This window comes from Drosophila rhopaloa, unplaced genomic scaffold (assembly GCF_018152115.1).
Source record: "Drosophila rhopaloa isolate 14029-0021.01 unplaced genomic scaffold, ASM1815211v1 contig_2, whole genome shotgun sequence".
Taxonomy (NCBI): Eukaryota; Metazoa; Arthropoda; class Insecta; order Diptera; family Drosophilidae; genus Drosophila; species Drosophila rhopaloa.
In genome coordinates, this window is record NW_025335083.1 from 3,856,037 (window position 1) to 4,144,394 (window position 288,358).

The window sequence follows — 288,358 nt, forward strand, 5'->3', positions numbered from 1 at the left end:
AGCTAATTTTATGCGATTCATTATGCATTAACCGAAGAATACTGAAATAATGAATTGCAGGCAAGCAACGTACTACCTAATTGATATTTATGATTGCTATAGTATCAATCGAAAACTATACTCAGTATTAAATATTTCCAGATCAAGAATGATCGATGCGTATTTCGTAAACTAAAAGTGCATTTGTACGAAATTTTACTAACAATTTCTTGGAACCTTTTTTCTTTATGGGTTAACAATAGCAAACATTGTTTTGGGTAATTCGAAGTTTTTCCGAAGTTAAAGGAGCTACAATATTTCATTTTTGAAACGCACTTTTAGAGTGTGAAGAGGAGACTTCTTATTTATGGCCGTATAATATATGCATCAAATCAAAGACTTTTGAGATTACCCAAAAAATCCGATTTGGGAGTTTTGTAGCGTTGTAAAATACAACCCATCTATATAATAAGCATATTATTATTTGAATGCGCAGAAAACTATGCTAAGCTATTATAAATAATTGCTACTAGATCAACAAAAATAATGTTTAATTAATTTAATAAATTAAAAGGATGCAGACCCAAAATTAGAAATAATGGTTTGGTTTCGAAAATGTTGGTGTGTTTCAATAAACATATACATGCAAAAAGATGTGTATACCATCTCTTAAAGTGGGCGGGGCAAATTTTGAAATAAACTTGCGTTGCTTGGGCATAACTAGGATAACTAGAATGTTAAATATCAAATTTCTGGCTTTATAGTTTCCGAGATCTACATGTTCGTACGGGCAGAGGATTATACAGACAAACTTTTCAATGAATACAATTTAAAGCGAGTAATGTAGCCGCCCCAGGAACACAATTAATTATTCATATTTAATAAAATACATAAGAAACATAAGAAAGTTTTCCGAATTTAAGAGAAACAATAGCAAGAATTTTAAAAAGGATATAAACTAAGGCAAGGATTACAACACACCCCTTTATAAAATTGATGTGCAACACCAGCTCTAGCCAATTTGCACTACCGCCTGGCCAATATAATCAATAATCCCTTAAAAAAACCATATTTTACGCACAAATACATATTGTTGAGTACACTGCAAGCGACTGTAGGCGGCAAAAAAACATTTTTTCGGTAGAAAAAGGTTTATACAAAACACGACGTGGATTTTTAAAATGCGTTTTTGTTGCCCTGTTCAACAACAGCGACGAACGTGCAATAAAATTAATTTTAATGCAACTTTTATATGTTACTGCATGAAATGAAAACGGCCAGTAACACCAAAGCTGCGAATAAACACTGCACTGGAAAAGTCGAACTCGGGATGCAAAAAAAATTGCGGTTAACCGTAAACCGGGCGGTCAAACATACAACCCAATCCACTCCTCCACCCTGGTTTGTTTATTCAAATTATTTAATGATTTTTATAAAAACCAAAAAATGACAACTTGCGCGCCTAGAAGTCGGTCAAACAAAAACAACTCTTAGCGTGGTAAAAAAGCCTCTTGAAACATACAACATTTCTCATATAAAACGTTGTGACGAAAAATTATTAAACTTTCGTCTTACTAAATACACTTTTCTTACATTTTCTCCTTCGTCCCGCTTTAACAAGGAATTTAAGCCTTTTGTCTACACAGGCTTTTTTTTGCAGCGTGCCAAATTTTTTATGTTGGAAGTACGATCGGGATTTGTATAACCATTAGTAAAAACTGCAAGGGTATATAAACTTCGACTTGCGGATGCTTGCTTCCTTTCTTGTATTAAATGCATTGCTCTATTTTAATTTCAAGTTATCAGTACATTTTAAATAATCTAAAATTGTTTAAAAATTTGTCTAACTGTGGTTCCAGTTGTATCAAAAATATTATTTAATAAAAATGGTGTAGTAAGTGTGATTCTGAGACTTTACATTGGTCCTGTAAGACATAACACGTAATTTTTGGTTTATTAATAAAAGTTATAAGCTTGAAAGAACTGGTGTACAAAAAATGAAAATGTAATAAATTTTATATTTAACACTAGTTTTTTCCATTTACTAATAAATATTTGTTTTATAAGAGATTATAGCTGCTTTTTCATCCCACAGAAGCTTTGAAGTCTTCTGTTCCACATTAGCAGCGCCTTCCGAAAACCAAATATTATCAACAAACGACTGCAGGAAAAGTGCAGCAACAGGCATCCAACCGGAGTCCAGAAATTACTGCCCAACAATCCTCTGCAAATACATCCCAATTGCCTAATGGAGTAGAATCAATGCTGGTAACTATAACACACACAATGGGGGAAATACAGCGAACGCTGCAGGAGCTTATGCGCACTCAAAATCTCCTCCTAGAGCTCCTTTTCGAACAAAAATCATTTAAGTTGGTTTCCTTAAAAATATCTTTCTGGAATGCGAGGTTTTTTTTCGTTCCTAGATCAACATGACATTAACGCCAATGTCATAGCGAAGACTCACCTAACAAACAAACACTATTTTCATCTTAATGGCTATAAATGTTATGCGACAAATCATCCTGATGCTAATACTCATGGAGGTATTCTGATCAAGAATCGCATTAGCATTATCAGTTGTCATTACCTGCTTTTCCCCACCGCTCTTCCCGATTTACGAAGCAGAAGTCGTAAAAATTTGTATCCTATTAGGCGACCAATTTATAGCAAGTGGTATCTACAATCCAAAGGACACGCATGGGGGATCTTAACCTACCAACCCCAAAGAAAGACAACGATACAACGATAATACTAGCCATGTCCGTCTGTCCGTCTGTCCGTCTGTCTGTCCGTCTGTCTGTCTGTCCGTATGAACGCTGAGATCTCGGAAACTATAAAAGCTAGAAGATTGGCATTTTGCATGCAGATTCTAGGAGTTCCTACGCAGCGCAAGTTTGTTTCAAAAAGGTGCCACGCCCCCTATAACACCCACAATCGTTATATACGATTTTAAAAATTTAAATATTTCGGAAAAGTAAAAATGCAGTTTTATTGTGTGTATCAATACCTATCGAAATGTAGAAAAATTTTTCAAATCGGACCATTCGTTAAAAAGTTATGCGTGATCAAAGTTTCTATCTCCATCTCCCTCGCACTCCCTTTACTTGAGTAATGGGTATCTGATAGTCGGGGCACCCGACTATAGCGTTCTCTCTTGTTCATATGCAATTCTTGCAGCTTTAAATTAATTTTAGCGGTTTGAATTTATGCGATAAAAAAATCCTTTTAATATCCTTAGCTCTCATTCATAACCCTACTGCAATTGAAATGTTTTACGTGGACATTGATTTTCTTCTGGTCGTGGTTACTTTAAAAGAGCTGCTGCTAGGTTTAATGAGACAGCTTAGAAAATTGGGTCAGAGCAATTGAAACTTGACATACAAATTGTAGTTGACGAATAGTGGTTTTGGTGTTTTTAGCTCGACAAAGGCATTCAAAGAGTGGAGATTCAAAAATTTACAAATCGCACAAGTTTATGGCATCAATGACAGCCAATGCAGTACCGTACTCTCTGCCCTTAAACTGATTTAAATTAATTTCAGAAATGCGAAACTTTTAATTGTTTTCAAAGCCAGCATTGACAGTAGCTTTTCGGACATAAAAGGATGGGTAATTTAAAACTTAAACTTTACTCTTGAATAGGCAAAAAGTCATAATTAGAAATCATTGCACAAACTTATGCCCCGCTTACACAATTACTGCATCCTTGTCTCCTGGGCGAAAATAAGTTTTTCCTCTATTAAAACCATTGAAATTTGTGCTGACTCATTCTTAAGGGTGAAAGTTAAGAAGGTTACTTGGCCACAAATATTTAGTTACAGGACCTAGGACTAGAACATCAGAATAATTCGGAATACAGAATATTTAAATGATATTAATCGTTATATATTATATATATATACCTTTAAATATGGAAATCAGACAATATTGGGCTTGCTAAAATGTATTCTTTCAATTCGGTGTGGTAATTAAATTTCATTTATAAGATGTATTTTTTACGATTGACTAGTTGAATACATTAAATTTGTCATCATGGCCACAAGATTCGTTTCAATTACAAGTTGAAAGACGTGACTGGCATAGGGCACGGCATCCAAGCCGCGTAAAATACCAGAGTATCGAAACCTTGAATTTAAGATTTGCATTTCAATTCCATTTTCGCCTTTGTCACTGGCGCACAAGAAATTTAAAGTCGCGTAAACCACGCATCGCAAAAGCAAAAAGACAGACAGCGAACCAGACTGATGGATGAGATTCTTTCAGAGTTTTAAATTCTGCTCCTGACTCCGTATTCCAATTTTACGTTTCAAATGTACTCCTGTTAGCTAACTGTTATTTAATAGCTGCATTCCGTTTCTCTTTATATATAAAACCAAATTAAATTAACTTTAATTAAAATAATATTTTTAGCATATTGAGTTTTAGATTATTTATATAATATATACTGTGAGTATATTCACATTTTTTGTCCGTATTGGTGAAGTCTTAAAAAACTCCCAATTTTTGTTTAATCATTGACATCCGATATGAATAATAAGAACTGTTTAAATCAGCACATTAAATTAGTCTATTTATTTTTTGATTTCCACAGTTTTGAGATCAACGAGCTACAGTTTCATTTTAAATCTTAATTAGACTTGAACGTTTGGCAAAAGCCTTAAGAGTTCACGGCCTTTGACCAAAAAAGAAAATAAATGAAAGAAACTCTACTTTTTTTCCTCAATATTAGGTTGAAGAAAATAGCCAATTGCAGTTTATTTGTTTATATACTATTTCTTTTTTATCAGTGTACATCTAGATAAGAATGCTTAAAATACTTTAGTTGAGTAGCCAGATTTTCCTGCATTTTCTACAATATTCTTGAGCTTGCACTTAAAACCTCGGCATGAGCCCCAGTGCACCATTTCCTTGCAATAATTTTCAGCTGTAAATCATAGTATCCGAGTGCAAGGATACACATTCTGCCGTCCTGCCAAAAGTATAGTCCTGCCCACCGCTGCTCCCACGCTGAATGCATCCCATTCAAAAACCAATACTTCACTAATTGCTAGGCTTAATAGGCATTAAAAGCAAATGCCCGGCAGCGGCAACAACAGCGCCCGTGTCCTGGGACAGGACAATGCCCAGCTGGGCCGGCGGTGGTTTTGGAGGGGGAGGGGAGGTCCGGGGGTGCAGTGAGTAGTGGGATGTGGGTGGGGGGTAGCTATAGCACGCACAGGATAATAAGCGCACGCCGGGATGCTTTTGTATAGTTGCCTGGGCAAATAAAATTAGAAATTTTACGTTTTCAAAAAACCTTCTAGCATTGAATAGGCAAAGTCCCGCTTCCCTTCGCCCACTGCCTTAAATATGAATGAGGATTGCGTGGCAAGGGGCTTCCCGAAATATGAGCCGTGGCAAATTGCATAGAATGTATGTAAAAGTTGCAATCGCAGCTGCTGCCACTCCGGTTCTCCCGCTCACCATGGTCCCCAAACAATTCCGTGAAATTAGCTAAAAGTTTTTCTCGTTCTCCTCGAATGAATTCAGACTGGTGTAGTGAGAAGAACGCGGCATGAATCCGTGTTTAGGCTTAAGCCGCAGGCCTTCAATGCTCACGAGTTGTATGAGAGATGAGTTTTCTAATAGTCGCCAAGATCCCAAGAGGAAGGAAGTGAAAAGCACTGCAAACCGAACAAGAAGTGGATAGAAGTGGAAAAAATGAAGAATGCGATGGAAGTAGAGAACAAAATATCCAAGATTGAGGAGAGAAAATCTTAAAAAAAATAAAATCTTTCCACTCTATGCCTGGTTTTAATTGAAGGCAGTCAAGGAAGCACATTAAACGGAAAAAGGGAAAGGCAGAAGAGAAAACTGACCAAAGGTTAATTTATGTATTAAAAATAATTATTCTACACTTAAAAAACCGTAATTTTAAAACTGGGCAATTTAATGAATGAAATCTTAAGCCCACAGCCTTAGAAAATGCTCCTCTCTATTTTAATCTAGTCCTTTTAGGGCACGCTTACCAAATGATCCCGTTTATATCCCTTTTCGACCCAGGGATCTAACACTTACTGGGATGCAATATATCTCTACTTCCAAGAACAATACAATATTCAACAACACAATATTAACATGAAGGAATTTAACATTAGGGAAAGCGCTACATACCAATATCTAAAATGCGAACGTGCCGATTTTTATCTAAATTGAAGGCATTTATCCTTAAAGTTAATTGGTAAGAAAAAATACTATTTGGGAATCGATACGAAACATCCGAGAGAAACATGATGAATGATTGTTAACCTAAAAATATTTGTAATTGATTTTAAACAGCTTCTAACACAATGTGATTTTATAATTTGGCTTTGATTTTTTGCTTTTTAACCTAGGAAAGCAAATCAGAGACAAACATACAAAATTCACTAGCCATGCTTAAACACATAATGAAACCAATTTATTTAAAAATTTAAAGTTGTAGGGGCAGCCTACGCTTAAAAAAGCATTATTTATCTTTGGATTGGACCTGTAGCCCATTTCTGTTCCCTTGTGTTATTATTGATAACAATATTTCATTGAACACGAATGTCAGTAAACTTCACTCTTGAAGCGACGCGATTATCTCTTTGGGGTTTGACTTATTTCCAGTACTAATCAACGTCAATAAGTATTCACCGCATTTACAAAGATCCCAAAAAGGTTATTTTTCAGTCTTTAACCTGCGCAGCCGGAAAATCAATCGCAGTGGGGCACCCACCACCCACCGCCCACAAAACGTAAACGTAAACGGCAGCAGCCGCGTCATCAGCATTCACTTACTTATTCACCCTGTGCCACCGCAACCACCCACAGCCAAATTGCAACCATGGCAATCATTTATCAAACAACAAGCTCCGTAAAATTCAATATTTTTCCTGGCCTCGCTCCGTCTTTGGCCAACTTTTTCAAGACGCTGACGCTGGAGTCAAGCATGTACAAAATTAATTAAATTATGAAAATGTATACCCCAAAGCAAATATTTAATTTAATAACATTTTTATGCAGTCCTATAGTCCTCGTCGATGTGGTGGTGTAAGCGAGGGCGTGGCCAGGTGGGCGTGGCGCACGCACCAGCACGTGCAGCTGGTAAAAAAGGGAAAATGTGCAACCAGATAATTTATTCTCGAATCCCTCAGGTTGCAATCGCCGAACAGGATAATAAAGCGAACGCGTGTTCTTTGCCGAGTAAAAAAAGCGAAGAATAAAGGATGGAAGCGTGTTGTTGGCAAGGAGGAATTGAGGGGAAGGCCTTCGCTGCTAATTGCCAAAAATCATTTTTCAAGCGTGCTGGCTTTTAAAATAAATATTTTTCAGTCTCAGCTGCAGCAGGTCTACCCACACCTTAATTTCCGCTGTCGAAGGAGTGCTCACGTGGCAGGTTCGGGGTTGAATGTGGGCCGTACACTCGCTTAATCAATAAATAAACAAACTTAATAAGGGGCATCGGGCACAGGCGTGTATGCCCGGGATTCTCAGCCTCAGATGTGGTCGGTTTGATGTCAGGCCTCCACGACCCGTTCGCAAATGTGTCGAACCGGGTCCCCGGTGCTCGATTATATGTTGTGAATAAATCAATATTTTATGCAAAATATTTTAAGACAAATAAATAGAAAGAAGAAAAAAATCGTACGCTTGGTTAACAGTTCTCTTCTTTTATCGTTACCCATATCAAATTCCTCATACAAATGAAAGTAGGAGATTTTAACAATAACAACGAGATAGCTGTAATCATAGTAAAGTTGCGATCGATAAAAGTCAATAATATACTCATTATACCCTTGCAGAGGGTATTATAATTTTGGTCAAAAGTGTGCAACGCAGTGAAGGAGACATCTCCGACCCTATAAAGTATATATATTCTTGATCAGGATCACCTCCTGAGTTGATATAGCCATGTCCGTCTGTCCGTCTGTCCGTCTGTCTGTTTCTACGCAAACTAGTCTCTCAGTTTTAAAGCTATCGGATTGAAACTTTGCACACACCCTTCTTTCCTTTGCACGCAGTATATAAGTCGGAACGGCCGGGATCGGCCGACTATATCCTATAGCTGCCATATAACTGATTGATCGGAAATGCCATAACTTTCGTGTTTGTAAAGTTAGGAAGTTGGGATTTTCTATGGGTTTTATATTTGGCCAATCAATCCGACCTACCAAATTTCATAAGGATCGGCCGACTATATCCTATAGCTGCCATATAACTGATTGATCGGAAATGCCATAACTTTCGTGTTTGTAAAGTTAGGAAGTTGGGATTTTCTATGGGTTTTATATTTGGCCAATCAATCCGACCTACCAAATTTCATAAGGATCGGCCGACTATATCCTATAGCTGCCATATAACTGATTGATCGGAAATGCCATAACTTTGGTGTTTGTAAAGTTAGAAAGTTGGGATTTTCTATGGGTTTTATATTTGGCCAATCAATCCGACCCACCAAATTTCATAAGGATCGGCCGACTATATCCTATAGCTGCCATATAACTGATTGATCGGAAATGCCATAACTTTGGTGTTTGTTAAGTTAGGAAGTTGGGATTTTCTATGGATTTTATTTTTGGCCAATCAATCCGACCTACCAAATTTCATAAGGATCGGCCGACTATATCCTATAGCTGCCATATAACTGATTGATCGGAAATGCCATAACTTTGGTGTTTGTAAAGTTAGGAAGTTGGGATTTTCTATGGATTTTATTTTTGGCCAATCAATCCGACCTATCAAATTTCATAAGGATCGGCCGACTATATCCTATAGCTGCCATATAACTGAACGATTGGAAATGCCATAACTTTGTTGTTGTTAAAGTTAGGAAGTTCGGATTTTTTATGAGTATTAAGAATGCATCATATGAATAGTTTTGGAGAATATAATTTACAGAGTATTCTGCAAGGGTATATCAACTTCGGCTCCGCCCGAAGTTAGCTTTCCTTTCTTGTTATACCCTTGCAGAGGGTATTATAATTTTGGTCAAAAGTGTGCAACGCAGTGAAGGAGACATCTCCGACCCTATAAAGTATATATATTCTTGATCAGGATCACCTCCTGAGTTGATATAGCCATGTCCGTCTGTCCGTCTGTCCGTCTGTCTGTTTCTACGCAAACTAGTCTCTCAGTTTTAAAGCTATCGGATTGAAACTTTGCACACACCCTTCTTTCCTTTGCACGCAGTATATAAGTCGGAACGGCCGGGATCGGCCGACTATATCCTATAGCTGCCATATAACTGATTGATCGGAAATGCCATAACTTTCGTGTTTGTAAAGTTAGGAAGTTGGGATTTTCTATGGGTTTTATATTTGGCCAATCAATCCAACCTACCAAATTTCATAAGGATCGGCCGACTATATCCTATAGCTGCCATATAACTGATTGATCGGAAATGCCATAACTTTGGTGTTTGTAAAGTTAGAAAGTTGGGATTTTCTATGGGTTTTATATTTGGCCAATCAATCCGACCCACCAAATTTCATAAGGATCGGCCGACTATATCCTATAGCTGCCATATAACTGAATGATCGAAAATGCCATAACTTTGGTGTTTGTTAAGTTAGGAAGTTGGGATTTTCTATGGATTTTATTTTTGGCCAATCAATCCGACCTACCAAATTTCATAAGGATCGGCCGACTATATCCTATAGCTGCCATATAACTGATTGATCGGAAATGCCATAACTTTGGTGTTTGTAAAGTTAGGAAGTTGGGATTTTCTATGGATTTTATTTTTGGCCAATCAATCCGACCTACCAAATTTCATAAGGATCGGCCGACTATATCCTATAGCTGCCATATAACTGAACGATTGGAAATGCCATAACTTTGTTGTTGTTAAAGTTAGGAAGTTCGGATTTTTTATGAGTATTAAGAATGCATCATATGAATAATTTTGGAGAATATAATTTACAGAGTATTCTGCAAGGGTATATCAACTTCGGCTCCGCCCGAAGTTAGCTTTCCTTTCTTGTTTTTTTATTGAAACGTGCGAATAAGAATATTTTGAAACAAAAATCTAGAATTTTATTTCGATATATTTTGGCTACTCTTCGGCTGCAATAAACAACATAGACCCATACTCTCATGTAAAAGCGTTAGCAATTACACAAATTTGTTAGTCTTCGTGTTTTTATTGGCTAAAATCAGGAAATTAAAACTTAGGCCATTTTTTTATTTCATACAAATAATTGAAATTGAAAATATACAAATTTGTTATGGGTATTAATATTTCTGTTTCTCCACGTTTCGACTTCTATACACTAACTGATATAGAAGTCAGCCCTTAAAAATTGTTCTTCAAATATGTTTAAAACTGAGAGACTGGTTTTACTTAAAAACGGTTGGACATGGATACATCAACTTTTCTGGTGAAGCTGATCACGAATATGTATACTTAATAGGGTCGAAAACGTCTCGTTCACTGAGCTGTTGACCACTCAGTGTATAGATTAAGCCAGCGGTCTTCTTAGCTACCTTTTGACTATATTTTCAAAAATTAGTTTCTTCAACTTTTTCTGTTTCTCTATTAAAAAGTTTCAAGTAAAAATACACGTTTTTGTTAAAATAGTGATTTGAACTATTAAGAATTCAATCTTCCATCAAAGGATATTTCCCAAATCAAGAAATTTATTTTGATGGGTGTTATTAAGCAATTATATTTCAATTTGCGTGCGAGTGAAAGGAAGATACAATCACTGGAATAAGAAAGACGCCAAGCGCCACGAAGCGAGTTTAACTCATTAATAATTCGAACACCAACTGCGCAGTTTTCCACAATCAAATCGCAATTAACCCTTTTGGGGGTTCAGGATGAACTCTACCCCCATGACTTCGATTCCGACCGCATTGATTGGCAACTTTGGATGGGAGGGTGACCCCGAGTTCAAAAATGCGACAGCAAAATTGGCATATGCGTAAAAAACATCCGGGTCGCATGATAAGCTGAGTCAGGAGCCGGCAGCGAAGAAAGGACTAATAGAGAGGCAATTTCCAATGTCCCATATAAAACCTCTCAACCACAAACCATGCCACTGTTTCTGTGCGTTTTTAATCACAATTCCTGCCAAAGCTAACATATTTCGTAAGATAAAAACGGAAGTGGATGCAGTTTGCAGCTCTATGATGGCCAACCATGCATTCCTTGCTATTTTTATATTGTTTTGCCTTTTTTCTTTTAATTGTAATTGTAATTGTAATTGTAAAACCATCAAATAACTTTTTTGATGAGCCTAAAACGTCGATTAACAAATGGTCATTAACTGGCCAACACGTGTTTTCAATTAAAACGCAATTGTCGTTGAATATACCAGGACGTAAAATATTTTTAGCCCAAGATCAAATTGATATCTACAGGTCAAGAATACATTTATAATTTTACCAATGATTAATTAATTTGAAAAAGTAAGAAATACGTATGAAAAATGGCTGTAAGTAGAAGAAATAAATATGTTAAGTACCCTAATTTGTTTTTGATTTGGCTTATTATTAAAATCTATTTTTTTCTTAAAATTTATATTCCGGGTTTGTGCACTTCCGAATGTGTTAGCCCGCTTAGAATCACGTAGACAACATTTTTTTTTACACATAAAACAGTTATACTTGGAAAGTTATATGTTTGTATATAGCTCTTATCCTGCTCCTATAAAATTTAGGACAAATTTCGGGTACAGTCAATTGATTTTTAAGCAACTTAAGCAATTGAATAAAAATTAACACAGGCAATTCATTTATTTCATTATGAAAATGACACTCAACACCTTTTTTTTATTGTTTTTGCCTGTTTTCATTCCTATTTTACTTGTATTCAAAAATCTTTGGTGCTATGTTTCTTGTTTAAAAACACATGGACGTAGACTATTAGACTTTAAGGGGTGGAATTCCTAGTAATCTTTTTAATATACTCTAAGTGGAGTCAAAATAATGAATGCTAGCCATTCTGGTTTAATTGAGAAAAATAGTCAGTCGTTTTATTAAAGTATCAAGTTACCAGGGTTTGTATTTCAGCCATTCACAATGTGATAAATTGATATCTTTTAATATTGCTGTGATTTCAAAGTAAAGAGAATCAGAGCGAGTGTGTTCAACCTAAATCAGCTAACAAATAGAGTGAAGTGTGAAGTGCCCAAGGATCAAGTCTTGTTATAGGGCGATAATAAACAATATCTAAGAATTCCTACCATCTCTTGCGTTATCCTTGTGAATGTATTGTGCGAGTATTCAAAAAATTGAGAAAATAGAGTGCTCAAAAATTAAGGTTAAATTCTTAAAATATGTTAAAAAATAATTGTTAATGTATCAAAACAAGATTTTTTTGTGTTCATTTGTTGTCAAAGTGAAACTATTTTAAAGTGTTGGGTATCCCTTTTCTGTAGAATTCGAGTTATTTGTATCAATCTTTTATCAAAATGCGATTTATTTTCATGTGGGGAGAAGAATCCGCTAAATTCTTCAGAATAGGACTTGTCTACTATGCAATACCTCACAAGTGACAAAATTAAAATATATTACTTAACTTTATGTTGTCATTACTAAAAAGAAGCTAACAATTGGTGACTTTGAATTTACAATCTGAATATCGCATTCACTTGAAATGGTTCTGATTCTAGTACGACTTGAATCCAACTTTAGAAATATTTTAGAGAGCGACTAAATATTTGTCTTTACGTTTCAGAGGCAATTTCTTGCATTCAATGTGTTTTGGCCAAGTTAGACTCCTGTCGACGTGGACGCCGAGATACGTTACATAGCTGACTTGGGGATCTCTGCCACTTATCATGGATATCCTTTCAAAATGGCAATAGTGTGTATGCAAAGGTTGAAGAAGGTTATATTTCTAGTGAAATAAGCACTCAATGAACAACATTAGTTTTCAAGAACTCGGGAAAAACAAAATCTGCCATGAAAACTGAAGAAAAGAAATTTAGACTTGAAGATCGAACTGTACCATACAAAAAATGTTGTGCCAGTTTCTTAGTCAGGAAGTCCAACTGCAGCGAAACACCAAACTTTCATCTTTAGAGTAAATTGATTAATAATTTTGGTAGCCAGAGTAACTTGTAAAAAAGCTAAGAGCTACACATATCCGTTATGGTCACTGACTTATGTACATACATCTACATTTACAGTTCGATCACAGAACGTCAGATATCTAAAATTCTATAACGAAATTCTCTAAAGGAAAAACTGTATCTCATTTCAGAAACTTATTTTCAGATATTATATTAGTTGTGTTCCAGACCTCATTCCATAGCAGCCACCCACCATAAAACCCTACTGTGCACATGCAAGCAAATTTATGACGCTCGACAGCAATTTTTGTGTTTTCTGCTCTCCATAGGAATTTCCGTTTTTTATACGCTTTTCCAGTGGCAAGACTGTCATGCAATCAATAGTCATGCCCATGCCCTCACCATTTCCCTCCTTCCAAAAAGCGACGAGATACTGAGCAATATTAAAAGGTAAACATTATCCAAGCAAACAATAAAAAAATCAGATTGTTTGAAAACAAATGTCGAATTTTTATGTACTTTTGTTGGTTTGAGAATTTCGGGACAGGGGAAGTCACATAAATTCCAGTGAACCGTGCCACCCCCTCTCCGCTCCACAAAGAACACATATTCTCCTACAGTTGTTGTTGTTGTTCCCGCATTCTCAAGTGCATTTAATTAGAGCGTCTGCGACTTTTCTCCGCCTAGAACGGGATTTATCCCTCCTCCACATCTCGCTCGCTTGTTTTTCCTGCCTCGCTTTTCTTTGTTTGGCATATTTTCCATGTCTACCAATTAAAATGAATGCGTTCATTGATCCGCCCTGCACTCCCCACTCCCCTTTCCCCTTCGCCCCACACGATTGTTTGTGGGGAGAAGTGGTCGATGCGGCTTCTGTTGCTTATCGGGCGCTATAAATCTTGATAAACTGTCATGTTCTGTCTAATTAGCAATATGTCAATAAACTTAAATTAATTTTGCTCTGCTTTTTTACCGCCCGCCTTGGGCGTAGAATGACCCGAAATGAGGAAATGAGTATTTTTGTGGATCGAGATATCCAGACCTTCTGTTCACTGGCCTATTTCAACAGTGTTGCCTGCATGCAGGTGAGGAGTACATAGACTTGCTTTATGTATTTTGAAGCTGCATTTTTACTCTCATAAAAAACCGGCCAAAGAACAGGAAAACAAGATGAGTCAAAAGCAAGACAACTTAATGACATTTTTTTTATAAATTTAGTGTTTTTCTTAATTTTAAAAAAGAAAACAAAAAAAACTGTTATTCAAAAGTTTGCCACGCTGTGAATGAAAAATTTCCGTCAGCATCGCCAGGTGTTATTTGCTTCTAGCCACATGGCGCAGGAATTCACTCGACTTACTATATATGTATATAAAAATATGTATTTATTTTTGAAGTTCCACAACTTTTTTTTTATTATTTTTACATTCAGTAACTTTGTTGTACACAAACATGGTGCGCTAGTTTATGCTTTTATTGAACTTTAAGTAAAATTAAACCTTTATTGAAACCGCAGAGGCTTTGAAGCCACACAATTGATTAGAATTTGGAGTAATCACCGAAAGAGCCTTAAGATATGTCACATTAATGCACAAAGCCTAACCAAGAAAATTTTAAAATATGTTTGACAGGTCGTGCGGATGTCGTGTACGTATCTGAAGTATGGTTCATGCAGAGTCTTTATGTTCGTGTTGTTGAATGTGATGGATACATTCTTTTCTCTCCATTTTACTCTCATTTATTTGTGCAAGACTCTGGTGATATAACTTATTATTAAACTGCTGTTATCGGCCTAAAAGAACTATCCTCTTTCCGACGAAATCGGATCTAAGCTAAAAATATTCAAATATTATATTTGCAGGCGACCTGAATAGCAATATGGCTCCCTTTACTATGTGAACCAAGTAGGTAACCTGGGTTTCTTTGTTTTTGCTGCTCGCCTCTTGAAAAAACTTGCAAAAATTTAAAATACTTAATACTAAGTACCATAATAAATTAAATCTTACAAAGAACAAGAAAGGAAAGCTAACTTCGGGCGGAGCCGAAGTTGATATACAATTGCAGAATACTCTGTAAATTATATTCTCCAAAATTATTCATATGATGCATTCTTAATACTCATAAAAAATACCAAAAATAAAACCCATAGAAAATCGCAACTTCCTAACTTTACAAACACCAAAGTTATGGCATTTCCGCTGAATCAGTTATATGGCAGCTATAGGTTATAGTCGGCCGATCCCGGCCGTTCCGACTTATATACTGCGTGCAAAGGAAAGAAGGGTGTGTGCAAAGTTTCAATTCGATATCTTTAAAACTGAGAGACTAGTTCGCGTAGAAACAGACAGACGGACAGACGGACATGGCTATATCAACTCAGGAGGTAATCCTGATCAAGAATATACACATGCAAGAAAAAGTATGCGTACAAACATGTCCCGCAACTTTAGAGCTTAAAAAAACCTTTTGAAAAAAATCTTACAAATTTAATTTTTATTTTAACATATAGTACATTTATTTACCTTTCGTTTGATGTAACTTTTAAATTTCGAACACTTATACTTTTCCCGATATTAAGAAAAATGTACAAAATGGTCCGATTTCGGATTAGAAAAAGTATGCGTACAAAAAAAAAAATCAAAAAGGACGGTATTAAAAGCTTTTAAATTGCAGTTTTGGCATTGATAACTGATAATCAAAGTTTAATTAATAGTTTGTAATCAAATCTGGCATATTTATGTTGTAACCAGACGTTATTTTTCTGATGGGGAAAAATATAAAAGAAATTGACCATGATTTGAGGAAAGTCATAGTAAAACTACGTGATAAAAGGAAAACTATTCGGGAAATTGGAGGGATAGTTGGCAGATCACACTGCTCTGCCCAAAGAGTCCTTGAAAATTTTAATTTATCGGGATCTTGCATGTGTATTTACTTTATAGGGTCGGAGATGTCCCCTTCACTGCGTTGCACACTTTTGACCAAAATTATAATACCCTCTGCAAGGGTATAATGAATTTTTAAAGGCTCTTTACGTTACGAAATGATACCCCACAAATAGTTTTCGCAAAGATATACAAATTTGCATTTGTAAGGCTAGCTGAATTTTGTTTTCTTTCTGGTTATACCCTTGCAGAGGGTATTATAATTTTGGTCAAAAGTGTGAAACGCAGTAAAGGAGACATCTCCGACCCTATAAAGTATATATATTCTTGATCAGGGTCACCTCCTGAGTTGATATAGCCATGTCCGTCTGTCCGTCTGTCTGTTTCTACGCAAACTAGTCTCTCAGTTTTAAAGCTATCGAGTTGAAACTTTGCACACACCCTTCTTTCCTTTGCACGCAGTATATATGTCGGAACGGCCGGGATCGGCCGACTATAACCTATAGCTGCCATATAACTGATTTATTTGGAAATGCCATAACTTTGGTGTTTGTAAAGTTAGGAATTTTCTATGGGTTTTATATTTGGCCAATCAATCCGACCTACCAAATTTCATAAGGATCGACGGACTATATCCTGTAGCTGCCATATAACTGATTGATCAGGAGGTGATCCTGATCAAGAATATATATACTTTATAGGGTCGGAGATGTCTCCTTCACTGCGATGCACACTTTTGACCAAAATTATAATACCCTCTGCAAGGGTATAAAAAACTAACTCATGGGAACGAGCTAATGGGATCAATTATTTTTTAAATATATGTGTTTGCTGAAGTTTACTTAATTTATTGTTTAATTTTAGACACACTTTATAGGTTTTTTTCGTTTAGTGCAGGATACACACTCCCAAGTGTCATGTTTAATCATTTTTTTGTAATTTGTCAGGCTCCCGCAGATCCAGAGTGCGGTGACATAGACATGGATATAGGAGAGGAAATGGGGATACGGTCGTAAATGAAAATGAAAATTAATTGATAAACGCTGATAAATACATTTAATTTGCAACCAAAAATCACATTAATTGCATTACCAGCGGCAAACACGGCAACAAAACCCCAACCAGAACCAGTGGCCAGATCAAAAGGACACACACCAACCACCAAACAGGGAAATAAAACTCCAGGTCAGGGCAGTGCAAAAAGGAGAGGGATCAAGCACACATTCAGCAGCCAGGGGAAAGGAAAGGAAGACAGAACCAGGACACTCCACATATCCTCCGCAACTAGTGGCACCGGTGAAATCGAATATAACAGGGACAGAAGGGACAAGGTAGCGCATCTACCACTGTCAACATTTCACCGAGTAATATGCGAAATTAAAGCTGAGAACAACACCCCATTGTTCCCATGTTTTTCCCATTTCTGTGACTGAACATCTGCGCAAATCGAATTAAAGTTCCGCATCGTGGGCGGGTGTAGTTCTTCGAACATTTCATTATTTATTTCTTACGTATCCCTCTATCCTTATTTTTCTGATGGGTTGCTTAGTAAGGTCCAGCGGGCAAACATAGGCAAATTAACAGGGCAGCTTGTAATAAGACTTGTCTGTATATTTAGATTACCAGGAAAGGCTCTGAAATCATTTCCTGAAATATTCCGTTAATGCATACCATATTTTTGTATTTGTTTTGTATTTTTGTACATACACAACAAAATTGAATCAATTAAAAATATTCTTTTAATGTGTAAACCAAATTATATTGTTATAATTTTTCAGACGGCTTATAAATTAGTCCGAAATTTTTAGCGCTATGAAGATACATAATAATAAACAAACTCATTCCAATTTAAATTTAGCAAATGTTAAATAAAATTAAAATTGTTTTAAAATTATATAACATTCCAGAAATACCATTTAGTTATGAATCGGGTCAAAACTTTAAATATATCTCCGTTTATATAACTAGTTTTACAATTTCAAAAATACATTTTTAAGCCCATTACTGGAATTCGTTGAAAAGTATACAGCAGCTATATAGTATATACATTCTTAATCAGGATCAAAAGCAAAGACGGTCTAGCTGTTCGTATTAACTTCAAGACTTTGGAAGCTATGAACGCTATAGAGTTGAAATTTCTTGTTGTAAAAAAATACCCTCACTTTAACGAAAAGAAATAAGTATGTTTCAGAAGTAATTTTTCAAATCTAAGAATTATTTTGATTTTAAAAATATTAAGATAAGTAACATGGTATATTTCGATATCTAATGTAGAAATCGAGGTACACTTGTTATGCTTTAGCGTCAGACTGAACCACCTACCCTGAAGTGTGTCGTAAGTCCCAAATTAAAGGTAGGAGACCAGCTATCAGAGCTGCTAACATTATTGAAAATTAAAATCGTTTATGACGGCATGTCAGTTCCCAGTCCAAAAGTCATTGGGCCGAGGGAGGTGTAACTTTCCGGGGGCCTCGGTTTCGTGGTAAAACCCCTCCACCAAACATAAACATAACTCATTTTTATGTGCCTGAAACATTAAGAAATATTTATCGTCTGTTTTTTCCCGCATGGTTTAGCAAGCGTTTGATCGTAACATTATTCCTTACCATTTTTTCGCAAATTTTCGAAGGATTTGCGAATGATTGTTCTCAAGTAGAGATTCTAACCCTTGAATGAACACAAAATGACCGTTGCCATTCAACCAAATTTTTACTACAATTAGCTGTTGAATTACTTTCGATCGAAACGTTTTTCCCATTTAAGTCAGGTGTGACGTCTGCGGTAAGCCCTATGAAATATATTAGCCTTTAATTTAGTGGATCACAACCAACCTACATATCTATATAACACTCAGGTCGTTATAGTTAATTGCTTTAAATGCGAAATTTCTCAATCAACCATGAGTAGTAGCTACTAGTTGTAGTAAGTAGTTACTAAAAAATATAAATTCTTCGAAAAAAATAAATCTTACCACTAAAATAGTAAAAACCATTACAATTGTGGGACATAAAACCATAAGTTTGCTTAACAATCCATCCGTTTAAAAGAAAAATAGAGTCTTATTTTTAAGCTTGATAAATCTTGATAAAACTTTGCCAAAAATCTTTTTCCAATTACAGTTAGTAAATACCTAAGTTAGAGCGAGCAGGATCGATATAAGATATATGCTATATGAAATGCATAAGAACAATCGGAAAAATAACAACAATAAAAAGTAGCTAAATTGACCATATTGGTCCTATGTATTTTCAACATGATTAGTGTATACTTTGAAAAACGATTTGGATTTTTTTATTTTGATAGATTGCCATCTCAAAAAGTTGTGACCGGTCAGTAGCGATTTCAAACTTAATCTGCGTACACAGACTATCGCGAAAGTTTCAAGACTTTAATTTCTGATCAAGAAAATATATACTTTATATGGTCGGAACTGTTTTACAAAATTTAACTTCGTTGTTTTTAACATATACGAATATACTCTGAGATAACATGATTTTTTACCATTTTAGATTCAAAGTTTTTATTTAGAAAAAACCAAAGTATAATAAAATTAAAATACTGAAATAACGAAAATAAGGCAAATATATAATGCTAAGTCCGTGAGCCAACGCCCAGTGAGTATTCCACTAAATTGTTGCAAATAAAGATAATGGGCTGTCCATATAAAACTGCTCTATTTTGAAGGTGTTTTTAATGGACTCTAAATAATAGCCGATATGGGATAGCTGCTGGGTAGCAAGCCAAAAGAAAGTAAATTAACCGCAGGACACATTCTGCAGACATTTTCAAAATGAAACCCCATCCCAAGCCATTTGGCAATGGCCAAACAATAGCGGAAGAGAAAAGACGGAATAAAAAGCGTAAAAGTATGGAGTAGTCGACTTTTGTTTACTTATTCAATACTCATCCAAGCAAGCATAGTCGATAGTATACCATACCAAGAATTTTTTATCCATATAGTAAGAACAAATTTTTTTCCAAAAGAATTAAATCAAGAAATTGTCATAACCTTTTATATATTTCTTAATTCTTTCAAATTGTAATTATGTATACCAAGTTATTGGTCAGTTCTGGTTCCATCCTTATAAATTGTATGTCCGGAGCATACCATTTGGCCACCCCTTAACAAAGACCTACCAAAGTCGAATGCGAATGGTGGCTGACTGACAGTCTGGCAGGCAAACAACAATAAAGATAGAAATCAACGCAGACGTGTGCATAAAATATTAATTATCGTCAGTTTGCTGGCAGCTCAAACGACAGCCCCAACATATTGCCAATGACTCCGAAATCCAGCTCAGCCCAGCCAGACGGCAACAATACTTGGTAACTGCAACTGACTTTGGCAGCAGACGCTCGGCACGCAACTGAATGCAGAGCTGCAGAAGGAGTGAAGGAGTGACTTTGGCATTGGCATTGGCCATGGTGGAGGTCGAGGGGGGAGGTGATAAGCGGAGGTCGGTGCTTAAAATTAGTAAGTTTGCCAGTTAGCAGCAGCGACGGGATCCAGGCTTGGTGCTTTAGTTAGACGGTAATGCATAAAACCCAGATGTGTGCAAGAATAATAATCAGAACACGAGGGAGGGGGTTTCGTGGAATATTGTTCGGATTGAGAACTCAAAACTGGATACAGATGGCGTTAACGATGAGTCCTTGAAATATAATCGATTCATTTTTAAACGATTAAAGAGTTTTACTTTGCTTTCGAGCAAAATCCTTCTTTCTTGATTCTTCACGCACTTAAAAATTGCTGGGGGAAATTGACAAATGCCCTTGGTTATATAACACTATTAAATAGTATTGTAACTATTAAAAATAGGTAGTATATTAGTATTTTTGGATGTTTTGGTAACTATTTATAGTAAAACAACATCAAAATAATTACTCTTACTTTTTGTGTGTATTTTGTTGTTGCGTACTTTTGGGTTTTAGGGGTTTCACCCTATTGTGTATTTATAATTCCCAACTGAAGTAAAGCACCCACACAGAAAAGTTTAGACGTTACTTACAGGATATTTTCCTTTGAAAGTATTCACTTACTTCCACAAGACCAAGACCACCCACACCTTTAAGTAGTATAGGATTAAATTCGTTTTGGATATGTTGTTGTGAATTTTGTAATATATTTAAAGTTACTTTAGCGTAGTGGAATAACCAGTATGCATGGGAAGACGATTTTTAAAACATTTTATAGTAAGCTATGTCATGTTTTATTGTTTAAATATAAATACAATCGGATTTATTTTGTTTGTACATAGAACATGAACGCTCCACAGTCTCTTGTTGTTTGAAAGAGTTATGATTGCGGATTTGTCTAAATAAACGCCTTTTGAATTGGGGTTCTCCCTGAATCCACAGCCAATATACCCCATTAGTGTTTGAGTATATGAGAAAGGCTTCCAGAGTAATTATGACTTATTCTGCGCTTACAAATTGTTTATACCCTGTCTTCTTTCTAAAGCCGTTTAACTACAAATTAAGACTAACAAAATTAAATTAAGAATAACAGATATTTTGTGTGTTGCTAAATTGAGGATGCCACAGAAGATTTTAATAAGGTTGAAGTTGGGTATCATCTTCGCAAGATTTCTTGATTTCGAGACGTAAAAAACCATTTTTATTTCTTTAACAATAACTAAATCTCTGTTTGGGCCTATCGAGTGTGTCACAGCAATCTCTTCCAACCAAAGAGGTTTCTGTCACAACCCCGTAAAAGTCAATCGATTTTACTTGCCATGTGTTTTCTGTCTGAAATATAGGTAATGACTGCATCTGCCGTATTATTTAGCTAAGCATCGATTGTCAGCTATCCTCTAAGGAGCAATACTCGCTGACAATTTTCGAAGAAAACAAATTACGAAACTCCCCCAAAACACATAAGTATTTATCTCGTTTTTCATTTGAGGTAGGTTAGAGGTTCAAAATTAATTAAATGTTTTTGTTTTATTGTTGTTAATTGCTTAATTGTCTCTGTGTGCTTTCACATTGGCTGACAAATTGATCATTAGAAATAGGGTTGGCCAGTTGACTGTGTGAGAATTAATGTTAATTCGTATTTCATTGATTATTTGATTTTGAAGAAGGCACCGAGGGGAAGTCCAATGTTTGTAAGACGATATTTTATTTCTGTTCCAGGAAAGGAAAAATTTAGAAAATACTTCAAGGCGACGCTACTGAAATATGTCACCCAAACTAACAAAACGAACGCGACTCGCACCACTTGAAGCCCTGCATTTAGGATGTGTCCTGCCTGCAGGAGGTTCTGGCACACTGCCGACATAATTCCTTTCTGGGACCCATATCCCAAGTGGAACTAAACCCAAACAATAACCGTGGCTATGATTAGTGTTGCATACGACGCGGGCGCTGGAAAATTTGTTTTCCTAATAGTGTTCATTCTGTATCCTGAGTCCTGGCGCCTATGCCCCTCCCTCGCGTTTTTCTTGTCGTCAACGCTGCATAATTAGACACCCCAACCATATCTTCCGCATTTAGGGTGCGTATAATAGGCTGTCGGCATTTTGGGATATTTATTTTTGTTCTTGGCACAGCGGGATATACTGCGGCTTCTGCCGCTGTTCGTGGTAAAGGGACACAGAGGTTCTTTTATAAAAGATAATTATCAGCCGTATTGTTATGGTTGCTATAAGTAGCACTGGCTCAGATAAATAACTGCCTACTGACAAAATTAAGCTAGCAATAAAAGACGCCCTAAAATCTAAAAAATTTTAAAGCTTTTATATTGACATTACCATAAAATTCGTCATTTTAGGGAGGTGGTAAATTTTCCCTTTTGTATTCAAATTGGTTGCATGTTTTTTTTTAGATTACTGAACCTGTTCAACTTATTGAAATTACTTAATATCTAAACATTTTAACATATATGTAAATTTTTGACGATCGAACATAAGCTAACATAAAACATCAAAATTATATTCTTTTTCTTCTTAATTGTTACGTTTATTTTGTCTTAACTATATTGTATTGTGTGTATGAGTGTGTGAATAATAACGATTTCTAACGTTGAAAAGGTTTCTTATTGGAGATAACACAAAGCTTGTGGTTTTAGCACTGCAGTTCCATAGGACGACTATATCATATAGCACACATAGGAACAATCGGAAAAAAAACTAAAAAAATATAACTTGGTTGATTTTAATTTTTAAGTATTGAAGTCGTTTTGTAGTAACTGCAAGGGTATATAAACTTCGGCTTGCCAAAGCTTGCTTCCTTTCTTGTTCTGTATATAATTCCTTGATCTTAAGTCCGGGCCTAATTTAATTTAAGCCCCTTGACATTCATCTCGATTGAGAATGCTTTCTTAATTCACTTTCTCCTTTTAAGCTTAAACTCTTTTGGTGCTGACCAATTTCTGTTTGTCTATTGGGGGTGCGTTTCGTTTGTTGTTTAACTGTTAACTGATATGTCCACTCCATTTAGTTGGCCACAATACGAGTCCACTTCAAAGCATTCACTGGGCGGAAACCCCTTCGTGGCAGAGTTCTCCGCAGGCATGCCACTTACTGCTGACCGACAATCGCCTCTATTCCGCAACTTTCCACTCAATTTTGCCGGAACCCGCACAAAAGCTATGTCCTCTTTTGAGGACCAGCCGACAACGGCGGCCCAATCAGCAAGAAGTTCTGACAAAAACCAGGGAACACAAAGCCCTGGAATCGCTTAGAGGTCCTGACAGCTGTTCGCGGCTTCTGTTGGGGTGTCCAGACTCCGCTGATAAGGATATGATGCCCATTTTTCCATTTCTCATTTCTCGGCAGTTCCTTTAACGGCCTCAAGTGCAATTTTCAATCATGCAATTTCCCTTTTTCCAGCTGAGACCCCAGAACAGACCGTAAGCGTGCGAGGATGTGTGGCCTGATGGCCATATGCGTGTCCTTTATCCTCCTCCTGCCATCGACGCTCGAGGTCCTGTCAGTTCGCTCTGTGTCACTCATTCATGAGGCCATCTGAAGGCTTTTCATTAAAAATCGTTTAATCCACGCTATCATTTTCCCCTGCGCTTCCAAGTATTTCCACCACACCACCCCACCCACGTTTTCTGCTCGTTACCCTACTCTTGCCAATTGCTCATTGATGCAAACGTCATTTGATTGTCGTCATTGTTGCACTGACAAGGACAGGCGTCGTCGTCATCGCAATCGTCATCGACAGCAGTGTTTTCTGGGAGCGGGTTGGTTATGGAAGAAAGTTGCCTCTGCGATTTGTTTTTTATGTTTCATATCCCGTCACGCCTCCAGCCCACCGCCCACTGAGTTGCCCTTGGCAAATGTCTCTGCGGTTGTGTGCATCAGGCAATGTCACTTTTTCTGGGTTTTCTGCTTAATTCTCTCGATAATTATGGGATTTACCAGGGGACCTTCTGAGCCCAAGGTACTCATCTAATTATTTCGCAGCCTGTGGAAAAAAGAGATGCGTCCATAATCCAAGAAAAGTGAGTAGATGGATGTGGGTTTGTCTTTCACTTGATCCTGGGGACATTATGTCTAGCTCTAGTTTTCGTGGCGAATAAAAGTCTATTAGCTTAACTGTACGACAAATTTTTTTATAAATACAAACTAATATTAGTTTAGGTTGTACATATATTTCAGTATTAAAAATCGGTTTTAAAGCATTTGTTCTTCGATTAAATTTGTTTAAATTGGTATTAAATATTTTTTTTCTTTGAAAAATTTAACTGTTAGAACGGAAATGTAGTTTTATGAACATCTTCCGTCTTCCCATTTTACGGGTAAAAATGTTTTTTAAGCTAGTATTTTCTAAACTTACTAAAATTTACAATTTTTAAAAAATATAACTTGGTAAAGATTGTAATAAGCATATTAGTTCTTAAATTACGAGTAAGCACACACATATTTGTAGTAAAATTTAAAAAATCGTTGTTATTTTACATAATGCTAACATAACCGCAATGCTAAGAATCATTTTTTTTTTGTGAGCAAAGCATACAAATGACTGAACACGCGAAAACAGATTTTAGGCATAAAATTATGGGAAATAAGCCACTCTTTTAAAAAAAAATTTTGTAGGGACTCTCTTCTAACCAACACTAAAAATTTAAATCTTGCAGATTAAACTTAGCATTCAGGTTAACAAAATTGCTCACAAAACAACTGTCAAAGTAGAAACATGTGTAAGAACCATCATAGTTTACTTAATTTTTTTGCTATCTCTAAAACGAAATCGTTGCAAGTATATAGAGCAGTATTCTTCCGCACGTCCTTTACAGAGAAAGCAGCTCCATGAAACAAATAACAACTTGAACTACACAGCAGTCGCAATTCTGAGTCCCTCTTTTAAAGATCTCATGAAATTATGCGTGGCTGCCACTATTGTTTGCCATTAGATGACTTCCTTCCATATTGTTTGTTATTTTTGTTAATGTGTTTACTTCAAATGTAGCTGTTATTATCCCGCGGCTGGGACTGTCTATTTTGTTTTTGATTTTTATACTTCCTAAGTCGAATCGCCTGAAGCGTGAATTTTCGACATTTTTCATAGTTCAAAGGTTCAAAACCTGCGTACATCCTCATTCCTTCTGAATATTTTATAAGTATATATACCTTTTTGCTAAAGGTAGGTCGATTTCGTATTTATTTTGGGCAAATATTCTTAAATTTAGGAGGACATTTTTGTTTTTTTGAATGAAAAAAATTGTGTTTGCAAATACCTATCAGGATTTGGTCAATCATTTCTAGAAACACTTTCTTTAAACTCTTACTGATTTTATATGTAGATGTATATGTACCAGATGTATATGTTCACTGATTTCAGATATTTATGGAAAAATTGCAATTCTCACATAAAGCAACAATAGTATAAATTTTTAAAAATAAATACAATGAAATTGCGTGCCCCAGAAAACATCAACATAAAAATCTATATCCTGGCTTAGAGCAACAATAGGTTAATAGATGAATCATTAAATTATTTTTTTAATTATTAAAAAAACAACAAAATAAAGGAGGTGTGTTCAGCCAACCACCGACTTTGTAAAATTAAGGGTAATTGTTCTTGATTTTAGCCGAACAGATTTCTCTGCATAACAAACATCTAAACTGTCTTCGCGATTTTTGTAAGACACCTGCATTTGGGATAACCGCTTTTCAACTTTCCAGTGAGTCTAAATATATAAATATTGTGTCGTCATTATGCGGTGCCATTAGTCTGAGAAGCTTGGGCCTTATTGGCAGAGATGGCTTGCTCGTGAAAAACTGATAGAGCACAACGGGTCGGTTATTGAACTGCCTTTAATTCGCTCGTGAGTAACGATGAGGGTTTAGGGGGCTGTAAAAAGTCATACCGTATACCGATATGACAAAACAAATTTTAATCAACCATTCGTCCAACAAGCCGCAGCTGTTCATGTTCGGATGGTGCAAGGTCTAAAATAACAACGGTCTTGAGGAAACATCACGTTGATCTTTTACTTTTTAAGCTCATTGATTATGGGTTCGGGGTTCGGGGGTCGGGGTTTCCAACGGGGATAATGATAGCTGCTGTTCATGATGTGCACACAGGAGGGTCTGACTTGAGTACTTTTTGATGTTGATTACGGAGAAAGTTGGGCCGCCCGATAAGCTCAATAAACTGTCAAACCATGAGCGTGCAAATTTAAAAAGGGGAAGTGGAGAACAGGATGCGTGCCGCTTTTTTGGCTTTGGGAACGTGATTCCCTGAAAGCAGATCTAATCAACTGGAAGTACAATGTGTAAAAGGTGGAAAATTCGGGCTGCCAGTACAAAAGCTGAACAAAAGACCGAGAATTTGACTACTCCGAATCGAAAACTCTGCTGCCTTATATCTTAAAAAATGCAAACATTTTTTTTTCAACATTGAATTTTTGGGGCCATATAAAACTTTTAAGGCAGTTTTTAGAACTAGAAAAATATAACCGAAGAGCTAAAGCATATTAAAGCTAGCAGATAAAATTAAGAAGTTTGCAGGATAATTATTTCCGACAATATCTATCCGAAAATATTTATAAGATCTATTAAACGATTCTGCAATGCAGTGCAGAAGAGTTTTAAATTTGTCGCGTTAATAAATCTTCTTTTTAAGCCTTAATATCTTTGTATAGAAGGCAAACAAAAAGACAAAATGGAACGATTAATTATAAATCGTCAGTTAAAAATATTAAAAAGCTAAAGATCTCAAAAATCGATTTAGAAATTCGTTTTTTTAACGGACCTTTGGGTACACCAGATGTGTCTTAGCAAATCAGTTTGCTCTTACTAACTTATTTAACTTAATTGAACGAACACAAATTTAAGTTGTGTTGTTAAGCTGTATTGGTGAGCATATATACGATATAGGTTTTAAAATCTGTTCTTTTGTGGATTAAGAGGAAAGGGACTGCAGTACATAGCCCCACTCTCCTCAAAATTTATTTGCGATACCTGTTTTTAAATTGATGGAAGCAAATGTTAATGTCTATCATCAATTTAAAGAAACAAGTTTATAGGCTATTGGAATTTTTAGGCCAAATTAAAATACAGACAAATACGAAGAATATCAAAAAGAAATTCGCTCTGGAAAATGAAAAATCTTAGCTCTCCACCCAGTTCTGTGGCACCACCCACTGCTGTGCCCCGTTGCCACATCACTAGACACAAAGCTTGCGGCTGACTTTAAAATTAAACTCTCCACCCAGGAGAGTGATTCTGTGGGAGGAGGCGTACCACCCCTGGACCGAAATGGCTGTCATATGCTAATTTCCATATGGTCAACCCTTTTGAGGGCAACGACACAACGAAAATTTTAATAATTTTCACCGAAGTTTTCACCAGCTTCAACTTTCCCAGTGCGTCGTTCCGCCCCGCTCCCCCTCTCTCATCCCTTTCTCCACTGCCTTTTGCAGGCTAATTGTATGCTAAACGTTTCAGGGCGATGGTGGGGTGCCACCGTGGCAGGGGCGTTGAGAATCGGAGGCTTTCTGGGGATTTGGAAGCGCGGCTAGATGGTTTACGCCAAAGTTTTGGGCACTTTTTGCCATTTGGCCAGACACAATCACACTGGGGACGCATGAGACATTATTGGGAAGTGGTGGGGCGGACGGGTCAGAGGTCGGAATGCAAAATTCTTGTTTTGTGTTTGGCAAACGTTACAATCCAACATTAAAATTTGCATTGGGAAAACGTTGCAAGTCAATTTTTTGCATTTATAAAATAATGCAATGCAACTTCTACGTCTCGAACTGCCCATTGCAACGTGATAGAGGGCAATGACTTTTCCTGTCGTGGCCATACTCACAAAAACCATGAAAATGAAATTGTCATAAAATTAAAAGGCAGTTTTGTAATAAAAAATTTTTAATAAAAAAATAATGAATTAAATCGACATTAAAATTTATTTGCGTATTTTTGGTAACTTTTTGGCGCACATGCTGAAAATATTATCTTAATTATTATTACGGCGAAATCGATATAATTTGTAGAGACAGCTACTCTTTAAAACATTGGTTTGTATTTGGAGATTAAAAAGGTAATTTTATTCAACCTAATGTAATCGAGATCAATTTTGTATGCTCTGTGTGAACTATTTGTTAACATAAATTAAATAAAAAACTAGTTTAACCCCTGGCATAGTCATAATAATTTAATTAATTAATTGTATTATTTATTTGTTGTTTTTAATTTATGTTTCTGTTCTTTTGGATTTGGTAATATTTAAATATTATGGAACTACGCTTTTAACTATATTAAAATCGGACATTTATATCATATAGGTCCCATAGGGAAAACAAAAAATTAAAAAAATATAGTGAAAAACAAGAGAGAACGCTATAGTCGGGTGCCCCGACTATCAGATACCCGTTACTCAGGTAAAGGGAGTGCGAGGGAGATGGAGATAGAAACTTTGATCACGCATAACTTTTTGACGAATGGTCGATTTGAAAAATTTCTTCTACATTTCGATAGGTATTGATAAACACAATAAAACTGCATTTTTACTTTTCCGAAATATTTAAATTTTTAAAATCGTATATAAGCGATTGTGGGCGTTAAAGGGGGCGTGGCACCAGTTTGAAACAAACTTGCGCTGCGTAGGAACTCCTAAAATCTGCATGCAAAATGCCAATCTTCTAGCTTTTATAGTTTCCGAGATCTCAGCGTTCATACGGACGGACAGACAGACGGACAGACGGACAGACAGACGGACATGGCTATATCGACTCGGCTAGTGACCCTGATCAAGAATATATATACTTTATAGGGTCGGAAACGCTTCCTTCTAGCTGTTACATACTTTTGCACGAATACAATATACCCTTTTACTCTACGAGTAACGGGTATAAAAATTGTATATTGCTGTATATTGTATATAGCTATTTATCAAAATATTCCTTTGAGATATAGTAACTATTTACTATTGTAAGCCTTAACCGCTCGGCCACGTGTTTGTTTTTGCTTGTCCGTAAGCAAAATTACAAGTTTGAGCAATATATTTTTAAAAATTTTAGAAATTCTAAAAGGATAGGTCCGTATTAAGAACTCGGATTGAGAACAATTCCCTCATTTTGAGATTTTGTAGATCAAATAAAGTATTTTTTAATAAAATTGGTGAAAATATCCTGAATGTGAATGTGTTATACCACAAGTCTATACCCAAATTCTGATTCTATGAACCCAAAAACAAAGTTTCAGAACGTCGGAATTCTCTCCGTGTAGAGAAAATGTGTAGACCTCATAATATAACACGACCTTAGTTATTGACACTTAAATCACTAAATGTAGTGTCGGATGGATTCTTTGTGAGAAAAATTTAGTCAAATTCTCTCTTATTCGTAATCTATTTTATTGCTGATATTATATTTTTTTATGAAATCAAAGTGGTGTTTTGCGATAACCTGTAATTTTTTGCTAAGTAATATGACCTACGCAAAGGCTGAAATATCTAAGCCACGGCATTGAATAAAATAAACATCACTTAAGTGTTTAATATAAAAGTAAAACAGGAGTTTGAAAATAGAGCAAAAAGAGTCCAGTAAAAAGCAGCTCAACCCCTCAGAAACCGACTCGGTGAACCGACCCCAACCAAACCCATTCCGAAACTCACATGTACGTGGCTGCAATTTCAAATGCACCAGCAAACGACAAGGATGTTTTTCATTTTACTTTGCACGCTGCCAACAAAGACAAAAAGGACGAAAAAGAAAGCAACGTCTCTCACATGACAGCACTGAGCGGAAATTATATACGGAATTCACGGCCATGGCCGGAGCCACTTGTTGGCCTCGGCCCAGATCCCACTCCACCAAATCCACCAGTTCCACCAATTCCACCCAGTGCACCCAGTCGTTCTGCGTCCTGCTCTTGAGTCCTGGATTTCCGCCTGCGATGTTGCCAATGTTAATCGAAGTTCTGGGCAGGCGAAAAAAATGTGTTTGGTTCATGGCGTTATCTCACGTATTGGGTAGACACAAAAAACAAATTACATGTAACGGGGATGGGAAGGCGCTGCTTAAGCGGCTTTTATTTCCAAAAATTGTAAATGGCATTTGTCTCTGTCCCTGCGTTGAGCCATTTCCGGTGTTATGAATGTAGCTTCCGGCTGGGGCATAGTTCTCTGCCTGCATGGGCAAACCGAAGTGCAGAAAAAGTTTATCAATATTGAAAAGTTTTAGATTGTATTTATGGCTGTCTGCCCCAATGGCTCTCGCGGAAAATAGATAGATGGAGACATCCCCATATCCGTAGTCATAACAATAAACTCGGTTCATAAATAAGTTATTAGTCGGTATTCCGTGTCTCTTGCTTTGGGCTCGGTTTGACATTTGGGCTTACTCGGAAAACTTTAAGTGCGGTAATACTGAAATAATATGGTAATAAAATTGCTTTACGGTTATCTACCAAGCCATCACTTGTTATTATTCAAGTTACAAAATAATGACTACCAGGATGACACAGAAATCTTTGCGGATGAAATTCGGTTGAAATGTATGCACAGATTCGGAATTATTGGTTTTCCCGAAAGCACGGCAACACCCAAGCTTGGTTTTGTACTCTCTGATTTTTCTTTAAGCACCTCTGTCGCCATTAACTATCCGTTTTCGATGTCAATCTCCTTTTTAAAAATAATTATAAAGAGACCGTTTTCAGGAAACCATATTCGGGCCATGTTGGGCAGATACTGCCTATGTAGACTAAACTATGCTATCCGTAACAACTCTAGACATACAATATCCCAACAAGTCAGAAAAAGTTTTAAGTTTTATTATTTAAGTCTTCATAAATTGTAATTATCAAACCAATTTCAATAGAAATATAATAAAAGTAATAATAAGTTATACAGCATAATATATATACACCCAAGGAAAAGGAAAAGCTCAAATTTGACACGTATTATAATGCTTACTTTAGGTATAATTTCAATACCGATTAAGATCTGAGGCCACATACAAATATATTTTTTCCACTTAAAATGAATACTCTTGGTTTCAGTATTAGTTTATTACTAATCAATCAGAAGCTAGAATGGAATCAAATTCCAAAAGGAATTTTTGAAAACCTTTACCCAAAAAAAAACCGAAAGTGTAATTTTCTCTCTTGACAGTATTAATTCAATACTTAATAACGAAGAGTCAACAATTGTAATAAATGGTGTAATTTTTACACCACAGGCTTCAAGAAAAAACTACAGGCCGTATACAGGAAAAGTGTATTAATTTATTACCGAATAATATGACAACTATACTCAGTAGTAGTAATTCAATACTACACGTTATAAGGCCCATACTCTGTAGTTTAAAATTTAAACCGGAGTTTCGATTCTTGTAACTGGATTTCAATTACTCGTAGACTAAAAGGGTATATTGTATTCGTGCAAAAGTATGTAACAGGTAGAAGGAAGCGTTTCCGACCCTATAAAGTATATATATTCTTGTTCAGGATCACTAGCCGAGTCGATCTAGCCATGTCCGTCTGTCCGTCTGTCCGTCTATCCGTCTGTCTGTCCGTCCGTATGAACGCTGAGATCTCGGAAACTATAAAAGCTAGAAGATTGGCATTTTGCATGTAGATTTTAGGAGTTCCTACGCAGCGCAAGTTTGTTTCAAAATGGTGCCACGCCCCCTCTGACGCCCACAAGCCACAAGCTGTGGCCACAGTTTTGATGATATTATAAAAATTTTAACTGATATGTATTTTTTTCGTCAATACATATCGATTGGCCTAATAAAAGATTGCAAAGCCCACTCTAACGCCCAAAAACCCATTAAACGCTTAAGCCTGGCTAGCGCCTACATTTCCGCCTTTCATGGCCCGTGGTACCAATGTCTTGGGGTAGATGGCGCAATACAATAGCGCATATTTATATTAAGTTGTTTAGCTGAGTAACGGTTATCTAATAGTCGAGGCACTCGACTATAGCCTTCTCTCTTGTTTTATTTTTCGTTTACTAAATAGTATGAAAAATAAACTAGGAGTATACCGAGTGACTTTAAATCTTATTCTCGGGAGCATAAAATTGATAACTTCGAAAGTTGCATTTTATTACTATCCAAGAAAAAGTTGAAAAGTTTTTACAAACTAAATAGTTTAGAATTCATGTAGCAATCGTTTTGTTTCTCTGACTTTTTTTGTTACTATTAGTAGTAATTCACTTGTTTTGATAAGTTAAGTTTGAATGATTTTACGAAAACATTACATTCATTGATCTGATAGGTTTTCACTGTCTCTGTCTCAAATTCTGTTCGGTTGATGGAAATCCTAAACCGAACCCGATGCGACAATTCCTCCCCAGTAATAGATTTGTAACATAACTCTTTTACCTTTTACTTTCCCAGCATCCGCCACTTTCGGAAATGGGAATTCGTCTTATTTGATTTGATGGTCGCATTGCGTGACAGTAATTACAAAATAAATGGAAGCATCTGCACTGGATCACGGGGAAGTCACGAAAGGAAAGTGTTTTTATTTCCGAAGGGATGAGTGCTGCATATGTGGCACGGCTTTTCGCCGGGGTGTAAGTTCTGGATTTGAAGTGGGTGTGTTTCGGGTTGAGGGTGGGTTGCCTTCATTTCCCCATTGTTATTGTTGGTAATTTGAGTGGCGATGCACACAGTGGCTCTTCCCTTTTGATGGATTGGTCTGCCCAGATGCAGTTGGAATAACAGAGGAAGAACGTATTCGATTACATGTGTAAGTTGCGCTTAAGTTTTTTGTCTCTTGTGTGACAAATTTATCGACAACAGCTGAGACCAATTGCCCTGCCACCCTCGTAGTTTTCCACCTTTTCAACTTGTTTTGTCTATCAATCAAGGGGAAAAAACAATCATAAAACTGTTATTAAGCAAGAGGCAAGCTCTGTCATAAATCTCAATCGGTAATCTTCGGGTAAACACTCGAATCTTGCATTATGCACCCTAACCTCTGGCTTGAGCCCCTGTCCTCCCCTCCCCCGTTGAATATTCACGGCATTAACATATTGTTTACTTTCTTCTTTATCTATAAGTGCAGCAGACGCTGTCATTCTCCCGGCCCGTATCGATTTTGCAATTTATCACCGGAGCTTTTTGCACTTTAAGCCGACACACGATTTTTTGACAACGCAAAGGAACTATATATGTAGATGTATTACTATATAGTAATACTTAAATTAAACAAGAAAGGAACCAAACTTCGCCAAGCCGAAGTTTATATACCATTTCAGTTCTTACAAATAAACTTCATATAGATTTCTATGCTTATATTACTAAAAACAATGAAACTATTTCGATTTTACCATCGTTTCTATTGCAACTATATGATATTGTTGTCCGATTTTAATTTAATCAAAACCGTAATTCCATGATATTTACATATTACCAAATCCCAAAGAACAAAAAAAAATAATTAAAAACATCAGAGTTATAATTTTTTTTAAAATTCTTTTTTCCGATTGTTCCTATGGGAGCTATATTGTAATGGAGTATTTGCATTCTTGCAACTTACCATTCTTATTCTGATTGTAACAAATTATAAAAATATTAATTAGAAACGATATGTATGCGTTAATTTGTGTTGTACAAAACTAGAAAAGTCTTGACTAACGTCTCCGTAAATTTTGTCCGTTCAAAAGCAGTAATCTTGATACTATTTTAGATTGTTGGTGCTGAGGGTTAAAAAACCTGCATGGAGCTTAGTATGTACATTTATAAAATAATCTAAGTGCTTTCGCTGCACAATCCGCTGTCCTGGTCGATCCTGTCGCAGTGGGACGAAGTGCAAGGGTTGCAAGGGAGGTTACCACACACTTTGGGATCCGACTCTACGCTCATCGTGTGCCTCTATCCTGACTGCCTTGGTCCTGATTGGATCGGATCAGAAAAGATTTGGTGAATCCTGGCTGTGCAATGGCCTTTGTTTAGGTCGTCAGCTCTCTTTTCTAACAACAACGCAGTCTGGGCATCTCTGGCTGAGATGTTGCTAAACAAAGTTCATAAGCCGTCTTTTCTAAATGCCCGCCAAGTCAGAAATAAGTTGGTTGCAAAAATAAACCTGAAGTGTGTGTGAGGGGAACACCCCCTTAAAGTTTTCTTATTTTGCAAACCGTCAGAAAAATATATGTAGATCTTGTGTAATTTATGATTATTAGTTCTGAATGGGATCGGAAACCAACTCAGAAGCTTCCACCAAAGAAAACAACTATATATGTTTTGTGAAATAGAAAACGGTTTTTAAGTATGAACGTCACAGGACTCTGCGTGCGTAATATCTATCTAATATTTTATAATTTCTTTATTAATAGAGACCTAAACAGAAGTATAGTTTGCATGACAACCTAATTTCACGACTAAACGGACATAAATGATTTTTGGGATAAACGAAGATTGTAGAAAAGCTGGGTGGCCGCTCAGAGTTGACCGTATTTTCGTGTCTTTTTCATTGACACATTTTCTAAGTGCACTGTGCGAAAGAAGGGGGAAGTTCCCCGAACCGACAACAACAGCAGAAGTTGCCAACTTGCCAGCTGACAGGCGGGCGCCGTTCTTGGGCCCTCTGAGTCCCCTTAAGCCGTCAACCACCTCATGTCAGACGTCCTTTGCCTGTGGCATGTGGGCGGAAAAGGGGGAGGGGGGCGGGGAAAGTGGGTGGTCGGGTGGGGGGAAAACAAAATTCAAAGGCTGCCAATTGCCAATTGAAGCCGTAAAGTATGCTAAGCAATTTGCATCGTGTGTGGTATTCAAGCGAGGGTGGGTGAAGAGGAGGATTGGCTCAGTGTGTGGTGCGATATTTATTGTTGTTTTTTGCCAAACTAGAGGAGTCAGAAGGAGTTGAGAGTTCCAAGCACCTGGCACCTGTCGTTTCACCCCTCTCCATCCTTCTCCCTTCGAGGACCCTTCATAAGTCCAACATTGTGATTTTGATTTTGGTATCGAGACCTCAATTTAGGCTCTTGAGCAGCTATGCCAACTATAGCAGCCATGGATGAGGCATAACCATTTCCGTTCCTGCCAGGCAAAACTAACTTGAATTTTATTTTAGAGCCGCAGCCCTTTGAGCCATTTTAGAAAATAGTTTACTGCCTTCTAATTTCTTTAATATATTAGATGAAGATCATCTTCTTTTCGACAGAAAACACTCCGCTTTTCTTACATTGTCTTTTCACATAGCTAATTCAAAGGTGTTTTGATCTAACATTCATATTAATGTGCCTCGGACTTATATCAAAATTTGGGCTTAATAAGTTTGTGTATCTTATTGTTTTAAGAAAAGATCATTTGGTATGATTTTGATTTGAAAAACTAAATATAAGTAACAAATCACATTTTTCCTGGGAAACAACTATTATATTGTGATTAAGTTTTAAAAATTGTAACTGCTTGTTTCAAAGTAAAAGAGTTTGTTGAGCAGGGCTTAAAAAACTGAAGTCTATGTACTATGTAGTAAATATTATTTAATAATATAAATACATATTTGCACACTTTTACACAACTAAGCAATAAGATACCAAAAACTAAATTTTAAACGAAACTAATCGGCTTTCCCAACTTTCCCTCTTTTGAATAGAATATAACCTATTCAATAATAAGTTACATACATTAACGGAAGCACAATTTACGGGTTCTATTGGCACTTTTGGAATTATAGGTTTTGCTTACCCTTAAATATAATTATAGGTAATGTTTGACTATAGTTTTAGGTATTGTCTTTTAATCAAATGTGTGGTTTTTGTTTGTAAGCCAATCGTAATCTTGCCATAATTGTGCTTCCGAATATTTTAGTGACTTTCCTAAGCTATGTAGGTTTTTCCTAATGACAGCAAAAAAACCAAACATTTGTCTGGTATATTGTAGTGATATATGATTAATGTTGAGCACGTGGCACTTTTTGGTTATTTAAAGCACGGGGTCGTTGCTCCATACTGCGACTAACTGTCGAATAATGTTTCAGTTTGGGTATCAGTTTGCTTTAAGGTGAGTTTGTTTACCCACTTCGAATTCCAGCGACTTTTCCAATCGACTTTTAGCAGCTTATGACTTTATAGGAGCGTCAGGCTGTCATAGGAAACCCTTTCCCTCAGACACTCGTCTGAAATCTTCCTGTTCTTTTGTTCCAATTTTCCCTGCTCACAGCCAAAACCGAGTTAATATTTGTTTTCCCGAGGCCTCACTCCGCAGTCCCTCCCGAGATCACTTTTGACAGACCAGACAGTTCAGGTGTTAAGTTGTTTGCCACGTCATGCGACTGCGTTGTCAGTTGCCTCGTTCCTACCTCATTCTTCCCTTAGCGGCTTATTGATTTCCGCCACTTTCTGCCCCTTCATAAATGCCACAACAATCACCATGTCGGCTTGACTTAAGATCCCCAATACCTGCAAACGGTCAGACCTTATTGAGAAACGAGTCGGATGGCTCTTCTCATATTTTCCAGTCGTCAAACGCCTTTTGTCTTTCATGTGGCATATCCGCGAGTTTTGTGTCGAATCATTAGTTTTAAATATACAGTAAAAGAGTGCCGAAATCGGGTTTCTAATCCTTTCGATAGTGTACAGTCAATTTATTGAACAAAATAATATTAAAAAACGAACAAAGTCCCTTTTTGCAACATTACCATACCTTATCTTTAAAGACTTAAATTTATGTTTCCATTGCAGCTTTGTTAAAATAAATGTATTTAAATTTTATAACCTGTACTCAAACAGTAAATTGATTAAATAAGAAGAGTGTTCAAATGTGATCTGTGGTGTCATTTTTAAACCACACACAAATCAATTTTCAGTTTAAAATTAATACTCTTGGTTAAAAAAAATGCACGAAGCACACAGAAATTCTGTATTTAAATATTATTAATTAATAAATCACCTATACTCAGTAGTATTAATTCAATACCACAAACTGGTCAAACTCGTGCCGAGGAAAGTTAAATAAAACTGGGCTTTATGTTTTAATTGTACTGTACAAAAATAAAACAACTAAATATTAATAAGAAGCACAACCAATTAACAGTTTTTGTGAAAATTATAACTCATGAGGCAAAGATTAATTAAATAAATTAAATATCAAAAAATATTGAAAAAGTGCTGAATCCGGAAATGTGCCTTAAATAAATATTTTTTTAAATATCAAATTATATTACCAATTTGGGAAAAAACTCAACTAAAGTACATTGTTAGAATATTTTTATATTTATATTTATTTCGTAAGGAATTTAGTAATCTTCTTTTGAAAGTTATTCTATTGGTAATATTTTTCATATGCAACTCTTAGTACATCAGCATTATACAAAAGAGTCCCGGCTTAAACCATTTAACATGTCTTTGGAGTTTCAAAATACACATTCGATGGAAACAGTAGTAAATAAGAAATTTTTTAATATTCATATTAATACTCTTTAACACGAAATTTAAAAAAAATTTTTTGCGAAGTCTGTGGAATGTTTTATACGACCTGGGAAATACAAATGGTTCGTGGAATTCGTTAGCTGCATACCTGTGTAATCAAAGAACATATTTAGGAAGTAGTAAGGGCTACATATTTGTAATCGCGAAATAACTTTCAAAATATTGTAACTCAACGAACTCTAGATCTCTACATTTTGCAGCTGTGACATACATATGTACATGTTTGTATGTGCTTCGGCAAGATATATATTTAAATGAATGTAAGTATCAAGACGGGAACAGAAATTACTTGTTACCATAAACAGTACAATTATATCGTTGAGATATGTTAGCATTAGGCTAACGAATGCCATTTAAATCAGCTTCTTAAATAATAAAAGATAAAATTTAATTATTATAATAATCTTAGTTTACCGGTACGAGTACGTTTAAATCTTATTGTCGGGAGTATACAGTTGATAACTTCTAAAAATTGTTCCTAAGCTATTGAAGCTATTTATTTAATACTCAAACTATTGAGACACAATAGTTTACTTTCGATGACTTTTTTATTTAGGTGACTGTACCTATTGGCAAAGTACATAAAAATAGATACATTTGTATTTAAATACGACTGCGCAACTACTTATTGTGTTTCAGGTGTGATTCTGGTTGTAATTTAATTAATGTTTTTCACAAAGCATAATTAAAGGGTTACACTTGTTTTATTTGTGCATAACGTATGTTACACCCATTTATGTCTATATGTACATTTCAATCAGCTCACTTGGATTGCTTACTCATTTTCACCAAACTGCCAATAAAGACAAAAACTTATTGCCCTTTTTTGAACCCAAAGTTCACTAGAATGCAGTAACTCGATGACCGAAATATAGCACTAACGCGATAAAAATAATTAAACCTGCAAACGCATTTTGTGTTCGAATTGTCGCAATTATTTTAATTTGGCACCATGGTCACGAATCGAAACTTTGGCCCGGAGTTTATTATATATATTAAAATAAACACTAAATTTTAGTATACTGGAAATGACTTAAACATAACAAAACTGACAATAGAAGATAAAATACAAATGAAACTACAAAAGTTAGACCTGTTATTTTTTGGTTGGTATTAATTTAGTACAAATACCCTAATTCTGTCGCAAGACAACTTTTTAATTTAAGCGTTGGGTTTTTTTGGGTGAACAAAATATAAAAATCTCGCCAAGGTAAAAAAAAAATCTAAATTGAAAGGAAATTCGCTTTTAGGTCCTTTTTTAGAGAATTCTATGACAACACTGCATAAGTTCATAGTTCAAGTTCCACACCTTGAATTTTTCTAAAACTTAAATTAAGGATTTTGTTTTTCATATTGGGGTTATTTAATTTGTTCTGCGATGCACATGCATTTTAAAACATTTGCCTTAAACAAATATATAAATATAAAAAACTATGTTCTTTAGAGTTAAATAAAATATGGGAATTAAAGTTAATGTTATTAGAGACCGTTAACAATGAATATTTGAATTTTTTTCAAATCGCTATCTTTTTATGAAAACAAAAATTATTTTACTTAATTTTTAGATAAGCCAAAACTTATTAATTATATAATCTCATAATTTATTTGTTATATTCATATAATATTTAGTTATTTCATCCCTTCACAATGGAGTAATACAATATTAGTCAAAAATGTAAATAAATGTGACGGACTTATAAGTTTTATTTTAAGCGAATAAAAAACACAAATAATAATAATATTTCTTTTTTTTTACTTAAAGTTTATTACTCAAAAATAAGAAAAAGGTAAAAATTGAAATTTAATCATTGACGCGTAATTTGTATTATGTAACTTCATATAATTACGGCACCTGCTAATAATACCTACTGTTATTTTTTCTTTACAATTTGTTCGTCAAACAGAAAACTTTTGGAGTTGTTTACATGACTTCCACCCCCGCGAAGCACGCCCTCCAGGATCCACAGCCTTCTATATACCTCATGTAAATGCTTATCAACAGGCAGCCACCGCTCCATTTCGCTCCTTCGCCTGCGCTCTCTTTGCGACGGAGTCAACAAGGCATGGTCCATTCCCAGCGTTTCGTCTTATACGCCGCTCTATAACAGAAATGACGAGCGGCAAAGAGAGCTCCGACAGAGAGCGCAAGCCCTCTCCCAAACTCTCCATCTCTTGGCTTCAGTTTAAGTTAATACAAAGTAACGTTGAGTTTGTTTTGTTTGTGTGGGCGGGTTGGGTGGTGAAAGGTGAAGCAGGTCCAGAAATGTAATCAATAATTTTAAATATTTAATGCGCCAGTTGGAGAGGCTTTGAGGGGAAGCAAAGGAAACGGGTTTCTTCTGTTGGAAACTTGTTTAACAATATTGCGTAATTGAGATTCGAGTTGTACGTGGAAAATATGTACCCTAATTCTTATTTTCAGGCAAGAATTATGAACTCACCTGTGCCTGAGCAACAGCCCACGCTCCCTCTTCCCACCAATGCGACCCACATGCCACACGCTGCTCTCTCTTTACATAGTTTCGTTGAGTTGCGCCATCGCTTGCTGGCTGGCACTTCGCCTCTGGCCGCTCTCTCTTCGCCTCGACTGCTTTCTCTTCGCCTTCCGCTGCTTTCTCTTCGCGGCGGCAGGAAGCATAGCGTAGCGCAATGAAGTCGCAAATGCTCCACGTCCAATCCAATTTTGCGCGTGCCCTCCGTGTCTGTGTGTGGGTGTGTGTGTGAGTGCGTGTGGATGACATTGTGGCGCTTGTTGAGGCAGCTCCAATTGTCGGCCCAGTAGTCGTTGCGAAACTTTTGCTGGGGTAACGTGTCGCTCAATTGGCGGCGTTTCGTCAATCGTTATCGGCTATCGGCTATCGGTGTCGCCTATCGACTATCGCCGTCTGTCGTGTGTTCCTTGCAATTGCGGTGGGTGAGGGGGCGGGGCGCGCCGATTAGATTAGTGAAATTAGCCCATGTGGCACAGCATCATTCGAGACTGCGACTGAGACGGCGGGAACTGAGAGGATCTTTCGCAGGATTCGCCGGCGCCTGAAAGTCCAGGTGAGAGCAAATGCTTTCCCCCTCCCTCCCCTTTTTCACCACCCCCGAAAGTTGGCCTTGGGTGCCAATAAACTCAGTTAAACAAAGTTTAACGACGGCTAATGTCAATTTGATTATGTGAAATAAAAGTTATTTTCCTTTCTTCGGTTTTCAGCTTATCTTAATGCGAGGTCAGCCGCTTTTGGCCGAGGTCGGGGTAGATTTAAGAAAAGTTTTTGAACTAATGGCCACCAATTAAAACATGAAGGCCCGATTTTTAACGCCATAAAAACTAGAAAAAATATTGTGCAGTTCACTTCAGACCCACTGTAAGCACTTTAACTGTTAAAATTATTTATTAATTCGAATTATAACTCAAAGCACTGTCTGCTAAGAAGATGAAAGATTAGTTACCCTAAAATTGAATTGGTATTTCCTAACTGGGTTTGAAAATCACACTAAAGGATTGGCTATTCTATAGCTGCCTTACGATATTTAATCAATGTTAGCTTTATATTCAAAATAACTACCTAGATAAGCAAAACTCCAATAACTTTACGTTAGTAAGTGGCAGTACCCATCTTATTAAATTCACATCTCAATCTAACTTTTGTACCTTTTATAAGATTATAAAAGTATACACATGCATAGATTCCCTAGCAGCATAACAATGAGATTCAAAATTTGTCTGTCCATTTCAGTGCAATTTTCTCGCCGACACATAAACAATTGGGTCAAATTAGCTAATCTTGTTGTACATCAAAAGGAAAAATATTTCTGTGGCAAGTTAGTAAGAGGCTTAAAAGTGAAACTGGACAATTACATGGACTGAGTGTGGTTCATTCCACATTATTTGTTGCTAAAAGTTATTTCTCAATATGCTCATTGCTTTATTCAACACGTTAGAATCAATAGAAATGGCCTGGATTAGTCAGAACATATCACTTCTTACTAAAAATCCATACCTTGAGCCAGTTTTAGTAAACTTTCTTTATTGCTTGCTCAATTATCCGGTATTAAATATTTTGATTTTGTCTCAGGTGTGTTCAACACCTTCAATATATCCTAAAAATACCTATTGACAGAAAATAAAAAAGGCTGGCTTAAGTTTGTTTGGTATATCCATTTATTTCAGAGTTTAACCAGCTAAAAGTTTTTGTATATGGTAGGTCAAATAGACTGTGAGCCAATGTACGTGTTTAGGGACAACCCTAGGTAATTCAGGGAGAGATCGTGGGAACCCCACTTGGTGTTCAATTTTTAGTGCGCACCCCCCATTAACCCCCCTACCCACGAAAGCACTCAAGTGCATTTGCTTTTAATTAAATAAGAGTGTAGATGGTGAAGGCCAAAAGTGACTTTTGAAATGGTCAAGCAGATAAAACTGCAATAACTATAAATGCTATCGACGGTGGGGTAGTCGTAGACTAGGTGAGCCCAAACACGCACAAATTTGTTAAGCGGGTCACGTAATCCGGGAAATCCCATCCACCCCCTCTGGGTGTTGTCATCAACACGAACATAAAAATAGAAAATTAAACTTGAAACGCGCAAAATGGCTACAAATGTTCTTGCTACCCGCCTCGTGCCCCAGTGAAAATCGATATCAATAAACTTTAATTCGTTTTTGTTTCGAAGTCACTGCAGTAAAAACCTTCAAAATGACGCAACAAATTAAAAGCCAATAATTTAAATCAATTGCTGACTTAAAAATATTAAGTAAAAAGCGACCTCCATCAGAGTCCGGAGGTTTGTTTATGGCTTTTAAATCTAATTAAATTCCCATAAAGACCGCGAACGAAACCAAAAGGAATGAAGTAAAAGTAAATAAATAAAAATTCTGTTTCTGAGTTCAAACGCGCTCAACGAGAACCAGATGCCGTAATCAGTTAGATAAGACAATTAAGGGTTAATATTGTAGGTGCGTGTGACAGTCAGCGAGGTCAAACGAATGAAACTGGGGGGAGGGGGTGGAGCTAAAATGCACCAATGACCTTCATTTTGTGTTTGAGCATCGCAGCGCTTTATAATTCATCCTGTGGAGGTGGAGTGCTGGGGAAAGGAGTGAGGAGCTGTGGGAACTCAACATCTGACACGTGCTAAATGCAAACAAAGCTTTGCCTTAAACCTGTTCTATTTATGGTTCACCGACCACTCACCACTCACTAGTGAGTTATACGAAATGCCGTTCAAATGCTGATTCGGCATCTCCCTACCCCAATACACCTGCTTCTCAGAGTCTACTTTTGGTCATTCATTAGGAACAAAGTCTTGCATTTTATATGACATCTACTGTTAAGCGACTTTGCTGTGTGATCATCTCCGCACTCTCAAAATAATCTCTCCACAATTACCTGTTATACCCGTATTATGAGAATTCATTGTATTTCGGTTTGGTATTAGCTTAAGAACAGAGAAATAATATGCACAATATTAGGGTAACAAACAGTTATATCTGTAGCCTAAGGCAAGGTCACTGTGCAGTATGATGTTTATAAGATCTGAATTGAACTTGGAAATGAACCCTCGAATTCAGTTGGAGTAAATCGAATCTCCAAATTGTTTGAGACAATTATTCACACGCTCAGAAAAACACTGGTGTCATTAAACCTCGGGGCAAACAAGCACACAATATTACGAAAAGCTCTGATAAGAAGAGTGCGTTGGGTCAGTGGGTGGATGGGAGGTGGGAGGTGGGTGTTGGTTGGTGAGAGGTGCGTTCTCCGAGGGGCTGGGCTGCGGCTATATTCGTGAAAAGCTCAGAGGAAGGCGGGCAAGCTCACTTCATGTGCGACGGCATATATAACAAACAAATTGCGCTAATTTCTCTCAGTCCGCGAGCGGGTCACTTGTGAAGATGTCAGCGATCGCCATACGCGCCATGAAAATGGAGGATTTCGACGAGGTTGAGACCTTCCTCGCCGAGCACTTCTTCAAGCACGAGCCGCTGATGCTGATCCCCCAGGAGGACGCCGCGCAGAGCGAAGTGGTTCAGCCGGAGGCGGAGCTGCACCGCTCGCTCATTCCCCAGAATCTCTCCTTGGTGGCCGTCGCCGAGGGGCGCATTGTGGGCGTGGCCCTGGCCGGTGAACTGGTGCCCGAGGATTTGGAAAGGGAGTTCCAGGAGGTCGAGGCGAAGGAGGTCAAGTGCCTGCTGGACAAAATTCACAAGTTCCTGGCCGGGATCGAGCGGCAGGCCAACATCTTCGCGCACTTCGGTGTGGAGCGGGCCCTCTACCTTTATATGCTGGGCGTGGACTCCTCGGTTCGTCGTCAGCGACTGGGATCGCGTCTGGTGGCCGCCACCATCGAGCTGGGTCGCCAGCGGGGCTTCCCCGTGGTGACCTCCACCTGCACCAACATGCACTCCCGCCGCCTCATGACCGGCCTCCACATGGAGTGCGTCCTGACGAAGGACTACGCGGAGTACAAAGACGAGCATGGCGAGATTCTCCTTCCTGCCCTCGAACCCCACACCTCCGCCGCTGTCGTGGGCATCCGACTTTAATGGCAGGGGTAATCACCAAAGAAAATTCATAGCTAAGTAAGCAAATTTATTGGAATAAAGCATAGTTAAAGAGCAATATGAAGTGGTCTTGCGTAAACCGGATCGATCTGAAACTGAAAGAAGTCATACAACGTGTTCTAAACACTACGAGAATGGAAAAAGCTTTGTTTATCTTTTTAAACTGTAGTCTGAAAACGTTTGCCACACATTCTGTTATCAGTTAATAATTAGTTGAAGAACAAGAAAGCAAGCAATATATGCCTTTATAGCCAAAACAAAAAAATATTAGTCCATAGATTGCATAAGATACATGCAAGTTGGTTGGTCTAATCATTCCTATATCAGCTACTCGACATAGTCGTCCATTGTTATGAAATTGAAATCGTATTTTTAAAATCTGAAAGCCACGAAATTGTGCGGATTTTCCTATTCGATTAGCAATTTTTCCTAGTCAGACTTAAAACTGCTTGCAATGTAAATAAGACTTTTGGTGATGCTGTTCAATAAAATATACAATGTCGAAAAGTTTGAAACGCACTTGCATTTCCTCGCTTTATATTGAAGTACATTCGCCATTTACATATGAAAATATATAAATATTACGTAGTTTAATCATTTTTATTTCTGGATGAGAATCCATGTTATTTGCTTTTTCCCACTTAAAGAATTAAAGTCAAGCCCCAAGGCTGCCAGCCTTCTGCTTTCATGTTGAGTCTGGACATTCCACGAACTTCGCTTTGGGAGCTGCTTTATCGTATTTCATCTTCCATTAAAGGGCAACAGCAATGTTGTCGGCATCGTGGTGGCTTTGCTTTTATTCTTCCGCCTTCGCACTAAAACTAATTGTTGTTTTATTGTGTTTGTAATCCAATCCATGTCGTAACGCTAACCACTAGCCATACAACGCAAAGTGTATATAAGAAACACATGGTACACATTGTGGGATTACGATTACCCCTCATCACAGACGCACAGTGCCGAAGTATAACAAAAAACATTGCAAACCTGAAACTAAAGATTACAAATAAGAAACTTTAAATTTAATAAATATATTTTGATTCTTTAAAAACACTGCCATTTTTAGCGGAAAATAAAATATTAAGCCATGGCAAATATGTAGTTGACTTGCCAATTGAAGAGTTTTTCTAAGAGGCCAGGAGTCATTAAACTAAAATGAAATGTTGTCTATAAGATAGAAGCTATATAATTAATTGTTATATTTATCTGAAAAAAATTAGTTTCATGAAAATTAAAAAGAAACGTCAAAAAAGAAAATTATTTCTAACATGTTTTAATATAATCCTTTTTTTCTTAAATTGTAGTATAATATTAATAGTTCCATAAAACGTATAATCTTTTGAAAACTCATTCTTATTTATTTTTATTCATTCCAAAATTACGCCGATTGCACAAAAAAACATCTCCGTTAGTCTTGATTTCGTGTTTTGATATCTTGACGTATTAAGCATTATTTTGTCGATAACATTTGGCTACCTTGAGCCTAAAAAGTGATAATCAAAAAGCTTTTTTATATTCTTGTTGTCCAAATAAGATAAAACTGAAAAAGGTAGGCCTGATACCATTTTAAATTTTACAGTGCTTATCTCTAATACGCAGTGAGCCAAAATCTTCCAAGTGAGACATCTACTTTCCGAATATCTGGAAATTTTTAAAAATTAAAACTATTTTAACGATTACAATAGTTGAATGTATAACATTTTCATTATTTATATGAAAAATCGCATAACTCAAAACATTGGACTAGTTGCAATTTGTTTTATTCTGAAAGTACCATTTTTTTTTGTAAATGAAAAATATTTTTATAAACAAAAAAATTTTAAATTTTTTTATTAGAAGCGTATATAAAAATAAAAATAAATATTCTCCCATTTTCAAGTTATTAAATAAAAATTAGGTGCAACTTTTTCAAAAAAGTGCAAAAAATAGTATATTTTGCACACAGAAACTTTGGTAAAACTTTAATTTTTCTCATAACCGTTTAATTTTCAAAAAGTTAGTCACTTGAAACTTTAATAATGATATAAAATGTATCGAAAACATAAAATACGTTTAAAACTTGTGATGCTGGAAGAATATCAGATTATTGTGAAAGAAGGCAAGGGTCTCCATGGAGAGAGTCCTTTTATGTTGCCAGACAGAGTCCTGCCAGGTTGAAAGTTACACAAACGGACCCAAAACCGACGTAATTTACATGTCTGCAGTATAAGTTCGACAGAGAAATCGGGTGGGCAACGAAAATTCAGCAAAGCGAAGGGGGGACCAGTTTTTCCGAACCGTCTGTTTAGCATGTTTCGCCAGACTAACACCAGTTGTGTCTGACCTCTGCTTGAAACGGAAAATTTAAGGCGAGATAAAAACGTAGTGTCGAGATTTGACTAATCAAAAATAAAGATTAAAATGTAGATACCTACAAAAACTCACTAAACCCTTTAAAAAATTTAAAATTAGCTGACTGTTACAAGCTTCAATTTTATAACATTGCAAATATTTTGTGACTAAGTAACCAACATGATGCACCAAAAGTTACCTGAGCAAAAAAAAAAACTAAGCCACAGGCATGAAAGGGCATCCACCCAAAGTACAGTGCTCTACAGCTATGTTAACCCGGAATATTTGCAAAGCCCTAAAGTTTTGGGCGCACTGGAATTTTTCCAAATATTTGCGCAAGTAAATTTTTGATTTATGTTAGTAAAGCGTGACCTAAAAATTCGTCGCACTCTGCCAAACTAATTAAAAGTGAAAAGTTGACATTTTCTAGTTGAATTTTTAATTTATGGCGTGAACTTCCCAGCCGCAGCGAAAAATTTAATGAAAATTCAATCAAAGTTTGCGGCACTCCCCATCAGGTTGGGTTATTGTTATTGTAGGGTGGAGAACTTGCAACATATGGCTGCCCAGTTGCCCTGCACGATCCGACCTCCGACGATTTTGTTATTGTATAAGTGACCCTAATGAAGATTAATTTAGAACAAGTGATACACTCTCTGCGTGAGCGAGAGTGTGTGGCTGATTGTTTATTAAAAGGCTGAAAACCTGAAAGCGAAATCTCGCTTTTATGACGCACCAACTAAGATTCTGTGTAGACCGACCGAAAATACTGTACTTCTGGCGAGACTTGAGTTTTGCGGTGTGTCAGGGGCATCTATATAAAACACATTGAGAAAGTCTATTCTATTTCTATTTATTATTGAGATTTAGTACAATGAAACTGTTGGGTCGAGTTGGGCTGACATGAGAAAGCTGTTACTGTCACAACCTAATTTTTTTTTAAATCTAATTTTCTAATTTCAATTCTAAATCTTTTTCGCATCTTGGTTGTTAACACTCTTTTTATACCCTTGCAGAGGGTATTATAATTTTGGTCAAAAGTGTGCAACGCAGTGAAGGAGACATCTCCGACCATATAAAGTATATATATTCTTGATCAGGATCGCCTCCTGAGTTGATATAAGCATGTCCGTCTGTCCGTCTGTCCGTCTGTCCGTCTGTCCGTCTGTCCGTCTGTCCGTCTGTCTGTCCGTCTGTCTGTTTCTACGCGAACTAGTCTCTCAGTTTTAAAGATATCGAATTGAAACTTTGCACACACCCTTCTTTCCTTTGCACGCAGTATATAAGTCGGAACGGCCGGGATCGGCCGACTATATCCTATAGCTGCCATACAACTGATTGATAGGAAATGCCATAACTTAAGTGCTTGTAAAGTTAGGGAGTTGAGATTTTCTATGGGTTTTATTTTTGGCCAATCAATTCGACCTAGCAAATTTTATAAGGATCGGCCGACTATATCCTATAGCTGCCATATAACTGAACGATCGGAAATGCCATAACTTTGGTGTTTGTAATATTAGGAAGTTGGGATTTTCTATGGGTTTTATTTTTGGCCAATCAATCCGACCTACCAAATTTCATAAGGATCGGCAGACTATATCCTATAGCTACCATATAACTGAACGATCGGAAATGCCATAACTTTGGTGTTTGTAATATTAGGAAGTTGGGATTTTCTATGGGTTTTATTTTTGGCCAATCAATCCGACCTACCAAATTTCAAAAAGATCGGCCGACTATATCCTATAGCTGCCATATAACGGAACAATCGGAAATGTCATAACATTGGTGTTTTTAAAGTTAGGAAATTGGGATTTTGTATGGGTTTTTTATTTGGCCAATCAATCCGACATACCAAATTTCGTCAGGATCTTTTCAGATTTACCTTTAAACCTAATTTAGAATTGTTATTGAGCTTCTGGTACATATAAGAAAATTTGTACTTAGTCATAGAATATGTCATAGAATATGGCTATCATAGCTATCATCATCAATAAAATCAATCAATAAAATTCAACCCCCTCGAACTGTTCCTTATTGGCATTAATATAGAAATAGATTTATTAAATATTATTTTGAATCTGTCGGTGATCCATTTTTTTTATACCCTTGCAGAGGGTATTATAATTTTGGTCAAAAGTGTGCAACGCAGTGAAGGAGACATCTCCGACCATATAAAGTATATATATTCTTGATCAGGATCGCCTCCTGAGTTGATATAAGCATGTCCGTCTGTCCGTCTGTCCGTCTGTCCGTCTGTCCGTCTGTCTGTCCGTCTGTCTGTTTCTACGCGAACTAGTCTCTCAGTTTTAAAGATATCGAATTGAAACTTTGCACACACCCTTCTTTCCTTTGCACGCAGTATATAAGTCGGAACGGCCGGGATCGGCCGACTATATCCTATAGCTGCCATACAACTGATTGATAGGAAATGCCATAACTTAAGTGCTTGTAAAGTTAGGGAGTTGAGATTTTCTATGGGTTTTATTTTTGGCCAATCAATTCGACCTAGCAAATTTTATAAGGATCGGCCGACTATATCCTATAGCTGCCATATAACTGAACGATCGGAAATGCCATAACTTTGGTGTTTGTAATATTAGGAAGTTGGGATTTTCTATGGGTTTTATTTTTGGCCAATCAATCCGACCTACCAAATTTCATAAGGATCGGCAGACTATATCCTATAGCTACCATATAACTGAACGATCGGAAATGCCATAACTTTGGTGTTTGTAATATTAGGAAGTTGGGATTTTCTATGGGTTTTATTTTTGGCCAATCAATCCGACCTACCAAATTTCAAAAAGATCGGCCGACTATATCCTATAGCTGCCATATAACGGAACAATCGGAAATGTCATAACATTGGTGTTTTTAAAGTTAGGAAATTGGGATTTTGTATGGGTTTTTTATTTGGCCAATCAATCCGACATACCAAATTTCGTCAGGATCTTTTCAGATTTACCTTTAAACCTAATTTAGAATTGTTATTGAGCTTCTGGTACATATAAGAAAATTTGTACTTAGTCATAGAATATGTCATAGAATATGGCTATCATAGCTATCATCATCAATAAAATCAATCAATAAAATTCAACCCCCTCGAACTGTTCCTTATTGGCATTAATATAGAAATAGATTTATTAAATATTATTTTGAATCTGTCGGTGATCCATTTTTTTTTTTTTATGAACTAGTTAAAACAAAGGATTGATGCTGGTTTCCGTGATATTTATTATGAATCCTCACATACTCAGCCCCCTCACCACGACAAGGTCTCAATCCACGAGAGGGAAATATTATAATAGCTTAATCTATATTGCACTTTATAAAAAAAAAATTATCACAATCTTGAAACAATATAATAATATATTTCTATTTTACCTAAATATATACAATTCAAATAAATAAATAAGTTAATAAATTAATAAATAAATTAATAAATAAATTAATAAACTAATCATAATATCTATATTTAAAAAAAATTCCATCATGATGACTATAGCTCGTTTTATATGTAAGAGCAACAGCATTCCTCAGCTCATTTTCAGCAAATATCCAATCAATTTGCGTCAAATGTTTCGTAGTTGCAGAATTATTGATTGGAATTAGATTAAATTCATTTAAAGCTTCTTCAAGTCGATCAGTGGTTGTGGATCTGCAAATATTAAAATCTCCTAAAATAACCAATTTGCTATTATTTTCTAAGCTGCGTATCCTTTCTACGTCCGACATAACTTCATTACGAAATTGAGCTATAGGAAACGTTGGATTCCTATAAACAACAATGAAGGATGTATTAAGATATTTGAAGGCAATTGATTGGTATATAGTTCTTGAGCTCAAAGACTTATTTGTCTCAAACAAGAAAACTACATTTTCGGCAATATTTTGCTTGGCATAAATCATAATTCCATTTTTGCCAATACCATTCAATCGATTGCTATCAATTCTTCTTATTATGTCGAAACCTTGGTAAGAAAAGTCTTCGCTGGGAAGAGTCCAAGTTTCGACAAAACAAAGAAAATTTGCACAACAAATAATAGGGTCGTTAAAAATATCTTCGCGATGGCTTCGAAGAGACTCAACATTATGGTAATAAAGGGAGATGTCTTCGTTTCTGTTAACCACAAAATCATAATGCGTAGTCAAAAACTTTTCCTCTCTTAACTTTTGAAGTTCGTCTTGGACATTTGGAGCTCCAAATCTTGTTGGAGCAACAAAGTCGCCTAGAAGAAAAAGTCCTGATGCGCTAGTGGCTCTGCTGCATCCAACATATAACGAAGCTCGCTTGATGCCTCTTTTAAGATGCACGGCGACTTTGCTATATGTTGCTCCTTGGCTTTTGTGGATGGTAATAGCCTCAGCAGGAACAATTGGAAATTGTTTTCGGTCAACAGAAGCATGCTCCGATCTTCCACATTGAAAAACTCGAGAGGCTTTTACTATTGGAGTCCATTCGGGATCGGGACTGTTCCGAACTTTTGATCTGGCGATAGCGCCAACCGTGGGTTCAAAAAATTTAATCCAAAGTCGCGTTACTAAATTTGAGCCATTCACTAAGCAATAGTCAATTAGCATCAGCTGACCAGTTGCTCCATTTACAAGTCCGTCACTTGTGTCTATATTGACGGTCACCATATATTTAGCAGTTGTTTTGAGATGAAGAACATATGGCAAACCCTGTGTTTCAGAGGTTTTCATATTTTGAGCATATCTTAACGTGTTTCCTCTGTTTCGTGTAGATATGTTCGCAGTTTTCACTGTATCAACAGCAGTGGAAACCAATTCTTCCGTCCCAATTTGTGCTAGTTTTAGGAAATTGTAATTGTCAACTTCTTCGTTAGAAGAAAATAAATGAATGGCATCATCAGGAACTTCGCTGGGTGAAACAACTCTTTGTTTAAGGAGCTCCATATCTGCTATTGTCATGCAAGCCTCAGATAAATGATTTAGGGCTTGAGCAAATGCATGGTCGCCTCTTTGGCGCATTATTTCAGTAAGCTCAAAATACTTAAAGTTGTTCCATAAGCTATTTCCTGCTAAAACGCTATAAGGATTAATTGTCCTCTCCGAAAATATCCAACTGTCTCCAACTGGGGAAAGTTGCTTTAGATCTCCAAAAACTATAATTGATTTTCCACCAAAACTTAAGTCAGGGCTTCGGAATATTTGACGAAGCCGTTGATCCAAAAATGAAAGCATTTTAGAACCAACCATAGAAATTTCATCAATTATAATCAGTTGGAGATCAATCAACTTGCAATGAATTGTATTTAAACTATCATTGCTTAACGGTCTTAAGGGACCTGAAGCCTGATTAATTGGAAGAGAAAACACTGAATGCAGAGTCAGTCCTCCAATTCCAAAAGCAGCTTTTCCAGTCGGAGCACATAATAAAACCTTTGCTGAATCCGTAGCACCAGGAACCTTATTTGCTCGCCAAGTCACAGACTGATAGATGGTAGAAATCAGTCTGCTTTTTTCCTACACCGGCCCCTCCACCAACATATTCGTAAAAAATATTTTTACAAACAACATTATGCATCACATGTGCATAATATAGTCTTTGTTTGTAGTTGAGGGACCGAGTTAGCGAGCAAAGGTCATCATTGGAAACTAACGGGGGGAGTCTAATTAATTGAAGTTCGCCGTCTTCTTCAGGGTTGTTTATCGCATTGTCATCCTGAAGAATATTTACGTTTCGCTCTATATTTGGTACAGCCAAAGCTCTAAACTCTTCGTCTAAAAATTGGGAGGCAGGTTCTTCCGCATCAGGAGCATTATCTCCCCTATCCTCTTGCAAATCTTCCAGAACTCTCTCTAACTCCATATCATCAAACACATCATAGTTCCTTTTCATTATCTTAATGGCTTCATGGTTTACTCGGAATGTGTTTGCAATGTCGTTGGAAAGAAGTTCAGCTTCTTCATTTCGCCAAGGATAAAAGAGCATTAAATGCTCTCGGAAATAATCGGAAGGTGAAGAGTTTATGCTAAAGCGAACCCACCTTAGAATCAGGGGATGCCTACGTTTCTTAACGCAACCAGACCCATCCAACAGTGGATAACTTTGCTCAGCAACTTCATCTTCGTCATCTACCTCCACATCATTTGCTTCATCATAGTCTTCCCTATGATTAGCGGCAGATCGTGCAATCCGCTTGACAAATCTGTACCAAGCTGCGAAATCTGCTAAACAAATTCCTTCCAACTGCTCATGCCTTTGCACATATCGGTCAAGAATATTACGCTCAAAAATATCCACCGAGTTGTTTGGAAGTCGCTCTAATTCTTCATTTGAGCGAGCCAATCGAACTCGTTTGTCTGGATGGCAAGTGTTTACAAAAATAGTACCTTCACTTGCCTCCGACATATGCAGCCCCAAAATATTGTAAGCTGCTTCTTGGGCCGATATTTCTGTAGCGTTAATAAACTTATTCCCTATGTGCTGTAATTTCCTTTTAATAGAAATATTCCCATGGCTTATTTCTGCCATGGCTTCACGGAGCAACTGCGATACGCCTCTGTTTGACTTGTTTATGTAGTTAATGATATAACTACAACAGGCGTACGCATCTAGGATAAATTGAATATCCATATTAGCTCTGTGTAAGCTTAGAATATCTCTATTATAAGCATTGAGCAGTCGGTCGGAGAATTGTCTGCGAAGAAAAATGTGTGGCTTTTTTAAGCTGGAACGTAAGGCTAGCTTGTAGGCTTCAAAATTAGTTTCAAGGTGGGACAGAAAATTATCAAAATTGTTAAACAAAGCTGCGTCTTCATTTGAAATAGTCCTTAAAGCTTCCTTAATTTTTTTTAAACAAAGTTTTATGATCTTCAATATTGACTTCGTTTTCTTCTATTGGATGCAAAATAAGCGTTTCGGGCATAGGAGGATATGGCATATTGAATCGGCAGAACTCCTGTCCGCGTAACTCTCTTAGGCAAGAAGCACTATGCTTATGGCGTTGATACTGAATTACTTCTTGTAGTTCAGTATCGTCTCCATTTGTAGTAATAAACCTATCAATAAAGTTTATTACTTGCTCGGTATTTTCGGCGTCTTCGAGCTTAGGAGCACCAGCAAGCCAGTACATGCCATGAGAATGCGGAGATCCTCTGTGCTGGAACTCGATTCTCCAATAAAAATGAGAAAGATTAAATTCCCCAAAAATATCGGTTTTGAACAATTTCATTAATTGTCGCAACCTGTAATCGAAGTATCGAGAGCACGTCACTGGATCAGATCGGATTAACCGAGCCTTTTCGGAGCTGGAAAGAGCTGCCGCTTCTTCCTCGCTTATAGCCCTATTATCCAATAGAAGAGACAGGATAACTAAAAGTTCATTCCACTTAGTTTCAGCAGCGGAAAGAGTTATGAAAAACGTTGGCAGCCCAAATTGTCGAATCATGGCTATAACTTTTTTTTTCTCAGCCTCCCAATGAGCTGGTGCAGACCGTAAGCCTTTTAGGATGTGGTAGCCATCATCATGTTGCACAAGACGGTCAACAAATGATTCATCCCGCAGATTACCAGCGGTAACCGCTCCCGACTTTTTGCGTAAAGCAATTGAAATTGAATTTTGTATGCGCTGCATTTCGTAAAATTTATACATGTATAAAACTTTTGGAACTACAGCGCAACGACGGTCGTAAAAACGGATTTGGGATCTGGCTTTTTTCGCATAGGTTGTATTTCCTTTAAATATTTCTCCGCAAGAAATAGTTGGAAAGGAAAGTTCCTCTGCGTCTTCGTCAAGCGTTAAGCTTGTTGGCCGGCGGCCTTCACCCGGTGCCAATGCAATGCGCTGAATTGCAGTATCATTATTTTCCAATAATGTTTCATGGCCTCCGGGATTTAAATTGTCTTCGAGCTCTGCAGCATTTTGGGAGTGGTGTTGCTGGTGAAGAAGTTGCTCTACTGCTTCGCGATCAGATTCGTCAGCAATAAAAGGAATTTCATTAATTCCTTGAAGTTCTGTTAGCCAGGATTCGTTTAGTGAAATGTTGTGCTTTCTGTAGAGCTCGGTATTCACTAAGTACCGTACAGCTTCAAGAACCCGAGCGGGTCTAATAGTTTCAGTCATGAAATTGTGAGCGTACTCTAGTCTCCTTTTTAAATGGACTTGGATGACATGGGTAGAGTCGAAAGAGCGTGGAAGCGCAGTCACAATATCGGGAACTGAAATTGGAACATTCACCACTGCCCCTCTGATTCCACATTGCCTTTCATAGCCGAGGGAAATAATCCTCATAAAAGGGATTCTCGGTGAAATAAGGCGTTCTTCGAGGCAGGTGAGTCCATTTAAGCACTCAGGGATTTCTGGGAAATCGAACCCATTAGAAAGGCAGAGTGATGGGAGTTTGCCAAGAGAAATGGCACGACGACAAGTGTGGCAAAAGTTATATTTGCCGGACGGACTTGGAAATTTTCTTGACAAATAAAAGGCGTTGCCAACGTTTAGGAGAGGAAATTTAGAGGAGATAGCCAAGATGGATAATCCACTTACCTGCGAACGGAACCATGTTCCTCCACAGCAAATACAAATAGCCGTTGGGCCTTCCTTAATGTTCCTGTGGTACAAATCCCTCGCTGATGATCGAATCCTATTTCGCTGTTGTCCTCGTTCCTGTTCCAGTTCATCCTCCGAAAGTTGAGCTCTTGCGTCCATGTTTCTTTGCGACTGCCTTTGGGAGGCATCGAGTCGATTTTGTGAGTCCATCCTAAAGTTTAATAACCGATCCTCTGCCATTTGCCGAATTTGTTCTTCCCGAATCCTCCGCTGTTGTCGTGTTTCCCGGCGTTGTGATGTGTTTATCCGTTGCTCCTGTGATCTAGCGATGGGATTTCTCCTGGTTGCTCTCCTGTTATCGGCGTCCCTTTCCCGTTCTCGCTGCCTGTCTTCCATATCCCTTCGTCGCTGTCGGTGCTCTCCAGTGTTCCTTTCCTGTTCCCTTGCACGTTCCTCTGGGTCCTCGCGATGAGCAGCTCGTGCTGCGGCATCCCGAATTCGCTCTGAAATTCGAAATTCGGGATTGTTCCTCCGAGAGGCATGGTCAGCAGTATTTTGCACCTGCTCTTGTCGCCGTTCCTCGGTGACCTCTCGACGAATAGCACGCGCTCCGGCGTCCCGTACCCGTTCAGGATTTCGGTACTCCGGAATAGTCCTCCGAGTAGAGTGCTCAGCAGTGTTTCGCAACTGCTCTCGTCGTCGCTCCTCGGGGTCCTCTCGACGGATCGCGTGTGCATCCATGTCCCGAACCCGTTCAGGATTTCGGTACTCCGGAATAGTCCTCCGAGTAGAGTGCTCAGCAGTGTTTCGCAACTGCTCTCGTCGTCGCTCCTCGGGGTCCTCTCGACGGATCGCGTGTGCATCCATGTCCCGAACCCGTTCAGGATTTCGGTACTCCGGAATAGTCCTCCGAGTAGAGTGCTCAGCAGTGTTTCGCAACTGCTCTCGTCGTCGCTCCTCGGGGTCCTCTCGACGGATCGCGTGTGCATCCATGTCCCGAACCCGTTCAGGATTTCGGTTCTCCGGAATAGTCCTCCGAGTAGAGTGCTCAGCAGTGTTTCGCAACTGCTCTCGTCGTCGCTCCTCGGGGTCCTCTCGACGGATCGCGTGTGCATCCATGTCCCGAACCCGTTCAGGATTTCGGTTCTCCGGAATAGTCCTCCGAGTAGAGTGCTCAGCAGTGTTTCGCAACTGCTCTCGTCGTCGCTCCTCAGAGTCCTGTCGACGGGTTGCACGTGCCTCCATATCCCGAGCCCGCTCAGAAACACGATAGTCCAGGTCCTGTCGACGATTCGAATGTCTTGCAGCATCCTGAATACGCTCCTCAGAACGGATTTCTGGGTTAGTCCTCCGAGATGCATGCTCAGCAGTGTTTCGCAACTGCTCTTGTCTTCGCTCCTCAGAGTCCTCCCGACGAGTTAAATGCGCTTGTGCGTCCCGAATCCGTTCAAGGTTGCGAACCCTTTCGCTTCTTCTCCGCTGCGCGCGTGCAGTGGAATCCTGAGCACGACTTTCCTCCCGAAAGTTAGGGTTATTGCCTCGAACATTGGCGATATGTTGAGAGTTCCGAGCTCTTATTTGGGACGCATTCCTTTCATAGCGGGTTCTACTGCGGCTTAAAGCTGCTTGGCGGCGTTGCTCCTGGGACAAGCGTGTTACACGTGGCATTTCTAATAGCGCTGCATGAAAAAATAAAAATTATGGAATGATAGCATATAAAATCACCTACATGGAATGCCGTCCACGGCTATAATAAGATTTTAGGAGAATTTGAAAGTTAATGAGTTATTAGCGAAATATACTTACCAAAGTTTGTGTTTCAAATATTACTCGAAAACAATTTTTTAATTTTACCACTGATACAAATTACTTTCTCACTCTTTTGCACTGTTAAAAATACTTCCGCTCTCTTTAAATTTTTGCACTTGAAAAAATACTTTTCACTAACTGGCAGAGTAACGTCGTCACTCTATAAATTTTTTCATCGACTGATCTACGAATTATAGGATTTCTGAATATATAATCAAGTTAGGTAATATCCCAAATAAAAATGAATTGTCCCATGACCCTTTTAAGGTTCTCTAGCTTGACCCTTTTCAAAAAGGCAATGAAAATGCATTTTTTATGTACCTGGCTACCTGTTGTGCAATTTAGGTCCTAATTTGTAGTGCTATTTTTTCCGATTCGACCATCAAAAAAGGGTATACCTGATATTGTACAGTTACAAAGCCACTCCTTAAATTGCACTCATACCTGCGTTACCGGTTGCGCAATGCAGGTTCTTTGCACAATTCTTGCCCCTTGCACGTGTTCATTGAACCAATTAAGGGTTTGCCAAATTATACCTGCTTATAATGGAAAAATCCCGTGGATTTCTTTGAATGAAATGTCTCTGTTATCTAAAAAGTAAAGGGTTGTAAACTTAAGCGTTACTGTCACTCCTTTGCATTATAAAAGAGGCTGAAAGGGTAGATATGTTAGAATGCATCATATGAATAATTTTGGAGAATATAATTTACAGTATGTTCTGCAAGGGTATATCAACTTCGGCTCCGCCCGAAGTTAGCTTTCTTTTCTTGTTTCATGATAGGAGAATACATTTAAATAGACGAAAAATCGATACTAAATAGCATAATATTTACCTGAAAAATTAAAAAAATTGTTTACCTAAAATATTACTGAATAAAAAGAATACCGTGAACAATAAACTTTCTGGTAGCTAAGAAAAGCATTTTCTGTTTTCAAATGGTGAGGGTTCTAGCGGTTTGACAACATATATGTAGTAACACTTTAAAGGCTTAATACTCAGTCAACAAAATGATTATGACTTACTTAGTTATTTTAAAATATTTAAGTGAGCGGATAATAGAAATCTTGACTGCGTGTCGGATTCGCTGCCTCAAAAATGTGCAACAAGTTTTAAGAACTCCAACTAAGTAAGTTAAGACCCGTACGTTTATTTCATTTTCCTCTCTCTTGTCAAACTACTTTTACTTCATTATACCCTTGCAGAGGGTATTATAATTTTGGTCAAAAGTGTGCAACGCAGTGAAGGATGCATCTCCGACCCTATAAAGTATATATATTCTTGATCAGGATCACCTCCTGAGTTGATATAGCCATGTCCGTCTGTCCGTCTGTCCGTCTGTCCGTCTGTCTGTCCGTCTGTCCGTCTGTCTGTTTCTACGCAAACTAGTCTCTCAGTTATAAAGCTATCGAATTGAAACTTTGCACACACCCTTCTTTCCTTTGCACGCAGTATATAAGTCGGAACGGCCGGGATCGGCCGACTATATCCTATAGCTGCCATATAACTGATTGATCGGAAATGCCATAACTCTGCTGTTTGTTAAGTTAGGAAGTTGGGACTCTCTATGGGTATTATATTTGGCCAATCAATCCGACGTACCAAATTTCATAAGGATCGGCCGACTATATCCTATAGCTGCCATATAACTGATTGATCGGAAATGCCATAACTTTGGTGTTTGTAAAGTTAGAAAGTTGGGATTTTCTATGGGTTTTATATTTGGCCAATCAATCCGACCTACCAAATTTCATAAGGATCGGCCGACTATATCCTATAGCTGCCATATAACTGAACGATTGGAAATGCCATAACTTTGGTGTTTTTAAAGTTAGGAAGTTTGGATTATTTATGAGTATTAAGAATGCATCATAGGAATAATTTTGGAGAATATTATTATAGAGAATTCTGCAAGGGTATATCAACTTCGGCTCCGCCCGAAGTTAGCTTTCCTTTCTTGTTTTTTATTTCCGATACTGAGAATATTTATTAAGAAACTCATTCTGTCGGTGCGTTCAACACTTTCAACAAAGTGTAGGTTTTATACCCTTGCAGAGGGTATTATAATTTTGGTCAAAAGTGTGCAACGCAGTGAAGGAGACATCTCCGACCCTATAAAGTATATATATTCTTGATCAGGATCACCTCCTGAGTTGATATAGCCATGTCCGTCTGTCCGTCTGTTCGTCTGTCCGTCTGTCTGTTTCTACGCAAACTAGTCTCTCAGTTTTAAAGCTATCGAGTTGAAACTTTGCACACACCCTTCTTTCCTTTGCACGCAGTATATATGTCGGAACGGCCGGGATCGGCCGACTATATCCTATAGCTGCCATATAACTGATTGATCGGAAATGCCATAACATCGGTGTTTGTAAAGTTAGGAAGTTGGAATTTTCTATGGGTTTTATATTTGGCCAATCAATCCGACCTACACAATTTCATAAGGATCGGCCGACTATATCCTATAGCTGCCATATAACTGATTGATCGGAAATGCCATAACTTTGGTGTTTGTAAAGTTAGAAAGTTGGGATTTTCTATGGGTTTTATATTTGGCCTTTCAATCCGACCTACCAAATTTCATAAGGATCGGCCGACTATATCCTATAGCTGCCATATAACTGAACGATAGGAAATGACATAACTTTGGTGTTTTTAAAGTTAGGAAGTTGGGATTTTTTCTGAGTATTAAGATTGCATTAAATGAATAATTTTGGAGAATATAATTTACAGAATATTCTGCAAGGGTATATCAACTTCGGCTCCGCCCGAAGTTAGCTTTCCTTTCTTGTTTTATTTTGAAGTTGGTATTGTTGAAATTGAAGACAAAGTTGTATAATTTTTCGAGTAGTAACCACATTAGAATAACAGAAAAGATGATAAGAATTTCAGACTTTTGGGAAGACTCAACTCTTTATTTTAATTCTACAGCACGATTTTACTATTCTAATTATTTCGCCAGCCTCAGGCGGCCTTTATTTATTTTGGTTTGTTTCAAAACAATGCGTTCGAGCGGTTCTTTCCAGGTCGTCTGGCACTCATTTGTCTAGTATAGCAGCCCTTTCACACAAAGTAGCGAAAAAATGATTATCGATGAACAGCGATTTCTTTAGAATTCATAATTGAGAATAATTAAAAAAAAGTCGCGGTTCAAGGCGATCTTAAAAATCAAAATTAATTAAATCAGGGAATATCTCAAAAGGTTGTTTTAAAATTCAACCATAAAATCCGTCGGTATCACAAGAATTCTTCAGTTATTAATTATTCGAAATCACCGAACGATAATTTACAAATGTATGTCTCCTATTTACTATATTCCAACAAATTTTATTTTATTTCGATTCCAAAGAATATTAAACAAAATAAAAAAAGGAAAACACAAATTTGAATTAGTCTATTTGAATTAAAAATGTCTTTTATGCCTAGTCCTTTAGCCAGCACATTACGCCAAAATAAGCCCAGTCACTCGGGTAAATTCCCTATTTTTGTCCACATTTTGTTTTATAAAACGTTAATTTTTGAAACCATAATAGACCGGACTATATTTACTTACAGTTTTGTCTTTTCTTCTTTTTCCTATATTAAGACACCTGAATATAATTGCCATCAACATCTTGCCCTTTGAGTTGAGCAGATGTCACCGTCCAATTTCGTTTTGTTAGGTCAAAATATGTTCGTAACGGTCGATATCGAACACATGGCAATGGCACATGCAGAACGTATTTGCTTATAAATTATGATATTGTGACATCAACCGTATGTAGGTTCTAAGCCAGTTGCTAAAATTGCACAAATGCAAATATTCATTTACGTTTTTGACACTATTTGTCAAGATTTTGAAAGCAAAATTAATATAATAACGTATAACATAATACAAAAACACAATTTCCCAAAGAGTCAAACTATTTATAAATGCTTAAATCAATATTCGAGCCAGCAAAAAAATGAAGAAACGGAAGGAGGGAACTGCTGTAGATATTAATAAAGCAAAATGATTTATGTGTCTGCTGCAGTGCGGCTCAGCCGCGTCCACTTCAGACGACCTCAACTCTCGCAACCCAAAACTTGCAATAACCACTAACTGTAGCGGTTGTCGTTCTCAGATTTTCGTTATATTCGGTCCGTTGATCTAATCAGTTGGTTAGCACGGGGTCCTGAAAACAGGACTACTACCAAAAATCCCATGAGCGGCGCTTGCGCAGGTAGGAGCGAAACTCACAGTTTTTCGACTTTGTATTTTTTAAGGTAATGAATTTGGGCACCTGGGAGGCATGACAAATGCATTCTGGCTTAATGACGCCCTCGACAGGAGTGAATATCTTCTTGTGGTTGTTCTTTGATCTCATCGGCTCACTTCAGAGGCGCCTTTCGCCACCTGCTGGCTAATAACATCAGAGCCAACTGTTGTGCAAGGATGTGGAGGTAGGTTATGGAAGCACGGCGGAAGAGAAGCTAAATTGATCGATTAACCGAGTGTCCCGGCTCTTTTCTCACAGCTCTAATTCCAAACTATTTTTTAGTATTTGAAACACACTGAGAAAAAATTGAATACCGTATAGCTTTACTTTATTCGCTTACTATGATCCATCTTCAAATGTGGAATCAACACTACTCACTACATTTAATGAAGAATGTTGACTTCTATGAAAAAGGAAATTTAATTATTTGGATGTTTAATTTACATGTACCACCAAATTTTGAAAAAAATATTTGAATTACAAATTGATTCTTTACTCAATGCATTACAATATTATATGTTTGGTTATCTTCCAATGCTTTTACTCAAAGATTGATCGCATGGATCCTCAAGTTAATTTCATGAAAATGAGAGAAAATCAAAGGTTACACCTAAACAGGGAGTTTGACAACAACACTGGAAAACTACAATGTAATCTCTGAAGAATTGTTGATTTAATGTGGTACAAAGGTAAAGTAGAAAATAAATTCGTAGGAAAATATTAGTTAATTTGCACTAAGTTTTCACTTAAGTTTCTAAAAGTTCTAAAAGTAGCAAAAGCCTATTTGGATTAGTTCGGATCAAACATTTCTTGGTTTGTTCAGTTGCGCTTAGTAATTTGGGTAACCGGTTTTCCAATTTTACCACAAGAAAAAGTTATTAATGGTTTGAACTTCGGTGGTCATGTTTCAGATTTTCTTTTGTCTTCCAAATGTTTAATAAAAAAATTATTGTGAAGTTCAAAATAACAGGGAAACCGAGCCAGATAGTAAAAGCCTTTTTAAAAAAATTATTTTTTTAAGCTCAAGAAAATTTGTCTGACTTTTGAAACATACAGTTGAAAAATGTAAATACTAACCTTTCAAAATGTATATCTTTTAATAATTTATAAATTAATTTATACGGTTTTCTCAGATAAGATTAAGGCAATATTCATGACCTTTCGAAATGTTAATCGTTACCCATTAACATGCCGCCCATGTGAGCAAACAGTTTTCTCTCTTCCATAATATATGGAAACTTTCCAATCTCAGAGACCACACGCGCACAAGCATAAATGGAGGCACACACACACACAGAGACCCGCTTACCTCGACGAAAACGAAAAAAGGATAAAAACGAAATGAAGAGGACTCTGCATCCTTTTCTGGCATGGCCATATCCGTATCTTTTTTCTCTGCTTTGTACACGAAATGGGAGAAACGGAATTTTCAAACATATCGTATATACAAAATGCAAACATGTCTGGCAAACACAAGTCCCATAAATGTTTTGTGCCCCTGTGATGGGTGGGGCGGAGGGGAGCGGGGTGGTGTACGTGGGGGAGGGGGTGGTGGAGCGGCTGAGGCTGGGGGTACGGTTAGTGATAAAAACTTGCAAAAAATATTTTCATATGTGAAAATGTGTAAAGTATAAAAGTTGTTTTCCACCGTTCGTGGCTCCTGGCTGCTGAGCTGATTCTTCTTCGTTGTTTTGCTCGTTTCTATTCCACTTTGTTTTTTTGTATGTTTTGTGTGTTTTGCCGTGCTGCCAGCCGCTTTTTGCGCTCCTCTGTTTGCACTATGTGAGCATCAGGTGATGTGGCAAAAGAAATTACAACAAATCCATTTGTAAAATTGCAAACCGAGACCGAGGCACCTCCTCCGCTTATCCCGTTGCCTTTGATGGCCTTTTCGGTAGCTCTTCCTTTTCGGCCAGTCAGCAGTCAGTAGTCAGTGGCAATGTGTGCAGCGCTGGAGGACGACAGCCAGCTGCGATGAATATCGTTCTGAGGAGGGGCACATCCGCAAAATGGTCGTTGACCTTATTATGGTCGTGTTGTATCAGGATTATTTTGTGGCAGTCATTAAACACTGTGCTTAATATGCTCAATTTTAATCTCAATGTATCTTTGTTATCGCAGTGCTACAAATATGTATACCTACAAACTAGACCAAGAAAAAACACATAATAACTTATAATAGTGACTCTTGGATTAAAATATTTTTGGCATTGATTTAACCCTGAGAGATGTTGTGTTTGAATCGGATTTAAATTGAATAAGTTCATATTTTAGCCTAAGCCTTAGCTTGCGACATTTGAGATGTTTTTACATTCCTTTTCGATTTCTTGAAAACTATTCATCATACTATTAATCAATATAGTATTATTTTCTGAAACGTTTTTTGATTAAGTTAATATTTTGGCATATGCAAAAAAAAAGAGTTTTTACCGGTATTGGTAAGATACAAAATTTCGAAAATATATAGATTACATTTTTAAACTATTTGCACGATTAGGTATTGCATTTTTTAGGGTGAGGCTATAGTCTATTCATAAATAAATTGTAAAAGGATTATTTTCGGTATTGAAAATAAAGGATTTCGTCTTTAATACAATCGAGCACTAGTTTCGAAAATATACATATTCGAATCATAATCTTTCGCTAAGAAATGAAATACTTTGGGGTTTGATTAAAAGGAAAAGAAAAATTATTTAATTATGTGTGTCCATGACCATGCAAATTTCCCGAAATCGGACCCTTCTTGCATTTGTAAATTATTTAAAGCTTTAATTAGTTTTTAAAATTGGTTTAGATTAACTCTCAAAAATTATATGATTTGTAAGAAACTAGAGGTTACGTTTCTCTGAGCCCCGAGCTCCCATTTCAGGTGTATTGCAGAGCACTTTGATTTCTCTAAAAATGATAAGCCTGTTTTCTGGGAAAGATTTTATTCATTTCTTTAAGCAAAATTTTTATTTTAAGCTCACTACAATCTTTATGTTCCCAAATGTTCTTTTCATTTTTTTCTATGGTAACCAATTAAAGGAGCAAATACAGCTCAAGCCCTTTTTCGTCAGCTTGCCCCTGTCATTATGAGCTCAACTAGCCAATCGCTGCCCTTCATTTACCTGGACTAACATTTCTCATACTAAAGTTTTCACAGGCTCCTCCAAATCGCACTGCACACAAAGTTCTTCTGCCAGGGAATTCTGCCTGCATTTCCCTCACTAAATTTCAGTGCCGAGACATTCATCAATTTGCCTGGAGAAGCAAAATCTTTAGTAGCAGCAATATCGCATCATCAGTCCAGTGTTTTGAATATAAGATACTCTGTATCTACGAATTTTTTTGTTAAAATTTTTTACAATTAATTGTATTATTATACAAATATAATTTGCCCACTATTTTGTTTTTATTATGGTCCTTTTGGTATTTGCCTTATTACAAGAAATATCCCCCAAAGACTTCAAATTTCATGGGGGCGAAGATTTATGCTAGGCTGCGATCGGATGTAGATAAAAATGTACTTCAGAGGGTCGAAACGCATTCTTCTACCTGTTACACAGATAGTAACGAATTTGGTCTACTACGAGTGCCTGGTACCAAAAGCAGAAAATAGCAACTACCATTTTTCGAGCAGCTCTGGATGCCACGGCAGCTTGACTATAAATTTTCCGTAGTAAGTGGGAGGCCCCCTGTCGGTCCTTCTCGGATTGCTGCACCCCGCCCCCTCCCTTCGCTTCTGGCCAGCAAGCCCCACACGTCAAATTTCAAACAAGTTCGCCTGCCGCAGGACATGCAACAAACGGCCAACTTCCAGACACAGGCAGCCGGAAAAAATTCGACCAGCAAAATCTAGGAGCCATGTTGCCAGACTCCGGCGGAATTCGAGACAGGTACAACAGCTGGCATCTTTTTCTATGCCTTTGCCGCCTTCCATCTTCTATCTTATTTCACGGCAACAGCCAGGGCAACAATGAAAAAGGCCACCTGAGGTGGCTGGGGCAAAGGCATTCCTGTGCTCAGGTTTATGCATAGCTCCGGCACACGCAACGGAAATGCTTGTGATTTAAATTTAAAGAGACGCAGGAATTCAAAGTTTGTGACTGCAGGGAGGATGGTGGCTTGAGCCAGATTTATAGAAATACATATCCGATTTTGAATCCCAGTTTGGCGTTCTAATTAATCGCAGAATTTATGATCATTAAATAATGTATTTTAAGTACTAACAATGGCTAATTACTTGTAGTTTGTTACACATTTAATCTTAGCGATCATATGATAGATAAGCCCTTTGCGTCGATTTATTTATCGAAATGCATATCCGACTTTGAATCCCAATTTGGGATTCTAATTAATCAAAGAATTTATGATCATTAAATAATGTATTTTAAGTACTAACAATGGCTAATTACTTGTAGTTTGTTGCACATTTAATCTTAGCGATCATATGATAGATGCGCCCTTTGCGTCGATTGACTGCCAAACTTTTCTATACTCCAACTGGGGGACTAAAATTCAACGCAAATTATTTCAAGTTGTCTAGCCCCGACTTTTCCCAATGAAAAAGTTTCTCGGCCGAACAATAACTGCAGCTGCTCATCACGCCCAACTTTTACTGTCTGCCGACCAAACCCAAACCCCCCCCCCTCACAGTCACTCCCCCACATCACCTGTGCCATCTGTCGTTAGAGACACTCTCCCCCTCCCCTCCATTTTTGCAGATCCAAGCTTACGTTAGGTTGGGGAATTGCAAATAAATATTTCAACTGCAGTTGCAGATTATTTTAGTGCTACGGCAAACTCGGAAAGTCGTAACAATGCGGAATGGTAGCAACTAAGGCAAACAGGTGGACGAAACTGAGGTGGCTGAGACGGGGGGGGGGGGAGAGGGGGGGAAGGTTCAGAGGAGCTTCTGGGGAATGGTAACTTAGCTTCGATTTCTCCTGGGACCTATGATAAAGTGCGCCCCGTAATGAAGACGAAATATGGCGCTGCAGAGATGTGCAAACTTTATGGGGTGTTTCGGGCAAGATTCCCGCTATTTATTTAGCCACACACAATTTCAATTTGTTTCTGCTCGTGTTCGTTTGATTACTTTCTGTTCAGGTTGTAGTTCCGCAAATAGATGCCAGCCAGAACCTCCTGGATGCGCCGACGCCGCTTGTCCTGCATGATGATCGAGACCAGGTGCTTGGGACTCAATCCCCGGTTGGTCTGCCGCTCGAGGGCTTCCACTGCGTCCTCGCTGATCACATCTTCGGCATCGCCATCGTCATCGGCTTGGGTGGTGGTTCCTTCGGAGATCGGGGCTTCCTCTGCAGTTCCGTTTTCCGCGGCGTTCACCACCTCGGAGTCATCCTCGAAGAGACTTCCATCGGCCAAGTCGTCCAGGTTAAGGCCCTGCAGCAAATCGGCGATCGAGGGCACGAAGGCACTGCGGCGGGAACTGGTGGAGTTGGTGCTGTTGGAACTGCCTGCCGTAGTGCTTGCTGGGAGGTAGATGCCCTGCATGTTGCTTGGGTTGATGACCAGGAAGGTGGGTCCACTGCCGGCGGTATTTGCGTACTCCATTCCATTGAACGGGTTGAAAGGACGGCTGGGCGGTGGGGGTGGTGGTGGTGGTGGAGGAGGACCATAGTACGAATAGTAGGGGTTCCGGTGGTGGCGGTAGTCGTGTCTATCGTAGTCGTCCTCGTAATATGGCCTCTGCACATAAATGACGGGACTTTTGTGGCTCTCCTGACTCTCGCCGCGTTTCCACAGCAGACGGGGAACAATTTTGGAGAAGGCTATGAGCAGAAAAATACCAGGCTAGAATCCTTTTGCTTTATAGATAGTTCACTTACCATTCTCCTTCACGCTTTTGCCTTTAGAGGTCTGCTGGGCAGAACACAAGGCAAAAAGAGCCGCAAGAAAGATCAAGACGCAAAGGGTTCTCATGGTATGTCAATTGAAAGCTTCTGTAGATTACTGTGTTCAAGCACTGCACCTCCACTGGCTTTTATACCTCAAACCCGCGAATTTCAACTTGTGAGGCTGACCATGGTTCATGTGCTATTTTCACAGTTGATCTAGGTAAGTGTGGATACTCGCAATTTATCCGTATCGGCTCGTAAATCAATTCTAGACCCAACGTTTATTACACTCGTAAAGTTGGCCGCCCTAGAAAGTATTTGACTAAGATCTTGTCTGTGGTCTCATTTGCCCTCGTCCGTTTTCACGATCAATTTAGCGCTAAGTAGTCTTATACAGATTACCCCCAGATATATGTTTCTCAACCGCTGATGTACTCAGTTTATGGTCGTATTTATGATCTGTGTACACAGGCCGGCAGTTGGCCAGATTGGAGGACATTAACCCCACCTTCGCATTCTCTGGTTCGTGTACATTGAACTTGAGGTGAGCAGCAAACTTTCTTTTCATTAAAGGAATGGATTTGAACTTAGAAATGCCTACACACGTAGGGAAAGAAAAAGTAATCCTAAGTAAAATACCGAGAGATAAGAATCGGAAGCTGAATAGAAATATATTTTTAAAAACACATCTTGTTTCTGTATTGACTTAAAAATTTGACACACTTGTAAAATGTCGGGGCTCTGCGAGACTGATTCCATTTGGTTCGCCATAATAAATCCATTTTCCGTCTTCGGGCAAGGTAAACACACAAGGAGCTTGTATAAAGAGCAAATACTATCTAAGCGAATATCCGTTATCACAGTCCTTTTGAGACCATTTCATCCTGTGCAATCAAATACCAAAGACAACAATACATCCTGGGGAGCACAAGAGGTAAATATTATTTAAAAAATCAAAACACGTAGGCTACACAAAGTACAAATCGCACTTAATCAAAATCACCTCAGAAAAGCTTTCCACATAAAATCCCACATTACTGCCGGGGCAGTTCGAGACGCAGCCGTAAGTAAAAATAAATAAGAGGCTAAGGAACTAAATTTGAGCAGGGGACCATGTGCAAACAGCAACAGGATCCAAAGCAGAAGACCAAAAACTCAACCTGGGAAACTGTCATGTACGAGAATTTCACTTTTTTAATTCTGTTAGGGGGTGGAAATAGAAAAGAGGGAATCAGGGAGCGAACTTTTTCCTCCAGCATCCATGTAAAACCGATAGAAAGCTTTCATTTAATATTGACCACAGTCAGTGATGAAATCTATTCGCTTGGTTTTGCCTACGGCTCTTTAGCTCGTAAATCTTTAGGGCCTATTTAAATAGACAACTTAGGCAATTTTAATAGCAGGCAAAGAACCAAGTAAACAAAGACAAGAAACCAGTTTTTTATAATATAGTTTATGCGGTCAATGGAGTTTAAATTAAAATAACGAAATTTCATTGCAATTTGAAATTGCTGATTAATTTTTTTAGTGCAGTAGTATTGAAAATACGACTTAGTTAAGAATATAAATTAATACTCAAATCAATATTAAAAAATAATACAAATTATAGATTTTTTCGTGCTTGATTTCACCAACATAATTGTGAATTTTTTTTCATCATCTGTTTGACTCTTTTAAAAACCTTTTTATAAAGGAGTGGGAAATATTTGCAATGCCCACCCTCTTATTTTTGTATTTTTAAACCATTTTTTTGGCACAAACATTATATTTTAGATTTGGACTGGGAGAAACTTAAATTTTATAGCTGAATTGAATATCAAACAAAAACACCAAAATTATTGCCGAAATTTTTTAATTCAACCTCTTCTCGTGACTTTAAATGTAACCCAAAAAAAATATGTGGATCGGAAGGTATTACTAGCATTTTGAAATCACATTTTGACTTTTCAGATTCTTTGGGTGTTCGCAAAATTAATTTTTTTATAAAATTTCTTTATGTATTCCTAAGCTTCATATCAATATTTTATTGACTGTCTGGGTATTTTTCTACTATAAATACAATAATATAATTTCCTGTGATCCAGATCGAATAATTCCTTCTTATATTTTATGCACGGGTTCGAAAAGGATGTGTAAGTACATGTGGTATTAAGAAGGTAATTTTCAATATTTTAGAACGAACTAATAGTCAACATTAAAGAATTTAATAATAAAAATCTAATATTTTAAAAAACAGCATGTTTATATTATGGATATAAGTCTTGATATTACCAGGGATGCGGACTATACAATCTCTGAATTCATGTATGTAACAGTTGTTCATCAAGCAAAATGTTGGAATAATACGCAGCAATATTATGAATTGATATATTTGGAATGTATATCAGTATAATATTTTACATATATTTGTTTAAATCAATGTAAAAAACAACACCTGGTGAAACACAAATAAAACTTTTACTAACATAGCAATTAGTAGAAGCAAAAGAAATAATTTTCTAGGTTCTGACTAAAAATCGGCTTTGCCGACTAAAAGCTAATTTTACTAGAAATATAACGCTTTTTAACTTAATAATAAAATAGTAATTGTTTCGTTAATATTAAAGATATAAAGTTCGATCATCTATAATAACAAACCAATCCTTATAGCGTTTACCCAGAACTCCCGATAAAAATAAAACGCTTTTAAAAAAAACAGCACTTTGAAAGAGAAATGGTAACATTCAAAAAATAGTAAGAGTAATAATCTAAATCAGGGTGTCCAAATGCACCGGTAAACCAAGCTTTCATCTCTTGAGTAAATTGTCGATTAAGTTTTGAAAGCCAGTGTAATCTGTGATCACCAGGATGTTCCCCAGGCCTCGCAGTTCCCGCAACTTGGCCTACATTAGGACGGCCTGACCAAGACCGCTCTGTGTGCAAATATCCAATTCGTTATGGTGAAATCTATGGGCTCCGTCAGGCTGTCCACCAGTTTACAAAGCTGGAAGGGAAACACTCCTTTTGCCAGATGTGAGTATAGACGAAAATCAGCAACACACGGCTTTGCACTTGCATCTGGCCTAAATTTGAATCTGCTCTAGCATTTTTACGAAAATTGACCGTTAGGACTGGACGACCCCCAGTTCAAAAGGTGGGCCAATGCCTTTTGCCACAAATACGAGTGTTTTTGCGGTGCTCCCAGGTGTGGGGCAAGAAGCACTCTCTGCTGCGTTTTGTGTTAATTAAAGTTGTTGTGGCTTAGACCAGCATCCAGTAGTGTTAATCTCCCATATGGTCCAATGGCCCCAGATTGGGATAAGTGGAGGATTCTCACAAATTGCCTGCACGTTAAGCCCTTTGCAAGGTGACAAGAGATTCAACCATTGGTTTCTAAAACTAGAAAAAAAGAAATTCGACTAAATGCCTCACAAACAATAATTTAATTTTTTGTACAACTGAAAATTGTGTATATAACTGCTGTAGCTTGAAAAAATTCAAAAATATGGTAATAGTCAAGAACCGCATCGTATATTGCACGTTGAAAAACACAAGCTAATAATCAATATGCTAGTAATCCACCATTAAATAGATTTTTGCTATGAATTTTTAAAGCTTGTATAAACAATGGTTTTTTGCTGTGCCATTTCACTGCTGTTGCAGATGTTAATGAAATCACCCGAAACATTTTCGAATGTGTTTATATATGTACATATATTTTTCGTTATCCCTTTTGTACTTAAACATTTTAGGTATAGATAAGGAAACTGATTTAAGCAGTTGTGTATTCTTTAAGGTATCTTATAGATTTAATGGAAATTCTTATCAACTATTTCAAAATTGCCTCAATCTGAAGGCCCAACTGTAATTTGAAAATTAATTTAATTGTTTGTGTCATTAATACCAGTGCTTACACCGCAAAAAAAGCTCCTTCAAACTTTTTAATTTTATTTTCTTTTACTATATATTAATAGTTGTTCTACCATAAAACATTAAATTAATGAAGCTTGTATGTATTTTGTTATTCATTTTGTTATTTTTAAGTTTGTACACTGAAAAGCTTATACATTTGTCAGGATTAAATCTATAGCCCTCTACATTAGCTGGAAGCAAGACGATCTACTTATTTAAAGGGTTTTTGATGGACTTACTTTTCTAGATGGTAATTTATAGATAGTTTATACTTTAATATAAATTAATATAATTAAATTAATCATTCTAGACGGTGGCTTGGGGAGTCAGCAGCTTGTATACCCTTGCAAGTATACAAATTTGTAGAACAAAAACTTTAAATTTACAAAATCACGTCGATGACTGTTGAGCAGCTGAAAAGCATAGGTTCGGTTCCGCGGGGAGTATGTAGACTTTTTTAATGATTAAAAATAAATTTAAAAATTATGTATGTTGCTTCAAACAGGGCTATAAAAATAAATGTCGGAAATATTTGTTAGCTCAAAGCAAATAAAAACGTGTTAAAGCCCCAGAACAGCGAATAATCACTGGTTTTGGACCATTGCAGAGAGTATTATATCTTTCAGTTAAAAGTTTGAAACGCAGTGAATAACACATTTCCGTTCTTTTTATTATTATTTTATTTTTATTTATTTTTTGAAAGTGTAGGTAAAAGCCCTTGGAAGAGAAGTCCGGGCTGAGAGTCAATCGTTAGAGATAATAGGAATATTTACATATATTATAGTCAGAACATAATACTCTCATGCCAGGCGAGTCGATGTCTGTTTCTAAGCAACCTAGTCCTTAGTTTTAAAGTTATTTGGATAAAAAAATGTATTTTCCTTTGCTGGTAGTATACAAGAACTAGACGTACCTGCGTTCTATATCATATAGCTCCCATAGGGACAATTAATAAAAAAGGGAAATAAAATTATAAATGATGACTGCCATCAAAAAGATATAAATGTATTGGGAAATCGACCCATTTTAATTGTTTTTAAGCATAGAAATATAAATACATTACATCAAATTTTTCTAACAGGTGCAAGGGGCTTATAAAATTCGGCTGGGCCAAGTTTGTTTCCTTTCTCGTTTATTTTAAAGATATAACAAAAAAAAAATTAGAAAATTGACAAAAATATTTAATAGTCGAACTACTTATATCGTTTTTATTTTTTTATTGAGCACCTCGGCATGATATACTTTGTATCCTGTAATTTTTTTTTGAATAATTTACCCCGGCTCATTAGTTTTTATTTCAAAAATACAAACCGACAAGTTTAAAATGTATTTTTATTTTAAAAGTTAAATAATGGTATACAAACTTGTTTTGTATACTGGCAGGCATAAGTATTTTCGCACTATACCTTGGTAAGCATCCTTTTTCATAATAATCGATAACTGCGAGTCCCCTTAGCTGCAAATACATTTGTGCCCCAGCGGAGTCGATACCATATTGGCATTTGCACTAGCTCCCGCTGCTGCGACTGCTGATCCCACATCGAAAAAGGCATTTCCCTCCATTTCCTGCGCGCTTCCTCTGCTCGTGTAGTTGTGTGGGAGCGCTTGTGACGCGCTGCCATTTCACTTCCGGCCTGGACAGCCTTGCTAAGCATCGGGTACACTGCAAGAAAATAAGGGACTAGAACATTTAGCTCATCTCCGGCTGATCCCAGTATTAGTTCGGGAAAGTGGCTACTGTTTCTCCCAGTGCATAGTAGAGCAGTCTCAGTGGCCACTCAGCAGCATACATTTTCGGCAGCACGCTTTTCCGGTTTGCCGACACAGCAGCAACTGGGTCCTGCCACTCCCCCTTCCAATCCCCCTGCCACTCCCCCTGCCACCCACAGCCCACTCGACCGTCCTTGGAGGCGGGGCCTCGGCTTACTCTAGTTCAATAAGGATTTCCGTTTCAATTCGTGCGCAGCGCCTGTGCTGCTGCTGTCCATTTTCATTTATCGAATTTTTTACTTTGACGACCTTTAGGCCTGCGGCTCATCTTTTTACACTTTTAACAACGTTTTCCCCCGGCCCCCTCTTTTGCCTCCTCACCCGCCTCCGCTGGCATTATTTATTTACTTTGTGCTGATTTCATGCGTTTGCTTTGCGACTTTTTGGCGTTGCTCTTTGTGCTTGATTTGCTTTCCAATTTTCAATGTGTCACTTTATGAACACGACCATTAATCAAAAACAAAAAAGGCATGAGGTGCCAGCGAGGGAGGGGAAGTCAGCCAAGAAATTATTGCTTAAATAAGCGTGTTTTGCCCTGGTAATGGACAGAACCTGTGAAATGAACCGACAACAAAAAGGGTCTGAGATGGCATCTCCCCTCAATGGCTGGCAGAAAGTTTTCGCCGCCATTCTCCATCGAGGCCACTCTTATTGATTTTGTTTTCATGCGTCATTTGCGCGGACACCGCTTTGCATACTGCATGCCGCACCTCAACGCCCCTTGGCCTGCGTTGTAATACACAACTTCGAGATCATAATTTATTGGGTTCAGCCAGGACAGGGCTACATTAAATAACTACAAATCAAATTATGCTTGGCGGGAAAGCACCAAGTGAAAGCCGCCAGAATGAAGAGTTGCCGATAAGGACCCTGAATCCATGATTTCCACTGAAAGGACGATTACTGTATAATAAGACAACTTCTGAACTTCAACATATTATATTCAAAGGTCTTGCAAAAATATTCTTCGAGCAATTGTTAAGGGTTGGTTTTCAGAGACTTCTTCAATTTTTAGAAAGGGTTTCGAAACAAATAAGAAGTTTTTCAAACCGAAAGTCCTAGAAAAAAACAACAAATTTTTAAATGAATATTAATTAGGTAGTACAGTACCCTATCTAAATGCACTATTTAGGAGATCGTTTTAAAGTTTGGGGTTAGCAGACGTATAATGACCGAAGATTAAACAGTCACGGCAATATAAAATGGTAATAAAATATAATACATATATTTAAAAACAAAAAATTACATAAAAACCGTCATTTGGGAACTCAAGTCTTATTTCTTTGTAAGGTGATTTGGATTTAATCTAATCCATCTTTGATGACGAGCGATTTTTACTTATTCGTTTCATTTAAATCCAAACTGATTATTATTGAACACTTATTTGTATATAATGAATTAATTTATTTGTGTTTCCATTAGCCTTTATAAAGTTTTTTATTAATTTTAGGCAATTATTACAGGCAGCTTTTGGACTATATGGTATAATATTTACAGCATCTGTACTGTTTAATGCTTTTTAATACGGTGCTTTTGCAAACTAATATTCAAAAAGGCGTGGAACTTAATGAGTTTTTGATATAAAGTTTGGCCGCCTTATAAGCTTTACGCTGAGAAAGGCCATCACGACAAGACATTGGAATTACAGCTTTTTATTTGAAGTGTCAAGTGTCAACACCAAAATGATTATATAGGCGTTGCCAGCCAATAACAGTCCACTGCCACGCCTGGAAGGCGTGCCGAAAAAACGAAATAGGAAAACCCATTTCACGGTCGGGCATTGAGACGTAAGAAAATGATAAAAAAGCGAAAGACAATCGAGGCACTGTCAACACCAGCTGCGAACGAGTTTATAGTGCAGTTTTGATTTCAAATGTCCAGGAATCTCGTTTAGGGCAGTTGCTTTGAAATTCATACAGAATTTTCATCTTTATTTTTGCAACCCAGGTTAAGGGAATCTTCCTATACTGAATACAACGACTTTTATTAGGATTCTATTGACGATTTACAATTTTATTTTGTTGCAAAATGATAATAAAAACTTATATAATAGTACTAACTTTCTAACCCATGAATAATGGTTAACTAACTATGTAATATTTACGTAAGGCCTTAAAAAAATTGTTTAAAATCTGACAGAAATTTTTAATTAACTAAGTTTATAGTTAACATCCTATAACATGTAATAACATGTGAATTAAAAAAATTATTTCCTTATAAGATGTCTCATAAGTTGTACCTAAAGATCAGAGATTTAAAGAAACGGTTCAAGACGGAGAGTATTCTGTATAATGCGGTGGTATATTGAGAGTGTGTTACAAAAAAAACATTAAAGTTTTTCAAAAAACATTGCAAACATGATTAAAATTGTCGAAAAACATCTGATTTTCGTATTCTTTACCGAACCAGGTTTAAGGTTTTGAGTAGTAAATATAAACTGTAATAACAACTGCTTCGGAAAAATTACGTCTAGTCTCAAAAGTCTTAAAATAGCAAAATAGAAATTTACATAACCTTCGAAAAAATTCACGAGTATTGAGGAAAACCTCATATTTATGAGGAATTCCCTCAGGAAAAACATACAGACAAGACAATCTACGGTGTTTTTTAAGACCAATAACAACAATGTTATAACTGACTAGTCCAAAAACAAGGCAATACAATTTCCATATTATTAAAAATTGTTTTTCCATGTTTCTTATTTCTAAAACTTTGTCTTTGTTCCTTGAAAATCAGAACATACTAAAATGGTAGCACATTGGACTAACTTTAAAAAATTTTTTTCAGAGGTCGCATGGAAAAAAAAACCTGCCTTATATAGATTATTCAATTAATGGATGGATTTACATACTCTCAAATATTTCAATTTAAGTTTTTGACTTCTGGCATATGGGATGGTCCACTGTGCACCGCCGGTTATTGGGGGCGCGGTTGCCAATGCCAGCTATTCCATTTTATTTGCTTTTCCAGACACAACGCGTAAATTATTATGCTTTTTCTCTGGCTCCCTTCATTTGGGCCGTGGATGTTGCAGTGTCTCCAGCATTTAATTACCACATGCTACAAATGTTGCCGACGTCGCTTTGGGCAACAACAACGCCAAAGCCATTGCAACAGGAAAGCTTGGTAAAATGAATAGACAAAAACCATTTAAACCATTTTTTAATTTGGCCTTTGTGGGACAATTAATAACTGTATTATAAAGACACAAAAAGGATATTTTATGAGGGAAGTAAGAAGATCCAAACTTTTTGAAAAATAAAAAGTAAGAAAGTTAAATGTTGGAGGATTGCTTTTTGGAAAAAAACATAAGTACGTAAAGGAAGGACACCTAATGCTTAATAACATATGCACTAGTTACGTTACCGTAGAGTGAAGGCAACAAATTTAGGATTTAGCATGAAGTTTATAATTATTTATTTATTTTACAATGTTGCCAACGCCACTCTAACGTCCACAAATCGAAAAACTCTATAAAGACCTGCTAGAGGCCAGTTATCGGACGGTATTTGTCAATACCGAACAAACAAAAATTTATTCGGTCAATACCTATTGACACTCTAAACATTTTCCAAATCGCAACAATATTATTGAAGTTATCGGTTATATTATTGATTATTACGTCACTGAATAGTTAAAAACGAAATTCATATGTGTATTTGGGAGAGCGAAAAAACTGTTTGGCAGATGGCTGCACCTAAAATTGTCGAAATGCGCCATCATATATTTGGGCATATTTGATTTGAAATTGGTTAGCTTATAGTAGGTGCATTCCAATATATCGTTTCTTCTTGTTTGTATATATATTTCTAGACACTGTCTAGTCCGGTTGTAACTAAACTTGAGTTGCTTTAAATTAATTGTGTATGTAGTTTTTTTATACGAGCTCACATTTTTCTCAACAAGGTGGATTATACTAATATCACAGACTTTTTTGCCTTTGTTTTTTTTTAAATGAAAATTATTAAATTACGGTAAATTAAAATTAAATAAGTACAGTGCTGTATAAGAAAAATCAGCTTTTCCAAAAAATTTTGGTCACTTACCAGTTCACCCCAATGCAAATGAGCCGCCTTGCGAGCAACTTGTTCTACATTGCTTTCCTCACATGCAAATTGGCATTTGCTGTGGCAACAGCTACCGGGCAAAAAAGAAGTTTCCACACCGCTGGTCAGACCATTTGCAACTCCAACTCGATGCCGCAACCCACCAGCTGTTGTTGCCCCATTGCCATGCAACTACTGCGAGAGGAGGCAGTTGGAGTTGGGGAGTTGGAGTTGGAGTTGGCATTAAAAGGCCGTCCCGTGGCCATAAAAACTATGCACGACTCCAAACTGCTCCATTTTCTGGGGGCTCAAGTGGCGCGCGGGATTGTTGCTACACAATTTTATGCCTTTTATTTTCGGCGACTTCGGTGACAAAAACCAGCAATACCAGCTGAACTGCGGCACATTTGCAACTTGGCTGCCACTTCCACTGTCAAGTTGGCGTAAAATTTTTCATTTCGCATATGAAAGGAAGTGTGGGCGCCAGTTTTCCCTCCCTTCTCTCATCATGCTTTCTTCCCGATTCCCCAACTCCGACTCCTATTTTCATTTCACATTTTATTAATGGCTCGAGTGCATTTTTGCGACGGCGCAATTCCTGTGAAAAATGTTATTTTTGTTTGATGGAACCTTTTGATCTTTTTCCCTTGGGGTGTCTCAAAAAATAAGGACTGCTCTGACCAAGAAATTTGGTTATAGCAGATGTCCACATTTAAATAAGGGGCGTATTTTGTATTGATAGTTATTGGGTCAAAGCCCCTAAAGTCTAATTGAAAATGTAAGATGATTTACTTGCTTGGAACCAATGTCCATTGGTAAGCATTGCTAAAAACAATCGGTGGGATTATCGATATTATTATATATTATTTATCTGGTCACAATCAAAAGTTTCTTATATTGGCAGATCTGCGTCAATTTAATTAGTGTGGTTTAAAATATCAATTTTTTAGAAATATTTCCTAATGAGTATCAAAAGTACCCAAAATGATTTTAAAATGATTTCATTAAATAATATAAAGAGTGTTTTTGTTTATGAAAATTATTAATATTTTTGTTGATACGATAATACTGAAGTCAAGTAGAATGTTTTTAACCCTTTCAACTTTCTTTTTTAAACGATTTCCCCATCCACCTGCGATAAAAATAATAAAACTTTTGAGAAAGTTTCATTCAGACAGACGGACTTGGCTACATTAACTGACATGCTTATCAAGAATATATATTCTTTATGCGGTCGGAAATGTGTCCTTTACTGCATTGTATAAAAAGGTTTAGCAAGGAATTAAATTGCCTAGCTGAAATGTGTTAGAGTATGTAAGTTAGGCCTTAGTTCACTTGTGGAGATTACTAGCTTATACTCCCTAGAAGATTTAATAAAAATGTTATCTTTTTGGCCAAACCACTTTCAAAATGACTTGTTTACCAGATTAAACTTATATTAAGCTTACCGAGAGGACGAGAAAGTGGGGCTAAGTCAGATTGTTTAAACGTCAGACCCGGTCCTCATATTGTTTTCGGCTGCAAATGAAAAAATATCGAGGAGGCCGAAGAAATTATCTATCTGTTGTGTTCAGTTTTTCACGCTGTTTTTATTTTTGTATTTTGACACGTTTTGGCATTTCGCCGAGGGATCCGCAAGGGGATGTCAAGAGTTTCAGTCCTCTGTGTGCGTCTGACATTTTACATAAATTTCTGCTTGCTCAGGTCTAGAAATCGTGCCGGGGAAACTGGCAGCCAACTCCGCTTGGCTCACTGCCATCGTCCTGTCATGTGACAAAAACGCGACAGTTTGCAAGGTCACGTCACATTCATTTGCTGACAATGATGTATTTAGGGAGGCCTGTTCCGAGTCGTTCTATTTTACCCTGGGTGGCCCTTTTAAAGTCTCGATGAATAGGTTGAGCTCCAGAATTTACCTTAATTTGTTTTACAAGCCTCTACTCTACTCTACTTTTTTTGCAGATCAATAAAGGAGTTGAAATGTATAAGATACCCGCCCAGATGAGCAACCTGTGAAGTACACAAAAAAATCAATGCGAAAACGAGTCATCAAAATGCCTGCAGTAAAATTAAAAGAATTTAATTCAATTCATTCGGGATGCAGCAGGCAGAGCCAAAATTCCATTGAGTACCCGTCAGCAATTAAAGCCGGACTCAAGAACCGTAAACGGGTCGACGGATACGACTCCTGGCGACCTGCAACCTATTGCTTAAAAAGCAATGGCCGAATTAATCGTCATGATGTTAATAACAGTAAAACTTTATGTTTGCTGACTCTGACTTTGATATTATCGGTGGACCGATTTTGCATGGGAACGGCAGTCGGAGGTCCAGAGTCAGCTGATGCCCGAGTACCGATTGAAGGGCTCTTTGGAGGCATGGCGAATTCGAAAATCGGTGAGTATAATCCACACAAGGTCGCGTTGCTAACATATTTTTATTTACAAATCTAAAATTGTTGTCCCTTGTCCTAGTTTGCTAAAATTAAATCGCGGTTTAGGGCCCTGAAATCCTACATTATTTTTCTCGTACTAAAAATATGAGCTAATTAAATCTTCAAATAAAAAGTTATGGAAGTAATTGTAAAAGTAAGTGTTTGAACAGATTCCAGAACTTTTAATTAATAACACATGCCAAACTAAGGCTAGCCGACGCTTATATGAACAGCTATTACAAAACTGAAATATTATATAAAACGACTAATTACATATGTTTGAAAACATTAAGCTTTGTTCTATGGTAGCTTTATGATTTAGACGTCAGATTTTAGTTATATTAAATCCGTAATTCCAAAATTGTAAAAAACCCCTATATTTCGGAGTACATCCGTATATGTTGAAATCAACAAAGTTTTAATATCTACGATTAATTTTTCAACGATATCCGATATCAATCTCTAATCGAGTGAAAACAGGAATTGTTAGGAGACAAAAGTTTAATTTAATAACTGAAGATGCGGAGACTGGTTTAGAGGAATGTATCATAACACCATGTTCCATTGCGACTTACAAAGCATTCAGGTCATTAGGACCATAAAGTTTGTTTATCCTATTTTTGTTTTAAGCTCCTGTAATCACTTTTAAGGTATTGCACAGCATAAGCCTTTGCCGTACCATCTTGCCATAGAAATTCACATTTTTTAAAACATTTTTTAAGTCCAAAAATAGCGTCAATAAAAAAATAAAGTAAATTGACTGCAAATTATAGTATCAAAATTGTACTGAATGGCGGTTGAAATAATCATATTTTCTGTGTATTTCTTTGTTTCTTACATTATGTATAATCTTGTACATTTATTGCTTACTGTTACGAATTTTATAGTAACTATGATAAATGTAACATTTTACTTTTTCTTCATTTATTGCATTTATAATTGCAATGCACTGAATTCGCCGGATTTCTGTTAGTCTTCCAACACGAGCGTTTATAAGTCATAAAAAACCTTCATAGTTTTTGATAAAATGGTTATTCCAACCAAGGGCAGTCTGTTATGGCAAAAATCAAAAGTTGTTTATCAATATTTCTGTTTATTTTTGCGAATAGCTTTGGAAAACGACGCATAAAGCTCAAATGATATTTCTTGGTTAGCGAATGAATAGTAAAACTGTCGACATGAACTCAACGTTTTTGCGACATGGGCAATCTTCTCTATACATTCTGTACCACTCAAAAATTATAGCGTTCTAAAGAGCTTGCTCACCGAAGTTTTAGCTGCAATATTTTCAATTTCTCGCCATAACAGAATTTGGGTGGAAAAAAGTGATATTTCTAGTAAAATGAGCACTCCGTGAGAAAAAAACGGTTCAGCAGAACTTGAGATAAAAAATAAATTACTCATAAAAACAGTCAGAAAACCAAAAGTCATCTTTGTAGTAAATTCGCGATGTGTACAAGAATTTTGACTTGGAGACTAAGTTTTATTATGGACATAATGAGCAGCTGTTCAATTAAAGCATATGCATTAAGAAATAAATCAACGGCAAAGCGGAAAGGATCTTGATCCTGCGGTCTTGGCTCCTATTCCCTGTCTTGGCCATCGTCAGGTGCTCAAGTATTTACCAATAACACAAAACCGTAACTAATAATTGTTGCACAAAGGAAGTGGGAAGCGGGCTGCCTTACTCGACCACAACCAATTACAGAAAATTTACGCAAAGCGCCATTGATCCGTAGTCTCCTTGCCCGGCGAAGTCATTAATAAACATGAGGCTTGTCATAAGCTGGAGAGGGGCTGTGGTCAGGGGTAAATGGAGCAGGGGGTAGCAGGGGTAGGAGGGTTAGTCTGGGCGGATGGAGTCGGATGCTAAATCGAAGCTCCTCAGCGGCTCTTTTGATAGATGACTGCATCTTCGGTCGCTTGGACACAACTTCTCCTCGACCGCCGTTGCCACTCATTACCATTGCTGATTGGCCGATACCCGGCCCTTTGGATGCCGCTTCCCCTCGTGTGGGGTCTTTCCCCTCGCCTCCCCCCCTCCGCTGACCGTTCCGGGGGCTTTGTTATTTTAATTTCGGTTGCTGACCATTACAAGTTACATACACACCTTGTTTCCGTAGGCCGCAGACTCGTTAGCCAGCAACTTGTTTTCCGAATTCGGAAGGTGCCAACAATATTTTCCAGTTTCAAAGAATAAAGTTTGAAGAAAATAAAAAAGATTCAATGACTTGAGAAAGATAAAAATAAATCAGGAGAATAAAATTCTACATTGAGGGGGCTAACCAAAAACTTTTCTTAAAAGAAATGTAAAGTTATCACTAGTTTATAGGGAGATTTAAACAAAACATTTCGTCTTGTATTAAAGTTTGATATGTTTAGGATGTGTTTCGTCTCTATTAGTTATTTCAAACATTTTTTTTGGTTTTTTTATTTTGTGACAACAGGTTCAGGTATTTCGTACATCTAAGTACCGGGCTGAAAAAAGGAGCTGGCGAATAGTGTTCGTCAGCTGTTAGCCTCTCGAACTTTTGCAAAGAGATTTCGTCGATCTAAGAAACATATATGTCATATGACTGACACTAAGGACACTACCCAGCAGTATTTCCATATTGTATTGTATCTTTATAATTTTAAGGTTGTTAAGGCTTGCAATTCATAATTTAAAAGTGAAATATCCAAGTGCAATGAATAAATTTATACAAATATTTTGGAAAAACCTAATCGGAAGCTTATTTCGGCAAGCCGTAGTTTTAATACCCTTGATATCATACCATAAATGCATTACGTGAATATACGTTTTTCGCCTAATTTACAATCGACTTTTTTTTCGTGCCAACCGATTTTAGACATAAAATCATTTTTGATTTTTAGGCTCTTTAATTTTATGCATTTAAATGGCTGTATATTATATGCAGTTCGCAGATGTTCAGTCGAAAAATATCGGTTTTTTCAGTTTAAAAAATCTTTATAAAACAACTTGTTGGCTTTCTTTGAGTATAAGGATGAACATTTTTAATGTGCCGTTTACCAACTCTTTCAAATTTGGTCGAGCCCTGTCATATATATTAACGAACCAATCTGTATTGCCTATATAGGTTCAAGATGACACAGTTTCTATTAAATTGAACTCCTAAAAAAGCAATGAGAATCGCTCTTTTCAAGTGCCTCAAATATATGATACGCGTTACTCAGCTAAACAATTTCAAACTAAACTGCCTTGAGCTGATGGTGAAATTCGATAATTTTAGGACTGCATACGGACGGCAATTAATCCTGTTCAAGAATTAATATGCTTAATAGGGTTGAAATTAAACTTTTTACATAATCCAAAAAATACTCTACGATAAAAGGATATAAAAATATCTATATATGGCATGACAAAATAAGAAAAATATTATTTTCACTTTAAAAAAAGTGATGAGTGGAATTTATTTCTAATTAGGAAGTCCAATTGCATTGGATAACCAAACTTTTTACCTCAGAAAAAATTGTAGATTTAATTTTGTAAGCCAGATTCATTAGTTTTAATAAAAGGCACATTTCCAAACCTATAAAATATTTATTTCTGATCAGCCTTATCAAGGGATTCGATCCATTCTGTCGGAGGTCTATAAAAATCGGAACTCGGCGGATCGACCTATTATATTATTTAGCTTCCAAAGGAACATATATTCATATACTCGGGCTTACAGTATATTTAAGCAATTTCAGAATTTTAGTCTTATTAAAATCGAACGACTGTATATACATAACTGCCAGAAATACAATTAATACTTATATATTTATTTTATTAACATAAAACCATATACTCCGAGATATGGTAATTTTCAACGATTTTAGAATTAGGCTTACTTTTATAATAATCAAATGATGAAAGTTATATTTCTAGTAAAATGAGCACTCAATGACTAAAATCGGTTTACCAGAACTTAGATAAAAATAATGTAGCATGAAAACAGGCCAGAAACTTTAACAATAAAAAAAAATGGTACCATTAAAAACATTTAGTTCTCTAAACTACCACAATCGCAAACCACTTTTAAATTATATTTGATCACTTCTCAGGAAGTGCATTGCGGTTAAAAATTAGATAACTATATCATTCTCGACTATTAAATTTCTGGTTTGGATTTTTTGTTTTTTATTTAATTTTGTTGACCAACTCCTCTCACCTTTACTATCCCATCAGAAGGATAACTCACACATCTATTGTTTACTTCTCGGAGTGACACTTTTGATGGCCGTCGCTTCGGGACTCATTTTCACAGCTTGTTCGCTTGGGAGTTCCTTGGTCAGCTGCTTTTTAATTGCTTCCGAAAGAATCTCGCGCTCGTCACCCTCAATTGAAAGCCAATTATCCCCATTTCAGCTTCAGCTTACTTTCCGCTTCAACAAGCCATGGCCAAAAGTTCTGTTTGGCGAGTGGATCCGGTGGTTAGTAGTGGAGTTTCGAGGGAGGGCGGATGCTGGGCGGCAGCAGCGGCAACCTGGTCATAAAGCACGCCTTGTTGCTTTTGTTGTTTATGAGCGCCAGCAGATACGCGTCATTAAGCGCGTTTCTGACGCGTTTTGCACGCTTTTCCCTCGTTGTTTCAGTCGCCCAGAAACTTCTGCAATGCCTCTATGTGCCTGTAACTCAAACAAAAGTATAATCTCTGGGAGGGTGAAAGCTGAATACCCTGCAAAACGATCGCGGCGTGGCCACGATGTTAAAAAAAATCAACACCCACTATAGTTCGCCGTACCATTAAAGTGGTTTTGAAAGGTGAGATCTCTTAGACAGTGGTTTCCCAAGTGTGTTTGCAGTTCAATGCTGCTATATACGAAAGTGTATCCCGAATATATTGTTACCAATTTCCAGGGCTTATGCTTGGCACATACACATACACATCAGCCCCTTTGACTCCTCCCGATTCTTTCGCCCTGCAGTGAACTGTAAAATTGTGTAATTTTCAATTTCATAAAGTTTCGCGGTGTTCCCCTTTGTTTGTGTTGTTTTAACCGCCCAGCAGAAGAGGGAACTTTGAATTATGATTATCGTACACACACGAAACTGCAGCGGAAAGAGGGGAAAGAGGGGAAAAGGGGAAGGGCGAACGGCCAGGCTACGCACTCAAGTGCAGTTAATTAAATTTTGTGCAATTTATTCTGCTCAAAACTTTCCCAGGAGCAACAATTGGAGTTCTGCCGCCATGTGTTGTTTACTTTTCACTTTGTAGCTCTGCATTGCGCCGCCAAAGTTTTCCCAAATAGTTTCCTCCCGAAACGAACAGGGATATGTTTTCTCGGATGTCGTTTGTTTATTTGGCCAAAAACAACATGATCAGGCTACCAAGCATTTACCAGGCCATCGCGTTGGAGCTGGCATACTTTTTCCACTTTCCAAACAATCTTCACGTTCTCCAGCGAATGTCTTAATGGAAATGCTAGAAACAAAACGGGATCATCCATCAATTATCTAAAGCACTTATTGCCACTGTTTTCGCTTTAAGCTTACACTTTTCAAACATTTGAAACTCAGTTTCTTTTTAATAATTAAAAAATAGTTTATTTATGTTAATATATGGGTCCTATCACGGGGGGTTCAAGTATTGACAGTTGACTGATTGCAACTGTTTACTGGCAAAGTTTCAGCTGCCTTGAGATAATTAAGCAATTGCGCTTTGACTAATTGGGCTTTCGGAGCTGCAGAAATAATTGGTTATGGAATAGACAAGGCGGCGAAACTTTGGTGGCTTTCTGAGGCACTGGGCACATAAATATTGTTGGTGTTCACATTGCGAGGGTAATGTAGTTAAAATGAATGAATTTTTCTTGGAACCATGGCATTCGACAGTGAAAATATTAGGGACCCAAAATAAGTGTTATTTTTCTTTTTTATCACAGAAAATTCAGAGAAAAACTACAATTTTTTTAATTGGCCCATAGGCATATATGCACTTCCGCAATATAATACAACATTTTACCATCTTTCGAATATGTCCAACACGAATATAATCGGGTATACTGGATTTGCTGATAAAAAATATAGCACACAGTGCGGCAGAAGCAGACTACACAAAACAACAAAACGACCAAAAAACTTTCAAAGAGGCCTACAATTTTAATACAAATTAAAATAATGAACGGTTAGATGCTTTAAACTATAAAATATTTACTCTTACATAAAGTTAAAGAGCTACCATCAAAAATGGTTATTGAACTAAAACTCATATTAAATCACCAGTCAATTAACAATTTTTATATTACCACCAAAATGGTGATATATTCGATGCTCCGCCAGACGAAACTACTAGAAGGTTCCCTGAGTATCCATATCTGCAGATGACGCGATTGACCGCTTGAATGCCAGTTTTCCCAGTAGAAGTGGACGAGGGCTGGGCCTAACCCCTGTCTAGTTTTCCGAGGCTCATCTCAAACTCGTGGTGCCTGAGCACTAACTGATTGCATCTAATTATTCACAGAATGATAATATTCTTGATATTTTGTGGGATGAGCACCGTCTTGGACAATAACCGGGGGGATGATAATGACTACGATGTCTCAACGACCTATTCATGGCCCTTTCGCGGTCCCTCGAGGGCCGGAACCCCATTATTCTTGAAGTGGGGAAAAGAGTGAAGATGATAATTGCGTTTTTTGTTCATTCACACAGATTGATGGCGAATGAAATTTGAATTGCCCAAATTATGTGAGAAAAGTATCTCTTAGTGACGAAATGCTCCGGAAGATTGCACACTCAACTACGTAAAAATCAAGTCTGCTTAAATAATAAGGAACGGACGACTATATCCTATAGCCGCCATATAACTGATTGATCGGAAATGCCATAACTTTGGTGTTTGTAAAGTTAAGAAGTTGGGATTTTCTATGGGTTTTATATTTGGCCAATCAATCCGATTTAGGAGAATATAATTTACAGAGTATTCTGCAAGGGTATATCAACTTCAGCTCCGCCCGAACTTAGCTTTCCTTTCTTGTTTATACATATATTCGTGTACGTTAGGTTTTTTTATTAGCAATTTCAGAAATATGGCTTAAGCTTTACAAAAATCTGTCGACTGTATCATACAGCTGCCATAGAAACAATCGAAATAGAAACAAGGGAAATAAAATATATTCGTTGCTTTTTAAGTTATATGTATGTTATATGCTTAATTTTCGTTAAGCATCGAAATCGAAATATAGATATATAGGAATGAGATTCTTATAGGAATTACTATTTCCATCGGAGAGCCAGGACTTGGGCCAGCTTTTCACAAGAAATGCTTTAAGCTGGTTGAAGAAGTTTCACATAAAGTTTAACCTTTGTTTAGGATTTCATAAGGTCTTGCATGGTTGTGTTTATGAATGACATAAAGTCCATCATACATTTTTGAAGGATCATCATTATTTCTTAAATTGTGCTATGTTACTGCCCCTTTTCCTGCTGCATGCTTTCCTTGGCCGGCAAGGGCTTATCAAGTCCTGTTTTCAGAGCCGCTTGGGATATTTAAATTACAGAATGAGGAACTGACAGTTTTGACGAAGAAGACATCAGGCGTAGTTTTTGAGTGAACGTACATGTTTTGTGTATCTTGGAACGTACTGATGTCGCTCGTCTCATCCGATTTTTGATTGATTGTAGATTAAGTGCATTTCGTTTTTCTTTAATGCTGTATGACTCTAGCTCAAACTTTGCAATTTTTATTTTTGTTGGCGAATAATAACATCTTTGGCGAAAAATCCATGCTTTTTATCTCAGTGGATTCTTCGTCTTCGTCTTTCAATACCACTTACAAGGTGTACAATTTTTATTTTTATCTTCTATGTGTTTTGAGTACACTCGAAAAGGAATAAAAGCTAGTTTTCATGAATATACCCTTTAATTCGCGGAACAACTGAATCTTACCTCTGTTGAGCAGCTCACCAACATTGTTTGACCACGGCCTTTGAAGTCTTCTCCCTGAAGAAATTTTTCATCTTCGATTTCATGGGTGAAATGAATAAATGATATGAGTAAAAACCGAGTTGCTTTGAATAACGGAGATTCCACACTCATTCTTGTTGAGCTATTAATTCTTAGCCATTTATTGAAATAAAATAAGTCAAAATTTGGTTGCTTCACATTTCCCGGAGATTTGTTTATTACTAAAACATAAGAAAAGAAATAAATAGTTAAATTAACATAAAGATTGCAATTGTCTTTTACCAAAACAGATAAAATTCAACAAAATTATAAAAAATCACAAAATGTAATATCTCAAGTTTTAAATGTTAATGGTCTTACCTTGTTAAGGGGTGTTTTTCTTTGATTTTCCTCTACGGATCGATTACGTTTTTGTCTGACCTGCACTAAAATTAATTTACTCAATCCCTTGGAAGTCGGTGAAGAACTATACCTTCAAAGGTTTTATGATTTGTTTTCCATTAAGGGGTTTTCATTATATTCTTAAATTTAAAATTTCGTTTTAATTAAAGGTACTTCTTAATCCTTATCTTAACGAATTTGACCAAATGTAAAATCTCTTTACAGGAACATGCCAGCAGCCCTTGGGCATGGAGTCTGGCGTCATTGCGGATTTTCAAATATCGGCTAGTTCGGCTCATGATATGGGAAATGTGGGTCCTCAGCATGCCAGGCAAGTGTCAATTTTACAATATTAATGTACATATTTCATAACATCATTGGCCAATCAGCTCTTTTTCTCCTCAATCGACTAAGCTAATGATGAAGTTCATTATTTTGGTTTAAAAACAGAGCACCCCCAAATATCATCGCACACTCGCGTCTCTGATGCTTACTCAAAATAAAAACAGCAATCGTGCATTAAATGGTGACTCAAAAGATGTCGAAATATAAGTGAGCTTCTGGGTTTATATCATACATACACACATAAAACATTATCTTGTTTCCTGCGTGTACATGAATATTATTATAATGAATTATTTAATGGCGTGTTTAAATGGCTTTAAGGCCTTTACGAGAAACAAAAAAAGACAGAAACAAGCCAAACACACAACTGACATAAATTAAAATACAGCATCAGCAACAACAAGTCGTACAGCAACATGTAAAAAAATGTACACCCACATCGAGAATAATGATACAACTTGGGGCCACATTATATTTGGCGTGTATTTATCTACTCGTTATAAAGAGTGAAAACTGGACGAAAAAAGTCAAGGGCTTTTGAGGCACACACGATTTTTACTATTAAAATCATGACACCATACTCTGTATAATAAAATCTTCCGGCACCTACGTATATAAACATTTTAACGACTACTAATAAATGATGTTCTGAATGAGCTACAAAGCAAACAGCCAGTGTCAAAGTCAAACTCAGCAGAGCTGACAAGCTTTCTGTCAGTCGGAAACAAAACAAGTCATAAAATAAACGTCTGGGATAATATTTAAGGAAAAATATATGACAATAAATATTAAATAGTTAACTTTAACGATACGACAAAAAGAAAAAGTACACTCCCAAAAAAAAACACTTATTAGTTTATTATAAATAGCAGGACGGTATTGCATTTAAAAATCGCTTTAAATTGGTTTGCTTTAAAAACATGTTACATTTGGAAATTATCTTGGAGATGTTCTGAAATAATCTGGTAAACCTGATTCTGATGGGATTAATTTTTAAAGTAAACTATTGTCGTTTAAGTCTTGAACAGTATTTCTTAATATTGTGCACATAATTGGATTGTGATACATTTTGTAATATATTGTTTGAGACCTTTGCTACGGAACCTACCAGAAAATAAAAGCATATTCAAATAGATCAAATTAACTTTTGAATATAAAACCAAAAATTGAAGCGGAAGATGAAAGAGTGTCGAGGGTGTGGAGGAGGAACCTCCCCAAAGACATCGCACAGACAGGGCAAACAGAACTGAGGCAAACGCTAGAACTGATCCATATCAAACAAACACTGCATGACCGGAGTAACAGAAATATTGATTATAATGTCAATGTCGCCAGCGGCACTGCGTGTGAGCAATAAGATGGGTTCGGGAAAAGGGGACCTCGCATAAAAGCAAGAAAAGCAATAAAAATATGCAAAGTCAACAGAAAGGCGACCTGCGACAGGCAAACGACAGGCAAGCGACCACGGTGCCCTGTACGTGCTGGTTGTCCGAACCACCCCCCTTTATTTTACCGCCTCCCTGCCCTGTATGAACATACATACATGGGGGAGGGAGGAGGGGAGGGCAGCAGCTCCGGTGCGCAAAACAAATGTTTGGTAGTAAAAATGTCACACATGGCGTTTTGCATGTGGCGCCCAACGATGGCAAGAAATTGCGATGCGGTGCGACCCGAGTGGCTGAAAATGTGTGCGTGCCCCAGCCTAATGATGCTCCACCGTCTTGGAGCGGTGTTTTTGGTTAACGTGCGCCAAAGCCATATGAATTTTATTACGAATGAAATTCACATGAGACACAAAATGGGAGATAGGGTAAAGGGACACAGGATTGCAGGGCATTTCACTTTCTTGTGTGATAAATGGAAAAGTTTCCTTTCCATATTCAAGCGGCTAAAGTTGATTTTTAAGTTCTGTTACGGCAAAGTGTATATCCTGCTTTAAGGCTCCTTGGGACAACCAACAGAAGTCGATAAAACTTATTACCTTGGTAGCCTACTTTTAGGACCCCCATCGTGAAACAAAAACGAAACTTAAGGCACAGGGCAAATTATGACATCGGCTTTCTTTATGAGACTTTCGTGACCAACAACTCTTTGCCTATTTAAGTCAAACTATTTCTGAAAGGCGGTTGTGAGTGCTTATGAAATGACAATGGGCGGGATTCATTGTATTTTGGGGAAGCATGGAAAGCCCATGCGTGAATTTTGATGGATGTCTTCTAATGAAAATATGCGACTTACTCCCGCTGCTTTCTCTCATTTTATCACGCATTAGCTACTTTCCTGGCAGTGTGCATGTATGTGTTTGGCATACTTTTTGGAAGGCTATTTGTGACAGGAGCCAGGACCCCCAATTACCCGAAGCCCATTCGTTTTATAATACTGTTTTGTTCTGGAGCTTGAAATTAAAGAATTGAAATCATTTCAGAGCAAGAAGGCCTCTAAAAGATTGAATGAGGTTAATTTGGAAACCCATACTTTTATTTTAACTCCACTTCGTTCAAAACAAAGCGCAAGACTAGGAAATACGTATTTTGTCTACCTACAACAAAAAATATGACTTTTTGCGAAGTTTTATATAAATAGCTTTAAAATTCAGGGATTAGTTTGCGAAAAAATGATTAAACGGTATGAAGAGTATATACGTTATATACGTCGGAAATTTGCCCTTCACTGCGTTGAAAACTTTTGACTGCAATTATAATTCCCTTGCAAGGATAAAAAAATGTATTGCTTAAAGAAAAATCTCTCTTGACAGGAAATAAGGCATTTAAAAATGTTGATAGCAAAACAGAAAAATACACTGAAATTAATTTTTTAAAATTATATATTTCAGATAAATAGGCTGGGATAGATTAAACATCTGGCTATTATGCTGCCGGGCTTAATCTCCATACTGGGTGACCAAATTCTTTTCTATGTTTTGCTTTTATTTTAATTCTATCATAAACAGACTTAAGCATTACAGCTTAGTAAAAGCTATTTTATTGCAAGCATTTCCCTTATAAAATTATTATAGGGGAAATGTGCGTTGTCGAAAGTGATGGCAGTTTGGCGTAAAAGGCTAATTCCGAAAAAAGTTAGTTTGTTATACCCTTGCAGAGGGTATTATAATTTTGGTCAAAAGTGTGCAACGCAGTGAAGGAGACATCTCCGACCCTATAAAGTATATATATTCTTGATCAGGATCACCTCCTGAGTTGATATAGCCATGTCCGTCTGTCCGTCTGTCCGTCTGTCTGTCCGTCTGTCTGTTTCTACGCGAACTAGTCTCTCAGTTTTAAAGATATCGAATTGAAACTTTGCACACACCCTTCTTTCCCTTGCACGCAGTATATAAGTCGGAACGGCCGGGATCGGCCGACTATATCCTATAGCTGCCATATAACTGATTGATCGGAAATGCCATAACTCTGCTGTTTGTTAAGTTAGGAAGTTGGGACTCTCTATGGGTATTATATTTGGCCAATCAATCCGACGTACCAAATTTCATAAGGATCGGCCGACTATATCCTATAGCTGCTATATAACTGATTGATCGGAAATGCCATAACTTTGGTGTTTGTTAAGTTAGGAAGTTGGGATTTTCTATGGGTTATATATTTGGCCAATTAATCCGACCTACCAAATTTCATAAGGATCGGACGACTATATCTTATAGCTGCCATATAACTGATTGATCGGAAATGCCATAACTTTAGTGTTTGTTAAGTTAGGAAGTTGGGATTTTCTATGGGTTTTATTTTTGCCCAATCAATACGACATATCAAATTTCATAAGGATCGGCCGACTATATTCTATAGCTGCCATATACATAACTGAACGATTGGAAATGCCATAACTTTGGTGTTTTTAAAGTTAGGAAGTTGGGATTTTTGATGAGTACTAAGAATGCATCATATGAATAATTTTGGAGAATATAATTTGCAGAATATTCTGCAAGGGTATTTCAACTTCGGCTCCGCCCGAAGTTAGCTTTCCTTTCTTGTTTTCCATTAATTTATTTTAAAGTTTAATTGTATGTACTCCGATAACCCCTCTTATGGCGTAATGATTTTGAGAAATTTAGAAGAAATCTTAAAAAGAAAACCTTTAAGATCGCCTTCAGCATATCGTCCCCGTTAAGAAAATCATTTTTAGGTTGACGAAACAACAACCAATTTTTTTTAATCCATCTCAACGGTATATACTCATGGACAAAATAATAGGTGTGTTTTTATACCCTTGCAGAGGGTATTATAATTTTGGTCAAAAGTGTGCAACGCAGTGAAGGAGACATCTCCGACCCTATAAAGTATATATATTCTTGATCAGGATCACCTTCTGAGTTGATATAAGCATGTTCGTCTGTCCGTCCGTCCGTCCGTCCTCTCAGTTTTAAAGATATCGAATTGAAACTTTGCACACACCCTTCTTTCCTATCGAATTAAAACTTTGCACCCACCCTTCTTTCCTTTGCACGCAGTATATATGTCGGAACGACATATATCCTATAGCTGCCTTATAACTGAACGATTGGAAATGCCATAACTTTGGTGTTTTTAAAGTTAGGAAGTTTGGATTTTTTATGAGTACTAAGAATGCATCATAGGAATAATTTTGGAGAATATAATTATAGAGTATTCTGTAAGGGTATATCAACTTCGGCTCCGCCCGAAGTTAGCTTTCCTTTCTTGTTTTTTAATTATTTGGAAACCAAAAAAAAAACGGGATAATCGCATAGTTTGTATTTTGAAGGTTTTTATACTATTGGAGAGGGTATTATAATTTCAGTCAAAAGTTTGCAACGTAGTGAAGGAGAAATTTTAGATCCTATAAAATATAAATACACATGTCCGTCTGTCTGTCCGTCCGTCCTTCCGTTCGTTTCTTCGCAAACTAGTCCCTCAGTTTTAAAGCTATATACTTGAAACTTTCCCAAAAGTTGTATTTCTATTACAGGTCAAATTGTTTGTCAAAATCGGATAACAATTTCATATAGCTGCCATAAAAACGATGGCAAAATGCAGCGCATAATAGACATATCTTCATTGTTTCTAATATAGGCATATAAATCGAATTAGTCGTTTTGTAATTACTGCAAGGGTATATAAACTTCGGCTTGCCGAAGTTTGCTTCCTATCTTGTTATATATTAAACTATTTATCTGGCAGCTAATAACCGGTATATCCTTCGTTATTTTGCAAGACTTTCTCTATTCGTCTTGGCATGGAGGACATAAACTTACGACACGTTCCAATTGGGATGTTGTATCCTGCTTTTTGGACATTATCCCACAGTTGATTTTTTTTTGACAAAAAGTGTTTTCGACATCTCTTTTGAGACGTCCACAAAGATTCTGGATGGGATTGACAATTTTTTTTTCTATATTTACATGTTCATTTTCACGAGAAATTAATACTTTTTTCCAATTTTCAATTACAATTGTTATTTTGCTTCTAAGTAAGAACACAATTATTCAAATATAATTATAAAAACTCATGTATATTAAATTTTATATAGGAATAAAATATAGATAAATGCAAATTCGGATGTCTTTTTATGGGAAGGGTGCAAAATGTATACTTCAGCTCTCTGCCAATAATAAACGTGTTAATCCAAATAGTATTAAATGTATACTACATGCCTCTAGTACATTATTATTGTTATACCAAATAGTATGAAAAATAAGGAGTATAATTCAAAACGGGTAAAAATGCTACACTGAACACATTGGTACGAAATAAGTAGAATACTTTAGGGGGTACGATTTTTCTAAGCTAACACAGATTTTCAAAGTTAAACAGATTACTTACTCAAAAAATTAATGGTTGGTTTTCCGGTGCAGTTCGACTCCCTGATTAACAAAATGGCACTCAACATTTTTGAATGGTACACCATATTTTTTTATCTCTAGAGTAATTGTCGATTTTACTTTATATGCCAGTGTATTTCTATGCTGAATTTCATCCTATGCATTGTGCCTGTCCTTCAACGCGCCCTAATTGCCGAAAAAGACGGTGCTCTTGGCTCTGTGTTAATGTCGGCTTTGTTACAAGGCCTTTCCCCCGAAAACTCGCATCTAACCAGGTATAACCCCACCCACCCACTTATCAAATTCACCTTCCACTGTTTCCCACTCGATGGCGGCTGTCGCTCATTTTGTGGGGTTTCCTCTGTCAGAGGCATTGATTTTTCCTTTTGCCATTCGGCTTTTAGGCCCAAATTCATCTCCAGTGCACTATGGGACGAACAACCCCTATTAGTGGTACTAATTAATACATTTAAATCAAATCAAATTTTAAAACAAAGTTTATAATACTTTTTTTTTAGAAAATTTATTTTTGAAAATAAGTTTTTTTTTCAAAAATGGTTAATTGGTTATATCTTAAACAAAATTATTCCTACAGTTATTTGGACACACCCATACTAAAATTAGTTTAATTTGATATTTATACATAACAAGTCTTTTTTATGGGTTTTTAAAAAAGGTCCAGAAAGAATAGTCCCATAGTGCAATCCTGACTTATAGCTCCTGTGTGGCTAGGCACTGATTGCCAACTGCTTGGCCACTACATCAATTGCTGTTAACGCGTTTTCCATTTTATTGCATTAATGTTTGATTTGGCTTTTCGCCTTTTCCCCAGCTTCACTGGCTGCTTAACGTCCACCTGATCTAATTGATTGCTATGAAGGCAGCCTGCCAGTCACGAGTCTAATTAATAAATCCACTAATCCGGTTCAAGAATCGGTAGTAAGCTTTTCGAGTAAGCTTAAGCCGATTCTTAAAAGCAAGTTGTCAGGATAAATTTTTCAAGATACATTTTATAGGATACAGTTTTAGTAGCTGCTTTATTCTAATATTATCATTTGAACGCTTTAATCCTTTTTGTAACTTCTATTTTTTGAGCTTTCAAAAAAGTTTTTCTAAAAAATATTTGGCGAATTTAAAAATTTCTCGATGATTTCGTGTTGTGCCACGTTGTTCGCCCGTAAAATCTCTATTATTTTTTTAATGAACCTTTATTAATTTTCAGTTTTATAGGGGGACTTATAATATTAGTCAGTATAAACATATAAATCATACATATTCTTGATCAGGAGCATCAAACTAGCCACGACCTTCTGTTTGTCTGTCCGTTTCTAAACTGGTTTTAAAGCTATTTTAAGAAAATTAAACCGAAAGTCTTTATTAATTGCAGGCACATGCATATGTCGAAGATCGAACGACTATATAATATAGCTATAGTGAAGAAAAATTTTCAATATAAATGTTGACAGTCCATTTCCACAGTCTTCTTCGGGTTGTGGGCTCCATATTTTGGTTATTAAATCGCGAAACTCTATAGAGATATGGTAAAGGCCAGCTATAGGCGGTTTATGCTGGCACCGCACTTGAAAACGCAGTACGTCAATATCTATTGACCCACCAAAACCTGTTTAAATCGCACCATGTGTTAATTATTATTATTTATTCCTGCTACCTTTGTTACAAATTGTGGATGGTTGGGTTGTTTCAATCATAGCCTTATACATTTTCTTTTTTAAATTATTTGTAAAGCGCTTGCCAAAAGCGCTCTACCTTTACAAAAAGTCCTTTTGGCCGCGCCATCATAAAGGCAAAACCAGTGTGCATTGGGTCTCGGAACTCCAAAATCAAACATTTCCCTTGAGCAAATGAAAATAGACAAGCAGCTGTTACAGGGTTTCGCTTGTTATGAGGCAGAGTAAGTTGGTGTAGTGAAATCTTCTGCCAACAGTGCCGAAGAGTTAAGAGCACAGCAGTCCAAAGACTCGAGGGCAGATAGAGTTGACCAGTCGATCACCTCGAGAAACTCGTCTTTTGCTTGTTGTTCGCGACATCTGCTTGCTTTTCAATTACTGGCAGCGAAAATGGCACTATATTTGCCTTGTCTATTTATTTTTTCGTTGGTTAAAGAGACTGCGGGTTACTCATGCGCACTGGACAATTTGCGGTCTCAGAACACTTGCGTTTCGATTACCGCCAGGCAAATTAAAATGCAGATGGATGAAGTATCCACATACCCTCTTTGTGTCCTTTTATAAGAATGATATCTGCACCAGACGAAATCCTTTATCCCAGTCACCTAGTTTCGATTTACGGGCTAAGCCCCTTAGCATCGGGCCACAATATGGCAGTCCATTAAAACAAAAGTCAGGCGAAAGTCCAGGGGATGCTGTTCGAGGGCGGGGCAGTGGGGCGTAATGAACCACTTTGTGTCGCTGGCTGGTTGCAGCTTCTTCAAGGAGACAACAGAAGAAAGTGGCAGATGACTTTGTCGCAGCTATTGCGCCCACCATAATGACTTAAAAATCATCAGGAACAAGCCAGAATCGCAAGGGAATCAGCCAAAGCCGACTTGCAACGCTGGAACAACACAGCTACCACAAAGCAGCAAAAGTAAATGCGCGTAAAATGGAAAATGGAAAATGACATGCTGGGGACAACGGCGCAAGCAAAAGAAATTGAAACATGCAGCAGGGGGGAGTGGCAAGTGCGAGGGGAAACACACAATTCAAATGGAAGCCGGGAACACTTTAGACGCAAACAGACAACACTCCGGGACATGAGGTGGTCGTGGAAAGTGGTGGCCCAACCAAGTGTGGGAGGGTTGGGGCAGTTTTGCATTTTGTGTGCCATTGTGTCAAGTGAAAATTGCAAGGCGAAAACTAAGAAAGAATGGATGGAAAAAATGGCAAGCACGCAGAACGACTACAACGGGAAATATGACAACAAAGCCTCAGGCGCCAAAGAAGCAACAGCAAACAGAAAACAGAAAAGATGTCGGCTTAAGTTCAATGGAAAATATGAATAGTATAACGGCGACAGCAGCTTCCGTGGAATAGGGAAAAGGAAAAAGGGAACGGAAGAGGTTAAAGCGGAATGGCGCTTGGGTCGACGAGGAGTCGGCCATTAGCGTTTTATGGCCAAAAAGAAAATCGATACTCAAATACAGGCACACGACAATATGTTAGCTGCCCTTGCAGCCAGCCTCCATTCGGTTTGCAATTTGTGACGAGCAAGGGTTGAGGACACCTTACCACCACCCCCCGCCCCCTTTTTGTTTTCCCTTTAATCGTAAAAGCATAACACAAAAGCCATTATTCTCTGAAGGAGGAAGGAGATACGTGCGGATGCTCTCCTCACTTCCAATGTGGGTTACGGCTGCGGGAAAGAAGGGAATTATCCCATTCCATTCACTTTGGCAATATCTTGTATTGAGACTCTTAACATTTTATAGTGATTTTGAAGATATGATAATAATTTATTATTATCAATTCATCTGCAGTACACAAGCCCAGCTAAGAGTTCTTTTGACATCCATGCCAAGACAAATGTAACTTCACGTTTAGTAAATAATCTGGATGGACACTAATCCCTGCTGTAAATATACTCATGGAAAACTATAATCGGTCTAAATTTTAAACTGATTTTGTACTTACAATTTCTAGTCCGTTAGTACTGGAGTGAACACAATGAAGTACAAATCGTATTTAATTCTGCTCCAAGCACGACATTACTGAAATTCAGTATGATTTAAGGACGATTGTTCTGAAGTCCTGGGAGTTTACCCTTAACAGTGCTATAATTTTTCTTGCTTATACTTTCGTGAATGATTTTAAACGTAAACATTAATTAAAATTAAGTGCGTTCGTGGTTAGAAATTTTTAGAAATGCTTAATTAATGCTCATTTTTCTTCATTGTTTCTGACTAGAATTTTTTAAAATTAGACCAACGTTCTATGAATGAAACATAACCCTTATGTTTCACTCATAGAACGTTGAAATATATTTTTATATTAGTTAGTTCCAAAGGCATCTATTAATACTCAACGTCCTTACCCGAAGATTTTATTCACCGAATTGACAAGTGACGCCTAGCTCGGCTTAATATTAATATATCGTTTTCTGCCATTTAGGTTGAGTTCCCTAATTTGAGAGGGTGAAAACAAGCCATTAAAGGCAGCTGGCGCTCATTTGAGGCTGAAAATTAATTTGTTAAAGGATTGCAGTCATTTGACTGCCTCAACACTTAAAGCTTACCAAAATATTTTTCCAACTGAGCAGAGAGGAAAGGACGAAATACATTTTAATTAAAAACTCGACGATGCCTCGCTGTTTTCGCTGCCAGCCGCTAAACGAGGCGTCATTGTTTTGGTAAGGTTTTGTTGGGGTGGAGAAAGTCGGGCGAGCAAAGCGTCTTTATGACAATCGTAAAAAAGGATTTTTAGTAGCTCTCGAGCTGCTCACAGAAAAAATTGTTGTTAGTCCTATGGCATTTTAATTGCACCAAGTGCTCAATGAAAGAATTGCAAATTAAATGAAAAGTAAATGAAGTATAAAATGACAGCGCTAGAGCGTCTTACACACATGTTCAGGGATATTGAAAACGCAAATATTTACATGCTCGGTTGAGTTTTTCACCCCACCGCAATGTGGAAGCTACCGACAAAAACAGATATAAATGGGAACTCTTGAACCCTCAAGCCCTTCTCCTGCACAAACCATCTTTCCTTTCCTTAGAAGGCTATCAGATGGGCTTTGATGGGGACATATGCTGGATAGGTTTTTTAGTGGAAAAATAAAATTTAAGCCGCTTATGTTTTGTCCTCGAACCAAAAGTTAAGTATCCAAGTGGACATAACTTTTGGGAATCCCAGGCTTTTGAAAATCTGCTTAGTTTTTCGTTGGAAACCGTAAAGGTGAAAATTTTAAATCCTCCCTTCACAGACTTATTCAAATACATTGAGAGGGAATTCCCGTAAAGAGGCCATTAAATTACACTTCTTTAACAATTTGTTTACCCTTGCGGACTTATAATTTCAGTCAAAAGTTTGCAACGTACTGAAGGAGATATTTCCGACCACATAAAGTTTATTTATTATTGACCATCATCGGCAGTCCATCAGTTTTAAAGCTATCTGGATGAAACTTTCCCAAAAGTCTTCTTTCTATTGCACGTAGTCGAAGAGGGATGGATCGAACGACAATATTGTTTCCATAGGAACAATCGGAAACATACATTTTAAAATGTTTACTTCGTTGTTTTTTTACATTTACGGATATACTCCGAGATAACACAATTTTATACCTTTTTAGAATTACGAATTTTCATTTTGCAAGGGTAAATAATCTTTGGGTTACCGAAGTTTGCTTCCTTTATTATTTTTATACCCTTGCAGAGGGTATTATAATTTCAGTCTAAAGTTTGCATGGCAGTGAAGGAGACACTTTCGACCGTTTTACATCGAGGTCAGTAAGCCTTCGTAGTGCAAGTTTATTTAATTTAAATCGCGAAACTCTTGAATGCCACACTGAAACATGGGCGTTATTGGCTTATTCTGTCAATATCTGTTAAAACACCAAATTTCTGTTATTAGGTACGTTTAAATTTTGACTTCACTGAATATGTTCAGTCTCGTTAACTACCTTTAAAATCGGTAAGATATGGAAAAAGTTATATGTAAATTATTAAATTATACATAGATATCTAAAAAGCATTTATAACAAAAATAAAATAATGTTATCTATACATTGAAATTAAAGGAAAAGTACAGTTATTTAAATAAACCTGATAAAGTATTACGCCCCACAATGTGTGTCACGTTTTCCAGCTCCGAAGCCACAGTTCCCACAACACGACCCTTTGGAATTATGACTTCCAAATTGTTATTAATGCCGAAAAACTCGACGCTCTCCTAAAAATGTGTGGAGTCGCAGCGAAGGGGGAACTGAAGGGTCTAATCGGCCAATGTGCCAGCATGGCATCGCTGACTTGGTTTGCATATTGGGGAGATCCTTTCAGTGCTTTGGAACGAACTTGCCTTATAGTATCCTTATTTCGGGCGTTGTAAACCACGATTAACGTAAAAAGCGAAAAAACCGCGAACAGGCCACTGGCTGCCAAAAATATGCCCTACAAACACATCCGTACATATGTGGAAAGAAAATGTATACGGAAAATAATACAACTGTACCGAGAATACAGAATGTAGGTCATGGGTGGAATATGTGCGAAACTTTGTGCGGCAGACCCGTCTTCCTTCTAAGCCCCCACCTTTTTGGTAAATGGATATTTATATCCTCACCGCTATGGACTTGGGGCTGCACTGGCTTTAATCTTCGTTTTTAGACATTTCTTGTTATTTAATATAATATAGCTCGACCCTATGAATGTTCTAAGATCTACACCTTGTATCCCTGAAGGATCATATCGAAGATAATATTGAAAACAAACAAGCACTAACGCTATAGACAGTGTCAACATTACAAGCTGAGAACAAGCAGCTCCATTTTTCCGATATGCAGTGTTGTCATAATTAATACTTTAAGTTGCTTATATCTTCTGAAAAAGGTTGAAATTTATGTGTCGATAGGTATTAACAGAATAAGTTTTCAACGGCGGTGCCAGTATATACATACCTGCCAATAACTATCCTTTACCATGTACCTAAAGAGTTTCGCGATTTGTGAGAGTGTAAGGATGTTTCTACGGCTGGGATGGAGCTCAGTCTCCCCAGGATCCTTTACAATCGAATTTGTAAATAAGTGGGGACGAGTTGAGGCGGGCAATCTGGACGCAGTCGCCGATGCGCGCGGTTGTCCTTATTGGTGGGTCAGATCAGGCGTATGGAACTCGGATTTGGGCCGGATGCGAACGAGTGAAGGCCGTCACGTGCGTGCCGGAAGAGGCACAGTGGGGGAATTGGCCCGTACCACTGTGTCAACTCCCGCCGCCTGGGACGCTGTTTCACGCCCACGCAGAGGAATCGTCTCTAAACATGGACAGAAGTCGGCGTTCCCAGTTCTGGGACAGGCTCCCTATGTTCGGGATGGGTGTGCGTCGGTCGAAACCGAGACGGAAAGCTATGCAAGCGGAGAGAAAGCCCGTACTTACACGCCTTCACGTCTGTGCACGTGGTTGCCACCAAAGTCCAGTTGCGCAGAGGAATCTTCTCGGAAACGCAACCGGCTTGGCCTGGGCCACTGTTTGGCACACGCGGGTCGGGTTCGGGTTACTTGAGGCTTGGGTGTGTCGACCGGAATCGCGACGGAAAGCTATGCAAGCGGAGAGAAAACCCGTACTTGCACGCCTTCACGTCTGTGCACGTGGCTGCCACCAAGGTCCAGTTGCGCAGAGGAATCTTCTCGAAAACGCAACCAGCTCGGTTTAGGCCACTGTTTTAGCACACGCGGATCAGGGCTCTGAGGGTCCGGGAAGAAATAAACCCAACTCGGTGTATGTTCGCTGTTCTTATTGTCCGTGTTTTCGTTTTATTTTTGCTTGGTTATCTTTGTGGGCTTTTCTTCCTCTTTTCTATCTGGATATTTTCCCTAGCCGCACTATTTTCCTTCCCTGTCTCTCCCTATCTCTCTCGCACTCTACTCACTAGGGTCCTTCGTCCTGATCCTTGATGTCCTGCGGGTCCTTGGTGTCCTGCGTGTCCTTTTGCGTGGTTTCCTCTGGCTTCGATGCTTGTTCCTTGACTGGTGGCGAAATGAAAAAGAGAGACCTGGGCTAGCAGCCGCCGGGTTTATATAGCCAGCCGGGGCCTCGCTTCTCAACACTGAAACCGTGCGCAGGTCGCCTAATCCGATCGTGTGTAGATCGCCTAACTCGCTGAGTAGAGTGCTTGATCAGCTGAGATCCTACATTAAATAACGCCTGTTTGAACTACCGGCTAACGGCCGAAGTTCTTTTGAACTTAACGGCTCTTTTGGCTTCTTGCCTGCCTCCGTGGCCTATCCTATCTTAGTACTAGTTCTCTTTTTTTTTCTTATTGTCTACCAATATGTACATCTTAAATTACTATCTTATCATTATTAGCTTATTGTCTACCAATATTTGTAGGAATGTGGGGCAGCTTTTACGGTGCCTCACAAGAGATGGAATCTACATCACAAATCTCTAGCTATTGTAGTTTTCGCGGTCTTCATGTTTATACGGATGTACAGATAGACGGGCATGGATAAATCAACCAACCACTTTTAATTAGCACGGCAAGCTTTTTTACCCGTATGTAATGTTTAGTAAATGATATTGTCAATAATAATGTACATAACACATGACAACTTATTTTTAACTGAATGAATTTTATTCTCTTAACTTTGATAAAGCTACAATGGCAGGTTGTGTGCTGATTTGCAAAAAAAAAAAATGTTTGGCTTTAGATATTTGTAAAAATGGAAAACTTTTGGGGAAATATAATTCTGAAAATGTGTTTAGCGTCTCGCGGCTGAAGATGCGAGAAATTGGATATAAGTTCTATAGAGTATGTTCGGGGATAAATTACATATATACTTAGCCGTGAAGCTAAAATTTATGTAAATGTCGGTGAAGCGCGAAGGAGAGTCATCCGTAAAGGGTGTAAGGTTGTCTTCCAAAGGTGTAGGGCAGCTTGACTTTAATGATGGGATGGTCAGCTTAAAATACGTTACCATATAGAAGAAAGTAATGACTATGGTCAATAAATACATATTTCCCGATGTTTTTTACTGTATCGACTAAATTTGAAAATGATCAAAGTTTAAGCCTTTTTCGAAGTTTATCTTGTTTCCTATTTATAGTATTTTTTTTGTTATTTTTAAAGTTAAAAAAGCAAGAGTGTCTCAACTCGATCAACTCCCCTATCTTAAATCAACAAAAAATGCCTTGTAACCCAATGTAAATTACATTTCCTTGCAGACTTAAGGTCGACATTAACGGAGGAGCGTGGTGTCCCAAGCACATGGTATCACGAGAGCTGAAAGAGTATTTACAAATCGACCTACTAAATGTGCACCTGGTCACCGCCATACGAACTCAAGGTCGCTTTGGCAAAGGTCAGGGACAGGAATATACTGAAGCATATGTCCTCGACTACTGGAGACCGAGTTTTGAAAAATGGATTCGATGGAGGAGCACTCAAGGCAATGAGGTAAAAAATATTATAATAACAGATGAATCCACCTCTGAACAAGGTAAGAAAGACATAACAATCGCACCTTCAAAAAGAAATATTACTGAAAAAATATGACGAAAAATGATTATAAATTGAAACAAGAAAGGAAGGAACCCTTGTTTCATATCTCCTAACTTTCAATTGGGAGCACCCAAATATCATGTAAGAGTATAAATGGTGCGTGGAATTTGTTCGGCTACGTACCTTTATTATTTGAAAGAAAACTTAGTTAAAACAAATAGGATCTCTATAAGTGGTATTCTCTTTTCATGTCCTCATAACCAATACATTTCTGGCTTTCCCGATTCACACATTAATCATGAGCAGGCCAGGGTCAGCAGATAAGAATCTGAGCCGTCTCAGGCTGGGGAAAATATTTTGCAGAAGATATTGCATCTTTTAACGAAACCGTTTACGTGCGAATCATCGGAAAGTAGAGGAATAGTAGAATTGAGTAGGTGTCGGAGCTGGGGACCAAACAAAACCCGAACCCGTTCCATCGATTAACTCGCTCCAGCAATGTGAAATCAATTTTAGAGCTTTTGTTTTTATTTTCGATTGCCTATTGCCACCTACACAAGCCAAACACCCATTTGTAATGCCTGTCTGAGTTCCCCCGTCTCTCCTCCCGTTGCAGATACTGCCCGGCAATATAAACACCTACAGCGAGGTGGAGAACGTGCTGCAGCCCAGCATCTTCGCTTCGAAGGTGCGAATCTATCCCTACAGCCAGTACGATCGCACCGTTTGCCTGCGTGCCGAAATAGTGGGATGTGCCTGGAAAGGTAGGTGCCCCTTTGCTTGCCATCAGAAGACACTATATACTCCCATTTGAACTGGCTTTTGGCCTGGGGCTTACAAAGAAAAATATTTATTTACACTACAAAAAAAAATCCCCAAAATGTTTCATCCAGATAGCTTTATAACTGAGAGACTAGTTTGCATAGAACCCAACGGAGAGATGGGCAAGAATACATATACTTTATAGGGTTTGAAGACTCTATAACAGGGAGAAAAAAGAAACACTTTGAATATATATATATATATATTATTGATCAATACCAGAATAGCAGAGTCGATTAAGTCATGTCCGTCTGTCTGTTCATCCGTACGAATGTCCAGATCTCAAATATAGAACTACAAGAACTAGAGATTTGTATTTTAGCATGGAGATTCCCGGGTTTCTTAGGCAGCTAAATTTACGAAATGTTGCTTCTAACGCTTACATATCACCAAACAGAGAGACTGTTACTGAGCGCTATAACCAAATAACCCATAAAAACTAGCACTAAAATACTTATTCAGTCAATATCTATTAACACTCTAAAAATTTTCCAAGTTCCACCATTACTTTACAAGTTATAGAACATTTTAAGTGTTAATTATGAAATTTTTGCATATTTAAAATAAGGTTTATATATTTGAGAGAAAATAAAAGAGCGACAAAACTAGTAAACTGTTTTATTTTAAATTGATTAGGTGAGTAACGGGTATCGTCGTTGCACTCGACTATAGCGTTTCTCCTTGTTTTCCTGCTGCAAACAAGTCACTTGTTTAAGATGTCAAATATTTAAATAATGCTGAAAAGACAACATTTAATATACTAACCCTTCTAGTCCGTCACTTATACCATATACATATATTTTGTACCATTGTATTTTTAGAAGGAATTGTGTCCTACAGTATTCCCAAAGGTATGCAGCGAGGCATGGAAATCGATTTGTCTGATAAGACTTATGATGGCCACGAGGAGAAGGATCATTATAAGAATGGCTTGGGCCAGCTTGTTGATAGTCAGCGGGGCAAGGATAACTTTCGCATCGATACAAGTGGCTTTGGCAAAGGTAAGGTATATTTTTAAAACGGATTTTTAAGTGGGTCAGGATTGGGCAAAAAAAAGGAAAACACTTCGATTTTAGGTCAATATATAATAATTAAAAAAAAAAAAATTTGTAACCAAAAACACGAGACGCTTCGGCTAACGTCCGCACAAATTATTTCCCTGTCATTCCTATGTCAGTTAAATATTATAGTCGATTTATATTCCCCTAATATTAAATTCGCGTAGATCTAACTATGACTTGCATGAGCCTGTCAGAGTATTACGATATAATAATAAATATAATCTCAAATCTTGATTCTTAACTTGACTTGACATTCATTAGCACAAAATTGGGTCTTACTATTTTCCCCGGACGAAAATCGGGCCTTCCGTCACACGGCTGCGTCCTTTAGTCGGTTGAGCGGGTTATAGGCCTGGAACTCCGCGCAAAAAATAAAAATCCTCGGTATGTGAGTGAAGTTACAGAATCAAAATCAGTGAATACTGCGCCAGTCTAAAAGTTATTTCTAAAGCCTTATATTACAAATGCTCCAAGACGTTTGTCACGGTCGATCTTTGCTTTATGAATCCATTTTGATATTAAAATATAAGTGATCTCCAAAGGTGTTGCAAATGAGGTCAATAACCCTTTTAAAAAACTTAGGAATAGCAGACAATTTTGTTACCACACTGTATATGCTCACCTTTCTGTAAAGGTGAATAACAAACGACTCCTATCATAAAAGATTAGTTTCTAAGGAAAAGGTTTCAATTTGCCAGACCAAGTGAATATACCTGCTTATCCCCTTGAAGATCCAAGCGAAAGAAATTAAATTAAAAAGTTTTTTTTTTACATAAATCTAATCTACTTCTAAAAAATTAAATACATTAGCAATTTTTTTTTGAAATTATATATCTCAACTAATAACAATTTTTATCAGAAAAAAAAATTACTGATTATTGTTGCTAAAACCACTAATTAATTTATTGTTTTATTACAAATGTAAAATATAAATTGGCCGCATTTAACCATTTTATTTTTCAGGCTACGAATGGATTGGCTGGCGGAATGACACTTTGCTTGGCCGGCCTGTAGAGATCACATTCGAGTTTGAGACAGTTCGGAATTTTAGTGCTGTGGTTATACACACGAACAACATGTTCTCCAAAGATGTTCAGGTGACTGTATACTTTCAATATTTACACCGAACCAAAAATTGTCATATAAACGAAAGTATTGTTACATGGACAGACGGTCGGACAGACAGAAAGACAGACGGACATGGCTAGATCGACTCTCGTGGTGATGCTGATCAAGAATTTATATACTTTATAAAGTCGGAAATGTCTCCTTCACAGCGTTGCAAACTTTTGACTGAAATAATAATACTCTCTTCAAAAGTATAATATGATATGTGCATAGGAATCCCAAAAATCTAATATCGATCCATTTTTTTATATACTTAATACTGAATTATCATTACTAAAGTTATTTTCGTTAGTAAGCATACTCTCTCTAACTCCGGTAAAATACTCAGCGAGGGCCGTAACGCCTGTTAATTGCAAATCTTAATACATTTTTGTTAAAAAATATCAGAAAATAAAAAAAATTAATATTGTGTTAGACCGTGTATGTTCAAAATAATTTTAGCCGTTCGTGCTCTGCATCTGTTATGCCTTGTATATTATATTTTTAACTCAAGAGTTTTTAAAGTTATTTTTTCTAAGTAGATAATGCCGAAATATACGAAATAGAATACTGTGATACATTTTAAATCAACACCATAGGCAACGTTTATTCATTTGCTCACTTTTTCTTGCAGGTCTTTGTCCACGCCGATATATTCTTCAGCATTAGCGGACGTCAGTTCTCAGGGGAGGCGGTGCAGTTCTCGTACATGCCCGACCTGGTGTTGGATCACGCTCGCGACGTCACAATCAAATTACATCATCGCCTGGGGCGCTTTCTGCAGTTGCATTTGTACTTCGCTGCCCGCTGGATTATGCTCAGCGAGATATCGTTTATTTCAGGTAAGAGCCACTGAAAATTAAATAAACTTTTTCCAAGACGATTTAAAGGAAAGGAAGATAGATAGATAGATATATTTGCCAAGGCAATGCAAAGAAAATCGATTTCTTTGCCTGAAAGCTACTTTATGAAATTACATTTGAGAAATTTTTAATCTATAGTAATTTTACCTTAAAAACAAAAAACAACTGTCTTGTTTCAAAAGATGTTCAAGAAAAAATTATAACACTTAGGACATTTGGCCGCAACATTGTAATACCATCAAAGCTAGCAACTAGCTTTAAGCGAAATTTCAAATGGCAACGCAAAATATTACAAAATATTTTTTCTTTATTTTTAAATATAGAAAAATCGTATTACACTTTGGTCTCTGATCTCAAGAAAACGTATATTATAAAAGATAGTGTATCATATTATAATGTATGTAATATAATATTATATTACATTTACAATGTGTCAGGGCTAATTTTCATCCAGCTCACCGATGAGTACAAGTAGCTGGCAGTATTGTTTTCCCGTCCCGAATGAAATTGTGCATAAAGTGATTCAAAGCTTTGGGGCACGGTGCACAGAAGCGGGATGTTAGTTACTGCTGCTGCAACTCGACTGCCATTGTGACGTGGCAGAAGAATCGGAAGTGCCCACACACATACTCGCTCGCAACGGGAATCCGAATCAGAATCCGGCAGCACATGCTTCACTAGAAACAGAACTAAAATCCGAACCAATGCACTGGGATATTGTGAAAATTAAATGAGTTGCCTTCCTTTTGTGCATTTTATATTTGCAACTCAATGAGCAGCTCTGAGCAGCCAGTCGAATCGAGTTGTAGAAGCCTTGAAGGGAGCTTCGTCAGCTTCAAATTCCCTTTTTGGTTTGCACATTGCATAGAATGTTATACAGATTATTCTTTTGGATGGATAATTAATTTCGAATCCTAGGTGGATTCTACCCGTATGCCATATGGACTACGTATAAATATTTCCTCAGTAAAAGTTGGTTAATTGGTTTAATTATACTCGATACTAGAAGAGTAACTCAATGTCCCTATGTACTATGAGACTCAGAAGGTATAAGTCAAAACCGCACTAAAACAATATGAACAAGAAAGAAAAGCTAACTTCGGGCGGAGCCGAAGTTGATATACCCTTGCAGAATACTCTGTAAATTATATTCTCCAAAATTATTCATATGATGCATTCTTAATACTCATAAAAAATCCGAACTTCCTAGCTTTAACAACAACAAAGTTATGGCATTTCCAATCGTTCAGTTATATGGCAGCTATAGGATATAGTCGGCCGATCCTTATGAAATTTGGTAGGTCGGATTTATTGGCCAAATATAAAACCCATATAAAATCCCAACTTTCTAACTTTACAAACACCAAAGTTATGGCATTTCCGATCAATCAGTTATATGGCAGCTATAGGATATAGTCGGCCGATCCTTATGAAATTTGGTAGGTCGGATTGATTGGCCAAATATAAAACCCATAGAAAATCCCAACTTTCTAACTTTACAAACACCAAAGTTATGGCATTTCCGATCAATCAGTTATATGGCAGCTATAGGATATAGTCGGCCGATCCCGGCCGTTCCGACTTATATACTGCGTGCAAAGGAAAGAAGGGTGTGTGCAAAGTTTCAATCCGATAGCTTTAAAACTGAGAGACTAGTTTGCGTAGAAACAGACAGACGGACAGACGGACAGACGGACAGACAGACGGACAGACGGACAGACGGACAGACGGACATGGCTATATCAACTCAGGAGGTGATCCTGATCAAGAATATATATACTTTATAGGGTCGGAGACGCCTCCTTCACTGCGTTGCACACTTTTGACCAAAATTATAATACCCTCTGCAAGGGTATAAAAAGTGTTCCAAATGTCGTAATGCGCCTTTAGCTGGGGCATATTTATTTTGAGTTTTTAGTAACGAGTATCTTATAATATATACAAAAAGAGAGGGTATTATAATTGCAGTCAAAACTGTTGTTTTTCAAATTATAATACTTCCAGTAGTTGTATGCAGAGCAGGCGATAATTTCAAATCACTTTATTGAGGATAATATTGTATTTATATAAATAATATAAAAATATAAAAGTATATTTTTCAAAACAATTCCATTATTATTGGCCTTATATTTTTTATCTAAATGCCAAACAAAAATTTTTAACTCGACGCCTTATTTTCCAAAAATTCAGTATTTGAGTACGAACATTTTAAGCTTGCCCTGTGTGTGTTTTTTTTTGTTCATGGTTCTGGCAAAGGCGACTACACATTTGCATTCTGTTTTTACATTTTTTAATTTTTTTTTCAATCTTATAAATCCCCTCCTGGAAGGGTGTTTAAGCTCTGCAAGATCTCATGCCTTTATAAATCAATAACATTGCAATATAATTTTGCAAATAGAGCACTTGGCTTTGTGTTTCACTAGACTTTCGTCCTGTTTTCTTCGCTTCATTTGCTGTGCTCTCAGATTTCGATGTAACCTGCTTTAGTCATTCGCTGCCTGCATACAAATTCAATTCAATAACTTTGCTGCTTGCGCTTTAAGTTCTTGTGCAGTTTGCCACGCTTAATCCTTTCTAATTGAAAATCGCTTTGTGTGACGATGAGTGCGAGAGGTTTGTGTGCCATTGAATGGAGATGGCTCAACTCTGTTGATCTTTTGCTCTATCAAAGGCCATAAGAGCCGATGAATTGCGAGTTCGATTTGTAATTTTCTTAATAGCAGTCGAATTTACAGCGGGAAGTGAAGATGCTTTAAAAATCATCAGGATGCAAAATAATGACATGGATTATTCTCTTATTCACTGTATAATTTTATATATCAAAGTCCCATTAATATATCATCGTATGTAGCGTCAAGATAGTCAATGACAATTTTGGGCTATGCTAATATTTCAACTGGTACTCAATATGTAAATTCCTGAATTAGAAAAGGAAGTTCACTTCCCTTAACATATGCCGCTTCAAATTGGCGCAATCCCAGATGCCAGAGACTTTTAATGGGTAACTTAAAATGCAACTTACAAGAAAAGTATATAAAAAAGTTTATTGCCAAGCGGAAGTAGAAAAATATATATTTTTACTCATATAATCTAAAATTTATTTAATATTATTAACTTAAAAAGGCATGTTAGTAAACACATTTCATTTAATTTAGCAAACTAGTTTGAATTTTTTGCAGTTTTTTATTAGAGATGCCTAAACTTTGGACCGCCATTAAAAATAACCTGCTCAAAATTATTATAAATGGCGATTAAAGGTTCTTGTAATATTATAATCAATAATTATATAAACTCAGACTTACGCTTATATTTTTTAGACGGCTTGCAATTTTTTGGTTAGGTACATTCCGAAACTTTTCTAAAAATTGGTTTAAAGAACTTAAATGAATTTTCGAATTGAAAAATTGTTTCAGAGTAATCCAGTAAAATGATTAAATCAGATAAAATTGTTTGGTAACCTTAAAAAAAATTGCAAATATTTCATCTAACCTGTAAACTTAACTAAAGAATAAATTTACCTTTAAACGAGAAAGGAAAGCTAACTTCGGGCGGAGCCGAAGTTGATATACCCTTGCAGAACACTCTGTAAATTATATTCTTCAAAATTATTCATAAGATGCATTCTTAATACTCATAAAAAATCCCAACTTCCTAACTTTACAAACACCAAAGTTATGGCATTTCCTATTGTTCAGTTATATGGCAGCTATAGGATATAGTCGGCCGATCCTTATGACATTTGGTAGGTCGGATTGATTGATCAAATATAAAACCCATAGAAAATCCCAACTTCCTAACTTTACAAACACCAAAGTTATGGCATTTCCGATCAATCAGTTATATGGCAGCTATAGGATATAGTCGGCCGATCCCGGCCGTTCCGACTTATATACTGCGTGCAAAGGAAAGAAGCGTGTGTGCAAAGTATCAATTCGATATCTTTAAAACTGAGAGACTAGTTCGCGTAGAAACAGACAGACGGACAGACAGACGGACAGACAGACGGACAGACAGACGGACAGACAGACGGACAGACAGACGGACAGACAGACGGACAGACAGACGGACAGACAGACGGACGGACAGACAGACGGACAGACAGACGGACAGACAGACGGACAGACAGACGGACAGACGGACATGGCTATATCAACTCAGGAGGTGATCCTGATCAAGAATATATATACTTTATAGGGTCGGAGTTGTCTCCTTCACTGCGTTGCACACTTTTGACCAAAATTATAATACCCTCTGCAAGGGTATAAAAAATAAATTAAGCGATAATGTTGTTCTGAAAAAAATGGGTTTTTACGGACAGACGGACATGGCTAAATCGACTATCCTGTTGATGGTGATCAAGAATATAAATTCTTTATATGGTCGGAAATGTTTCCTTCACAGCGTTGCAAGCTTTTGAATTTGAAATTATAATACCCTCTGCAAGGGTTTAACAAAGTCCATGTTATGATGTTATCATAGATCTTTGTTATGGCCCTTGAATGGATATATATTTGTTTTTTTGTTCATCTATGTCGGGAGCAAGCTATCAACTCAGATGGCGAGGAGGTGTAAATAATCGCACACATATGCTCCACCGCCTTTAAGAAAATGTGCAGCCAATGCTATGCAGCACTAATTGCCAATCATCCGTTTCTTGTCATTCTTCGTCTGGACTCCGTCATCCCACCAACTCCCTAATTGAAGAGGTAATTTATAAACGGTTGGCAGCCACGCCCAGCTTAGTATTCGGTTAACTACACCCAAAAAAATGGTCATAGATCAAAACGATTGTTACATAAATTCTATACTATTGACTATTACAAATTTCTCGATAAGCTTTTTATCATCAACGTAACTTCGATAGTATTTAAATAAAGCTTTCCAAACAATTAAATTTATTGCTGACGAGTTAAGATTTAAACTCACTCGGTATAGTCATAGTGGCACTATTAGTTTATTTGTCATACTATTTAGTTTAAACTAAATACCAAGATAGCTGTGTGTGGTATAAATGTTAAACTAAGTAAGTGAAATACCCTTGAATTCAAAAGTTTGCAACGCAGTGAAGGAGACATTTCCGACCCTATAAAGTAAATATATGTATTCTTATTTTTTCGATCGTCCTGACTTATATACTTTCTTGGAATGGACGACTTCTGTGTAAGTTTCATTTAGATAGATGAGGGCCCCTTTTGCGTAGAAACGGGCAGACGGTGATACTTATCAAGAATTTATATACTTATACATTTTTGCACACTTATTTCACTTTCAGTGCCTGCTGTCGGTAACTTTTCAGACGATGAGCCTCCCAAAGCGTCTCCGCCGAATGGCGTCAGTCAGTTGGACACCACCGAGTATCCGCTGCAGCGCGATGAAGTCGGACGACCGGTGAGCAGCGGAGGCGAACAGAGCCAGCACACCACTCAAGGTGAGTTGAACAAAGCCCAGGTAGATCCATCACAATTGAGCCAATCAACTATTAATGATAAATCATCAAATCAACTAGTACTTATAATAAACGGGAAAGAAAGTAGTTTCATACTGCGTTAATATGAAAGCCTTAAAAATAATATCGTTACGGTGTAACATCAAAAAAAGTAAGGATTCGATTTTTATTAACGTAAAACCACATTATAAAAAGCTTATCACTTGTCAAGGCAATCATGGAAACTTACTTACCAAATTTATAATGATCCTTAAATGCCTTTAAGAATTGGGGATCAAATGGAAATAATTTGGAATATCTATGTATTAAAAGTCAATGAAATCTAGAACATAGTTCGAAAACGGTTTGTTTTGATTTTTATTACAAAATTTTGATTCTAGTTATTTTTAGCCAATTCTTGATTGGAAAATTAATTTTTAAAACAAACCAAAAAAAATTGTTTTCTAATTGTTTTATTAATTATTATTTTATTATTTATTTTGTATCCTCAGAAAAGTCACTAAACAGGCAAAGGTAGGCAGTAACGCACAAAAATTAAAGTCTATTGAGATCTGATATAAAAAGAAAATATAACTAGTCTATGATCAAAAACCAAGATATCTTGCGAGTGTCAAAGACACATGTGTTCTCTTTTATATTTGACACACACTTTAATTTGATTGACACTGTAACCCTAAGCTGTGAAAGTTTTAACATGGGTTTTAATTTTCGAATACACAATTTGATCTACCCACTTTGAAGATAGTTGCAAGAGCAACAACGTCTGTGTCCCTATAAACAAATGAAATGCGATACCCAGGTGCTCTGAAATATAAAAGCGCGTAGGTTTGGAGGTGTGAATAGAGTAATACATTGAATTCCCCAACTTCTTTCCACAGTTATCTCTCCGAAACCCATTGACCACCAGGAACCACCGAAGAGTTTCGTGGGCGTCATTATCACAGTGTTGGCCACAATTATCATGCTACTAGTGACATTTATATTGTTGATGGTAGCTCGTAGCAAACGCTCCCGCGGCAGGGACAACGTGCTGGGAGCGTTTCAACACAATTTCAACACGGACTCGTTGAACGGTAACGGTGTCCTGAAGGTAAGCGCCTAAACCCAGACCACACCTCGAGCCCCACTAATGCATTCCGCCGAACGCACCGGGCTACGTAACATGCAAATAGCACAACAACCCTCGACCCCGCCGGCATGCTCAGTTGGATCCTTGGACTATTCAGGGTGCATGTCCTGCAGCTTTGGGGCCAAGGGAAGCAAAAAAGATCGTGCAGAATGTTACCAACATACAAAAGCACTAACACTGGCCATATTCCAGAAATCATGATTAAAAGCTGTAGTAACCGGACTGCGGAATGCAAAAAAAAAAGGTGGCCCGAAGCTAGCCATGATTTTTTTCACTATCTGCTGCCATTTTTTCCCCCAGGTGCTCCCGACAACGGATGACAATGAGTCGTCCATTGACAAGAACAGTCTGTACCATGAGCCCTTCAACGCGAACATGTACACCAGTGCGGCCAGTGCTTGCCCCATGAATGACCTGCAGCGTCAGCATGTATTGCCGGACTATACAGGTGAGTCTATCAATGCACCCTGGTCGCAAATCATCATTTCATTGAAAATGGTTGCTGCTGAGTGTTGCACATGTGGAATGGAGAATGGAGAATTCTAACGCTTTGGTAAAATATTGTAGGCCCCAAATTCATACTTCCATTATGACAATTTCTCTGTACAGCCCCAAAATAGCATTTATTATTTTATATTTCTTGGAAAATAATGTTATTTGAATATCCCAATTTAATATCTATAAGCATAGACACTTAACATTATAAGAATTATTTTATTTAACAAAATTGTAACTTTTTAATTTTCACACGATTCAATTGTAAAAACATATTTCTGGATTAAATTCTTTAAAAATACTATAAATACTTAACATGCTTTATGAGATACATAATACATTTTTCGTAGCTGTGCCTCTAAATTTGATTGTTCGACCTACAATTAATTAATGCTAGAAATTCAATGTGTCATCCCAGCCTTATGATGATTAGAATAATTTCTTAAAAATTAATGTGGTTAGAAATGAAAAATATATAAAATCATCTGGACTAATATATATATAAGACTATAAGGACTTTATAGCCACGAACCTGTAGCCTTATGATGAATAGAATAATTTCTTAAAGGTAATGTGGTTAGAAAAGAAAAATATATAAAATCAACATATAACCTTATGATGATTAGAATTATTCCTAAAATTAATATGGTAAAACAGAAAAATATATAAAGTCATCTGGACTTATATATGTATAAAGTCTATCTAGCCATGAACCTGTGTATCGGATTGGCTGATGATGGTGCCAGGGTAGAAGCACCTTTGACAATGATGTGTGGGCACTTGCCTTCAGCCGAGTAACTGCGCTGACAGTACGGCGCTTGATGAGTTTGATGTTTTGCCTCCTGCCTGTGACAGGACATGCAAATGTTCCTGCGGCACGATGGCAAATGGAGAGGGGCGGGGTGGGGCGGTATAGAGAACGCAATGCTTAATTTAGCGGGGAACATGGATCCGAAAGTTTGTGGTGCGGAGTTCACAGGGTTACGTGATGCTGGGCAAAAGAAACTGGACAGGAATAAAAAATTGGTCGCTAGAGCGCGTTGCTCGCACCGCAGGACATAAATTTGAATTGCTGAGTCGGGCGGTATACAGAATGTTTGACAGGGTATGCGGACTTTGTATTGGTATATGTAACGAAAATTAATAAATATAATTGATAACAGTTGGCCTAAAATAAAAAGTCAAAATGATTAATATTATATATGTATGCATCGCAAATAAGTCTGTACACAATTAGCCAAAACTTAATTAAGAATTTTGCAATTTTGTGGCAATATTAAATGCATCATTTTACTTTAAGACTTGGATAACTGACTAGATATATTGTGTGGCAAAAAAAAACCGGTATGCGAATAATTAAAAAAACCTCAAAAAATAAGATATATGCTGCAAAATAAGCAGCTAATATGGCATGAAGTGTGGATAGGTCTGAGCTTTAATATATAGATTTTTTTAAGTAGTTTTAAACAAAAGAACACGTTTGGTCTTTATTTTCTTCCGTTAAAAAAATATCTGTTTCAATTGAAGTCCTTTTACTCTAGGTGTACCAACCTCTAAAGCGATTTCCCTGCAATAGTTTTGAAATTAAAAAAAATTTATAAAAAGTCTCTAAAAATATAAAAAAAAAATTTAATTTTCTGGTTGATCCTATGTATAATGATAATTTGTTTTTTGCTCAAAGAAAAATGTTATAACAAAAAAAATTGTTACCCCCATAACTTGCTCTAATCAGTTGGTAAGAATAATTTAAAACAAATATCATAACAATTTTACAGTAAGGTTCAAAATTGAAGTGATACAAAATGGCTAAGAAAATAATGCTGGAGAACTCTTTTCGTGCACTATTCATCCCGAAACAATCACAGACTTTGCAAGCAAGGGTATTACCAGTTCAGAAAGCAAGTAAAATGTTTCGTGTGCCACTTTTTTGTGTGCGACCTGTACACTGTTTTAATTGCCACACGGACATAAAGCTGCAGTTGGAAGTTACAACCTGTGCTTCGTAAATTGTAATAACTTCTAACGTCCTCCGTCGCCTAAGGCATGTTACAAATATTTAACTCTTCGGCTTTCGGCCCTTACGTAAGATGCGCTTAGTGGCTTCGCATCGACATAACCCATCATCCAGTCTGCATTGTTCGAAGACATTCCCAACGAACTCCAGCACTGGCTTCAATCCACGTGCCAATCCTGGTCCTTAACTCCCACTCATCATAAACGTTAATAGCACGCCTTTCATGCGCTCGAGTAATTTGGCCAAAACTTTCCTGACGTCGCCCTTGGGTGCATTTTATAACTGGGCAGCAAATATTTGTCATGCTTCCTTTGTCGTCCCTTTCCCTCTTTTAGTCGCAGTCTGCCTAGTTGCTATATTAATTTAATTTGGCTGAAATAAATTATAAGTTGGGTTGCTGGCTCGGCTCGTCACAGTCTCGCGCGATTCCAAATTGAGTGCTTGAAACTTCTTACCGGCTGAAAACTTTTTCATCGGGAACAATTCAACTGTACTTAAGTCACTCAAATTAAAGTATATATTTGAAGTCAAATGCCAATTTGCACTAGACCATAAAGCCAGTAAACAAGCACAAGCTGGAAAAAAAGGATTAATAACTTTGCGTGCAAATAAATATTGCAATAACCGTCAGCAGAACCGAGGAAAGAAAGTCATTTGTAAGCAGGTCGCCGTTTTCAGCCAGTCTGTTTGACACGCATACATACTGTATTTCTGCAATGAGTTTCATGAATTCCTGTTTATGCAACACTGACGGATTAAAAAACGGAATAATATGAGAATAGTGGAAGGGCATTTTTGTAAATGCCAATGTTAAATTTATGGGAAAATAAAGATGGATATAAGCCGAAAACTGCTTTAGATACTTGCACTTTCATGATTAATTTTGGTGTGTAGATAATTACAAGATTAGGTCTATATGCCCCACATATTTGCAAATAATATGTTATCGATTGACCAGATTTTGTGCTGATTTCGTATCTTTTACTATTTGCTAATACTTAAATTACTTTAATCAGTAATAGATTTTATGACATTTTATTTGCATATAAGACGGGTTTATACAAAACATGAACGGGTTATTTTTATTGCTTCAGCTCACAAAAATAAAGTTTTAGGTATTCCTCAAATGTTTTTAAGTTCAAGTTGTATTATACTTTAATTATTTTAGTACTAGTTTTTTAGAGTTTTAAGTATGCAGTTGCCACATGCATTTATACTATTTTCACCTTCCCCATCTCCATCTAATTACAGACGTGCCGGACATTGTGTGTCAGGAGTATGCGGTGCCTCACATGCAGCAGCTGCTGCCCAATCCTCCTACTTGTGGGTCAGAATGTGGGCCGGGATCGGGATCGGGAACGGGAACGGGGTCGAGTCCTGAGGCTGTTGTTGCCGCTGGCGACGCCACCGCCAGTGCACGCAACTCTCTTAATTTCGCCAAACTCCCGCTGCCCCCGCCCCCCGCACCCCCGCCGCCGGAGAAATATTACGCAGCCACTCCAATTTGCAACAAACCCTTGGCTGTGCCGCCGCCGGGATCCCAGAGCAGCGGGTCCCTCTGCTCCTCGACAACGGCAGCGACCATGCCCACGTATGTGGGTGTGGGCAAACCGCATCATTACAATTCGGATTTGAGCGCTAATTTCACCGACATTAACGAAGAGCGGGCGAATTGCCAAGTGCAGGAGTTTCCACGTCAATCGCTGGTTATCGTCGAGAAACTGGGCTTTGGCGTATTCGGTGAGCTGCATTTGTGCGAAACAAATGTGCTGAAGTAAGTACTGTACATAGCAAACAGACCACTCACCTCCGCTCCTGTAACCCTTGACTCCACCACCAGACCAAATCTAAATGCACACAGAAACTTGTTCCCGAAATAAAATAACTCAGGCTAGAGAACTGAAATTATATTTTATGTTGCGAAGTTGATCCAAAATTAAACTATTGAAACAAACGCATTTAAGCACTTAATGCCCCCTTTCATAAGACAAATTTGTATACCCTTCCAGAGAGTATTGTAATTTCATTCAAAAGTTTGCAACACAGTGATGGAGACATTTCCGATCAGCATCAGCAGGAGAGTCGATCTAGCCATGTCCGTCTGTCCGTCCGTCTGTCCGTCCGTTTCTACGCAAACTAGTCCCTCAGTTTTAAAGCTATCTGCTTGAAATTTTCCCAAAAGTTGTCTTTCTATAGCAGGTAGTATATAACTATATCATATAGCTCCCTTAGGAACAAACTTTCTTGTTACTTATATGTTCAGATTGTCCGTTCTACTTCAAAAATCAAATAATTGAGAGAGTCAAAAGTAGAGAGGCAAACAACTTTCATTGTAACCAGATTTCAGTTGGTTAGGTATCTTTTGCTATTGTGAAATTTAAATGGTTTTTTTTTTACACGCAAACATGGAAGTCATATTTAGATTTACAGTGATTTAAGATTAGAGGAATATAATGTCTAGTCGGGCCTATAAATCTACCACGAATAGGGTTATAAATGAAGACAGTTCATTGACTAGGTTAATTTGTTCTGATTCAATGCAGTCAAATGTATTTCGTATAGTCTAGCTCTGCATCTCCTGTTCTAAGCTTCTAAAAGCTACTAGTGTCAATATTTTTACAAAGCCCAGTCTACAAATAATAATTAATCAAATTCATACTTACATATAATTGGACGTCGTCCGCGTACATTACACATCGACAGTGTATTATATAGATAATTTAAATACATTGTTAACAATAATGACCCCAAACAGATCCCTGGCGAACACCTGATTTGCTTGTATATTTGATGTATTTTCCTTAATTTGTTTGCACAGTTTCTTTTTCTGTGTATTGTCAAATCGGAAATGCAGTCAAAATGATTTAACTTGTAAATGGTTTGTTGGCTTCTGATGGTGCGAAAGGAGAGAGTGGAGAAACTTCAGCTCGCATAAAATACACTTTCATACAATTTCGTTAGCTAGTTTTTTTCCTCATTGAGAAAATTTGGGAAATTATAAATTCCTTAATTTGTAATGGGTGAATCATAAATCGATTTTTGGTGAACATAGTTGTTTCATAAGCCACAAAAAGAAAACAAATCCATCGGATTTTCTAAACATACCTACACATATATCCGGTAGGACAAGCAGTGCTACAATAACTTTTGCTCTCAATCTCTGGTTTTGAAAAGCAAAATCAATTAAAGCCAGCAATAACTTGGCAGTCTGATATTCTGCTCCTGGCACATTTTAATGCGTTACTTAACAAATCGATTTGCCAGCTTGCTTTAATAGTTTTGCGGTTGGAAAGCCACTGAACGTATTACGTATACGTAATATTGCTCAGGCAGCAGGCAAAGTTGACCAGGACGGCTGTGGGAGATGGAGAGTAAGTCTGGAACTCATACAGATGTATGGAAAATAATTAGAAAATAACAATATTGAGGTAGGCAACTTTAAGGTCGTCACGTCCTTCCGACCTCTAAAGCGATAAAATGTTAATAGTCAGCTGGAAAGACAGTTGCCAGACAGAAGAAGATTTTATTGATAGACCACCAACGAAAATAATAAAAGACATTAAAATCAAAACCACATTCCGAAAAAGGAGATGAAAAAATTTTAAAAAATCGTCAGCGAACAAATACCGTTTGTTTTTTGTTTATTTGGGACGTAGATTAATTTACAATTCTGCTTAACTAAATAGTTAATGCTTTACTTGCAACATAATTAAGTCACACATAGCTTATTCTGATTTTTAATTTCCGGCGGACGAATAACACTTGTTTTTTATGTTTTATTTACCTATCAAAAAATTGAATAAAACTATTTAAGTCAAGAAAACGAGCTGCAAAACAAACGACAAAAAAATAATAGGTTACGAGAATAAAATACAGTTCTTAATTAAAAATATATTTATTTATTTTATATGGTAGACAGAGACATCATTTGCTAAAAAAGTTTTTTTTTTTTTTTTTAAATAAATAACAGTGATCTATCATTACAAAAATATAAATTGGTTAGAAACTATTTATACTTTTGCAGATTGTGTTATAATTTCAGTGAAAATTTAGCCATGATGTCTTGGAGACATTTCCGACCCTAAGAAATATATATATTGTTGGGGGGAGGGTATATCAACGTCACTCGTAAATAGCTAATTTTTGCCTTCGCGCCTATGGGCTCCTAAGACCCACACAAGTTTGACCTTGTCTGTTCGTTCGAACTTCATGATATTTATTGCGTCAACTATTTAATTTCCGTTTCTGGCGGGTTTTAACCCTTACATCTTTGCCTTGAGTGTATGACACACCATGAAAGCGGAGGTCACCAGCAACATTTTTAGTCGGTTGCACATCAGCTGCAATTTTTTAGACGACTAACTTCGTCGCGACTAGTACTCAGATCGAAAAGAAAGTTCGCCAGCGAAATGACTTTAATATTTCCAGGATGGCAGTTAAAAATTAAAAGTAAACTTATCTGCCGTAAAGGGCTCTAAAAAGATATTCTAATGTTCCTTGCCAAGACAAATCTGCCAGTGTACAAAGAAATTGAAAAAAAAATTAAACAATGTTCTTGTTTAATTATTTGATTATTAAAAGTTCACAGATGCACTTAATTCATGCAGCCTGGTTTTTAGATTTTTTCAGTATATTGATACAAGAAACACTCTGCTGAAAAAAGATTACATTTTGTAATTTTTTCGTAGTGGCTGATGAACGATCACCCAGTGTTTATTTTAATTATTTACTATATCAGCAATAAGTTTTTTAGTCTTGGCGAAATGCAGCGCAAAATCGACATAGCTTCATTGTTTTTAGTAATATAGGCATTTAAATCAAAATGTAGTCGTTTTGTAATAACTGCAAGGGTATATAAACTTCGGCTTGCCGAAGGTTGCTTACTTTCTTGTTTTTACATATATTTCTTTTTGCTTGAATTGAAACATTGAAATTTCTAAAAAAAATAATAATAAAAGGCTTAAAATGTTAACTAAATTGAACTTTTAGAAAATCTTTTTTTCTATGTAAGGAAAAATGTGTCTTCCGACGACCCATCCATCCCCCTCTCTTCCTGCATCGCATCATTATCCCTGCGCAATCTTGACCAATCTTACCCCACTTGCAGCGCCACCCTCGTGGCAGTGGCCACTTTGCGACCCGGGGCCAGCGATACCCTGCGCAAGGAGTTTCGCAGCAAGGCCATGCAGCTGGCGCAGCTGAGCGATCCAAATGTGGCCCGTTTGGTGGGGGCCTGTCTGCGGGACGAGCCTATCTGCATTGTGCAGGACTACTCGCACTGCCTCGGCGACTTGAATCAGTTCCTGCAGGAGCACGTTGCCGAGAACAGCGGCCTGATTAGCAATAAAAGTCTGAGGTAAGGACACTCTGCGGTGCCCTCGAGAGTACTTTTAAACTAATGCGTGAATGTCTTCCTACTGATTTTCCCTGCTTTCCCCGCTTTCTTTTTGCGTGCGCTTTATCGTCCTTCCTTAACCGTCGCCTGTTACCGACGCTATATTTCCGGCCTCGTGTTCAATGATAACACCGATCCGCCAACGACCGTTCCAACCATCCAATGAACCAACCACCGAAATGCGCAAACGGATGTTAAAACTTCGTTAACTTGGCTCGCCCAACCCTCCAACTTTGGCGACGTTGTCGCACTTGAAAACTTTTCAAATTCTCATTTGACGTTGGCATCTTCCGCATCCGGTCCGGACACCCTCCCACACTCGGAATCCCTTCACCTCGGCGGCACAGCTATGGGTGCTTAGTCTACATGGCGACACAAATTGCATCGGGCATGAAGCATTTGGAGCAAATGAACTTCGTTCATGGGGATCTGGCAACAAGGTAAGAGCTCAAGATAAGAATTTACTCGTAAGAGGGGAGCCGGCGATATCAACCTCTCCTTTTATACTAAAAGCTGACTTGAATTTATTCGCTGAATCTTAAACTGATATAAAAAACGCAAAAACGTAATTTTTTGATAAGATTTAAGTTTAAATAAATTAGATGTCAGCCAATAAACAAACATATTAGTTTCATCTTAATATTTGAAACCCTCTCAAATAAAATTAATTCAATTATTTCATATTTTGTTCATACGAAACGAAAAAAACAGTGAACAAAATTTTTTTTTTAAGCCGTAACGGTTGCTTTTTTTTCTTGTTTAAATATTTCAAACATGTTTGCTAATTAATTCTCAAAAATATTTGTTCTGATACAGTTTATGTTTGCTAACATAATTTTAATGGTAAGCCCGAAAGAAAAAAATAAAAGGCTTATTGAGAAATATTTTGTAGCCAAATCAGTTAAAAGAGATAAAATCTGTATTTTTTCTCTTCGGCAGGTCGATGTGGATATCATGCCTTCTTTAGAATGTAAATTTTCAGAACTTATTAAAATATAGTTATATATTTAACATTGACTTATGAAATTTGTTTAAAAATTGTTTGTCCTGACCGTCGTGAAATTTGTTGTTCTTAGGATAATGTTACTTCATCCACAAATGACCATGACCTTTCGGTAAAGAATTGAAGCTACAAACTGTAGGCATTATATTATTAGGTATTGAATTAATACGAATACCAATGCTTTGAAAAGTGTATTTTCAAAAATGTATATTACTTTTTATACCCTTGCAGAGGGTATTATAATTTTGGTCAAAAGTGTGCAACGCAGTGAAGGAGACATCTCCGACCCTATAAAGTATATATATTCTTGATCAGGATCACCTCCTGAGTTGATATAGCCATGTCCGTCTGTCCGTCTGTCTGTTTCTACGCAAACTAGTCTCTCAGTTTTAAAGCTATCGGATTGAAACTTTGCACACACCCTTCTTTCCTTTGCACGCAGTATATAAGTCGGAACGGCCGGGATCGGCCGACTATATCCTATAGCTGCCATATAACTGATTGATCGGAAATGCCATAACTTTGGTGTTTGTAAAGTTAGGAAGTTGGGATTTTCTATGGATTTTATTTTTGGCCAATCAATCCGACCTATCAAATTTCATAAGGATCGGCCGACTATATCCTATAGCTGCCATATAACTGAACGATTGGAAATGCCATAACTTTGTTGTTGTTAAAGTTAGGAAGTTCGGATTTTTTATGAGTATTAAGAATGCATCATATGAATAATTTTGGAGAATATAATTTACAGAGTATTCTGCAAGGGTATATCAACTTCGGCTCCGCCCGAAGTTAGCTTTCCTTTCTTGTTACTTCTAAAGAAGATGTGCTTTAAAGCTTCACCTAGCTGTTTTAAAGTTTCAAAATTTATTTTTTGTAAAAAGACTTTTTTGTAAATAAACCATTCGTAATAAATTTCGAAAAAAAATTTTTTATTCTTTAATATTGTGAGATTGATGCAATTTAAAAACTGCATTTTCTACTTATTCATACTCTTGATTCTTAAATTCAAAAGCTATATTTTTATACCCGTTACTCGTAGAGTAAAAGGGTATATTGTATTCGTGCAAAAGTATGTAACAGCTAGAAGGAAGCGTTTCCGACCCTATAAAGTATATATATTCTTGATCAGGGTCACTAGCCGAGTCGATATAACCATGTCCGTCTGTCCGTCTGTCCGTCTGTCTGTCTGTCCGTATGAACGCTGAGATCTCGGAAACTATAAAAGCTAGAGGATTGGCATTTTGCATGTAGATTTTAGGAGTTCCTACGCAGCGTAAGTTTGTTTCAAAATGGTGCCACGCCCCCTCTGACGCCCACAAGCCACAAGCTGTGGCCACAGTTTTGATGCTATTATGAAAATTTTAATTGATATGTATTTGTTTCGTCAATGCCTATCGATTGGCCTAATAAAAGTTTGCCACGCCCACTCTAACGCCCAAAAACCCATTAAACGCTTAAGCCTGGCTAGCGCCTACATTTCCGCCTTTCATGGCCCGTGATACCAATATCTTGGGGTAGATGGCGCAATACAATAGCGCATATTTGTATTAAGTTGTTTAGCTGAGTAACGGGTATCTACCCTGCAGTACCGTTCATCACCTTTTAATCGCTTTTTCATCACCAAAAATTCATCACTGCTGATTAATCGGCGATGAAACTTCATACAAATTAGTGATGAATTTAACATTGGCATGTCCTAGGAGTTGATCAGTGAAAAATTCATCACTCTTTAATCAGTAATTCATCACTCTTTTTTCAGTTTTTCATCACTCTTTAATCAGTAATTCATCACTCCACTCCATTTTGTCAGCTCATTTTATGGGGAGAGAGACAGAGTAAGAGAGGGAGATGGAAATTTTTTTGCGTTTCCTACGATCGGGGACTGAGAGTTTCGGCTCTGCCTGCGTCGCACTCGGCTGCCTTTGGCTCTGCCGGCGTCGCAGTCCGCTGCTGATTAAATGGTGATGAATTTTTGTAGTGATGAATTTCGGAACTGCAGGGTAATAGTCGGGGCACTCGACTATAGCGTTCTCTCTTGTTAAAAAAGGATTGGATATCATTCGCGCAGTTTTTTTTTGTTCTTACGAAAAATCCATCCAAGCCAGCGATCTCATATACCACTCCATGTTCGCACATTCACATAAAAGACCTCAAAATCACCTTGACTAAAAAATTTTAATTAAAGTTCAACATTAAAACTTATAGTAATAATTATTTAGCGTAATAAAAACATTATTTAAATATTGCATGGTACCCGATAGCTTTCCGTGGAAACCTTTTATGTGCTTTCTTGGGCTTTATTGCTTAGTTTAAGCAATATTGTATATGTTCTTAAACCATATTTATTCTAGAGGTTGCGACTTAGCAGGAATATCACAATATATTGAATTTAGAAATGGTGAATTTGTTTCTTTGAAAGGATATTTTAAATTATAAAAAGATCCGACGAAGTTAAAGGTTTGAAAAACAGTCGTATATTCCATTTCCCATTGGGAACTGTCCGGTTTTTGAAACATTTTTCGCACATAAATTTTATTAACACCTGCTAAGAGTTCCGTATGGTGTAGCATATAAAATGAATCTATTCGATTTATGTATGCATATTGGTGTATATGTATATGTTATTTTATGTTGTGGGTGGAAGCCATACATAACAATTCCCAAATGTAGCGACACGTTACTCCGAGAGCTTTTGCTGCAGTTGCCAAGCAAGTCAAGGTTGAAAATGGCAAATGAAACAAATACACAAGCCCAGAACTTTGGGGTGAGATATGGTGAGGAATGGGAACGGCAGAGTTCCCTACCGGGACGCCCTATACGCGAAGTGAAGGAAAAAAAGCAACCATGAGGGGATCGAAATCCCCAAACTAGTTTAAAAACTATAAAGCAGGAGGAGGTCGCACACAGCGTCAATATACTATAAAATATGCAATGCTTGAAATATTTTGCTGAAATGTGTGTAGGAATGTAGAGTATTTGTGTGTTCACAAATATTTTATCCATTCATGTGAATTAACTTTATGAGCTGCCAACTCAAGGCAATGCAACGTGTTTTCAACAAAACACCTGCACCCAAAGGTAATTAGCTTGACAGGATATTCAAGCCACCAGAACCATCAAGCTAAATGCTAAATTATGTTGGTCTTAATGCCGAATATAGTACACCCCAAAAATAGTGTTAGGAACTAAACTGTTACATGAATTCTAAACTATTGGGTATTTAATCAATTCAATACGATGAGTATTAAATTAAAAACTTCGATAGTATTGAAATTAGACATTCGAAATTTTCATTTTTTGCTCGAGTTTAAGTGAAATGATAATATAAATTTAATATTAATTCGGCCAAAAATGCCTATTTTCAAGAATTTTTTCCCACGATACGGTTAAAGTCAGATTAATTACTTTAATAGCATATCAAAGTACAACACTTAAACTAAGTTTCTACAAATTTTTATCGAAAAAAAAACTAAATGTGCCGTTCGCAGCCAAACTCCGAAGGCCCCCCAAAAAAAAAAGGGTTTGCGGTGAACAGCACAAACCCCTACTGGATCATCAGAAAAAAAAATTGTGTTTATTAGTTAATATGTTTCTGGAGGTCACTTTGAAGTCAAAAACCGTGATTTAAGCCTAAAAATTTGATTTTGATTTTAACGCAATATTTTTCAAATGATGTGCATTCAGAAAACCAATTTAAACAAAAAGGGCCTCAAAAAATGTAAATACCATACCCCCCTTAAACCGTCTCAGAAGGTCACAGTTTCTTTCTCTCAAATCTTTATTTCTAATGACAGGTTTTTCTCAGTTACATTGATTTTATCTTAAATTAATTATTATTATTATTATTAATTCTCTGGACATATTTAAATGTCTAGCTGGCTGGAAATTTAGAACCGGAGAATGATCTTCAGATCATTTTCGTCAAAGAAAAACAAATCAATACCAGACTCCACTAGGTGTACACTATAGATTTATTATTTTGAATTTATATTCAAATATTTCATATTTTAACAGTGATACTATTTATACAACGACTGGAATAAATCACTTACCTTCGCTGAAATGATGATGGGTCTTATGATAAGGGCCTTATGATAAGACACATCATTATTTCAACAAAGGTAAGTGATATATTCCAGTCGTTGTTCTGCCATTTAAAAATATGAAATATTTGAATATTAATACAAAATACTAAATCTATACTGTACTCCTAATGGTGCCTGGTGCTAAATAGATAAAATGGGATAAGTTATGATTTAGCCTTATGATTTATTCCAGTCGTTGTTATGCCATGAACCCCAAGCAGTTCCGTAAACACCTCTGCCATCTGTAAAGTATTTTCCATTGAGAGTACTGTAATTTAAGGTGATTATAGTAGGAAGATTTAAAAGAGCGTAAATAAGCAGGTATACCTAAATCCAAAGTTTTTGTGCCACAATGGACCATATGTAGAGGCACAATTTCCTTCACTTTCACTAATGACAGTGATCCCAATCGAAAGTGGTGAACTTTTGGTTCTTATGGTGTGTGAGGGAGTCTCCGGCTTCACCAGAATATTTCCCTAGATTCCTTAACTCGAAGAATTCCTCCTCACTCCCGGTCTTAAAATCGTCGTTTTGAACGTAGCTTGTGGATTCATCAACCTTCCCAGCTTAATGTAGAGTTCGTGGGGTCGTGCCGCAGTCATTCGATATAATTTTTCCAGCTCCTCTTTCGCAAGATATTTTACTTCTTTGATTTTGATATGACTCAAAAGCCAAGTAAATACCTTAAAAGACACCATAAAAGACTTGCAGAATCAGTTGAACCAATCTGAGTGTTCAACTGATACTGCAAGTCTTTAATGGTGTCTTTTAAGGCATTCACTTGGCTTTTGAGTCATACCAAAATTAAAGACTTGCAGTATCAGTTGAACAAATTTGAATTTTCAACTGATACTGAAACTCTTTAATGGTGTCTTTTAGGGCATCTACTTGACTTTTGAGTTCGTCGTTGGCATCGGCTGATATTTTAATCTGTACAAAATGATTTAGAACAGACGATAAAATAATAATCATTGCATTTGTTTTCAATATTCTAATTAGTTGGCTAGTGCCGTACATCTTAATTGAGCTTACACGAAAAAGTGGAAAACGAAAAACAATAGAACAATTTATAAATATCGAGATATCCAAATATTTAAAACTAAAATTAATGGTAGGAAAAAAATTTGAATATTACCTAATAGAGCTCTACACAATAACGCAGAACGACTGATCTGCGCCTTGCGGAATATTAGTAAGCCAAGCAAATAGCACTCCGCACTTAAAGTTGTTCCACGTACTCAAATCGAATTCAAAAAGTGTACTAAACTGTGCTTTTTAGTTGAAGAAACAACGAAGCCTAAAATATTGCTGATAAGCGTGAACGTTCATATGCCCTATGTAGTCCCTATATATTCCCTATGTAAGAAACAACGGAGCGTATAATATTGCTGATAAGCTCAGTAAATGTTCATATGCCCTATGTGGCCTTCATACTCTCTAGTCCGTTGGCCAAAAATCTGTGTGAAATATAAAAATGGAAATGAGCTCATATTCTTATCGCCTGTTTGTGCCCTAATATTAGTGTAAGTGTTTGTTAATTTGGAAAACAACAAATGTGCTTTATTTTCCTATACTGCAGAGGGTATTATAATTTCGACATTGTATTTAGCTGTTTTCCTATTTATCAAAACGTTATTTTCATATATATAGTAATTATTTACTATATCAGAATTACGCTTTTAGATTTGTCAAAATCGGACAACAATATCAAATAGCTGCCAAAGAAACAATGGCAAAATGCAGCTCAAACTCGACATAGATTCATAGTTTTTAGTAATATAGGCAAAGAAATCGAAATGTAGTCGTTTTGTAATAACTGAATTGGTCCTTTTTGTCATTTATTAAATTTGAAATGCATTCATTCTTATACTATATTTGAATTATTGTATTTAAATACGTAGCCAAAAAAACACTTCTCGTTTAATTGTACTTACATAAATAAAAGTGAGCACGTATGAGTGATTGTTATGACGAAATGAGGGCAGTTTCAGTCGATCCAAGACTTCACAATGCCTGCTGAATGTTTCGGATCGTTGTCTTGGTGGAACTTTTTATTTTTAAGTTCGAAATACATTTACGTATTCATGATCCCATCAAAAAAACGAGGTTGCCCCGCCAGAAGCTGTAGTAAGTTTAGGTGTTTGTTTTCGAACTCTGTATTAGGTGGCCACCAAACACATTGGCTCCCATCTGAACAAAAAGATTAAATTTAAATCGTCTGCAAATAACACGTCAGTGAAGCAGTAACATTTTTTGCTAATGAATAGCCGGAAGCTCTTACTCGGCAACTAAAGTGATTATGCGCTCTGTGTCACCACTTCATTATTTGTCCATTTCTTGATGTTTTGGTCAAATTTTTATGTTATTTTTAAGAAAATAGTTTTTAGTTTTTGTAAATATGCTAATATTTCCATTAAAAAATATTGCATTTTCATTTTTGTTTTATCTTTACTAGTTTATCCGCAATACCGACCTTAAGTTTTATTATTCAACTGCACGAAATAAGCTGCGAGCCACTGTATGTAAATATTTTTTTTTGGGTGATCTTACGAAATTTAAATGCATGCATATATTTTGTGCGCGAGATCACTTCCGAATTATAAATTTTATTTTCAATTATTATTTTCAATTACAGTGGCGGACTTAAGTCTGCATACGACCCACTCATATAGCTTTTAAATTTAAATTTTTAATCTAGAGTTATAAGCATAGTTTAATTGCTGCAGTCAATTTATCATTATTTCTACTTCGGCCTTAAATGAACACATTTTTATACCCTTGCTTAAATTTCTCGAAAAGTTTGCAGTACTAACGTTGACACTTCTTCCAAGTGGGCGTCCTAATCTTCAAAGGTCTGAATTTCTTACACTTTTTGGGTTAAAAACAACAGAGAAAGACAATTTTGAAAAATTTATGTAACATTATATACAACTAGAGGTATGTTTTCTTGTTTTTAGGGCGATTTTAGTTTTTGGCAATAATAAATATTTCGACTTCATTTAATAAATATTTCCTCCCTTCCAGAAAACAATTTCTTTAAATTGAAAATCTTTTCTTGGACCTGGAAAAAAATTTAGTTTTTTGGCGAGCTTAGAATACTAATAGTTAATTTTATTTTGAGTGTAGAGTCTGCATATATAATCCAAGTTTCAGGATTTATAATTCCTGAAATGTCGAAGAACAGATACCAGGGGCTTCTGTTTGCAATGTAATGTGGTTTTAATTTGACCGCTAGGGACGCCTTTTCATTGCCAACGCATCGGTGCAGAAACTTAATTTTTCTCAGACAACCTATTTCCTTGCTTCTGTTGACTTGTGTTTTTGCATTTGCAGTAAAGTTTACCATTCGCTAAAACTTTGGCCATTTTGTTGCTGGCTTTCTGTTGGTACGCTGCGCCAGACGACTACGACAAAACCAATCATCCGCTCCCCTTACCCGAGCCCTTTTCCTCTCGCTTTTTTGGGATGTCAAAATTTTAATAAAGTCGGGGATGCTCATTGGCCGTCTGCCATTTACGTTTTTTTTTCTTGGCCGCGCCATGCATTTTTGTTGCGAAAATACCGCCGACGTTTTTCATTTTATCAAGCGTCCTGTTTATGAACTCTAAGAACTAAGCGACCACTTAAATTGTCTTTACGCCTTGGGGGCTCGTCTCCTGCTTCCTAAGACGTTGTCCTTTGAACCGCCCTTTAAGCCTTTTTTCACATTGCAAATTTAGTGTAAAGTTGCAGCGCTGTAAGGGAAACTATTACGACCAAATAAAGCGTTAAGATGGTAGATAAAAACTCATCCACAATTTTTGAGTTCAAACAGATAAACAGATTTTATTTTTCTAAGTTTTTACTTAGATGACTATCAATAGCTACGCGCTAATCTGTAAAGTGTGGGACAATATTGTATACTTTTATAAATATGTTCATAATGAACATAAAACATTTACAAATATTATTGATCAGCAAAGAGAGCCTAGCCGAACTGCTTGTTTTTTTGCAATCTGGGCTCTCAGACGTACAGTAGTATAAAATTCTTTACGCATAAATGGGAAAAAAGCAATAGATTGTTATCGTAGTTTTAATTCTTTTTATTTCACTTTATTTTAATTTTATGTTAGCGTGCTTTTTACAATGTCTCTCTGTTTCTCTGTTTTATCGTAAAGTGACCGTTCTCTGATATTCACGTTATCCTTAGCCTTTTGCAATATTAGTTTTACTTAGTTCTATATCAAATCGGAACAGCGGGATTGGTACATAAATGTGGATGTTGGTACTTAATTAATATAACTTAGAAATAGCTATAGACATGTTAATCACATCATCATACACTGCTTACAGCTCGGCCATCCTGACAATTAGATCGTCCTCGATCGTGGGTTTCTAGTTTATATAAGTATTATTAAAATGTTCTTACGTTTAGTAAAATAAATATAAATATAAATAATTTGTAAAGAATAAGTTAAGTTGTAAAATTTTGGTTAATAATTTAGATATTAATTGTTTAAATATATATAGGTTAGCTTAACATTTATTAGGAGTTAATTTCACACTGATTACGCCAATCTGCCCATTTTCGTAACCGACATGCTTCTACAATTCCATCATAGGGAATTTGACTAATTTGACAATTTTCAATATCAGTTATAACATATCTATCGTTTGGCAAAATTCTTTTAACGACGTATGGTCCTTTGTACTTCGGTACAAATTTTTTATTTGTACCAATTGTGGTGTCAATGTTTCTCATTACAACAAAATCGCCTTCTTCGAATTCTACATGACTTTTGTGATTTTTCTGATAATATTCCTTGCTTCTTTTCTGAGACTGTTCTATTTTATCTGAAGAATTCTTACGGACATTTCCTAAATCGCACTGTGGTCTATCATTTCTATCATCTAAATATTCTGTCAATGCGTCAATATTACACCCTCTCTGCTGAACTCCAAATAATAATACTGATGGTAATTCCTTCGTCGTTGAATGTACTGAATTATTAATGGCATATTCGGCCTTAACCAGTAGTTTGCTCCAATCCTCGTGCTTTATTGGTTCAGTTATCTTAGCTAACATTGCTTTCACTGTTCTATTTACTCTTTCCACCTGACCGTTCGCTTGAGGTGACGCAGTTGCTACTTTAACGTGTTCAATATTATTTTCTAATAAAAAGTTGGCAAACTCTAATGAAGTAAAACACGTACCCCTATCACTTACAATTCTACGTGGTCGACTGTAATATTGAAAATATTTCGAAAAACACGTATTGACTTCTTTCGTACTCGTTGAATTTACAGGAAACAATTTAACAAATTTGGTAAATCCGTCAATAATCACTAACAAATGTTTCTTTTTCGATATAACTGATGGCAATGGTCCAAAATGGTCTACATGTAATGTATCAAAAGGAATTGGTCGCTTGGGTATATTATGTAGGGTTCGATTATTCGCATGTGTAGGTACTGTAAACATGATACAATTCAAACAATTGCCAATAAATGCCTCTATTTTAGATTTCATGTTCGGAAACCAATAATGTCTCAATATTTCCTTCAAACATTTTTCAGTACCTAAATGACATAAATTTTCATGGACTCTCCTAATTATATGGGATTCCATTTCAACTGGTACATATAACAATTCAATATCTTTCTCACCTAATCTGTAAACTATTCCATCGTTCAATATAAAATTTTTCACATTTCCATGTTCTAATTGTTCTTTCAGTTTTACTATAAGATTATCCCTATTTTGCGTTATCTGAAGCTGAAGATTGATGTCGTCACTGTCAATTACTGAAACTATTTGGTCTTTGTTGTCACTTTCTTGGATATTTAATACAGGTTCATATTCAAAATTTTCATTTAAGGCTGAAGGGTATCTACTCAATGTATCAACATGATTCATATATTTTCCACTACGATGCTTAAGTGTATAATTATAATTCGCCAATTCTAAAGCCCATCTGGCAATACTTGAATTAAGACGTCCTTTCCCTAGACATAAAACTACTGCATTACAATCTGTTACTATGTTAAATGGAATTCCTTCTAGGTATATTCTAAATTTTCGTAATGAGTAAACCACAGCTAGTGTTTCCAATTTAAAGCTTTCATATCGTGCCTCTAGTTTTGTTGTTCTCTGGGAAAAATAAGCTATTGGATGGAACTTGTTATCATCCTGTTTTTGTAATAAGATTCCACCAAATCCCTCGCTACTTGCGTCGCAATGCAATTCCGTTTCTCGATTTGGATTGTACAAAGATAATATAGGGAATGAAATTAATTTTTCACGAAGATATTCAAAAATATTGATACAATCCTCATTGAGTTCATACTTAACACCTGCTTTTGTGAGCTCCTGCAATGGCTTTGCTATTTTTGAGTACGCCGGAATAAATCTTCTAAAGTAAGAAAATAGTCCTAAACATTTCTGCATTCCATGGCGATCTTTTGGTATCGGAAGATGTTTAATAGTTGATGTATGCTCGTTATTCGGACTTATCCCTTTTTCACTGAGTGTGTATCCTAAAAATTCAATACTTTTGTAAGCGAACTGGCATTTATTTATTTTAATTTCCAATCGATATGCTGCTAAAATTCTTAATACTCTTCCTACCGTCTTAAAATGTTCATTCAATGTCTTCGAACCTATAGCAATATCGTCTATGTAAACTACTACATTTCCTTCGCGGATCAAAGGTTGCAGAATAAAATTAATAAATCTCATGAATACCGCAGGTGCATTCATGAGTCCGAAAGGCATTCTTGTGTATTCATACTGTCCGGAAGGTGTTACAAAAGCTGTATATTGCACTGAACTTTCTGCTACTTTCACTTGGTGGTATCCACTTTTCAAATCTAAAAGTGTGAAGTATTGATTTCCTTCTAAACGCTCTAAACAGTCATCTATAAGGGGAAGCGGGTATCCATCACGAATGGTTATCTTATTAAGTTGCCTATAATCTACGCACATGCGCTTTTCCCCAGATTTCTTCTTAACAAGTACAATAGCAGAACTATAGGGCGAATTGCTTTCTCTTATAAATCCTTTTTTCAATAATTCGTCAACTTTAAAATCTACTTCTTTCTTTTCCTGATATGAAAGTCTTCTTGGAACAGAACGTACAGGTTCTTCTGACTTTAGTCTTAACCTCATTTCGTAACTATGTTGAATCGCTGGGATGTTAGATAAACATAAATAATTCAATCTTATTATTTCACTGAGCTCACTCCGATCTCTATCACTCAACTTTGGGTCAATGTCAAAACTTTCATCATCCTTAAATACGTCTATACTATATATCTCTGGTATGCTGTCATCACTATCAATTTCACTTTCTTCACATAAGTCTTCAAAACTTCTACTGTCTATCAATTGGTCACTGTCTCGATATGTTTCACTGTTCACTAATCTATTCAATCGTTCACTATTCTCTAAAATATTCAATGGTTCACTATTCTCTAAAATATTCAATGGTTCACTATTCACTAATTTATTCAATTCAATAATTTCTTTTACTCTATACTTAGAAATCAATTTTATTCCAAATTTTTCCAAAAACTTACGCCCTAAAAGAACATTAGTTGCAATATAGTTGTTGGGTACAACAAAAAATGATATTTCTTCTTCCATGTTTTGAAAAACGAGCTTAACAAATAATTTTCCGAAAGTTTTAATCTTAAATCCATTGACTCCACAATAGTCAGTCGGAAACAATACATCGCTAATGTTTTTATAAGGAATGGCAGCGTGTTGAATTAAATTAATGGCGCTACCCGTATCGAACATGGCAGAAAGGAAGGTTACATTAGGCTTCATTTGACAATCAGTGTAAAAATATACTCCTACCTGGTTAATAATCGGAATAAACATATTTGGCTCCTCTTCGTCATCCCGTATCGGCTGGTTGTTGGCTGCTCCCACCATTTTTGGGTTACTTGCTGGCTTCTGTTGGCAATCCTTTAGCATGTGCTGGAGCGATCCACAGCGGAAGCAGGAATTCTTCTCGCGCTTCGGCGCAGTGCACGACGAAGCGTAATGCCCATAAGCGGAACAATTGTAGCAACGGATTGTGTTCCGATCTTTTCTAGTGTTTTCTGAGCGGAGAGAAAAATGTTGGGACTTCTTTGTTAGATTTTCGTACTTCCGTGCCAACTCCTTCAATTTTTTCGATTGTTGTTGCTGTGTACAATAGGGCGATATTGGCTGAACGATCGCGAAAACCATCAATTATAAGCTGAACTGTCAATTTTTCTTCGATGCTAGCACGCATAGCAATTTCCTCCATAAGAAGTATGTATCCCATAACAGTGTTTTTCAGCGGGTTGAAAATGGTCTCCTTTAACAGCAATACGATGTCAGCAGTTGAACTACCACGACCAAATGTTTTTATAAAGTTCTGTTTAAATGCGTCATAAGTATTCGATTGGTCAACACGCAAGAACAAGTCGGCATCTGTTCCCGGTTTCATCAGCATTCGTATGCAGCGTAATTGGAAATTTTTACACTCGTTAACATCTCTGCAGATTCTCTCAAAATCCAAAATCCACTTAAAGGCTTCCTCATTTTCAGTGGCAGAAAACGGAATCATGAGCTGTTTCACCATACGAATGTCATCTGTCGTCTTGCTGTCGTTTCGCATTAATTCGGCCAGTATCTTCTTCTTCTTAGCTACCCTTATGGCGGCGTCAAGTAGTGCTTCTTCTTCTTCTAATTCGTCGATGTCTTCGCTAGCGCTCCGCTGGCTTACAACCTCAATTTTGGCATCTTCTTCCTCCAATAGGCTTTCTGGGATATTAGCCGCATCCTGGCAACCGGCATCCAATGCAAGCTTGCGCAGTTGTCTTAAAGTTGCACTTCCTGGAAACCTGATTTCATTGGCTTGAAGCCACTCTACAATTTTCGCCTTGTCCATTCCAATTTGGCGTCACTCGCCAAAACGCAATTATAGGAAAAAAAAAACTTGTGCGTCTTCGGATAGCCAACAATGTTTATGTAGGCGGATGTTTAAATGGTGTCTATCCCACTTCTGAAGTTGTTATCGTAGTTTTAATTCTTTTTATTTCACTTTATTTTAATTTTATGTTAGCGTGCTTTTTACAATGTCTCTCTGTTTCTCTGTTTTATCGTAAAGTGACCGTTCTCTGATATTCACGTTATCCTTAGCCTTTTGCAATATTAGTTTTACTTAGTTCTATATCAAATCGGAACAGCGGGATTGGTACATAAATGTGGATGTTGGTACTTAATTAATATAACTTAGAAATAGCTATAGACATGTTAATCACATCATCATACACTGCTTACAAGATAAATGTTTTAGTTTATCTTAGTCTTATTTATTATTTATTATATTGGGACGACAAAAAAACATGATCAAAAGCATATTGTAACATTACACTTTAATAATGTTCAAAATCAAATTCTGCTGTGAAATTGGAAGTTCTTGGTCAGCGTAAACACAAGGTCATCTTACATTTTGAAACACCGATATCATTCTAATCGCTTTTTCTTGCACCGACCGACACAGACACCCTTTCTTCGGCATAACACTTCTTGGTATCCACGTCGCGTGTCGACTTGTACCAAATTACGCTTATGATCCCAAAGATGAGTCCCAGGAAGATCCCAAGAAAGGCAAGGCCAGCTAGGAAGGCCAAGTAGTGGACTTCGTCCATTAAATAGACCAGAAAGTCAATAATGGGCTGGATCAAACAGGTGCAGATAATTTCAATGGGGTTGAAAAACATTTTGACGTTTCTTTGATAGAAGTATGTATATAACCTATATAGTTTCAACCTTTCTAAGCTTAGACAGCTTTTTCAAACATGTCTTAGTGAAATTGGCTGCTCTAAAATCAAATCCACACAAATCTAATGTGCGTGTTATTATTACTACTTTCTATATTTCAAATTCCCAGTAGGAAACATGGAATATCAAGAATGTTTAAGAAATAAGTTAACGTACTTTCACTACCATCTACATTCCGACTTTGGAGTAGTGATTAAGGTGGCCACGTGCATTGCATTCGGCGCCGTGTGCGGTTGGATAATGAGCCTGCTTACATTCATTGTTTACAAGGTGGCACTTCGCCTAGGAGTCAAGCCCAACCCAAATTACCACGATGCGGACGATGATCTCGACCTGGATGCGGATAATGGGTATGACCTTATGCTGCCGGAAAGCCAGGAGTTTGGTGATTGGCTTGTGGGAATGAGAAGGCAGCATCTTTAGTGGACATACCGATAGATCTCGATCAATTACTCCACATCAGAGAGAGATTTCCAAATATACTTACTCTCTTTTCTAGACATTGCCTTGGCCGCCATCTATGCAAGATTATTTACGAAGAAAATATCTTCTAAACCATAGCTTATAACTATGTACATATATATTTCAATAAAAAGCGCATAAGCTCTACGCGCGATAGCGAAGTGGAAAAAACGTCTACAAAACCCGGCTCTACTGACCGTCGATACACAAAGAGCACGATCTTGCTCACCCTCTCTCCTCACTCTTACTACTACTCCTACGGCGTGGAGTTCTCAGTGGAAAATCCCCCCATCATCAGATTCGACCCTTGCTTAGCAACATTCTGCAATCGCACCAAAAGTAACAGCAACTACTACAGCAGAACCAACAACATCCACAGCAACGGCTCTTATCGCATTATTTTTTATAGAAACACCGACCCCATTATGTATATTTTTTCTTATTCAGCATCATATACAGTGGCGAGCAAAAGTGAGTGCATGTTCGTGAAACTGACTTTCGTCGCCCATAAAAACCAAACGATACGAATAATTTAATAATTTTTTTATGTTAACCATTTTATTCATAACAAATGCGAAAAAGAAACAATATCGTATAAGGTAAATTCTAAAAGTTAGAAAGAAAAAACCAGAAAAACCCGCATAAACTCACTTTTGCACATTTTAAAAAAATTAAATAAATAAATCCATTTTAATATTTTGTCCACAAACCCTTATTAGCAATAACTTGATTAATGCGGTTGGGCATGCTCTCTACCAAATTTTGTATAACACCTTCAGGGATTTGCTTCCATTCCGCTGTTACACGTTCCCAAAGGTTGGCCATATTGGTTGGGGCTGTTTCGTACTGCCCGAGCCGTCTCTTAACGATTGACCAAAGATTTTCAATCGGATTGAGGTCGGGACTTTGCGCTGGCCACTCCATCAGCTGAAAATGTTGATTGCCAATCCATTCCCTAACAATTTTTGCTGTGTGCTTTGGATCACCATCTTGTTGAAAAACAATTTCGTCTTCGGGATAAGCACATTTTTCCATAAAATTGGGAAGATTGGTTTTTAAAATTTTAAGGTAGTCTTCTTTTCGCATTATACCTTCTCTTACTACTACTCCTACGGCTTGGAGTTCTCAGTGGAAAATCCCCCCACCATCAGATTCGACCCTTGCTTAGCAACATTCTGCAATCGCACCCAAAGTAACAGCAACAACTACAGCAAAACCAACAACATCCACAGCAACGGCTCTTATCGCAGTCTTTTTTATAGAAACACGTGATCACCGACCCCATTATGTATATTTTTCTTATTCAGCATCATATACATAGCTATGTGAGTCTGCCCTCCGTCGCAAATTGGTACCACATTTTTAAAGCTATCCGTTTGAAACTTTATAGTTAGTATATAATATGAAACGGCCGGATCCGACAGCTTATCATTCAATCGAAAAAATAATTGAAACAAAAATATATACATATATTTAGAAATCCAGTACACTTAGTGACGACTCGCACTTTTAGATTGTGAGGAGGAGACTACTTATTTATAGCCGCAGAATTGATGGTGTCTTGGTTTTGATTAAGTTAGCGCCTGAAATAATTTAAACTTTGTTAACTTAAGTTTAAAAATTATTTTCAAATTATTTTGCGAAATAATTACGAAATCTAAGCCAAAAGACAGTTTAGTATTCCCGGTTTAGCTTTTTTTTTAATAGTTGGTCTTATAGCTTTTGAAATTCGCGTTTGGTCGTTATTCAGTTTTAACGAGAACGGAAGCTAGCTTCGGCAAGCCGAAGTTTTAATACCCTTGCAGACTTTGCCGAAATTGCTAAAAATGATATTATTCCTATGGGAGCTATAGCATATAAACGTTACGCGCTTTTACCCTAATCAAGGTATGCCTAAAAAAATACGATTTGGAAAGATTAATGACAATTGCTTATATACTGTGCGAAATATCCTAAAAATCATTAAATTTTAACCGATTTCACCCTATTGTTCCTATAGGAGCTATCGATTGTTCCTATGGGAGCTATAGGGTATAGACATCCGATCGGAGCGGTTTTCAAACTTGATCTGCGTACACATGTTTTAGGACGAGTGTGAAAGTTTCAGATCGCTAGCTTTTTAACTGAGCTCGCAAACGGTATTGAAACAGACGGACAGACGGACGGACTGACAAACGGACATGGCTATATCGACTCCCCTATTGATCCTGATCAAGAATATATATACTTTATAGGGTCGGAAACGTCTCCTTCACTGCGTTACAAACTTCTGACCAAAATTATAATACCCTCTGCAAGGGTATAAAAAATTGAACATATTTCAGAAATTTATAATTAACATTTTATGCCTATTTGAATTAGCAGAAATCTATTGATGATAAAAAATTCTTATTATAACCTTTTTAAGTAAAAGGGAAACATAAGCAATTTTTTGTCCCTTTATATCCTAAAAAAATCAAATCCAAAAATATTGAGACTTAGGGACTCCTGGTCATGGTATTGTCATACTTTAACCGAAGTTTAATCAAAAATTTTTGATATCAAACAAAAACACAAGTTAAAGTCGTCATGATCAGCCCTTCAACATACACCATTTCTGAAATCAAATGTTGTGACGAAAAATGATTAAGCATTCGACTAAATAAATACACTTTTTGAAATTGCAGTATTCTTATAAATTGAAAATTTTAGATATTATTTTTATTTTCAAACTTTTTTTATTCCGTCTGTGTACCAAAATCTTGCAATGCGGTGAACAAATTGTTCTTGTACATGTATCTATGTACATATGTACATATTATACTTAAAGTTGTTTTTCGGCTACACTAATCCCATAAATTATCATAGACTAATCTGTGGACATAACCTCTGTGAAAAACATCGGCAACACTAATTTGACTGACTGGCACAAAATAAAAGCAGCTACAGCTTACACAATAAACGTGGCAATAATTTTACCGTTTAGATTGTGGTTAAAAAAGGAATTCAGAATAAAGAAGCAAGAAGACTTAACATTCAATTTTTGATTAATTTTCCCGGTAAAATTAAATTAAATTTACAACCCCCGCATGTACCACTGCAGTGGAACGACGTGCAACCCTTCAGCTCAGACGATTAAATAATAATCGATTTGATTTTGGTAAGAGTTTGCTGGCATTGGAAGGCCTACGACTCAACCTGTAGGTACTGTAGGTATAGGGAAGCGGTTCTTTTGTGAAATATCGATTTTATTTCCTGTTCTCCCTAAACGACCACAAATCTCAGTCTTTTAAATTTATGCGAACTTGAATTTGATATGGTAAAATGTTTGCCCTAGCAACGTCAGCCTTACAAATGCTTTGAAAGGCGCAAACAGGCATGGGCTTCTTCTTGGGCTTTGTCACTTTTTAGTGTAAAATTAATTCGCTCTAATTCATCACTGGTCGATGAGAAATGCAAAGCATTATTTTGCATACGAAATGTAGCACTTGTCGATTTGGAAAAGTCGGCTTTCAGGCGCAGTGAGAAATATGTTCGATAGATGCATGAATACGGACGTGTGTGTGATATACATTGCATAATTTATGGCTGCCCACTTATTTTATTTGGCTTAATGTGTTCGCAGTTGTTACTGCAAACGCTATTTTAAAGTGGAAAGGGAATTGGATTGAGTAATTGGATTATGTGGAGAGGTCCATTTCAAGCGTCGTCATGTCTACAGCAACAACTCGAAAAATTAATCAGAATAAAATGCAATAAGCAATGTACGAGAAGTAATCCCGTAAAAAAATTTAATTAAATTGTACACAAAAATGCATTTAATTTCTCGCTTATAACAAACTATCTAAGGTTTTTGGAATATTTAGACAGATAAATCTAAAAATACATCAGCGCCAATGCAGATGATCTGGAGGGCGACAAATTTCTCTAGAGCGCTGCACTATGGGGCACACCATCACTTTTGTTGGTCAAAAATTATTGCTTGCTTTTTTTTAAGGATATCAACTTGTAACTTTACCAAGCATTATTTTGTATAAATATTCTTAGAATCAAGCGACTTTATCATAGACGAACGACCAATAGCTACTCAGAGATAAATAATTAAGTACATTCTTTTCAATCTGAGCGTATCTGAACTTAAAAAAATTCAAGACACAAAATTATCACATTGAGTTCAATTTACTCAGCTTGTGTATCAATGTTCAAGAACGGAAATTCTCAATTTGGGTAAATAAGTCATTTTTTAGAACATTTTAACGTCAGAAAGAGAAAAAAACTGCTCTCAGTTAAATATCAAATATAACTCAATAGTCGTGAAAAAAAAAAAAAAAAAAGAATACCTTCTTTTTTAAATCTGGATATATGAGAATTGGATCGGTACTAATTAACGTTTTTAGTTTTTTAAATGCTTCATAGTAAATAGGGTCGTTTATATTTATTTTAACTCCTGTTTTAAGCAAAACGTCATTGGTTTTGCAATTTTTGGGAAATTTTTTAATAAATTTACGATAAAATCCATAAAGCCCTAAAAATGATTTTATTTGTTTTGAAGAGTTTGGGATTTTAAAATGTTAAATAGCTCGAATTTTATTTGGATTTGCTTTGATTCCCTCAGTTGTAATTATGTGACCTAAAAATTCAGTTTCCCGTTTCATAAATTCACATCTAAACTGCAATAGTTTAAGATTTGATCTACGAAGACGTTCGAATACTTTTATTTAGAGATTGATGTTAAAATAGGTTAAACAATGTCGTTATAGTTGCGCTCATTTACTCAACCAACAGACCCAAAATCCTTCAGAACATAATTTCTGACCTTACCGACGAATTCAACTATTGCTAAATGAAAAGCCCAGGTGTCATTTTCCGTTTTGGCATGAAACTGAAATTTTCTGGGTAAGGCGGAGATATTAAAAGTAAATAATTAAGACGAGCTGGACTTGGTAACCATAAACTTTAGCAAGTTGTTAGGCAGGGCTAACGAAAACGGTTCGAAAACAAACTGAACTGAACAACAGATGGGGAAATGATTTATTTTTATTATTATTGGCGGTGAATTTTAAATCGAATATCCAGCAACTGTCGTGAAGAATTTATGAGTGCCCTGGCCTTTGCCACTCAAGGAATGCACTCCTCCCATCACGGTCCAAAAAGTACCCTATACTTGGAAGCTGCTTTCGATAGCGTTGGCGACAGCTGCTTTTGTCATGATTAATAAATATTAATTATTCACCATTAGAACTTTGCCTGCCAAGCATGTCGTCTGTCCCGCTCTGAATTTCCCTGCCGCTCGAGAATTTCCCCTTTTATAATGCTGGGCATTATATTTTATGTGCTGCTTAGTTAACGCCCCCCAATGATTAGCTTTCCTTCGCTCTACTTTAACTATCTCTGTCTTTCCCTTGGCCATATTTACATGTTATTAAAACTTTTTCCAGCGCTGTGGTGGTTGTAAAAAAAAAATCAAACAGAGAAGAATTTTTTTTGCCTTGATTCAAGTAATGAAAAATTCATGAATAATTGACATTTATTGCAGTTGGCACAAATGAAGGTCGATAATGGGAAAACTGGAGCTTACGGCGGCACGCAGTGGGCGGTAGGCGGACTTAGTTCTCTTTAGAGAGCCTACGTACCCTACGTACTTAATTGTTTATTATGCATTCAATTAAATATGCCAGGCTGCTCTCAAATATCCTTGCCAGTCAGGGTCCAAGAGAAAGAGAGCGAGAGAGTGAGAGAGACCGAGTACATATTGCGTTGATAGATTCTTACTCCATGTCCATACTCTCCGCTTCAGCAGCTAAAATCGCAAAGCGATTGTTCCCTCATTGTTGCCTCATTGGGAGGGACAGTAACCTGCCGTTTAGTTTTGAGGATCGGAGGGGGAGTGGGGATAGCTAAAGGTAGAGTAACGCCTTTGCGTTTCCTGTTGACATTACGATTATGTGCTTGAAAGAGGCGTTTTAACAAACTGATGTCAGTAAAAATACATAGTTAAACTTACAAATCATTACACAAAATAAGTTTCATCCGGATGGCTACAAGACTGAGAGACTAGTTTGCGTAGAATAGGAAGAACAAAAGGACTGACAAATATGGCTAGACCAACTCCCTTGGTGATACTGATTAGGAATGTTAAGTATACGTATGTACTGGCTCGAAAATGTCTTTTTTAATGTGTTGCAGATTTTTAACTGAAATAAAAACAGGCTCTGCAAAAAAGTATTCAATTAAAAAATTGTAGATGTAATTCTCTTAGACCGAGAGTCAAACTGCATCAACAATTAAAACTCTCTTTCGTCTAGCATTTTGTTGAATTAATTTCTTGAGCTAGTGTAATCGTTTAACTGACTTTATCCTATGGCAGCTACGACTATGAAAACTTTTCTGTTTTCTCGGGGCAAAAGCTGTTTTATGAGGTCGAATCAGTGGGCGAGACAAATCCATTAGTGCACTGCTCTCTTAAGAAACAAACATTTGCGCCTAATTCCCTCGCGCAACAAATTCATCAACTGCCACATAATCCAGAAAATTGTTCAGCACTTAAATTTGGACATGACCGTAAAGTTTTTTCTTTCTTGCCTACTTTTGGGGCCGCCTAATCCCTAAACTGTCGCAAAACTTTGGCCGCACACAAAGGCAAAAAATAAAAAATATATAAAGAGAAGAAAGGCCAACCGAACTTTTTCGGAAGATAAAAGTGAAAAGTTTGAGAGACCGCTAAAAACGGCTAAAGAGAAAGAGTGAAGGAGAGAAAAAATGTGCGGCGAAAATTACAAACATTTTTAATTATCAAGCTAAACAACGAGCTTGTGATGTATTGTCTGGGCACTCATTATAATATTACCGTCATATAATTACAGCCTGATGATTGCTTCTTAAGTTTAATGGCCTCGTAGCACAGTGGGCGAAATGGCCAATCTGCCGCTTATTTATTTAGAATTTTACCGTCTGAATTTGCCAAATTTGTTTTACTATTTCGATAGGTAATGCGTGTCTTGTATTTTTTAGCACACAACAATACAGAATACTTTAAGTATTAAAAAGTAAACATTTTTTTAATAATAATATAATAATTATCAACCAACCTTTATGGTGGCGCAAAATGTTATAGTTTTATTGTTGCATTCTTGCTGACAAAAGGGTTGCTACAATAGTGCAACATTGGCTCATTATTATAATAGCCAAAAAGAAAGGCTTTGGGATAAAGTCCTTATAAGTTTTTAAGTCTCTATGAACTGAAAAAGTGTATTTCTGAGCAATAAATATTTACAAAATATCCGAAATATCGTAAATGTTACTGAAGTCGCTCCTATGACATCAAAAGGATAAAACAGTCCTTTTCGTTGTTGAATGAAAGACTTCTAAAATAACCCAGAAATCTTAGAAACAGATTTCGCTTTGCCTGATTTATCACAAAAAACCAATTTTGGATAGCGAAAAGTGTGATCACCGGAACTAGATACATCCATAAATCCTAATAATACTAAACATATTACGATTAATACGAGTGAGAATGTGATGGCAATAGTGAGCTTTCGATATTCCGGTAACTATTTAGTGCAGCGAAGCCTAGTTTGTTTACAGATAATGACCAATTTTGTTTTTAATAGAAAGATGGGAAAGTCTTCGTCAGCTTTTCGGAGGACGCATGAGATATCCGAGAGTTCGGGGACAACACACTGCACTGTGGTTCCGCCAGAGGCCAAAAATCAAAAAAAGTGATAACAACGAATTGAAAAAAATTGAAAGCAAATTTTCTCTAAAATGTTCAAACTTCTTGATGGCAAACCGGTTTTGTCTAGAAATCTAACGGGACTTTATAAAAATAGAATGTAAAGCGTGATCATGTGTACATTCTTGCAGCGCATCTGTACTTATCAAGAATTTTAACAAAACAAAATTGCGCTTCAAAGTGGTCAAACGTTTGATAGAGTGATCCGATTTTCATCATTCAAAATGCATTTTGAAGTTGAAGGTATTTACTTTAAATGTATATATTAAGAATTAAATAAATCCAACAAATTTTTTTAGTGAAACTAAAAAAATCGATTTAATATTTTTTGTGTATTTTGTGAACGTCTTTTTTATGTTTACCTAAAGTTTTAGTTGTGTTCCCCCCCGATTCCCCCATAGATATTATATTCATTGTATTAATCAGAGTTTTTACTTAATAAAAGTGTTTAAGTCAGCTGCAGAAACTTGCAGATGTGTGTGAAACAATCAATAATCTAACGCATATTTTTATTTCTTCAAGGTCAAACTTGTCCAGCAGAGCCCCTGTGTTTGTTTTGTGTGTTTGTCGTCGTCTTACTTGTGGTTTACATTGTGTATAAAAACTTCGTAATATTTAAAAATTTTTGTTTTTAACTTTTAATTTCATAGGCAACATAAGTCAGTGTGTGTTGGCACGCCTACATATTTTTAATATACATATAAATACAGACATATTGGATTATTTGCTTTTACGGTCCGACCCATATATTACTGGGCAGAGAAATATTGAAAAAAGGACAATTTAAAATTATTTCCTTCAGTTAATAGCTTGCTTGATGAGACATCCTAAAATTTTTGTATAATTTTGAAGTTACAGCCATTGTACATTTTTTTAGTTTTTAAATGGCTCATAAATTGTTATTGTTTAATTATTTGTTAAATTTTATTATTTGGGGTTCATTGGTTGGCGGATTTTTTCAACTACAAACACTATTTACGAAGCTTGGTAAAACTTTCAGCACTCTTATGCCATTAAAAGCATTTTTGGCCGCGCTTCCATACAAGCGGAACCACAGTGCACTGGCAAATTAAAAATCAAACCATACTAAAATTTTATCAGGAAAAATATAATTCTAACTTCCATGATCTATAAGTTCTTTATTTATATGTGCCAGATTGTCCATTTAGGCCATTGTACGCCGCGGAGAATGTCGTCTGCGCCTGATAAATGACTCGGTGAAAGTTTTTGTGAGACTTTTCCCCTTAAAAATGGCAGTGGCCAAGCTATGTACGTCACCTGGTGGGAATAATTTTTCAAAGGGGTATCCAACGACAAGTCCAGTGGAGTTCGGGGGGATATCTTCATTTGGAGAGGTCTTTGTGTTCATTTTTCATAACAGTAGCCTACACAAAGTGTTTATTACTGTACCCTTTTCTCGCCGTCAACTTTTTTGATTACCGAACATTTTTCAAGAGTCACTGTCAGTGTCTGCATGAGTAAACCAATCGTCCTGATTGGAAGTAATACGAGAGAAAACGTTCCTTCGTACAATTTATAATAAGTAAAGTATTACAAGCCGTTTTGTTTCAACTAAAAAACAAATAAAAACAAGAAAGGAAAGCTAACTTCGGGCGGTTGAAATACCCTTGCAGAATATTCTGCAAATTATATTCTCCAAAATCATTCATACTCATAAAAAATCCCAACTTCCTAACTTTAAAAACACCAAAGTTATGGCATTTCCAATCGTTCAGTTATATGGCAGCTATAGAATATAGTCGGCCGATCCTTATGAAATTTGATACGTCGGATTGATTAGGCAAAAATAAAACCCATAGAAAATCCCAACTTCCTAACTTAACAAACACCAAACTTATGGCATTTCCGATCAATCAGTTATATGGCAGCTATAAGATATAGTCGGCCGATCCTTATGAAATTTGGTAGGTCGGATTAATTGGCCAAATATAAAACCCATAGAAAATCCCAACTTCCTAACTTTACAAACACCAAAGTTATGGCATTTCCGATCAATCAGTTATATGGCAGCTATAAGATATAGTCGGCCGATCCTTTTGAAATTTGGTACGTCGGATTGATTGGCCAAATATAAAACCCATAGAAAGTCCCAACTTCCTAACTTAACAAACAGCAGAGTTATGGCATTTCCGATCAATCAGTTATATGGCAGCTATAGGATATAGTCGGCCGATCCCGGCCGTTTCGACTTATATACTGCGTGCAAAGGAAAGAAGGGTGTGTGCAAAGTTTCAATTCGATATCTTTAAAACTGAGAGACTAGTTCGCGTAGAAACAGACAGACGGACAGACAGACGGACAGACAGACGGACAGACAGACGGACAGACGGACATGGCTATATCAACTCAGGAGGTGATCCTGATCAAGAATATATATACTTTATAGGGTCGGAGATGTCTCCTTCACTGCGTTGCACACTTTTGACCAAAATTATAATACCCTCTGCAAGAGTATTAAAATGCTAATAAAGTGCTTTCAGTGAAATTTAAAGCTATATTAGATTTTAATTTAGATGCAAAACCGATTTTTTTTAACTGGGCTTCCTTTTTGCAAAAAAAAATATAATATATATATAATATATAAAATATAATATATACTTTAAATGACATCAAACAAAATGAAAAATATTAAATATAAGAATAGTACACCGAAACACAAAATCGAGTCCAATAATAATTTTGATATTGGTATAAAGTTTTAAGTTTTTTTTAAAGTTTTTTAGTGATTCATACACAACGTAAACATATTTGGCTTTGATTTTTATCCATTGCCGTTTAAACAAATATTATATTTTTATACTCTTGCAGAGGGTATTATTAACTGTTATTTGTCAATCAGGTGACCTTTGGAACCAGCTTTACTAAAGCCACTTCCATATACAGTAAATAAATTTAAGTTTGACAATTTGTATTATTTTTTGACAGTTATTTGACTCATAGGGAAACACTCCTTGTATAAAGTTGTAACCTTTCCGAAAAAATGTATGACGTTTGAATGGGGTTAAAAGCCGGACGAGAAAATTTCAATCGATTTATCGCCAATTCCAATTTACCCTCCCTAAAAACAAAAAACAAACAATAATAATCATATATATTGAGTAGTAATTGAGTATATAGAAAATTGAGTATAAAACTTAGCAGGGAAGTGATGCCTGGGTGTGCCTTTTAAATTGAGCGGATTAAGTTTAATTACAGTTTTTCGGAGATACTGTGAAGGGTAGTTGCCCCTGCAACTCCACGTGCAATGCGTTTGTGTAGGTTATTAATATGTCCCCTTCTAGTTGCGCGTAAATGAAAAGTAAACCTTAAAAGAGCACTGCCATCCGAACACGAAGGACCCATTTCAGCCTAGGAAACAATCACCCAACCACCGAATCACATTGAGTTCGTTACGCACACGTGTTCGATGTGCAGTGCCCTGCATATCCTGTCAGCTCCTTTAGCGCCGCTTTGGATCTCTTATAATTGGATTTAGTTGTCGTTAAGTTTGGACTTGCTTATTGTTCTGCTCTGCAATATGGATTCCCTTATAAGACAATGCGGTGGCTTTCCAAACTAAGCTATGGAGGACGACTTAGGAATTTCCATAACGATTTATCCATGTAAAAAAACTGTTGAGTGCCCTCTGGTTTAAACCAAATCAATATCGCATTTATTAGTCAAAGCTTTTTATCTAGTTGCAGGTGGTATTCTTATTTCATTTGAAATTTTGAAACGCGCCGAAGGAGATATTTCAGAACCTGTAAAGAATATATATTCCTGATCAGCACTTTTGACATTTTGTCCGTTTTCACTCGAACTTTTCTCTCAGTTTTAATACAATCTGGATACAATTTTCCAAAAAAAAGGAATTTTTATTGCAGGTAGTGCAGAGATAACTTATTTGATTGTTCAAAATTTGAAAATGGTAAAAATATTGGGTGTACAAGTAGAAAACCGCCGTTTTTGACAGAGTAGTGCCATCTTCGCAAATCGGTGAGAAATGTTGATCGGCAACGCCACATGGCAAGCTAAAGTATCGGTCAACAACTCTAAATTGTCTCGTTCGTGTATTCTCATTGTCTATCATTTTGTTGATGCGAAAAAATGTCGAAATATGGAGAATAAGCGTCATTTGTGGCAGATTTTACTTTTCGCGTTCAATTCGAAATAAACGGCAGCTGAACAAACTTATGGTGAGTCGTGTATCAGTGAAAGAACGTGTCGAGTATGGTTTGCAAAGCTTAAAAATGGCGAGTTTGTCGTGGAAGACAATGATCGACTAGGTCCCGTGAAAAAGTTTGAAGACGTGGATTCGGCACGATTAAGTGATACTCCTACAGGACAACGCCCGGCCTCATATTGCCAAGGTCGTGAAAACTTACTGGGAAACGCAGAAATGGGACGGTCTACCCCACCATCTCTACTCTCCAGACATCGCTCTTTCGGATTTCCACTTAACCCGATCAATGACCCATGGCCTCCCTGAACAGCACTTCCGCTCTTCATACGAAGAGGCCAAAAATTGGCTACATAAATGGATCGCGTCCAAAGATGAACAATTTTTTCTTGTTAAAAATATGTTGCATAGGCCGAGTGTGAAGGATATCGTCACTCTTACCAGGGCCAGGGAACCAAAATAAAGGATTTTTTCTTATGCAATGCCAAAAGATTAATTGTTCTTAATGGTCTTAATTCACTCCAGACTTTTTCAAACCTTTTGGGAAAGAAAAGCGAAAAAAACTTGCAGGGAGTTATAAAACTTCCAATTTGTATGCACATTAAATATATTTTTTAAGTTTATAAATATAAAATCTTCAAAATATGAACATTTTTGACCAGTAAGTTGAGTACTCAGCAATTTTGACACTTAATTGTTTGTACTTCTATTTATACTTCGTCCAACTGGCAAATATAATATTGATCGAATTCGCACGGAAGATCGTTCATCATTTTGTCCCAGATGTGGACACAGTTCTCATTGTCATCGTAGTTGTCGGGTTGACCCACAGCCCAAGTCAAGTATTTTGGTGGATTGCCGGAGGCAGTTACAAACTCGCCTTCCTTTTCCCGATCGTTGATGCCCAACCAATACTTAATACCATAATGGAGTTTCGCTGTGACGGCGTTAAATTCCTTTTGATTTTGGAAAGCTGCTAGGTGACCTCCCATTTTACGACAGGTGTCCTCAGCGTTAATCCAGGTTTGTTTAAAATTATTTTCTATATAAAAACATCGAGATTCGACACACATGAGACCCATCGAGATGCTCTTGACCAGTTGGAAAATTCTGTCCGTCGTGTCCTGATTTTCTCTTTGAATCCTCTCCAAAGATGGCTGAGTCTCCAGAGTTTTTTTTTCGATTCTGTCCATATTGGCCTGATTTTCTCTTTGAATCCTTTCTATATTTGCCTGAGTAACCAGTGTTCCATTTTCGATTATGCCCATCTTGTCCAGTATAGCTTTTTCCATTCGGTCCACCCTCTTCTGGTTTTCATTTAAAATTTCAGAAATGGAATCCATCTGCCTCTGAACCTTGTAATTGTGATCGATGAATGGCCGTTGAGCGGAAAGACAGAATGCCCCACATTGACTCGGGGCATCCTTCAGGATACAAACTGAATCCACATTTTCCTGGGATTTAACTATGCTGTACAGATTGCAACCGACAAAAGCGTACACTAAATATATTTCGAATTTAAACATTTCGCCAGAGTTTTTAGAGCTTTGAACTGCGAAAGACCAACTTTGCCTTTGAACTGATTTGGAATATGTTCGCCGATCTCTTTTATAAGGTTTTCCAAATATGTATATTATTCAAACAAATGCCTTATGTAAATGTTTAGTTACAAAAATAAAATATTTACATAGCCGGAGGCCCATGCCTGTTTTTAAAAACGGCACGCGTATATTCTAAAGATACAAACAGTGCAAAAATAAATAAACACTAACCAATTCATTATACCCTTGCAGAGGGTATTATAATTTAGTAAAAAGTTTGCAATGCAATAAAGAAGACATAAAGTATATAAATTCTTAATCAGCATCACCAGGAGAGGCGATCTAGCCATGTCAGTCTGTCCGTCTGTCCGTCCGTCTGTCCGTTTCTACGCAAACTAGTCCCTCAGTTTTAAAGCTATCTGATTGAAACTTTCCCAAAAGTTGTCTTTCTATAACATATAGCCCCATAGGAACAACCGGAAATAAAATTCAAAAAAAATAGAACTTTGTTATTTTTATTTTTTTGGTGTTCTTCTTTGGGACTTGGTAATATTTTAATTCTATGGAACTACGGTTTTAATTCAATTAAAATCGAACATCAATATCACATAGCTGCCATATAAACGATGGCAAAATGCAGCGCCAAATAGACATAGCTTCATTGTTGTTAGTAAAATAAGCATAGAAATCAAAATGTGGTCGATTTGTAATAACTGCAAGGGTATATAAACTTCGTCTTGCCAAAGTTTGCTTTCTTTCTTGTTGTTTAAAGATTTCAAACCAATTAAATCTCTCTATTGCATGTGAACAGTAGTGAAACAAATAGATGAACAAATATTCCTTAATAAACATTAGAATATTACACATAAATATCTACATAAATATTTTAATGACAAATTCGGCGTTTGATTTCCGGATTAATTTATTAATGATTATATACAACAAATTAGAAAAACTTCAAAAACTATTTAAAATGTTTATGAAATAGTTCTTACATCATTTATTTTTATTGCAATTCATTGGAAAAAATCCCTTGAGTAGCTACAACTAATGCATTCGACCTATTTTATTTGTTTTTAAAAGGGATTTGCGCATGCAATGGGTTTCGCCAAGGTGTGCAGTGTTTTTGTTCTGTATCCCACATTTCGGTCAACAAAAAAGAGCTGTACTTTTTATATACCCGGACCTGTATACGCACAGATCGGGTAACGGAATTTCGTTATCCTATGTGAGTTAAAAATAGAAACTGTCTTGATGGGAAAGCGAGGAAGAAAAGGTTTCTTTTAGAAATATATACATAAGTATTTAAGGGTCCATTCTGGTTAGTTTTCTGAAAAAAATCAACATTTTTTTTGGTATATTTCCAAAAGCTACAAGTGTCTAGGATATCATACTAAAAGGGCAAATCGAAATACGAAATAGTTTAAATGTTATGAGCCTCCGAGCCGACCGACTCAAAGCAGGTACTACTATAAATGCGTTTTCTCAGTCCATTTTTGACGAATCTTAATGTTTTTTTTTAAATACTCGTAATTAAATTATCCACGGAATGGACTATAATTACATAAATTACATTCGATTTTTTTCGACAAAAAAAGGGAAGAAAATCTTCAAAAAAATGTTCATAGCTTAACGAGGCTAGTTTACTTAAATTGAATAAAATTTGCGCACTAAAATCTATGAATGTAATATCATAAAATTTTTTTATTAAGGTGCGGTTGGTAAAACCTGATTTTGCTTATTATATTGTCTATAAAATGGACAAAAATATGTTGTATTATTAGTTTCTACTAAATACCAGAATATCTGTGCTTCTTAGCACGTATCTGGTCTTAGTTTCTACATCGGCTTAAACTTTATCTTCCGATTCTTTTTTCAGGAGCTGTATAATTGGGCCAGAACTAAGCGTCAAAGTTTGCTCCATCGGAAGTGTGATAAATCGGACGGCCTATGCATCGGACTATTGCCAACTCGAAAACTCCTCCGGAAGACAGACTCAGCCTATGCCCATTCGATGGATGTCTTGGGAAAGTGTTTTTTTGGTAAGATTACAAGTTCGAATTGGTAGTTGAAGTTGCTTACAGAAATTAAACTAAACATTACAACACTGTGGAAAGCATATTAATATATCTTAAAACAATGAAGATATAATTAACAAGAAAGCAAGTATACACTTGGCGTTCCACATTGTTATTCGTAGATTTGCCATCAATTATTTGGACTGCTTAGCTGCAAGCAACTGTAACACCATGTTTTGATTTTAAACCAGTGCGCTGCAGTTTTTGGATGGTCGTTTTCATACTTTGTTGCCTAAGTAACCATCAAAGCTTCCAGTGTGCTTTGCATGGGTCCTTGGACCTACAGAACGTTTCCTAGATTCGACTGGAGTGAGTTTTCCGTTCCTTACAAAAAAAGAATCTTGCAGCCGTCCCGAAAAATATACAGACTGATCGAAGTGTGCAGTATGTCCTGGTGTGTCGATACTCCTTACAGTTTGTACATTGCACTGGGGCGCTCTTTTTATGTGGCACTAGGTATTGCAGGTTATAAATGGGATTCACTTCATTTTTCTTCAAGACTCGACAGTCTGGCTCCAACTCTACCTTGAAGAGTGGTTGCGGCTTTTTGTTCCTGTTAATGATGTAACTAACGTTCTTTCCAGAAAAAGCGATTTCTTTGAAGGCATCGATAACTTCATTGGGGGTTACGTTGGGCTCGATTCCTTTTAGTACAACTTTCAAGCCCTTGCTGCTTTTTAGTTGGCATGTGTAGTAGTTTTTCTTAGCTTTCTCCAGGTATTTGGACACAGCTCGAAAATGTTCTTCGGATTTGGTCTGAAGTTTGGTATCGTAAATATTCCCTTTGGTGACGGAACAACATGAAAATTTCTGTCTCCGACCAGCGCAACAATTTTGATGGCCAGGCCATTCGAGCTTTTCTCCCAAATGTAAATTATTGTTTATTTTATCTTATCAAAATTGACATTCATAAATTCGCATGGTTTCAACATTTCAAAAATTACTTTAAAAAAATGGATTTTGGGCATTAGGACCAGTGTGCGATAGTGATACACCTTTGCCAAGTTATTTTTTGCCATTTTACAATCGGCAAAAAGCCAGTTGTATGCTGTGTGCTCACAATTAAGACAGCCAAGATATTTATTTATTTATGACCAAAACGAAAATATAAAGATTGCTCTTAGGGGCAGATTGTACCTTTTCACTTGCACTTGCAGATTTTTTTAGCCATTTTACAATCGACAAGAGGAATACTAAATAATAAAGTATTATCCACAAAAATATGTTGTATATACCCCACAAAAATCGAATATTGTTCTTTCCATGAATCCTATTTAAACAGGATAGCTGCTTAATATTATATAATAAGTGTTATTTTCGAAACGATAAATTCTGCGGCAATATCGCTTTTCTATTTTTATAATCGACATCCCTGATTTGGAAATTTATTTTCAGGGAAAGTTTACAACGAAATCGGATGTGTGGTCATTTGCCGTAGTCCTTTGGGAAATATTGACTTTCGCCAAAGAACAGCCATACGAACATATGAGCAACAAAAATGTTATTGAAAACATTGGGCACATGTACCGGAACTATAAAATGCATGTGAGTGGAGATGAAACCAATCAAGATATTTCATTAAGAAATTATGTTGTATCTTAACGTCTTGTTTCAGGAACTTTTGCCCCTGCCTATTAACTGTCCGCTGGAAATGTTTGATCTCATGTGCGAGTGCTGGCAGCGCGATGAGTCAAGTCGACCCAGTTTCCGGGAGATACATTTGTATCTGCAGCGCAAGAACTTAGGATTTAAGCCACACACTCAGACACATATGTATTGAAAAATTCGATCTGTAAAAACTCAAATTAAACTTGATTTTAGCACATCATAATTAATTAATAAATATTTCAATAGTTACATACGGTTTTTGTAAATTAAAAACAATGCATGTAAACTAATATTAATAACCCAGTAAACCCAATGTTGTATACCAAAAGGAATACATTTTTATGCCAAGCCCTGAATTTGATTACAATAGTTTACAAAAATAAATCGATGATTTAGTCCAGAGATGAAAACTTTATAACGTGTTAGAGAAAGTCGTAGAAAATTGTAATCCAAATAACTAGTTTGCTGAATATTATTGGTTTATCATAAATCGAGATGAAGAAATATATTAATATATTATTATATCAAAAGTCACCGAAAACGAAAGCTTTCATTTCTAGAGTAAATTGTCGTTTTAGTTTTGTAAGCTTTTAAAATTGATATATTTTTTTTCATCTTCATCATATCAGAGTTATAGAATTTATTTCGGTAGAACACAGGTATCGGTAAAAAGTAGTCTAGTTCTAAAACCACAATCAATTAAAAGCTTATTAAATTCCTCAAATAATAGTCGTACATAAAAAGTTTTTATGTAAATAATATTCGTAGAAGTAAAATTGAATCGAAAAAAATGAGAACGTTGACATATGTGTGTACCTATCGCTCCTCAACCTGAACGCTATATATTAAATAATTTTGTTTAACATATTTAATAAAATACCACAAAATGAATCTATATTTATACATATATGTAATGTCCACCTGCCGCTGCTGCATTATTCCCTAAAAAGACACTCTATCTCAACTCAAAATTAAATTTTGACGATATATTGCGAATTAACTATAAGCAACTAAATATTTAAAAGTCTGCATATCATTTTGACAATAACTGTTCAAACAAAGAAAAAAGAACACAATTATGCAAAATGCTTTATATTACTGCAAGTCGAATCTCTTTCGAGTTACAATCTTAGGCTAAACTCAGACATTCATTTTCAAATCTAGGCTATAAAAAACCCATTTTGTTAAATATATATTATTTTACACACTATCAAATGCTTAAAAAAGGTTTCGCTGTAATAAAGAAAATATGTCATTGTACCAACTTAGTCTACCGATTACCAAATTAGACAAGAAATGTATCAGTTTTAGTACTAAGCTGTAAAATTGTTTTAAATCCAAATGAAAAACAAAAATTCATAGATTTATAGTGCCATAAAGTAATCTGCCCTGACATTTGTGAAATATACAAAGACAAATTGTTACTTAACTATCAGCAAATTTCGTTTGAAAAAAAATGCTTGCTTTCTTGTTTTTTTTTTAATTTATTAATTTTTGATTTTTCTATCAAGAAATTTTTTCATGTTTTTGCAGGTACCATTTTCTTAAAGTGCTTCTCTTATTTTACTAAGAATAAATTTCATAATTTTCTGAACTAGTTATTGTGGGTCGTTTTTTGATATAGATGCAAAAGCCTCCACAAATTTAAAAAGTTATTAAAAATGAAGAATAACAACTTTAAATTGCACCTAAAAATATACATAAAATACACACATATAACACGAATCAAATTTGAATGCTTCTTTTCGAAGGTGAAACTAAAGAAGACACCATCTATTCATTTTTATACGGATTTTTCCTGTTGGGGAAAAAGGTTCTTTTTTAACTAACCCCTGTTGTCCTCTTTAACACCAAAAAATCTACGTTTTCCCATGCTCTAAAAGTAAAGATCTCATCTTATTAGTTATTTGTGTTTCGAGTAGAATAAAAAAAATATGTTTTGGTTTTTAGGCGTGTATTAGGCAAGGTGGCTTTGAATTATATCACCATTTTCTTTTGGACAGGCCCTAACATCTGTACTATTGAACGAATCCATATGACTTTAACGGGAATGTTGAAAACGGCTCTATTACTATAAAAATTGACCAATTATGGTCAAAAAAGCAAAAGGCTAAAAACTTAATTTATACTTTAGAATAAATAAATAAAGCTTTTAAGGCTTATTTTCTTAATCATGGAAATCAAACTTGTGTTATAATTGGTGATTTTTGTATAATTAGTATTAAAATACATAAGTTTAATACCATTCATCTTATCCAATAAAAGATATTAATTAATTGAAACGTTTCTCTTGCAACGAATCAATTTAAGAATCGTTGAGCACAATCATGTTAAATAAAAAGAACTAATAAAATAAACCACATTATGTCAGCTTTTTAAATAAGATAAATTACATTTGCTTACGATATAAAAAGTTTTTGATTTTCTGGTACAGCTAAAGTCTAATAAAGAGAATAATTTGGACAGATTTAGGCTGTGGCCGAATTCAGCGCCAAAAAAAGGAATTTACATTTAGTCGTATAGTTTGTAAGTTAGGGTTATGAATAAAAACCATTCAATTCTTAATCTTAAGAAATTGCTGCAGAATAAATAAATCAAAATGAAACAAAATTCACTATTTCCTCTGGGTGGGACAGTGCAACGTGATCGAAATAACCAATTAAGGTTTTTAATTAAATCAAGGTAAGAAAGTCATGACTATATGACTATAAAATGTCTAATAATGCGTACCGAATCAGAAATTTGTATTAAATGTAGTCTTTGCTTATACGAAAACAAAATAATTTTTAGTCAAAAAGTTTTTTTAAAAGGTAATTTTTTATATATATCCCAAAAAAAAATTGTATACAAATATATCATTCTCCTGACATAAGAACGTTCGTCCTGCTTCATTGAAGCATCTAAATCGAAATTTTAGAATATTTAATTTTTGTATCAGCTGCAAGGGTAAATATATAATATATACATTATATAATATAATACATTATATTACATTATTAAGGCCAGTGTTAGGATAGTAAGTTGTTGTACTTATTTCATTAAAGAACTCTTGTAGGGCTTTTAATAATAAAAACAAGAGAGAACGCTATAGTCGGGTGCCCCGACTATCAGATACCCGTTACTCAGGTAAAGGCAGTGCGAGGGAGATGGAGATAGAAACTTTGATCACGCATAACTTTTTAACGAATGGTCCGATTTGAAAAATTTCTTCTACATTTCGATAGGTGTTGATAAACACAATAAAACTGCATTTTTACTTTTCCGAAATATTTAAATTTTTAAAGTCGTATATCAGCGATTGTGGGCGTTAAAGGGGGCGTGGCACCATTTTGAAACAAACTTGCGCTGCGTAGGAACTTCTAAAATCTACATGCAAAATGCCAATCTTCTAGCTTTTATAGTTTCCGAGATCTCAGCGTTCATACGGACAGACAGACAGACAGACAGACGGACAGACGGACATGGCTAGATCGACTCGGCTAGTGATCCTGATCAAGAATATATATACTTTATAGGGTCGGAAACGCTTCCTTCTAGCTGTTACATACTTTTGCACGAATACAATATACCCTTTTACTCTACGAGTAACGGGTATAATTAGCAAATATCTTAGAGTGATACATATTTTACTATTATTCACTATTATATAAAAACAAAAACAAGTAATAAACGGTCAAATGCCTAAGATTCTACGATGCCACGATACCAATATACTCGAGTATTTTTTTACTCCAGCTTAAGAACTAAATTTTGTGTTGGCATAGAAATCGAAATGTAGCCGATTTGTATTAACTGAAAGGGTATATAAGCTTCGGCTTGCAGCGAAGTTTGCTTCCTTTCTTGTTTTAATTTAATTCTCTTGCAAAGTGGGGGCTCGGTTTGTTACTGAGTCAGGTGCAAGTGTAATTCTGGCTATGGATTTGTACTCGTTGGTCTCAGCTGTTGGCTTGCAGGAAGCGGCTCAAAGTGCCATTAACTTTTTGGGCTTGGATTGTGTTTAAAGCTACACAGCGCGGAGGCCGAAATTATTTTGAGTAATAGAATTTTCTCTTGGTCAACTGAGAGCTTTATTTTGTATCTAACTATAAAGTTAGGCCCTAGGTCAATCCATTAAATCTAAAATAAATTTTTTCATTATTAAAAGCACCAAATTCATATTAGTCAGCTGTATATTTTTGTCTTTTATACTAATTTGATGATTTACTATTAACATTGTGTTTCAGTAATCGTATCAAAAGAAAAACTTCTCTTATCCCACCTGTGCTAGTCTTGCCAAAATCTCTGAGTGTCAATTTAATTATTGTGGCTTAAAGTGATAATACACCTAGAATTTATTTCTTGGTTTCTACTTGATAAAAAGTGAGTGTCGTATGTACACGAAATGATTTTACAATAGAGATTGACACTCAATATGACAAATTTGCTAAAACCGGGGTCTCCCCGACACCAATAATACAAGGTTTCGATTTTCGAAAAGTCCAGACTTTATAAGAAATATAAAAATACCGGTTCTTAATTTTAGAAACTTATCTTTAGAAACTTTCCAATTTCCCCTTGTTTGGAAGGAATCATTTATAATTCCTCTGCACAAGTAAAGTAACAAGTTAGAGGCTAGTAACTATTGAGGAATATCTAAGTTGTCAGCTATCCCTAAGCTTTTAGGAAAAATGTTTACTTCTCATTTTTCAACAACTTTGTAGATCAATTATATCTTCGATTTTGATCTTCTTATGCCTGCAGTATAAGGATATTTCCTGGCATTTAGACTTACATCCAATGTAGATAACTTTCAGAACTGTTGCCAGGATAATTTAGTTAATTTAACCGGCTCGAAGTGCAAGTTAATCCCTACTTATCGTGTCAATCTCACAAATACGACTTATCTTACCAATTAATACTTAATTTATTAGCACAGAATTGATCTTACTTTTTTCCCCGGACTTTTACCTTCGAACCGTGCCGTACAACACACGGCTGCGCCCCTCGGTTTGTTAGGCTATGTATGTAGCTTCACGAACGATTTAAGAATTTATTACCAAAATTACACTGTGATACAGATTTAGAATTGTCCGCAGCATAATGGTGTGGGGTTTCAGGACGTTAAAAGAGGAGAGTAGGGCCGCGTTTAGAAATACAGTGCGTTACAAAATTATTCTTTGCAAAGGTTTGTTGAAAAATGCCAATTTTAAATAAGTAAAACTTTTAAAATTATAAAAAGTGGTTTCAGTTCATAGAGTAAGAATCTATATAGAGGTTTCATTTGCTCTGCCCGCACCTCTGCCAATGCTCTGCTCAGATCCATGTTCGAAGCTAACTTCGGTTTCTCACCACCCCCAACATGTGCGAGGCACAAGCAATAGTATGGGGAGTTCTGCACCAATCCTTAGGAATAAGAGCGACCAGTGCAGCAATAAGTATTCATATTTTCTTACTCTATGACGTTGCAAACTTTTAACTGAAATTATAATATTCTTTAAAGGGTTTACAAAAAGGACAACAAAATAAACCACCAAAAAACCAACCTTCGTTTGAGTAAACTGTTGTCGATTTAATATTGCAATCTAATGTTACTTTTGAGTAAAAGTAATGAAAAAGTTTTAAAGTTATGGTAAATAAATTTAAATCTAAAAAACAATTTAAAACATTTAAAAATGGAGTTGTAAAAAAAAGATAATTTTTATTAAAATATAATTGTAAAGAAAAATTGTATAGGTAAATATAAATGTTAATCACATTTCAAATTCTCGTTGCTCGATTCTCTGAAATACTAATTTTTCATAAACAAACAAATAAAAATATTCCATAAGTTATGCTTTTCTAAAAAGTGGACAGTCCTGAGGCAGTGCTCAGTAGTCGACTTTTGGTATATTTCATGCTTTTTTAAAAGAATACGTGGTATTTTTTAGTACATTTTACTAACATTAGCTTGGTGTGTTTCTGAGGCCCAGTTACGGTCGCACTGGAACCTAGACGAAAAAAGACGCGAAAAGATGCAGAGAATATAAACAACGGTGAGATAATATTCCAAAGCATTGCAAAATATCATATTTTATGTGAATTGGTTGTTTGGATATGAGTCGCGGGCAAAACAACATCGGCTTACGCCAGTTATAGGCCATCTGTAGGACAGGTGCATGAGTGTGCGTAGCATAAACGGCTGCTTGGCCACAAAGGTTAAAAAAATGAAACCAGAAGTGTCGGTGGCTATAATTGCCGTTCGGTTTCAGTTTGGCTGCCCAGCTCGCCTACGTAATATCCTCGGTAATCCCAAATCAGAGCCACCTACGTTGCCCTGGCAACCTCCTTACTGCATCTTGCACATTTAAAACACACCTGAGATCTAAGGTAAAGAAGACGAACAGTGTTGAATAAATTATAAGTGTGGGAGAGCTACATTTCTTAAATGCTTCTGCGGTTCAAAAGAAAAAAATCTCTTCCAATTAGTATTTTTATGCCCGCCGTCATTAGCGGCTTTTCAGACGTCAGCAGGTGCTACATGTGTATGTGTTTGCCTAGGTGTACATTATGTATGTATGTACATTAAATCCCAAGTACAACGGTTCATTTTCCCTGTTTTAAGCTTGGATTCTATGTCTTATTATGCAACCCAATCCATCGCTCTATCGGGCGTCTCCCATTCTTTGTCCCAATAAAAACGGCATTTAGTTTAATTGTTTGCCCATTAAAGGTTGCGCGCTTTTGTTACCCAAATAATTTCCTTAATTCCGATATCAGCTGATTTGTGACTGAACAGCTTTATGTTTTGGTAACACTCCATTTGGTTACTACTTTCTCGAACTAATTTAATTATTGTCTTAGATTCGTGGCAGTTTTTTTTTTCGCAGTATTTGCTTGTGTGTGGGCCTTTGACTGTCCGTGTTAAGCTATTTTTGTATCGGTTTTTCGTTATTTTTTGTTTGGCCAAGCAGTTTTGGCCAGATGTATCAATGTGTAAAACTGTGAAATTTGCACAAACACTACTTGAATAATCGAAGATTGTGGGTTCAATATTTGCTATCAATAACAATGTTGTCTCTGAAATAAACTCTTTGCGAACTGCGATTTTAATTTGAAGCCCCTACGACCATTCATCTTGATAACATTTTGCAACCCTCCGGCTTATCAATAAGCACGAATCCATTATATAGGTTCGCTGGCTCTTATCTGCTTTCCATTAACAGCTGGCCAATTATCTATGCATGTAAATAAATGGAAAAGCTTTACGCCTTCTATATTAGACGTGGCATCGGGTCAGTCACTCTCGACGTAGAGACGATAAACAATAATTTTTCTGTTAGTTTCGTCGTCTTTAAACTGGCCCATTGAGTAATAATCTTGGGAATTGAACTGAACGTAATTGCTTTGTTGATGTAGGTTGCGGTTGCTGGCCGGCGATTCATTCGATATTTCAGTTTATAAATAAGATTAAGGGGGCCGCAGAGAAGATAATTTAAATATATATGGTAAATCCTATCCCAAGCACTCTGAAATAAATAACTCAGGTTTTATGCGTCAATCTAAAAAGCTGCATTGCTCTAGTCCAGTTTTAGTCAATCATTTTATTTTCGCTGACTTACGTTGCAATATAACTAAGAAAATTTTTAAGATCAATAATTAAATCAATAAAAAATTTTTATTTTGTTAATTTTTCATATGTAAATTTGTTATATGTAAATTATTATTTTATTGAAGTTCTTTTCACAATTCTCGCTTTACTCCTCAAAAATATGGTAGTTGTCTTTCCCATACCGATAAATTTAAAAACCTTTCCGTGCAAACAGAAAACTGGAGACGGAGAAGAATGAAATCCAGCACAACCACGGGAGACAGACACTATTTAAATGCATTATTCAAAAGATACGCCATGAATTATTTACCGTGTAGCTCCACACATTTTCTGTCTCTGAGTTGTGCGTCGTCATTTGGACACGCAACTGGACTTGGCGAGCTCTTCCTCCGGCAGCCACCGAGTTATTTATAATATTTACCTAACTTATTGATTTTAACCATTGTTCTGGCTCGTTTGTCGTTCTTCTAATGAGTTAAGAGTTGCGACAGCACCCGAAGATAAAATTATATATGGTTAAAAACGTAAAGTGGGCTGATTGAGTTATAATGCCATTGAGGGGGCATTATAGTTTTTACCATAATTTAACGATGAGCTTAGCTTTGTGGGTAATCGTAAATACAATTAATTCTAAACACTTATCTGATTAGATATCATAAAAGTATTCACATAAATAATCAATGAATATAACTTCAACGTATCAATCTTGCAGGTGTACAATGCGTCCATATAAATATTTTACATAATATTGAAACAATCAGTGAATATGACTTTAACCTACCAATCTTGCAGGTGTACTATGCGACCATATAAACATTTGAGATTACATACTGAAAAATGGAGGCAATATCGAAGATTCCCCTGATATTGTGTGCCTTGATAGTCGTGTTCAACACAGCGGTGGCCATCAGTGGCGACAGTACCAACTGCCAGGCCACATACAGTAGCGCCGAAGCGCCTCTGGCCCAAACTCCGCAGCACCATCGTCACCAGATCAGGCCCAGGACGAGGACTTGGCAGGAGCACGAGTTCTCGCTGCTGGGCTACAAGTTCCACCTGCCGTTCGTGGGGCATGCGGTGGATTCGGATTTAGATGATAGTGACAGTGATGAGGGTCTGTGGCTGGACGCGCAGGACGCCGGATCGGAGAACGTTGAGGTGGAGGATCACGAAATTCAACTGGGTGGTCAAGTGGATCCCTCGTCCAATTTGTTCAAGCTCAGCTGCGACCATGTGCGCCTAAGTCAAGTTAATCAAGAACTGATCTCCCAGCGGAGTGCGCACATCAACTATCACCAACTGATACTAGTACATGTGCCTGTGGAGCTATTTAATCCACTGCACCTCCCGCAGAACGAAAGCGTTAGGGAATTCTCTTGGCTGGAAAGTGGTCTAAGAGATGAATCGCTCATAGAGCTTTTTACCCGACAGCCGCACTGCTACGAGAACATGGAACGACTGAATTTAGCTGAGAATCGCTTGGAGTGCTTTCGTTGGGCCATTCCCCAGGCGATGCGAGGCCTGAAAGTACTTAAAATTAGCGGTAATCGGTTGGCAAATTGCAACCTAATGACACTGCAGGACATGAAGCACCTGCAGGAGCTGCACTTGGACAGAAATGGACTGACCATCCTACCGCGCTTCCTGAGCACGCTTAACGAACTGCGCCTGCTAAATCTCAGCCAGAATTCTCTGACGGAGCTTCCCCGGGATATATTTGGAGGAGCCGTGAAACTGGAGCAGCTTTATCTCTCCGGAAATCGGCTGAGCGTTCTGCCGTTTCAGCTCTTCCAGACAGCAGCCGACCTCCAAGTTTTGGACCTAAGCGACAACCTCCTACTCTCCTTTCCAGACAACTTTTTTGCCCGCAACGTTCAGCTCCGTCAGCTGCATTTGCAGCGAAATCAGCTCAAGTCAATCGGCAAGCACAGTCTGCATAATCTGCGTGAACTGCGGCAGCTAGACCTGAGCCAGAATTCACTGACCACCATCGATCGCAAGGCGTTTGAGTCTCTGGACCAGTTACTCGCTCTTAACGTGTCCGGCAACAACCTGACCCTGCTGTCATCCATCATCTTCCAGCCGCTGCATGCCCTCAGGCAGTTGGATCTCAGTCGTAACCAGTTCAAGCAGCTTCCCAACGGGCTCTTTCTGAGACAGCGCTCCCTGGTTCTGCTACGCATCGATGAGACGCCCATTGAGCAGTTCTCCAACTGGATATCACGTTATGATGAGTTGTTTGTAGATCCGCAGGTGCTTCATCGCCTGCGATACGTCTCCTTGCAGCAGAATGCGAAACTAACTCAGTTGCCCGCTACTCTGTTCGCCAATGCCCCCAATATAAGGGAGTTACTGCTGGCTGAGAATGGACTGCTGCAGCTGCCCACACAGATCTCGGGGTTGACTCGATTGCAGCGACTCAGTATCCGCGGAAATAGATTGGGGTCTCTGCCCGAAAGTATCAAGGAGCTCAGACAGCTGCACTACCTCAACATGTTGGGCAACGAGTACCAGTGCGACTGCAGCATGTATTGGCTGACCGCTTGGCTAGCTAATACCAGCACCAGCCTCCGACACCTCCCCCCACAGGCTCAGGCGAGTAATGCCAATCCCAGCCAAACTCCGCTGGAATCGTACGAGAGTATTGACGAGCAAATCGATGCGCTTAAGTGTCAGTATGGCTATCCCGGCGACATGCTCCGCGTGCTAAGCAATCTCAACTGCTCGGTGCCCTCAGTGGTGCAGTTTTCCGAGCCCAAGATGCACAAACTCCTCTCCACCGCCAAGCTAGAGTGTCAGATTTCTGGCAGCCCAGTGCCGGACATCATCTGGGTGAGTATAACCAAGCATTGCACTTCTCTTATGGATGGTTCGTTGCACTTTTTTTTAGGCCTTTGCTTTTTATTGGTAAATAGAGAGTTAATCACTTGACAATTAATAGGTTACTCCTCGCAATAAGATTTTGCGCCACCATGCTGATCCTGACAAGCGGCCAATTATCATAGATAGCAAGGAGGATGCACACCAGCCACCAAGCGCCCAGGAATTGGCTGCTCTGATGGACGAAAGTTACACCCAGACGTTGAACTTGACACGACAGCAGAGTCTGGTGGGTCAACGGGTGGTGCTGGTTGAGAACGGATCACTGCTGGTGCACAATATTTCCAGAATTGACAGTGGCATGTACACCTGCTATGCGTTCAATGTCATGGGCAAGGCCTCGGCAGGATTACGGTGGGACAAGATAGTGATTTTTTGCTAAAATATAAACTTAAATCGTATGGCATTTTTCGCAGACTGTACATCGATCCCATTGTGTTCTACCGGGTGAAAATCGGCAGCATACTGTTTGGTACGGCCCTGGCCACCGCATTCCTTCTGCTTACTCTGATAGTGCAGGGACTAAGAAGTTGCCTGTCTCGCTGGGGAATCTTTGATCGCTTTTACTGCTGCGCCAATCGGAACAAAAAGTCACCGCGTCCACGCCAAATATACGCCATGCTGGACAGCATCGAGACATACAAGAGCCAGCAGCTGGAGAGACTACGCGAAAACTACGCACAGCAAGTGCACCGCATCCGAGAAAACTGCGCCCAGCAGGTAGAGTGGATTCAAAGCAGTTACACCAGCCAGGCCAAGCACATTCGCGAGTTCCGCGATATAGGTTCAAATCACCTTACTACACTGAAGGACCAATACTATGATCAAGTGAAGAAGGTGCGCGACTACTCGACTGGTCAGTTGAGCTGGGTGCGAGAAAACTACGTCTTCCAGAGGAACAAAATCAGGAAGTTCAGTGCGCATCAAGTGCTGCGACTCCGGGAAGGATATAAGTACCAACAGCAAACGCTGAACAAGGTGCTGGAAAACTTGCCCAGTTTCTACTTCGAGAATTGTCGCGGGCGTTGTGAGGAAGACATTGCTGAGGGTAAGATAACACTGAACGTCTAGAAGTCAGTTTAAATGTATAATCACACACATTAACTTATTTTACAGACATAGACTGCTATTTTAAAGGCCAAATGGACTTTGCCGGCTCCAAGGAGCTGCACATACAAAAAATTAAAGCGCGCCTATCTACCAATTACTCAGCCAGCAAGGCGTCGATTTATTATACCCCACCAGATGATGACCTGCTGCATTGTTCGCAACTTAATTTGCAAACCTCACCCATTCACATCAATTATATTGATGAAAATCTTGACCAACAAAAGCAGTTGGAGCACGCTTTCAAAATGGAACCCCAGCTTCTGCTTTACAATGCCCCGATGCTCTATTTAAATCCCGAAGGAGCAAGCAGCAGTGGTCAGGCGGCAGCTATGGCGGCAGCAGTTGCTCTGTCGCAATCCATAAGCGTGGAGGACAATAACCAAGAGCAGGAGATGCAGCCCCTGAAGAATACCTGCGGTAACCAAATGGAGCTGTGCGAGTCGAAGGACTCCAACGATGTGAAGAACTCGAAATCTTGTCCGGCTATTTACAAGATCTCCAAGCAGCTGGACGGTAGCACACTCCATGAGCTGCAGAAGGAGGGTGAAGCCCCCTACCAAATGGTTCGCCTTAATACCGTGGAGACAACGTCGACAACAGCCGTAGGTCCTGCGATGCAGTCTAGGACGGAAAAGCTAAATATCATTCTGGATGAATGCGGCAAGGCGTCGTTGTGCGAAGTAAAGCAGGCAACCGACGTGACGATTAGTGAGACTCCCCCATCGGAATGTAGCTGTGAGTCTAACAGCTCGAGCGCCAGTTGCGGTGATGTCTGCCAGGTCAGCAGCAAGTTGGCCTACGCCTCACCATCATCTTCTCTCCACAAGGCAGACCCTGCCAGTACCTAGAGATTTTTTTTAAATTTTTAATTAGCAATTACATTGAAATTTAACGAAAATATAAATTGTAAAGACGTTGAAAAATCAAACGGATCTGCAAATAAAGTTGATGTTAATGAATACGATATACATAAGTAAGGCAGACAACAATAATTACACTTAGAGTTAATTAGAAAAACATATAAATTGAAGTGCTGAACATGAGCAAGTTGTGCGATTATACAGAAATCAACAACCAAGCTTAAAGAAAATTAAAATTGAGGTCAAATCACACCTTGAATCTATCGCTTAGGTATCATGTCAATAATACTTGAAAAGAGTCTCCTATTTGTGATTTCATTACATTACGAGTGTAAAGTATCAAAACTGTAAAGAGCAAGAAGTATTTTAAAATGAAACCGACAAATTTTAATCATAATGTATGAAACAAAAAATTATCTTTAAAATAAAATGTTTACTATAAAGCAACAAGCAAATTAGCCCTTTCTAGCTGAACAAAAATGTAAAAAGCGGCATATAATAGTTCCGAACCAGGTTATCATTAGATTTTCATTAAGCAACCTTGAGTGAAACCTATGATTAAAACATGCTAGGGGTTCCGATCTAAAATCTGATTTATGACTTTTCAATACATTCGTAAACCAAAAACAAAGATAACGAAATAATCCTGATATGCAGCCAAATTTCTAGGGATCAGGGCACTCGGGCTGCTTGAGGATCTCAATAGCACACGGATTAGCGTCGATCTTGCACACCTCGCTTTCCGTCTCCACCTCACTGAGATCGGTAAGATCGCATTCGCAGGGAAAGCACTCCATTTCGCCGCCCTCCTCGCCCTCGGCCTCCTCACCCTCTCCGTACCAACTGATCTTCTCCTCACTGCGAAGGCTCGGCACAGTGGACAGCGAGCAGATGGACAGCTCCGAGTCAGAAATGGCCAGGGGAACCGGCTCCTGAGGCAAGAGAGAGAAGTCGTAAACGGCAATTTCCTGGGCAAACCAAAGGGTGGGCGCCATTGGCTCATCGAAGCCCTGCTCGTCATCCATCGGCTCCTCAATGTCCTCCACATCGTCATCGTTGCCAATAGCCCCGAAGTTGTAATTGGCGGGCAGGAAGTAGCCCAGCAGCAGGTACCGGTTGTTAAAGCTGAACACAGCTGGTCCACTGGGGTATAATGAGTCCCAAGTTCCGTGGAGAATTGTGCACTTGTCTTCGTTCCCGATGTACAGCTCGAAGGGACCCGTCCGCAAATTACTGTTCCAGGTCGACTTCAATCTAACGGATAGGCAGCACCCATCGGTGCCGCTATTAAACCGATAGATTCCCACCCCGTGCCGTTGTCCCTTAAACCAGTCGCCTGAATAGGTGTCTCCATTCACGTAGTTGTACCGTCCCTTGCCGTGCTTCACGTGCTTGCGCCAGTTGCCCTCGTACACGGATCCGTCCGGATAGATGAAAATGCCACGCCCGCAGCGTTTGCCACAGCGGTACTGTCCGTAGTACCGGGATCCGTCCTTAAACACGTACAGCCCGATTCCATGACGGCGACCCTTCCGGTAGTTCCCATCATACTGATCCCCGTTGGGCAGGATGGCCCAACCTCTGCCGTGTCTCTGCCCGGCCGCATTGCGACCGCCTATATAGAGCTGGAATATGGGGAAAATATATTTGAATTTATGTAGCTTAGCCTAATACTATACTTTTTCTCTGAAGTTTTGAAGAATAAATTAGGTTGATCACTAGCTAGTACTACTATATGATATACAATGAAGCTTATCCAACATAAATTATTCGGACCAATAAAATACCTAAATCATCAATATTAATTTTATAAAAATTAATCAGCTAAATCATAAAAATTAATCGGCTAAATCATAAAAATGTGTTAACTTCATTCTTTCTAAACATATACGCATATAACTTGAGAAATATATAATATGCATGTATATACATATAAACTTCTGCTTGCCAAGTCTTTTACGACGGGTTTTTCGAGATATATGCGTACATTGTCTGAAACACCTGTAATAAAAAGAAACCTTTCTAAAAAGTTTCATCCAGATAGCTTTAAGAACGAGAGGCGAAACGACAAACATGGTTAGATCGGCTCGGCTGATATCTGTTTTCTTTACTTGGTTAAAAATAAATTTTGTTTCAGGTATAAGAATAGGCTGGTAGCATTTCTTGACATTGATATTTCTATACCAAATAATGGTCCTACAATTTTGACTATACACATAATTTTTGAAACCAGAGTCAACTTACGCCAATGTTGGGTCCCAAGTCCTCTTCTTCTTCGGGCGCCGACAGATCTTCCTCCGACATTTCAGTGGTCATGGTGATTTTGATTTAATACGCTTGGTTTTTTATTGCCGAGAAAATATGACTTACTTTGGGAAATATTTTGTGTAGGCATTAAATAAATGTATTCTGTTTGTAAAGTTAACTTAGCAATGGCTTACTACAATCGATTTCAGAATTAAAGGAGAATCTAATTAAGGGTTACGTTTTTGCGTAGAAGAAGTTGGCCAGGGGGTAACGAATGGTCAGAGCAATCAGTGTGCACAGCACCTGGCATCCCATCAGCATCTGCGTAACCACTCGCTCGTGGACTGGTCCAAAGATGACCAGCACAAAGTTAATGAGGGTAAAGTTGTTGGTCCTGACGACTCCGTCAGCTTTGGTATGCCAGCTAATCAGTCGCAGTTTTTGCAATACTGTGACCATCAGACGCCCCGGAGTGTTCAGTTCCTCCAAGCGGAACTCCGTAGTGCTGATGTGCAGCAGGTCCGTCTTGCTGTCGTATTTGGGCAGTCGGTGGCGGGGACAGGGCACGAAGTGGAACAGCTGCGGCGTGGAGTACAGGAAGTTCAGGATCTGGGGCAGAAAGAAAAGGAGCAGGGTCTTGCTGAAATGTCCCAGGATGCCGACCACGGCGAAAGTCATGCCCGCAAAGTAGCAGTATGTGTCTCCAACAAAAACCTGCGATGGATATCTGAAAAATAAGATTTGCCCATTAAAAGATTTGTCCATCTTGTGTATAATACCGAACGGTTCTGGTTCTCCTTTTGCAATGTTTTTCTCGACTTCGACTTGATAAAATTATTGTTCTTATTAGCGCATAAATTACCTGGTAAAATAACATTTTTAAAAAGTTTCTGAAAAGTCAACCGATCGTGACATAACTATACTTTGGACATTCATAAAAACATTGCTAAATCGTATCAGCTAGGCGGGTCAGCGGGTTGACAGATCAAAAGAAAATAATTTGAGTAGTTCCCCGTAATTCTGAAAACTTTTCATTGAATTTTTAACATTTTACCGATTTAGAGGACTTTATTTAAGTGTTTTCCATTTGCCTACAATTTGACTAATAGTCAAATTCCAATGGCACATATTTTCACAAGTTATATATGCACATAAAACTATTAAAAAACCGTTTCACTGTTAACCGAATTATAAATATTTGCAATTATATTGGCGGGCGCAAACAAAAAACTTCGGCGCCATCTGCCGGAAAGGAATACATGTTAAATTATTTTATAAGAGCTTCTGAAATAACGGTTTGATTTTAAACATTTATTATGTGTTGATGATGTTGATCGAATATATACATAAATCAGCGATCGGCAAACACACTGGCCAAAAAACTTTTAAAAAAACAGTTTTCAAGACCGAAAAAAGTATTTAGCGAAAAGGTAATACTTGTTTGGGAGTTCAACAGTTTAGTTACTACATTACAAAACGTAACCAAAATTTTCTGTAAAACTTAATAAATTAGAGCAACAAAAATTATTTCTGTGTAAGTACCAGTGTTGTAGGCCACCCCAAGTCCGGGCCCATGTTATAATTCCAGCTAGATTTGGCTGAAAACAGCCGGATTCCCGCTGTAGCGGCAAACAGCTGAGAGTGACAAGAGAGGGGTTTTGCAACAGCTGTAGGGGATGTACCTTAAAAAATTTTGGGCGTGTTAGCGAGTCAAAGGAAAGCGAGAAAGGTAAAAGAAACTGGACAAAAATGAGCACGAAAGACTGTAGCAAGTGAGCCAACAACCATGGTGAGGAGCACACTCCAGACAACCCACTTCCTGACATCAGGAGCCGGCATGGGACGCCTGGCCATAACCAAAAAGCTGGTGCTCTGGACGGTGCTGGTGTTGCAGGTGGGCTTCATTGGCTGCATTTGGCTGCTGCAGATGGGCCGCAACCAGGAGTCGCAGCAGCGGAGTGCCCTGGACCAGATTGGCGGCCGAGTGAACTTCATAGCCAGCGACGGTGCAAGGAAATCCCCCTTGGAAAGTGGAATCCGCTGCGCTCGGCCGCAGGAAAATGTCAATCGCTACGACAGGGACTTTTACCAAATGAAGCCGAACCAGGTGAACGAATCCCACTTGCCAGACTACAACGTGCCCGCCTATGTGGACGCCGAGATGGGCCTGACCCCCGCTCTTTGGTGTTATCGCGAGGGCACCATAAACGAGAGCCTGCGACTCAATGATGTGGACTACTTGATGTCTCCGCCGCAGTGCAAATGTGAAAGCGGCTGGCACGGAAGGGATTGCGGCCAACCTGAGATCATATGGCGAACACTAATGACCTCCAGTCGGGCCAGTAAACGAAGCGGCAGCACACCCTTGCAACTAAGCGAGGCCAGTTCCACTTCGCTGCACCGCCTGTTCTACATGCTAGAATTGGGGGCCTGGGACCACCTGAGTCTAGAGCTCTTGGAGTTGCAAATCCGAGCCCTCTTAGAGGTGGTGGACTACTTCCTCATATACTATGTGAGCAACGGCAGCAAGGAGCGGAGTCTGGAGAACATGCTGGACAGCCGAAGCAACTACGCGCTGCTCCGCTGCTCTTCCGAGAGCGACTGCAGCAGCTCCAAGGCCTACAGTCACTTCCGGCGCCAGCTGTGGCAGCAGTGCGGCGTGCAAATGCAAGCTCAGGACCTACTGCTCCACGGGGACAGTGGAACTGTCTATGCGCCTGCGGCTCTCAAGTTTCTCAAGTACTATGCCAAGGATGTTCTTCCACTGAAATTCCGTTTGAAATACAACGTGTACGGATTCTACTGGCAGCACCCGAAAAAGACCCTGCTGAATGGGGTAATCAGTTCCTTGGGGCACCTGCACAGTGCCCAACTGGACGCCCAACGACCGCAGCGGCTGGCGAGCAGCACGTTGGGCGACCTCAACCACTATGGCGGATGGAACTGCGAGTTGTGTCTGCCCCCCGAACAGATTGTGCTCCTGCTGCAGAGCTCGAGCAAGCAAAAGTTACCTGTGAAGCTACCCAACGACACCCGAAATGCGCACATCGATGCCACCTATATGCAGCTGTTGATAGCCAATGGAGGTCACATCGATGGCACCACCCAGTTGCTCCGGTTGCGAGAGCAGAGCGAAAAGTATTTCGCTCCGGAGGAGGCACTAATGCATAGCAGCAAGTATGGCGAGCTGTTAGTCAATCTGTACGATGCGGACGACCTAGAGGATCTACAGGAGGAAGAGTAATTACACCTGCCACAGTCTGACTTGGGCATAGATCTACGTATATTTATATATTTAAATGTGCCTGCTTTCATCATATCTTAATCTGCCTAATCCACACATGCACATGCCCTTCTGTGTTTTTGGCCAAACGAATTCAAAATTTAGTATCTCAGCAGACAGGACAGACAGACCCGCCATCTGTGATAAGAAAGCCACACCTAAACAATGAATTTAAGAAAGGGAACCGAAATGAGCAACTGAGAGTGATCTCAAATGTGCTGCAAATAAGTTGTGAAATTTGGTTAAACAAAATTTAACATTATTTTTAAGATATATTAAGAAAAACACACATGATCTGTATGAGAAAGCTTTCAAGACATACTTTAAATAATAATACAAATTATCAAAGGACAAACTAATTTATACGAGTTTAAATTTGGTCGCAATTCTAAGCGTTATTAGTCTTATTAGTTTACTATTCTAGTATCATAATTATTTTTACATATAACAACATTTATTAACTTGCCAGAATCATTCAGTACTTAAAAAATAAAAATCAATTAGATAAACAAAAGGCAGACTTACTTGTTGAATTTCCAAAGCGCTAAAGTGGTAGCCAGGAATGGCAGCATGAAATAAATGGAGAATATATGCGAATCCACCTGATGACCCAGAAACAATTCAATGGCATTGAACAGCAAAATGGAGCTCGAAATTATTATTGATTGTCCCACTTCCAAGCCGTTAATCCCAGCCAGGATGTTGATGGCATTGGTACAGAATACCGCTAACATGCCCATAAACACGTAGTATAGGATACCTTAAAGAAAATAAATATAAATTAATAAGTTCAAATAATTATACGTTTCAGTCTCTAAAAAGGAATATTTATTATTGATTAGGATAATTAGCCGAAGTCATGTCTTTCTATCCGTCCGTTCGTAAAAACGTAAAAATCTCAAGATTACGAATCAGTACTTAAAATTTACGAAAGATTCTTTTAATTACGAATCAGTTCATATAACAAACGCTGTACCCATTTCTATAAATTTAAGTTCTCATAAATTCGTGATATACCTATGTTCAAAGAGGTTCCAAACAGATTTCTCGCAAAGTTTGGCATGATGACCGTGGTAGAGTTATAGTTCACATAGTACACCATCAGCAGGGGCAACGTGGCGATGGTCGGAAGGAGCAGCTTGTGGCGCCAGCGCAGATCCAATACGTCGTCGGCAAAGCCCAGGAAGATCATGCAGCAAATCGACAGAAGTGCGGCAATCAATTCCACGAACTGTGAAGGCGATAACGGGCGATAAGGTTGGTGATTCGGACACTTTTCACTTTCTATATACCTTATCGTGTGGAAAGGTATCGGGTTTCCCACCAGTAACCGCATCCGTGGCAGCCGCCTCATCGAAGGCGAAGGGAATGGGTATGAACAGAAACAGGGAGACCAGGAACACACAGCCAATAAGCACGCCAAAGGATTCGGGACTGCAGTTAGGGATGAAGCGAATTAGAAAATGCATTGACCCACAAAAGGCAACTTACACCTGTGGCTTGTCCTTCTTGCACAGATCGTTGCCAAAGAGATTGGCCTTGATGAACATCTCCCGGAAGCGGGGAATCATCCGCACCGTCATACAGTAGGCGGCGACCGAAATGGCCGCATTTATGGCTATGGCTACCCCCGACATGGTCGACCTTGAAGTGGCGCCTCCCCACTGCACTAATTTAATTAGCAGGCACGGTGCCTCGTTCTCCGAAAATGCGACCACGTCACGCGTCCCAGGTGTGTTGAGACAGACAGAAAATTCGGAATCCGTGGATACCTCGCGGATCACTCGATCATTTTGCAGAAAACAATTACGGCGACGAAAGTACACGCAATTAGAAACCGAGCTGATAACAACAAACACAGCTGTTCGACGTGTGGTGAGACCGTGCTTTGGCCGCTTAAATATACCGAATGTTAAACATAATGTTAACACAGCTGATTTAAATTTAACAGATGCGCGCAAAATTATATTTTCCCAGCACAACCATCTTTTAAAAAATGCCAAGCTTCTTTGTCAACTCTCTGTTTTAAAAAATATCAGTTGATACTGACCGACATTTTTATTAATATTTTGCGAGCTATACTTTTTTTAATATTTCATTATTTCAGTCGGAAAATAATACAGTACAATTGCGTACTGTGGTCAATAAAATAAATAGTGACCGACATTTAAACACACCCGTAGATGAAAAAGACTTAGCTTTATTTAATATCAATCATTACAGCACTTTGACCAACTCCGATTTTACACATATAAGTAAAGATCTATAAATATAATGAAGATGAGGAAAAATACTTGTTCTTTTCGAGCTTCCTTGGTTGGGTTTAGTTGGCTGATATTTCTCAAAGGTGGCTACCTATCCCTAAAAAAGGGAAAAACCTTTTGAAGCTCCGCTTTGGACTTGCAGGCCTCCACTTGCGGCAGGGTCTCAACAAGATTGAGTAGATATATCTGCAATTGTTGTCGCCGTTCCTCCACGAAGACCAGGTTCATGTTGCCGAAATGCTTCTTGGGTGGAAACTCCACGGCACTGACCACCGGATGGGTCTTCAGCAGTGTTTTGTGCAGCTTGTTAAACTCGCTGTACCGTCTAAAAAACGTCCAGTGCTCCAAACGCTGTCTCATCGTGATATGAACCTCGTAGGTGTAGTGGGAACTGGATCTTTGCGTCTTGGTCAGTTTTACTTGCGGAATGGTTATCAGGAAGTTGGAGCAAAGTGATGAGCTGGGGTCTATGCCTGTCTCCTCAAACTGTTTGGTAAGCCTTCGGATGAGCAGGCGGTTCTGCAGATTCAGCTCCGCCACGCGAGTTTCAAGGAGAGCGCATCTTTCGCTTAGTTGATTAACCTGCTCCTCTAGCGCTGCCTGTTGCTGGTTGTTGGACACGCAATTCGCAGATGAGGAGGACTTGCTCCATTGCGAAGACGTATCACTGCGGTCTTCAAACATATCTGGGTCTGCAGGAGCTGGTGGATAAATCTCGGGCAAGGGCGTCTTAAGGAACTCCAGCTCAGGTCCAATGGGATCGAAGGGACCCACACTGCCTTCATCCACTGGCTTGTCCAACACCTGTTCGACAATTCCCTCGGAGACCAGTTGCTGCACGTTCATTGAATTTAAGGGTTTCAGGACAGCCAGTAAATCCTCTGTGGAGCTGGCGCCCTCAATGGGTCTCTCCACGGCTTTGCCAGGTTGTTTTTTTTGGCGCGCCGTCACAGGCACTGGTTCGGGGGCATATATAATAGGTTCCTCTCTGACGGGAACAGTTGGCGCCGATCTCCTGGGCGCATTCAGTTCCGTAGTGTCCACATTGAGGGCGAACAAAACATCCCTGAGGGAGTCGATGATCTCTGGCAACTTCTTGGCCGCCTCATCGTTTAACAGCAACGACCAGGGTGTGTAGAAGCGATGTAGTTTGTTCTCGTCGCTCAGCCAAGTAAGTACATGGCTATGTAGTCGCCTCTCATTCAGCGTGGAACGAATGAAGGCACGTCCTCTGCCCACATTGGTCCAGATCTGCTTGAGGTCCAAGTACCGCTGGCGTTCGTGGGGCGTCAAGTTCGTCTGGCAAAACTCCCAGAAAGTGGCTTCATTGTTGTTGCTGGTTCCGCCCGCATTTCCGGACACAATCTCTTGCATGTTCTGGATGAAACCGGCGGCACTAAACGAGGTGGCACTGCTTGATTGCCTCAATCCGTAAGACAGCAGCTCCTCGAGAGAATCGCACAGTTCCTGGACCGACTCATCGCGGTCCGTGGCAAGCTCGCTTCCACTGTAGGTTTGCGAGATCTGATGCGCACTTTCCTGGAGGCGACGAAAGATGTCCTCGCGGCGCTGGCCAAAGGTGCTGCCCCCCAATTGGCAGTGCATGCTCCGAAAGCCGGCCTCTGTGGGCACAGAACTGGACGCATTTTCTGGCATTATTTTTGGCTATTGATTTACTAATCTATTATTTTCTACTCATTTTCGACAACAAACAAGTTAAACAGTGTTGGTAATCGGCGGAAGTGCACAGTCAAGGGGGCGCCTTCAGCAATCCGATTAGTGATTTTTAAAGCAGCGAGGTCACTCCAAAAATAAAGTTCGAATTTTAAGATGCGATTGATTTATGTAGCTTCCAGAGACACAGGAAGAGGATCGTGGGTCTTGGAGTGTTCAGATCTACGAATAAGTCGAAGTTGGTGGCAAGAAGGATTTCTAGAAGAAACCAGCCAAATATGTTTGTTTTTAGGATTTCTGTCATTATCTTATAAAATACGAATTTTACCAAAAAATATTTTAGCTGAAAACATATTTTATTTACGTGAAGTCCATATTGTAGGAGAAAGGTGCAGAAAATGTTTGCCTTTTATCATTTAAAAATGAGCGGAGAAGTAATTGGGCCGAGTTGGCATTACGCACTGTTATCGATATATACAAACAAATCATTGTATGCTAGTTTTTAAGTCTTTCGCATATCTTGATGAAATTGGGGTTTGAAATTTTTTGTTTTGGTTTTTTTATTTGGCACTTAACATTTGTATGGCATATATATCCACTAAAAATGTAATAACACAAAAAATGGCAATCAAAAAAACCAAAGCAAACAATCTTAAACCCAAATTTTATCAAGCAAATATTTACTTATTAACATAACTTGAAAAAGATTTGGTTGAAAAAGATTTATGATTATAGAATCCGATCTTAGAAAATATTTATTCACTAACAAGGAATCTGCGATCACTTTTCGTTACTGCCTGCTGAACGTGCGCGGGCTCGCAGCCCTGGAAATTTAGCGGGCAAAAGAATGCCAAAACGCGATGGTCTGCTGTGCAGCCCTGGATCTTAATTGCCATCCCTGCTCGGCGCAAATGCAAAAGAAGTTAACTCAAAAAAAACAGTGGAAAACCTCGGTAAACCAATTGAAAAAACAAAAAAATGGACCACAACAAGTGCTAGTAGCACCTAATACTAAAGCCTGAAGCGTTAAACGTGTAAAAAGTGTAAGTTTGCATCCATGGGCAGCCACATCGTGCGTTTTCTTTTGTGTTGGCGTTCGCTGTCTGCGCAAACGCTTCATTGACTTTTCGGGCGAGTAATGGGCTTCGCACTGAAAATGTCACCAGTATTTTAACAAATCGGACATATTCGAGCATTGTTTATTGTGCAAATGAGTTAAACTTCACATGGCGGTTGCCGCAAAACAGCCCCGAAGTGTTGCACTCGGCGGAAGTCTTTAATCACATTTCCTTGGCCTTTCCTCTGCGCAGCAGCTGCGTGCAAATAAGTCAAAAAAAAAGAGCGGAGGAGGCAATCAAAACGGACAACGAGGAACACTGGTAATCGGTCAGGAAATACTGCCAAATTGGCCGACACTTTGCCTAGACATTTTCCTAAATATTAAACAGGAAACATTTAAATACCTTTGAACATATTTCAAATTCCCATTCTTTATTGCTTTAAGAATCCTACAAATTCGAGTCTAGTACTTATTTGTATGCCAAGAATACCTAGTTGTTGGTCACAACCCATTCATTACATACCTATGTGAAATACAACAAGATTAGTCTAGACTCAAGGTCTTAAAAACGGTCCAAAAACAATGTTTAAAATCGGCATATATATTTGTGTTCTTACCTCAACATTGCTTGCGCCCTTATTTTATTTTAAAATTTTTTAATTCTAATTCTCACATTGTTTATATTTAACTTTTAATAATAAAATTATCCATATAAATTAAAAATAAAAATTATTGCTTTACGTCTATTTAGTGTAACTATAAATAATTATAAATAAACTAACGAAACCTTGAGATTTTAGTGTATTTGTTAAAGGTTTCCAGAAATAAAAACAATTAGCCAAAATAAATTAAAAACTAAACTTGTGATTTTCTAATTACTTTATTTCAGCGATTGTTTCAATGCGAATCAAACATCAAGGAATAAAGAGCAATATTTTATCAAGAAAATCCAAGAAACAGTCTTTTAAATGATTTTCGCATACTGATAAGTTCAAAATCGACAGCATCATCCGCTCAAAATGAATCCAGCCGAGCTTCGCATGATGTGGATGAGTAGTCAGTACAACTCGGAGCGAATTACATTAGAGGATGCGGCTACTCTTCTGGGTCATCCAACTGTTGGACTCTCTGTCATGGAGGATCTCTCCTCACATCAGCCAACTTTGGTGAGTGCAGACGCTTTAATTCCAAAGCCAATCTCTCAATACGAAGACTAATAAATATAATTTGTTATTAAATGATCATCGATAAAGAGAAGTCAGCACATTATATTTGATAGTCATCGGACTCGCAAGCAAACCCAAATTCCTTAAGTTTAAACCTGTACTCTTTTGGGATTGGCCATATTTCCAAACTATCTTTTTGTCTGTCTCAGTTAAAAATTGGAATTCGTTTACTTATTTCTTCTACTTTCTTTTCTATGATTTATGTATTGGTTACAATTTAAAACTCGACACAAAAAACACACAAAACCAATGATCGAACCTCAACCAACCTCCAATCTCCAAACCCACCCTGCTCAACAAAAGGAAATGAATTCGATGATGAGCCTGATGGGGGGGGATTTCACTGGCCAGGCCGCGGCGGCGGCTGCGGCGCTGGGTGTTCAGCCGGGCACCTTGATTGCCACCAACTCGAACAACCTGTACGGATTCGCACACATGGGCGGCCTGCAGCAGCAACTGCTTCAGCAGTCGGCGGCAGCAGCGGTCTTCCAGAACTATGCCGAGGTTATGGATGGCGATGTGGATACCGGTATGGTGGGCATGGCTGCGCACGACGGAGCACTGATGGGCGTGGGTGTGGGCGAGGCGGTTGTGGACGACGACGAGCAGGTGTATGGCCAGATGGACGATGGCTACGACGATGGCGGATCAGGGCTAGAGCCCAAGCAGGAGATCATCAACATCGACGATTTTGTGATGATGAACGAGGACAACAATTCGTACGATGGCACCGACTTCATGACCTCTTCAGACAAGGATATTTCGCAGTCATCCTCCTCCTGCATGACACAGTTGCCCGGAGGCTTGGGTGTCGCTGGAGTCGAGCACGATCTGCTGGTCCCACTGGCCGACGGCCTGCTGCACCACAAACTGCTGGGCACCACTTTGGCCCCAGCGATGGCCACGCTCAATGGAAATGCCTTTGGCAACATTATGGTGAGCTCTGAAGCACCCTGTGTCAGCTCCAGCAAGCAAATGCAGCAAACATATAGCCTGGCCAAAGGAGCAAACTCCACCGCAACCACCGCCAGCTGCAGCGCCTCCACTTCCTCCTCGTTGCGTTCCCAACGCAAGACGCGCAAGATCGAACCCGTGAACAGGCCGGGACTGGTGCTGAAAACACCCATCGCCTACAAGGGCAACATTGACCCATCGGTGATCCCCATACAGAAAGACGGCATGGGTAAGGTTGCTCTACAACAGAGTGGGTCGATTTTGTATACCATTGTGTGTGTGGGGGCGGAAAGTATTGTTCAAGCTAAGGCAAACAGTTTTGTTTTAAGCACCTAAAAATATACAGGACCAAGTAGGGGCTGAATTTTTGGTTATTTTAAAGCATTAACGCAGTTGAAATGTTGAAATGTTGCTTTAAAAGGTGAACATGATTTGCACTTCTTTACCATAAGTCGAAATGGGCAGGAAAAATTCAAATAACTTCAATGTCTTTAAACATAAATGCATATTATTCGAAATATCTAGTTGATAGACATTATATAGTACTTTTATAGAATACAAACGGGTATATATTTCTTGTTAAATAAGTATTTCAGTAAAGGAAAAGGTAAACGGTGATCTGTTCATTTTTTTAATTTGAAACCATCAGCATTTAAGCATTACTTCGCTACAAAATTTAGTTCCCAAATAATTGCAGAAAAATACAAAATTATTAAAATGTTAAAATAGAGTAGAACTTAAATGTTTATATATCCGTCCCTGCTATTCTTTATTAGAACAATCGACTCATTTTACACCAAATTCATTTACAAGATTTTTATGTATAATTTACTCATAAGTTTAATTAGTTTTAGTTTTCGGTTTGAGTTTGTGTTGCAAGAATTTGGGTTTGTGTCGCAAATAACAAGTGCAACTGTGTAGGAAATTAATTTAAATAATGTTTGAACTTGTTTTTTTTTCTCCGTAGCTGTCTGTAAGCGTTGTGGAGCAATTGGAGTGAAGCACACCTTCTACACGAAATCAAGACGTTTTTGCAGCATGGCCTGTGCCCGAGGTGAACTGTATTCGTTGGTACTCAATAGCAAGATGGAGGGAGGCCAGGCAAGCACCAGTTCCCCAGTTCCCGGAGCGAGTTCTGATGCCGCCGAAGAGGTCTTGGCCGGCGAACAGCTGCAGTCCCAGTCGGATATTGAGCTTGATCTGCAGGCTGCGCACATTAAAAATGCCAATTACCGCTTCCGTATTACGGATCAATCGAAGATTACCCAGTTAAATAGTTTTGGCGAACCCATGTCCTTAGGTGGTGATGCAGCTGCCAACAATGTACAAATGGCAGCGGACGAAACAATTGCCGCATTAAACGGCGGAGCAGTTGGGGATGCTGCTGCCCCTGGAGGTGCCGAGGAAGGAGCAGCCACACCCAACTCTTACCTAAGTGCAGCTCCGACGCCCAAGGCCCTTCGCCTTTTTAAGGATGTCTACCCACAGGATGACCTACCGCAAATACCCAAGTACGAACGCCTTCCGGCACCGTGTCCGCAAATGGAGAAAATCATTAGCATACGGCGACGGATGTACGATCCCACACACTCCTACGATTGGTTGCCCCGCCTTGGCAAGGAGAACTTCAATGCGGCGCCTGTGACCTGTTTTCCACATGCGCCTGGATGCGAGGTATGGGACAACCTAGGCGTGGGCATGAAGGTGGAGGTTGAGAACACTGATTGCGATAGCATTGAGGTAATCCAGCCGGGACAGACACCTACCTCGTTCTGGGTGGCCACCATCCTGGAGATCAAGGGCTATAAGGCCTTGATGAGCTACGAGGGATTCGATACGGATTCGCACGACTTCTGGGTGAACCTCTGCAACGCCGAGGTGCACTCGGTGGGGTGGTGCGCTACCCGGGGAAAGCCCCTCATCCCGCCCCGCACCATCGAGCACAAGTACAAGGACTGGAAGGACTTCCTGGTCGGCCGCTTATCCGGAGCCCGCACCCTTCCCTCCAACTTTTACAACAAAATTAACGACAGCCTGCAGTCGCGCTTCCGCCTTGGCCTGAATCTCGAGTGCGTTGACAAGGATCGCATTTCGCAGGTGCGCCTGGCAACCGTCACCAAGATCGTGGGTAAGCGCCTCTTCCTGCGCTACTTCGATTCCGACGACGGCTTCTGGTGCCACGAGGATTCGCCTATCATCCACCCAGTGGGCTGGGCAACCACAGTAGGACATAATCTGGCTGCCCCGCAGGACTATTTGGAACGCATGTTGGGTGAGTAACCTAAAAATAATGTAATTTATCCCGCTTTAGATTTATACTAATACAATACTCTCTTTTTTAAGTACTTGTGTACTAAACAAAAACAATTCTTTGTTATTCGTAAAGACAATCATAAAATCAATACACATATTGATTATAATCTTTTTTTTATGAAATGAGATTTACATTTGTTGCTTCTTTATTTTTAGCTGGTCGTGAAGCCATGATAGAGGTTCATGAAGACGACGCCACAATCGAGTTGTTCAAGATGAACTTCACCTTTGACGAGTACTACAGTGACGGCAAAACCAACAGTTTTGTGGAGGGCATGAAGCTGGAGGCAGTGGATCCTCTCAATCTCTCATCTATTTGCCCAGCGACCGTAATGGCGGTTCTTAAATTTGGATACATGATGATACGCATTGATTCCTATCAGCCGGATGCCTCAGGGTCGGATTGGTGAGCTGTTAAAGCTTTTATTAAAGCAAACGAAAGCAACTAAGAATCATGCTATTTTTTTAGGTTCTGCTACCATGAAAAGAGTCCGTGTATCTTCCCAGCTGGATTCTGCTCATCCAACAGCATTTCAGTGACCCCTCCAAATGGCTACGACTCCCATACATTTACCTGGGAAGGTTACTTGCGAGACACAGGAGCAGTAGCCGCAAATCAGCATCTGTTTCATCGCGTGATCCCTGATCACGGTTTTGTGATGGGCATGAGTCTAGAGTGTGCAGATCTCATGGATCCCCGGCTCGTCTGCGTCGCCACGGTGGCGCGAGTTGTGGGTCGACTACTTAAAGTTCACTTCGACGGATGGACGGACGAGTACGACCAGTGGCTGGATTGCGAATCGGCGGATATTTATCCAGTTGGTTGGTGTGTATTGGTGAGTCACAAGCTGGAAGGACCGCCGAGGGTTGCACAGCAGCAAGCTCCAAAGCCTGCACCGAAGGCCAAAATACAGCGAAAGCGAAAGCCCAAGAAAGGAGCAGTCGGCGGTAAGACGCCCAGCGATAACACTCAGTCAGGTGAGATGGTATTATATAAATAATTGACTTAACATTTGTAAAGGTATTCAGCTCACAATTGGAAGCATAGTATACATTCGTTAAGACTAATAATCTCTAATGTTCATGCCAGTCAAATCCCGTACAATTGCGCTAAAGACCACGCCTCACTTGCCCAAGCTGAGCATTAAGCTGGAACTGAAACCGGAGCATCACAATGCTGCCTTTTACGAGAACAATCAGCCAGAGGAAGATGGCGATGAGGAGGATCCTGATGCAGACGGCGATGGCGACGGAAGCACCAGCCACATCTCCGAGCAGTCAACCACGCAGTCCTCTAGTGATCAAATCGCAGGATCTGGGAATGGAAGTGGTTCCGCTTCGCTGGTAACTCTCGCCCCGGGCAGCAACAAAATGGTAATGAAATCTTCCACTACTAAATCTCCTGCGCCACCAACTGTGGGCCGCAAAGCCACTAGCTACATTGCGGTGAGTACTTAGCGGAATAATAGTGCGTAGAATCATCCACCTAGAGCCATCTAGCCAGACAGCCTGCTTGCTCGCCAACTTGCCCGCCCGAAGTCTAGCTCATGCATCTACAACAAAACGGCACAGTGGTGATAAAATAAAAAAAAACGAAATAAAAAGAAAATATAATTTTTTGTAAATTTTGTATACTATATGTATATACATATATAAACTTATTGCGAAATAATTAAATTTATTAATCACAGATAGAATCAGCTATCACTGTTATAATAAGATTTTTAATTAGAAATAAAAAAACATTTCTAATTAAAAATCTCAAATAACTATTGTTTTAAGAATTTTTTTAAATTAAAATATAAAATTCATTTAACAGAAAAGAGTTTTTATTAGAGACTATAAATTAAGCGTCAAATATAAAAGTCAGTCAGAAACTTATATTTGTTTTTAAAGAAGTTTTAAGGTGACTTTTAAAGCTTTTTAGTTTTGATTTAAATTTTGTTAGGCATATTTAGAAATATTTTGATAGTAACTAAATTGCCTACCTTAATCACTGTGCCATCGCTCCGCTACACTATTGCATAAAAGTATATAACCGAAATCGTTCATAAAAAAGTCAATTTGTATATAATTTAGTTTTACGCACTGTTATTTTTGGTACTTGCAACAACCAAAACCCAACCACCTCCCACTGTCCCATCAATCATCCTTAACCTGTAACTTATTCCCTCTTATAACAATTTTACTAATTACATTTATAATGGTCCAACCGTAGAACTCCTCTGCGACGAATAATAAGTACATTCCACGTCTGGCTGACATCGATTCGAGTGAGGCTCACTTGGAGTTGGTACCAGATTCGTGGAACGTGTACGACGTGTCCCAGTTCTTGCGGGTCAACGATTGCACAGCTCACTGTGACACCTTCAGCCGGAGTAAGATCGATGGGAAGCGACTGCTGCAGTTGACTAAGGACGACATAATGCCACTGCTAGGCATGAAGGTGGGCCCGGCTCTAAAAATCTCCGACCTCATTGCCCAGCTTAAGTGCAAGGTTAATCCGGGCAGGTCCAGATCCCACAAGACCAACAAATCGCCGTTTTTATAGTGCGCGGATTTAAATTGTTGCAGAGCTAAACGAAAATTATCACCGATAAAAACACACATTTATACGTGTATACTAGTGCTTATGCATGTAGAATATATATAACGAATATATATACATATTAAAGTATTTTGTTAGCACTGAAAATCGAAACACAAACGTTGCCTAGAATGGATCAACTATCCATGATACAATTGTATAACTAACTCAAGTCTCACTGCGCGTTATTTTATACCGATTATATCGTAAACCGTAGACCGTAGCCATACGCTCATGTTATATCAGTCAGAGTTCTATCAACAATTGTATAGAGATCATTGAATTGGGGACAATTACATTTTTTTAAATCACGCATATTTTTATAAAAGTAGGAGGTAAAATCGATGCATACAACACATGTATTTATCTAGATATATATGGGGATTGTATAGCATAGGATTGTTAATTGTACATAAGTTCCGTCGCCGACCATAGGCCCCACGAATGTCATATTTTATATAGAACCAAGCGCAAGAAAGCATCCCAGGAAATTAGACAACATGTCTAGCATACATCGTTCAGTCTTAAGCGGAACGATTAAAAGTCGCTCCTAGTCCATAAGCTCCACTCTTCTTCGCTTTATTTCTTTCCGAAATCACACGTCTCTGCAGGGAGCATCAATGGTATAAGGCATATTTTTGAAGAAGGCAACCTTAATAATAGAATATGTATTTAGATAACATTAAGATACCAGCTAATGTCAAAATAATAAATAAAACAGAATTCAAAATTGCAAGTATTGAAATAAAATGTATTTTTGTCTAAGGTTTTGGGTATACACGGAAAAAAACTAACACAAATAAAAAAATGTTTGACAAACTAACATCAAACGGCAATAGTCGATAGCATCGACTATAAGATACCCGCGACTCAGCTAGCCAATTTCAAAATAAATATGCCCCCAGCCTTTGGCGCATTTCGAAAATGTTAGGTGGCGCCATCTGCCTGGGTACCGAGCAGCATCCCCTTTCTCAAATATGTGAGTTCCGTTTTTCAAATATCCAGTGACTCATTATTAATACTTTATAAGTCCTATAACTTCTAAAGTAATGGTGCGACATATGCCGCCCAATACGTGTCATCTAAAGAATTTTTCGATTTGTGGTAACATTTTGAAATAAACTTGAGCTGCCCAGAATTTGTATACCAAATCTCAAATCTCTAGCTCCTTAGTGTCCGAGATATCGACGTTCGGAAACTTTCCCTTCTACTTGTTACATACTTTCCAAGGAATACAATATACCTCTTTTACTCTCAAATATTTCATTAGATTGTCAAAATCTAGTGATAGTGAAAAATAAAAACATGAGATTTTCCAAAAGTAATGCCGATAACAAAATACTTAATTAGCACTGAATAATTGGCATTGAAAAAGGTACTGCCACTGCAAAAGTTTTTATTAGATTGTAAAAAGCATTGCTCTTAAAAAATATTTTTTTTGGCTTCCAAAGCTTTTAAGCCAAAATGAAAGCAACAAAAAATATATTTCATTACATATTACAAAAGTAATTCTAATTAAAAATTAAGATTTAAAAAGTATTTTTAATTAAATTATAATATATAAATTATAATTATACATAATTGTTTTTTCTTAAACCTACTGTCTATAAACGCTATTTTGCAACATTTAACTTGCAAGGATTGTTGGTTTCAATTGTCTCGCGGATCCATATCTTTGGCAAAGAATTAGTAGCTTTTTAAAGATTTTAAAAGCAGTTTATACTCAAGGATCTGAATTTAATAAACCGCAAATTATTCCGTTGGTCCAAAATAGCATAGCATTAACAACAAAAAATGCAAAGTACGGGAAATTTTATTTAACAAAACGAAATATTAAGTAAATTTAACGAGCCCGAAATCTTTTTTTGTGAATTTGACCTTTTAAAGTTTTAAGCATTTATATTGTAGCTGCATTGATCAACTCAAAATAATATAAAAGAGGGCGATATAATAAAAATCTTTAAAAACTAGGCAATTAGGTCCGATCGATCCTGTTACACACTTAGGATATAGTCATCGAAACGGAATAGTTTTCACACTTGATCTGCATAAACGATAACCTTTTGTTGGATTAAACAGGTAAAAGACTATTTGAAATGCTAACAAAAAATCAGAAAAAAACTCAGTGCTATTTTTAAAGTTTTGTAGATTGTTTTATATTTTGGATTAATACACTTTTATGACATATAGACTAAATTCTTACTGCTATGTTTACACTGCGTTTGGTGGCTAAATATTTATGCTAATTTTTGATTAAACATTTCAAGCACGCACACCAAATGTCAAACTTGTATTCATTTCTGTATGACCACATATATATGCTGATCAAATCTGATGTGGGTGCAAGTGTATGTGTATTTATGTTGGAAAATAGTTGCCATAACCAATAAAAATATAAAAAGAAAGGGATAACACAAACAAGTAGAAAAGGGACCATGTACAATACAAATAAAGGGCGAGTGCTTATATACAGAGTGTTTGTGTCTAGTTCTTAAATAAATCTAAGTGTTGTGTTTTCTGGGTGTAGTTTCATAGTTACGATTATTTTATGCTTAATCCTAGATTTAAAGTTGAGGCGCTGGTACTCTTTGAATGCAAAAAACCCTGCTTTCCAGAGGATTTTTCAACTTTCCGTTTTCCTCTTCTCGTTTATCTAAAAAGGCCTCAATAACAACTTAATATAATAAAATACTAACATTTACAGCATTTCGTTTTGAAGAGAGATAATAAATAAACTAAGAGCTTTTGCAAAAATATCAAAACGGGATGGGGACGTTAGGGGTGGGTGTAAAGCAACGAGGGTCAGATGTCTAAAGCCTCGAATTGAATAAACTAGTCCTATCTCCTGGTTCATTTCTTAAAAATTTCTGTAAAACCGGAATCAAAAAGATGCAACTTTTAACACAAGTATTAAAAATTGTATCAATTCCGATTTCAGTTTTTTGGAAATAAAATTGGTAACATGGCCCTTTTCATCGATTTCGGAGTTTCTGTGGACATTGTTTTTGTCGTGTTTACAAGTTGGTTTAAATCGCTTTAAAAATAAATACTACAATATAAGCAGCTAAAATTACGTTTACACAACTGCTAATTGTCCTGGAGGCGGACTCTCCTCCGATATTTCTATTTGCGTTTGCTGCCCATGTTCTTCGCTAGGTCGCCGCTTCTTAAAAGGCGGTGTTTCTGTCTCAACTGAGGGTGGTAGGATGGCTGCTGGCTGCTGTTCAATGATGCAGGCGGGTCGCTTCTGACAGGGACTGCTGTTTGACACAGGTTCGTCGGCACCATTAACTATCTCGGTGACAATGTGGGCCTCCAGCGAGGGCGGAAGCAAAGGTGACAATGGAACGGCATTCAGATCACAGGCATCCTCATCCTCATCTTCATCTACGTTACCGAAAAGATCACCGTGCCTATTGTGGCCTTTATCTTCTTCCTCGTCGTCGTCGTCGCTGTAATCGTTATTCCAGAAAACCTGAGCTCCAGGAAACACATACGAGTAGTTGTTGGTGTGGGAGTAGAATGTTCCAGGCTGAAGGCGCTCTGCCGTTGTTTGCCGCTTTCCCCGCTGTTGAGGAATGGGGGTCAAACTGGGCGCCACTGTCTTGGTCTCCTGAACCAGATTACTAGGACGCACATAGCTGGGGGTGGCTTCGTTGTCGCACTGCTCGATGCCGCTGTCCTTGGAGGAGTCGATGGAAAGATGACGATAGCTTTCAACTGTTGTTGGCGGCGCTCCGGCAGCCAAACGATCGCAGCTAAGGGCGGTGGTCTCATTCAGCTCCACCAGTATGTCTGTTTTTATGCGTTCTATGGCTGCCGCTTCGGCAGCAGTGGAACGTTTTCCACTAGTAAAAGTTGAGGATTCAAATCCACTATCGGAGCAGGTGCCAGCTGATCCCAGAATGTAGTCTGCTGAGCCATTGGATTTGAGCGACTGTGTATCCGTGTCTAGTTGCGATTGCCGTTCGCTCTCCGAACTGCAGTGGCGGTGGTGGTGAAGGTGATGGCTGACATGATGATGGGTATGGTGCTCTGGGGGCATCAGCTCCTTGCTCTCACTGAGCACTGACTCATCGCAGCACAGCTGCCGCCAGCAGTCGTCGTTTCCAGACAGCCTGTGGCAAATCTGGTTGATGATCACATCGGAGTCGCCCAGCAGCTCCACGTCGAACTTCAAGTGATGCAACTGCTCACGGTTGATGAGGATCTGCGGCACAGTGGCCGGGATGCTACTGGGAATGTGGGCCACGGGTCGCACCTTTAGTGAGGAGCCAATTACGATCAGCAGATCGCACACGTCCTTGTCCGTGGCCATGACCGTGTGATATTCATCTGGCAGACCTGTTGGCAATAGCAAATAAAGAGATACCCAAATTAGACTGTTACAATTTAGCTCGTTTAAAATATTAAAAAAAAAAGGATTTAGTTCTAAAGTAAACACTCTTTCTGATCGTTGGCTTAATAGCTCTTCTTTTTATTAGAGTTTGATGAGTTGTAATATTAAATAAGCAGATGTATAAACGACACCTACCCTCTCCGAAGAACACTATGTCCGGCTTCATTATGCCGTTCTCCACCAGCTGACGCAGCTCCTCCTCGGTGACGGCCACCGAGGCGTCCACACTTTGCTCCTTATTGGGCTGGCACTGTGGACAGACCGGAATCCGCTGGGCAAAGATGTCCGCGCGCAGGGCGTCAGCGTTGCATTTGAACCGGCACTTGGTACAAGAGGCTGTCGAAAAGGAGCCGTGGCACTCGATCACTCGTTGGATCCCCGCCACCCGCTCCAGGGTATCGATGTTCTGCGTATAGTTGCGTAACAGCTTTCCCTTAGTCTCCAGCATCTTAATAAACCGATGGCAAGGCGAGGGCTGGAACTCGCCGGGATATATCTCGCGGGCGAACTTGTAGAATGGTCGCGGGTCACGTTTGAAATAGTTAATATCGAACATGGCCTGTGGATCGGGTAGATCGGGAAAGTCATGAGCCAACCGAGCATATATGCCATTGGTGGAGCGGAAATCCGGGATGCCGCAGGATACGGATACTCCGGCTCCTGTCAGCACAATGATCTTTTTCGATTTCTTGACCAAGCTGATGACATCATCGAAGGTGTTTACAGATGCCAGCTTGTTACGTCGCTTGGGTTCGTTCAACAGGTGGGCCAGGTAGTCCCACAGCACAGAGTCATCGGTGTCTGCAGCCAGTCCGGTGGCGAAGTGGGGCATGATGCTGGCAATCACCTGGCGGGGCACACGGCCCGTGTAGAACTCCCGTTGCAGCCAGCGCAACTTCCAGTCGGGACCCACGGAGGAGGAGCAATCTGAGCTGGAATCCTCGTTTCCGGTGACCTCCTCCTCGTCTTCCTCGTCGTCCTCTTCATCCTCCTCTTCCTCTTCTTCATCCTCTCCCAACGGCTTTAAGGGAGATTTGATGTCTTGCTCCAAATTGGCGCCAATTTCTTGTTCTTCCCTGGCATCCAATGTTTTTGTTTTGATTTCACCATTTGCTTTGCCAATCAGTTCTCTGGTTGCCGTTGTTGCTGCCTTTGCCTCGGTCGACGTTGTGGCCAGAATTTCGGCGCCAAAATCAAATTTGGCCGGTGGATAGAACTGGGAATCGTCAGGCACCTGGTCGCCCAGATCTAGATCCTTGGCCTTAATGTGGCCCATCCGAATTTCCTCGTAGTTTTCCATCATTTTCCTCAACACAAGCGCGCGCACACGCAAACACACAGACTCAGAGAGAAAACTGTCGCTGCTGCTTCTTCTTCCTGCGCGAGTGTTTCCTCGGTCTCTCCGCTTTGCGCTCTCGCCCGTCCGTTTTCTCCGCTCTTTCGTTGGTACACACAAAAATTTTTACGTCGTCAGCTTCGCACCCATTTGGTTTGATTGAAAAAATTCTCCAGCGGTCGTTTGGCGGTGAATTTTTCACCAAACTTGACTTTATTTCACGTATTTGCACTAAATTTGAATTTAAAAAAAAAATTCACTCCATTTAGTAGCGATTTTTTCGTAATTTTCAAGCGTAATTTCTGGAAAATTTTCCGATGAAAAAGCAAGATGGCACACGTAGCTTGCGCCTGTGTGTGTATGTGCGCTGGTGGAAGTATCTCGGGTGGGACCCTAACATGCCACGCGGAAAGTACTAACGCGTTTGAGAATGGAAAATACCGCGAGCGTGACTCATTGTGGTATATTACTGGTATTTTCGGTATTTTCAGGCGTAAGTTTCGTGGTGATACAGTGAGTACTACCCATAGAAAGATCATGTCGAATTTGTGCACTGATAAAATGGCTTAGGAACTTGTAATAAATTTTGGGTAATTCATTTAGTAATTAGTTCGGAAAAGTCTTTAAATTTAAAAGAAATTTCCATAATCTTAAATATGTAATATAAAATATAGTCACCTAAATGTTTTTGAATTACAGTTCAATCCAATCGCTCCAATACCGGTGAGTTCTTAAAATAGAAAAAAGGGTTGTTTTAAAATCATTTTAGGCACCAGTTTACATTTGTTATATTTTATATAAAGGTCGTTATTTGATAGTTTGTCGCCATAAATGAATGCAAAATGGAAAAATAAGACCAGAAAATATATATATTTTATATATACTTTACTATTTCATTTTTTAAAACAATCTTTTAACTCAAATCTCTACTGTTCCTAAAATAGATGGAATTTTCGTTTTTTCTTTTGGTATGTTCTCTATATTTAAAAACCTGTGGCAGAACTTGGTCACACTCACTAACCAAAATGACTTGAAAATAGTGTCATAGATACATTGTTAAATAAATAAATATTTGTACACTTACAATGTATAACTATTTTAGTTTGTAGAGGGCTAGGCTACATTAGGAAATGGACAACTTAAACTTATATGAAGTGCTCGGAGTGGCTCCGGATGCAAGCGACGAGGAAATAAAGAAGGTATGTAACTGGCTCAGTACGATTTGTTTGGAAAGTAACTTGTGATCAGCTCAATTAATGATTTTATAGAACTACAGGAAATTAGCTAAGGAGTTCCATCCAGACAAGAATCCCAATGCGGGTGACAAGTTTAAGGAGATATCCTTCGCCTATGAGGTTCTGTCTGATCCCGAGAAGCGGCGCATCTACGACCGTTACGGATTGAAGGGCCTTCAGGAGGGTGCCGAAGGATTCACGGATGCCTCCGAGTTCTTTGCCCAGTGGTTTCCCTTTGATCGAGTGTCGCCCGGGGGAGGTGGCAGGCGCGAGGGCAAGGTCGTGGTCAAGGTGGAGCTGACGCTGGAGGAGATCTACGTCGGCGGCATGAAGAAGAAGCTGGAGTACAAGCGCCAGAAGCTGTGCCCCAAGTGCAATGGTGACGGCGGCCCTAAAGAAGCGCGCGAGAGCTGCGAGACCTGTGGCGGAGCGGGTAGGGCGGCCGCTTTTACCTTGGGTCTCAGCGCATTCGATGCGGTATGTAGAAGTCCTGAAAATCTTGTGGTACTTGATAAATTCGTAAACATTCATATCAGCAGTATTAGATGGATCATAACGTAAGATATTATTACACTTTAGTTCTTCTAGTTAACCCATGATTATGTATACGGTTCATACTTCCATTTTTGTTAGTATTTTTTTGTTTTGCACAAGTAAATTGATTTATTTTAGTAGCGTACATTGTCTTATTCATTACAGAGCATTTTATTATTAACGCAGACATTTCCGGTCCTAACGCAGGTCGGATATATAAACACATGTGTAGTTGCTGTCGAAATAATTACACCGACAATTGATAATAAATTTTTCTGAATTCAGCTGGAATAGTGTAATTCTTTTAAATTAAATGCAGTAACTCTAAATTTACAAATGGATTTAATGGGTTCAGAAATTAATAAAACAAATTATACAACTTTTTGGGGGCTTGCTTCCCAAGTCTTTCGGATGCAATAATTTAAGTAATGGAAGTCTCCCGCTGGTACTCAAAGTATTCCCCCGCAGTCTAGGACACCATTCTCTTGATTTGTAATAGCCGAAATAAGCTGAAGTTTATCGGGACTAATCCGTTAAGGGTGGAAAGAGAATATTAAAATCGTTTTGTTGGGTAGGAATTTATGTTAAGTGATCATAAAATATTAAATTCAATCCGAGATATGTCGAAAGTACCATTCAAAATAATGTAGACCACGCCTGAGGGTGTTTTTCTTACCTTTTGGTCGTCCCATTTAAAAGATTATAGTTCTAATAGTTCAATTACAGATCGGCCTCGGAAATATCTTGTCTGAAATAATGTTGTGTCCCTTCCTACGCAAACTAGACTCTCATTTTTAAAACTATATGCTATAAACGTTCCCAAAAGTTGTCTTTTTATTGCAGGTAGTATGTACATAAGTCCAAACGAGCCTGATCAGCCGACTATATCATATAGCTCCCAATAAAAAAAAGTATGATTTTGTTGTTATTAGTTTTTTTTTGTTCTTTGGGATTTGGTAATATTAAAATACTAAAGAATTACAGAATTAAATTAAAATCGGTCCGATAGGAAAACCAAAAAAATAAAAATGAAAAAAAAGGTTTATTTTTAGAAAGCCATTCCATTAAAGATAGAGATAGAGAAAACTACAAAATTATTATATTATTTATCTTTTATGATACACTTTAATTGGTAACTACATTGTTTCAGACCTGCCCGGCTTGCGATGGCAGGGGATTCACGATCAAGGAGGATAAAAAGTGCAGTCCTTGCCAGGGCAGCGGTTTCGTGGAACAGAAGATGAAGCGGGACCTGGTCGTGGAGCGTGGAGCACCACACATGCTGAAAGTACCCTTCGCCAATGAGGGCAACCAGATGCGGGGCGGCGAGTTTGGAGACCTAATTGTAGTCATCGCTCAGCAGGATCATCCGCTTTTTCAGCGCCGCCATGCCAATCTGTACATGCGGGATCTTGAGATAAACATAACGGAGGCGTTGTGCGGCTACACACATTGCTTTAAGCACTTGGATGGACGCAACGTCTGCCTCCGAACTCATCCGGGCGAAGTACTGCAGCACAACCACATCAAGATGGTGCGGGGCGGCGGTATGCCTGTTTTTAACAAAGCCACTGACAGCGGAGATCTCTACTTAAAGTTTAAGGTTAAGTTTCCCGACAACGATTTTGCCACGGCTCCGCAGCTGGCAATGCTGGAGGATCTACTGCCTCCCAGGCAGCAGGTAGTGATTCCCAAGGACGCCGAGGAAGTACATATGGCAGACTACAAGCCGCAGCCCCGTCATCAGGAAGACGAGGACGGACAGTCGCCACACTTTGAGGGCGTGCAATGCCAGACGGCTTAGTGCCTGTGGTTGTGGCTCCTGCAGGCGCGTTTCCTCTGCCTCGATCTGTGGCTGATCCTAGGCACTTTTGGCGTAGATGAAGTCTGCTTCCTGGTGCCGCTCTTCGTCTTGATATGCATAGTATTATTTTTCATACAGGAATGTTTGCTGTGAAAAGCGCGTGATCTAAATTTGTAGTATACGTTATTATCCGAGACTAAAGCTTAGCTGATCTGATCTTCAATAGGAGTGTCATTAATACATTAGCCACGCTAAATTAACTGTATGCCTACACTATTAACTATATAAGTATTTATTGTTATCTTTTTATTTAGCTGGACTTTTGCCCATAACCCCTACCTAACAATAAACAAGTACACAATTATTTCACTGTAGGAGCGATATATTCCTCTTGGGTCAGACTTACCCACGTAATTCAACATTTTTTTTTTATTTTTTAAATTACAGATTACAAATTCGAATAGCCTGCTAATATGGTAAAAATAAAAGTGCAATAAACGGTTGAAAGAATTTATTGAAATTTTCGATTGTAATATAAAATGAATTCCCATTTCAATGGTTCAACCTAATCGCTTTCTGTAGACTCCTGGGAGTCGTCACTGGATGACAGTTCGTCTGATTGCTCCCCATCTTCAGATATAGTTACTGGCTTGGTCAAGTCCAAAGGCGAGTCTTTGACCAGGCCAACCTTGGACATTGGCTTGCCATTAGATGAATTCATCGCATTAAATGATAATGATTCTAAGTCCGTAAGCCAATGCGTTCCTTCGGCTCCCTGTGGTCGTGGCTTTTTCAAGCCGGAATCGCTGTTACTTGCAGTGTTCATCCTGCTACCACCCACCGACATATCATCTTTGGGCTTTCTTAAGTCTAGAGCCGAGTTCGGAGGAGCACTGTCCACCATTTCAATAGGCACCAGACTTGCCGCCATGCAATCCTCCGTCTCCATGGGGTGATGCTCAACCAGCTTCTCCGGTGGCATCACGGTCATTTCCCCCGTGCGCATCCCCTTGGAATCGGCCAACTGATCCGCACTCACCTTCATCAAAGTCAAATACCGATTGTACTTGGCGTAGTTGCGCCTTCCAGTCTCATCGTTCATCAGCACCTGCGCCTGATTATGGGACCTATCCCGGATAGCCTTTAAGCGGATGTGCTTGGTGATGTCCCAGCGCCAGTTGGAGCGGTAGGCACATAAGGAGCATTCAAAAGGCTTTCTGTTCAGATGACCAACAATGTGAACGTGAAAACGCGATGCAGTGGCTGCCCAAAAGGTGCAATGGGGGCACTTGAAAACCTTCTTCAATGGCGTCGAATCATCGGATTCCTCGGGCAAGAACTGCTCAGTGACCTGAATAAAAATATAGGCTTAGTATACTTCCTCAATAAAATGTCTTGTAACTATTATAAATTTACCTCTCCGTAGCCAGGAGCCGTTTCCACACCGCAATAGCTGAGATCAGTGGGAGCACTTGGCAAGTCCTCATCCTGCAGATCCACGTCCCCTGTCAGAGCAGCCTGCAGATGTTGAGTGGTGTTCCGCAAAGCCGGAGCACACACTTGAAGATGATTGATCAACTCGATGGCATTGCCAACCCGCTTTTGGCAGTGGGAGCACACAATCCCTGGGAACTCCGAAAGCGGAGAGTCCGGTGCTGCAGTAGGATGAACCACTCTCTCAAGTTCCATTCTCTTGGACCCACTCGGGTGCTGATCTAGCTGAACCTCGGAGTCATCTCGGCGCCTGTTAAGCATCTGGATGCCCACAGTGGGCACATGATGGTTCAACTCGTGTATAGTCAGCGATTGCTTAATATCGGTGCTGAAGTCACAAGCGGAGCACTTGAAATGCCCATGGGCACCATGATTTTTGGTGTGCCTGTCCAGGTTCCATTTGTAGGGTGTGTGAAAATCACACGAGCCGCACTTTATCAGTGGCATGGAATGGTACTTGACGTGCTTCTTGAAACGGGCCCGGATGGGAGTGCTATACGAGCACTTCTGGCACTGGAACTGCTCCGCACCCGGAGGAAGTTCGAAAGTGTCCGGCGAGGGACTCTTCATGGGCTCCTCGGAATCAGAGCTGCTATTGTTCTGGTCAAGTTTCAAAGACTCCGACTGCTTGGGCGGCATCAACTTGGTCTGAAACTCAAAGGCCATGGAGAAGATGTTGTCGTGGCCGTCGACGATCTGCTGGAGCTGCTGCATCTCCTGCTGCCGACTGTAGGCCTGGACACTGGCCAAAAGCTGCTGTTCTTGCTGCTGCAGCTCGGCCTTGAGCTGCTCCAGTGGGGGTCCATTCTGCAGCATCCGCAGCAAGCTGGGGTGCAGATTTGGCCCACTCGGTGCCTGCATTTCAATGCTCTCCTCCAGCTTGCGCTTGCGCACCTCCCTGGAGAGATTCCGCTTGCCCCGCAGCTGGCTTCCGGATCCTGGGACTCCGCCGCCATCATCGGAGCAGCCGTGCACCATTTTCATGTGCCGCACCAGCTTCTGGAAGTGGCGCGAGGCATAGAGGCACAATTTGCACTCGTTAATCACAATCCGCTCGCCGTGGACATCGCGCAGATGGGACAAATGACTACGAGGATTCTGGGTGAAGAAGGCACACTGGTTGCAGCTGTAGTTACGCCGAATCTTGCACTGGGGCAGCTCCTCCTCGTTGTTGGAGGGATTGCCCTCTGGCAGGGAGCTCTCCGTGCTTTCCTTGTCCAAGTTGGATGGGGATGCAGGTCCCACGGGAACATAACCAGGCACCGATAGCGGAAACATCAAGCTGCCCATCCTATATTGCTCCAGTTGTTGCTCCGCAATAACCGCACCCACCAGGGGCTGCAAACCATGGGCCAATGGCAACTCCTCTCCACTTTTCAGAGCAGTGTGATACAGCGGCTCACCATTCACCAGGCTGCGCACCACCAGGCGATCCCCAGAACGCTCCACCATAGATGGCAACTCCATGACTCGACAAAATCGTACGAAACCTATCTAATTTTCCTGCGATTGTTTTACTCAACACCTTTCAGGCTTTTGGGCTTTCTGTGCGAGAGCTGCCGTAAGACTAAGCTATTTTTTCGGAGGTCGAGTTCGACTTCTTGTCCTTCTTTCAAGGGCTACTATGTTCTTTGGTTGCGTAACAGAAAAAAAGAGTCCTAATTGACATGAATTTTCCACTTGCAGAGAATTTTACTTTCTCGGCTTAGTTAGATGTTTCCAGTTAATTATGGAATTAATGGACTCAATGAAATGAAGAAAATAATACATTTTTTTAATTTCATTCATTTATTGTTTTAATACAGACTGCGGCTTGAGTTAAACAAATGTTCCTTAAACTATATTTGAAAATAGAAGTTTCTACCATCGGAATGTCGATTTAGTTTGAAACTGACTTCGGAACTGGCCACTCTGCTATAATACAGTATATATAATAAATATAAATAAAAACTTAAATAGACATTTTTTTAGGGTAATCAGGAATTGATTAATAAGAGGAAGGTATGATAGCAACCCTGAACTTCCAAAGTTGATTTCAGTATTTTTTGAAATTTGAAGTGCAGAAATCTATAAATGACTATTTAAAAAACTAAATCAATGCATGCTACTATAGGATTAAAACAATCAAAATGCCGCCTTAGTAGAATAACTTGTCTTGTTTTTAGTCCAGCTTAAAAAAGTACTGTAACTAGGGACATTAAAATAGTTTCTCCTTAAATGTTTTAATTTCTTTAATCATTTGCTGACTAGCTTTATATTTTTAAAAAACTTAATTTTCCTTACGGATACTGGCAGCTCGTCTTCCATCTAAGGGAAGTGGAGTGGCAACAGCATCACCCAGAGCTTGGGATCCATGCCCAACTCCTGGCTGCTGAAATTGAACAGGGGTGGCAACGGACGGCCATTCGGCATGTCCAGTCCCAAGGCATCCATGATGCGCAGTTCATCGTAGGAGCAGTGCCCACAAGCCATCATGGGCGGGATCCTGGCTGAGGACTCGTAGACGAAACAGGAGTTTAGCAGATCGGACAGGTCTTGCGGCACATCCAGATTCAGGAGCTGATCCCAGCTGGGACGGCTTGTCCTGGAGGGGATGGCATCTCCACACATGGAACGGATCTCAGGGGCCCGGTCCAAGCCCTCGCTGCCCAGCAGGCTTACCATGAACATTAGCTGCTGCCGATCGTGTTTGTTGCTCATAAACAAGGGAGATCCTTTGAGCAGCTCTGCCAGGACGCAGCCAGCACTCCAGATGTCCACGGAGCAGCCGTAAAGAACATATTTGGCAAAGAGTTCGGGAGCACGGTACAGCCTGGAGCAAATGTAACTTAGGCTGGGCTCCTGGGGAACCAGGTGCTTGGCGCTGCCGAAGTCACTTAGCTTGAGCAACATCTTCTGGTTGTCCACCAGCAGGTTCTCCGGCTTGATGTCCCTGTGGCAGATGCCCAGGGAGTGCAGATACCCCAGTCCCCTGAAGATCTGATACGAAAGAATGCGGACATAGGTGAGAACATCCGGGGGCAGAAGTTGCTTTCGGTGATGATTTATGTAGTCCAGCAGTGTCATCGGCATGTACTCCATAATCAGGATGATGTAACTCTTCGGAGGATGGCCTAAGGTCACGCGGGAGTGCATGATAAGCCGAATGATGTTGCTATGGTCCATCAGCTGGCCCATTATCTCCGCCTCGCGCTGGCAGAACTTGGGATTGTGAAGGGTCTGCTTGAGGGCCACCACCTCCTCGGAGTCATCCAATCGTGCCTTGTACACCCTTCCAAAGGCCCCACTGCCTATCAGCTCCTTTATCTCAATCTTTGCCGGAATGGGTTCCGAGTTGAGGCGCCCAATGGCATAAGTCGTGACCACCGAGTTGTTGGGAATAACAAGAGGAATGTGATCCGACTGATGCGAATGGATATGGTTTTCTTTATTATCTAAAGGGATATATTTTGTTTGAAATATAAGTGTTTAATCAGAATATGGACTTCAAGAATAAACTTAATTCTCACCCATTCTAAACAGGACTTCACAATAAAGGGAAAAAGAAATCTTCAGATAAAATAAGAAAGCTAATTATAATTGATAATTATCAACAGAACTACTAAAAGGAAAACATTTGAGCAGTCCCCTTTTTTGGCCCGACTGGGTATTGCCACCTTGTTGGAATATCAAAATTGTGTTGTGTAAAAGAGGAAGTGTTGGGTACTAAAATAATGAAACCCTAATTGTTAAGCATTTGAATTTCCTTGCAGGGGGCAATCTTATTTTATTCAGAAGTTTGCTTTGCAGTTTTCTTTGTTGCAACAAGCAAATCTGTTAATTTTTATAAAATTCTCAAATTATTCTGATTTTGATAAAAAAAATTAAAACTAAAACAAAATGCAGCTTGCGTATACCGATTTGAACGTTTTTGTTGCATAAAAATAATTCTAAGGTACCAGAAACAACAAATTTTTGCTCGTACCCTTGAATATATATATTTTATTGTTAGGCAGATGTTTCTAGAGCAGAGAAAAATACATTTCTAATCAAAATAATATATTTATTCTTTAACATGATACTATTCGTCTAATACGTCTTTCTGCTTCAGTGGCTTATTTTTAGGGAAACTGTTTGTTTAAAGTCCGATAAAAATTCAAATAAATTTTTTTACTTAAAAAACGAACACTATTTCCTTTTGATGTTATGAAGTAACTCACTTACTTTTGGGTAGGCTTTACACTTTTCAAATTATTGTATTTGAACAAACTAGCTTAAGATAGGCTGATTACCATTTAAAAAACACATTTTTCAATGTGTTGACTTACAGCAGATTTTTGCGTGAACATACTACTATTTCATCATATATAGTAAGTCGCCTTCTCCCACTTTCCAAGTGCAAAATGTCGTGTTCTGCCGGCCACAGTTATATAAGAATCGATATTTAAGGAACAATTCTTTGTACATCAAATAAAACGCTTTTAAATGTTGGCTTAAAACCCGATGGCCGAAAGTCGGTTTTTAGCGTAAGCTCATTACAATAAAACTGATTGAAAAAACATCGCGAATATTCGATACATTTTGTTTTACCAGCGGAAATCCAAAAGTGGATTACGTTATAGAAGAGCGATTCCGTCGACGGTTCAAGCCATTATCATTTCCGCTCTATGTTTTTCTTCTTTTTTTAGACCTCTCAGTCGCTCTTTTGTTTCGTGGAAAAACTTTCACTCCGCTCCGTCAAAGTTTATGGGCCATGCATTTGCGGAAATGTCGCCTGCCAGTGTATTCTCGCTTTTACTTTGCGGTTCAGAGTTGGAATTCATGTAATTCCATTAACACAGACAACTTCCGCTAGAAGAGAAAATGGCCGAACACTCATACTAATGGCCGACTCGGTTGTTTGTGTGTGTGTGTGTGTGGGAGATTCCACCCAGGATTTGTGGGTGGTGGGATTGTGGAACGGATTCCTCGGCTAGTGATGTTTTTGCTGTGTGACACACCAACAGAGAATGGTGAAATATTGATAGAAAAAAAATAGTTGATTATAATTTAATTAAAAAAACATTATCATTTATTCAAAAATTTAAGATACTATTTACAAGGAAATTTATATTTTGTATATTGGCTATGGGACATCGATTGATCTGACCATTTAATAACTAATGTTAAAAATTATCTAAGAAAATATATTTTACAATATTTTTTACCACTGGCAACTATCTAGCACCTCCATCCGTAAGTGCCAAACCAAATCAAACAGAGCATGCCCTCATTCCACATGAGGCACCCTTTTGCCACAGCCCTTGCGACATTAAAATTAGATTTCCAGATTCAAATGGCATATTTTACGATGGCATAAATCTGTCTCCAAGCAACAGGTTCTCATCCGTCCCGCACCACACCATTTGCCCGTTAAATCTCCATGGGAAGCAATGAAAAACTTCCAAACGGAAATGACTGTCAGGCCAAAATTGCGGAGCTTCGCCCATCCGGGCAGACATTTAGGATATCCGTTTAAACAGCATTTTCACCCTCCTTGCTGTTTCCCCTATATCTATCATTTTCCGGCTCTTTGGGATTTTTTTTGGAAAGCTTCTATTGCAACGCTACCGGGTTTCTGGGTCACTTCGGCATTGTAATTACTAAGTGGCTAGCTCGGATGGATTCAAATGGATGTGGTCTAGATGCTTCGATTTGTGCTGGAACGTTTCGCAAACTCCATGCAAATTAGACATCTATCCCATTTGTCAAATAGGTCTTAATGAACCTCAACTCTTTGCCTGTGCGTTCATAAATCAAATCGCATATGTGGCCACTCAAAAAGTTCACTCCTCCAGCTAAATCGTATCATTTATCAATATTTGAACTGCCACTCCCCCAAACTTTATCAGACTTTTTTTATTTGAACCTCGAAAGCGTTGGAATGATTGTGATTTGTGTGCAATCCGTTTGTTTATTTTTGAATTATATTTAATGCAGTTTTAAGGGAACATTTGGTTTTTAATATTTTAATTTTGTAAAAATCAGGCGACTAAATATTTTATTTTTGAAAAGGTATATAAACTTATCTAGTTAAAGTTTAATTATTTTCTTAATTTTTAACTACTTTTAAATTTTTAGCTAAGCGTTTTCTAAGCCCAGTCGAAAAATTGTAACTAATAAATAATTAAATTAATAAAAATTACTTATTTTTATGAGAAACAAGAGAGAACGCTATAGTCGGGTGCCCCGACTATCAGATACCCGTTACTCAGGTAAAGGGAGTGCGAGGGAGATGGAGATAGAAACTTTGATCACGCATAACTTTTTAACGAATGGTCCGATTTGAAAAATTTCTTCTACATTTCGATAGGTATTGATAAACACAATAAAACTGAATTTTTACTTTTCCGAAATATTTAAATTTTTAAAATCGTATATTAGCGATTGTGGGCGTTAAAGGGGGCGTGGCACCTTTTTGAAACAAACTTGCGCTGCGTAGGAACTCCTAGAATCTGCATGCAAAATGCCAATCTTCTAGCTTTTATAGTTTCCGAGATCTCAGCGTTCATACGGACGGACAGACAGACGGACAGACAGACGGACAGACAGACGGACAGACAGACGGACAGACGGACATGGCTATATCGACTCGGCTAGTGACCCTGATCAAGAATATATATACTTTATAGGGTCGGAAACGCTTCCTTCTAGCTGTTACATACTTTTGCACGAATACAATATACCCTTTTACTCTACGAGTAACGGGTATAAAAAGGCAAGGCTCCTAATTTTTTAGTGATCCGGTTACAAAATATGTGGCCTACTTAACGGAGTGTTTTGTTTATTTTGTATGTACTTATATAAATATTAAACTAATTTACTTGATCATATTGTAAATATCTAACCAGTTATAGGGCTGTGTACCAAAACATGAAATATATATGCCAGATCTACATAGTCAATTTAAAAACAGCACTTACACAGGTAATATGTATATTTAATTGCATAGCTATATATCTGCGCGCGAATATACCTTTTGGCACAGGAAATAAGAAATTTACAGACACAAATATATAAACAGAAAGATATTTAGCCTAGATAAAATAAACCAAGCCGTTCAAAGGATATTTAAATTCAATTTTTATTTTTAACACTTATTTTTAAAGTGGGAAACAATAGTTTTTTGTCAGTTTTAAATTAACAAATTGAAAATTAACTCTAATGCTTATTTTTAAAATATAAATTCAGAAATATAAGTAAAGCAAAAGAAATACGACTTGCATATTTTCGTTTATAAAACAACTTATTTTTTAGGGTTCAAATATTTTAAAACTTATTTCTATTACTTGCAATCCCTGGTCTTATTTGCAATTCCTGGTCTTAGGTCATATCAAACAAAAACAACTCTTAACAATGTAAAAACGATGAGTAAATAAATACACGTTCTGAGCTTTTTTAAGCCCCTTATTGTTTATTTTATCGCATTGAGTCCCGAATGACCGAAATCGATTTACCATAACTCGCAATACAAAATAATTAGGCTAGGAAATGGGCAAAAATTGTATTTTTCCTTTTCAAAAAATTATTGAAACATTGAGTCTAGCTGAATCAAAAAATGTAAGGCTCATCTCTGGAGTATATCGTGGACTTAATTTTGAAAACTAGTGTAAGCAATGCCAAAAATTGCAAATACTTTTTAAAACTAATAAGGAAGCATCAACAAAAATTAATATTAATTTGTAAATAATAATTGCTTGCCGAACGCTGCAAAACCAAAATGAACTGCAGAATAAATATTTATATTGGGAAGTACTCTTCAGGTGGAGAGTATTTTTTGGTGCTGAATAGAATACGTGACGTATTCTGATTCTCGTGGCCAAGCACTTGACGTTTCAAAGCCAATGGCTTAATGGAAATTCACAATTCGTGGGAAAAATCTTATAATTGCATTTGCCCCCAGAACAAACTGCTGTTTAGACTTACCCACTGTATAATTAAGCAAGAATTGAGTGAGTGGGGAATAAGAATGCGCCACCTCCCACAATAACAAACTGAAAAAAATATTAAAAACGGAGTTTTAATATGCTTGCAGTTATTGGTAAAACAATATAATAAAAAAAAACAATAAAAATAAATAATTAATACTTTTATTAATTTATAAAAATGTATAGTATTTTCATTGTGCTTTATAAAATTAAAATTTTTTAAATCGTAAAAGAAAACTATATTTCATGTAAATTGCCTATTATATATGACTAAAGGCAAAAATTTGAATATTACGATGTTGTCGTCTGATTTTTATAAAATATAATACGTGTTACTAAAAACGTTTGCAACGATTATATATGGCGTATTTGCTTAAAAACAACGAAACCATGGACTTTTGTTTTATATTCTGGTCGTTTTTATGACATATGTTTTAATAGTGTTGAGTGATGTATATAGAGTTTCATCTAGATAGTTTTATCTGATAGACTGCAGAAAAGAAGAATATAAGTATATGTAATAAAATATTTTAAGCACAAGCTCGACAATAACTATTATTTTTGAAATCTGCATTGCTAATGTTAGTTAACGATTTTCGCTTAGTGCTGGCAGTTAGAACTTGGCCGAATGCTTGTTGGTTGGATTGTCCCGATGCTCGGCAGGTATATAGTCACACCTTTGCGATGCACTGCGGTCTCGGTCTCGGTCTCGGTCTCGAAATCGACCTTGAACTTGGTATTAGATGCGAAGCTCTCCAAAACCGGTTGGCGGCTCTCGGAGGCTCTTTGTACTGCAAATTAATGGGCAAAGCGCAAGAAATCGGCGACAAGCACGAGGCGATGACAACAACAAAATATCGGCTTAATAAAGGGTAAACGGGAAAAACAATTGCACGCTGGGCCAGTTACAAATATTCTACAAATTTCCATTTCAAATAAGAGTTTAGACACTTTCTGATTGATTTTGAACAAATTCTAATTAATATGTATTTTTCGTTCAACTTAAGTTGTTACACCCTCGCACTTGCACTGTCAATACATAACAATAATAAAATTTGTAAATATGAGTTTTAATTTTAAACATAACTTGCCATAAAAGGCAATGAAACAAACATCTCTGAAATTTTGCCTTTTCTGCAGTATCAACATCTAACCAAAATTATAATTTCTATTCTGTAACGGGAACATATATTTGTTCCATTTTTGTTTTAAGTTTGACGGAATCCAGTTTGTATAAATAATGCCACTTATTTTTCTGATGTGTAAATTACATTAAAAACAAGAAAGGAAGCGAATTTCGGCAATCCGAAGTTTGTATATCTTTGCAGCTGTTACAAAAATTAAATGTTATGGGTATCTGTTACAAAACAATGAAATTCAATTATTTAAATTTTCCCCGATTGTTTCTATGGCAGCTAGATGATACAGTCGTCAGATTTTCATTATTCTATAACTATATTTGTGAAAATGCTATGAAATACTATTCCTTCTGGTTTATGAATACATATATAATAAGAAACAACGAAGTTATAATTATAATTAAATTTTTGTGATTGTTCCAATATATGATATAGTAGGCCGATCCGAAGCGTTCCGAACCGTTCCGACCTACCGACCTACTTATTGCTAAGTTTCATCCAAAAAACTTTAAAACGAAGACTAGTTTGTTTCCGACATATAATCGGATTAAAATGCTTTTTAAACAGGGGAGTGCTCGAACGTATCAATAGGTGGTCAAAGGAAATCGATGATCCCTATGTCACTTGTCCGTCCAATCCCGGAGTATTGGTTACCAGTTTGGAGCCCCCAGTAAGGTGTACATATACATCTTCGAATTAATTTACCATCTATAACCAACCGTAGAACGATGCTTGGAACTACTTTTATTCGTAAAGTTCAAGGGGGATGTGGGAAGTCCCGAGATTCTGAGTCGCCTAATATAATACAATTATCATAGTTATATTAATATGAACGAACCTTTTAGAGTACTGTGTAACGACTAAGACAGACTTTGCTAATCTTAAAAGAAACTATTTTATCTTATTTAGCACGAAAATAGTATTATGTACGTTTCCATGTTGTCTTTTTTTTCACCTCTAAAAACTAAATTAAACTAAACTAAAAACGATGAAATATGTATATAAAAAGGTTTTTAAAATGTTAAGTTAATATTATAAAAATGGCTACTATTCAATTAGCTTGTCCTATTTATTCGCTCCTTTTTTCTGAACTGGTCAGCTTATTTATTTTCTTGCGAACACGCCCCCGCAGCCTTACACGCACTAACCTGTTGACCATCAAAAACCCTATTTAGATTAACGTGTTGTGCCACGCCCTCCTCTGGTTGCTGCTGTTGTGCCGCATTGCGTGAGTGCCCCACGGGTTGCTCCAAAGTTAAGCGCTGGAAAAAGCAGCTAATTGCACGTTGGTGGGAAAAAAGTGGCAAACCGGTTCCGCCTGCCTCCAGCTCCCTGCTCGCCGCTCCCCGCTTCCACCTGGCCTGCCGTTTCGTGTGGCTGCGGCCAAAGACAGCAGCAATTTGTTGCCATTGGCTGCTGTCGCCCCTTTTCGAGATCCAAGAACCAGGTCAAGGTTGATCCGCAGTTGCGAAGATCATTATCGCGTTGCGATCGAACATGTTCGAGGCGCCTTGGGGGCAAACCGAACTGTACCCAGTTATGCGGCGGAGTACAACTAAGTTGCGACTAAGTCAAAGTTGAACTTCTTTGCCTCGAAATAGAATTTTTTTTTTTTGAGTGGAGTGTTTGGATTTTAGAGCATAAAAAATCCATCCAAATTTAATGTGTGATTTTTTTGTGACGAAAATACATTTATTTCAAATATTAGCTTCAACATATGGCATGGCCTGAACAGCCAGATATTCAACCAAATTGTTCTTTCTCTTACATTTCACGATATGTGTCAGTGGGTTTATAAAATATATATGTACATATGAACGCATTGTTTATTGTGACAAAATGGTATTAAAATATAACATTTATGAGAATAAGTATGAAAAACAGGAGCTTAAGCAGGAATCTAGTTTACTATTAGCAATGATCATTAATCACACTAGTTGATGTTAGAGCAGCAGCTCACTTACATCCACCAGTATTCTTTAATGCTCATTCGGTTGTAAATTACAACTTGTAATACATTCAGTTAAATTTGAAGCAAGAAAAACTTTATATACTTTGTATGACGAAAACCTGTAACAGAATTTTCGGATCTGTGAAAATCGAGTTGCAGAAAATCGACTGGTATAAGTCTCGTATAAGGCTTTAATAATTCAAATTGACAACAGGTAATTTTCGTGTTTTTTCGGGGAGCAAGAAACAAATTTCTTCGCTCGCCCCTTTTTATCGTACAAATGGCATACTCTGTTTTTTGTAACGCTGATTTTAATTGTTTCGACTTGTTTATGAGATATTCGGGGTTCAAGAGCTCGGATCCAGCTGGCTGACAAATGCATTGGCAGACAAAAAGCAAGCTGAACGACGAACGAAAAAAAACCTAATTAGTCATATGAGCTGTGAACCCTATAATTAGAGCTACCTGTTAAGGCATCAGATTTTCATAATTTTTGGCAATTTATATGCAACGCTTGGCTGCATGGCGACATGATACGATGAGGAGCCAATTGCTTTGTCCGCCCCTCGGGTGAGTTCAATAAACGCTTACGGAGTGCCCCTGGACCCGGAGTCCCGGGTCAGATCATTATCAAGAAGAGTAGTAGTCGCATTATATCGGCATCGGCACTTCCTGCTTGGACTTAATGGCGTTTTAACATGCATTTTAAATTAAGTGCGGGCCACACTTAAGTTTTAATGTCATAACCCTGCTCACTAAGTGCATTAGTAGCTTTCCGATTAATCATACGCCGTGTTGAGCACTAAAAACTGAAAGAGGAGCCAAGGAGAGGGATGCATGTTTACTCCACAAAATGTATTTGTTTTGCATCTAATCGCCTTTGACATTTATCGGTCGAGCAACGAAAACAATTAAGCAAGAAAACAAAGTCAACTTGTTTCGCTATTTGAGGGTGTTGAACCCAAGCGATTTAAATACAAATTATTCAAAAGCATAAATATCAATATTCAACTCGTATTTTAGGTTCCATTGAAAAGATGCGCATCGACATTTTTGGCTAAAAATACAATGCAAAACTGTCTCTTGCATATTTATGAAAATCGCTTCACAAAAACTAATAAATTTATAATAAAACAAAGTTAACGAATGTTTGTTGAAATATTTTGAAATTTATTGAAAAATACACTAATTCAGGCACTTTATGGAAGAGAGGGTACAAGAATAGTAAAGCGAACGTCTGCGTTAAAAAATATAAACCGTATTTTTATTAAAATAAAACCAAAACGGTTAAAAAACAATACACAATTTTTTGATATCCCTGATCAACGATTGGTATCTTCTACATTTGATTTCCGATTATAAACAGAAAAAAGAAATATTATAATTCAGAAAATTATAATTATCTAATTATTTATTCTTGGCCCAGTACTTTTCGAAAAGAACAGATTGCTATTTTTGCGAATTCTTAAGGCATTAAAATCTTGAATAAAGTTGTACTTGGTTAAAATGTAGCTTAACAAACAGGCTTTCCAATATAACTGATAAATGGAATAAAGCTTAAATATAAAGTTCTGAATAAACTTTAAGGTTTGATGTTATAAAAATTCTGAAGCTCTAACTGAGGTGCTTGAAATTATTTCACTATTTGTAAAATGTCGAATTAATTTGAATCTTTGGCAAAGCTAAAGTGCCATCTAACTATTTAATTAAGCTCCGGAACACCTTTTGGAGTAATTTGCATTTTCAAATAAATAGAGACACATATTTTACCTGATTTACTCAACTTCCAGCCGTTAGAAGTCGGTTCTTAATCACAGCTTGGACTGCTTTCGTCTTAGTTAATAAATCTCGCTGAACGCGACCCAAAAACCATCTGTCGTATACGAAATTCCTGCAGGAACTGGCCGAATTGATGTTTCTCCGTCTGTGTGTATGTCTATGTCCATTAGTTGGCTTTAAGCTTTTGGCTTACACTAATTTGATTGACTAAATGCTTTTGCCTGGGAGAAATTAATCGTAGGACGAACAGAACAATACGTTGGAGGCTGTCATTAGTCGACGAACAAACAGCTTAGTTAGATTTGTCACAGCTGCCGAGTCATAAGCATCGAGAATTTGGTATATTAAATGGAGATTAGGAGCAGGTTTCTTGGCTCCTTCAGCCTATGCCACACACTTGAACATCTTTCGAAAACACCTCCGTCAAGTGCCGGAATGTTTTCCCCTTTTGTTATTCAACCAGGCGACAACTTCAGTGCGCACTGCTCTTCAGGTTCTTAGATATCCTTTTTTGTTTGTGATGGTTTCGTGAGTGATACAAGAATCACGGTGCCTTTATATATAGGCAAGTACGATCAAAGTAATGATTCCGATCCAATATAATAAAATGCAATTTAATTTTTCCTCTCTTCGTAATTCTTAAAGAAAATAGAAGTAACACGAGAAGGAAGTAAGTTGTTTACATATAAATATACATCATTTTTTTAAAAGCTCAATAACAAGAAAATATTAGACCTTTGCAAAATTGATAATTAAATATAGTTTGTATGGCTTATTCTTAAAGTCATGTCAATTTTCTGGTAAATGTTTCAATCGTTTTTATGGGTGTTATATTTATAACAATAAAAAATAGTCTTACATAAAAATTCCTAATTCTATCTGTCGTGAAAAACAAGTTCAATGCTAAAGAAATTTCTTTTGCTCACTTGGATATTTTTGTCCTTTCCCAGCCCATCTCTAGGACCCGATTTCGCTTAGAGCGCAGTGAACTTTTCCCCTAATAAGCGCAATTGACATTTCAAAAAGCGGCAGAGAGAAAAGCTGGGAAAGTGGGCGAAATGTGCAGGTGGCAGAAGAGATGGCGGGGAGACAATTTGGCCAAACAAAGTTGCCAATCGAAAGTACCAAAGGGAGAAGGATGTTCCTCTGCGCGGCAGGAGAACACGAAGGGAGGGGAGGAGAAACAGGACCTCCTGCATCAGGAGCATCCAGGCATAAACATGGACATCCCCTGGGGGGAGGGGGGTACCGCAGCCGCCCCCGGACTCCGGCAACATTCAATAGAGCATTAAACTGTCCAAAACCAAACGAAACGAGCGCCAGCGTCTGAACAAAAAATCAATAAGCCCTGGATTTTTCAACTTTAAACAGGATACAAAAATCATTGGACCAGATTCTGCATTTTTATTTTTCCACGTCTCGCTTTAGTAGGTGAGTGAGTGGGGGCGTGGCTACAACCTGCCTGCCTGCCTTGCATCATTAAAATTTCATTGGGTGTTTACGACTTTAAAACTGTTGTAAAAGTTCGTTTCAAGGCTTCTTCTGTGGCCGAAATAAGAGCTCAACTTTAACCGAACGCTTGAGGAATGCCAGCGGAGTATCTATTGAAGCACATTAGCCACGGCACATTGTGCCTACTAATGAGCTCGTTTATGGCAGACATCCGCATCCGCATCCGTTTCCGGGCGTTGTAAAAAAAAAAACACAAAAACAACCGCAGGACTGGGGAAAAAACAAATGTCAGTCTCTGGTTTTGGTCTGTAGGCCGCTTTCACACACCTGAGTCGCAAGTCTCTGGGCCATTTAATTTGCTCTGCCCTTTTTTTTATGGCCTTTTGCAGGATATTATGGGTTTTGTCGTGCAGCTTAGTCCGAGTTTCGTCTGGTCACATAATCTCCTACGGTTTTAAAGCTTCAACTTTGTTGTCCTACGAGGAGTCGTGCCGAGTGACGTAATCTGGAATATTACTTCCTTATGGGCGGGTGTAAACTAATAAAAAGGAGCGGATATATAAAAGCTATTTAGTTGGAAGTCGTTTCAATTTAAAATTAGCTCACGATACGCCGCACTTGTGCAGGTTGCTGCCATGCTTGATTGAGATGTCCAAGTTCAGTATATACATACATAGCTTTTGAAAAGGTTTTCGAAAATTTCCCTTTGATAATTTAAAAAAAATAGTAAAGGGGGTCTTTAGTCAAAATAGGATAATAAGAAGTTAATTCGTACAATCACATTTGATAGTTTCCTTTTTTGAGTATCGTTGGCTTAAAGAAATGCAAAGCACGATATTCCTTAGCTGTAGGGCATTCAAAAGTCTTAAAGGACCCAAATAAAAGAATATTATCTTTCATTGAGTTGCCTTTTAGTGTGTACCTTTCGGTTTGGAATGTCGGTTAGATTTCCGGTTAGCTGCACACGTCAGTGCGCATATGTTGCGTTATTCCTGCCATTTTATTACTCCTTTTTTGTTTGTTTGAGAGGGTTTTCCCTGTTATCTTACCTTGGAATTTGCCAGCCGCCATTAACATGAAAATTATGTGTAATCGCCGGGATACAAAAAGGGTTTTGTGGCTCACTAAAGTGGGCATATGGCAATGCCAGTGAAGATAGGATGCCAAAAAAACTTTAAGTTTTTGGGTAGATATTTAGCCAAAGATTATACCGCAGATTTTTAGTTGGATTTCTGTTTTGGGAGTGCTCTTACCGCAGGCCAAGTTTCTGTGACATCTTGTTAATGTTACAAAACTTTGCAATTAAATGCGCCCTAAGACGCTTCGGACATGTCATGTCAAGTCCGAAATCCATTAAAAATTGTCTTAGGTATTTTCGCCGGACGGCCCTTGTGGCCATGTCCCAAACATAGTTCAAGATTTCACATTAAGATAATTCCAAGGAAATACCAAAAGCCGTCTTGTCTGGCGCCGAAGACATCAATTGACAGTTTCGTTTCGTGTTGGCCAACGAAAAAAAAGATACAACATTAATTTGCTTGGGGATTTTATTTACGTTAGACCGCACTGAAGGTCTGCAAAATAAAGAAAAAGATATACAAATACAAATAAATATTTTTTGGCCAGGTAGAAATTGTCAGCGTGACCAATATTCAAATTGGATGACCATTCTTCGGGGAACCAACAGCCCAACCACACCCTTTAAAATACAGTGGCGGTCAGAGTACTAGCTCCAAAGATTAATTTCACATATTATATGTTTATAAAAAATTCAATTAATATATTAAAAACTTTTACAGAATTGTACTTTTATTTTATAGATTTATTTAAAAGAATAAGCTCGAAATATTATGCTTTCGGCGGGCATCTCAATTATTAGGAACTCTAATTTTTAAATGTAAAAAACTATTGTTTTAACAGAAGTAGAAGAGTTCAAAGTAAGGGCTTGTTTACTTTAATTTCCCATAAATGTATTTTCCTTAGTCGTTTTTAAAAAGTACTTTAAAAAGTAAAATTTGTCAACAAAACTTCAACAATTATTTTTAAAATATATTTTTAGTCTCTAAGAAATTAACTTATAATTTATTTTCTTTTTATTTATTTGGTTATTCAGTTTGGAGGCATGCATTTTTGCATATATTATTCGACGTTTTAAGCGTTTGTCAAGTACTTTTCGACATTAAAACTTTTGATCTTTATTTAAAAGTAAGAAAATTGTTGATTTGTTAAATAAATTTTTTTTATTTTGCACGCAGCGATTGTATGGATGAAAAATATTTTTTCTGGCCGGTATTAAGCTGTGTTTCGATCACGTCTGGCTCGCTGTAAAAGAAGTGAAAATCCAGCGCGCCAATGTGTAAGGTCTCATTAACTAAATGCAGCCGACGATATTATGAGGGATCTTCGCCATATCGCTCATAAAAGATCAACTGCAGAGAAGAAATCTTTAACTGCAAAACGTTTTTGAGGTCACTAATTGTCTTTGTACACTTCGGACGCGTCTCCATTTCATGGAGATCTTGGGTGCGGCACTTTATGAAATGTATGAAATTCTCGTTGTCGAATCGTTTTACCGTAAGCCACTTTTACTTTTTGGTTTTCGGTTTAAATATATTATTCGTGGTTGGTTTTTGTTTTTTGTGGGTATTGGCTTTGCTTTACCGCTAACTGCAGACGTTTTTATAGGCTTAAAGTGGAGGCTGATTGCAGCCTGATTGACAGCTGCTTCGGCTACTTGAAGCTCAGTCGGTAAATCACTTGCCCAATATGCCCCCAACCACACCCCGCATCGGTCGTCCTCCTTCTGTTTTGCGGCTCATAAATATTTGGAGAACGCGTGCTCGCCTGCGGCTTTTGGCCGTTGTTGATGCTGAAACTAAGGCTGCTCTCTGATGTCTGCGATAAACAGCCTCAATGTATTCCCTCAGTTTTTGATGTCAGTCAGTCAGTCATTTTGGCAGTCAGTCAATGAAGCTTGGCCTGAAAAGCAAAATATTGTTACTGCGGCAATATGTTTTGTCAGATATCCATCTTTAGTGGCACAGGCCAGAATGTGTTGTGATTTTGCCACTGCGTGCATTTGTCTAAAAAATCGATAATAATATGAAATATTGACAGCCAAAAGTGGTCTTGACTTGTCTCAAATTGCTCTATAATTTGATTGCCGGTAGATATGTAGGTAAATTTTCCAGGGGATCTTATGACGCACAAGCCAGCGATTTTTGGGATTTAGGGGATTTCAGGGATTTAATTCAATTTAAATAATTAAGAGAAACTTTGGTTGAGGAAAGTTTGAAAATATAAATTAAAATGAAAATCATTTTGGTTTTTATATATTACAGAAAATTTGGTGTACTGAGTCTTCTTTTTAACCAAACCAAACTCTAAAAATATTTGGGAATGAAAATACTTAATGAATTTACATTTAATTTAATATGTTGTTTAATAAATGAAAAAGAACTAAGCATTATTGTTTGGATGGTTTGGCTTGATTGTAAAATTGGAAGATGTAAAATTTGTTCAAGAGAAAATATGAAGGCGGGCTTTTATTATTATTTTAATTATTTGTAAGTCGAAACTAATTGAACAAGCTTTAAATTAAAACACCCGAAAACAGAGCAGCGACTCCGTGGAGAATACAATTATGATGTTAAAATCTAATCTTTCACTTAAATTATCCTGTTATTAGCCGAGCAATCGAATTATTCCTTTAAACTAACAATTCATTGTGGCTATCAATGTATGTATATCAATATCAGCTGATAAGATATCAGCTATGGAATACAATTTTTATTCAAAAACGAATCCAATTCAACAAATAATGCAAGACTTCCCTTACCTAAGCTAATGAATGTGTTTCCCTGAGTTACGTTGACAACTTTTTGGGCTTGTTTGTCAGTTCTTTTACAGAGCTACTCCAATTCCGACCGTAAATTCAAAAACGAATCTGGCAAATAAACACAAATTCACACACTAACAGGGCTCGAATATACGATGTGTGTATAGAATGGGACTGGCAACATATCGTGGCATAAGCATCGCGCCCCAATGCCTCGCGATTCAAGTGTCCAGATATGTCAACAATGTCGCTGTTAAGCGCCAGAGTCCGATGGTTTCAGGCTGCCCGATGCCGCCACTTTTGTCACTGAACGACACGGGCTTCCGCTCCAAAGTAAGGGACAATTTTTCCCAATGCGTCACATTAAAAATACAATAAATATAAGCAAACTTTTATAAATTTGAAAACGAAAATAAAAGGGCAGGCAAAGCTGTACGCTTGATTTCCCAACTATTTTGCAAAAGGTACGAACATGTACACCAAATTGAATCAGCAGTCGGTAAAAGATAAAAGGCGATTGCCGTATATGCAAAATTCAACATATTTAAAGTTGTTCATCCAACTGAAACGGGAGGAGATTTAAACCCTCAAAGCAAATAGGTAAATGATGTGGATTTTAAATGCAACAGAAGCCAGGCTTAAGTTGTGACTGCTAGGTTAAATAATTTAAATAATCGTAATTCAAATACAAAATAAAAAGTAAAGTCTATACAAATTATTTAATTGCTACATCTATCCGACGTTATTAACTTGAAAAACATAAATTTAACTCAATATTATAAATAATTAAATATACTCGTTTGATTTTTAAAGGTATGTATATTTTAACGCATAATATGAAAATTTCTGTTACTGGCAGCGAAAATTGATTTTTTTTTTGATTTGTGTTTAATAGTAATCCCATACCACAGTTTAAAAAAATATGGACAACTAAATTCATATTGAGAGAAACTAAATATCTACTCAAAAACGTATTCCTCCTAACTTTAAAGGCTACACTAATGTTCAAATATTAAAAGTTTATTAAAATCGCTATAAATAGTGTGAATATTAGTTCACTTTGAAAGGGAATCTAATCTTACAACTTGAAGTCGCTTCATTGTCAAAATATAATTTCTTGTTTATTTCCCAATATAGGTTAAATAAATAAGATGCTTTATAAAGTTTTGTTATTTCAATAAAACTGATTTAACTGGAAAGGACGTTAAAAACATAAGACTAAGTCAAACGTTAAATTCGGATGAGCTGTTTTGGCAGATAATTGTAAGTGGCTCAAAGCCTACTGACTCATCCGCGTGAAGTGGTTGCATTGTCAAGATATAATTTCTGGTATATGAATGGCGACATGCGAATTCAGATTCATATTTTTGCAACTTTATTTTAGTTTTAATTGCGCGCACGCAATAATTTTCCTTGATGGCGCATCAACGTCAAGGCGAATCGCTCGCCAACGCTCCATCCATCATAAAAAGCCAGCTCAGCAGCGAAATCGAGGGTTCGGGAGGCGAAGACTCTTTGATTATGAGCGCGTGCGCACAATCAGACGGCGAGTTTTCAGAGGGACAGGGCCAAGACAGGAATTCACCCAGTTGGGACTGGCTCGATTATCATGCAGGGGGCGCATCGGCCATAAAAACGATTCTGCGATTCCCTCTGTGTGTTGGCCAAATGGCGTCTTGCGCCTTGTTTTGCATGCTGCGCTCGTTAAGAACGCCACGGAGAACAATGCAGTAGTAGCAGCAGAGCGAATGCACTGTTAAAAAAAATGTAGGTAAATTCTAATTATTTTACATTTATTCTTTTAAGAGTTTGAAACCATTTTGCTTGCAAAAAGAAAGCAAACACTCGATTATTTAATATTGCAATAAGGTATTACCTTCATTCTTACTAATTATTCTTAAATTTGATAAGTTAAATTAAGCTTTATTAAACTGTCTGAACCCTTACAAGAAAAACTTATTCCGACACTTGAATTGCTGATACTTCATTTTCCAATGCAAACATTGTGAAACCACCTAAAATCTTCTTTTATGGCCGTAAAAATTTTGTAAGTATGAAGAAAATTCAAAATCAAACGGTCAACGGTCAAATGGTTCTTCAAATAAAAAATCTCAAAAAAATAACTTTCGATGGTAACCTTTTACAAAAATAATTAAAAATAATATTTTGCATCTTCAGACCATATTAATTATTTCAGTGTAGGAGCAGCAGCATCGGTGGCAGTTACCCAACTGGTGTCCAGTAATGGGCTTAGCCCAAGTAAACCCCCTCGCCAACCGAAATCGCTGCGGTTTATAATGACGTCTCGAGCAAAATAAGAATCAAGTCAAAGCCGCGACCTGCATATTGATTCGGTCGGTATGGATTAACAAACCTGACTCTCCTTCTCCACGGGCCAAGCCATAAAGCCGAGAATGCGCGAGACGTTTGCCTACTCATGACAATGCAATCCATTCTTATATAAATATTCATTTTATTTCATAGATCTGCGGGCCACAGGTGCCTGCTTATAAGCCAAGACCAGTAGTCACAAAGATCAAATCAATTTGTTGTGGACCTTGATGGTTAAAAGAGTTAATCTTTTAACTCTTGTAAATAGGCAATCACTGGTGGACTTCGATATATGATTCCATCAAACCAAAGTCGATTAGGCATAAGCAAAAACTTTGAATGGCTTTCCCTAAAATAACATTATACTGGTATTTTAGAACAGGTGAATATATAACTAAACAAGAAAGGAAGCAAACTTCGGCTTGCAGCTGTTATTAAAATTCTATACATCGATTTCGATGCTTAAAAAAAATGAAGCTAAATTTGGTAGTCTGAATTTTATAAAAGCAAATCCGAAATTCTACATTTGTTAAAAATAACTATATCTATGACTTTTTGCAAGGTTTCATTCAAATAGCTTTAAAACTGAGGGACTCGCTGGTGATGCTGTCAAAGAATATATATACTTTTTACGTTTTGACTGAAATTTGATTTATTTTTGCAGGGGTTTAAAAGAGTCAATAGAAGGGAGAATTTATTCATTCCTTAACAACTTTTTAAAAACTCTCTTTGATTTCCGAATATTTTTGGTTAAGATACAAAACGCTTTTAAAAAAAAATTGACTTTGAGTAAACCAACTTTATTTCTGAAGTCTTTTAATATTGAAATCAATTCTTAACTTTTTACTGATCTGTATTATAACATCTGCTATTCCAACTTATTGGTATTTTATTTTTTTTCAATTCTATGTTGACTCTAAATTATTAAAAGCTTAAAATTTGCATACAATTATCTTAAATTAAAATGGAGAAATGGAAGCAAAAGCATTTAAGGCGTTGCAAGAGTCAAATATAGATTAGGTTTGACAGCAAAGAATGGAAATTTCAAGGCTGTTTTAAAATATTTAAACAAGGTTTGTTCCCCAGAAAGGCACAATTATATTATTTGAACATATTGTGTAGATGTTATTTGAACATGTTGTCTAAAAATAATTTTATTTTGCTTGCAAATATATAATTAAATATTATATAGTATGCTTCATAAGATGACGAAAAGCTTTTATTGACTTAGCTTGGCCCACATCCACCATCCAATTCTCTTTGAAAAGTTTACAAATCTCTTTGAACTAACACAGCTCTTTTGTCTAGCTCTTAGCTCCAAAGCCGCAGGCCAAAAAAAGAAGAAAATCAGGCAAAAAGCAGAAACCAATTTAATTTGTTTGTTTTACTAATCAGCGGCACGTACTCGCACGTTTTTTGCGTCAAAGTCTTTAGTGCGGTCTATAGCTGAATTCTGTTCGTAGTCGTGGCCAATATCGGTGCTCTTGTTGTTGCCAATTCTGCTATTGGACGGCCTGGCCAGGTCGGGTGTAGTGTCTGCCGTTTGGTTAAACAGCCCACGTTTAAGCATGGCTCAGAGCGTGCTAATCAAGTGGCTCCGAAAACAAAATTACGCGACCGACTGAGCAAAAGCTAGCTTCGGCTTTGTCTCGTTTTTCATATATTTCTGATGCCCTTGCTAAAGGCTAAATAATGTTGGTTAGAAGTTAGTAACGCTGATATCTTCTAAACAAATAGATAGATAGTAATTTACCATCCAGAATATTTTTTAAAACGGTTTGACTGCCCAGATTTAAAATAAAACCATTGCGACGTAGTATTTGTTTTTATTGTTAGCAAATAATCAGATTCCAGAAATAATTGAGTACATTTCCAAATAAATATCTATGTTGACAATATTCGAAATTCATTTTTTTAATTTTATAAATTCAAACCAGTGCTGGAACAAAAGGTATTTACATATAAGATAATTTTCGTAAAGGGTATTTAAACATAAGCTTGCAAATGTTTTATTGCTTCCTCTTTTTTTTGATTGACTTTGGTTTTTATAATATTTGGTCGCGTTGCGTTGAAGTTGGTTTTGGTTTTGGTATCCACCGGAGCTTGGGGTTTGGGATTTGGGGCTAGGGCTGGTCTGTCGCATGGGTACGCTTTGATGGCTTCTAGGTGAAGGTCATTGTGTGACTGAAATGTTAATTTGACTGCCTGTCATACTTTTATGGCGGAGTGCCTGGGCCATTTCAGTTTTATTTTTTATGACACTTTGCTAGGGTTCTACTTACGTAGAAGCACACACAGCTCGGTATTTATGTGGGCTGAGAAACCACTGTCCAACAAACAAACTCGAGTTTGATTTTTTGCGGCTCTGGACTGCAAAGATTTTTAAGCTCCCAAAGCAGTTTATTCCAAATCTATGTATTTTAATTAAAAGTCATTACATAGCTTATCAGCAAGAACTTGCTCAAATTTAACAAGAAAGGAAGCAAGCTGAAGTTTATTTACCCTTCCAGTTATTTCAAAACTGACTACCTTTCGACTTATATGCCTATATTACTAAAAAGAATGAAGATATGTCGATTTTTCGCTGCATTTCGCATTTTGATAATTCTAAAAGCGTAATTCTGATATAGTAAATAATTACTATATATCGAAGAAATATTTTTATAAACAAAAAAACAGCAAAATAACATTAAAAAATTTTTTTTGTTTTATTTTTTGCTTTTCCTATGGGAGCTTTATAATATAGATGTCCGATTTTAATTTAATTAAAACCGTAATTTCATAGTAAATAAATATTACCAAGTCCCAAAGAACAAAAGAAAAATATAATATTATAATTATTATAAATTCTGAATTGTCCCCATCAATGTGTTTTGCAAGTCTCTGGCTTAAATTATTATTAATTTCAATTAGTTTAAAAATGATTGTTTATATCTGAAAATATAATATTTAATAACTCTGTGATATAAATCTTTAAGATATTAATATTTTATTAATGAAATAGAAAGTGCGCAAAATGATTTGAAAATCTGGGGAAGAGATCTCTGTAAAAGTCAACGTTGATTTCCATTTCGCATGAAGATGATGTAAATGTGCGACATATTCGCAGACAAGTCCGCGTGGGTGGGTGCTTTTACCGAGGATAATGAGCTGCAGCCACCCAAATAGAGTCTGGAGGCCCACCTAATGGTCTTGTTCGCATGGCGGTTAGGAGGTTGAATGCTGCAACTTCAGCAGCGATTCAGCACCGTTTTGCTGATGCGGCACACTCCAAAGCCATAAAAGGGCATTAGCCTCGTGAGTAGATTGCATGTTTTCAGCAGGGGTTTTCGGACGGGGAGGCGAGTGGAAAGCGCGCGCATTGGAAAATTGAATAAAGTACCGGAGGACCCAAAGGGGGATTGGGGCAACGAGGCAGAGGAAAGTGCTCGATGTTCGTAGTCAAGTCATTTAAGGGTTGCCGGCAGCATCCAACGTCGGTGTTTGTTTATTTTTTGTAATGCCTATCTACTAGGGAGTTGCGAATGGAAAGTCTTCGATGTCTTGGAATTAATTTTATCGTTTTAGAACAAAAATGATAAATTTGTCTAAATTCTGATTGTAAGTTCAATAAACATTTCTCACTCCTGTTTATAATATTAGTTCCCAATTAAAGTTATTGAATAAACTCGAAGTCAAAAATTTGTTATATTTTAATTTCCTCTATAACACAACGCTTACTTCGACTTAACTCACTGGGGAGTTAATCCGAAAATGATATCAAAAGGTCAAACAAAACCAACACTCAAAAGAAATACTGATCTGAAAAAAATAAAAGAAGTTTAACAAGTAAACATTAGACAATAAATTGTTTATTATTGTGAAATTTGGCAAGCTTGTTATAAATAAAAATCTTTTTACAATATTAATATTTGTTTTTAATAATATTTGTATTATAGCAAATTAATATATTAATAACAGTAAAGTCTTTCTTTTATTAAAACATAGTCATTAAAATATGCATTAAAATCAATAATTAGCCATTAATAAATTAATTTTAAAGCTTCGTGAGATTAAAAGCATATGAAGTTTAATTTTCCTACTTACAATTAAAGATTGCATACAATTACTACCCACACTATGGATATATTGATAATTAAGAATTAATCATAAACCCATTGGCTTGACTGTAGAACTGCAAGTGACTACGGGTCGTATGCGCTATGCTTGTTTCAACTTGGCCTGTGATGACTCAGTTTGAGCGTGGAATATTGCGCTGCCCAACGCATAAATCTGAATGAGGAAATCCAAGCAACATGCAACTTGGGCTTTGCCCAGACTGGATTTTCCAGAATTCAACTGAACTAGCATCTATCTATCTATACCCAAGCCGTATAAAAACGAAAGAAATTGTAACTAGAAATGCAGTTGCCAGCAGATTATTGAACAGCATGAAGAGCCACATTATTCCATTACTGCTCCTACTTGGAATCTTTTGTGCGGTGCTAATTGCTGCCCATCCGCACGACACTCCTGTATTTCCAGAGGAGTCTAGCTATGATATCCTGGAGGAATCTGGCAGTGGGTACAAGAGCGCCGAAGAATTCATGAACGCAATGGACGATCTGGTCAGACGATGGCAGGAGTACGACACAGCTGAAAATTCAACTGACTACTACGATGGTGATTACGATGAGACGACTTTAAATTCGATCGATTTGTTACCAAGCCTGTAACTTAATTGTGAATTATTAATATTATTTAATAATTTAATAACTGTCTGAAATATTAATTTATCCCTTCCTATTGTTTGTAAATAAACTAATACTTAAAATTACAATAAAGAGTACCTTTTTTAATCAGCCTAAGCTTTTTGTAATAGAAAGAAACAGAAGGAAACGAAAAAGCAAAAATCAAAAATTTTGTATATTCTAAAAATTTAATTTTTTCTAAATATATTACTTGGAGGATAGACTGTGAAAGTTAAAGGTAAACCCTTAGTTTTAGCAGTTGACCTAAGCGCAATTATTTTTAATTTATACTCGTTTCATTCCAAGAAGCATCAGTTAAAATTTGTGCGTTAATTAATTTTTACCGATGTCAAATTTAATAAAATTATGTATAATGTTTTCGCTTTTGTCCTAGTTTTTTTTTGTAAATTTCTTTAAAACAACGAATATGATCGCAAATGACCCGATCCATGACGCTTTAAAATATATAATTAAAGACGAAATCTTTTATTGCAATACACTATGTTTACATCAAACAGGTCAAAAATGCGTCCCTCCGCGTTAACTGCATTTCCATTCAACCAAACAGTTTTAAGAAAAGTAAGGAACATTTGTAATATCTTACATCCAAAGATATGTCAACCAAATTGACATAAAGTAAGACAAAATCAATGTGCCAGCATGACAATTAAAATTCATTCGCATATACAAATTCCCCCAAGAACCATAAGCAAGATCAATATTGTTCAGCATCCGAACAATATACTAATATACTTTGAACCAGAACCTCACCTTTAATATCAATTTTGATTGTGGTAAACAGACACCATGTACTGTAAACGTGAGTTGGAATTTCCCGCACTCACCTTAATCAATATGTAATTCCTGTATATTAAATACCAATCATTGAGAACTGCTGATAACCCAAGCGATGGCTATAAAAGCGAAGCTCGGATGCCGACTGACATTCAGTCAACTGCAGCTAGAGCTAGTCGAAAGAAAATGAAAACCACTATCCGGCTTTTGCTGCTCTGTGGATTAATCTATTCCGCGATCGCTGCATCCGATGTATTCCAGAATATAAATATAGGACCAGGTGACTTTGGCTGGAGCGATAGTGTTCACAATTCTGATGTCGATAAGCTACTGAAGCGACTGGAGAAGTTGGACAACAGTGACAATAATAGAAACAATTGGGGAAACGATGACGAGAGAAACTCTGGTTTCGATACTGATAGATTTAGAGATTCAGATGAGGACGCTCGCGCATCCCAAATAATTAACTTTGGTTAAGTTTTCGACTCAAACATGGATGTGATTTTGAAATACTCAAACATTGTACAAAACTAATCAAGGCACAAACAATTAATATTCATGAAAAAATAAAAAAATTTTAATTGATAACTCAATCTAAATAAATAAAATAAAAATATTTGTTTTATTTAGTTTATCATTTTAATCTATTCGGTAAGATATTGTTTACTGAAGAGTATAGCCATATAAGTTAATTAAAAACCTAAGCCATTATATTCAGATAAACTGGCAACATTTAGAAAATAAAACATTTACTTTCCATTTAACATAACGCTTAACTGTAATAGAGCAGTTTATGCTAACTAGATGAATAATAAATTGAAAAACTAACACAATTTTGAGCTTAGAATAAAATATAAATTAGCATATTTATGTTATTTTATGTGGCCAGCGAGACGTCAAAACATAAGTCTATGCTAATAGCCGAAGTTCAGATATCAGCTTTAACTAGTTATTATATAACTAAATGAAGGTTATCGAGGGAAATTAAATCGGTTTCCGCATCATGAATAGATTTTATTAAACCTAATCAGCAGGGAAATAGTACAAACTGAAAAGCTTAAAATTGTTTATAATTAGTTTTGAACAGACAAAAACACAGACATTATTTTGTGCGGTTTCTTCAAAATTAAATAGAGAACAGGAAAATAATTATTTCTAAATTTACGATAAATGGGATTTTCTATTCTGAAACGAAATCTGTTTCTGCACAATCAATGAAAAACAAACATTGAACTGAACAATAAATTATTTCAATTGAAATGCCATTACTATGCAAATTTTCTTGCCACACACGAATCTATACGTATAATTAAACAATTCTACGTTTGGATTTTCACTTAAATAAAATTGATTGCCTTTGCTAATTATTTGTCCATTCACAAAACTAAAAGCGAATCGAGAGTGTAAGTAATGCCACTATTGTGAATTGTTGCTACAGGACAAGCAGCAGGTTTTTATACGCTTACAGAGCCCTGAGCCTAGATTGCTTTGGGCACATTTGAGCCCCTTTCAGTATAGAAAACTTTAGCTCAAGACAATAAACTGAAACGCGAATATAAATAATAAGAAACAAGCAAAAAATGCAGTAATAACATTTATTTCGCCAATCGTCCAGGATTTTGGAAAAAAATTTAATTTTAAATTAATTAATTAAATTAAACCTTAAAAAAATCGTTAAAAATCGACATCGCTTCGTCGACATAAATATGTTTTTTTTTTATTTTACAAAAACAAGGCGACCATGTCATATATCTGGAATACAAAGAATCAGTCAATTACATCCTTTTTTTAATTAAAGTAAAATGTAGATTTTTGTCAATTGAGTTGTTGTAGCCAAATTTGGAAATAAACTACTATATAGATTGCTGTGATGGATCACTAAACACAAACCCTTTATTAATTTCGATATGTATAGCTATTTCGCAAGGGAAAATAAACTTTGCCTTAGCGAAGCTTCCTATTTTATTGTTGATTTCAAATTTCAATAACAGTTTTTCAAATTTCAGAAACAGTCTTTATAATTGGTCACTTTCTCTCTATTTAATTATGATTTTAAATTAAAATAAATTAAATTTATAGAAGTAAATAAAAAGCCGAAATAAAATAAATTACCGAAATCATGAAAACATGAAAGGATGTAAATAATTACGTAAAGTAATTGGAAAAGTATGTTAGCTGCCGACAATGAACACTTGCTCAGTGTCACATAACAATTGTCCTTTGAGTTGGATTTGAAACCGCGATTACGCATACGCAACGTGGCCAAAGCAACATTGTCTCCATTTCCTGCGGCAGAAGAGAAACAAGAATGAGAAACGGGGTCTGAATAAGATAAGCCAGCCAGTCAAGGAGAAGTTATGTGTCGGTAAAAGGGCGAAATTGACAGAAATGAGCGCTAAACACTCGAAATATGAACTGAAGACACAGACAGCGGCAATCTTAAAGTAACCCCGACACTCACAGACACTAGAAGTTAAAGCTTTCTCGGAATCGGAATGTGATTCGGTTTCCACTTGCAATTCAGCAGCATCAGCAGAGCTTTTTACGCATCCAACTGATTAAATTTATTTATTATGTCACTGTGTGTCTGTGTGACGGTGGATGGATGATGTCGCCTCCTCTAAGAGCTCAATTTATGGTCTGTCCTAGCTCTTAAGTCCCTTAATGGCAGAGCAATCGTTGGCTTAAGTCTCCCTTCAGTTTCATATCCCCCCGTTTACTTATCGATGGAGGGTAAATTGAATTTGGACTGCTGCTTATCGGCCCTTTGTCTACTTCCTTATCGAGTATCCCAAATCTCTGCAAATGATATGGGATATAGTGGCTCTTGTGCCAAATAGTTCGCTGATAAAAAAAGTAAAACCAAGAAAAGCAGCAAAACCGATGAACGTGCCTTGGATAAAGTGTTCGGTGCAGATGATTTATAAATAAAATAACAAAGTTCCCTTCGTATTCGGATTGTTCTTTGGATGGCTCTTTAAAGTCTCGCATTTGTGCTTTTTGTAATACAGAATAAGTGATTACAAATTGATTAAGTGCTTTAAAAGTTCAGTCTCGAAGGAGATTGGTGGATTCAATTCTTCGAATTCGAATGGCATTAACCCCCTGGAAGGGGGATTCTGCCATCGATTGCTGGCCACAATTAATTACCACATTCGAGCAAAACAAATTCTGCATTTACCTGTTTTTCCTCTTTTGCATTCGCCCAGACAATTAACAGGCAGCCTGCCGATTGTTGTTGCCCCTCTGCGTTTAACAAATGCAAAAATAATTATAATTAATGCAGAGTTTTTGGCCTTGAACTTGCATAACCTGCTGTAGCTGTCTCTCTCTTCGGCGTAATTACTTTGTCGCTTGTGGTTCTGCTTTTTGGACAGGCCAACAAAATCGTCATCGGCATTGTCATGACCAGTTCGTGGGTGAGTCCCACCAAACAAATTTCGCATTCATATTTGCTTAGCCGCAGAGCCGCACAAAAAACGTTGCTTAGCATTTAAATATTTTCAGCTCCGCTGAGCAGCGCAATGCAACTGCAAAAAAGCGCCAACCAAGAGGGGCAATAGATAGGAAAATTCAAATTCAAATAGCCAGCTCTATTCACTCTGTCCCTCGCCATCTGCCCTGCTGTCTGGCCAAGTTCAAGGTAAACATTTGCCTCGAAACTTGGCAAATTTCTGTGGAAACATCCACTGAGCCATATACGATCCACCGGTTATTACTCACCTTTGACAAGGCCCCAAACGATCGCGAATATTAGCCTGACTCAGAAAAACGAGGCGGGGAAAGGGGCGGCAGATCAGTCAAGTGCAGCCAGCTCAGCTCATCCGAGAACGGGGACGCCACGGGGATGGCGGGGGGTGCAGTCACTCAGCTCGCTAATTAATAACCCAGTCGGCACTAAATCATACTACATATAGGGGATGAAAGATCGGAGATCGGGGAAGAGTCGGTGGTTAGGTGAAGCAGTTAATTGGGAACCGTTACCAAATAGCAAATACTGGCTCATAATCCACCGAGTTAAATACTTTCACGGAATAAATAAATTGCCTAAGGTTAAGGTAGGCGGATAATATAATTATAGGAAAACAATGTAGGATGTTTCTTTAACATCTTTCCTTAACTGAATGGCAAGAGTGCTATTAATGAGTTGTAAACTGGATCAAGAATAACTATTGAGAACCTAAACTCATATTCACTACCAAAAATATGGAAACCCATACAGCGATCGGATTATTTTGCCATATTTTATATGGGAAATGGACAGGTAAAAAATTCAGTACAAAAATGATTCGGAATAATTTTATTTAAGAATACTCTTAATTGGATGTAAATAGGTTATAGCTTTTTGGGTAAGTCCAACTCTATCATCTTGGTTAATTATCTGTCACTAATAGCTTTAGGGGGTATGGGTAATATATATGGGCAATAGATAAGGCAATTTAGGGCGGCATCTTGAAAACTAATCTCGTAACTAATCACAAAATCATCTGAATTGAAAAAATCAAATGTCATTATTTATTAAATACATTTCCCCAGGTAACGCTTTCGAGTTTTTATTTTTTTCCCGATTTTTAAAGGCACTTAAAAATTTAGTAAAGAAGTACTGTGCAAAATTGTAAAACGATTCGTCCAGTAGATTTTGCAGGATCGTGGCCACCGACTTTGAAAATAACAACTTTTCAGGAGGGTTTTTATACCCTTGCAGAGGGTATTATAATTTCAGTCAAAAGTTTGCAACGCAGTGAAGGAGACATTTCCGACCCTATAAAGTATATATATTCTTGATCAGCATCACCAGGAGAGTCGATCTAGCCATGTCCGTCTGTCCGTCTGTCCGTCTGTCCGTCCGTTTCTACGCAAACTAGTCCCTCAGTTTTAAAGCTATCTGCTTGAAACTTTCCCAAAAGTTGTCTTTCTATTGCAGGTAGTATATAAGTCGGAACGAGCCGGATCGGGCCACTATATCATATAGCTGCCATAAAACTGAACGATCGGAAATGCCATATCTTTGGTGTTTTTAAAGTTAGGAAGTTGGGATTTTCTATGGGTTTTATTTTTGGCTAATAAATCCGACCTCCCAAATTTCATAAGGATCGGACGACTATATCCTATAGCTGCCATATAACTGATTGATCGGAAATGCCATAACATTGGTGTTTGTAAAGTTAGGAGGCTGGGATCTTCTATGGATTTTATATTTGGTTAATCAATCCGACCTACCAAATTTCATAAGGATCGGCCGACTATATCTTATAGCTGCCATATAACTGATTGATCGGAAATGCCATAACATTGGTGTTTGTAAAGTTAGGAGGCTGGGATCTTCTATGGATTTTATATTTGGTTAATCAATCCGACCTACCAAATTTCATAAGGATCGGCCGACTATATCTTATAGCTGCCATATAACTGAACGATTGGAAATGACATAACTTTGTTGTTTTTAAAGTTAGGAAGTTGGGACTTTTTTTAAGTATTAAGAATGCATCATATGAATAATTTTGGAGAATATAATTTATAGAATATTCTGCAAGGGTATATCAACTTCGGCTCCGCCCGAAGTTAGCTTTCCTTTCTTGTTTAAAGTACAAAACGACCTCACACCTGCGTTAAAATCCCCATAGCTTTGGAAGTTTTAATCGGATCAATCTAAAATACAAAAAAAATTATAATATCAAACACAATAGTCTTCAAAAAAAGAAAAAATTAAAAAAACAAATTTTAAATACTTAACATATTCCTAATAAATGTATAAAGGGGGAAAAAGGCTCAAAAATTGGGTCTTGCGTTTAATTGAAAAAAGCGAACAGTTCTAACTCCTTCCATCCGAAGCACCACTGACCCACTTCCCTTATGAATGCGGCGCCTTCTTCTCTCGGGGGCAAAAAGTCAACGCCTCTGCCCCTTGTATTCCTCCATTAGCATCTCATATTTGCCTCGCCAGTTCTTATGCAACAGTGGCAGATGCAGTTCGCGTTCTTTCAGCTTGCTCTCGGTTTCTCGGTTCTGTGTTCTTTGCTGGCTGAAATTTTATTGCTAAATTAAGTAATTGGTACAAGAAGCCGACTCCGCAGCCCTCCCATCGACTGTCCGGCACTCGCTTTGGATTCTGCAATCTAAATGCTTTGCCGTCTGCGCTTGTGTTTGCCTTTGTGCGGGCATCTGTGTCTGAGTATCTGTATCTGAGTATCTGTATCTATTAGACCGCTGGCGGCCTCGCTGCATCTGCATCTGCATCTGGGCATCGCGAGGCGGCACACAATGAGGAGCGTGCTCTGTGCTCTTCTTTGGTATTCCACTTCTGCTTTCCATTGCGAATGTGTATTGCAGATGCAGTCGGATGGGGGGCAACAGGGCGCATGTTGAATGCGGGCCGAGGCAAAAACCAAAATAATGCAAATATACAAAAAGAAAATGAAGTCAAAGAGGCCAGGCCAAAGCAAGCACTCAACATGCGAGTGTGGGTTGCGCAATTTTGCAGATACTACAGAGCAAACGGTCTCGCTTCTGCTACTTGCATTCTGAAGATTCTTTAGCGGCATCGTTCTTATTATATCCCCCTCCAGAGCGAAATTCAAAGAAAACTGAACCGAAACTTTTTATGGCATCCAAATGGCCAGACGTAAAATGGCATTACGAATTAATAAATAAAGAAATCCGGGAACGGGGGGCGAGGGGCGATGCCATAAAATGAAGCACGCAAAGCAGATGAACTGAAATTTCAAGGTCGCTGGCAAAAGAACTTTTTGTTAGCGTGTTTATGAAGATTTTTGAATTTACTTTTTGCTGCTGCTGCTTATTTTTCGGTTCTCCCCGGGTTGTTTAAAGAAGAATTAGTCGACGGATCGGCGGCAGGCGCTTGGAAACTGGAATCTCGAGAACCGAGTTGAGCTGAGAGAGTTGGGGAAACGGAGTCACAGGTAATGCGACAAATGAATGGAAAAAGCACCGCCGAAAAAAGTTTAATTTCGGTGCTAATTAAAGACGCCGAATCGAAGCCAGCTCAGAATGCTGTATATACTGTGCACATTTGGCCAGCTGAATTTATGTGCACGGCTTTCTTTGAATTGCGCAGTAACCAAGATTCCGAGGCTCGAGGGGATCGGTTCTGGAATTGGGTTCGGCGCTTTGGTGCTGGACACACTGGCCTTGACCCCAATGATATCAGAAAGCAATGAGCACCCGCTCCTTGTGCGAGTTCTATAAAAAGCACAAACGAAACATCAGTTAAGACTAATTGAGTTTGGCTAAAATTGGTCAAAATGCGCAGCAAGCAGCCAAGACTCCATGGCACAGACCAACTCAAGTCAATCGAATTCAAACCAATCCAGTCGCAGTCGAGATTCGCCTCAACGAATCCATCAACGACAAGCAGCTTGCGACGATGACTGCTGCAAAAAGTCACCTCTGGCACCTATGTATATCTACCTGCCGTATGACATCACCGCCGGCAACGACAATTACTCGGAATACAAATAAAGAATTGCGACCCCAACTTGGTCGCAGGCTATCCTCAAAAACTGGCAACTGCAGCGTGGAGCATGACAAGGCACCAAATGGCAGCAGAATGAGCTCGAAATCAGAGAGCCACGCCAAACAAACAGACTCAGACAATCGTTGAATCGGATTCGTTGTCCAAGAGGCGGTTTTAGAGCCAAGTCGATCGATGCTGCAGGGGCGCCATAAATGGCTAAGGCTTTGCGCCGATTACTCATACGCCATGTGGCCGGTGAAACGAATTGATTCCATCTGCCTGCACTTTGCGGGCAGTGTTAAGATAAGTAACCCTCTCAATCACATTTAGTCACGAATGCATTAGGACACTAATCAAGTCCTATTTATTTAAATATTTAAATTTTTAGGAATATGTCACTGGAACTATTACAATTCCAATTTAGTGACAATCGCTAAATGTGGTTTCCTATTGTTTTGGGCTTGACAATAATCCATCTATCACTCTTGAATAAAACCAATAAAGCTTCTGTGAATTGAGTTTTTACCACTTCACAAGCCCGAGGGGACTGCGCGGTTCGTCATAGAAACACTCTGTGATTAATGACCAAACTTGTCTGCTCTACGTTCACTTAATTGGTTAATTAATTTGTGTAAATTTTTGTAAATATTTAGTCGTTTAAATGACGCACTCCTCCGCCCTTCAACTCGTTTCCCCTCCGAAGAGAGGTTTGTGCCCCATATAGTTATAACAACCCGTAATTAGGCTTTCAAAGTTTTGTGGCCTTTTGTTTGACTCTTTTTTGTGTTTTCTGCTTGTTAACTTTGTTTTGTTTGAGATCATTTTCGGGGTCCACCCCTCAAACCCTCGCCCCCCGCCTTCCCCCACCCGCTCTTTCTCTGAGTGGCGGCACTCAAGTGGCAATTAGTGTTGACATTCATTAGCTGTGATTAAAATGAGATCAGATTGTGGCCGACGATGACGAGCAGCACGTGAGGGGAGGGCTGGCCGACGTGCCACGCCCCTCGCATAGGCGTGTGATTCACACGCAGAGTTTTGCGAAGTGAACTCATACCCTTATTTAAATACTCAATTAATTTTAATGAGCTAAACTAAACATAAAGGGCTGCATTTCGATATCTCAAAAATACACTTATTAGTAAGTTAAGTAAAATAATTTCCTTCGGGAAAAGGGAAACTCGATTTAGAACGATAGGGACCTGATCTATATTTTGATATATTATTTTTAAGTCTTACAAATGAAAATGTAATTGGGTAGCATTATTTTAATGATCCTAAAACACCTTGAAATTAATGGGTTAAGCTGTAGCATTTGCTGAAGTAGCTGCAGTAAGTGAATTGGGACGAAGTTGAGTTTGCCAATTAAAATGACAGCAATTTGGCTAAAGACAGCAAAGCAATGCCCAAGAGTCCGTCGAAATTAAGTCGCAATTCCCTGGAAAGATTTGTTCGGCGGCACAGTAGATAAATGGATAGAGATGCACATGCAGATGCAGATACAGCTGCTCTAGTCGGATCATCTCCCCTCTTTGTCGGATTATTTGCGGACTGAATTGGAATCCGCATCTGCAAATCACATTCGCAGTAAAAAGCACGAGTGGAATACCAAGGAATGGAAAGCAATAGAAGAGCACAGAGCACGCTTCTCATTGTGCGATCCCCAGATACAGATGCGCGGCTGCCAGAGGTCTGATAGATACAGATACTCAGATACATGCAGCTGAACATTTAGACTGCAGAATCCAAAGCGAATGCTGGACAGTCGAAGGAAGGGTCTGTGGAGGCATTTTTTGTACCAATTACTTAATTTAGCAATAAAATTGCAGCCAGAAAAGAGCACAGGGCCGAGAGCGAACTGCATCTGCAAATGTTGCATAAGAACTGGCGAGGCAAATATGAGATGATAATGGAGGAAAAAGAGGGGCAAGCGGCGTTGACTCTTTGCCCCCGAGAGAAGAAGGCGCCTCATTCATGAGGCAAGTGGGTCAGTGGTGCATTGAATAGCAGGCGGGTACTTAGAACTTTGGTGTGCTTGTCAACGGTTCTCAAATGCAGTTATTAGTTATTTTTCTATTGGCGTTAACCGAAAATATCTATTAACTGAATCACCTTACTACTTACTCTCCCCCTGAAACGTCAGCTGAGTTGGACGCATTATTAATTAGCAAGCTGGCAGCGAGTGAGTGAGTTCTCCTTAAACCCCGTGGGCGATCTCAGTTGTTCTGAATTGGCTGCACACTTTTCACTCTGAGTCAGGCTTATATTCTAAAAGAGAATTTCACGAGTCTCGGGCTTATTTCTTGTCAAAGGTGAGCATGTTTTTGGCATGAGTAATACGAAATCGTTTTTCGGCGACCCTGAACCTAAACTCAGTTAACTCAACCTGGTTACTGCATATGATGTATTACAATGTATATTCGCTTTATTATGAAACGGAGTACAAGAGGGTAGTCAAGCAAATCTCTATGTTAAAGAGATCCCCTTCTAGAGCCGGATTTCCTCACACTTGCATGGATGCTCGCCCACACGATCGCCGCCTGTTTCCAGGATCAGTCTTCTCATGGCGTTCAGAGACTTGTTAATGGCTTTACCATACTTAAAGGGGCTTATTTGTGGGCAAGTTTTCCAGGCGGAAATGGCGAAGATTATCTTATCTTCTTGTGGATTGTAGCAGCACCCGTATCCGTCGGACAACAGAGGTCCGTAGGCCATGAAGCCCCCGCTGGATGTGGCCACTTGTGAGGTGAAGAGCTGAAAGGTAACGGATCGCACAAAACCCGTCGACTGAAAGAAGTCGGGCAGTGGAAGGCCGTTCTCCAAGGCCATTTGTTGCAGTCCAAAGAGGTGGCGATCGATGCCCTGTCCTTTGATGGCCTCCTTGGTCAACTTCTCGTGGGCATCCACAGCCTTGTGGAGGGTCGCCAACTTCTCGTTCCTCGTGGCCGTCTCCGATTGCATGGCCAGGACGAAGGCCTTCGATTCGTTGGAGGTGGATCGTATGGCCTCGGTGCGTCCCTCGTAGAAAATCCTTAGGTGAGCGGACTCGTACTGCGCGGCAATTTTCTTGTGGAGGGAGTAGAAGGCCAGACTAAGAGCCATCTGTATGTAGCTGTCCACGTTTAGACCCTGCGCCTTGATGAAGCACTTGCCATGGCACTCGAACTGGAACACATTCATCTGCAGCTGGCTGACGATCTTGTGGATATTCCGCATTGCCTGACACATCCACAGGTTGATGCACTCGTTCATGGGTTGAAATTTTAGGAGGGTGGACGTAACCTCCTTTTGCGAATCACAGCCATCGCAACCATAGTTCTCTTCTTTCCTGCAAAGTATTTAACCTTGTAATATTGATTGGATATTGATTCGATTTACTTACACTTTCTCGTGCACAAAGTCCATTAGCATGGCCAATGGTTGGCAGTCGGCTGGGGAATGTTCGTAGCAGAATCCAGCCAATCCATTTGGATTGACTATGAGCTGGATGGTCTTATCCATCCATCGGTTGCCGCTATTCTGGCGCAGTCCACCGCCGTGGAGGAGTTGGTGGGCCTGCACAATGCTATCCTCTCCCTTGCCAATGGGCACGCATTCGTCCAGGCAGACCAGGAATAGGGATTGCTCAATGGTGTCCACTGAAGCGGCGTTGCCATGTGGACAGCGCAGTGCCGCATAGGCCTCCGCCCAGTTGCCTCTATTGTCGTGGGTGAGCAGGCCATAGGGTTCGCCTCTGCAAATGGGACAGTCGATGATCTCCTGCAGCGCATCCCTCAAACTGTGGACATGCAACAACTCTCCGCTTTCGCAATAGATGGGCAACTTGAAGTACTAAGAGGGAGATGTGGAAGGTTATTCAGATGGTGCAGATAAGCTGTATAATTACAATTAAAAAATAATTATAATTATTTAATGGTAAAATCACTTCAGTTTCGTTAACGTATTTAAATGTATATAACCACATAATAACCACATAATAATAATATTAATAATAATAATAATAATATTAATAATAATATTAATAATAATATTAATAATAATATTAATAATATTAATAATAATGAGTCAGTGATTAACAAGAAACCAGTTAAAAGATATAACAGCTTTTATTGAGGGAATTAATGATGTCCTAGTACTCACGTTGTTCTTGTGAACCACCACGACGTAGTCGGCATCACTGCATTGTTCGAGGGTATCGCAAAATCGGCCTGGCCTGCGAACTGTACCAAAGATTTTTGAGAACTGGCTGTTGTCCAGGGAATATTTGCCCATTTGCACCACGGGTATTTTATTTTGGTCCACCAGCTGCTTGAACTCGCAGGCACCGTAAATTGCTTTTGCAGTGAAGTTGAGAAAATCGGTGGGTTCCGGGAACTCTTGAATGGGAAAGGATAATCCCGGACTAGAGAAGACGGTCAGCGGTGCCTGGTAGCCCAAATAGGCGGCTCGTGTCCACCGCGGAGTCAGCCAGTTGGCGCAATGCTCGGCCTCTTCCTCGAGCAGCTTCTGGAGATCCTGGCCTTCGCAATCCGCGAACTTCCTGGTAAGTTTTTGTTCCTTTTTCAGTTCCTCTTCAGTGAGAAGAGGTTCGATACTGATGAGATAACTGGCGAGAGTTTGTTTCAGTGGTTGAACGGGAAACTTTTTCAGCTCGGGTTGCGGTTTCTCCTCGCTGGAGTCGCTATTTTTCTTACCTGCGTCACCATCTAGTGAAACGCATGGTTTTTTAACTTTGCAATCATCAAATGATATTTGGTCTTTGCTGATGTCGCTATTTAGCTTACTTTCGTCACCATCTAGTGAAACGCATGGTTTTTTAAGATGGCCATTATCATTTGATATTTTGTCTTTGGCCTCTTGAGGCTTTGGTGGAGGCGCTTGGGAAGGAGTCTTTGCCTTATCCTCTGGAGGACCCGAATCACCTTTGATTTCTGAAGGTGAAGGTGCCTTTGCAACTGACTCTTTGAGCTCTTTAGCAGGCGGTGGTGGCGAAGTAGGTGAAGGTGACTTTGCAGCTGGGGGAATTGGATCTTTGGAAGAAGTGTTTACCTTTTCCTTGAAAGGACCCTCCGGCTCTAGGATTTCTCTGGTTGACGCTGAAGGTGGAGACTGTGAAGCAGCAGGCTCACTAGATGTGGTCTTGATTTCTTTAGGGGACACTGAAGTCTTATCTTTTTGGGAATGTTTCTTAAAGGCACTTGACTCCTTTTTACCTGAAGCCTCACTGGAACAGCTAGAGCCACCCGAGGCTTTATTCCCTGAAGAACAGGAACTTTCTTCTGACGTACAGGGATTGATTTTGGGTTTGGAGCAGGGATCATCTTTTGGTTCGGGACAGGCCTCTTCGGCTGCTCCTCTAGGGCCATCCCTGCAGGGATTCCTTCCCATTGGAAAAGCCGAGAAGAGTGGCATGGAAAAACTAGATGATGGTGGTGGAGGTAGCTTTCCTTCTTTAGATTGTTGACTTGTGGCTTTAACTGGACGACTGGTCGGCTTATCCTGTCTTTGCTTCTGATTGATACTATCCTGTATGGATGACTTTTCCTGTGAGGGTTTTGCTTTTGGTGCTACCTGTTCCAATGACTTAGGCTTGGATTGCGAAGAGCTACTTGGATCAGAAACTGCCCCTTTAATCAGACATTTTTTAGCCTCTGGACAGGGGTCTTCTTTTTTTTCTTGTTTACATTGGGCCACCGCTTTTGGTTTTTCCTTTTCCTTGCATTTTTCTGGTTTCTTGATGAGTTCAGGTTTGGGTTCTTTTTTGGCTGCCTGGCATTTTTTAGGCTTTGGTGTTGGACACTTAGATTTCTCCGCACCTTTTTCTCCATCCTTACTTCCTTCACTTGGATCTGATTTTGGTATATTTTGAGGGATGTTTTTGACTTGTGGCTTTGCTTGAGCTATGGCATTTACAGAAGCATTACTTTTACCCGGAGCTTTTAACTCAACGGAAGCGGTTGTATTAATTTGAGAATTTGATACATCCGGAGATTTCCCACTAGGTGTAGAATCAGGAATTTTACCTTTAACCGAATGTTCCTCCTGAGGTGCAGTTCTTACAGGGTCAGATTGTGGACCCTTACACGAAACTGCAGAGTCACAGGAAGGTTTTTTGGGTTGCTTACATTGCGACATTCCGTCTTCACAGGGATTTCTTCCTTGCGGAAAAGCAGACTTTTGCGGCATGGAAAATCTGTCGGCGGATTCTTGAGGTTTAGCTGAGCCTTCTGCTTTTATATCTTGTTTTGATGGTGGAGCTTTGCTAGCCTCCTCCTTTGAAGGAGTTTTTAAATCTTTCTTTAAAACGCTGGTTGGTTCCTTTGTACTGTTTCCCTGTTGTGGTGGTATTGCTTTTCCCATTGAACACTTTGTAGATTGCTTTGTGTTATCTTCATGGCAGTTCTTGCAGTTTACTATCATAAGACCTGAAAGGGCTTGGGTTTTTGAAGAAGTATTTTCATAACATTTCTTACAGTTAAATATTTCCAGCGTTGCGAAATCAAGTTGAGGAAGGTTTGGTTGGCTTTCAGGTTTCATGGTAAGGGTATCACAATCGGGCTTTAATGTCTGGCTGTTGAAAGTGGAAGGTGCCTGATCCTTGGAATCTGAGTTATTCGATGTGCCTGCAGTGCTTGACGACGCTAATGCACGACAAATAATTTCCAATGTGGGGGTTTCTGATGCCTTCTTTCCAAACTGTCTTAAACGTGCTGAAATCGTATGTTGGCGGCTTTCGATGGCCTTCATTGCCATATCGTAGAGCTCCTTTGGAGGCAGATGTGACTTGCCCTTGCTGTACCATCGTACCCGGTACTTGCACTGCAAAGTTAAATTTTATTAGAATTTTCCAAGAGGTTAAGTTACCCATGGAACTTACGATACTTAGGAGGCTTTCGGCGCCTAGAAGGGCCCTCATGCTGACTAATTTGAACGGGATGTGGCCGAAAGAACTATATTTTGGAGGCTAATTTGTTATGAGGTATACATAGTTTTAAATTTAGACATATATCTGAAAGATGAGTATGCTGCATTTGGTTGCCTACATAGGCATTTTCTAATAACGATGAGTTAAAAATGTGTTCCGTTTAATGATTATGAAATTTCTAATTTTTTTTTTTGTAAGTATTATACAATTATATGAGAGTAAAATATCTGAAAGCCAAGTTTTTGAAAGCAAGAATTTGTTCGCTTATTGTTAAGTTTAAAAATAATCGAAATCACCTTTTTTCCCAACTTTAGAGTTTATTTTCTGAAGATCCAGACTTGATATTGCATAGGCCAGTTACATATTTAGCACTTTCAAATATATATATATTTTATTAATACTTAAAACCAACGTATGCTCATGCTAAATACATTCAATAGAAGTTGCTGAGAAACTCGTTAATAATAAATAACTACGAGCTTGTTAAAAAGTTTTCCGCCTAAAATGACTTTCTGTGTACTTCGGAAAATCAATTTGAGTTTCCCCTTAAATGTTTTCCATCACCCTCCAAACTGGAGCTCAACCTCGCCAAACAATCATTGCGCCATAGAACTGGGTGCTGTGGCACATGCACCGATGCATCGACTCCTTTCCGAGTTCCGCGAATTGGGAGCGGCAGACACAGAACCGCTGGGGGAAGGCCGTGGGGCAAATATTAACAGAATCAACACATCGGAGGCCTCGGCTTGATTGCTTTGCCAAGTGAAGTAGCCATATTATGATTATTGCGAACTCCGCAAGTGACGCAAACGAAGCTGAGCCCACAGAGCAAAAAATGCAATAATTGCATATTGACCCATTTTCTTAACAATGCATTGCGAAGGGCGCTCGAGGGGGGCGGGACAGGGGGGGCAGGGGGGCAGCGGGCACGGGAGTGCTGGCAGGTTACGCATGCGTGAACGTTGCCTTCATTTAATTAGGCGGCGACACCTGCGCGGAGACGGAGACGCAACCGAAGTCGCAGTCGCAGTCGCAGTCTCAATTGCAGACGTCGCCATCAATCAGCAAATCAGCGAACGAGGCAAACAAGGCGGCAAGTGAGGCGTGAAAACGGCCAACAAAACTGCAGAAAAAAGAAAAACACGCAGGAAGAGGTGATTTTGTTAAAAAAAAATCACTTTGAATACCCTTACTGAGTTACATGTATCTGCAAACTGTATTTTCCATTCTGTTTATTTCTATCTGGGCAAAAGTATTGCAAATAATTGTAATAATTTTTTAAGTCCATTGCTTTAAGTTAATTGATCTATACATTTGCCTAAATTATAACGTAATATTATTTAAATTTTAATTTAATTTTTTTATCTAAAATATTAAATAAAGTTAAATACTTTAGATAAAAAAATGTAATGAAACTTACTAATATGAATTTTAGGATATCTAAACTGTTTTAAAGACAAACTAGTTTTTTCAAAGATTTCGATTTTGTAAAAAGTGATAAAAAAATAAAATCTTTAAGGTAACAGAATACCATTTTCTATAAAATTTGAAACGACTATAGTTTATCTTAATTATCTTAAGAACATTTCCCTCGGTTAGGGTATCGAAACAGACCATTGCTGACATAAACTGAAAACAAAAACGCTGTGAAGAGTGCTGCACAAATGAAAATGAGAATGGAGATGGAGATGGGGATGGGGTCGGGGATGTGGAGAGGGTTTTAACGGGCGGAATCGGGGCCGAGGGGCGTGTTTAAGCTCATTTGACAATGAAGTGCTTTGAGCCTGACGACTGCGTTTGGGCGCGTTTTTATTATTTGCATGCCCCACTTTGCGTACAGCGGCGATAATTGACGCCACGGTGGCTGCAACTGCAGCACCACCGCACCACAGCACCACATCACCAGCACCACCGACAAAAACAACAACAACAAGACTGCCTGATGGCCCACAATTTGGACTGCACTTTAATAAAGTACCCATTGGAATGAAGCCACCCAATCCCGAGCCCAAAGTGCGTCGCGTGTTTGCGTGAGTGTTTTTCACTTGAGGCCATCATCAGCATCGCCTATGCATTTTGCCTGAATTGCATTTGTCAGGTGTTATGCAATAGAGGTTGCAGCCACGTCAATTGGCGAACCAGCGCTCTGCCGGCAATGATCCACATGAAGGTGGAGTAATTTGGGAGAGGGGAAATGATAAGGGGTTTTGTACGTGGGGAGTGACTGGGAATATCAGAGAAAGATGTGTGTAGATTTATTTGCGCTTAAATATAATTTTAAACAGAGTTACAATGTTTTTAGTGGTTTTTTAAGTTTGTATATGTATTTGTATGTCACTAAAAATAATAAGAATATACAAAGTAGTTAAATCAACAATTTATCACAGAGATCTTATTTTGTATTTTTGTGTTTAACTCCCTGATTAGGGAAATTCTACTTAATTTACATAGATAAAAAATAAATAAGGTAAATAAAGGCCAAAAAACAAAGGTTAGAATTAAAAAAATGAATCATAAAAATTGTGAAATGCTATTTTCACATTACTATCTTCTTAATGTAAACGAGTATAGGCTGATGCTTTAATACAAAAGTAATTAAATATAATCATAATGCCACAAATGAGCAAACCGAATACAGATCGTTGAGATTCTAATTTAAAAAAATTAAGAATGGTGAGAAGTAATTGCAAGAAGTAATACTTTAATAAAATATAAATTTCTTCTCTGGAACAGTTAACTAAATATATTTACCCTGCTTGAGCCCCAACCAAAGCTGCATTTTCCAGGGAGAGTATTTTAATCTGAGAAATAAGCTATTTCTATACTGATTCCCTTGATCCCGCTGGCATCATTACTAAATCCAAGGCTTTGTGCAAATTCCACTCTACAATGGCAAAGGAATGTTGATGTTGCATGGCATTTTTGTTGGTTTATTGTTGGCTTTTCTCTGGCACTGAGTAAATGCGAATTTCCTGTGCATTGTTTTGAACTGTTGGCCAAATGATCTGCCCCTCGCCACTAGTCGCAATTCCCCTGATGACCTCAGCAGTTCCAGAGTTGCAATTAGTAGAAAAGTAATTTTCGTTTGGTTTCCTTATTGTTGTTTTGCGGTTGCTTTTTCTCTCTTAAATCTCTGCTCAGCGATGCTGAAACAAAAAGTATTCTAACACCCTTTGTTCGACTAGTTTGTTGGAAACCCATGTACATACACATATAACTGAGACTTTGTTGGATGCATGATTAATGTCCGCATTGAGTCATGTCCGAAGAGCGTGGAACCATTTCAAAAGCCAAAACCAATTGAACTGAGCGCCGTAAACCGAAAATTCAGGGCGACAGAGCTTCGCTCAGGTTTCATTGATAACGCAGAACTCATCGAGAAGTGGACAGGGAAATGGTGGCACGTGTAAACATGAGACGTGGATTAGAACCCAGAACTTCGGAGCTCAACAAGCTAATTTTTATCGCCCTGTGACACACAGAAAAAACAGCCAAAGAGCAATCCCAACAAACCACGTAACCCGACGAGACCTGAAATCGACTGCAGTTTTATTTTTTATTCCGGTGAAAGCGCTCTCCTCCGAACAACTAACTCCCGGCACGTACTTCAGCATTGGGTTGGGTTGGGTGCCAGCTCCTCCTTGGTTCCACTTTTGTCTGTGCTGTTTGCACAATATTTGGCACAAGAACGCCATATCTTATATCAGTTGCAGAGATTCGGGATACCCGATAAGCGGCAATCGCTAAACAAAAGGCTGATAAGCAGCAGTCCAAATTCAATTTGCCCTCCATCGATAAGAAAAAGAAGGGGGGGATTGAGAAACAGAGGGGAGACTTATGGCCACGATTGCTCTGTCATTATGAGACTTAAGAGCTAAAACAGGGCATAAAGACAGCCCTGGGCTGATGGCCCCTCAATCCATCCAACGGACGCAGACAGAGAGTGACATAATAAATAAATTTAATCAGTTTGCTGAGTAGAAATCTTCCGTTGGCTCAGCTGAGTGGAAATCCGAATCCGAATCTTAGGCGGCTTTAATTTCTGTGCCGACTTATCATGATTTTTGTGGGCCTCAGACTTCTGGTTCACTTTGAGACAGCAGTTTGTATTCGACAGTCTCTTCAAAACTTGCCCTGCCTTCGACCTCTTCCATCTGCCGAAGAGTCGGCTTATCTCTCTTATGCCCAGCTTCTTGGGTGTTTTCAGACATTTCGTCGCATCGAGACAATATAGCTCGGCTGCGTATACTTAATCACGGCACAAAAGTCGGAGGGCAAATGTGTGGCGCACAAGAAGTATTTCTTTATGTATTTTTAGCTTCTCAAATTACTAAACAATTTGAAATCTTATCATGCGGTTGTGAAAGCAATTTTATTTTCATTCATCGATTCCCGTTTCCATTGACCCAATTCTAAATGAGACCCAATTGACGATTCTAGTCTTATGCGATAATTAACTTTTACTTTCCGCCGTTTCGTCTCGCGCTTTTATTTTGATTGCCTTCGGTTGTACGGCAAACAAGTCCATTAAACATTCACACAATTTATGCAAATGAAATGAAGCTGAAATTAATTCTAAAAAAATTCAAGCGAACAGCGCAGAATGTTTACGTTCGAGTCATGCGGCACTTGACTAATTAACATATTTATGCGATTTATGCACAGCGCCTCTTTATTTCAATATCGAACCGTAGAGTCTTACTCTTCGCCCTCGTCGGATAGATTTTCTTTCGATGTAATGTGCTAATTGGAACTCACCTGTCGAGGTCTTCAAGGACTGTTTGTAAATGAAATTTGTAGAATTCGCTTCCGCTTTGGGCTCTTTTCATCATTATTGTAATTCTTTGTGGGTTTTATAAGCGCGATGAAAACCAGTTGGCAACCTGTTGGCCAGAGTTCTTAGTATCTGTAAATTACTTTTTACAGTCTACTCGATGATGACGATAATGATGATTGGGTGGTGGAAAAAGACGCCTCTAATTCCATTCCAAAGCCATTTCATTTAGCTATTCGAGGAATTTTCATATCACGACAAGCTTTTGAAGTTCAGATTTTTTCAAGGCGCATTTAAAGCATTATTCCTTTTAAAGAAATGAATTTCATTATGCGGGGTTTCCGCGCTGGCATCGTTGTTATTATTAATATTAACGACACAAAAGAAACTCTTTGTCATCGTCTGTCAAAGTTGAAATTTAACCAATATATATAAGCTTTTTCCCTTCAATATATTTCCACCACGTATGCTGTCGGTGGGACTCAGGACAGGACACGAGTCCTGTTTGCATTGCAAATTATATGGCAGACCTCGAAGTGGAGCTGGACGGAGAAAAAATCCTCATCCTGTCCAGTCAAAGTAAAAGCAAATTGATTTAAGCTGATGGAAATGAGTGGAAATGTTGAAAGGCAGTGCGATATATTTGAGCTTTTGAAGTCGGACATTGATTGCTCTGTTAAATATAAGAATCTAAATCATCAAAGCAAGGTTTACACTCGGAGATTTTAGCGCAAATTGCAAGAAATATTTTTGTAATAATTAAGAACATTTTTTCAATGATGCGTTTTGTGAAATAAAGATGTGTTTGTCATATTTTGTGGGTTGATAGAAATGTGATTTCTCTTAGAAAAACAACAAACAGTAAGTAAATAAAAGCCTTGCACAAGTCAGGTACAAAAGCTGTCATGTTTTATGATACCCAACCATAATAATTGAATGCCCTTTCCCGCTTAAGAGATGGGACAACCACCGCACTTAAGCACAACATCCACATCCAGTGTAACACACAATGCGTTCAATGCACATGCCAACTGCCGGCCAGCCAACCAACCATCTGGGGAAATGTCGCGACGGGAAAATAATAAAAATAAAATGTGGAAATAAAGAATATATTGAAAAGAGAAATATATCTCAAGGAACAATACGCAAATTAATCACCACCCACACGAAACTCGTGCTTGGGATCTGCCATTCGTTAGCCTCTTCTCCACAAAAATGCGACAGTCGGAATCATTTTGCATTATCATAAATTTTATTGCGTATACGCAGCGTTGCAGCGGCATCAGCTTGGGCAGACGACGGCTACGATTTTTGGGGGATCGGATATGTTGGGGAAAATGGCCCACTGCCGCAAACGATTTTAATATTTATTATTTGGCTAGCAATGACGTTGTCCGGTGGTGGACACTTTCTGCGCCAGTTCAGGGGAAATTCGGGGGGTTATGATGGGGAAAGTGGGAAGTGGAAGGCGGTGGCAGCTGTCGGGAGGTCGCTTTCAGTTGGCTACTCACAGTGCCTGGCACAATGACAAATTACGAGTTGAAAGTTGAGTGAACTTTGGCGCGACAGTGTCCACTGTTCTCCCTCTTAATTTGGCTCTTTGTAGAGCAGAAAAAAAGGTATCTAGCATTTAAGTTACAGTTGGCTTTTGAAGTGATAAATAATATTTTGCTTATTACAAGATATCAAAGAAACCTTTTTTAATTTTTTTTATAACAATGAAGCAGGGCTAAACTAGTATATAATAATTAGAGCAGAAAAGAGGTATCTAGCATTTAAGTTACAGTTGGCTTTTGAAGTGATAAACAATATTTTACTTACTTAACGATATCAAAGAAATCTTATTTAATTTTTTTATAACAATGAAGCAGTGCAAATTAGTATATAATATTTAAAGCAGAAAAGAGGTATCTAAGTTGCAGTTGAAGTGATAATTAATATTATACTTATTTAAAGATTTCAAAGAAACCTTATTTAATTTTTTTTATAAAAATGAAGCAGTTGCTACTTAAGTGCTAAGCTAGTATATAATAATTGTCACATTAATATATTATTGTTACGTTTAATTGTAATCTTATTTAGCGATAAATATCAGATATATCAAATGTTAATATTATTTTTATATTTCTAGGTAGTTAGTTATTTCTATCTGGGGCTTGTATTAAAATGATATCTCATTGGGTATCTAATTGTCGGCTTTCCACTTAGTAACATTTTGGTAATAGCTCGTAGTCTCTATCCCATTTGCTCCTTCCACAGACAGCTGTCAGTTGTCCAATCTTTGACTCCGACGGTCGAGGCCTTTGAAATTGATGAGGCCTTTGCTGCTGCCTTGGCAAATGAGGCGAAGATAAGCGTCAACTTTGACGCCCTCTTGAACATATTTTTTCAGTCGGTTTCATTCTTTCTAAGTTTCCATTTCGGTTTCGATTTCCCTTTCAAAGCTCTTGTTTTTCGTACCGCTTTGCTTATCATCGAAACTGTTGCTTCTTCCTCGAAACAAGCAAATAGGCAATGAAAAAAAAGAGGCTTAGGTTCGCTGGCTGTCTTTTGGTTTTTGTGCCTCTTGCCTCGCCTCATTTGAACCCGACGAACCTTGTTCCATTCCCTTTTACTTTTTTTCTATACACATATTTTTTAAACATTTTTTTTGGAATTGTTTTTTTCTTTATTTTCAGTTGTTGCTGCTGTTTGTGCGTGACATATTTGTGTGAGCATTTGACTCTTCTCTTTTCCCTTTTGGGGGTAACTATTTGTTTGCCTCCGTGCTTGACTCGGATTTGTTGTCTGGCACTCTATTTTTCATTTGGGGTATGGAAAATTGCCTATCAAGGATAGAAAAGGGTGCCTAAGGCTTATCATTCTTAGGGATCGATGAGGTAGTCATGCAAATGGCACATAGTGTTAGATTAATTGTAATAAATAAAATAAGTGTCAAAGTGGTGCAATAAAATGAAATATCGGCAGTCTTAATTTAAAAGAGTTTTATTTTTTCTTGACCTAAACGACTAAACAATTTCTAAATTGGTTTTGGCTTTGAGTTATATAATTAAATGTCAAATACATATTACATTTTTATTTTCATATTTAATAGGATCGAACACTCATTCAATTGTTTCCAACGCAGCTGGTAAGTTCGTCCTAGGAGAGAAGAGCTTACATTTTATTAGCTGAAAATCAAATTGCACAGTTTTGTATTGTCTATTCTATGCGTATTTGTTAATAACACAATAAATTTTTAATTAAAAATGTGTATTTAAATTCTATTCGCATCTGAGGAACGGCTTAATTGAGGAAACTTAATTGTTATTTGTATTGAAAAGCACAAAAAAAGACTAGCCCAAGGACTAACATTAGAGTACGTAAATGTCGGTTCTTTTACAATAATATCATACATTTATAGTCCATAGGCTCCTTGTACTGACAAAGGGAGCCAGATTCTGGATGGAGGGACAAAATCATCACTCATCGTTCTCATCGCTGCTTGCACTGATTCCGCAGCTGCTGCTGCATCCGAGAAAATCCCCCAATGAATAGCAAGTTGCAAACTGCATTTGAATTGCAAACCCAGATCCCCTCCGCCCCCTCTGTCAAGCAGCAACTACCCACATTAGTTTAGCATGTGTTTTACATAACTGAGAGTCTGAACCGGAGGCTGGGAATACGACTGTTCCCCAAAGCTAAACTGAATCCTCGGCTTATGCTCCACTTCTAACAGTCTGAACTTTTGGTTTTTCTTTTGCTCTAACATGTTCATTATTTTTTTCTGCGTGCTTTTGTACACATAAAACTATTATTTTGGATCGGATATTATAACGGATATGTTTTAAATCAAACAAGTCACTAGGTTTGTTAAAACATCACGAATGGTCACGTGCGCTTCTCTTTCAATTAAACGTTTTCTGTTTAATGCACATAAAATATAATAATGTTAATTTTGTAAACTTTTTAAATGAAATGTTGGTAAGTAATTAATCTTTGTAAATATTAAAAGTATTTCAGTGTAGCACTTCCTGTTTGTCCTATTGCTAATCACACTTCATCTTTTGGGTCGGAATTCTAGTTTCGTTGCTGCTTCTACGGAATCCAAGATTTAACGATTCGGGGGTCCACGAAATGTACGCAGCTCAACAACAAAATTTATTGAAATGGCAAAAGGAAGACCTTGATCTTTAGATTATCACATCAATAAATGGTTTTCGTGTTTTTTATTCTTCTTATTTTTTGTCGCAGTCGTTTTGCCGCTGCTCTTTTGGCGGCGTCTTCAGCATCTAGTCTTCATCTTCTTGTTGTTCTTGTTCTTTGACGTGAAAGAAACGAAACCGAAATCGAAATGAAACGGAAACTGGTGGAACCAGTCGAGCAGCAGATGAAAAAACAAATAAAAACCAAGCCCACTGATCTTACCAAACCAAAAGAACTTCTTCGGCTAATTAAGAGTTTTGGTAAGCGCCAGCTAACTCGTATTCGCATGTATATATCGATATCCAAGATCTCGTGCCATTAATTTAAATGCAACTCTATTAAGAGAGTCTTTCTGCGTGAAGTCACAGTCGCCCCGTCTCGACTTTGATATTGCTGCTCGCAAAACGTATTCCACAAATGACGCTTACGTGATTACATAAAGAGCCATAAAAAGTGATTTGAACTTGAAATCGCTAAATGCGCCATGCAATTGAAACAAATACATGGCAACAGAAACAAAAAACGGCGCTTGTTAAAAAAAAGACTAGAGAAAATCACTGAAATCTGTGGAAATAAAAACGTACTAGCCATAAAATCGTTACAATGACAACGGACAGGCAATGGCTAAAACAACGGCAACAACAGCAACAACAGCGCAGTTTGCCAGTAGATCAAATTGAATAACTGCTTTAGCTTTCAGCTACAGCAGCAGCAACAACAACAACAGCATTCAACTATATAACAAGAAGATCAACAAAAGCAGGCAAAGTCGAGAAGAGCGCATCAATTAGGCTTACAGCCATGTACAATATGCATATATGTACCCCTCTATATAGTATATGGTATAACATTCGTGTTCTTGGCGATGTCGCTGTTGTCACTGCCCTCTGTTAAAATGACAATAGCTGCTGTCGTAACAGATGTTGCTGCTGCTGTTTTTGCCGGAGCTACTGATGTTCTTACTGGTGTTGTGGCTTTTTGCTACTACGAATTTCGCCATTGGTCCGTCTGATATTGATTTTCCTATAGCCGTAGGCCCTGATGTTGCTGCTGTGGTCATTGGTGTTGCTACTTAGCAAGCAGATGTTGGGAATGTTGCTTATAGGCCTGCATTTCCATTAAAGTTGGTCTTAATGGTCTTAACGGTCTTTTCTCAAACGCTGTTGTGGTACATAATTTTAAATGTATTGTTTCTAAGTATTATTTAATTTTTTATTTCTTTGTTTTTTAGTTCTTAGTTTTAAATTATTAAATATTTTTTATTAGTATTTCCGTAAAAAAAGAAATGTTTTTATTCTTAAAAGCAATAGCTTTTTAAAACAAGATTTCATTACCGCAAGTTTTATTATTTTTTGGAATCCGTAATCTATTGAGTTTAGTCCATCAATTTAATAATATTTAAAAATAATCTCATAACGCTTTTTTATACTTTATTATATGATATTATCTTCGTTTCCACAAAAAATAAAAGGCAACTAAAAGTAAGATCCAAGTTAAACATAGAAAAATAAATATAACATGTTACTCACCTGATCAAGTGTAAGATGTATCTGCAAGACATATTCTATCCAGCGATCTGATTACGAACTTACGTCAGCCTCAATTATGACTCACAGACACAGAGAGATTCTTGGCCAAGACAAATACGACAATATGGTTAAGCAAGATGCCTATCTTAAGAGTGCAATTTAAATTTGCAAACTAACTGAAATTATTTCGCCTTGGAAATGGCAAAGCTCATGCAATATGTTCTGATACTCGCCGCAAGTTTTATGTATTTAGTCGACTTTCATTCAAAATGCTCATGCATTATTTAGACCAAACAAATTAACAAAAAAGCCTCAGAGCAATTCAATTTCGCTTTCACTGGCAAACAAACACAATGTCACTGTGGGTTAACTCAATCGAGGAAGCCGCTTAGAGCCAAAACAAATTAGCAGGAAAATATGGCCAGTCGGCTAGATGCGAATGCAAATTCAAATTCAAATTCGAAAATTGGATTGTCCGGGCTTTCTGGCCGGGGGCCAATTGTTGTAGCCGGAAGCGAAATTCTCATGTCCTGTGGACCCAAAACTCGCATGACAATGACAATTATCCCAGGCTAGTGACTATTATCCCAGTGCCATCCAAATGCTCGGGGGGACACGCCCACTCAATGAGGGATAATTGTGAGTTACGCATACGACAAGTGCGCCCCAGTATGGGTTTGATTTTATTGGCCACCGTCTGAACCCCAGAGCCAAAGCCAATTTGAGCCTGGCCCAAACCATTTGGCAAGAGGAAGCCAAACAACCGAACGAGAAAAAAAATGTGAAAATGAAAATGGGCAGAGACACACATTTCGGGGGCCCATAGAAATTTCCAAGTTTCCCTTTTTTTTGGAGGAGGAATCCCCATCGGTAAATTGAATTGAAGCGTCGCCAGAATTGGAAAGGCATCAATTTAATACCAGGAGGATGTCTGTTCTCCATATGTGTCTATCAGAGCACACAGAGAAAAAATCAAACATATGTATATTTTTTTGTTTCCACATTTTTTTCATATGGAAATATTCTGTTAGAAGTGCTTTTGTTTCCACATTTTCATCTCATCAGGAGAGTCTATTTAGCTATGTCCGTTCGTAAATAATGGGAAAACCAATTATAACTTCGCTGTTTCTTGCTACATATATAATTTTATTCTAGTCATTCTAAGCGATTGTGAGAACCTAATTTTTTAAAAATCAGATGACTGTATCATAAAGCTGCGATAGAAATGATAGAAAAATTTTTCGGAAAATTGTCATAGCTTCATTGTTTTTAGGCATATACGCATAAAAATCAAAAAAAATTATGAGTAATAATATTTTTATACACACTTCGCCTTGTTATTAAATAATAATAATATAAAATTTATTAATTTATTAGGAGATATTTGTGGAATAAAGCAAATTACCTTAAGCAAATCTATTTCTCAATTTTAAAAAAGTGATACTTCTTAAAAATTTCTTTTAAATTACTTACAACGGTATTGAATTAAAACCTTATAATACACCAACCCCAATTTAAGATGATAAGGTTAAACATTTGCAAAGTGAAAATAATATTTTTTAATCAAGTATCTGTTCCCTTATTTTGGGGACTTTTTCTTTTCAGTGTAGTTTTATATGTATGTGGGTTTCGGGAACAAGGACACGGGAATCAGCTCAATTGGGTTCCTTGAGAGACAGGCCCAATCAGTCGAGTGAAACTGTCGTTGGTAATTGATTTTGGTAGGGCCAGCCCGAGCTAATTAAGTTATACGATTTCCCCTCCATCACCGCAGCTCCTCCAGCCATTGACTATGTTGTAATAATTAGCGATAGTTATGCAATTAATTCATGTTGTCACCGCCATCGTTGGCATCATCAATGATCCCAAACCTGGTTGAGGGGTGCATTGAATCGACCCGGTCTGGGTTTTACATGGTAATTCAATAGGTACCACTCAAAGCAAAAGGCTTCCGCCTTCAGAAACTCAAGTTTTTCGGTGGGAAATGCGATAGACTCCAGGAAAAAAAGGGCCTTGTTCAAGTTATCAACCAAGGGAGTCCGGGTGCGTGTTAAAATGCGCAATTTAACTGAAAGAGGAGGTTATTTAACCATGTGTCCATAGGCTTATAGAAAAAACATTTTGTAAAGCAAAGAAAAACAAGAAAGGATGCAAACTATGGAAAGTTTATATACCCTTGCAGCGTTTACAAAAATTCAATATTCAAAAGGAATATAGGTCAATTATCCTATAAATTTTTTGATCATTCCTATATCAGCCATTTGATATAGTCGTTCGATTTTTATAAAAGTAAAACCATAATCTGAAATCGGTAAAATGACTTAATTACATAGTTAATTTTATAATCCTTTTCCTGATTGTTCCTATAGCAGCCATATTTTACAGCTGATTTTGATAAAACTAAAATATTATTTCCTAAATAAAATACTATATATCGGAGATCATGGTTCCTATTGGTGCTATGATATAGTAAGTAGCACGTTCCGACTTGTATAGCATCTGGAACAAAGTTTGCAAAGTTTCATTCAAATAGCTTTAAAACTGAGGGACTAGTTTGCAAAACGTTTGACTGAAATTATAATTTCCTCTGCAAAGGTATTCGAGTTCCACTTATTTTTATTTTATAGAACATTATACTCACCATTGTACATCTTGGTCATGTCATTGTAATTGCAGGCATATGTAATAAGAATGCGACTATAGTCCGTGAACAAGATATTTGTGTTAAAATTAGCTTTAAAATTGGTAAAAAACAATGCTAAATATTTAGACTTAAATATGGCATTAAACAATATTCAGGACTCACGATTATTTTGAATATTGTATGAGGCACAACGTCGCTGATAAACGGGTAAATCCAATGGAGTTGTAGCATATGCAAACCAAACTCCTATTAACTAAATCGAATCATAATATTAGTAAAATTTTCTGGAGGCTTATCATTATTCCTTACTTTCGTTTTGTCTACATTTTTTAAGGTCTTCACTTTGGGGCACTTTTTTACTTCAAATGATGTCAGCAAAGGCTTCCCCGTAGCCCTGCGAAAAAATGTATTAATTTTGACTCCATCAGCAAAACAAACTGAAAGTAAAAGAGTCAGTAATAAGCTTATATAGATCAACCGCATTAGTATAATTTTTTGCTTAAAATAAATACTTAAAATACCTATATTTTCTGAAACATTTGTGATGGTATTAAATTTAATGATATAATGTAATCTAGGCAAATCAATGTAGGCTTGCTAATGAATTCGTTGTGGGTCTTAAAGCGAATACTTCGTTTTTTATTCTTGTCAACGTTTACGTGCCGCATTCTACCAAAGTTTTATTTGTTGAATTTATTTGACTTTTGTTGAGTATTGTTATTTGCGAGAGAATTGCATAACGAATTGTTGTTTTTGCCACTTTTCACATGTACATATTCCATCACGGAAACGTGCAGCGGAATCGGAAACGGGGCACGGACATTCGCAATTGCACTACGCCGTTGTCTGTCGATATTAACTTGGTCCGTGTAATTTCTGTTCCAACGATTTCCATCTGCAGCGGCTGATGCTGATGCGATTACGTCATCGCCATTTGGTTCACTGATTCGACAAGGCCCCAACGTGTCTTGGTCTCGAGCTGTAAATAATTATTTTAGTCGCCGGAATGATTCCATCGCTGTCTCCTGTCTCCAGTTGGTTAGTAATGCTGCTGATCCTGATGCAACTGATTGAGGTATGGCCCAATTGCTGTTCCTGTCCATCTGTCCGCTGTAAAATCCCCCAGTGGCCGTGCTGCGATAAGAAGTCCAAGTGGTGGAATTCATTTTTCGGTTAAAAAAAATGTGTTTTTGAAAATGAGTAAAGGGGTTAATAAGCACAAGTTTTATTTAAAATCTTCAAATTATTCAATAGCTCTGACTCCAAACTATCTATTAAGACTGTAATTAATTCAACCATTTAGCAAGTTACAAGCAACTAAACTTATTGTAATAAAGATATACTTATACAGTGCTTCTATACATATTATATTAAATTTAAATTTTTTTCCTGACCATTAAAGCTATTTCATTAAGAAAAGTAAAATATGTTTCTTTTTCAATGTCAAAATAAGAAGCAATAGTGGAATTCATTTATCGATTAAAAAATGTGTTTTTGAAAATGAGTAATGAGTAATGAGGGGTTAAATAGCAAAAGTTGCTTGTTATTTAAAAAATAAATATGTTATTTAAAATCTTAAAATTATTCAATATATCTGATCCAAACTATCTATTAAGACTGCAATTAATTCAACCATTTAGCAAGTTATTATAATAAAGTTATACTTATACAGACACAGTGCTACTATATTAAATACAATTTTTTCCTGAGCATTAAAGCTATTTCTTTAAAAAAAGTAAAATAATTTTCTTTTTCAATGTCAAAAGTTCCGTATTGCCACAGCCTCTTTAAATCTGCATAACTTTCATGGCGGCTAAGTGTTTGCTTTCGAGCATGGATGCTCTACTTTTAAGGGCATTAAGCAGCATAATTTATTTATTTTCAATTAAAATCTGTTCAGACTCGTCGCCTCCTGCCGCTGAATTTTGCTCTTGCGGGGGAGCTTTTATTTTTGGTCAATTTTGCGCAACAATTATGTGAACCCACGAACTTTGGCCCCTGTTTTTCTACCCTCCCGTATTCTCAACTTGACTGCCCGACAACGTCAAATGATTTATTCAATTTGTGCTATGAAGCGTAAACTTTTTGTTAGCTCGTTGGCTGCGGAAGTTCACTGTGTGAATCAATCGCGGGAGTTGTGGATCCTCTTTTTCCCCGAGAGCCGCGATATAAATAGTTTTTCCACATGACAATGGGCGGGGATATTCTCTGGCCCAGAAGGTCAAACAGGGATTTGAATATTTAACTTGATGTTGTGCATTGCTGCGGTTAATATAGATAGCGAGGATAGCTATATATATTGTAACAATTTCGGGTTGTTCTGCCAGATAAATTGCACTTTGCAGCTTCATTTGTTACTACTGGTTTTCGGTCAACCGCTCCTCCGTATCCTTTTATTTTACAACAGTTGGGCCATAAAGTTTTCCTTTTACAGCGATATTAAGGTAATTGCTTTTGCCGTCGAAGTGCGAAACTCAGACGGGTGTTTATGGAATGCCGGCCTGCAGACTCATAATTAATAAGCATTTAGTTGGACACACCTCGAGGCGCTCTCCAATGATGTTGTCAAAAAGCGTGAGCTTTTAAAAAGTATACTTCATATTTGATTTTTATGATGCATTTTGCACGCCCCTCAATTGAAGGGCGAACGTGCCCGCCACTCGATGATTTCTCCAGCCTTCGATGGCGGAGTAAAAGAAGAAAAAACTTTGCCGATAACAAAAAGTGAAACCGTAATAAGTCCGGAATTACTTGAGGTTTGTCTGAAGGCTGGGTTCGGGACTAAACCAGTTAATTTGATGATAAGATAAGTCGGCGAGATGAAGCTGATAGGATAGGAAAACAAAAATGAAGAAAATTGCATTAGCGAAGGGAGATCAGAGGAATATTACAAAGCTAAGATGCACAAATATTTTGGGAATAATATAAAAATAAAAAATGTTTTTACTCGATGGATATACCCAAAAAGTAGTTGGGTTGGTTTTATTTCAGAATGACAGAAACACCAACAAATAGATAGCCAACCAATTTATTAAAAGCACAATTAATTATAAGGATATTAATTTTATATTTAGTTTTCAAGTAAAACTATTTATTTAATTTTACGGTCACCAAAGATCGTTTCCATGGGTACGTGCTAATATTAAAGAAAGTTTTATTTTATATAATAATAATTTTAAGTATGTTTAAATATGCATATATACAATAATATGAATACGAATATAAAATAAAAAATATTAAATAACAAGGTTAGGATTTTCTTTTATAATTTATATGCATCAGTCAAAGTAAACTTTGTATACAACGATTCATAAAGCGTAATTTTACTGCTGATCTTATGATATTAAATTTCTGTTCTCAGTTTTTCGAATACATTTTTAAAAAGACAGCAACGATGCCGGGCAGACTTGTGTCTGTCAAAGTATCGCAAAATGTGTTGCTCATATAAATTTCATTTATGCCAGTTAAATTAATTACTGTCAACACATGCGAGGCGGCAGTTCCACTACCACCACCACCATCGACATCGCCTTCGCCATCGCCGAGAAGAGCAGCCACAGCAAAAACAATTGCCAATCAGCCACAGAAACTAAAGCAGGCCAAGCGTCCAACCAAAAGTCCAAAAACAACGCAGGAAACTTGGACGGAGAGTGCTGCGAGAGTCGAGCGTGTTGCGAACATAAACACAAAGTCATAAAGTTTTTACACAAAAACATTTAATTTTATTGCATTTTTGGGCAGCAGCCAGACCCCAGACCCCAGTCCCCGCATCCGAATCCGAATCCGAAACCAGACGACGTCGTGAACAATGCACCACCCAAAGGAGGGCGGTGCTATGAGGCTGGCGGTGGGTGTGCCCCATGGTCTGCTGGCCAGGCCAACTTAATTTGCCGCAAATCGAGCAAAACTGCAGCAAACAGAAGCGCTCGGGAGAAGCGGAGCGAACATCGCAAACAATTTTTGGCAGGACAGGCATATTATTTTAAAAACTTTAAAAAAAGATGGGTAAGGAAAACTAAATGTAGAGAAATGTGGAGCAAGAGCTTCAGATTATGTTGATACTGTTAAAAGGAAAATGAATTATTATGGCCATGGCACTACCTTAATTATATTAAATTTAATTTGGCCGACTAGTCCAAAAACTTATGTCACACTTATGTTTCACTTACTATGTATGCCTAATTCATATTTTATAAAATATGTTAAAAAGTCTATAATTGTTCTCCGATCATGGCTGATTTATAAACCAGTTTATGGCCTCATAACTAACAGCGTTCAATTATTCCCGTTCAAAGCGGACATAATCATGGAATTGCAGTTGGTTAGATGGATGTGGCCCACGATTTGGTCGTTGGGATTGTTCCCACACGACTCGTGTGGCAGGCGCGGTTGACGTCAGCAGCATTTGTGGAACACTCGCCCAAAACACATACACAATGTAGACATGCATCTGCAGTTGTTTAGACAACTTCTTGTCTTGGGACTCGCAACTGAAACGAGAAACCGAAAAATCAGTGTTGCGAGCATGCGGCACACTGAAAAATGGGCAAAGTAAAGTTGTTATCTTTTTTGTCTGGAGGTTTCTGTCTTTTCCCCTTCTTTTTCGCGTCATCTCCCCTAAAACTATCTTATTTTTTGGCATGTGCCTAACGTGCAGCATTAAAATAAGAATTATGCGGCAGACGGAAAACTGCAGACCGCAAAATGCAAAATGTAGCACGAAAAGAGAGATATAAAAACATCCAGAGTGCGTATACGTAATGTGCATTAACATCAACAAGTGTGGAGGAAAATTCGCCTAGATTTGTGGGTATTTGTTGGTTTTATGGGGCGGAGGAGGAGGCGGCCGAATGGTGTTGGAAATTGTGTGCTCCCTGCAAATGGGAACAGTGCCAACAACAAATTTATGGTGGATGCCATTTCAAAATGATTTTCAATGCAGGGCCTTTGAGAGCGGCGAAATGTTTGAAATAATGATGCCAATAATAATCATGATGATGATTACGGCCCTAACTGGTGGGGATTGTGGTCTGCTCCACTTGGTTAAAACACACGTTTGGATCGCTAACAGGCCGTTTTAGATGGGAGAACTTTTTGTAAGAGCACCGATACGATTCATAATATGTTTCCCTAAAGCCATACATTTAAACAGTTTTCTTCAGACTTTTGTTAAAGATTTCTTTGGGTCTTAGAGTAAGTTTATGAATTAATAATATTAAAATGCATTTAACTTTCACCAACTTTGATCATTTAGATATTTTAAATAATTAAAAAAGTCTAAATAAATAAATAAAAAACAAGAAAACTAAAATCAAAGCGCATAATTTGCTGGTAAAAGAAATTTTACAGTACCAAATTGAAATTCATGCATTATATTTTATTGGAATTATTGTTTGAATGTTTTCCCATTTCTTACTTCCGAATGCAAGTTTCTTTTGAAAGGCTCACCATATGTTACGCATTTCTTCAGTAGCGCATGCCAACCCCTCCTGAAGGCAACTGCCAGTGTCAGTGTCGGATGAACAACAATCAAGACATTTACATATGGCGAGGGGTGTTTGCTCAGACATAAGACGGGATCCCCAACCACGAAACCAAACACACCATTGCTCCCACTGTCCATGCGGAAATTCAAGGGCAACCTAAACATACTAATCTGCGTTGGTCGGGAGTAGAGAGATTTGAACGGCGATAAAAGCATCCGGGACATGGCCCGCGACCTCTGACCGCCGCCCCCGCCCCCGTCATCCTGGCCACGCCCCCTGGCCTGGCCTCAAGGCTCCGGGCTCAAGGCTCCTGGCCCGTGCCCCGTGGCATATGTCTGGGATGCTCATTAAGGGCGCACAGCATGGCGTGGCTAATGTCACAACAACGTGGGGCGATACTTGCGGGAGGGGGTAGACAGCCCAGCGGGGATTTTCATTTGAATCTGCAGTCAGTAGCCACCATTTTTCATTACTCACCCAGCATTCGTTGTAGATATCAAGTACAAATTTGATGGTAACGTAAAAATAAAATGTTTTGAGAAGGACTTTCCATTTACTCCGGAATAAGTAAATAATTAAATTAAAAATAAATAATTTTGTGGTTTATTATGCACAAGATACCAGGTATCTAGAAGTCGGAAAACAACAAACAATTTTTTTGTCCACTGATTTTTTGCTTTTTCTTGGGCTGACGACGATGAGGCCAAGTTATTTGTTTTGGAAAGGAGTTGGTGGCAGAGGGGTGAAAAAGATTGGGGAAATAAAGAAGGGAGGAAGGCTGGATGACGGTCTCGGCCTTTCAACTTTTATTCCTTATCCGTCGTTTTTATTGTTCTGTTTTCACTGCGGTAGTCAGTATTGTTGCTGCTGCTGTTTTGGGTAATTCAATTTACTGCCACAATTTTCATTTGTGCAAATTTCAAATGACTTGAGGATATATATATATATATAAGGCAGCGTCCAGTTCTTCGGTCTCCGCCTGGGAAGCATTTCATGCACAATTTGTTTGGTCTTTTATTTTTATTCGGCCGGATTGTGAAAAATTTGCCTTGGCACTGGCTGCTTTCGTTCTTGGCTTTCCCTTCTGGAATTTAAAATTGCTTGAGAGTTTTGGATCGAACCAATTTCGCTTAAGGCCCTGACTAAAGGTTTTTATGCCCATTCTAGAGGTAATTAGATATCAGAGGAAATTAAAATAAAATAATAACTTCGTTGTCTTCAAACGTTTAAGGATATATTTGGAATTAAGGCCAAAACTGAATAACTTTTACAAATAAACTTTTTTTTTATTATTAAAACTTTTTTTTTGTAAATTTATAATTAAATGTTCTATTTTATATAAATTAACTATATCATATATATATAAAAAATGAAAATAACTTTATTTGCATATAACACAAAATAAATAAAAGTTAGCAATAATACAGTTTTCAGTTTCCTTTTTTATTTATTTATTTATATTTTTATTTATTCTTACAATGCTTACAACTTGTCTTCATTTCCTCCGCTAACATTTGTTTATAGAAGCTCAAGTTATCTTGGTCTTACCTTCTTGAGTTAATCTGTAAATGTTAAAAATAAACTAAGAGAAATAAAAGATTCCAAGTGATTTAAAGAGAAACTCACTGGCTTACTTCTCTTTAGCGGAAAAATCTCTTCGGTTTGGCTTAACAGAGTAGTGATGCTGCAATTGTCTTGGGGTCTGATAAGTAAGCAGAAAATGTTATGCTACTGCCATGTTATTGGACTTTTAGTTAAAAGAAGATTAAAATATTATTTTTCGTAACTGATGACTGTAGTTACACTAAAATAAATTTTCCTAATATTTTTCTCTAGTAAATTTAAGTTTTGATAAATTAGTGCTTTTGTATTAGCAAAAAAGCGCAAGTGCGGATACAGTGGGTATTACTTTTAAAGGGTAAATCCTTAACAATTATATTTCCGAACAATAAAATTAGAAACGATATTGCTCTCTTAGTAGCTTTAAAGCTCTAAAGAAGGCTATAAGGACATGTCAACGTAATGTTGGTAGTTCAATTTTAAGAAAACAATTGAATGGAAAATCTCTTAATTTAGAATGGAATTATCCTCCTTGCCTTTATGTTAAGTTCTCGTCAGCTGAAATGGACCTCTAACAGTATTAAGATAATACTCTTAAGCCGTTATTAAGGTCTGCAAAAACTGAGACCATCGAACTGCTAAGGTTATTGGCCGCTGTTAAGGATCCTGCTCAACTTCGTTTCCTTGGGTCCTGACAGCTCAGCATTTCGGCCAAATGGTGTAGAAAATTTTAATACTCCCAAGAGCAACATTCCGGGCTTTGGCTGTCTGGACTGCTTCTTGGCGAAACGTGCCCAAGTGAAAACCGTTCTCTATGAGCGATTAAAGGCAGCCAACAATCGGTGAATGACGTTGTTGCATCAATCATGACTGGAAAAAATGCCAATATTGACCCTTCTTTGTGTTTGGTTTTTCAAATAAGCCTTTGATTAATGGAAATACGAATGACATGGGTTGGTGTAAAGAATTGCCAATTTAACTAAAACAAATGGTCCAGAGATCGCATATCAGAATCAGAGAATAGAATTCATTAATTGTGCTTGAAATTATAGTCCAAGACTAAGTTCTTTCCTTTATTTTGCTCTTGTGCACAGAAATCGATGCCCAACAATTATTGATACTTAATGTAACCCCTCGATTCGCCTCTTTTGATTCCTTGGTGCATATATCAACGCTGCGTATACGTAATGGATGTAACGGCATTTTAAATGGAACCATGACAATTTCTTTTCTCGGTTCAACTAATTTTTCAACAATTTTTCAATGCCACTCCATGCATCTGTGTATGAAAAAGTACTCGTACTGTGCCAATGTATTATTTGTTGCTTTGACCATAGCGTAAAGTGATTTACTATTTCTATTCGCATGTGTCTGAGTTTGTGTTGCTATTCTGTCGATAAAGCAATCAAAGCTTGATTTATTGTCCCCACCAGTTCTTGACAGCCGCGGGGCAAAACTTTGTGTGAATTTGTCGACAAAAGCGGATCAAAGGGTCGGAAAAATTCATGAATGAATAAAGGAATGAATTAGGATCAAAAATTGAATATTTTTGTTCGTATTACACCGCGCAAGTGTTGCTTAACTAAGTTCCTTAAGAAAAGCCTTGTGAATGTGTTGAACATTTTAAAAAGTGCATTCTGAGAAACTGTTCTATCTATATTAACATTTTATTTTAAACAACATAATCAAAGTTGCTATAAGTTGTTTTTCGTAGATATGACTGTAATGTATGTTATGATCATAATTTATCGTATATGTAAAAATCCACCACTTTTTGTTAGTATATATACATGTAAATAACGTAGTAAATCAAAGTATTTTATATTTAATTTAAATATTTTTACTCTAAAATGTGTTCATAGCCGTTTTTAGTCATTTAAAATATACAAATATAAAATTAGATTTTATATTTTGAATGAGCATAGTTAATTTAATAGCGGAGAAATATAAGCAAAATACATTTTTGAAGGTGGAAGTTCGCCTTTTATAGTAATTTAATTTTATTTTAAAATAAATAATAAATAAATATATAAATCTTTTAATTACCATATCAATTCCAATATTTTTGCTTAAATCATTCTTTTTTTATATTTATTTTAAATATAGAATACACAACTTCTTATTTAGAGAAAATATTTATTTTTATATTCAATTTTTTTATTAGTTGACAAACACACACACTCTTATTGACGTGCAACAATTCTTCCCGCAAAATTCCGACGGTCAACAAAGACAACAAAAACCTCATCGGGAACAACCACAAAGCCATATTGATTTTTGACTTGAATGCGGTTTATAAAAATGGTTAAATACGCTTTCAAAGTGCATTATAAATTTGGAAAGCATGATGTTTTAAAACTGATGTTTTAAAAGTTAAATTAAGACCTATCCATGAGGATTAAGCATTTTATTTCTTTACAGAAGAAGGAAAATCCTTTAAAAAGTTACTAGTTTTTGCACAGCCATTGCACATAGGCCGAAATTGTCGTTTTAGGCATAAGCTTTCATTTCCAAAGTGCAGATTTAACATTTTACAAAAATATTTTTGAGACGTTGAATGCTAAAGAAAAACTCTTTCTTTCAAACCTCTACGTATTGCTCCTTACCATTCTGGCCCAGTTTTCATTGAATAAAGTGTAAACCTTCTTTATTTCCTCCAAGCCTTAGACTTTTCATTACATAAACATGCCTACTTACATTTTCCGATGTAAAGGGTGTAAAAATTTCGGATTTTCTCAGTTTCACGTTCATTTTGGTTTGAGCCCAACACAATGGCGATGACAGGATCAAACAGACACACCATTGAAGCCGTTAGCCAGGACACTTAAAAAATACATATTTATGTGCTTGTGGGTCTCTGATTTAAATGGCCTGGAAAATCAATTTGAGTGGCAGGCAAAATTTAGTGGCGAATTCTAGCCAACTTTACTTTTGCATGGCACTCAAGAGGAAAACCGCTTAAAAGGCATATTAACAATTGCCACGTCACTCGGGGGCTTAAAGGAAAATGGGGGGTCATGAAGTATTAAGGCAAAGTTGAAATGCACAATTTACTGGAGGCAGACTGAATTGAAATTGGACCGAAACAGAAGAAGGATTAAGGATGAACGAGGCAGGCAGCAGGCATCAACAAAAGGCGGCTAACAAGCAACAAACAACAAACTTTATAAAGTAAAATAAAATGAGCAACACTTGACGCCAACGGAGAAAAAAAACGAGAGCTAAAAAAGTCAAACTAAAATTCGTTTATTAAGCGTATCGTCACCGAAATACTTTTTGGGTATATTTATATTAATGGAAATGGCTTTGATGGGAATGCAAATCGCTTTCCCAACAACAAATAATAAAATATGTTAAATAAACCTTTCATTTTACTGTTCGATAGATACATAAGTATGTGAACTACTGCAGAAGATATACTACAAAATAGTGTGTCATAATATCAAAAAAAATCTCTAAATTCTCTAAGTACACACACATGTAATTCATTGGTATTAAATAATCTTCATTCCACATAATATATCAACAAAAAACACTTTAACCAGATTTTCTAAAAAAAAAAATTGATTTTCGATTTATAAGTATCTAATAATTTATAATTTCATTATCACCATCCATAATCATCCATAATTATGTTGCCTAAGTATTATATCCCCATAACAACCCATCATCTCCAGCCAAGGTCTAAATACTCCCTTTTCCGTCAGGGTATAACCAAATTCCATCGCAAAAAGGTGTTACTATCTTCCTTTGTGGAGCGATGCAGGCGCCATTCTTTAGCCCCAAGTCTGTGTATAAAACTGCGAGTTTTTGCTGGTTTGTGTGGGGCGAGTGTTTCTGTCTGTTTGTGTTAATGACAAGTGTTTTCATGTTGTATATGCTCCTCCTCTTTTTTCGTATGCGTCGCGTAATGACAAGGAGGATGTCGATGAGTATAATGACAACATCAATGCTGATGGTGATGGAAATGGGGCAGGGGAGGGGGAGGAGAGTGGCGAAAGGATGGGCATGCCACAGGAGCCAGTAGCAGCTTAAAGTGCTTGTTAGGACTTTTTCGCCATTTTCCTACCTCATATTGAACGAGAATTTACGTTACTCGGAATAATGGTAGAAAAAACAAAAAATTCACAAATTAAAACAAAGTTTAATGTAAATGTAAAGTTCTATGGTAAATGACTTGTCATCTGATAAAACCTTAATGGTCACTAACTACTCTAACTAAAAACACCTACTCCTAAAAATATTATAAAGATCACAATAAATTGGTTTTTTTTATTCACTTGACTGTTTTCAGTCTTCGTGGCCTATTTGATTTTAAATTCAACCCCTGTCAGTTGAAAAATCGCCTAGAGGTAGGCCATTTATTTTCCAAATGGGCTTTGCAAAGTATCTCGAAGTCGAGCTATCTTTTTTCTTCTTTTTTGTTGTCTCATTGATGACGATGATGATGATGATGATGTCGATGAGGCTGTCAATGCGGAATTGAGCTGCGACATAAACACGTTGTCAAATCGAACGCGTGAGTGCTCACGTGCCCGCCGAGCAGAACGTTTATGGGGTGGGAAACACTGGATAAATGGGAAGGCAGTTCACCCCGGTTAGCACGTGCTCCTCGGGTTCTTTGTCAATAGATTGGCATACAATCAACTTCCTGGTAGCGCTAACCTGCCTGATGAAAATCAGCCATTTATGTGATTTATGACAGATTTCTGCTCTTCCACTCGTAATTTATATTTATTATCCACCTTATTTTGCCTATTCAGATTGTCTAGAGGTCCTTCTAAGCATTCCCAGCTGTCACAAAACCCTGGTCTTGGTTTTTATCCTGGGGAAAATTGAGAAAAATATGGGTTGTATATCAAAAAGTATATCAAAAAGCTTTTAAATTGTAGCATAATTCCCAAACACACCTCTATTTTATTGTTTTTTTTTCAAGCACAAATGGTTGCGTGTAAGTCGGTGTCTTCTTATTTCTTTACATACACATACTACAGTTAAGTACCCTGCAGTACCGTTCATCACCTTTTAATCGCTTTTTCATCACCAAAAATTCATCACTGCTGATTAATCGGCGATGAAACTTCATACAAATTAGTGATGAATTTAACATTGGCATGTCCTAGGAGTTAATCAGTGAAAAATTCATCACTCTTTAATCAGTAATTCATCACTCTTTTTCAGTTTTTCATCACTCTTTAATCAGTAATTCATCACTCTTTGAACAGCGTTTACTGATGAACATGCGATGAACGAGTGATTAAAATGCGATGAAATAGTGATTAACGAGTGATGAATTACTGATTAAAGAGTGATGAATTCATCACATTTTCATCAGTAATTCATCACTCTTTAATCAGTAATTCATCGCTTTTTCATCTCATTTTCATCGCATTTTCATCGCTTTTTCATCGCTTTTTTTTCATCAGTAAAATTCATTCAGTAAATTTTCATATAAATTTCATTTTTTATTTTATTACAATATTTCATTATTATTTCATTTATTTCATTACATATAACTAATTAATTTAACTTAATTCAATCTACATATGTACGTTTTCAGTTGTCCCGGAGGTGTTGAGGATGTTTCGGTTTCCGTGCCCTTTTTTTGACTTCGTGCTTTATGTACTGGCTCTTCCTGACCAAGTATATCTGAAATAGAAAAATTATTAAAAAAATAAAAACTTACTGCGTTTTTTGTTTTGCCGCCGGCCAAGTCCAGCTTAGTTTATGCTGGCCCAACAGATTTATTATAAGCTTCGCCTTAACAGACGGACAGACGGACATGGCTATATCAACTCAGGAGGTGATCCTGATCAAGAATATATATACTTTATAGGGTCGGAGATGTCTCCTTCACTGCGTTGCACACTTTTGACCAAAATTATAATACCCTCTGCAAGGGTATAATTATGCTAATTTATTTTCAAGGGTGTATAAAGGTCGATCTGATTTTAATACATTGTCCTCCACCTCTCAGCTCATTTTATGGGGAGAGAGAAGGAGTAAGAGAGGGAGATGGAAATTTTTCTGCGTTGCCTACGATCGGGGACTGAGAGTTTCGGCTCTGCCTGCGTCGCTCTCGGCTCTGCCGACTTTGCCTTTGGCTCTGCCGGCGTCGCAGTCCGCTGCTGATTAAACAGTGATGAATTTTTGTAGTGATGAATTTCGGAACTGCAGGGTACTAAGGATCCTATTATACATACAAACTCTAAGTTAAGTTCCACAATTATTATATCCTATATATGTCTCATTTAATCTTGTGCGAAACTCATGGTCAACCGAACACTGTGTCTATCTCTGTCTCGCACGGACGATCGGTTTAAGTTCCACTCTTGTGAAAGAGGCTAAACATGCATAATTTGAATCAACAATACGTAATTGTGCCACCTACATTTTCTGAAAAAAAGTTTTCTTTTTAATGCTAAGCATTTCTGTTAATTATATATTTAAATTTTCATTTATTTTTCAGTGCACTCATTTAACAAATAATTGATGCTCAATCTACAAACTATCATATTCGCTCAGCCTAATCATCAGCAGTCGCAACTTCCTGGCCTCCAGTCCGATGGTCAGGGGCTCCTCCGGCACCTGTTCGGTGGCTGCAAAGATGTTGGCCGGGGTGAAGAGCCCGTAGGCTTCGCAAAATCGCAGAAAGTTGAGGACCTCCTGCACGGTGGCATATGTCAGGATGATGTTCTGCTTGGCCATGCCGGTGAGGAGGCCCAGGATACAGCGCTTCACGTGCAGCCAGGTGTCGGCATACAGCCTGTTCCCCGACCCCCCCTCCAGGGCGTGGGCGATGCGGGAGAGACCGAACTCGTAGTTGGACTTGGCACAGTACAGAGTGCCCACCACCAGATTGACAATGCACAGGTGGTGGTACTGCTTGCCCAGGTTGCCCTTCAGCTCCTCCGCCTTCTCCACCTTGCGCATCAGCTCCTCGGCCTCCTCGTTCTGGAATGTCATGATGTAGGAAACACACAGGTTGGCCAGCACCGCTGCCGAAACGGACATGATCTGGTTGGGATAAGGGATTGTAGATTGTGGATTATAATTGGGGCTGGCCGAGAGTGGGATGGTCGGGGAACCGACCCTTTGATACCCGTTACTGATGCAAAATATGCTCATTAATTCTTCAGTTTACATGAACTGAGTTTCTCTAATGGTGCTGTCAAAAGCTTGGAAAAAATATATTGTCTTATTTTAATCATCATATTTGGTAGTATGTGATGGATTAAGCCGAATAAATTATTTTACATTCTTGAAATTCTCACATGGTGTATATAAGGCCTAAACATAAGCTTTGGAAAATACATTTTTTTTTAAGTTGCTAATTGGAATTTGTGAAAGGTATGATTAATCAAAATAAATTGTTTTAATCTAGTCTCTGAGAACATAGTTAAATAAATATAATAAATCTTGTATAAGGACGGCTACACTTATTTAGCACTTATGTATGTACACCTGCGCTGTTAAAGTAGTAGTATAGTATACCCGTGTTTGGTTTCAAATACCGGGCATTCAAATTGGAAATATCTGTGGGTACGACTTGAATGGTTTAATCTCACATCATCAGAGTGCTGCCGCACGATGGGTTCGTAAAAGGCAGCCGCCTCGTTGTATTTGTCGCCCTGCATGAAGAGCACATGTCCTGCATTCAATCGCCAAATGGAGTTCTCCGAACAGAACTCCGCACTCGAATGGAATTCCCTCTCGGCACCCACAAAGTCATCATCGCGCCAGGAAATCCAGGCTCGAGCCATCACCACAGGCAGATAACTATGTAAGATGAGGAAGGGTATTTGAAAGAATTAACTTTAAAAACAAATCTATAAAACTTAACATTAGAACTTAAATTTAAATTTAATACTAGAAAAGTATAAGGAATGGTTAAAGGGGATTTCCCTTGTGATAGATTAAAAACGTTTCACATATATTCTATATTATTAAAGCGATTTTTCAATACTCGACGGTGTCAAAAAGGTGTAAACGCGCGTACTTGATTTTTAAAACGCGTTTTTCTTGAAACAATTTTTTTAGACGGACCGAAATCTTAAAGGAAATATTCAGTAGGAATCCTAGAATAATTTAAGTTATAGTAAGTTATATAATTTAAGCGATAGCCAGATAAGTCAGATTAAAATGATTTTTTTTTTGATTTGGGATCCATTCAATTAGCTAGAATCGTGGTGTCCGATATATAATCTTTTTATCACTTTTTTTTAGTTTTATAATTCACACGGGATAACTTTCTTAAGGAAATAGTTTTAGGGTGTTACAATAAACCCATCTGAGAAATAAAATCTTGAAAATAAAAAAATATTTTACGTAACTTAAGTTAGTCTTACAGTTCCAGTGCCTGTTCGTAGTCCTTAAGCGCATCCCTGAGTGCCTGCTGCTCATTGGTGGCCCTCACTTCCTGCACCTTGGCGGCCAGGCTGCGCAACTTACCGGCCAGACTGGAGGCCAGAGTGCCCAGCTTCTTCTCGGCCAACTCGGCACTGGTTTGTGCGGTTATCAGGGCATCCAGAAGCTCGTAGAGATACTGCGACAGATACTTGTAGGTGAGGTCCGTGTGCTCCGCCAGGATATCGGCAGCCGTTTCGTATAGCTCGTGCTTGCAGCAGATCAGCAGAATGTTGGCGAAGGTTTCCTTGGGGCAGGAGGGAGCACCCAGCTCCAGGAGAAAGGCCAGCTTCCTGAGACCAGCCACCGGGCCCTGGACATCGGTTAAAGCCATGTTGTGCAACGTGACCGGATCCAGTTCGCTCTCCGCTCGAGGTGGAAGGTCCAGGAGCGCGTCCCTGGCTGCCTCCTCATTGCCGTCCTGAAACTCCAGGGCTGCCTTTAGGTTAAGTGCTTGGGTAATGCCCGAGATGGCCATGGTGATGGGGTTGCCCACGCTCCTGGCACCGCCATCCGGAATGTCCACTTGGGCGCCAATGCCCAGTTCGGGATGGTTTCGCATCCCTCTCTCCACAATCTCGGAGGTATAGTCCAGAGCTTGAGCCCGCTGTTTCCTCTGGAAATGGGCCAGGGCCACATTGTAGGCCACCAGTGGATTGAAGCCGCCCACCTGAAGGGCCGCCTGGAATCGCTGCACCGCTGCCTCGTGCTGATCCGCCTGGAACAGTAGACATCCCTCGTCATTGAGGGTATCCGCAGTGCCTCCTGCCCGCTGATTTAGTAGGCTCTGCGCCCCCGCAAAGTCCTCGCTGGAGTAGAGGATCGCACTCTGCAGCTGGAGACAGTGCTCCCGGAGCACATCCTCCTGATCTCCAATTTGCTTGAGCACCCGCAGAGCCTCGGCAAAGATGCCAGCCTGATACAGAGACTGGGCGTAGTAGAATCTGAAAGGGATTAGCTCGTTAACGAGTTTGTAAAAATGTCACAATTTGTGAGTTGAAAGATATATTTACACCTTAGCTTGGAGTTATAGCAATACATGCGAAATAATAGTTAATATTTATATCACTGATTTGAGCTTACTACACAGAAAAGAAATAATAATTTAAAATCATGAAAATGTTCTTTAAATCAACACAAAATGTTGTCAGATTTTCTAGCGCCAAGGTAAAATGGACTTGAATCATTCTAGTCCAACATTCTAAAATCAAGAAAATTGGTCTTGACTTAAAAACATCTTGAATTGACAAATGATTTTTGTTTTTTTATACGATTTTTTTTCTTATTTCAAATTTAAACTCAGTCGTCTTTTCCATCAACCGAATTAAGAACCGCAAGTATTTAGATAAAACTGTGGGCAGTAGACTATTTGGGCTTCTAGTAAGTAAGAGAAAAACCATGAAAATAAAATATTATGAAGAGTCTGGAAAAAAAACTCAGCAACCTATAGGACTCGCTGTAGAGCGGTATCGATTTCTCGTTAAGAGAAAGCAATTATAGGATCAAGAACAACATCCTCAACTTTAAGACACACTGTTAAATTTTAAATGGGTCCTAAATGAAGAATTTCCCATCAGTGTACATATATACAACATTTTCTTCCCCATAACGTTTTGGTGGAAAACTAAAAAACCCTTAAAAAATGTCCCCAGTTGGTAGGTGTTTTTAAACGGACCTGTACTTGGCTTCCTTGGGCGCCAGTTGGCAGAGCTGCTCGTAGCAGGTGGCCGCCTCCTCGTATTTCTGGGCGTGGTAGTAGCAATGGCCCAGGGTGGAAAGCCCCGCCCTCGTGTTGGCCGCCTCACCGAAATTGGTTATGCACTCGATCACATCCTCGTAGCGTTTGTCTTTGATCTTGGGAACAAGGACCTTGAGTGTGTGTGCTTTATTTATAATTATGTTACGGCTTACCAGATTGTATATTGTCCTGGTGACATGTCCCTCACGCAGAATAATTCCCTGATGCAACATTTTCGCTAAGCACTTCGTTAGTAAATGAAGAATTTACTTGAAAGCGCTTTGTTATGGTCGCTTGCCGGTATTACCATGGCGACCTTTATTTGTTTTGCTTCGAGTGTCAAGGAAACGCTTTTTGTCGGTAAAAGGCAACAGTTGGTTGTGGTACGTTGAAGCCAGGGTGGTTTGAGCTGTCGGTTTCCAGCTCAGTAAAAGTTTGAAAATAAAGAGCTACTAGAAGTCTAATAAACATGTCAACTTAAACTATAATTCGTTTTTTAACCCTTTAAAATTCCTTTATACATTTATTTTTATAAATTAAAGGGAAATAAATAATTTTCCAGCTACACACCTTTCCACTCTAATATATTGCACAGCCAGAACAGTATCAACTGTATTCATTCCCTGGCCAAAACTCAGCCATAAAAACCAATTAAGATAGAGCCAAACGGGCGCAAGGAATCCATTTGAAATGTAAATGAGAAAATTGTCTAATTGAAAACTTTAGCATCTTGATGGCTAAAGGCTCTTGCTGCCGCCGCCATCTTCTTGACTTGCTGACGGAAGACTTAAAGTGTTAACTGGAAGCTGGCAACCGGAGGCATTAATCCGTGTTGAAGCCTTTCAGGCGGCGAGTTCAAGGAGCACTTTTAATTAGGTTTCCCAAGGAGCAACAGTCTCCTTGTGGAAACCCCACACCGACAACCGCTAAGGCGAACGTGCGGAAATGCTAATTAGGTTCTGTGTCTGTCTGAAAGCCAAACCCACTGGGAGTATCTGGAAGGCCAGTTGTCAAGCCCGAATGGAGGTTAGAAGGCGGCCAGGCTCCGAGCTAGAAGTAGAACCGGGTCAAGGTTGCTGGCCGTCATCCGTCTGGCCAAAAGCGGCGACCACTAAATGTTGCACAACGGGTTTTGGCCTGCTCTCGCGCTCCTGCTCTGGGCTAAAATGGTTCAAAACCGCGACCGTGAGTCTCTGAGCCAGCTGCGTCCCGCTTCATGGTGAACTGGAAATCGTGGCAGCAAAATAAAAATGCATTTGATGTCAGCTAAACGTTTTCCTCTCATGTCAACTCATCGCAAGCTGCGACTCGCATCTTTAGTTGGCAGCATCAAGTGCAACTGCATTTTCTTACAATGTCACACGCCGAGCATTAGTTTTTCTCGATCCCCCAGACCTAAGGCTAACCGCACGCGGCACTCGGCGGCCACAGCGACAACGCGGCGCATGAGTAATGAAATTGATGCTGGCAATTACCAGATATCACACAAGCACACAGGCTCAAGGTGCCAGCAGGCTGAAGTTCAAGTTTTGTTTCGTCGAGTTATTGCGGCCTAATTGCCTCAAGACTCTGGCAAGAACACAAAGCGAGGCTTTTTGATAATGTCATGTGGAATATGGTTTTGTATCTTGTTTTTATTTATAACCCCTTTATGTCATGCAGCTAACGAAATTTTGGAGGAAAACTGGAATGCAATAAGCAACAACAAAAACGTTTTAGCCGAGTTACCCGACAATGAGATACCCCTTACTCAATCCAATCCACGTAGGCGTAATATTTTTATATAATATAACTTTCAAACTTTATATAACTTATAGATTTTTTGTATATGTTGGGGTGTTAGGTGCCACAGAATTCTGGTCAAAAAATTGGGAAATATTTCGTCATTGATACAAACAAAAACACACGGAAAGATAATCCTGATGAAGATGTATATACTTTAAGATACGAAAATACTCCCTTCGACATACTTTTCAACGAATATAATAACCCTTTAAATCCTTGAGTAACGGGTCTACAAATTCGTAACCTTGTTTTTATGTGAAAAAGTAGTTCCCTTCGTTTTCTGTATAACTTCAGTTTTCGCTAAACCATTTAAATTTAATTTTTAAATTTTCTTTGGGAAGGGTATTCTTAAATACAGAAAATACAGGGTACCATATTATTTCGGTTAATTTCTCACAGAAGTTCGTTGAATAATTTGTGTTTCTGTGTATGAGAAACTCTGTTAGTCTGGATTTAGTCTTATAAATCTTAAGCACACAAATTAATTTTCCAATTTATGATGTCTTGTTTAAATTTTATTTAACTCTTAGCAAAATAGACATTTTATTTTGGTGCTCATCATTGTATCCGTTGTATTTAGATCTTATTTCCCGGTTCGATTCCAGAATCTTGACTTTATTTCTTCCCGGTTTTATTGCACTCCCTGCTGAACTTGTTTATGGTTGGAATTTTGCATTTGCTTGTCTCGTATTAATCTCTTAATATTTTGCTGCTTTATTTTTGTTTTGCACTTGCTGGAGGACTGTTTTCAGGGTTGCTGGGTTCAACAAGATCTCGGGTTGATGTGGCCACAAATTAACACTTGTTCGGTCCTAAAGTCTTGTTTCAGCTGCTTTTGCTGCTGCTGCACTTTGGAAGTGCTTTTTTTTATGGCCAGTCAGTGGAGTCAAAGGCTTAGTTAAGTCATCGAACCAAGGTGGAATGAGTGGTCTGCTCCGTAGACTGAATTTTTATATATTATTCAAATACAATTATATTACATCTTAGTCCATTTATATTATGTTATGACTTCTTTGATAAGTATGACGATTTTATATCAACCACCCACTCGATACATTTCCATTTGACTTTGCCCGCACATTAGCACATCACGATGTAAGAATACCTAGAAATCATTATCGTTAACTAACATCTCTGCGCATCATCTCAGTTATAAATTAGTGGCAAGAAAAAAGCGAAAACAACAATGCGGTTTACTTTGGCTGACCTTGTGGCACAATCTTTTCCTGTCCCGCGACCATAAAAAAATTCACTTGGCCCCAGAGAACTGACAATGAGAAACCACACTGCGAAGACGAAGAGGAAATAGTAGAAAGAATCGAAGCGCGAGCATTTCCTGCTTTGTGGAAAAAAAGGGGAATTGCTCGAAGCTTTCAATGCTGATATTAAATAAATAACAGTCTTTGAACTACAATACTTTATTTTAAAAAGCGAGAAGTATAGCTTTTTTAAGGAAAAATAATTTAATCGCAAAATCGTTTCAATATTTTTAATGGTATTTAAGCCTAAGGCAGATCAATGCTTACACGGTTTTTATGGATATCGGAAAACATTTGTTCTGTTTTAAAAACTATGTACCCAGATCTAGTATATTTTTCTTAAATAATAATTTGTAACTAAAATATCTGCTTACTCTTTAAATAATGCTTACTTTTGTTAGCAGTCTAATTGTAGAAGTTTCCAAAATTCATTACAAATTAAATGTTTGATTAAATATAATTAGATGACTAAAAATCACTTGTAAAATATAATTATTAAATAAAAGAGCTTTACTCTTTAAGTAATGCTTATTTTTGTTAGCAGTCTAATTGTAAAAGTATCCAAAATGTCATAATTTCATTAAAAATTATTTCTTTGATGTGGGCAAAACGAAATAGTATTCAGGCAATACGGCAAGAATCATATAACAATTATTATAAACTTTTGCACCAATTACACTTAAAAATAAGCAAAGAGTTCGAAAAGCATGTCAAGCATTATGTGAACTATATGCATTTCCTTCTGGCATTCTAAGATCTTTGAGAGCGCAATAATTCCACTAATCTCGTAGCTGCAGCAACAACTAAGGCGCAAAACAATTTCAAGGCCATTGACACAGTTCGAGCGAAAAGTATGACAAAGGGCGTGGGGGTGGGCCTGGAGGGGCGGTTGGCGGGGAGGTGGGGTGTTGGGGTGGCTGTCATGAAGGGCATTCGAGTGCACTGTGGAGGAACTGCTCAAGCAGCTGCGATAAACCATCCAGCTGTGCCCGCCCGCCTCCCTTCTTATTCTATCTCTATTCGCCGGCTGCATCTTGTTTGGATTCTAACAAGTGTGTGAAGTGCAAATGTTTAGACTTCCTCCAGAAAAGCGAATATATGTGTATCTCAATGTGAGCAGAATAGCTTTTCGTTACAATCTCTACAGAAAATACATTTAGAAAGAAACAATTTTTGACTGACATTTCTAAATTCATGAAATCTTAAAAAGGGAGAAAGCAAACTTCCGCAAGCCGTCATTTATATACCCTGCAGCTATAATACGACTTTTGGAATCATGAGAAACATAAAAATGTTGAGTTATACAACAAAGGTTGGTTGCTTTCCCTATTAATTTACTATTGATTTTCAATTCTGTTCTTGATATTTAAAATGCACGTTTTAGAAATTCTAAAAAAATATCAAATAACGAAGGTTTTAAATATGTTTCATTCATTTTTTCATTTTGTTCCTTATGATCTATACGATGTAGTCAACTGATTCTTACAGCATTAAATAAAAATTTTTATTTTCCAATTTTTTTCAATTGTGTTGTTTTTTATTTCAGGGCAGATAAATTATATTTACATTTTTTTACATTACATATTTCATTGAAAATTCATTAACCAACAAAATTCTTATATCTTCTTTGTTGCCTAAGAATTGAAAATCGAAATCAATAACAGGATTCCTATGCCAGTTTAAATCTTTCCATTTCTAAGCATGCCAACTTATTGATCTTATTCAAATAAGAATACATAAGTATGGAGATTAGAAACAAATTTTTTTGGATGAAAATAGATTATTAAATCAGATTTTATAAGCCGGTGAGAGTAGTACCTTAAATCTTGGACCGCCACAACCACAATTAATAATTCGATTTCAAAAAATATTCTTTGTGCTTTAAAGTTCAAAGATCTAATCTTGAAAGAATACCATAATTTAATTGATATTACATCTTAGTTTTACTAAGTTAATAGAAAGTACGGTATAATTTATAAAAATTATAATTTGTATTAGTAAGACTCGTACATCTTCGATGCATTTTAAAACTTTCCCAATTAATTCTTGACTAATGCACAAACATAGAATGTGAAAAACACATTTTTGATTGCTGCATGTTTAACAAATAATTCATTAATTAATCAATTGTTGTGGTTGCCGTTTTTGGTTTTTTGGCTGCGGTGCAAAGTTTATTGAACTTTAATACATGAAGCTCATTTAAAATGTGTAAACAAAAGCCGCAGAAGAAACGGATACCAGACCCAGACTTGTGTGTGCCAACGACATATAAACAATTTATCAGAAATAAATTGGTTAACAGGTAAAATAAACAAATTAAGCGCAGAGCTAAATAAATGCTAAAAATATTTGTGTATTTTTGCGGTTGGGTTTTTAAGGGTAAAATTAAGGGGGTGCATTTCATCCTTTTGGTTTCGTTGCGGTTTTAAAGAGTATTATCAAATGCAGTTCTGAATTCATGTCTAATGGGAAATGTCTAATTTGGAAACTTTGGGGCCGAAATCAAGTTATTTAATTTGAATTTTTTTTAAAGAAAATAGACAATCAGAAATGCAATTTTGGATTAATATTTTGTATAAATGTATCAATGTAACACTCAAAATGTATTTCTGTAAGCTTGTCCTGGCTTTATTTTACTTTGCTTTCATACTTAGTTTAAACGTTTCTCTTTCCAAATTGGGAATTGATTGTGATAAATTTGAATATAACATAAACAACATTTTGTGTGTTGTGGGTAAACACAATTGCACTTTGTATTTTATACAACATCGTCGAGAGAGGCATTTATTATACCAGTTGTTCTTCTTTGCTTCATTAACGTTGTTGCTGTTCTGCTTTATCAAAGCCATTCTTTAAATTTTCGACAGTCTTTATTAACACGCTAAAAATTCGCTTGAAAAATCGTTGCTTGGGATGAGGGATGCGGGATGTTTAAGGGGGCAGGGGTGAGGGGGCAGCCTTTCAGTTACAGGTAAGCCGCTGACGACTTTTTTGTTTCGCCTCATTTGCGTCATGCAGTCAAAAGTCGCAGATCTCCTTCAGTCCGGTCCCCTGTCATCTGGTCGACTCCGACCTGCCCACAGATCTGCCTTTACCATTCCGTTTGCAATTTATTGAAACGAAGTTGACCTTGAATTTGGTTAAAAGTCTTTTAAATTTATTTCGCTCGCTGCGCTGGCCATTTATATAGGCGCATGTGTATGTTTGGTTTGGTTTAATGCCTTGCGCTGCCGTCGTCTGCCGCGTCTGATGATTCTTGTTGTTACTGCTGATTACTTTAACGATGATGTCCATAAAATGTATCTCAAGTTCCGAAGCGCGCTGGCAACTCACACTTTTTCGGCAACTCTGCAGCGCTGCGAGTGGGGGCAGCAGCAGGTTTCGGGAATGGCCAAAATAAAAAAAACCGAAAACGAAACCGAGTGACTCAAATTAATTTAAGGCTTGTAAGTGCAGCAGGGGAGTTGCAAATTGGATGGCATTACATTAAAATGCTGTCTTCAACTATAATGCTCACTTTGCAAATCGGATTACGCAGTATCTTTAAGTGACTTTTCATTTTTTTAAGTAACCATTTATGATTATGTTTTCAGAATTGCTTAGTTTGTCTATAACTATGGAAATCCGAACTAAATATTGTAAAATTTAAGATTATGTGTTCTAAATTAATTGATTTCATAGAATCAGTAATCAGAATATTGGGTTTACTTTAAAACATTTCTGTTAAGCTAGTAGTTTTGAATATTTCTCTTGAAGAACTTACATTTTAAATGAGTCATAGCAATATTTATTTTTGATACTGTTAATATTAAAAATAATATATAAAAAATATATTTTCGAATACTCTTTAACAAAATTAAAAATGCATTTTATTAAATAAATTCATTACTATTATTTTATTATTTTGTTAAACTAATGCAGCTGTTATTCCTTTAAGGCATTGTCTCTATTTTTTTTTCCTTCGTAAGTCTGCTGAATTTAATTCGAATTTTCCCACGCAATTTTGGCTATTCACACTTGCCCCAGTTATCTACAAAATATTTAATTAAGCATTTGTGCCCACCCAATGATGACGTATGAAAATTGTAGTCGGGCCTACTGTAGTATTTAATTATAATTGTTTTGTTTCCATTTCTGCTGCTATTTCTATTTCTATTTCGATTTGTGACGCTGTCTCCGGCTGTGCTCCTCCCCCAAACCCGCCTGCTTTGATACTTCCGTGCAGTGAACTTGTTTTTATTTCATTATCGTTCAGACGAAATGTTCTAGGCATATATTTGTTTACACTCATATGTATATATTTTATTTGCTCTAGATTCTGTTCACTTTCTGCCACTCTCTCCCAATTTCCCCCTGTTTATGTGGACTTTCGAACATTTGGCCGGCTTGCTCAAAATGTTTGCTCATTTACTTGGAGCTCTATTTATCTGCTTAGGATAGAAGGTCATTGTCATGGAATTTGTTTATTTTGTTTGTGCGCGCCGCTGCTGCTTAGAATATTTAAAAAAACATTTTCCCACCCATCCAAATGTGTGTCACAATCAAGAATTATTTTTGGAAATTTTTATTTGAAATAAATGTGTGAGCATCAGTTTTGTAGTCAAAGCCCACAAGATAGTGGCGTGAAAAATAAACAACACTAAAATGATTTCCCCAATGCAACCTCTTAGGTTCACTCAACCTATTTAAAGGCTGTCACAAAGAAAACGCAATGCGGAAATCAAATCACAAAAAAGGGGAAATGCACGCGGGCGAGTGAAAATATTTTCTAAGTGAACATTAATATGGAAACGCGTCGTGGGTTGCATTTTCCATCAAATTTGACATTGAATGGTTTTTACGGTGGCAATGCGCTGTGGAAACCCTACCCCCTTCACCTTTCTGTCATCATCTCTCAATCTGCATTATTGTGAGTGATTTTTTTTGCTTAATTATAGAACGCTCAATGTTATATATCAAACAGTAAAGTAGCGTTCAAGTCAATAAACAATGCTTCCACTTGCACAAAAAAGCGTATCTATCTGACAGATACAAGCCGTATATATAGAGAGTCTTCTTTATGCCAGCTCTCGATGTCAACGTCGTTGTAGTCGTCAAAGTCTTTAATGATTAATTTTTGTATTGTTCTTTGAAATGCGGGCGCATCTGTTGCGCCAACGACCGCACAAGGCAAGTTCCCGGTCCGGCGGACAAACAGATGGACACTTGACCAGCTGGAGAACGGGCCAAGCCAACAGGCTGGCGAAACCACCCACCCGAAAGACCGCAATAAGCCTCAATTAAATGAAAATTGCACGCCAACGGCATGGAAACGTAATTTGGATGAAATTTATTGTAGGCCGTCTCGGCCACCATATGCACATATAGATCATTCATATATGTATGTTCGGGTATTTATGTTAGTCATTTTATATAGAATGTTTTCTTTTGCAAGTGCCTATACCCTTTTGTAAGGGATGGGTATGTGGAAATAAAACAATAAAAAAAAGTTACGTTAAAGATGTGAAAACCATATTACTTTTATTTACTTTTATGAACAACAAAATAATTTAAACTGTGGTTGATTATTTTCCAACGAAATAACTTAAATAGGGAATATAAATTCATTTAGCTGTTATAATGATTCCTTCTTATACGATTTGCTTGTCCTAAGCTCAAATCTAACCTGATTAGGCATACAGTTCTTTGCTGGTTTTTAGCTTTAAAATAACCCGTCTTAGAGTATCCACACATAAGATTACAGTGTCTAAAAATATATTCCATATTTTCACATCTACTTGGCTGCGTCTGTCTGTTAAATGCATTTTAATGTGCAATTATTTCACTTAAACTTTACGTTGACATGGCGATGCGTGGCCGTAAAATTATTTTCCATCTGACGAGGCTCCCCAGAGGCCATCCCAAGTGGGCGGATGGGAGGGAGGGAGGGGGTGTTGAGAAGGTGGGCTGTTTCCTTGGTTGTCACACAATTTATGTAGCCCGCCAACCACTTGACAGAGACCGCCTTTCGCCCTTCCTTTGGGTGGCCCTTGCCATTAGGGTCGACCCACATTGATTTACATATTTGCAGAAAAACAGGACGAATGGGTGAGGATTAGGTGGTGGGGTGTTTGCTTTGGCTAAACGCACATAACCAGCAAATATTTGGCATTCTTTTGCTGATATGAGTCAACCCCGAAAAAAGGTGGAGAAAGGCAGACCCGAAAAGATAAGTCGGGCCATATAGACTGGCAAAAGTATCTTTAAATTAAATTTTGATGACTGGGCGGGAAGAAAATGATGTGCCAGAGATTCCATTGCCCTTGGCCGTTGGATCGATGCGAAAACCGGTTGCGAGATGTCGACAAATATTTCTCTCACAATCTCACTCACGCGCGGCTCGTATCTAATATCAAGTTCAAGGTTGCAATTGCCGCCGACCAGAAACGGGTCTAACACGCCGATGCACTAATAAAAAAGCTAAATAAATCAAGCCATCGACGGCAGGGGGCAACCAAGGGCTGAACATCTGTAATTATAAATTATAAAATCCAACTGCAGCGCAGGTTGCATTGCTAACCAAATGCTTCTCATGAACTGCACTGTACTGAATATTACGTATACGTTGCCAAGCCCAGCCCTAGAAAGAATACAAAAACACAGTGACTAATGCAAGAGTGTTTTGTTTTTCAGTTGGTAATTGGAAGCTGCGCAGATTCTATGCCCACCCAGTTGGATGACTCAGCTAGTGATGGATTTCAAGCAAAAAGTTCTAAGGAAATCTATATACCAGCATAGGTTTCACATTACTCATACGCATCATGGTACGGTGCGATTTGTTTGGATTCCAGCTAAATGCATCTGTCGCTGCAAAAGCAATTCAATGGAATCACGGAACCATGAGTTGGATGGAGCGAATATGGCATTAAGAAATTTACGAAATACATTAACGAAACATTTTAAGACCATGACGAGATAAATCAATTTCTATGTTTATTTTGGCAGTTTCATTGCAAAGGTACGGTCAATTTTTCAAAACGATATTTGGTTTATTTTTGTAAATCTTTTCTCCTTAAATAGAAACTTGGCACTCATAGCTTGTAATGCTTATTAGTATTTCTAAGCGAAGTCCTTTAAAATAATCTATTTATTAAGCTGGTGAAAAAAGTTTCCGAATTTAAGAACAAACATTAAGGTAATTACATTTATGTACATAATCCATTTATTTAACTGGGGAAAAATGTTTCCGAATTTAAGAACAAACATTAAGGTAATTTGGCTTTAACGTTTTCTGGCAAAACTGAAATATTAAAGCATTTTGTGAAATTTTTCCATATACCCCTGCTGTTAATTTTTTCCCAACTTTTATAAAACAAATGTTGGTACATAAATGTTCTGTTGACTAAATTTATCTTTTTAATCAGTTCATAAGAAGGAATTTTTGTACGTTCTCATATAATTTTATTCAAATAGTGTGACTTTCCTTACACAAAATTTACATTCGTCATTAAATTGCGCTTCGCTGTCAGCAGCTTTAAGGTTTAATTTAAAAAGAGTTGAGCATGAAAAGGCCAGAGAAAAGCTGGCTCCAAATTAAATTTATATAAAGCAGAGTTCAAAAAAGTGAAATTTGAAACAGAAACTCAACAAAAGTGGCTGCCAAACCCTTGAAGCCGGGGGTAAAATATACAGAGGGGTAAGGGGGAAATGGGAAGCTAAAAGCCAATTGCATTATTACACAGCAAATTCGCTCTCTCTTGTGAAAGGCCCCCCATTCCCCGCTGTTTGGGACGTATTTAATGCCATGGAAAAAGTTTCCACTGTGCGAGAACTGTTCACAGTGCACTGGAAAAATGTTTGACTGGTGCTTCGTTCTTATTTTTTTGTATTTTGTATTTGCTGCTCTTTGGCTACAATGCGAATATTTACTTCACACACACACACTCGTCTGCGGATGGGGACTTGTTGGTGTGGGTGACCATGAAATGTTCACACAACACTGCGCGTCTGTATGGGTGGGTTCTCTCGGTTTTCTGCTTTCTGTTTCTGCCTCTGGACCTGCGACGCAGATTGACGCTTCATTACGGCGTTATGTAATGGCTTGTAAGCTCCAAGTGACAAAGGCTACTTCTCTCGCTCTCTGGACCTGCAAGTGTGTGTGTGTGTGTGTGTTCGTGAGAGCGAGATTACTCGCTCGCTTTGGTCTCTTTCATGCAATGACTGCATGTGAGATCATCGGGCAGAGCCGAAACAAATTCTACATTCTGTATACGCCCCATGGCCCAGCAGCTCATCATCCGCAGCACCACCACTTACACCACAAGCACCACCACCCGCATCATCATCGCGATGAGTGGCTGTAGTTGTTGCTCCGCTGACTGCAGAGCGCGAATCGCAATTATTTCACATGACATGACTTTGGCAGTCAGTGTCGGCAGCAGGCATTTTTTCCGCCAAAAAATAATCCTACAACTGCTGGAAAGCATCGGAAAATATTTTACCTCTTGCAGAGCGTTTTAAATTAATAATGTTAGTCGGAGTTGGCAAATGTTGATTTTTTATCAGGATCTTTAGGTGATCATGTCCATCTGTCCATTTCTACAAAAATGAGTCTCCTAGTTTTAAACATGTCTGCTCGAAACTTTCTTAATCTATTGCAGATAGTATTATTAAAATGTCATAAAAACGTTTAAAACATTACTTAAATGTAAAGGAATACGAATGAATCTCGAAATAAAGTAACTTCCTCCCACCAAGTTGGAAAAAAATAAAATTGGTAAGATGCATTTTAACTAATAAGCCAATGGGCACATTTGAAAATATTTTTGCTTAACATTGAAGTTGAAAGCTCATAATATATATGTATAATGTATAAATATATTTACATATATACACCGGGGATGTATCGTTAAGTTCTTGCAATACATGACTTTTACCACAATTTATTAAATGTTTTTAGATTCGAACAAGAATCAAAGTTTCTGTAATCTACAGATAACATTTTTTTAGAATCATTTGAGTTTATTTTTGTGTGTTTTCAGACCGTTGTTGTTTAATAGGCCCAAAAAATAGATGTAAACCAACACCAGTCCGCCATCCAAGAGACAACACTGCGTATACGCAACCAATAGACTTCCAAAGACCTGTCACCTAAAAGCGAGAAAACCAGAATTAGCACTGCCACTCTTCTCGACATTTGCCAACATCATTAACATCAGACCAGAGCCATTGCCACATGCTCTTCATTTGGCAGCCGAGCGGGAAATTTGCATAAATAAATACCTCTGTTTTACCGTCGCTAAGAGAACCGACATATCTGCACTTGTTCTGGCGGTTTCGGCCAAAAGAAGCTGAAATTACTGGTGCCGAAATGTGTTTTCCAGCCTGTGTTGTCATCGCCGTTGTCGCAGTTAGCCTTGATCGTGTTTATTTCGGCAGTTAAGCGATACACGAAATAAATAAATAAATAACACGAGCCCAAGAATTCTTCTCATGTTTTGTCGGTCTTTTGGCATTGCCAGATCCATAAATGGCCCAGCAGTTGAAGATGGCGATGTTTTACTCAGTTCTTTTCGGTTCAGTTCTTTTCTGTGATCTGCTATGTGCTATATGCTATTTGGCGTGGTCGGGTGTCGGTTCAGTTCTCTTGAGGCTTCTTGGGCAGCTGAGTAATTGAGGTTGCAAATCAAAATTTGTGTGGAAACTTTTGGTTAAACATTAGTCCAAAATCTAGACAACTTTAATATGTTTGAACAAGAACACGGAGGGATTTTCCCAAAGATACAAAAACACATGTTTGTAATATGATAGTTTTGTTTTTATACCCTTCTAGCAACCAAAAGTACTCGAAGACTGCTGGTTAGTGATTTAATCTTGAAATGGACCTTGAGCCTAAAAATCAACCTATCAACTTGCCAGGTCTTTCTAATCATTTCAGCTTTATTATAGACCACACTAGACTAATTACAAAGATCGATCAGGCAATGAAATGATGATCGCATGATCAAAATAACGAATTCTTAGAGCTACCTAAGAAATCTAATAAAAAGATTACAAAAATTGATAAGCTGGCAAGGGACCAAGTTATTTTTTTCTAATAAACAAAGATTAAAGGGCCTTATATTTTAATGTTTCTATAGGTTTAAGTTGTTTAAAACTGTTAAGAATGTTTTATTACCCTTCACTGAATCTAATAATCGTTTTATTTTCTCGTTTTAATATGTTCCATAATTTTATTTCGGTTTCACTTCATCCCATTTGCCAGCTGATTATACAGCACGAACTTGTCGATATCTTAACGAATAAATGTTTAACTTATCATTTAGTCAAGCCACATCAAAAGTAAACGCATTTCAACTCAACTTTTTCCCCCAATCTCTTTTTACTTTACTTTTTTGCAACTCCCTCCGCCCATCAATTCAATCATTTAATTCATTTGTACATTTCATTTATTGCATTCAATTTGAGCTGGGGCAAGACAATTTTATGGCTACATATTTTAACATTTAACGGCTGCAAAACAGAATCCAAAAAACGCACAAGAAGAAGAAAAAGTTCGGCTCGGTTTCGTTTTCGTTTTGGTTTTCAGTTTGGTCAATTTGACAGCTGGTCCGAGTTGTTCTCTCTTAGTGGCTGATTTTTTCTTGGCCGATTTGATATAGCATTTCGTTTACCCGATTTGGGGCTCTCAAGTACAAACCACAAGACGAATTTGGTCATTTAAAATTGCGGCAATGTCCGATGGCCAGATGGATGGCTGCTGGTTGGGCTGCTTGAATGGATGTTTGCTCTGTCGCTTACAATTGTTGTCATTGTCAACGTGTTGGCCAGCTTCTGCTCTTGGTTTTATTTGGTCTTCTTCTGCGGGGCGTTTACCAACAGCAGCAGCAGCAACAACAACCGCAGCTTTGTCTTCGACCCATTTAACGGGCCAGTGCACCGGCGAAGCCCTAACATTGGACACGATATTGGGAACGTGAGAGTTGTCCATGTGGGCCCATGTGCACTCTAAAAAATCAGGGTAAGCTTTTGTATCTTAAACGCATTTTTACCTACCAGCGGCTTAAAATGTAACAGATACTTTGCAACCATTTAAAAAGGGATCTAAATTATAAATGTTAAACCAAATATTTGTTAACTTAATAAAATATATATTTTACCTGAGCAAGTGAAACATCCAGTAGTGTACGAGGATTTCAAAAAAGAGTTTACATTTTCTTGTCCTTTTAAAGGGTGTTAAATATTCCCATTATTAATTTTAAGTTATAAAGTTTCCTTTTTATGATATTAAAAACAAGAAATCAGAGATCATTACGAGAATAATTTTTTTGTTCCTTTGATCAATATCTTTAATTGAACCTTCTGCGAGTAAAAAAAACGCAATTTAAAGCTTAGTTGCCATCGATTTAAAGTTGGTTAATCTTAAAACATTGGCTGACTCTGCCATTACATGCAATCTGTATTGGCATTTATGTATGCAAATTTTCAAATGAAGTGTGAATTGCTCAGTCGCCGTCGCGAGTCTCCGTCTATCTTTGTGTATGGCCATTAAGAATATCAATTAGGCACGTTTTGCAGCTTGGCGGCAAAGTTCAAAATATAATTACAAAACCAAACCGAACAAAGCAAACAAAGCCTCGACTCGTACCCTCTTAGTCAATTTTCCACTTGGCTTGACTCCACTTTGACTCTGGTCATTAAGCTGCTAGAACTTATGATTTCAATTGCAGCAACTACAAAAAGCCAGAGAAGAGATTTTGCAGAAGCAAACGATAAATGATATTCATGGTTAGCTGTGGCAGCCATTTTCTGTAATTTATGTCAATCATTTGTTTACTCTTTGCATTTGCATCAATTCATTTAAATGTGCTTGAGCTGCCCACTTGTTTGGCTTTCGAGCGAGAAGACAAGATGTTAATAAGCATTACTCAAGTTTGAATTAATAATGATTTTTTATAAGACTATAGGTGAAACATTTCATATAAACTAATAAAGAAAGAAGTTTTCCTGAAATACCTATGTCGTACTCCTGACAATTTTAAAGACTATGCACATCTTTCTATTTATTCAAATGGGGTGAATCTTTGTAAACGCTCAAAACTCTATTTTTAACTTTGCTTGCTCAACAATTCTACAGAAAGATTAATATATAAAAGTCGAAGAAGTGCTACAAATATTTTTGGGTACAAGCAAACCCGCTCCGATTTCAATCACTAAAATATTTATTTTATTTAAAGGGATTGTAAGTTCTTCAGAATGAAGATTTTTTCCACAAGTACTGTAGAAATCGAATGCAAAATCGAATGTTAAAACTATCAAAATGCAAATTTCCCTTTAGTATTTTGACGCGGGCATAGATTCGTTTTGAATATAAATCTCTCAAAATAATGGGTATAATTACTTGACTTTCGCTGTAACTGCAAGGGTGCTTACATTTCGGCTTGAATACGCAAACATCCTTCTCGTCTTAATTGCAATTGCGACAGGAGAGTGATTGAGAACTTACTTATTGATCAATTAGTTAGTTTTGAATTAATTGAAAAATCCGATTTTTAAGTCCAGAATTGGTATTTTAAAAATAATTATTTTAAAAACAATATATTTTAAAAATTTTCAGAATATTTTAAAATATTCAAGCGTTTAATTTGTTTTGGCTCTCCTGAAAATTAATACCCTACTTCTGACACACACAAAATTAACGTTTACAATGTGACTAATTTCAACGTTTGATTTCAGCTAATTAGACCATTTTCATGCTGAATTTGTTTACCCCAGAATTAACTTAATCGCTCTGCCCGACATCTCATTAAAGTTCTTGAGAGATACACCTGCCGCAAAAACAGCGAGTCGGCCACTCGACACCGACCTCCAATCGAATCTGTTCGAATCAATTATGCAAACGGCAGAGTGTGAAAATCCCTTGCCCTTGTCCATCGTGGTTAAACACGTTCTGTGAGTTAAGTATATGTATTTGGAAAATGACGGACAAGCCCGGGCCGAGTGATTGGGTATTTGTGCCCGAAAGAGCAAATACAATTTGCACGATTTTTTTTGTAACTCAAACGCGGCCAACAACGAGATACGTATCTGCATGTGTTTGGGCATTTCTATCTGTATCTGTATCTGGTTTATCTGTAGCCCCACAATTGTGCCCACTGGCCATGATATCCATGCTTGGTGACTCAATATGCCTAGTCGAGAGTTTCTAGTGCTATTTGCTGTAGGCTATTGTCTGTTTGCATTGGTAATTTGTGTATGCACTTAAAATGGCAATTGCATTGGAAGATCTCTTTATACCCTCGTGAGCAGAAGGGCTGCTTTTTTGGTAGCAGGAATAAAATATTATAACATTTCAACATAAAATCCGAAAAAGTAAAAAGATAATGGTTTTTCAATAAATGTCTTTCGCATAGACGGCCACATGTTTCGATTTCTGGGGACTGCGACTGATTATAAAGGTTGGCCACTTTTGTGATTTGGCTTTGATTTCATAAACAGTCATTTATCTTATAATAAAACTCCTCTTTAACCATTATTTTAATTTAGAAATTATTTTTAAAAATTAATATTGTGAAGAAAAATGACTATGTTTTCTACTCAATAAATACACCTTTTAAAATTTGTTATCTACACGGTCATTTTTTACAGAAGCTTGCCGAAAAAAACCATTTTAAAAAGTGTATTAATTTATTCAAAGTCTCAGAGATTTTCAGTCGCAAAATTGAATTTTTGAAATTTAGTATGTTAACAGTGAAATGGTCCCGACTTCTTTTTTTTCGGTCACAGCTCGTTATTATTAAAATATTCTAATTATAACAATTTACAACAAGCCATTTGTGTTTCATTTAATAAAAATTTTAGAGATTTAAAATAACAACTAAAAAATAATTAAGATGAAGTTTTAAATTCTTTTTGATTTTTTTAAACCATTTCTATAGCTTCAAGCGTTAACATTCTTTAAAAACTAAAAGAAGTTTTACCTAAAGTCTATTTTAATTAAAGTCCCATATTATACAATGAAAGTGTTTTTTAACTTCGACCCTTTGTCCATTTTTTTTTCTCACTGTTTTCGCTGTCCGTTTCCTACGGTTAACAGATGCAAATTATCTAGTTTTTCTGTCTTGAACTTGAAGTGCCAGCGTGCTGGGAAGCCACTAATTTGTGTGTCAACTCCGGGCGTGCCACGCCCACCTGTCCGCCCTCGCAAGTTGATCGGTTTTCGCGTGCACTTGCGGAGGAAAAAATGGAAACTCAATGTGACATGCAATTGTCATCGTGTGCGGTTGTAACAAATTGAGGCTTTGGACGGCAGCCTTGTGGAAATTGCTGCTCTCGACCAAACGGTTTTCCCAGGCCCAGCTGCACTGGTCGAGGAAACTTTTCCGATTAGAATTCCTAGTGGAAGTTTCTCGGGCTTTTGATGTGGCATCGGGCCCCAAGAAGCCAGAAAATGAAAGGCAAAACTGCTGACCAAACCGCAGGCGCTGGTTTAGCTTGGCCTGGGCTAAAATCTCCTGTTGCTGACCTTCGGCTGCTTATTAAAATTTCCATCGAAGGCGTAGGCATATGAAATCGAAAAAGTTCCAGTTTTTGGCCAAGCCAATTCCTCCTTGGCACTTGTTGACCTTCGAGGCAGAAACAGCAGAAACAGCAGCAGCAGGCGGCATAAAATTAAACACTTGCAAGAGCCGTGGCGACAATAATGAACAATGATGAACTCGATTAAAAGAAGAAGCTACCCTCAAACCAGTTGACCAGTTGACCGGACCAAAAGCCAGGGAACAAGAAGCGAAACGAAACCAGAGCGATCCGAGATACAAGATACTTGATGTGAATGTTGCCACTTTGGATGCCGGCTGCCCAAAAGCCGTTTCGTCGTTCCCTGCAACATTCTCGTTTTGCCACTTTGGGATTAAGCCTGAAATATGCATTCATAATAAGCTAAAGAAACAGTCGGTCCGACCTTTTTGTCAACTTGATTTCTGCCTCGGTTTTATTGCATATTCTGCTTTTAGCATAAACTTGGCCAATCTTGTGCCCAAGGCCAGTCAGTCAGTCAGCTCTCTCATAGTTTAGTATTTCATTCAATAAGCGACAGAGAGGGGTAGCTAATGGCAACGATTATGGTTCCATCAGTCATTGGCCGTCGTGTCTTCCTTTTCCATGGAAACCAGACGCTGTCCCCTCATCAATTGTCCCGTCTAACAATAAACCGGAGTTGGTGAGCTGGGAAGGACATGGTTCGGATGCAAGGAGCGTTTCTGAGTCGAAGCTATTTGTGCAATTAATTAGACATCATTAGGGCAAAATTGGGTTTGAATGGCTATGCCATGACCTCTCTGTTATTTGGAAATGGTGAGTTAATAAACCAATTTCCATGCCCGAATTCGTAAGGAGCACATTCAGTGAGCAATTAGGTTTGAATATCCCCGATTTTCATTCCATTTATGCGATTGAATGCAAGGGTCATTGAAATGATTGAATGTAATTTAATTGGTGCATTGCAGAAGTGAGTTTTGGCTGTTAACTTACGTTAAATTTAGTATCGTAAAGGGTTTAACTAAGATTTGAAAGCATATTTTGTAAAGCTAGTTATTACTTTTGGGAAATTATTACAATTACAAAATTTAAATGGCAACAACGTGTTTCTTAAGCTGTCAGCAATGACTAATTATTATAATAAATAATTATAATAATAGGAATCATTATTTGTATTATAATGTATACCTGTCACAATAAAAAACCACATTTTAAAACCAATGACGGAAAAATATTATAAGAGTTGTTATTTAAATTTCAATTTATTTAAAATAATTAAGTAACAAGAAAGGAAAGCAAACTTCGGGCGGAGCCGAAGTTGAAATACCCTTGCAGAATATTCTGTAAATTATATTCTCCAAAATTATTTATATGATGCATTCTTAATACTCATAAAAAATCCCAACTTCCCAACTTTAAAAACACCAAAGTTATGGCATTTCCAATCGTTCAGTTATATGGCAGCTACAAGATATAGTCGGCCGATCCTTATGAAATTTGGTAGGTCGGATTGATTGGCGAAAAATTAAACCCATAGATAATCCCAACTTTCTAACTTTACAAACACCAAAGTTATGGCATTTCCGATCAATCAGTTATATGGCGGCTATAGGATATAGTCGCCCGATCCTTATGAAATTTGATAGTTCAGACTGTTTGGCCAAAAATAAAACCCATAGAAAATTACAACTTCCTAACTTCAAAAACACCAAAGTTATGGCATTTCCGATCGTTCAGTTAAATGACAGCTATACGATATAGGGGCCCGATCCGGCTCGTTCCGACTTATATACTACCTGCAATAGAAAGACAACTTTTGGGAAAGTTTCAAGCAGATAGCTTTAAAACTGAGGGACTAGTTTGCGTAGAAACGGACGGACGGACAGACGGACGGACAGACGGACGGACAGACGGACGGACAGACGGACAGACGGACATGGCTAGATCGACTCTCCTGGTGATGCTGATCAAGAATATATATACTTTATAGGGTCGGAAATGTCTCCTTCACTGCGTTGCAAACTTTTGACTGAAATTATAATACCCTCTGCAAGGGTATAAAAATCGCTGTGAAAATCCCTTGATTAGATAATCACTGAGCTAAGAATCAACGTGAGGTAAGTAATGAGAATTCTTGCAATTCAATAAATAAAGTACTTCGTTAACAATGCAAAAACCTAAAAATTATTTCCATAATCATGAGCGCAAGCTCGGAATAATCAGCCCATTTAGAGTAGAGCTCGTTTTCGCTGTCTCCACAGCAAAAATACTGGATTCCCAGAATTCATCGGTAATAAGCAGAATCTTTCAATAGATTAGTTCCTCTCCGCTGAGGTAATTCCCAGCTCAATTTCTATTTGACGAACCACACCATAGCCGCAACCCTTGTCCCCGCTAAACCTTAACCCCAGAAGGTGGCCTGAAAAAATTCCCCTTTCCCACGAAATGCGACTTAAACTCATGGTGGCAGCAACAAATCAGCAAAACTGCATTGTTCTGAACTTTGCTTAATAACCAAAATTCTCGCATAAAAAAATCCACTTTAGAAGTCCATTTGGGGTACGAGAAAAAGCATTTTTGTGAAGGCAGAGGAAAAAGTCACATGATTTAGTTGCCGCCAGCCTCGCGCACTCCTCATCCCGCCCAACGCCCATCTCTTTCGCACTCTTGCGCTGCGGTCAAATGGGCGTCGCTGAGCAACAAAAAACAGTACAGCTAAATTTCCGCACAACAACTGCAGCAAAAAGTTATTGCAAAACTAAAACAGAAATACAGGGCTGCCTAAAGTATTAATCTTAAATATCATGGAATTTTGCGATTTTCTTTTTATAGGATTTTTTTTACATCCTAATATGATATAGTTTCCCCCATATAATAAAAATTCACATAACAATTTGTTATATAAAAATATTATAAAATTAGATAAGCCAAATTTTTATTTTTATTAAACAAAGACAACAAGATCGATAAATTGGATACATTTTTTAATACCAAGCAACATGATATTCAGACAACGAATTGTAAAAATCATATTTTTATTTCACTTTCTGTGTACTGTTAATTAACATTCGCTTTGTATGTATTAACAACTTAACAATAAGCCAGTTAACATTTTTTTAAATATTTATAAATATTTCCCCAATTGTTACTATATGCTTTTTTTAATACCCTAAATAAATTAATTAAATATTAAAGAAATGTTAGGAACCGACATCGAGGGCTCACTGTAACAGCAGTCCCTGTTCAGCTAATAGGCGGCGGCGTCTATGGAATAAAATTCTTTACTGCGCCATAAGACGATGACGACGGCGCGGCGCTTTTCTGAGATGTAATGGAGAATCCGCCTCAGCTTATCTCGCAGCCCTGGCTGCATCCCCCCCCTCGCCCTCTCCTAATGAAGATGATAATGAAATGAGCTGGTGCCAAGTACAAGCCCATAACCACAAGCTTTACTTTACCAGCATCACCCCCTTGCAGCGCCCAGCGATTTCGCAATCTGCAATCCGCTCATTTTACAAATTGCTTAGTTGCCGCTGCTGCAGAATGCATCTTCGGGAAAGTATTTGAGGTCAACTTGAAATACTCTTACAAATAAGTACGTAATTTGAATGGTATCAATTGTGCTTAATGTTTGATTAATCAAAGGAAGGAAATCTAGAGCTCGGCATATTTAGTGCGATAGCGAACGAATAAATTGCTTTTTTTATGCGTTCGAAGATAACTGAGAAGACGCATCAAATAAATTATCTGATTATCGCTGATTTTAATTGTATTCTAATCGCCACCAAGTGTTTTAATGCCTTTTAAAACCATTAAAACACTTGGTGTATAAAACAATCACATGATGGTACTTATGTGCAAATATAAAATATATAAAAAAAGGTTTTTAATGCTGAACTAATAATTTTCATTTTTATACATTTTTTTTAACATAAACTTATTAAAATATATTTTGCATTGGTTAAAACATATTTTTAAAAAAAAAGCTTTAAGCATAAAAATAAATTGTTTTTTAGGAATATAAGCATATAAATATACATTGCTAAGTCCAAATATTTTTTTTCAAATTGTTATCTTATCATATTTGGTCGAATGGCAGAGACCATCAATTAATCGTTTTGTTCAAAAAGGGTCATCTCAATTCGTCGATGCTGGGACACAGTTCCCAGTGGGTTCTTGCGAAATAGTTGCAAGTATTTTGTTTATTTATTTTTAACATCGCTGCGGCGGCTGCCATTGTTGCCGTTCCATCCGCTTGTCGATTTGTTTCGCTCGTTTCGGTTCTAAGTTTGCGTGATGCATTTTTTTTTTAGTTGTTGCTGGTTATTCCAGGGTGATTTTGCATTTTGTTGTTGTTTCGGCTGCCTCCAATCCCAGCAGCGTTTCAAGGTCTTTTCACTATTTGTTTTTGCCAAGTTTCGCACACATCCCATATAGTATATGGTATGGGACGGCTGGAATATGGCCGGGGTGTTAGTTTTCTGCCCGATCTCTCTGGTCTGGGAAAGAGCGAGAAGTTTTGCTTTGGGAAAATTTCTTCGCGGGTGCGCTCGTGTTGCAGTTTTTGCTCTTTTCCACTTGACTGACAATTTGATTGGCAGTTTGCTTTTGCATTTGCCATTGCTTCTGCTTCTACTGCTGTTGTTGCTGTTGCTGTTGCTGGCAGCGCTCTATTCTATCGTCTCCCTCCGGCAATTATATTTAATTTTATTATTGAAGATTGCAGCAAGATTTTCGCCCCCAAGGTCAGACGTGTAAATCTTCTGCTGCTGCTGTGGTCACGTAAGCAAAACTTTTTTAGACCCCGCCCCTCGCAATGTCGCGCCTTTTTAATGGCTGGCTGCTTTTGTTGAGTTGCTGGAGCAATTCAGTATTTCTGTTTGGCATTTCCTATTAGAAATTCTTGGCATTAATGCAGCTGACCGGTTGCACTTGTCGTTGTTGTTATTGATGCTGCCGAAGTTGTTTGCGCTATCGCCAATTTCCTTTGTACTTATGCCAGCCGGAAGATCGTTAGCCTAGAAGTAGCAAGGTTGGCGGTGTGAGCGGGAAGCATTGCGTATGCGCAATATGGTATGTTTGGTTACGCATACGCAGCGTTGGCACTGAAAAAGCAAACGGGAGAGTTGCCTTAAGAAAACGCTATAAGTATGTGTTTTCGTGGAAAACAAGAATTGCATAAATGATGAACGGAACTCGAAAGGATAATATCTTGTAATGATCTGGACCTTAATTTGTCGATAGTAGCTTCCGATCCTGTTTTGTCTAATTTTAAATTATTTTATTCAAATATAATACATCGACACAGAATGTACTAGAACAAAGAATTTTGCAGACTTTGTCATCCTTTATCGTTTAAAGTAATGATTCTTTAAAGCATAAATAAATAAAAAATAAATAAAACATTTATTTTATATGCAAATCCATTTAATTTATGATAGTAATATTATATTTCCTAATTATGTTTTCATTTCCCAAAGTTAAAGTTAAATATAAAGTTATATTTGACTTAAATATCTTTTAAAATAATAATACAAATAATATAATATACCTTCACCATTAAACGAAAAGCATATAACTTTAATATAATTTATAATTTAAGCTTAGTAGCTTATCACTTAAGCGATTCTGGTAATCTTCTGACTATAGAGACCTCGAAGAACTGGCAATCCACAATCATTTCAATCGATTACGAGTCCACTATGTACTCAGCACTCAAGTAACTAATT

General features: G+C 37.8%; 22 protein-coding genes and 1 long non-coding RNA gene across 27 annotated transcripts; 10 read left to right on the plus strand and 13 right to left on the minus strand.

Moving 5' to 3' along the window:
* Positions 1-40,634: 40,634 nt before the first annotated feature.
* Positions 40,635-156,056, plus strand: LOC108044575 (discoidin domain-containing receptor 2). The gene is made up of 17 exons (XM_044460253.1): positions 40,635-40,774; positions 78,684-79,118; positions 87,674-87,779; positions 102,478-102,709; positions 103,371-103,518; positions 104,398-104,577; positions 105,601-105,734; positions 106,379-106,586; positions 111,880-112,035; positions 112,932-113,143; positions 113,483-113,630; positions 116,943-117,465; positions 120,799-121,047; positions 121,434-121,526; positions 151,756-151,918; positions 153,350-153,499; positions 153,570-156,056. Exons 2-17 carry the CDS (start codon positions 78,755-78,757, stop codon positions 153,732-153,734), a joined length of 3,231 nt encoding a protein of 1,076 aa, XP_044316188.1. The 5' UTR covers positions 40,635-40,774; positions 78,684-78,754; the 3' UTR covers positions 153,735-156,056.
* On the plus strand, positions 43,592-44,337 carry LOC108052470 (arylalkylamine N-acetyltransferase-like 2). Its single transcript, XM_017134851.1, has one exon. The coding sequence runs from the start codon at positions 43,611-43,613 to the stop codon at positions 44,259-44,261; it is 651 nt and encodes a 216-aa protein (XP_016990340.1). The 5' UTR covers positions 43,592-43,610; the 3' UTR covers positions 44,262-44,337.
* Positions 66,185-67,109, minus strand: LOC108044577. The gene is made up of 2 exons (XM_017123630.1): positions 67,006-67,109; positions 66,185-66,948 (listed from the first exon to the last, which is right to left on the minus strand). The coding sequence occupies exons 1-2, from the start codon at positions 67,097-67,099 to the stop codon at positions 66,251-66,253; spliced, it is 792 nt and encodes a 263-aa protein (XP_016979119.1). The 5' UTR covers positions 67,100-67,109; the 3' UTR covers positions 66,185-66,250.
* Positions 125,853-127,426, minus strand: LOC108044576. Its single transcript, XR_001769306.1, has 4 exons — positions 127,313-127,426; positions 127,066-127,107; positions 126,505-126,860; positions 125,853-126,445 (listed from the first exon to the last, which is right to left on the minus strand). It is a non-coding gene; the product is annotated as an uncharacterized LOC108044576 (long non-coding RNA).
* LOC108048326 lies at positions 135,657-136,085 on the minus strand. Its single transcript, XM_044460255.1, has one exon. The coding sequence runs from the start codon at positions 135,916-135,918 to the stop codon at positions 135,667-135,669; it is 252 nt and encodes an 83-aa protein (XP_044316190.1). The 5' UTR covers positions 135,919-136,085; the 3' UTR covers positions 135,657-135,666.
* LOC108048325 lies at positions 135,858-136,602 on the plus strand. The gene is made up of 2 exons (XM_017128882.2): positions 135,858-135,939; positions 136,006-136,602. Exon 2 carries the CDS (start codon positions 136,097-136,099, stop codon positions 136,400-136,402), a length of 306 nt encoding a protein of 101 aa, XP_016984371.1. The 5' UTR covers positions 135,858-135,939; positions 136,006-136,096; the 3' UTR covers positions 136,403-136,602.
* Positions 156,057-159,488: 3,432 nt separating the features above from the next.
* LOC108048315 lies at positions 159,489-166,092 on the plus strand. The gene is made up of 5 exons (XM_017128868.2): positions 159,489-159,573; positions 161,922-163,961; positions 164,071-164,363; positions 164,426-165,057; positions 165,126-166,092. Exons 2-5 carry the CDS (start codon positions 161,967-161,969, stop codon positions 165,965-165,967), a joined length of 3,762 nt encoding a protein of 1,253 aa, XP_016984357.1. The 5' UTR covers positions 159,489-159,573; positions 161,922-161,966; the 3' UTR covers positions 165,968-166,092.
* A 462-nt stretch (positions 166,093-166,554) lies between these two features.
* On the minus strand, positions 166,555-168,335 carry LOC108048318 (radial spoke head 1 homolog). The gene is made up of 2 exons (XM_017128871.1): positions 168,224-168,335; positions 166,555-167,604 (listed from the first exon to the last, which is right to left on the minus strand). Exons 1-2 carry the CDS (start codon positions 168,293-168,295, stop codon positions 166,645-166,647), a joined length of 1,032 nt encoding a protein of 343 aa, XP_016984360.1. The 5' UTR covers positions 168,296-168,335; the 3' UTR covers positions 166,555-166,644.
* Positions 168,301-173,385, minus strand: LOC108048317 (UDP-N-acetylglucosamine--dolichyl-phosphate N-acetylglucosaminephosphotransferase). Its single transcript, XM_017128870.1, has 5 exons — positions 173,001-173,385; positions 172,802-172,943; positions 172,527-172,740; positions 172,035-172,269; positions 168,301-168,953 (listed from the first exon to the last, which is right to left on the minus strand). Exons 1-5 carry the CDS (start codon positions 173,144-173,146, stop codon positions 168,461-168,463), a joined length of 1,230 nt encoding a protein of 409 aa, XP_016984359.1. The 5' UTR covers positions 173,147-173,385; the 3' UTR covers positions 168,301-168,460.
* LOC108048316 lies at positions 169,887-171,868 on the plus strand. The gene has a single exon (XM_017128869.1). The coding sequence runs from the start codon at positions 170,013-170,015 to the stop codon at positions 171,468-171,470; it is 1,458 nt and encodes a 485-aa protein (XP_016984358.1). The 5' UTR covers positions 169,887-170,012; the 3' UTR covers positions 171,471-171,868.
* Positions 173,386-173,691: 306 nt separating the features above from the next.
* On the minus strand, positions 173,692-175,518 carry LOC108048328 (sorting nexin-29). Its single transcript, XM_017128887.1, has one exon. It carries the CDS (start codon positions 175,427-175,429, stop codon positions 173,861-173,863), a length of 1,569 nt encoding a protein of 522 aa, XP_016984376.1. The 5' UTR covers positions 175,430-175,518; the 3' UTR covers positions 173,692-173,860.
* A 684-nt stretch (positions 175,519-176,202) lies between these two features.
* LOC108048308 lies at positions 176,203-176,567 on the minus strand. Its single transcript, XM_017128861.2, is given in 4 exon segments — positions 176,203-176,312; positions 176,315-176,345; positions 176,435-176,485; positions 176,487-176,567. Coding segments are annotated over 4 exon segments (273 nt in total).
* On the plus strand, positions 176,300-184,332 carry LOC108048322 (polycomb protein Sfmbt). Of its 4 annotated transcripts, none has more exons than XM_017128876.2 (8): positions 176,300-176,490; positions 177,397-177,673; positions 178,037-178,916; positions 179,655-180,959; positions 181,157-181,406; positions 181,470-181,978; positions 182,091-182,446; positions 183,219-184,332. In XM_017128876.2, exons 2-8 carry the CDS (start codon positions 177,527-177,529, stop codon positions 183,549-183,551), a joined length of 3,780 nt encoding a protein of 1,259 aa, XP_016984365.1. In that variant the 5' UTR covers positions 176,300-176,490; positions 177,397-177,526; the 3' UTR covers positions 183,552-184,332. The 4 variants fall into 4 exon arrangements, with proteins under 4 accessions (XP_016984365.1, XP_016984367.1, XP_016984366.1 ...); XM_017128878.2 differs by having other exon boundaries at positions 182,091-182,374; XM_017128877.2 differs by lacking the exon at positions 176,300-176,490 and adding an exon at positions 176,728-176,833.
* A 1,386-nt stretch (positions 184,333-185,718) lies between these two features.
* On the minus strand, positions 185,719-189,707 carry LOC108048319 (NAD-dependent histone deacetylase sirtuin-1). Its single transcript, XM_017128872.2, has 2 exons — positions 188,122-189,707; positions 185,719-187,931 (listed from the first exon to the last, which is right to left on the minus strand). The coding sequence occupies exons 1-2, from the start codon at positions 189,287-189,289 to the stop codon at positions 186,664-186,666; spliced, it is 2,436 nt and encodes an 811-aa protein (XP_016984361.1). The 5' UTR covers positions 189,290-189,707; the 3' UTR covers positions 185,719-186,663.
* A 618-nt stretch (positions 189,708-190,325) lies between these two features.
* Positions 190,326-193,269, plus strand: LOC108048321 (dnaJ homolog subfamily A member 2). The gene is made up of 3 exons (XM_017128874.1): positions 190,326-190,521; positions 190,591-191,034; positions 192,242-193,269. The coding sequence occupies exons 1-3, from the start codon at positions 190,453-190,455 to the stop codon at positions 192,893-192,895; spliced, it is 1,167 nt and encodes a 388-aa protein (XP_016984363.1). The 5' UTR covers positions 190,326-190,452; the 3' UTR covers positions 192,896-193,269.
* Positions 193,270-193,389: 120 nt separating this feature from the next.
* On the minus strand, positions 193,390-195,928 carry LOC108048320. The gene is made up of 2 exons (XM_017128873.1): positions 194,312-195,928; positions 193,390-194,246 (listed from the first exon to the last, which is right to left on the minus strand). Exons 1-2 carry the CDS (start codon positions 195,854-195,856, stop codon positions 193,461-193,463), a joined length of 2,331 nt encoding a protein of 776 aa, XP_016984362.1. The 5' UTR covers positions 195,857-195,928; the 3' UTR covers positions 193,390-193,460.
* Positions 195,929-196,624: 696 nt separating this feature from the next.
* On the minus strand, positions 196,625-197,960 carry LOC108048309 (glycogen synthase kinase-3 alpha). Its single transcript, XM_017128862.1, is given in 2 exon segments — positions 196,625-197,823; positions 197,899-197,960. Coding segments are annotated over 2 exon segments (1,203 nt in total). The 5' UTR covers positions 197,903-197,960.
* A 21,284-nt stretch (positions 197,961-219,244) lies between these two features.
* On the plus strand, positions 219,245-219,672 carry LOC108048314. The gene has a single exon (XM_017128866.2). The coding sequence runs from the start codon at positions 219,256-219,258 to the stop codon at positions 219,538-219,540; it is 285 nt and encodes a 94-aa protein (XP_016984355.1). The 5' UTR covers positions 219,245-219,255; the 3' UTR covers positions 219,541-219,672.
* An 837-nt stretch (positions 219,673-220,509) lies between these two features.
* LOC108048312 lies at positions 220,510-220,966 on the plus strand. Its single transcript, XM_017128864.2, has one exon. It carries the CDS (start codon positions 220,537-220,539, stop codon positions 220,825-220,827), a length of 291 nt encoding a protein of 96 aa, XP_016984353.1. The 5' UTR covers positions 220,510-220,536; the 3' UTR covers positions 220,828-220,966.
* A 9,262-nt stretch (positions 220,967-230,228) lies between these two features.
* LOC108048327 lies at positions 230,229-234,855 on the minus strand. Of its 2 annotated transcripts, XM_017128886.2 has the most exons (5): positions 234,699-234,855; positions 234,295-234,640; positions 231,962-234,246; positions 231,204-231,652; positions 230,229-231,149 (listed from the first exon to the last, which is right to left on the minus strand). In XM_017128886.2, exons 1-5 carry the CDS (start codon positions 234,735-234,737, stop codon positions 230,309-230,311), a joined length of 3,960 nt encoding a protein of 1,319 aa, XP_016984375.1. In that variant the 5' UTR covers positions 234,738-234,855; the 3' UTR covers positions 230,229-230,308. The 2 variants fall into 2 exon arrangements, with proteins under 2 accessions (XP_016984375.1, XP_016984374.1); XM_017128885.2 differs by having other exon boundaries at positions 231,962-234,640; positions 234,699-234,854.
* An 11,914-nt stretch (positions 234,856-246,769) lies between these two features.
* LOC108048313 lies at positions 246,770-248,103 on the minus strand. Its single transcript, XM_017128865.1, has 3 exons — positions 248,041-248,103; positions 247,876-247,931; positions 246,770-247,302 (listed from the first exon to the last, which is right to left on the minus strand). The coding sequence occupies exons 2-3, from the start codon at positions 247,892-247,894 to the stop codon at positions 247,091-247,093; spliced, it is 231 nt and encodes a 76-aa protein (XP_016984354.1). The 5' UTR covers positions 247,895-247,931; positions 248,041-248,103; the 3' UTR covers positions 246,770-247,090.
* A 746-nt stretch (positions 248,104-248,849) lies between these two features.
* On the plus strand, positions 248,850-249,253 carry LOC123037794. The gene has a single exon (XM_044460240.1). The coding sequence runs from the start codon at positions 248,885-248,887 to the stop codon at positions 249,053-249,055; it is 171 nt and encodes a 56-aa protein (XP_044316175.1). The 5' UTR covers positions 248,850-248,884; the 3' UTR covers positions 249,056-249,253.
* Positions 249,254-261,424: 12,171 nt separating this feature from the next.
* Positions 261,425-265,306, minus strand: LOC108048323 (tetratricopeptide repeat protein 30 homolog). Its single transcript, XM_017128880.1, has 5 exons — positions 265,242-265,306; positions 265,006-265,184; positions 263,273-264,274; positions 262,493-262,703; positions 261,425-261,941 (listed from the first exon to the last, which is right to left on the minus strand). Exons 1-5 carry the CDS (start codon positions 265,299-265,301, stop codon positions 261,426-261,428), a joined length of 1,968 nt encoding a protein of 655 aa, XP_016984369.1. The 5' UTR covers positions 265,302-265,306; the 3' UTR covers position 261,425.
* Positions 265,307-288,358: the final 23,052 nt, after the last annotated feature.

Coding starts and splice junctions, on each gene's coding strand:
- LOC108052470 (XM_017134851.1), top strand. CDS start 43,611: ATGTCAGCGATCGCCATACGCGCCATGAAAATGGAGGATTTCGACGAG.
- LOC108044577 (XM_017123630.1), bottom strand. CDS start 67,099: ATGAGAACCCTTTGCGTCTTGATCTTTCTTGCGGCTCTTTTTGCCTTG. Junction 66,949..67,005: donor CAAAAGCGTGAAGGAGAATG/GTAAGTGAACTA, acceptor TTCTGCTCATAG/CCTTCTCCAAAATTGTTCCC.
- LOC108044575 (XM_044460253.1), top strand. CDS start 78,755: ATGCGAAAACGAGTCATCAAAATGCCTGCAGTAAAATTAAAAGAATTT. Junction 104,578..105,600: donor TACAAGTGGCTTTGGCAAAG/GTAAGGTATATT, acceptor TTTATTTTTCAG/GCTACGAATGGATTGGCTGG. Junction 117,466..120,798: donor TGCGAAACAAATGTGCTGAA/GTAAGTACTGTA, acceptor CCCCACTTGCAG/CGCCACCCTCGTGGCAGTGG.
- LOC108048326 (XM_044460255.1), bottom strand. CDS start 135,918: ATGTTTTTCAACCCCATTGAAATTATCTGCACCTGTTTGATCCAGCCC.
- LOC108048325 (XM_017128882.2), top strand. CDS start 136,097: ATGGAATATCAAGAATGTTTAAGAAATAAGTTAACGTACTTTCACTAC.
- LOC108048315 (XM_017128868.2), top strand. CDS start 161,967: ATGGAGGCAATATCGAAGATTCCCCTGATATTGTGTGCCTTGATAGTC. Junction 164,364..164,425: donor AAGGCCTCGGCAGGATTACG/GTGGGACAAGAT, acceptor CATTTTTCGCAG/ACTGTACATCGATCCCATTG. Junction 165,058..165,125: donor TGAGGAAGACATTGCTGAGG/GTAAGATAACAC, acceptor CTTATTTTACAG/ACATAGACTGCTATTTTAAA.
- LOC108048318 (XM_017128871.1), bottom strand. CDS start 168,295: ATGACCACTGAAATGTCGGAGGAAGATCTGTCGGCGCCCGAAGAAGAA. Junction 167,605..168,223: donor ACTTGGGACCCAACATTGGC/GTAAGTTGACTC, acceptor CCCATATTCCAG/CTCTATATAGGCGGTCGCAA.
- LOC108048316 (XM_017128869.1), top strand. CDS start 170,013: ATGGTGAGGAGCACACTCCAGACAACCCACTTCCTGACATCAGGAGCC.
- LOC108048317 (XM_017128870.1), bottom strand. CDS start 173,146: ATGTCGGGGGTAGCCATAGCCATAAATGCGGCCATTTCGGTCGCCGCC. Junction 172,741..172,801: donor ATACCTTTCCACACGATAAG/GTATATAGAAAG, acceptor TCGCCTTCACAG/TTCGTGGAATTGATTGCCGC. Junction 168,954..172,034: donor GCGCTTTGGAAATTCAACAA/GTAAGTCTGCCT, acceptor CTTATTTTTCAG/ATATCCATCGCAGGTTTTTG.
- LOC108048328 (XM_017128887.1), bottom strand. CDS start 175,429: ATGCCAGAAAATGCGTCCAGTTCTGTGCCCACAGAGGCCGGCTTTCGG.
- LOC108048322 (XM_017128876.2), top strand. CDS start 177,527: ATGAATCCAGCCGAGCTTCGCATGATGTGGATGAGTAGTCAGTACAAC. Junction 180,960..181,156: donor CTATTTGGAACGCATGTTGG/GTGAGTAACCTA, acceptor CTTTATTTTTAG/CTGGTCGTGAAGCCATGATA. Junction 181,407..181,469: donor GATGCCTCAGGGTCGGATTG/GTGAGCTGTTAA, acceptor CTATTTTTTTAG/GTTCTGCTACCATGAAAAGA.
- LOC108048319 (XM_017128872.2), bottom strand. CDS start 189,289: ATGATGGAAAACTACGAGGAAATTCGGATGGGCCACATTAAGGCCAAG. Junction 187,932..188,121: donor CATAGTGTTCTTCGGAGAGG/GTAGGTGTCGTT, acceptor TATTGCCAACAG/GTCTGCCAGATGAATATCAC.
- LOC108048321 (XM_017128874.1), top strand. CDS start 190,453: ATGGACAACTTAAACTTATATGAAGTGCTCGGAGTGGCTCCGGATGCA. Junction 190,522..190,590: donor GCGACGAGGAAATAAAGAAG/GTATGTAACTGG, acceptor ATGATTTTATAG/AACTACAGGAAATTAGCTAA. Junction 191,035..192,241: donor GTCTCAGCGCATTCGATGCG/GTATGTAGAAGT, acceptor ACATTGTTTCAG/ACCTGCCCGGCTTGCGATGG.
- LOC108048320 (XM_017128873.1), bottom strand. CDS start 195,856: ATGGAGTTGCCATCTATGGTGGAGCGTTCTGGGGATCGCCTGGTGGTG. Junction 194,247..194,311: donor CGGCTCCTGGCTACGGAGAG/GTAAATTTATAA, acceptor ATTTTTATTCAG/GTCACTGAGCAGTTCTTGCC.
- LOC108048314 (XM_017128866.2), top strand. CDS start 219,256: ATGAAGAGCCACATTATTCCATTACTGCTCCTACTTGGAATCTTTTGT.
- LOC108048312 (XM_017128864.2), top strand. CDS start 220,537: ATGAAAACCACTATCCGGCTTTTGCTGCTCTGTGGATTAATCTATTCC.
- LOC108048327 (XM_017128885.2), bottom strand. CDS start 234,737: ATGAGGGCCCTTCTAGGCGCCGAAAGCCTCCTAAGTATC. Junction 234,641..234,698: donor CCGAAAGCCTCCTAAGTATC/GTAAGTTCCATG, acceptor TTAACTTTGCAG/TGCAAGTACCGGGTACGATG. Junction 231,150..231,203: donor GACTTTGTGCACGAGAAAGT/GTAAGTAAATCG, acceptor AATACTTTGCAG/GAAAGAAGAGAACTATGGTT.
- LOC123037794 (XM_044460240.1), top strand. CDS start 248,885: ATGATTCCATCGCTGTCTCCTGTCTCCAGTTGGTTAGTAATGCTGCTG.
- LOC108048323 (XM_017128880.1), bottom strand. CDS start 265,301: ATGTTGCATCAGGGAATTATTCTGCGTGAGGGACATGTCACCAGGACA. Junction 265,185..265,241: donor CCAGGACAATATACAATCTG/GTAAGCCGTAAC, acceptor CTTGTTCCCAAG/ATCAAAGACAAACGCTACGA. Junction 261,942..262,492: donor TGCGGCAGCACTCTGATGAT/GTGAGATTAAAC, acceptor TATCCCAACCAG/ATCATGTCCGTTTCGGCAGC.